At 44.0% G+C, this 288358-nt stretch overlaps 5 protein-coding genes and 2 non-coding genes across 9 annotated transcripts; 4 read left to right on the top strand and 3 right to left on the bottom strand.

Moving 5' to 3' along the window:
* Window positions 1–10695: 10695 nt before the first annotated feature.
* POP1 (POP1 homolog, ribonuclease P/MRP subunit) lies at window positions 10696–58844 on the bottom strand. The gene is made up of 16 exons (XM_036264020.1): window positions 58781–58844; window positions 55667–55810; window positions 53547–53714; window positions 52088–52263; window positions 51212–51460; window positions 49007–49094; window positions 48366–48553; window positions 47135–47391; window positions 46927–47020; window positions 43369–43480; window positions 42235–42354; window positions 24616–24731; window positions 22095–22286; window positions 20209–20363; window positions 12507–12848; window positions 10696–11350 (listed from the first exon to the last, which is right to left on the bottom strand). The coding sequence occupies exons 2-16, from the start codon at window positions 55806–55808 to the stop codon at window positions 10696–10698; spliced, it is 3054 nt and encodes a 1017-aa protein (XP_036119913.1). The 5' UTR covers window positions 55809–55810; window positions 58781–58844.
* Window positions 58845–59007: 163 nt separating this feature from the next.
* RIDA (reactive intermediate imine deaminase A homolog) lies at window positions 59008–74280 on the top strand. Its single transcript, XM_036264176.1, has 6 exons — window positions 59008–59149; window positions 70039–70144; window positions 71250–71304; window positions 71530–71598; window positions 72845–72900; window positions 73907–74280. Exons 1-6 carry the CDS (start codon window positions 59085–59087, stop codon window positions 73967–73969), a joined length of 414 nt encoding a protein of 137 aa, XP_036120069.1. The 5' UTR covers window positions 59008–59084; the 3' UTR covers window positions 73970–74280.
* Window positions 74281–84709: 10429 nt separating this feature from the next.
* Window positions 84710–103777, bottom strand: ERICH5 (glutamate rich 5). The gene is made up of 3 exons (XM_036264134.1): window positions 103692–103777; window positions 86355–87245; window positions 84710–84831 (listed from the first exon to the last, which is right to left on the bottom strand). The coding sequence occupies exons 1-3, from the start codon at window positions 103744–103746 to the stop codon at window positions 84728–84730; spliced, it is 1050 nt and encodes a 349-aa protein (XP_036120027.1). The 5' UTR covers window positions 103747–103777; the 3' UTR covers window positions 84710–84727.
* Window positions 103778–115377: 11600 nt separating this feature from the next.
* Window positions 115378–118598, top strand: RPL30 (ribosomal protein L30). The gene is made up of 5 exons (XM_036264408.1): window positions 115378–115462; window positions 115571–115623; window positions 115877–116022; window positions 117522–117652; window positions 118495–118598. Exons 2-5 carry the CDS (start codon window positions 115603–115605, stop codon window positions 118542–118544), a joined length of 348 nt encoding a protein of 115 aa, XP_036120301.1. The 5' UTR covers window positions 115378–115462; window positions 115571–115602; the 3' UTR covers window positions 118545–118598.
* On the top strand, window positions 118199–118330 carry LOC118631912. The gene has a single exon (XR_004959914.1). It is a non-coding gene; the product is annotated as a small nucleolar RNA SNORA72 (small nucleolar RNA).
* Window positions 118599–122433: 3835 nt separating the features above from the next.
* Window positions 122434–276073, bottom strand: MATN2 (matrilin 2). 3 transcript variants are annotated; one of them, XM_036264033.1, is made up of 20 exons: window positions 275884–276073; window positions 263130–263294; window positions 223283–223852; window positions 213313–213435; window positions 196028–196150; window positions 181312–181434; window positions 159830–159952; window positions 152535–152657; window positions 149377–149499; window positions 149070–149192; window positions 138460–138582; window positions 137701–137823; window positions 136059–136181; window positions 133374–133496; window positions 129351–129764; window positions 126945–127097; window positions 125354–125425; window positions 124901–125035; window positions 124440–124538; window positions 122434–122954 (listed from the first exon to the last, which is right to left on the bottom strand). In XM_036264033.1, the coding sequence occupies exons 2-20, from the start codon at window positions 263266–263268 to the stop codon at window positions 122899–122901; spliced, it is 2991 nt and encodes a 996-aa protein (XP_036119926.1). In that variant the 5' UTR covers window positions 263269–263294; window positions 275884–276073; the 3' UTR covers window positions 122434–122898. The 3 variants fall into 3 exon arrangements, with proteins under 3 accessions (XP_036119926.1, XP_036119927.1, XP_036119928.1); XM_036264034.1 differs by having other exon boundaries at window positions 124901–124978; XM_036264035.1 differs by lacking the exons at window positions 263130–263294; window positions 275884–276073 and adding an exon at window positions 225123–225227.
* Window positions 265380–265484, top strand: LOC118631967. The gene has a single exon (XR_004959951.1). It is a non-coding gene; the product is annotated as a U6 spliceosomal RNA (small nuclear RNA).
* Window positions 276074–288358: the final 12285 nt, after the last annotated feature.

Genomic DNA, 288358 nt, shown 5'->3' with positions numbered 1-288358 from the left:
ATAGAGTGGGAGGGAGAGAGAGGAAGAGAGAGAGAGAGAAACACTGACATGAAAGGGACACATCGAGTGGCTGCCACCCGCACGACCTAACCAGGACTGGGGACAAACTGCAACCGAGGTACATGCCCTTAGTGGGAACCAAACCTGGATCTCTCTGGACCGCAGGCCGATGCTCTAACCACTGAGCCAAACCGGCCAGGGCCAAATTCTAATTTTTTTATCCTCACCCAAGGATATGTGTTGGGTTTTTTAAATTTTTTACTTTTATTGATTTTAGAGAGAGAGGAAGGGAGAGAGAGAAAAACATCAATTGGTTGCCTCCTGTACATGCCCTGATGGGGGATCGAACCCCCAACCTTTTGGTGTATAGGATGACGCTCCAACCAACTGAGCCACCTGGCCAGGGTACAAATTTTACTTTTTTAAGACCACAAAAAGCTGTCCTGCTTTCTTTGCATTGAAGAGAGCAATGGTGTCCCTGCCTGTCCTCCCAACACACACACGTAAACTGTGGTCTCCTTGGGGACAGGAACAGACCTGGTCGCATATGCCCCTGGCTTCCCCAAGCCTAGGCCTGATCTGTGGCTGGAGCTCCACACACACCTGTGGGCACGCACTTCACCCGGTCCTTGGACTGCAGCACTGACCACAGAACCGAAAGCCTCTTCTGAGGTGCTTTCCTGAGCCTCCTCAAATTCCTGCATCCACACAGGTCTGGAACCCAACCGAGGCTCCTTTCCCTGAACCTCTGGGAGCGTCTGCGTCAGTCCATGGCGCCACCCCGTGGCCTTGTCGGGGACCTGCACCATCGCGGGCTGCACGGAGGCCCTTCTCCTGCCATCATGACCACCCTTTCATTCCCCCAGTTTTAAGAAAACAGGATCCTGAGCTGGTTCTCCTCAGCCCCTCCTCCTTCCCCTACAAAGTCTCTGAGAGTGGACAGGCAAGTCTTGGCTATTGCCGGTGGACCATGGCTATTCTGGTCTATTAAAGGGAGGTCACTGTGAGCCACACAGAGAAGATTTAAGGACATTGACAGATACTGGTTTGATCCCAACTAGGTGTGTGACCGCGGGTAGTACCCTCACCTCACTGAACTGTTTCCCTTTCTTTAAAACGCAGATTAGCCCTGGCTGGTTTTGCTCAGTGGTTAGAGCGTCGGCCCACAGACCAGAGGGACTCGGGTTTGGTTCCACTAAGGGCACGTACCTCGGTTGCAGTTTGTCCCCAGCCCCAGTTGGGGTTGTGTGGGTGGCGACCACTCGATGTGTCTCTCTCACATCAATGTTGCTCTCTCTCTCTCTTCCCCCCTCTCTCCCTCCCACTCTATCTGAAGATAAATGCAAAAATGTCCTCGGTGGGATTAAAAAAACACGCAGATTGTAAGACTCAGAAGTGCTGTGAGGACTAGACATAATTCACATGTATGCTGAGGTGCAGTTAGGAGCACACAGCAAATGCTCCACAAACAGAAATACAGAGCATGTTCGCTTCTGCACTGCACTGAGTCTGTTTCAAGACGGAGTGGACGTCAATATTACTTCCATTGTATGGAAAAGGATCCTGAGGGTCAGACCGTGTCAGTGACCCGCGAGGCTGTTCAGCCGGGTAATGGCAGGACCTGACGTTGAGCCTTCTGCTCCTGCCGCCACTCCAGGACGCTCCCTGACGACCCCAGGAGGGCAGAACTGCTGGAGAACAGTGAGGGACCTCAAAAGAGGGAGAAAGAGGAGATACAGAACTGACGCAGCATAGCAACCCGCCCTCTTCCTTGGTGGATTTAGCCTCTTTCTAAAAAGTGCTTTATTCAGGCTGGCCGGTGTGACTCAGTGGACTGGGCAACCTCCCATGGACTGAACGGTCCCGGTTCAATTCCTGGTCAGGGCACATGCCCGGGGTTGTGGGATCGATCCCCAGTAGGGGACGAGCAGGAGGCAGCTGATCAATGTTTCTATCTCTCCCTTCCTCTATCTCTAAAAAAAAAATCAATAAAAAAATTTTTTTTTTTAAAAAGTGCTTTATTCAGAAAGTTGGTCCTGAGAAGCACCTGGCCCTTTCAGGGGACCTGGGCTCTGGCCCCCGCTGTTAGGAAGCTGCTGGCTGACTGGCTGACTGGCTGACTGTGGACTCAGGCCTTCCCCTTTGTGGCTCAGCTTCCTCCTCAGCAAAAGGAGGGGGGCCTTTCGGCTCCCAACCCGTCACTCAACAGGCCTGCCGCGGAGGGCTCTGTGGGAGAGCTGCCCACGGCCACACTGCACAAGTGCACGGGAGGGGTTGTCACCATTTGCCCTCGGAGACCTCTGGGCAGGAGGAAGAAAGGACACAACTCTGGCCCGAGGGATGTCAGATGGAAAGAATCACTCTTGACTCAATCACATGAACAGGGGATTAACACTAATCCTCGCTGGGACTGAGCGCCTGGGCCCAGAGGCCCGCACAAGCTCCGAGTGGTGCAGAGTGGGGAGCTGGGCAGCGGATTTATGGCAAGATTAACGAAGTAAGTGAGCAAGGCTTCCAAGACCACGCTGGGCGGAGCAGGGCGAGGGCAAGTGGCTGGTGCCGGTACCCACTCCTTTCTGGTCGGAGGGGCGGCTGTGTGTCATTGTTTTGCTTTTGGCTGTTTTAAACACAAGAGGGCCAACTGGGAGACGTAACCACGGCCACTCAGAAATGCCTAACGAGGGCGAGATGAGTGGTTTTGGGTGGTGCTCGAATGAATAACAGCAGCGTATCAGGACAAAGTTGACACAAAGAGAAAGGCACATGGAGTCAGTCTGTCGGGACTCTCCGGGCCGTCTTTCCTAGGAAAACAGCGGGCTGAGAAAGACCGGAGACCTACGCCAGACCCCACGCCCAAGGCCTCGTTCTCTGCACGGGGCACCGGAGCGGCGAGCTGTTGACCTTGAACTGCGTAAGGACAAGTGCGCAGGTGCACACCCAGCCGCGTTGGTGCCTGGTGCCTCCGGGCCTGGCGCAGAGCTGCCCACCGCCTCTCAGGCCGGAGTGGGCGGAAAACGGAATAAACAGCGCAGGCTGGGACCACCGGCTCAGACCAGGCCCATACCCGAATCCGTGTCTCTCCAGCAAAGTACTGAAGGTCTCTAGACCTCACTTTGCACACCCGTAAGTGAGGACAACAGTAAGAGTGTGGCTGTCGGTGTCACAGGGAATACTGCAGTGACGCCCGGTGTGTAGTGAGTGGTCAGTGATCCCTCTTCATTACTAAGAATGCGAGCTGGAAACGGAAAACCATTCCACCGGCCAGATAGAGCCAATGTTTCCCACACCCCGGGAGATACATGCTGAGGAGCTGCTAGTGACTGTAATGAGGGGGTGTCATGCTGAGGTTCGGGGCTCTCTAGCTGTCCCTGCTCCTGGCTGGACTCCCCTTCGTCCCCTCTCCCTCCCCCTTAGACTGGGGGAAGTGTCCCCAGGTTCAGCCTGGGGGAGAGGAGGACATGCCCCCCACAGCCACCCTCACCTCTGGCCTTTGAGTAGGATGGGGAGCGGCAGACCCAGGAACAACCCACCGCCACTGGCCCTGCTGAGGGCCAGCTTCCCCTTGTGGCTTCCTTCCCCGTGTGTTCACCTGAATTGGTGACGCGCTTTGTGGGTGCAAAGCTCTGCACTTGGCGAGAAACCATCCCTACCTTCTGCTCCAAAGGGATCGCTCGAGGCCACTGGCAGGCGGAAAACAGTGGATCATAAAGGCATTTTCTCGGGTGAGATATTTAGGCTTCTCGTGAGAGCTCAAGTCCCAGGACTTCTAAAGGAATCCTTTCTGGTTTGGCACCTTCTGCCACCGTGTCACCTCTCAGGCTGGCGGAGTGCCCGAGGTCTCTGGCGCTCAGCTTTGGCCCCTCGTGAGGGTGAGTGCCGCCACAGACGCCCTGGCCAAGGCCCCAGAGCAAAGGGTTGGGGTTACTTTCTGGAAGGCACGCAGGCTTTCGTGGGTGTGATGCGGGTGGACATGACTGACCTGGGGACATCCAAGACGCCGAGACCAAATGCAGACACACACTCTGACTTCTCTCTGTAGACGCTTCAGGCTCCATCTCTCAACAGCAATACGAGGGGTCAGGACCTGGCATCTCAGACACATCCATCAGCGCCTGACGGCTGAGGGGCTGACGGAATGCCATCCCAGGTGCCACCTGAGCGTCCCCAAAGTGTGAGGCTGTGGGAGCTCGCAGGGCCTGGCCAAGTGCCCGTAAGTTACTTAAAGGAACATCTATTAGATGTTGGAAGAAAGACAAGTCCTGACTAGAATAGTCAGCAACCAGAAACTAGCTCTGTTTTTTAAAAGAAGAAAAACCTTCAGCCCCACATTCATAATCCCCAAAAGACTGGCACTCAGATCTGTAAAGTCAGTGGCAAAAATATTAGAATTTTAGAAGTAGAAAAAGAATCCCCAAAGATCATCCTGGTGATTCTCATACGTGATCCTATGAATGGCCGGGGTGGGAATCATGAAGGGAGCTTAACAAATATTACAGACTTTAGGGCTGCACCCAAGATGCTCAGAAATATGTTTTTTGCCAGTTCTCCAGATGCTTCTGATAACGAGGTTCAGAAAGCACTGCCTCAGTCCCCAGCTCCTGCAGCTCCCCTGGGATGCGAATCCCTTGCAGACCTCTTCAAACGCTTTCCTCCCGTGGATGCTGCTGGTCTAGGACCACACTGTAAGTAGCAAGACTGTTCTCCAACCTGCCCCCCTTCACTGAGGAAGCACATGGCTGCGCTGCAGGGGGCGGAGAAGATGGGGTGGCCAGGGGTGAGCAGAGGGGAAGCTGGAAGCTAGTTGGGCAGGAATGCTGGGAAACCAGCCCCAGAGCCTGCAGAACATTTCCACCGGGTCATTTTCTGACCAGACAACAGTCTTGGGACTTGTTTCCTCCTGACAGTTGCAGGCATACAATGGGCAATATTCTCAACTGCACCAGGCAGCGCCCTCAAGAGGGAGGGAGGCTCTCTGCATAGAGGCCTTGGTCTGAGCGCTTGCTGGGCGGCTGGGCCATAGCGGCTCCTCTTTGGCAAGATCGACTTTACAGTGTGCATGCCAACAGCTTGCTGGCACTTACTTCAGAGTGCTCATCAAGTACCCTGACATCTCCTACAGCCCCTCCTACACACACACACACACTGCGTGGCTCCTCGGAAGTGGCAACAGGAAACAGTCACCCTGCCTCCTGAGGGCTGTGCTAGGCGTCTTTCCTCCCATCTCACATTCCCTCAGCGCACTTCTGTTCGGCCCTAACCACGGCAACCCGGGAACAGGGGTAGGCCCACAGCACGTTGCCTTAGCGGCACCTTGTTTCCACCCTTAGGGCCTCTCGCTGGCCTTCGTGGGAGCCTCGCAGAGCGGTCAGCCGGCCCACCTGCGCACACCTGGAGGGGCAGCCCTTGCCCAGAGGAATGGGAGCTGGTAAACGCAGGTTCGCTCTTCCGGGCCTCACGTGGACAATGCGCAGGTGCATTCACTTGCCCCCATGGGGGACCAGTTGAATAATGCACGCTCGGACTGGCTTTCTCTTCTCCCCCGGTTCACTCTGCCCCATCTCCTTAGATAAACCACCTGCATGTAAGCCGGCCCAGGCTCTGCTTTTGAGAACCAAGCCCACACCTGCCTCCAGCAGTAGCAGCTGTACCCTGCAGAGTGCGGGAGGAGGAGGCTGGAGATGAGGGGCCACAGGCGCTCCCTGTCAGCAGCCCCGGCCAAGGCTCCCACAGCTGTGCAGGGTTGTTCTGAGAACAAATTATGTCTTGTCCAAAAAATAACTTAAGACCCTCTGTGAGATGTTGGAAACAAGAGAAGGAAAGCTAACGAAATGAGGCTTGTTTAGCCTGGAGAAGAGGAAAAACAAAAAGCTAATAACTGACTTTCTAAAACTAAAAGGCTGCTTCTCACTGTTTGCTGACATACGTAAGTAAGGTGGGGCTGGAGGCAATTCACCCAACAGTGTGCTGCCAAGGGGCAAATGGCAACTGGGTGAAGTAATGAGTTCCCTGTCATTGGAGGCATTCAGCTCATGATGGGTAAGCAAACTTATCGGGGATGATGTGGATGGGACTCATTAGATAGGAGCTTTAAAAGTTGTTTCTTCTCTAGTGTCCTCTTTAAAAATCAGAGCCTTTTAAAACTAGGATTTTGGTAGGATGGGTCTGCCTCAAAAGAGCGAATATTAATTGATCTGTAACCTCATAAACTCCCCCATTCCAACAACATACGCGACTGAATTGTCTTTTAGTTCTGATGTTTTTCCAGAGCACGCTGTTTTCTCATGAGGTCTTGGTACCACCTAGTGGCTAACTTGTGCATTACAACAGATGCCTGTGCTGAAACAGTTGTTAAACTCTGCTGTAACAGAGTTTAATACAAACAGCAACCAATTTGATTACTACATCAACAGAGATATATTAAACACAAGTTGTGGGTTAGGCCCTGTGCTAGACTCTGAGGAACAACAGTGACCCAGTAAGACACAGTCTCCCCTTCAGGAGGCTCACAGCCTAATGGACAATAAACAAGTACACAACAACGTAATGAGTATATATTGCGATGTCATCAGAAAATAAACCCCTTGTGATAGAAAATAATGTTGGAGGAGGAGGCCTCTCTGGGAAACAAAGTTAAGCTCGGAAGGACGGGATGAGAGGGGACAGGTGAGCAGGAGTGTAGGGAGCACAGGGAGGACATCCCATGAAGGCAGGCTCAGCTCAAGCCCCGTGGGCACCGAGAGCTGGACTCTGTCTGCAAGGACCTGAGAGACCAGCACGCTCACAGCAGGGAGTGGGGCCGAGGGGTGTGATGAGATGGCAGGGTTCCACTTCGCACACATTTCTTTAGTGAAAGCACATGGACGGTTAGGGTGGGTGCTCCCGGAACAGCCCCTGGTTAAATTTTAACTTTTAGAAAGCCAGAGAAGGGAAATGCCATTAGGTGAACATAGCTGCTCAGATCCAGCAGGACCCTATCCAGGGGCATCCATCAGTGACAGCTACGTACCCCACTCAAGACAGCCCACACCTGCTCCCGCCCTGCACGGCTCCCCATGACGTAAGTTTCTGTGTCCTTGGCTCATGAACACTGGAATCTCATATTAAATGTCTAGAACAGTGGTTCGCAACTTGGGCTGAAAGTCACCTGGAGCTCGCAAGAACCCCAATGTCCCGGCCACGTGCCTGGCCAGCGGAGTCAGCATCCCCGGAGGCGGAACTGGGCTCCAGGGCTGGGAAAGCTCCCGGGTGACCCCAACGTGCAGCCAGGGTTCACAACAGCTGATCTGGTCTGGCAGGATGCTCCCCCAGGGAAAACAGAGAAAACCTCATTTCCCACTCCCCAGTAATCAGGGTTAACAAGTAATGAGCGTGTTCAAGACCAGGCTCTTCCCAGGTGGAGGTGCTCGCCACCATGCTCTCGTGAAGCCCCACCTGGCTGCTTCACAACAGACCCTGTGAGCCTCGCCTGCTAACAGCGGAAGAGTTAACAGCTTCCCCTGGCCTTGTTACTCATTCACTTTCCCAAAGTGCAGGGGGTCCAAAGAGCCAGGCCTCTTAAAGCCACAGTCCCCTGCCCCGGTCACGCATCAGAACGGCCTGGGAGCTTCTAACACTGATGCTTGGGCCCAGCCTGGGACTGGGGGGACGTCTGGGCTATCAGGGGATTCTCATGTGCAGCCAGGAACGAAAGCCGTCGTCAAGGGAAAGACTGTACCTGTGGTCCTCGGTGTGCTGGGTGACGGCACTGCTGCTCCGTCACCCGCAGCTGCTGGTCTGTTACCTTCTGTCATCTGCTAGGCAGCACAGTCCTGGACCTGGCGTCTGTGCTCCCCAGGCCTCAGGCCACAAGGACATCCGGTAAGGCTGTATGGAGTCCATGCAGCCTCAGCTGCCCCTTCCTGTCCCACCGGCTGGGAAGAAAGAAGCCACCCTGCATGTGCAGCAGACGAGACGGGCAATGCCACATGCAGGACTAGATGCGCCTGCGAACCTCCCACTTCCATGAAAAGCAGCATGAGCGTGAGGCTTCCCACTAGTCAAGCTCCATGAGGAACTGGCGACCTGCACTTGGGCTGCACGTGTGTTCCACAGACGTTTTTTGTTTTTGTTTTTTTTAATCATCCTCACCCGAGGACATTTTTCCATTCTTTGTTCAGATAGAGTGGGAGGGAGAGAGAGGAACAGAGAGAGAGAGAAACATTGATGTGAAAGGGACACATCGAGCGGTCGCCACCCGCACAACCAACCAGGGCCGGGGACAAACTGCAACCGAGGTACATGCCCTTAGCGGGAACCGAACCCGGGTCTCTCCGGACCGCAGGCCGATGCTCTAACCGCTGAGCCAAACCGGCCAGGGCCCACAGACGTTTTTATATAAGCAGTTACTGATGCTGTTTTCCTTAAAAGGAAACAACAACACACATCTCAAAGCCTAGAAGGATGTGTACCGGAAAGGTACAGTGGTTACCCCCGGGGAGGGGAGGTGAAAATCCAGGTGATTTGTTACTGTTGCTTATCTGCATTTTCTAATTTGTCTATGATGAATATAGGTTATTAACATAAAAATATGACTTATATAATGTAAAACAAACCAGAGTGTAACCACACCGAAAGAATAAATTCTGTTTCACACACAACTCAGGGGTGGAGCTGGTCTCTGGGTGTTCAGATCACAAGTCTGCTTTTTTGGACACTCCCTGACTTTATGAACTTTGCAAGCCCTGCCCCTCGACAAGAGGGCAGGGGCCATGCTGTACTTATTTGGTAGCTCAGCAGGCATCTAGTAGGATCAAACTAAACACGTCCAGTATATTCCATGAAACTAGCGTTCTCTAGACAACAGCTAGGCAGAAAAAAGGAAAAAGAGCGCGCGAGCGGGCAAGTGGGAAGGGTGCCTGGGAAGGACATCTCCCTCCCGCAGGAAATGCAGAGCCTCGAGCAGACTAACAGCCGCTGCATCGGCGATGGAAGGATGCGGCATACGGCATCCCCCCACATTTATTTAGCTGTGAAACACGTTCTTCCAGGAATATGTTTTGGGAAATGCTAGTCTATGTTTCAGCACAGTCTGACCTACCACCGCAAAGCAAAGCACGGCCTGTCCCTGTGACGAGCACGGGCAGCAGGCCCCAGTGACGCACAGCACACTCAGACTCCTGTCATCAAGGGAGCTAGGCACAGATGAAGTGGCCTGGAGCCTAGAAAACAAACGAGGGACGCTGCAATAAATATCCACGAAAGAGCGTCAGGTGACATTCTTATTTATTGTTCACAGACACCACTGAGTTATACTGTTGTTGTTGTTTTCAGTCTCCTTTGGGTTGGACACAAATACACCTAGAGGTCTGGGGAGAGGGAAACACCAGACACTTCATCAGCTGCTGTAACACTTCTGTATCTCTCCCCAACTCATCACTCCTAAAGGTATTTACTGACAGATGCAACTGCAAAAACCCAGTGCATTTACAGGAAATAATGCCTAACTGTACAATTTAAATTATAAAAAAAATCCCACTCAAGCTCTGCTAGGAATTTACGGCAGGAAAATAAGGGACTGCGGGGATGGGTGAGACATACACGGTGACTTAACGTTTATGAGCACCTAGTTTCTCTGCAAGTGAAAAGAAGCAGTGATGACCCCACTCTTCCTATGGGACAGGACGAGGCCTCTTTTACGCTCTGCTCAAGATGTCAGATGGACAATGTGACTGCACGGATGTTGAAAAGCAGCTCGTCATTGTCACCATCACCTTGCGGAGTAAGTATCGCACAGTACGGCTACATTTCCCAAAGTACACCCCTGAGAACACAGGTCCTACACAGCGCTCCTTGCAAAAAAGATTTAGAAAACACCATAGACCACTACCTGCTTCCTGGAGATTCACAATGTACACATGAAGGTTCTAGAAGTCCTTTAACCCAGAGTTTCCACTCTGTCCTTGGAATCTCTCTTCATTGCGGGGGGGTGGGGGAGGGACACATTTCACAAAACATGTTTTTGAAATGCTCCTCTATGGCTTTGAAAAATTCTTTGCAGAAACAAAAAGCCCAGAAATATTTAAGTAACTCCGAGGATCGTGTGTTGGTCAACAACAGAGGACAGGGGCGATAAAATCAGAGACCCCATTGTAATTTCACCCTAACACTCACCACAGGCCGACCCGCCTGCAAAGGGGCAGCAATAAATTTCCCGTGACTTCCTCCTTTATGGCGTCAAGTGTCGGGCATGCTGATTACAGCACAGAACTGAACATGGCCAGGTGGGGGGGCCCACATTTCAGGTACAAAGGCCAATGTTTATAGTCTTTGCCTCTTCTGTAACAATCAAATCATTAAACCATCATTGCTTATCACTGGACTACAAGGTTTTTACACAGACCTGACAGCCCTTTGTTTCTAATAAGAAAGGGGACAAGAAAACAAAGCTTCTACTTGTTTCCAGCAAGAATGACACAGACCTAGAAATCGTAACAGAAAAGCTTTGGGCTATATATGCCAAATAATTTCACAGTATTACAGCAAGGAGAAAGAAACATGGAAATGAATGATATTATTGGAATGATGTAAACATTTCATCCATTTGCATAATACGTCTTTTTTTATTATTATTCTTGTTTCCAAGGAATTTCACGATATTTCAGAACAGAAGATGGCAAACAGTTACCATCTGTCCCCAGCAAGGACGCAGACCAGCATTCACACCTCAATGGCCATCCTGGCAAAGCGATACTGCAGAGAGGCTGGAGGCCTCAGTAACACCAGGCCCCTCTCCGCTGCTGGCTGGGAGGACAGCATATCCAGCAAGCCTGTCAAACTAACAAAGCCCAGGGCTTCTCCACAGCCCACAGCCATGGAGAAGTCGCCCTGTGTGACAAAGCCCAGGAGCACTCTGGAGCAGTGAGAAGTCACATCGGGAAGTGGGCCTGGCCACAGGCCCTGGGTCGGAGCTGGATGCCCTGCAGTGGGGCCCCTCGCTGTCAGGCTCTCAGACGCAGCACACCCGCGGCTCTGCCTCTTCTCTATTTTCTTCTTCTCTTTCTGTTTCCGGATCTTGCTCTTGAATGGGTCACTGTGCTTGGATTCCTGCGGCCCGCAGTAGAGCGGGTCTTGACTGAGCTGCAGGAGGTCCTCCTTGGCTGGGACACAGATCATAGTGTGTGGCTCAGGGCTGCCCTTCCTGAGCAGGGACAGGCTGACCCACACCAGGGCCCTGGGGAAGCGGGCCAAGATGGACAGGCAGGCCTCTGGAGTTAGCTCTTGCTGCCCCCTGCTGGAAGTTCGCCGGGCTGCCCAACTGTCCCCAGGTCCGGGCCCACACCAGGCTGACAGCTGCTTCAGTGATGGTCTCCTCCTACATGTTTGAGGATATTTTGTTCAGGGAGAAAATATGCAATTAGAAGATCAGACATTACTATAGTTCGTGTAATTTTTTATACTCTGTGTGGGAAAGGATCAAAATTCCAATTTTTAAAAAAATTAAAAATGAACAATGCATTTTTGTAATTATATTTTACTTTTTTTTTTATCCTCACCCGAGGGCATTTTTTCCATTTTTTGTTCAGATAGAGTAGGAGGGAGAGAGAGGGAAAGAGAAACATCGATGTGAAAGGGACACATCGAGTGGCTGCCACCCGCACGACCAACCAGGGCCGGGGACAAACTGCAACCGAGGTACATGCCCTTAGCGGGTACCGAACCCAGGTCTCTCTGGACTGCAGGCCGACGCTCTAACCGCTGAGCCAAACCGGCCAGGGCTGTAGTTATATTTTACTTTTTATGTGTCCACTATTCTGAGGCAGAAAGACTAAAGGTTTAAAAAGTTGAAGGCAAAGAAAAATAAGACAGTGGAATGGCATCTAAGGCTGTGCTCACAGTGAAGGGATTAAAGAGGAGCTGATATGTTCATTAAAAAAGAAACTAAGGGAGTTACATGAAAAAAAATAAGTATAAGGCAAGAGGGGTGAGCACTTTATAAAAAATCAGAGCACAAGATAAATAAATAAGAAAAACCAGAGCACAGAACAAAGGGTAACTGAGAAGCAGACGCGAATGGCCTGCAGCAGTACTGAGCAGACACATTTTATATGGCAGCCTCTATGATACGACAGCACAATGAATCGGCACCTGATTGGCCACAAATTCAGATCATTCAAAAGGAAGGAGAAAAACATCTGACTCAGTGATTTAAAGCAAAGAGTGCTCGCTAGAGTTTGCAGGTGTTCTTCATTACCTGAGATACACTCATAAAGGTGCTGCTTTGTGAGCAGACTCAAGGAAATAGGTCATTTGAAAAACTGTCTTGGTTTAGGCCTCTGGATGACAGTATTTCAAATCATTTCATCAGGTAGTATCATCCCCAAATCAGATATGCTTTAGCTGTTTCCATGGGCTCTCTCTATGAAAGTCCAAAAATTCACTTGGGCTTTGCCTCAAGGAACAATAACGTGCAGTCTGGTCAGTATTAAGAGAGACCATCCAAAATGTATCCAGAAGTCGAGTGCACTTACCTAAGAACGCAGAGGAGACTGCCAGTGGCATCCTGGCCCGATCCCCACTCAGTCCCCGCCTGGGCCAGGCCCTCTGTGTCCATCACTCCCTCGGGCTCATGGGAGTCGTGTAGGGATGAGTCCACCTCATCGGACACCTGACGGGTTTTTTCAGGCGTGGGAGCACAAGGCACCCAGTCTCCTCTCAAGTCATTCTCCCCACCACTCCGAGAGGGCGCTGCAGACGATTCCTCTTGGGCCTGGACTCTTGATTCCCAGTCTCGCGTTAACTGCTCCCAGGGATAGCAGAAAGGTGCCAGAGTGCCCAGCTTAACATAGTTGGGCCGTTTTGCAGGAGGGCATCTAGTGAAAACCAAAGAGGAGAGCCAATTTTGAATAATTTAGGATGAGGCAACTAAAATAGTTATGGTCATTGTGCTGTATCTCTATTTAAGAAAATAAACATACCAAAGAAGATTCCTAAGAAATATAATAAAGAAGAATAACCAACTCTACAGGCCAAGCTTTTCTGTTTCTTTCAGTTTTTATTTTAACGATGCATCCACAAAGTAGCCTCATGTGGCTACTGCACAACTCCAGGGAGTGCCATTCCCAAAGACTGCAAGGAAGTGGCGTCCCTGGAGTTGTGCGGTGATGTCCACACACATTCACAGGGTTCTCAGTTCAAAGGCGACAAGAGGTGTGATGAAGTTTTTCTCTCACTCTTGACCTCTAGTGACCCAGCTGCCCTCCACAGAGACAGCAAGTACCATTATCAGTTCCTCATAGAGCCTTCCAGAGATATTTCATGTACACAGAAGCAGATATGTACCTATTTCTTTCATCTTTTTTTACCCATTTTTAGACAATGGTGGCACACCAGACACAGTCCTTTTCACCCAACTTTCCTTTTTTCACTTAACAAAATAACTTAGAGATCATTTGTATCAGTACATCAAGAGATCCCGTTTTGTGAGTCCTCTATTGTGGGGCTGTTTGCTTATTGTCAGGCTTTTGCTTCCACAAGCAGGGCTACAATGAGTGACCCTGAACATGCTGCCCAAGTGCACGTGGACACAGAGGGTCAATTCCCGGGCGTGGAGGTGCTGAGGCAGAGTATTTATTATTAGCATGTGCAATTTTGACAAATATTTCCAGACTGTCCTCCACAGGGGTGACACCAACTGACCTTTCCAGCAATGTCTGCATGAGGGAGAACCTCTGAGAAGTGCCCCAAGCTGCGGAGAACCAGGGTCTGCTCTGGTACTTACTGACCCTAAGAGGGAGGACGCGGCCTGGCTGCTGGCCACTGTGGGCTGGAGGACTTTCAGGGAGTCCCAGACTGCGTCCTCAGACTGAAGGTGTCCCCTGGGACAGGCCGACATTCTTTCCCCCATTTAGTTCTCACTCTGTGGCATGCCCAGAACCCCAGATGTTCTCCCACACCCCAAGAAACTGGTGAAAAACATTCCAAGGGTGCTTGTCTCATCCAGAGACCTTTAACACACTTAAAAATACCCAACTTCACTAGTAAGCAAACAAACAAAAATTACTACAATAAGTTGTCATTTTTTCACCTACTAGTTTTGTTAATATTAAGACAGATAATAGCCTATGTTAGCGAGAGTGAGGAAAAAGAGGCCCCCTCAGAACTACAGGTAAAATCCTAAATTAGGACAAACAGCAATCTGTCAACAGAATATCAAATCCTTAACATGTGCATCTTTTTTTTTTTTATCCTCACCCGAGGACATTTTTCCATTTTTTGTTCAGATAGAGTGGGGAGGGAGAGAGAGAGAGAAAAACATGGACGTGAAAGGGACACATCGAGTGGTTGCCACCCGCACGACCAACCAGGGCTGGGGACAAACCGCAACCGAGGTACGTGCCCCTAGCGGGAACCGAACCCAGGTTTCTCTGGACTACAGGCCGACGCTCTAACCTCTGAGCCAAACCAGCCAGGGCTGCATCTTTTTTTTATCTAAATCATCAACAAAATGCAAAGGCAACTCTTGAATGACAGAAGTACAAATAACATATTCAATAAGAGGTTAATACCCAAAAATTTATAAAGAACTCATACAACTCAACATCAATAAAACAAACACTACAATTAAAAAATGGGCCCAGCCCTGGCCAGTTTGGCTCAGCGGTTAGAGCGTAGGCCTGCGGTCCAGAGACACCCGGGTTCAGTTCCTGCTAAGGGTGCGTACCTCGGTTGTAGTTTGTCCCCAGCCCTGGTTGGTGGTGCGGGTGGCAACCACTCGATGTGTCCCTTTCATGTAGATGTTTCTCTCTCTCTCTCTCTCTTCCTCTCTCTCCCTCCCACTCTATCTGAACAAAAAATGGAAAAACGTCCTCGGGTGAGGATATAAAAAAAATGGGCCCGACTGGTGTGTCTCCGTGGTTGAGCGTGGATCCATGCACCAAAAGGTCGCTGGTTCAATTCCCAGTCAGGGCATATGCCAGGTTGTGGGCCTAATCCCCAGTGGGGGGCATGCAGGAGGTGGCTAATCAATGTTCTCTCTTATCGCTGTTTCTATCTCTATTTCCCTCTCCCTTCCTCTCTCTCTAAAATCAATAAAGACAAAAAATTTTAAAAGTGGGCAGATTCGCCCTGGCCAATTTGGCTCAGTGGTTAGAGCGTAAGCCCAACCAAAGAGCCACGGGTTCGATTCCAGTCAAGGGCATGTACCTTGGTTGCGGTTTGTCCCCGGCCCTGATCAGAGTCATGCGGGAGGCAACCAATCAATGTGTCTTTCTCACATCGATGCTTCTCTCTCTCTCTCTCTCTCTCTCTCTCTCTCTCTCTCTCTCTCTCTCCCTCCCTCCCTCCCTCTCTCCCTCCCCCTCCCACTCTAACTGAGATAAATAGAAAAATATTATTGGGAGAGGATTAAAAAAAGGGGGAGGCAGAAACCTGAACAAACATTTCTCCAAAGAGGACACACAGATGGCCAACAGACACATGAAAAGATGCTCCACATAACTAATCATCAGAAAATGCAAATCTAAACCACAATGAGATACCACCTTACACCTGTCAGAATGGCTATCATCAAAAAGACAACAAATAACATGTTGACAAGGATGTGGAGAAGAGGGAACCCTTGTGCACTAGTGGTGGGATTACAAATTGGTGCAGCCACTGTGGCAAACAGTATGGCGGTTCCTCAAAAAATTAAAAATAGCCCCAGCCAGTTTGGCTCAGCGGTTAGAGCATCAGCCTGTGGTCCCAAGAGACCCGGGTTCGGTTCCCGCTAGGGGCGCGTGCCTCGGTTGCAGTTTGTCCCCGGCCCTGGTTGGTCGTGTGGGTGGCAGCCACTCGATGTGTCCCTTTGGCGTCGATGTTTCTCTCTCTCTCTCTGTTCCTCTCTCTCTCCCTCCCACTCTACCTGAACAGAAAATGGAGAAATGTCCTCAGGTGAGGATAAAAAAAAAAATTAAAAATAGAAGTACCAGGGGACCCAATAATTCCAATTCTGGATCTATTTTAAAAAAACAAAAACACTAATTCAAAAAGATATATGCACCCCTATGTTCACTGGCATTATTTACAACAGCCAAGATATGAAAACAACCTAAGTGTCCACCAATAGATGAATGACTAAAGAAGATATGGTACATACAATGGAATATTACTCGGCCATAAAAAATGACATCTCATGCCCTGGCCAGTGTTGCTCAATGGTTAGAGCATCAGCCCACACACCAAATGGTTGCAGGTATAATTCCTGTCCCCGGTCAGGGTTGTACAGGAGGCAACCAATCGATGTGTCTCTCTTACATTGATGTTTCTCTTTCTCTCTCCACCTCCTTTCCACCCTATATAAAAATCAATGAAAAAATATCTTCAGGTGAGGATTAAAATAAAATGTGTGTGTGTGTGTGTGTGTGTGTGTGTGTGTGTGTGTGCGCATATAAAAGCTCAACGAGGGCAGGCACAGACATAGCCTGCCTTCTACTGCTATAGCCCCAGTGCTTAGAAAGGTGTCTGACACATAATAGGCTCCAAATAGACATGTGCTAAATGAATGACTAAATCAGACAAACATGTAAAGATGCATATGGATGGCTGTTCACAGAAGCACAAAGCAAACAATCAGAAATTACCTAAAGAGCCACTGATAAATTATAGTATATCCATACTGGAGTCCTGAGCAGCCATTCAGTTATATTTCGAGCAAGAGATGGCCAACTATGACTCACAGGCTAAACCTGGCCCACGGTCTACTTTTTATGACCCATGAGCTGAGGATGGTTTTTACATTTTTAAATGGTTGGAAACAAACAAAAGAATAATACTTTATGGCACATGAAAATGATATAAAATTCAAATCTGAGGGTCCATAAAGTGAGACTGGAACAAAGCCGTGCTCATTCATTTATGTATCTCCTGTGGCTGCTTTTGCACCACAATGGCAGAGCTGAGCAGTTGCCATGGAAACCAAAGGACCCACAAAGCCAAAAATATTTAGCGTCTGGCCCTTATTGATATGAGAAAACTATCTATTATATAACATTAAATGAAAAAAGCAGGTTTTAAAATAGTATATGTAATATTTTTTAATTGTATTTATGAAAAAGTTGCATGCATAAGAATCTAAAGAGTAAGAAATAAGTATGTATTATTGTCAATTATTACTTAACAAACACATAGAAGACCCTCAGCTACATATTATAAGGCCCACAAGGACAAATAATGCATGATCGCTGCCCTCAGAACTCATGAGCTAGCAATCCAGCAATGTACCCTGTTAATTCACTCACTCACTCATCCATCCATCCATCCATCCATCCATCCATCCATCCATCCGTCCATCAGTCAAGCCGTTTGAAAGCCAGGTACTGCCTGTCTCTGTGGGTGCAGCAATGAACAGGAAAGCACAATTGTGGCACTCACAATCAAGAAACTACAACATTTGCCCTGGCCAGTTTGCTCAGTGGTTAGAGTGTCGGCCTACGGTCTGGAAAGATCCAGATTCAGTTCCTGCTAAGGGCGCGTAATTCGGTTGCAGTTTGTCCCCGGCCCTGGTTGGTCGTGCGGGTGGCAGCCACTCGATGTGTCCCTTTCACGTCAATGTTTCTCTCTCTCTCTTCCTCTCTCTCCCTCCCACCCTATCTGAACAAAAAATGGAAAAAAGTCCTCAGATGAGGATTAAAAAAAAAAAGAAAGAAACTACAACATTCAATTAGCCCACTGTGCACCAGGCACTAGCTAGATATCACAGATGCCACAACAAGCAAGTGAGTTTCTGTGCTTCCGAGAGCCGACAGGTGATTGGAAATACAGGTTCCTGATGTTAGCATGGACTTCACAGTATAAAGGAAAAAAAGTCCCTCATTGTTCACTCCCCCTAATCACAAAAGAAAAGAAAAAAATGTCTAGATGGACAGATCCTAAAATGTCAAGACAGTGCTTATCTCTCTGAATGAAAGAAATACACCAAACTTCAGAGAAGGGGGGCAGAGAGGAGGGATGAGATAAACCAGAGAACTTATATGCATGTATGCGTAACCAATGGACATAGGCAACAATGCTTGTGGGGGGGGGGGTATGCACAGGATAGGGAGGAGGGTGTCTGGGGGAAAAAGAAGAAACATCTGTAACAAAAATTAATTAATTAAAAAGAAAAAAAGAAATGTACCAGTTTATAAAGTATTTTATGGCCCTGGCCAGTTTGACTCAACGGTTAGAGCATCTGCCCATGGACCAAAGACTCGCAGGCTTGATTCCGGTCAAAGGCATGTACCTCAGTTGTGGTTCAGTCCCCAACCCTGGTCGGGTCATGCAGGAGGCAACCAATGGATGTGTCTCTCTCGTGTCCATGTTTCCTTCTCTCTCTCCCCCTCCCTCCCACTCTATCTGAAGATAAATGAGAAAATGTCCTCAGGTGAGAATTTTTTAAAAATAAAATATAATTTAAAATATAAAGTATTTTATGTTTTCATAGTTTCATTAATATGTCATATATATAGACCAGTGGAACAGAACAGAGAACCCAGAAATGGACCCAAGTCAATATGCTCAATTAATATTTGACAAAGGGGACAAGAGCATACAGTGGAGTAAGGACAGCCTCTTTAATAAATGGTGTTGGGAAAATTGGACAGCTACATGCAGAAAAATGAAACTAGACCATCAACTTACACCCTACACAAGAATAAACTCAAAATGGATGAAAGACTTAAATGTGACTCAAAAATCCATAAAAATCCTAGAAGAAACTGTAGGCAACAAAATTTCAGACATCATACGCAGAAAAATTTTCACTGATACATCACCTAAGGCAACAGAAACAAAGGAGAAAATGAACACATGGGACTACATCAAACTCAAAAGTTTCTGCACCGCGAAAGATACAATCATCAAAATGGAAAGGCAACCCACTGTATGGGAGAACATCATTGCCAATGATATATCAGATAAGGGGTTAATTTCCAATATATATAGAGTGCCCATACAACTCCACAAAAGGAAGACAAAGAACCCAATTAAAAAATGGGCAGAGGAGCTGAATAGACACCTCTCCAAACAGGACATACAAATGGCTAAGAGACATATTAAGAAATGCTCAACATCACTAATCATCAGAGAGATGCAAATTAAAACAACAATGAGGTATCACCTCACACCTGTCAGAATGGCTGCCATCAACAAATCATCAAACAACAAGTGTTGGCGAGGGTGTGGAGAAAAGGGGACTCTAGTACACTGCTGGTGGAAATGCAGACTGGTGCAGCCACTATGAAAAATAATACGGTGTTACCTCAAAAAATTAAAAATTGAACTGCCATTTGACCCAGTGATCCCACTTCTAGGAATATACCTTAAGAAGCCTGAAACACCAATCAGAAAGAATATATGTACCCCCATGTTCATAGCAGCACTATTTACAATAGCTAAGATCTGGAAACAGCCCAAGTGTCCATCAGTAGATGAATGGATAAAAAAGCAGTGGTACATATACACAATGGAGTACTACGCAGCTATAAGAAAGAAAGATCTCTTATCCTTTGAGACTACATGGAGGGATCTGGAAAGTATCATTCTATGTGAAACAAGCCAAACAGAGAAAGACAAGTATCATATGATCTCACTTATTTGTAGAACATAATGAACATAACAGTCTGAGGAATGGGGTAGTCCCAGAGATGTGGAAGTGGGGTACAGACTGACAATCCCCAGAAGAGGGGATGGTGGGGGAGAGATAAACCACAGAACTTATATGCATGTGTGCATGAACAATGGACATGGACAACAAAGCTGGGGACAGGTCAGGAAGGGAGAGGAAGGGGGGAATCAGTAGGGAAAAAAGGAGAAACATCTGTAACAAACATTAATTAATAAAAAAATAAATGTCATATGTATTATCTCTATAATCAGTTATAAAAAACTCAATTTCCATTTTGAGGGGGCAGGGTTGAGAGTGGAAATCTACTAATAAGCACCTAAAAGCACCTAAAATGGTGTACACCATTATCAATGTAAGCAAATGACCAAGGGAAGGGTTTGTAACCTGGATGAGCCTATAAACACCAGACATAAGACAACCTCCTGACTTAATTATGTCTCAGTAATGCTGAACTTAAGGAAAGGTCTGTGAAAACTCCACATTATAGAGTAAGAGTCACCGAAGCCAATCCAAACATTATTGGCCAATGTGAGTAAGCGCTCCTCTTCCTCTTCAGACATTATCAACTAGAGAAGCCAATTTCTTACCTTTTGTACTTCTCAAGAAGATTCCTGGCTTGTTCTTCAGCAAACAGAATCCCAGCAGAGCAGTCTGGGAAATCACCTGGGATGTAAGGTGACCTTTTATACTGAGAATGCACTATAGCTTCTTTTAATCCTCCCACTCTTGCACCTCGATAGATCTGAAAGAATGTCCAAGAGATCCTGTCAATATCCACATTAAAGGAAAACTGCTTCATTGTTTGTATGGGGTAAATGGGGAAAAAACCTAAATGACCATTGAAAAAGAATGGATAGCCCTGGCCAAGTAGCTCAGTTGGTTAGATCATCATCCCTACACCAATGTTGTAGGTTCAATCACTGGTCAGGACACATATAAAAATCAACCAATGAGCCCTGGCCAGTTTGGCTCAGCGGTTAGAGCGCCCGCCTGCGGTCCGGAGAGACCCGGGTTCGGTTCCCGCTAAGGGCATGTACCTTGGTTGCAGTTTGTCCCCGGCCCTGGTTGGTCGTGCGGGTGGCAGCCACTCGATGTGTCCCTTTCACATCGATGTTTCTCTCTCTCTCTCTCTCTCTTCCTCTCTCTCCCTCCCACTCTGTCTGTACAAAAAATGGAAAAATGTCCTCGGGTGAGGATAAAAAAAAAAAAAAAAAATCAACCAATGAATGCATAAATGGGTGGAACAGCAAACTGATGTTTCCCTCTCTCTCTTTCTCGCTCTCTCCCTCCCTTTCTCTCTGTCTAAAATCAATCAATAATATTTAAAAAAGAATGGATAAATTGTGAGGAAATCCTATAATGAACTACCTACCATACAACAGTAAAAAATAAATTAAATCAACCTTATATAAAGTGAGGTATATAAAGTGTAAGTAAAGCTTCATCAATCAATGTAGAAAAATCTCAATGCTGAGTCAATACAGCAAGCTGCTAAGCATATATACAGTGAGGTATATGAAGTTTAAAAACGTCAAATATGTCATTTTATTTTAGGATACTTTAAAGAGCTATAAAAACATGCATGGTAGTGACAAACACCAAAAACAGAACAGTGATTTAGGAGGAGGGAGGGAGAAGGAACTGGAGAGGGCTACAGAATGCTTCCAATGGATCTGTGATGTTTTATTTCTTAAGCTGGATGGCAGGTGAAGGGAACACAAGAGTTATTATTCAGTATGTATACTTTTTTGTATGCCCGACACCTTTCATAATTTAAAAATCAGAATTATTTAAAAATATTCCCACTCCCAAATAATTAGCAGAATATCCCTTGCACTAGTCATAATCAAATTATCTGCATAGATCTACCAGCTTTTGTGTGTCTTTTATACTCTCTAGTTCAAAGTAATATTTAAACTAACCCCCCCCCCCCCGCCAAAAAAACCCACATATTAGATTGTAATAAAAATGTTTAGTTAATAGCCCTGGCCGGTTTGGCTCAGGGGTTGGAGCATCGGCCTGCGGACAAGAGAGTCCCAGGTTCAATTCCCGCTAAGGGCACGTACCAAAAACAAAAAATGTTTAGTTAATAAATAGGAGTATATGGCCAGCACTTTCAACAAAAATATATTCTACTCATCTATAAAAATTAGAAAATTAGAAAAACTGCTTTAAAACTAACAAATTTCTTCAAGTAAAAAAAAAAATCAACATTTTGTTGCCACTACTATTTAAAAATCAGGCCACTCTTAAAACTTCAGAAATTCACAGTATGTCAGCACAATTCTTATTAATAAACCCTGGCCCCAAGGACGTTATGAAGTCTCTTGCATCAGGACAGTAGCTCAGAGGGCAGAAAAATAACTCCATTTCAAAGCTGTGCATCAGGTCTGGAACATTGTCAGCACTTGGTATTTATTAGGAATGTATTTTAAACGTTGCAGCTCTTAGTCAGAATCAGAACGTAACTTACAAATGGAATCCAGAAAGCCATGCCCCAGCCCTTTGGGAGAAGCACATCCCAGCCGCTTCCCCAGCCTCGTCGGTCATCACCAGTCACTTTTCCTGGCTGTTGGATCAAAAGGAGAGGTATCTTGGATTCGTGGGGACCTAAAACAAGCTGTGATCCAGGCACCAGCAATTCACTTCTCTTCCGGTTTAAATCCTAAAGTGGAAAAAAATAATTCAAGACAAACAACCCTAGTCTTCTGGGAGATTCTACCGGGTCTCCCTATTAGCAGCTTTAGAAAGTTACATGCGCTTTTAAAAAGGAAGAAAAAAGTATTCTCAATAAATAAAAGTGACACATTTTAAGTAAAAGGTATTTCCTCCTATGATGATTTTCTCTGTGTAGGTGCTTTGATAGAAAATACCAAATTAGCCCTGGCCGGTTTGGCTCAGCGGTTAGAGCACCGGCCTGCGGTACAGAGAGACCCGGGTTCGGTTCCCGCTAAGGGCACGTACCTCGGTTGCAGTTTGTCCCCGGCCCTGGTTGGTCGTGCGGGTGGCAACCACCCAATGTGTCCCTTCACATCGATGTTTCTCTCTCTCTCTCTCTCCTCCTCCCCCCCCCCCCCCCCCCCGCTCTGTCTGAACAAAAAATGCAAAAAAAAATGTCCTCGGTTGAGGATTAAAAAAAAAAAAAATAGAAAATACCAAATTATCTTAAATATGGGGAAGAATATACTAGATGATTCAAAGTTATAAAATGTATATTCATTCCACTAATTTATTTTATCAGGATTAGTCTTATTTTTTGATACTCTGTCCCTACATTTATTTTGGTTAAGATCTGTCATGAAGTAAAAAACACATAATTAACAACTTCTCCAGGAGGCCCAAGTGGAACAATACTCTGGCTCTCAAGAAAATTTCTCACCCAGTCTTAAAATAGAAGATGCTATAAAGTATTTGTTAAGTGGACTATAGGGAGTAGCTAACATTCTTTCTAATGTTTCTTGCCTGCTGTGCAGAGATGAACAGGTAGGGAGAGGCTAACCACTCTGAGAAAACTACCCAAGAGCCTGCCTCCAGGCTACAGTCTGACGGCTGCCTCACAGATGCCTTCAAGCCATGACCAAGTCCTAATTCTCCTTTTTCAAGTCTTCCTTTGTGAGTTTCCAGGGATTGAAACCAGCCTCCTGGACATCTGCTGTGGGAAGTCCCAAGGCCCTTCCAACCCAGTTTATCCAAGATTAAACTCATCTTTCCCGCTACACTCACTTTCCTCCTGTAGTCCCCACGTTAGCTAAATGGTGCCACAATGCTCACAGTTCATTCCCTCATTCACTCATCCATTCAAACACTTTCTGTTCATTCCTTTACTCATTCTTTCAAATATGTACTGAGCACCTGTTATGTGCTAAACACTGTTCTAGAACTTGGGAATACAGCTGCGATAAGGCAGACCTGGCTTTGGCTCTCTTTTAGCTGGGCTCCTAAACCCAATCTAGACCCAGGAGCTAACCCACAAGTCTCCTTTCTCACCACCCATCTTCCAGTCAACCACGGAGTCTTATCAATTTTACCCTCCAGGAATAGGGATTAAATCCCAGCCACACTACCACAACTCAGGTCCCCATCATGTCCTACATCATAGACTATTTCCAGGGTCTCTTTTAAGGCCATCCAACCACAAGTCCTCTCGCCAGCTCCTCCACCCAAATCCCCATCCGTAGTCTCATCTACCCTCCACTGTGCTGCTGGAGAGAAATGTGATCATGTCACGGCCCATTAAAACCTTCAATGGTGCCCTACATCTTCAGTCCAGATCCTTAAAATCCCATGTCTTTTATGCTCTGGCCCCTATTTATCACATCAGTTTCATCTCTTGCCCCACCCTTGACTCCAAGCTCCTGATCTACTTGAAAATTCCTGAACACACAGGCCTGTTTGGGGCCTGGGCCCTTACACATGCTCACTTTCAGCAAACCTTTCTCTACTGCCGCCCTGGCCCCAAAAAGTCAGGTTAATTCTAACTGCCCGCTAAGAGTCAGCTCAAATACCAGCTCCTCCATCCAGGAAGCTTTCCCTAATTTCTATAATCTGGACTTAGCGTCCCTTCTTTGGGCTTCCTTTGTACCCTGTACTTCTCTGATTGTATCTAATAGTCATCTACCCCATCATCTAAGACAATGCCTGGTTCTAGTAGGACCACAATCAATGTACAATTAAAGATAGGAGAGCACATAAATTAATAAAGAAAGAGAACATTTAATGAGGAAAAAATGAAAGAAAAACATGTATTTAAACCATAAGATTATCATTTCAAGAAAAAGTCTCTGTGTTAACTTTTTCTAGAGATTACTCTTTTCTAAGAACAGAAAACAAAATAAAACCCATAGTATGTATCATAAGTAAGGGACCAGTAAATTGTTTGAAAACAAAAAGTCTATGTGATTCTATAAAGTACAAAGTAACTTTTATGTTCTCTCAAGTGATGAGTTTCAACCTGTCTTCATAACTTTACCAACAATCCTTACACCGTTAGTTACCTGATCCGAGATTTTATTCTCTGTGACACTCTTACAGATAGCTTGGTTCCAAATAAAGCTATGCGTACATTCCACAGGCACACCCTCCAGAAGCAGCTGTCTAACTTTCTCATTATCTAAGAGGGAAAAGAAATAGCCTTCAAACCACATCCTTCAGATCAATAAAGTCAAAGTCTAAATGTGGTCAGTTGACCTTTGGTTACAAGAAAATATTTCACAGACACTTCTGTAGAAGAATATACTTGACTAGAAATTAAATTATTTTTACAGTTGGTTGCATAATTTGTGAAATAGCAAAGACTCCTAACTTAGTTTTTGAACATTTATTTTTAGTGAAGAAAATACAAACATCACATATAATTGCCATTAAGTGACTGCCTAATTCCAGTTAAGATCATCAAAGTCTAGGCACCATTGCAGAGGCAAACGACAACATGCAATGACAGCACAAGCCCTGTGTTACCTAACACCGTCTTCTGGGCTCTTTGTAGTATTCCTGGCTCAATGGTGGTGAGACAACAGATACCGTCTTCTTCTTCAGCCCTACTATTTCAAATCTCTGGTAACCCTTTCTTATTGAACTATTTATTCCTTTCTATAAAACATTTTTTTTCCATTCCTTTAAACTGAGCATATTCTCTGTGAAATATATTCCTTTAAAGAAGCCACACCATGCCAAATAGTACCTAGTGGGAAAGGAGAAGGAACTTTTCCAGTTATAAACATACACATTGACAGCAGAGACTTCCTACATGCAGTGTTTTCATCACGAGGGGGGTTTAAAAATCTTCCATATCTACTTCTGATTGACAAATTAAAAGAAAAAAATCAGACAATTCATGAGTTTTGACTATGGTCCTAAAATGCCAACAGAGGAAGGTCATTCAAAGGGACACACCTGTGTGGGTCCAATGGCTGGAAAGAAAGAAGTTGGAAGTGACTGGGCCATAATGTGACAGATTTCAAGGGAGAACAGTTAGAAAAAATTAAATTGATTAACAGATCTGAGAAAGAAATGCCCTTAAAAGCAGCAACTGCTTCTAGGACACTGCTCTTCCTCATGGGCACAGCCACCAACAGTGTCTCAGTTAACAGTGCTGTTTGCCGCGAGCTCACGTGGCCTCACGAGGCGCGAACCAGCTCCACTTCAAACAGCCTCTGTCCACCCAGAACGCTTCCCTGTGGGGCGCCGCACTGATCTGAGCGACAGAACTGAATTTTATCCAGACTGCTGCAGACAGAGATGGCTGACACTTAGGGTGTAAAGGCACAGGAAAGCAGGACCTCATCTTCAAATATGCTAACAAGTAATAACAAATAGATAAAACAAAGTGGATGGTACATCCAGACAACAGAACATCATTCAGAAAAAGAAATGAGCTGCCCATACTGGCATAAAGCTGCCTCCCACCACCTCCCAGAGTCTGCAGGAAGCCCCCAGCTAGGGCTCCTCGGCCTGAAAGTTCTGTCCACCTTACCCAGAACAGGGAAGGGCAAACTCCCACCTAACACAGCAGTATTTTTTTCTCTTCAGAGCAAGTAAGAAATAAATTGTCTCAGTAATTTAGGAAGGAAGGAAGGAAGGAAGGAAGGAAGGAAGGAAGGAAGGAAGGAAGGAAGGAAGGAAGGAAGGAAGGAAGGAAGGAGGGAGGGAGGGAGGGAGGGAGGGAGGGAGGGAGGGAGGGAGGGAGGGAGGGAGGAGCTATCAAGCCATGAAAAGATATGGAAGAAACTTAAATGCATATCGCTAAGTGAAAGAAGCCAATGTGAAAGGCTATATACTATAGGATTCCAACTATATGACGTTCTGGAAAAGGCAAAAAACTACAGAGACAGTGAAAGGATCCAGGGCTGAGGGGAGGGAGAGAGGGATGAATATGTGGAACACAGCAGACTTGAACAGTGAAATTCTGTATGAAACAACAATGAGGTATCAATTCACACCTGCCAGAATGGCTGCCATCAACAAATCATCAAACAAGTGCAGGCGAGGGTGTGGAGAAAAGGCTACCCTAGTACACTGCTGGTGGGAATGCAGACTGGTGCAGCCCCTACAGAAAACACTATGGTGTTTCCTCAAAAAGTTAAAAATTGATCTGTCATTTAACCCAGTGATCCCACTTCTAGGAATATATCCTAAGAAGCCTGGAACACCAATCAGGAAGAATATATGTACCCCCATGTTCATAGCAGCACTATTTACAATAGCTAAGATCTGGAAACAGCCCAAGTGTCCATCAATAGATGAGTGGATAAAAAAGCTATGGTACATATACACAATAGAGTACTATGCAGCTGTAAGAAAGAAAGAAATCTTATCCTTCGAGACTACATGGAGGAACCTGGAGAGTATTATGCTAAGTGAAACAAGCCAATCAGAGAAAGACAAATATCACATGATCTCACTTATTTGTGGAATATAATGAATAAGACAAACTGATGAACAAAATAGACCCAGAGACATAGAAGTAGGGTACAGACTGACAAACCTCAGAAGAGGGGGTCGGGGGGGGGGGGAAGGAAAAGATAAACCACAGAACTTATATGCACGTATGCATAACCATGGACGTAGACAACAATGCTGGAGATGGGGCGGGGGTGGGGGGGATCGGGATAAGGGTGTCAATGGGGTAAAAGGAGAAACATCTGTAACAAAAATAAATAAAAAATTTTAAATTAAAAATAAATTCTAGCCCTGGCCGGTTTGGCTCAGCAGTTAGAGCGTTGGCCCGCGGTCCAGAGAGACCCAGGTTCGGTTCCCGCTAAGGGCATGTACCTGGGTTGCAGTTTGTCCTGGGCCCTGGTTGGGGTTGTGTGGGTGGCAATCACTCGATGTGTCCCTTTCACGTTGTTTCTCTCTTTCTCTCTCTCCCTCTCTCTCCTTCCCACTCTATCTGAACAAAAAAAATGTCCTAAAATGTCCTCGGGTGAAGATAAAAAATAAATAAATAAATAAATAAATTCTATATGACGCTACAATGCTATCATGTCATGAAGCATGTCACTGTATAATGATAGATACATGTCAATATACAATTGTCCAAAACTATAGAATATGCAACACCAAGAATGAACCCTAATGTAAACCATGGACTTGGGTAATAATGACATGTCCGTAGCGGTTCCTGAGTGGAAACAAACACACCACTCTGACGCAGGATGTTGATAGCACGGGAGGCTGTGCATGTGTGGGGGCAGGTGGTAAATAGGAACTCGCTGTACTTTCCACACGATTCTGCTGTCAACCTATAAACTGCTCTAAAATATAAAGTCCATTTAAAATAAAGTAAAGTATGTCTGAAGGCAAAGGGTAAGGTCCTTTTAGGCCAATAGTCTTCACTAGTGAGATAAAAAAACATTACCTGCTAAGTTAGCATGCACCTCAGTGTACCCAGAACAGCATGAATTCTGAATGCACTACTAATTCTTTCCCCCAAGACTCTTATAAAGCATATTCTTTCCGACCCAGACAAAAACCTTCTCATTGACTACATAACTCCAGAATTATGACCTTAAAATTGGAGAAAATAGCTTTTCTCCTTTCTTAAATATATGAAGATCACCAAATTTTAAATTAAAACATTCTGAGTAAGTTTTACTTAGAGAAGCAAAGAAAACTAATTTTAAAAGCCTTAAGCACTTGGGAATTGAATAAACCAAAGTTACAGCCGTCAAATATACTCCATTTTTAATTGAATATGCAGAAATAGGGGAGCCCTTTAAAGGGACCCAAATAAAACTGTTAGAAGGTTTTTTCTCCCAAAAGTAGAAACTGAGAAGTCATGGCAAAATGACTGCAAATTGGCCCTGGCCGGTTTGGCTCAGAGCTTAGAGCGTTGGCAGGCAGACCAGAGAGTCCCGGGTTCGGTTCCCGCTAAGGGCACGTACCTCGGTTTCAGTTGGTCTCCAGCCCCGGATGGGGTTGTGTGGGTGGCAACCAGTCGATGTGTCTCTCTCACATCGATGTTTCTCTCTCTCTCTCCCTCCCACTCTATCTGAAGATAAATGCAAAAAAAAGGTCCTCGAGTGAGGATAAAAAAAAAATGACTGCAAACTGGGCACTTCTGAAAGTCGAGTGCAGATTGTCAGCACTCTAAAAATGCTTACAAAAACTATCAAAAGTGAAGTGACCCACTATCACACACACTGTTCCTGTGTGTTGGGTACATGCTACCAAAGAGTGTGTGGAGAGAAAGATTAAAAAAAAAAAGCCCATGAACACAATATATGTTCAATATTTTCTAAAACAGATTCATCTCTGGAAGACAAAGACTAGTTAAAATAATATATCAAATCAAATTAGCAGATGATAAGGAGAGCAAATACTAAAATAACAGAGATTATATTGTAAAGCCTCCCCCAGAAAACCAGGTACTTAGAGAAAGGCTATGGTAATGAAGTTGAAAAGATTTGCAAAAAAGCATATTAATTCAGATGCATGAACCAAATGATCAAGTAAACTTTCTCAAAGCATCTGAGAATATGCATCATCACTGAGGTTCTTCACTGAAAGAGAAAACTGTTTCCCTCTCTGTACTGTTACTACTGAAGCCAGGGAGTTAATAACCACCTCTCTCAGAAAATATCTTAAATTTTAAAAAAAAAATAGTTTTGCATGCTAGTTTGGACTAACGGCCTCAAGGAAGTCACATAGTACCTGTTAACCACTAGAGAGACTGTTTAGCCCAGGGCCTGTTAGACTGCAGAAAAAATAAATAACCAAGACAGCAGAAATAATAGCATACATTGAGTAAGAGTCACACGATGTACACCTTCTACCCCTGCACATCAAGACAACCTAATATATCATTAAAATGTTCTTCAGCCCACAAAGTGAATGAACAATTGAAACTGAGTCCTGACTTAATGTATGATTTTGAGTTAATATGTAGCCCCAACACTCTCTTCCGTCAGTCAGTTTGTTCACAGCATGCCTGGTAAGCCTTAGCTCACTAGTCATTAACCTCCTCAGGTAGCCAGAAACAATGGCCAGGCCTTGATTAAGGGCCACAAGGTATGGGTTTCTGTTAAGCTCAGCTGTGTTTTAGCTCCTGAGCCCTAAAGCAGAAGGACCCCTGGTCACATCCTCATGACACCAGACTGAAGAATACAGAAGCTGACCTCAAGACTAAAACAGTGATACCCCGAATAGCCACAGCAATCTTGAAAAAGAAGAACAAAGTAGGTGGGATCACAATACCAGATATCAGGTTATACTACAAAGCGACTGTAACCAAAACAGCCTGGTACTGGCACAAGAACAGGCATATAGACCAGTGGAACAGAACTGAAAACCCAGAAATGGAGCCAAAGCAATACGCTCAATTAATATTTGACAAAGGTGGCAAGAGCATACAGTGGAGTAAAGACAGCCTCTTTAATAAATGGTGTTGGGAAAATTGGACAGCTACATGCAAAAAAATGAAACTAGACCATCAACTTACACCATACACAAAAATAAAGTCAAAATGGATAAAAGACTTAAATGTGACCCGTGAATCCATAAAAATTCTAGAAGAAAATGTAGGCAACAAAATTTCGGACATCGTACAGAGCAGAATTTTCACTGATACATCACCTAAGGCAACAGAAACAAAGGAAAAAATGAACACATGGGACTACATCAAACTAAAAAGCTTCTGCACAGCAAAAGAAACAATCATCAAAATGGAAAGGCAACCCACTGTATGGGAGAACATCATTGCCAATGATGTATCAGATAAGGGGTTAATTTCCAATATATATAGAGTGCTCATACAACTCAACAAAAGGAAGACAAAGAACCCAATTAAAAAACGGGCAGAGGAGCTGAATAGACACCTCTCCAAACAGGACATACAAATGGCTAAGAGACATATGAAGAAATGCTCAACATCACTAATCATCAGAGAGATGCAAATTAAAACAACAATGAGGTATCACTTCACACCTGTCAGAATGGCCGCCATCAACAAATCATCAAACAACAAGTGTTGGCGAGGGTGTGGAGAAAAGGGGACTCTAATACACTGCTGGTGGGAATGCAGACTGGTGCAGCCGCTGTGGAAAACAATATGGTGTTACCTCAAAAAATTAAAAATTGAACTTCCATTTGACCCAGTGATCCCACTTCTAGGCATATACCCTAAGAAGCCTGAAACACCAATCAGGAAGAATATATGTACCCCCATGTTTATAGCAGCACTATTTACTATAGCTAAGATCTGGAAACAGCCCAAGTGTCCATCAGTGGATGAATGGATAAAAAAGCTGTGGTACATATACACACAATGGAGTACTATGCAGCGGTAAGAAAGAAAGATCTCTTATCCTTTGAGATGACATGGAGGGACCTGGAAAGTATTATCCTAAGTGAAATAAGCCAAGCAGAAAAAGACAAATACCACATGATCTCACTTATATAAGGAATATAATGAACATAACAGTCTGAGGAATACAGTAGACCCAGACACATGGAAGTAGGGCACAGACTGACATCCCTCAGAAGAGGGGGTGGGGGCGGTGGGAAGAGATAAACCACAGAACTTATATGCATGTATGCATGACCAATGGACATGGACAACGAAGCCGGGGATGGGGCGGGGGTGGGGTGGGGAGGGGGGTGCCAATGGGGTAAAAAAGGTAAAATATCTGTAACAAAAAAATAAAATAAAAAAATATATATATTAATTGAAAAAAAAATTAATAACAAAGTAAAAAAAAAAAAAAAAAGACTAAAACAGTGATAGACTGCCCTGACTTCACTCCTGACCAATCAGCAAGACCAGCGACCCCAAACCCCTTACTGGTGATTTTTGCTCTATAAAACCCCTTGTCTATAAACCACTGGGAGTCCCGGTTTCTCCTGCACAAGATGCCCCTTCTCCGTTGTGTGGTACTATACAATAACCACCACTTTTTCTCACTGCACCTGGTGTCAGCGTAACTGGCTATCCAGTGCAGGGTGGACAAACTCTGCTTGGTTACACCACTCAATTCCAAGTGTTCAGGTGTTTTTCTGACAAAAAGCAATTCTCCAACATCAGCTGAGTGTCCTACAATTTATCTCAATTCTAACACTATCTACCTAGAGAGGGCAGATCCCACAGGCTAGGGGCTCAGTTCAACAAGACTGCTCCCACTTCAGATGCCAACTGCTATACAGGGGTCTGATCCAAGACCCCCCCAATACCCACGTTCAATAATTTTCTAGAATGGCTCCAAGAACTCAAGAAAACAGTTTCCTTACTACAATACTGTAAAAGGATACAGCTCAGGAACGGCCAAATGGAAGAGATGAATAGGGCACAGCATGGGGGAAGGAGCATGAGGGTCCTGTGCCCTCCCTGGGCACTCCACCCTGCCAGCACCCCCAAGTGTTCAGCAAACCAGTAGTTCTCTAAACCCCATTGTTTAGTATTTTTAGGGAGGCTTCACCACCGAGGTACGATTCATCATTGGCCTTTGGTGATTAAACTCAATCTCTAGCCCTCTCCCCCCAGGAAGCTGGGGGCTAAAAGTTCCAACTCTCTAATCCCATGGCTGGTTCCCCTGGCAACCAGCCCACCATCTTGAGGGGCTTTCCAATCATTAACATCAACTCAAGTGCAGTTAAAAGAAGCTTGTTATAACAAAAGACACAAGACCTTCCTTTAGCCCTTTAAAGCTCTTACTACTTAGGAAATTACAAGGGTTTTAGGAGCTATATTCCAGGACAGGAACATGTGGACAAAGACCAAAATATATATGTCTTATGATATAACAATGTCACAGTCATGTAACTTCTCTTTTCAGAGCTAATTCCCAGTACACATAAGATTAAGAGTTCATTAACCAAATCAAGTGAACCCTTTTTTATGGTTTAAGTAGCATCAGAATTGGTCTGTCTTTCTAACTCAAAACAGGCAAGGAATGACTTCAGTACAGAAAGACAGACTGGCAGTACTTCGAATAATAAGGTTTTAGATCATTGTGATAGTGAGATTCTTTCATCTTTTATCGTCTTCCTAGATGATACATTACCTGTCTTAATAATATCGGTATAATACAACATCCTTAAAAAGTTTGCTTTTTTTCTTTCCTTTTCATTGAATTTATTGGGATGACACTGGTTAACAAAATTATATAGGTTTCAGGTGCACAATTCTACAACACATCATCTGTATACTGTATTGTGTGTTCACCAGCCCAAGTCTAGTCTCCCTCCATCACCGTTTTCCCCTCTATCCTCCTTCACTCCCCCGCCACCCACCCCTGCTACCCCCACAGCAAGCACCACAAAGTTGTCCGTGTCCATGAGTTTTTTTTCTTTCTTTCTTTTATGCTCAATCCTTCCACCACCATCCTTGCCCCCTCACCCCCAAAAGATGTCAGCCTACTATCTATCTATCTGTCACCATTTTGCTTGTTCACTTTGTTCATTAGGTTCCACATATGAGTGAAATCATATAGTATTTGATTTTCATGACTGGCTTTTTCCACTTAGCATAATATTCTCCAGGTCCATCCATGCTGTCACAAAGGGTAAGATTTCCTTTAGTTTTTATGGTCGAGTAGTTTTCCATTGTATAAATGTATTACAGCTTTTAATCCAGTTATCTGCTGATAGTTACTTGGGCTGCTTTCAAATCTTGGCTATTGTAAATAACGCTTCAATGAACATAGGGGTACATATATTCTTTCGAATTAGTATTTCAGGTTTCTTTGGATAATTTCCCAGAGTGAGATCACTAGGTCCAAAGGCAGTTCCATTTTTATTTATTTATTTATTTGTTTCGTGGGGTTTTTTTTCTTTGTTAATTTTCAGAGAGAGAGGAAGGGAGAGGGAGAGAGAGATGGAAACATCAATGAGCGAGAACATCGACTGGCCGCCTCCTATAAGCCCCCCCACCGGGGATCAGGCCCACAACCTGGGTATGTGCCCTGACCAAGAATCGAACCAGCAACCTCTTGGTGCATGGGTCGACGGTCAACCACTGAGCCACACTGGCCGGGTGGCAGTTCCATTTTTAATTTTTTGAGGTAATACAATACTGCTTTCCACAGAGGCTGCATCAATCTGCATTCCCAACAACAGTGCACAAGAGTTCCCTTTTCTCCATATCCTTGCCAACACTGTTGTTTGTTGATTTATTAATGATAGCCATTCTGACAGATATGAGGTGATATCTCACTGTGGTTTTGAACAGCATTTCTTTGATGATTAGTGATGTTGAGCATTGTTTCATATGTCTATTGGTCATCTATATGTCCTCTTTAGAAAAGTGTCTATTCGGGTCCTTTGTCCATTTATTAACTGGATTGTTTGGGCTGAGTTTTTGGTGTTGAGTTTTATAAATTCTTTATAAATTTTGGATATTAAGCCCTTATCAGATATACCGGTCAATACATTCTCCCATTCAGTGGACTGTCTTTTCATTTTGTTGCTGGTTTCCACCTCTGCAAAAACTTTTTAGCTTGATGTAGTTCCATTTGTTTATTTTTCTTTTGTTTCCCTTGCCCAAGAAAATATATCAGAAAAAAATACTGCTATGAGAAATGTCCGAGATTTTACTGTCTACACTTTCTTCTAGATTTTTATGGTTTCCAGTCTAACATTTAAGTCTTTAATCCATTTTGAGTTTATTTTTGTGTGTGGAGTTAGAAACTGGTCTAGTTTCTTCTTTTTTTTTTTTGGTACGTGCCCCTAGCAGGAACCGAACCCGGGATTCTCTGGTCCGCAGGTTATGCTCCAACCGCTGAGCCAAACCGGCCAGGGCTAGTTTCACTTTTTTAAATGTATCTGTCTAATAGTCCCAACATGATTTGTTGAATAGACTATCTTTACCTCATTGTATGTTTTTGACTCCTTTGTTAAATATTAATTGACAATAAAGGCATGGGTTTATTTCTGGGCTCTCTATTCTGTTCCATTGATATATATGTCTCTTTTATGCCAGTACCATGCTGTTTTGATTGCTATGGCCTTGTAGTATAGCTTGATATCAGGTAGCATGACTACTCCAACTTGTTCTTCTTTCTGAAAATCACTGTTGCTATTTGGGGGTCTTTTGTGGTTCCATATAAATTTGGAATATTTGGAACTTCCTGTCAAGATGGCGGTGTAGGTAAACGCGGTATCACATCCTCTCACAACCACATCAAAGTTACAACTAAACTACAGAACAACCATCATTCAAAACTGCCTGAAATCAAGCTGATGGAAGTCCTACAACTACAAGATTAAAGCAGCAGCCACATCCAGACTGGTAGGAGGGGCAGAGAAGGACAGGCTGGTCCCATACCCACGTGTGGCGGATGAAAATCAGGGGGACACCTCAGCTGGGAAGGTCCTCCCTGAGGACTGGGGGTCCCTGTCCCACACCAGACGCCCCGCTCAGGGTTCCAGTGCCAGGAAGAGAATCCCCATAACTTCTGGCTGGAAAAACCAGCGAGAGCTGAGGCTCAGGGAAGTTGACGTGGCTGAAGCCCCAGGCAGCTACTTAATGGGCCCGCGCATGAACTTATCGGACTCTCTCCCTCTAAGCTTGGAGGGGAGGCAGCTCAAGGGGCACCAGAGACATACAGGGAAGAACTGAGCTGTTTGGTATTGGAGCGAGGGCTGGAGAGAGGGCTTTCTCGGGGACAAACGTGCTGTCAGAGGCCATTGTTCCTTTGGTGAGCCCTTCCCGGAGGCGGCAGACAGTCTCCATATCTGGGACTCCAGCAACGTGGCTCACACTGGTAGCCCCGCCCTGCTGACTCCCTGAAGCCCCGCCCTGCCCCACCCAACTTTCAAGCCCACCCAAGCTGTTGCCACTTGCTTAACCATAGGATTGGCCTGTCTTGGATCCTGCTTCAGGTTTTTCCTAAATTCTTTCAAACGAGCAGCATCTGGTCTCAGCGAGCCCCATACCTCTCATTAAGTAATACACTGAAACAAACACAGGGAGGCAGCCAAAATGAGGAGACAAAGAAACAGGTCCCAAATGAAAGAACAGAACAAAACCCCAAGAAAAGAACTAAGCAAAATGGAGATAAGCAATCTAACAGATGCTGAGTTCAAAATACTGCTTATAAGGATGCTCAATGAACTTAGTGAGGGCCTCAAGAGCATAAAAATGGATCAGTCAGAAATGAAGGATGCACTGTCAGAAATGAAGGAGGCACTAACTGAAATAAAGAATAATGTACACAGCCCTGGCGGTTTGGCTCAGCGGTTAGAGCGTTGGTCTACGGTCCTGAGAGACCCAGGTTTGGTTCCGGCTAAGGGCATGTACCTCAGCTGCAGATTGTCCCCGGCCCTGGTTGGGTTGTGTGGGTGGCAACCACTCGACGTGTCCCTTTCATGTCGATGTTTTTCTCTCTCTCTCCCTCCCACTCTATCTGAACAAAAAATGGAAAAAGTGTCCTCGGGTGAGGGTAAAAAAAAAAAAAAAGAATAATGTACACAGATTCCATAATAGAGTAGGTAAAGCCAAGAAGCAAACCATCGATTTGGAATCTAAGGAAGCAAAAAAATACCCAATCAGAACAACAACAACAAAAAAGAATTCATAGAAATGAGGATAGTGTAAGGAGCCTATGAGACAACTTTAAGCATGCCAACATTCACATCTTGGGGGTGCCAGAAGGAGAAGAGAGAGAACAAGAAATCAAAAACCTATTTGAAACAATAATGGCAGAAAACTTCCCTAACTTGGTGAAGGAAACAGACATACACGTTCAGGAAGCACAAAGAGTCCCAAACAAGATGAACCCCAAGAGGCTCACACCAAGACACATCATCATCAAAATGCAAAAGGTTCAAGACAAAGAGAGAATCTTAAAAGCAGCAAGAGAAAAGCAGTTAGTAACCTACAAGGGAGTTCCCATAAGGCTGTCAGCTGACTTCTCAAAAGAAATTTTGCAGGCCAGAAGGGAGTGGCAAGAAATATTCAGAATGATGAAAAGCAAGAACCCACAACCAAGATTACTCTATCCTGCAAAGCTGTTATTTAGAATCGATGGCCATATAAAGAGTTTCCCAGACAAGGAAAAGTTAAAGGAGTTCATCACCACCAAACCATTATTATATGAAATGTTGAAGGGTCTTCTTGAAGAAAAAGATAAAAAATATGAACAACGAAATGGCAATGAATACATAGCTATCGACAATTGAATCTACAAACAAAATGAACAAGCAGAATAGAAACATTCTCACAGATATAGAGAACATTTTGTTGGTTGCCAGATGGGATGGGGGATGGGGGAATGGCTGAAAAAGATGAAGGGATTAAGAAGTACAAACTGGTTTTTAGACTGACAGACCTCAAAGGGAAGGGGGGTTAGGGGGTGGGAAGAAATAAACCAAAGAACTTATATGCATATATGCATAACCAATGGACACAGACAACAGTGTGGGAAAAGGCAGGAGGGGGTCGGGAGTGGGGAGGAGGGGGTCAATGGGAAAAAAAATGAGGAACATCTGTAATACATTTAACAATAAAGATATAATTTTTTTAAAAAGGCTCTATTTTGTTTACTTCTGCTCTGATCTGTATACTTTCCTTCCTTCTACTCACTTTGGGCTTTGTTATTTTTTTCAAGTTCCTTTAATGTAAAGTTAGATTGTTTATTTAAAATTTTTCTTATTTTTTGAGATAGGCATGTTTTGCAAATTTCCCTCTTAGGACTGCTTTTGCTGTGTCCCATAGATTTTGGGTTGTGTTCTCTTTTTATTTGTTTCAAGGTACACTTTGATTTCTTCCTTGATCTCACTGTTAACCCATTCACTGTTTAGTAGCATGTTATTTAGCCTCCACATCTTTGTTTTTCTTGTGATTGATGTCTATTATTATGTTTCATATCATTATGGTCAGAGAAGTTGCTTGATATCATTTCAATCTGAAATTTACTGAGACTTGTTTTGTGTCCTAATATGTGGTCTATCCTAGAAAATGTTCCATGTGCACCTGAAAAGAATGTATATTCTGCAACTTTGGGGTGAAACGCTCTGAGGTATCAATTAAACCCATCTGATCTAGCTTGTCATTTAAGGTTGCTGTTTCCTTGTTGATTTTCTGTCTAAGAGACCTATCCATTGATGTCAATGGGGTGTTAAAATCCCCTATTATAACTGTATTACTGTCAATATCTCCCTTTATGTCCTTCAAGATTTGCATTACATTTACATTACATTACATTACATTTACATTTAGGTGCTCCTATAGTGGGTGCATATATGTTTACAAGGGTTATATCCTCTTGTTAGATTGCTCCCTTTATTGTGTAGAGTCCTTCTTTGTCTCTTACTATAGCCTTTGTTTTAAAGTCTACTTTGTCAGATATAAGTATTGCTGCCTCAACTTCCTCCCTGCCTTTCTATTTGCATGGAGTATCTTTTCCCACCCCCTTAAGTCTATGTGTATCTTTCATTTTGAGTTGAGTCTCTTGTAGATAGCATTATATATGGGTCTTGTTTTTTCATCCATTCAGCTACCCTATGTCTTTTGTATGCAGCATTTAAGCCACTGACATTTAAAGTGCTTATCAGTAGATACATATATATTGCCATTTTATTATTTAAACCATGTTCCTCTGTTTTGTCTCCTTCTTCTTCTTAAAACAGGCCCTTTACTCTTGTAATACTGGTTTGGTGGTGATGTACTCCTTTAGCTTTTTCTTGTCTGGGAAGTTCTTGATTTCTCCTTCAATTTTAAATAATAGCCTTGATGAGTAGAGTAGTCTCTGTTGTAGTTCCTTGCTTTTCATCACTTTCAATATTTCATTCCAATCCCTTCTGGCCTGAAATGTTTCTGTTGAGAAATCAGTTGACAGTCTTATAGGAGCTCCCTTGTAAGTAACTAACTACACTTCTCTTGAGGCTTTTAAGATTTTGTCTTTAGCCCTGGCCGGTTTGGCTCAGCAGTTAGAGCGTCAGCCTGCAGTCCAGAGAGATCCGGGTTCGGTTCCCGCTAAGGGCACGTACCTCGGTTGCAGTTTGTCCCCGGCCCTGGTTGGTCATGCAGGTGGCAGCCACTCGATGTGTCCCTTTAGCAGCGATGTTTCTCTTTCTCACTCTCTTCCTCTCTCTCTCTCCTACTCTATCTGAACAAAAAAATGGAAAAAAAAAAAAAAAAAAAAGTCCTCTGGTGAGGATAAAAAAAAAAAAAAAAAGATTTTATCTTTAACTTTTAGCATTTTAACTATGATGTGTCTTGGTGTGGAACTCTTTGGGCCCATCATGTTTGGGACTCTGCATGACCTGCACTTGTGTGTCTTTTTCCTTTACCAGGTTAGAAAAGTTTTCTGTCATTATTTCTTTTTTTTTTTTTATCCTCACCTGAGGACACCTTCTCATTTTGTTGTTCAGATAGAGTGGAAGGGAGGGAGGGAGGGAGGGAAGAAGAGAGAGAGAGAGAGAGAGAGAGAGAGAGAGAGAGAGAGAGACATCAACGTGAAAGGAACACATAGAGTGGCTGCCATCAGCACAACCCAACCAGGGCCGGGGACAAACTGCAACCGAGGTACATGCCTTTAGTGGGAACCAAACCCGGGTCTCTCAGGACTGCCAGCCAACGTTCTAACCGCTGAGCCAAAATGGCCAGGGCTTGTCTTTATTTCTTCAAATAGGTTCTCAATCCCCTGCTGGCTCTCTTCTCCTTCTGGTACACCTATGATGTGGATGTTGCTATGCCTTATGTTATCCCAAAGGTCCCTTAAACTATCCTCACTTTTTAAATTATGTTTTTCTTTTTGCTGCTCTAATTGGGTGTTTTTTCTACCTCATCTTCCAAATCACTGATCTGAACCTCTGCTTCTCCACCCTACTGTTTATTCTTTCCAGTGTATTCTTCATTTCAGATATTGTATTCTTCATTTCTGTCTGGTTCTTTTTTATGGTTTCTATGTCCTTTCTTGTACTATTGCACATTCTTTTTGTTGGTTTGTTTTGTACATGCCCCTAGCGGGAACCGAACCCAGGACTCTCTGGTCCACAGGCCGACACTCCAACCACTGAGCCAAACCAGTCAGGGCATATGTTGCACATCCTTATAACCATTCCTTTGAACTCCATATATGATCAATCGCTTGCCTCCATTTCATGTAGGTCTTTTTCTGGAGATTTCTCCTGTTCTTTCATTTGGGGCTTCTTTGTCTCCCCATTTTGGCTACTTCTTTGTGTCTATTTCAATTAGCTAGATCTATTAGGACTCCCAGTCTTTGTGGGGTGGCCTTATGTAGTAGGTGTCCTGTGGGGTCCAGTGATACAGTCTCCTTGACCACCTGAGCTGTGTGCTCCAGGAATGCCCCTTGTGTAGGTTATGTGGGCCCTTTTGTTTTAATTGTCTTGGTTGTTATTGGCCCATTCATGCATGGGATCAACCCTCAGGCTGGCTGACTGTAAGGCCAAACTCTGACTACACGGTGCAAGCTACTGTGCAGGTGCTGATCACACAAAGCAGAATTTGAATTTGCCTCAGCAGGGTTTGGTGCCTGCCAAGATCTCCCTTTGGATATGCTGCCTGTGAAGCTTATTGGATCTTACTCTCATGTTTTCTGATACTTGCCACTGGGTGTTGGTTCTAGGCTCCGTGGGAGGGACTCTGATACAGGCTTCCATCAGACGTACCTGTGATTGGGCATCCTGTTTGGAGCTAAAAGGGATCCATAGTTTGTGGCTGCCTGTGTTGGGCCTTGGTGCATGCAAGAAGGACCGAGCTGTGCACCAAGGCCACCTATTACCAGCACTGGCACCAGGGGCAGGTTACCAAAAGTCCCAAGGCAACCCAAGATCCGCCTTTGCCTGCCTTTGCCTGCCAGCTGCCAGTTAAGCTCAGTCACTGAAAGAGCTTCTGGATATATTCCTCAGCAGGGCATAAGCTCCACAGGGTGAGGTGAGAGGGAGTCCACAGGGTAGGCTATTACTTTCCCCTATGCTGATGCCACACAGTGGGGAGTGCTCCACCAAAGGAAGATAGCATCTGTGCTGTGGGAGATGGACTCAGCACAGTTGTCCCTTTAGCTCTTTCCCCAGAGCCACAAAACCCAGTCTCTCCTTATGTACCTCTAGTCCACTCCACCCTCCCTGCCCTGGAACCCAGGGTTAATGGTTGCAAAATTTTGTGCACTGGCCCTTTAAGAAGGTGCCTGTGTCTATTTCTGGTGGACAGAAACCCCATTGCTTTTCACAGCCAGATGTTATGTGGGTGCCTCTTCCCAGCTCTGGTGCTCTGGGCTGGGGATCCTGGCAGGGGTTTTAAACCCCATGCATCTCAGGAAGAACCCTGCTGTAACTGATATATTCCTCCAGAACCTCAGCCACCGCCCAAGGGAGCAGGGCCAGCCCTTTTCGTATCTCTGCTTTTCCTGCCAGTCTCAATGTGGCTTCTTCTATAAATCCTTGGTTGGGAGACTTCTCTTCAGCTAGTCTTCAGTTGGTTATTCAGGATGATTCTTCTATATTTTAGTTATAATTCCAGTTTGGTCCTGGGAGGTGAGTGTAGCTTCTACATACTTTGTCATGATCTTGGATGTCTCAAAAGTTTACTTCTTTATGTAGCTCACATGCCAATCAATACTTCGTCAAAGAAATTACTTAAAACAGGTTTCAATGAAATTCCACAATGACTAACAGGATGATAAGTTTTTAAAACAGAAATTAAATCATGTGTTTTGAGAAAGATTTTCATTTTCCTAGAACTGATTCATATTAACATAAAAGCCTTAGAAAGGATTTAATATAAAACTGCCTTATTCCAAAGAAAGAATTTGAGGCAGCAAGAGAAACTAAGAAGAATTACATTGCAGCTTTAAGGCAGTTATGGCAGACAACACTCACTGGTGTAGCAGACGCTGCAGCTTTCATGGCTGCACCAGACCATACTGCTACTCAAAAAGAAAAGGGCAACACCTCACCAATTAAAGTTTGAGACCCCATGATTAACTAACTTACCTATATATCTTCAAAATCCTTTCATTCAATCCACCTTTCATGTGACATTCTGACAGAATCATTTACTGACCCCTTCATAAGTTATCTAACTACACAGAGGTTAAAAAAAAAATTATAGTCATTATGACACACACCTTTATTTTTTCTCCAAAAGTTAACAAGCTAATTTAAATTCTTCCAAAAAACTATACTTAAATGATAGAAAATACAATAAGACATTATCACAACTGCTGCAAATCCCCGATAAGACTAAAATTTTAGCCAATCCTACCCACCCTCCTATGTCACTCCAGCTGAACAACTCCCTCAGGTCACTCTGCTGAGTCTACCCAAAACACCTTACCCTTCAGCACCTGGGATGGCCTTGCCAGGATTCGAACCTGGATCATCTGTATGGTCAGACAGAGGCTTCCAATGAGCACAAGACCAGCTGCAGGTGCATATCCCTTCCTCATGTGAAAATTCCAAAATGCCAGGCATTTTCAGAGAACCCACTTGGTGGAAAGACAGGTTTTACTAGACACTATAAATAACATGAACATAAGGATCATGTTTCACAGCTAAAAGATACTCCCACATACACCATCTCCTGTGATCATAATCACCTTGAAAGTAGCCAGGTAATAATTGCCCTAATTTCCTAGAGGTGAAGTTACTGCACAGGTGTCACAAGTACTAGACTGCTCAAATTAATAAGGAAAACCAGGGACGTTTCAAGACTTTACCTTGGCATTTTTCTGCATTGGGAAAAACTCTGGACCTCTTTTGAGGCAAATTTATTCGAGGATCTCCAACTGTCAGTCCCAGAATAGTACCTGCTGGAATTTCTGCTGGTGATGTTATTCCTTTAACAGCAAACAAACAAAAATATCCAAGTTTAATGAGAGTCATTCACAATGTATACATATTTGCTTGTATTTTCCATTTTTTCTAATGAAATTTTTATCTTGGGCTATTTATTTAAAGACACGTATTTTGCCCTGGCCACTTTGGCTCAGCGGTTAGAGCGTCGGCCTGCAGTCCAGGGAGACCCGGGTTCGGTTTCCACTAAGGGAGCGAACCTCGGTTGCAGTTTGTCCCCAGCCCTGGTTGGGTTGTGCAGGTGGCAACCACTCGATGTGTCCCTTTCACGTTGATGTTTCTCTCTCTCTCTCCCTTCCACTCTATCTGAACAAAAAATGGAAAAATGTCCTCGGGTGAGGATAAAAAATAAAGATACGTATTTCATTTATTTCCCACTGAGACTTTGAGAGAATAAATTAACATTCACAAAGAGTAAAGTTTCTTACAGAAAAACATTAATTTAACATTACAGATTATTTTACAACAGGGATGGGGAACCTTTTTTCTGTCAAGGGCCATTTGGATATTCATAACATCATTCGAAGGCCATATAAAATTATCAACTTAAAAATTAGCCTGTTATATTTGGTGAGGCGTGTGATGTTAGCTGGTACTGATTTTGCGGGCCTTATGCGGCCTACAGGGCGGACGTTCCCCGCCCATTTTACAACATGAACTTATACATTTCTATCATTGATAGCTACAGTAGCTTTACACAAAAGCACTCATGTCTAGTTAAGAATAAATTTCAGTGGAGTACCTGGTATATGCATTTATTTATATCAGAATGCCAGTTATTTAGAATACCAACATTTCATTTGTTTATTGTTTCATAAGCAAACTCAAATAGTGTTTACACTATTCACTCTCTGACTTTCTTCCTTGCCATATGATAACAAAGAGTTACAGGTTAAACAGCACTGTAGACATAGGTAGTCGAACTACAAAACATTCTTTTCACCCACTTCCCACAGCACCCTCCTTTCTCAGTACAACCCAGCATCCCCACCACTTACCTCCCAACAATTCAAAAATGGATTTTTGTTTGTGGTGAAGAGAAACGCTATCAGGGTTCTTACAGGCTTCAATCCACCAGTGGTGAGGTGTCTTCTCTGTGTCCTCTCCCTCCTGAAAAATAACAACTCCTGTTTACCAGACAAATAATGAGTCAGACTTAATAATTTTGTTATGGTTGTGATACTGCCCCCGCCTTTTCTGTATGTGGGAATGAACGTTTTAAGGGACGAACCAAGGTAACTGTCACTATTTTTCACACAGTAATTAATACCAGACTATTCTTCTAATTAGAGGCAAAGACAGAGTACTACATTTCTCTCAAGATTTCACATACGGCTCCAGCCAGTATAGTTCAGTGGTTAGAGCACTGGCCTATGCACCAGAGAGTCACGGGTTCAATTCCCAGTCAAGGGCACATACCTGGGTTGCAGGTTCGACCTCATGCCCCAGTGGGGGCCCGTGTGGGAGGCAACCAATCAATGTGCCTTTCATATCAATGTCTCTCTTTCTCTCCCTCCCTCCCTCTTTCCCTTCCATCTTCTCTTAAAAAAAAATCTGCCCATTCAGTGTGGCTCAGTTGTTCAGCATCATTCAATGAACTGAGAGGTCCCGGTTCAATTTCCGGTCAGGGCACATGCCCGGGTTGTGAGCTCGATCCCCAGTGGGGGACATGCAGGAGGCAGCCAATCAATGTTTCTCTCTCACATTGATGTTTCTCTCTCTCCCTTCCTCTCTCTCTAAAAAAAATCAATAAAAACATAAGTTTTAAAAAAAATCAATGGGGCCCTGGCCGGTTTGGCTCAGCGGTTGGAGCGTCGGCCTGCAGTCCAGAGAGACCTGGGTTCGGTTCCTGCTAAGGGCACGTACCTCAGTTGCAGTGTCCCTGGCCCTGGTTGGGATGTGCGGGTGATGGCCACTCGATGTGTACCTTTCACGTCGATGTTTCTCTCTCTCTCCCTCCCTCCCACTCTATCTGAACAAAAAAAATGGAAAAATGTTCTCGGATGAGGATAAAAAAAATCAATGGGGCCCTGGCCGTTACGGCTTAACGGTTAGAGCATCAGCCCACGGCCAGAGAGTGCCAGGTTTGGTTCCCGCTAAGGGCAAGTACTTTGGTTGTAGTTTGTCCCTGGCCCAGTTGGGGTCGTGTGGGTGGCAACCACTTGATGTGTCTCTCTCACATCAATGTTTCTCTCTCTCTCCTGCTCTATCTGAAGAGAAAAGCAAAAATGTCCTCGGGTGAGTATAAAAAAATAATTTAAAAAAAATTAAAAATCAATGGGGAGCCCTGGCTGGTTTGGCTCAGCGGTTAGAGCGTCGGCCTGCGGAACGGAGAGACCCGGGTTCGGTTCCTGCTAAGGGCACATACCTCGGTTGCAGTTTGTCCCCGGCCCTGGTTGGGTCGTGTGGGTAGCCGCCACTCGATGTGTCCCTTTCACATCGATGTTTCTCTCTCTCTCTCTCTCTTCCTCTCTCTCCCTCCCACTCTATCTGAATAAAAAATGGAAAAAATGTCCTCGGGTGAGGATAAAAAAAAAAAAAAAAATCAATGGGGAAAAAATATATCCTCTGATGAGGATTAACAACAACAACAAAAAATGATTTCACATACTAAGAAAACACCCATGATATTCAGAGAGACTTAAGCTACTTCACACTGAGATCTCTGTGCACGGCGCCCAAGAGCACCTTGCTCCTCTCCCTCTATTGCCAACTTCATCACCACCAATTTAAGTAATAAAACCTTCCTCACCAAGGGAAAACCAAACCAATACCTTTTGAAGAAATCTTCAGCAAAAGGCTATATTATGACTATAGTACTTCTAGAAATTTCAAATAAGATACACAAGTATTTTACTTATATTTTTCCTGACAGAACCAAGAACTGAGCAAGGTTTCAAAAAGTACTTTAAGTATCATATGCATGCCAAGGAAGAGTGTCTACAGCCAAGATTCATACCGAACTGAAGTTCATTAAAATAAGAGGCACTCCTAGATTCTAAAGCAATCTGTAACATGTGCCATTTGTCTCACAAATACTCAGGCAGCATACCTTAGTGGTTTCAAGTACAGGCTCTGGAAACAAACTTCCTAGGTTCAAATCCTTGCTCTGCAACTTATTTAGATGGAGTCGAGCACCTGGTCTGTGCCAGGCAATGTGCTAAGCACTGGGGACAGAGTAAAGAACAGAACTGACCCTGTCCTTGCCATCATGAAGCTCACCATCTAATGAGACACACAACACTGTATAAATACACAAACAGATACAGACATACAAACTAAGGAAATGTGCAAGATGCCACATAATTTACAGGAGAGATAGAATTTACCATGAGTGATCATGAAAGGATTTTGTAGGAAAATGAGACAGATGTTGAAACCTGAAGTTTTAGCCAAGCACAAAGTAGTAGAGGCAGAATAATCAAGTGAGGGGAAAAAAGCAGGTGCAAAGGCTCTAAGAGAGATGACATCTCAAACTGAAAGTAGGCCAGTGTGGCCAAGTGCAGAGATGAGGCAGAAAGGCACGGATTACACAGACACGTTAGGGGCTTTGGAATTTATCTCAAACACAATTTAAAAGCTTTTAATCACAAAGTAACACCATGTGAATAAATTAACAAAAGAGTACTCTGCCTCCTGCACAGAGAATGGGATGAAAAGGGGGAACAAAGGGGAAAGTTCAGATTCTGCCTCAGCCTTCAGGCAAGAGACCAGGGAAAAGAAGAAGTGGTTGAGGCTAATGTGGAAGCAATGGAGAGAGAGAGATGCTGCCTTTGTGTTAAAATATTTTTCTTCTAAAAGCTCAAAAGCTGTTCAGATCTATCATCGTATTTGACCATGTCAAGTCTGTGAGAGGCACAGGCCCTGAAAGGCTCATTGCACTAATACAGCAAAATGAACTGAATGTGAATCCAGGCTGTCTCACTGCCAATCTAGTCTCTATCTCTAGACCTATGCTGTCAACATGGTAGCCACTTGCCACAGAGTTATTCGAATTTAATTTTTAGTTAATCAAAATTAAATGAAGGTACAAATTCAGTTCCTTAGTCCCACTAGCCACATTTCAAGTGTTCAATTGCTATATGTGGCTAGTGGCTACCATACTGAATAGCACAAAGGAACAGCGCCCTCACAGAAAGGTTTACTAGACAGTACTGCACTGGACACATTGCTAACCCTTTAGGGAATCACAGAACCTTAAAATTCACCCCAGAAAATATGCATCACACAAGTATAAACAGAAAAACTGCTATACACCTTCAGGGATTTTAAGGGCTCTATTACCTGTTTATGGAGCAGAAGGTAAGACCCTTCTACAAACTCAAGGGCTGCAAGAACAACTTGTACTTAAATAGGAACAAGTCAGTTTACTTATTACATTCATTTAGATTTGCTCATCTAAGAGAAGAAATGACAACATCCTTAATAATAAGCATAAATAGAGAAATAAACATGTATAGGCCATGGCCCAAAATGTAACCAAATTATATGTTAAGTTTCACAAGTTTAGGAAATGCATGACTAGGATAAATCATTACAGTCACATGTAATCTTACGGCGTGGACAGAAGCAGCTTTTAGTGCCTCAGTTAGGATGGAGTGGGAGAGTGGACCAATCAGGCGGAATCTGTTTATCTCCATCGTCAAATCACTGAAAGAGAGAAAAAGTCTTAAAATGGAAACGTCCATGATATATGATATCTATACCACTGGCAAAACAGAGGAAGCCTTCAAAAAAAATGTTCTGAGAAAATTCAACCTGTACCTGATTATAATGTCAGTGGTTGAAGAGATCCAAGAACATGGTTGATGTGAATCTCTAGTTCCATCTCCAATAAATTTTTTAATTGGTTTAGCATTTTCTCCATCGTCTCTCCATTTTCTTTTCTTGTCAATTTTCTCATCAGGCAGTTTAGTTTGGCTTTTTTCTTGGGATGGTGTCATAAGGGGGTCAGGGATGCAGATAGTTGATTTGACGGGTTCTATACACTGGCACATTACTTTTATTTCCTCTAAAATATCCTAAGGATATATTAAAATATTTTACTTTTAAAGTCTGAAATGTAAACGCATTACAAATTTAATGTGGTTTTAGTTTGTTATTTTTTTTCTCTCCCTTTAAAAATTTACATTTTTATTCTTTCACAAATTAAACTAAATTCATCATCATCAAAATGTTTTTTGGTTCTTCTGAGTAGTGCATGGCACTTGGAACAAAAAAGGAACTCCTCAATATCAAAGATTAATGAAAACAACAGACTACTCTGACCAAATTTTTAAAAATGAGTTTAAAGAAGACATTTACAGTCTACCATAAGAAAGCAGTAAGAATGCTAAAAAAGACAGAGAGAGAAAAGCAAAGCTAAATGCAGTGTTAAAAATCTTAAGAATTAATCAAAACTTATCATCAAATAGGCTTTAACAAGCACTCGACACCAAAGGACCAATTCAGGCATAGTGGAAGCATTCATCCAAAGGCCACATTTCAAGCTATTTATATAATAAGGTTGGTTTTCATACCTACATGTGGCCTACCAAAGAGAGAGAAGTCAAGTTTGCTTTATTTAATATTCATGCAACTTTCCTCCCTATATTCAAATACCAAGTAACCAACCAAACTTTTACACCATTTAAATCTCTATGGTATTAAGCTCTGGCCGGTTTGGCTAGCGGTTAGAGCATCGGCCAGTGGATCAGAGAGTCATGGGTTCGATTTCCAGTCAAGGGCACATAACTCACTTGCAGGTTTGATCCCTGGCCCTGGTTGGGGTAGTGCAGGAAGCAACCAATCTATGTGTCTCTCACATCGATGTCTCTCTCTCTCTCTCTCTCTCTCTCTCTTCCCCTCTCCCTCCTTCCCTCCCTCCCACTCTATCTAAAAATCAATGGAAAAATATCCTCGGACGAGGATTAAAAAAAATGTCTATGGTACTGATTTCCAACAGTCATCAAGAATGCAGTAACAAGTGATGGGGAAATAAACTCAAGGATTATACCTGTTTAAGAGCTGGGTGAAGCCAGATCCACAACTGCCTGCTCTCAGAAGTGTCACCAGGGGTCCTCTCAGGCTTCCAAATAAATGTAACAGGCCCCAGCATGTCTTGGGGATATTTATTCGCGCGGTAAAGCATGAGACTACCTTGGCGCTTTCCAGACAAGCAGTGAACTGCTGCAAAAGTCAATCCTGACGTAAACAAAAACAACATGCCATGATTTCGAGTACTGAGACTGCAGTAGTATTTCCTGACAGCCATACAGTTGTTTATTATCTCTCTCCATTAGGGATGAAGTCTAGGTTTTGGTCACTGCTTAAATCAAAGTGACACTCAGTACATTCTCAATAAATACTGAATGAATGGTTTAATGAGTTTTGAGTTTCTTCCTGCCTAAATTCACTCCACCAACATAGCATAATGGTTCTCTCACTTTACACTTGACAATGTTAGAAATGATTTAAAAGCCACTTCAAATTTTCCTTTTATTATCATACTCATTGGACACAAAAACTGTCTCCTGCATTTTTTTTCCTGCATTTTTATATATGTTTAAATTCCTAAATGCTTACAGCTGACACTTCTTCATGAAATGAATAAATAATCAAATATGAAAACAGGACTCATATTTGAAACCAGTTTACCTGTGTCTGTGCTACACATTGGAGAAAGTGCCTTTAGTATTTCTTCCTCTTTGCCCTTCAACTCCAAACAACAGTAGTAGGATAAATCCTGCACAAAGAGAGACATCATCAAACACTTAGCAATTTACATGGAGGAAATTGCAAAAGCCAAAAGTCACATCAGAAAAACTTCCAGCCCTGGCCAGTTTGGCTCAGCAGTTAGAGCGTCGACCTGCAGTCCAGAGAGACCCAGGTTCAGTTCCCGCTAAGGGCACGTACCTCGGTACCAGTTTGTCCCCGGCCCTGGTTGGGTCGTGCGGGTGGCAACCACTCGATGTGTCCCTTTCACGTCGATGTTTCTCTCTCTCTCTCTCTCCCCCTCCCACTCTATCTGCACAGAAAGTGGAAAAATATCCTCGGGTGAGGATAAAAAAAAAAGAAAGAAAAACTTCAGAGTCCAAGACACAGAACAAATTGCTAAAGCTATCATTTCATAAGTCAAAATCTGAACCTTGTCTATTTCTACTAGCAAATATTCTTATTCAAATTTGAATCCAAATAAAAATAAATTTCGATTTAAATATGTTACAGTGTCCTATTTTTTATAAAGAAAATCTGTATTTTATCCCATACTCAAAGACAAGCTCTAAATAGAATGTAAAAACTGCTGCCTCTAAGAAAAGAATTATTCTTCCCTGAAATCCACCTAAGGTAAGAAATGATGCAAATAATTTGTACATTACTTCTCCCATGCTCAGTCTTTACAATAATATTCAACTTTGACTAAGCACTGTACAAGAAAACAATGAGAGTAAGACCTTACCAATTAAATAAGATAAAGACAGATCAAATGAGCTAGTAAAATCAGTATGTTCCAGAACTCTAAGTTTCTAGTCAATGAAGAGTTACCAACTGCTAAGGGCTGGGCTAATTTCTTACATGGACTGTCATTTAATCTTCCCAACACCTGGTGAACCAGGTACTATTTGTTATCTTATTTATTTCACAGATGAGGACACTAAGACAGAGACTGTTATTAAACAAAGCCATATAACCAGAAAGTGGAGAAGCCAACATTCCAGACAGGCTCACTGACCCCCAAGCCAACCCCTCTCCATGGCACCTTTAAGTAATTTCAGTGCACTCAGTGACTAGAACTAAACGGCAAAGTATAGCTAAGGTCCTGACAAACTCACATTAATCAATGCTATCATTCACACACAGAACTCTTCCCAGGAACAGGGATCCACTCTCTGTTGTCAGTGGCCAGATGAAACTCGCTCGAATTTTTATAACTGGTGACATCAGAGAATTATGCTTAATAGCCTAGAACTCTGGAGTCAGACTACCTAAGCTCAAATCTCAACTTCACCACTCACTGGCTGTGTGGCTGTGGGTAAATTACCCTATTTCTCTGTACCTCAGTTTCCTCATCTGTAAAATGGAAATAATGATAACTACTTACCTTGTAGTGTTGTTATAAGAATTAAATGAGTAAACATATATAAAGCACTAAAATAGGGCCTGGCATAAAATAAGTATTCAAAATTATTTGTTATTATCAACTATTATTTTTATTACTTAGGACTGATTTAATGTTAAGAAAATATCTGATAACCTCAGTAAAAATCTTGCCCAGAATAATAGTAGTCAAATGTGTGTCTTAAGATTTGAGAGAGAGCAGAACACAGTATGAAAAAAAGCACAGGCCAGAGGAATTAGATGCCCAAGTGTTACCTAGGCCACCACTTGGCCCTGGACAAGTCATTTCATCTCTCTGGATCCCAGTTCCCTCAACATAAAAAGAATTTTACTATAATCTATTATTTCTGCTGTTGAGTATTCAAGTCAAAACATCTTGCCCTGGCCGGTTTGGCTCAGGGGTTAGAACATCAGCCCTCACTTGTCATGTGGAATTCACTTCAATTCTTCCCTGCTATCTGGCTTCCTTCTGCCTCCCCCACTCTCCCATTTTCTTATTCCTGTAATAAGAATGCTCATAGTATTGTATATATCCCTTACAGTTGTATATTTGGCTATTAATGTCAGTCTCCACTAATACTTTTAGGCTGCTTCATCTCCAGTATCTGGCAAAGTGTCTCAAACTCAGTAATTATTTTTTAAATAAGTAATCTCAGAGATAGGGCTTTGGCATACCATGAACTATTCTAAAAGTCTCTACCAGAAACGGTCTGAAAATAAAAGAAAACCAATTGGAAAGCATACCTGAAGGAGGCAACAGTTTGTCATAGCTCGATAGCAGGCTCTGTGGCTCTTGGCTGTTGGCCTCTCCCCAAGGCAGTAGCCCCACTTCTTGACCATGTGGAACCGTTTGGCATGCCAGATGTGAGTTTCTAACCATATGTTCTTCTTTTGTCTACGGTTAAACTCTAGCATGCGGTTTATGTGACATCTTCGAGCTTTATGGCATTTATTCTTTGAATGTTCTTTTTTCTGATGCACTGCTTTCTCTGCCTATAGTTTCAAGAAGAGAAGCAGAACCAGTTTTCAAACATTTCAAAACAAAGTTATTAGGAATTCAAACATTAACTTTAGATTAACTGGAGCACATTACAGATCCCATTTGTTTGCTTAATTTTTTAACTTGGTGATTTCTCCAATGAAAGTAGAGAGGGGACAACAGAAGGAGTAAAGATTTTAGAGGTAGGCAAACCTAAGATAGAAGCATGTCCTATCACTTATTAATTGGCAAGCTTCATGGACTATGAAGATTGGAATATTAATTTTTTTATTGTGAATCCTCACCTGAGGATATTTCTCCATTGACTTTTTTAGATAAAGTGGGAGGAAGAGAGGGAGAGAGAAACACCAATGTGAGAGACACATGGATTGGTTGCTTCCCACATGACCCCAACCAGGGCTGGGGATCAAACCTACAACCCAGGTATATGCCGCTGTCATATCCAACTATCTGCTAATTTGGTGGATGATGGGGTGGGATGGGAATAAATGATTAAAATAAAGCATGCAAAATGAGCATGCTGTTCTTGGTTTCCATTGTAACAATTTTATTAGGTTAACACTTCCCATTTTCTTTTAGGAACTACTAACCTCATCATTTATACCAAGTAAAACTTATACCTCTTTCTGAGCAATCTCCTGCAACCGCCTCGGAAGGCGTTTGACATTGTGGCTCATGGCTCGTCGTCGCATGTGCCGAGGCAGAGTCTGGAAAACCAGTGAATTCGAAGACTTCTGAGTCACTGCTTTCAACATAGCACTGATTTCAGCAGCTCGGGCCTGAGCAAAAGTAGATGCTATCGAAGGAAAGAGCACTGTCATTAAAAACTAGTCTTGCATCAACACTTTTCTGGTACATCTCAGAAGGAAAAAATATTTGAAGTACATGACCTTACAATTCACCCACTACCCTAACCCCCTATTAGATTAATAACGATAGTGGTTATTTCTGTATTATAAGATTATAAAACTTGTCCGGCCAATGTGGCTCAGTGGTTGAGTGTCGACCCATGCACCAAGAGGTTGCCAGTCTGATTCCTGGTCAGGGCACATGCGCAGGTTGTGGGCCAAATCCCCAGTGGGGGGCCTGCAGGAGATAGCCAATCAATGTTTTCTCTCATCAATGTTTCTCTCTCTCTCCCTCTTCCTCTCTCTCTCTCTCAAATCAATAAAGGAAAAAAATTGTTTTTTAAAGATTATAAAACTATTGTTCAACTTTCATTTTTTCAAGTTTTCTACAAGGATTCAGTGTCACTTTTCTAATAAAAAAAAAGTTTAAAGATAAGATTACAAAAAAAATTTTTAAAACAGAGAGCTACATGCAATAAAATAACCATTTTTAAGTACAATAATCACACAAGACAACAAAAGAAGTTCAATCCCAGCTTTCAGCACAAAACAAATAAACAAACAACAAAGAAAAAACAAAATTTTAACAATGGTTTTGACTCCAAGGGTTTTTTTTCTTAATATTTTCTTCTTTTTCCAAATATGTGACCATACAGTTAATAGTTTTCTTTACTGAAAAATACTCTTTATTTTGCAGAGTAAATAGAGTGCTAGGGAAATTTCAGCGAATTCCCCCGAGAAGGTATAAAGAGACCGGAAGCACCCACCCCGAAGGTGTGCAGAAGGAATGTGGGGTTATGCGGTAGTGGGGATAAGAGTGGTGCGGGTGATGGGAGATGAAAGTGGAAAAGACCTGGAAACAGGTACTTAAAGGGCTTGACTCCCTTTAGAGTGCAGTAAATTTGGTTTCATTTTTGGAGAATGCCATGCTGAAGAGTGTAAACGGCATTTTATATTTTTAAAAGGGGGTTGGGAGAAGATTGTATGAAGTGAACAGTTCACAAATAAGGACATGTAAGAAGAGAGGTAAGAAAAAGGAGAGCAATTGAAGAAGGGAGAGCAATCAGGCCCAAGTTCAAACGCTGCAGGTGAGAAGGGCCTAGGGCAAAAGGAGGAGAGAGACTGGGGGGGCAGGGAGGGCCAAGAAACACAGAGGGCATTAGACATCTGGCTGCATTAGAAACAAAGAGCTCAGAGTACAATCAAACCTCACCTCTTTACCAATACCTACCTGTTATATACTTAGGAATCTCCTGAGACGTGCCCTCAGAACCTGCTTTCCATCCTCCCTTTTTTTTAAACATTACTTTAGAGGAAGACTGCTCATTCACATCAGGCTCAGATGGTGAATAGTGGGTCATTTTGGTTTGCCGCTGTCGGGAAATTCCAGAAGAAGGATCTAGTATATTAAAAAAGAGAGAGAGAGAGAAATATGTCACTCTTATCAGGAATAAGGATTACAGTGGAGAACATCTGTTAAATGGCAACACTGATATTGTTTTCAATCCTATAAACACCCTGTAAGGTGGCTATTACTATCCTTTTTGTAAAGAGGAGGGATCTTGGGTAGGGAGGTGAATCAACTTGCCCAAGGTGACAGGGCTAATAAGCAGCATGCTAGCTAATCATATCAGTGTGACACATAAAAGAACCTTGGATATAACTGATATAAGAGAACTTTCCTCCATATAAATAGTGCAACATGGATTTTAAATCTAAGCTCTCTTAAGTACTACGGTCCTCAAGACTTTGTATATTCAGTCTTTTATAGTAATTCTCTGGCACGCTCAAGTTGGAAGCCTATGCTAAATTTAAAAAATAAATAAAAGCAAAATCTCTACAGATGTCTGGACATTCAAACCATTATGATTTCAAGACAACATCAAATCCTTGCCTGTGAATAGAGAGATCAGTAGAGAATTTTATGGATTCCTGCTTACTTACATTATGGTGTTGATTACTAAGCCTCTACAAACATGAAGCATGTTATAAGACAGATCACTGCAAGGTTAAAGTGAGATAATGTGTTGGTTTATCACATGTCATGGTAGGCATCAACTGCTGGATCTGAATCAAGAGCTTCCGAATATGAATCTAAAACATACTTAATCAGACACAATACACACTATTCTTTAAAGTGTTCCCAAAAAGCTCTTGGTCACCTGCTTACTGTCTTCCCACACTGGCATTTTCTGTTGCTGCCCAATGAACAATATCACCTTCATATCAGCTTATGAGGTTCTAAAATCAGCAAATTAAATGAAGATAAGATGACTGCAGTGTATTTCTTTTAGGAAATACAGAAGTATAATTTAATAATAAATGATGTCAAAGGAGACATAAAATGTCAACTCTAAAATAAGTACAGCCAATTCCATTTATTCCCAGTAGTTATGTTCTAAAAAGTCATAATACAGAACCAGTTTCTAGGGGACTACATATATCACATAGACTATACTCTTTTTTTCTTTTTCTTTTTTTTTCTTTTTGTTACAGATGGTTCTCCTTTTTCACCCCATTGACACCCTCCTCCCATTCCCCCTTCCCCGTCCCCAGCTTTGTTGTCCAGACTATACTCTTAAATCATAAAAATAACTCATCCCGGTAGATTCGATTTTCTTAATGTTACAAAAGAAACACTGAGGTTCAGAAGCGTTACGTGACCTGTCTGAGGTCACCCCACAGTTGGAAATCAAACCCCAGTTAGAGCTGGAGCTTCTTGCACTATGCTGCACTGCCCACCCACTGTCTCCATCCTTCAGCCATCTCTGCAAGAAAGCTGAAACAAGAAGGCAGCTGGGGATGTCCACATGGGGCAAGCTGAAATTTTTCCCACTCTACACACATCCATGAATGACCATCAAAGTGTCATGAGTATTAATTTTAGGGTTACAAATAAACTTTTGCAACTAGGTAAATTTGCAAATACAAAATTTGCAAATAATAAAGGTTATCTGTATCTGTTTTAAAATCAACTCATTTACTGCCCTGGCCGGTTTGGCTCAGCGGTTGGAGTGTCGGCCTGCGGTACAGAGAGACCCGGGTTCGGTTCCCGCTAAGGGCACGTACCTCGGTTGCAGTTTGTCCCCGGCCCTGGTTGGTCGTGCGGGTGGCAGCCACTCGATGTGTCCCTTTCACATCGATGTTTCTCTCTCTCTCTCTTCCTCTCTCTCCCTCCCGCTCTATCTGAACAAAAAAAAAAAAAATGGAAAAATGTCCTCAGGTGAGGATAAAAAAAAATAAAATAAAATAAAATAAACTCATTTACTATTTAGATGACAACTATCAAAAGGTGCTGATGAAAGCAATTTGCTCCAAATGGGAATGGAGAGAGCACTGTGTGTATCTTACCTAGTCTTTGCGCTCGGAAAGGTTTTCCACCTCCATTATGGTGCTTTACACCTTTATCAGCCACAAAGCCGGAGAATAAAGTCACATTGGTGGGCTGGTTTCTCATTTTCTTAGCATGTTTTCTTTCCTTTGCATTAGACATTTCTGGAAAGAAAGTAATAAATTTAGTACGGGGAAAGGGAATGCTCATTCAAAAATAAAAATAGCCCTGGCCGATTTGGCTCAGCGGTTAGAGCATTGGCCTGCGGTCCAGAGAGACCTGGATTCGGTTCCCACTAAGGGCATGTACCTCAGTTGCAGGTTGCAGTTTGTCCCCGGCCCTGGCCGGTTGGGGTTGTGTGGGTGGCAGCCAGTCGATGTATCTCTTTCACATCGACGTTTCTCTCTCTCTCTCTCCCTCTCGTTCTATCTGAAGATAAATGCAAAAAGTGTCCTTGGGTTAGGATAAAACAAACAAACAAAAATAAAAATAAATATAATAAATATTCATGTGACTCAATATATAATAAATCTTTATTATAGGTGGATTAATGATATAAAAATATTACAATAAGCCCTGGCCGGTTTGGCTCAGGGGTTAGAGCGCCAGCCCGCCAACCAGAGAGTCCCGGCTTCAGTTCCCGCTAAGGGCACGTAACTCGGTTGCAGTTTGACCCCGGCCCCAGTTGGGATTGTGCAGGTGGCAACCACTCAATGTGTCTGTCTCATATCGATGTTTCTCTCTCTTCTTCCCTCTCTCCCTCCTGCTCTATCTGAAGAAAGATGCAAAAATGTCCTCAGGTGAGGATTTAAAAGATATATATATATAACAATGATATTGATTTACAGCAGAAATTCATAACCAGGGCATGCAATCTCTAGGGGAGCCATGAATGGTATTAACACTAAAAACCTAAATCAAAAAAAAAAAATTCTATTGTTGGAAGAGACTATATTAGTACATCCCAGTTTGCACTTTCAGTAATTAAATCATAAACCAATGCTGACACTGCAAAGAGTCTGTTGAAATAATGAAAAAGGAGGTGCCCTGGCTGGTTTTGCTCAGTGGTTAGAGCGTCAGTCAGCGGTCCAGAGAGACCCAGGTTTGGTTTCCGCTAAGGACACGAACCTCAGTTGCAGTTTGACCCCGGCCCTAGTTGGTCGTGGGGATGGCAGCCACTCGATGTGTCTCTCACGTCGATGTCTCTCTCTCTCGCTCCCTCCCACTCTAACTGTACAAAAAATGGAAAAATGTCCTCGGGTGAGGATAAAAAAAAAAAAAGAAAGAAAAATGAGGTAAGAGATAATATCCCTATGCCATGAAAAAATTACTTTAGCGAAAACATGTAGTCAAAATTCTTAGGTGAGCCCTGGCCAGTGTGCCTTAGTTGGCTGGGCACTGTCCCATGCACCAATAGATTGCCAGTTAGATTCCTAGTCAGGGCACATGCCTGGGTTTCAGGCTTGATCCCTGGTGGGGGGCATGAAGGAGGAAGCTGATGAATCTTTTGCTCTCACAGCAATGTTTCTCTCTCTCTCCCTTCCTCCCTCTCTAAAAATCAATAAAAATAAATATCAATTTTAAAAATCTTTAAAATAAAAAAATTCTTAGGTAAACATGAGCCACCTGAATCAATGAAATATAAAACACACTATTCTGATATGATAATCTCTACAAAAACTGAACATAAATTATTGAAGTTTTCATTTCTACTACGGAGACTAAGGCCAGCTGCACCTTTAATTTGTAACAGCAAAAAGATTTCAACTTGAAGGAAGAAGAATAAAGGACAAAAAACCTGGTGGAGGGAGCCCTGAAGAATTTATTCAGTAATTCTCAATTCTCAAACCTGACATCCCCCTGTTTTCTCAAGTTTCGAACACCCGTTTTCTATTTTGAACTGAAATTCACTAAAAACATAACCTACCAGACACATAACTTTTACCAACACATGCCCTACCATTATGTGCCCTAACTGTAAAGAAAAAAATAATTTTAATATGTATTTCAATATTTCACACCTGTATTAGGTGACATTATGAAAAAATTCTGAAAGTTCTTGAGCCAGAAGTAGAAAAACCAAAACCTTAGCAGTATGTAGGACAAAAACGAGGGGGAATAAACAGGACTTTCTTATTTTACATTTTAGAAGCAGGGTAGGAACGGGATCTTGTCTTTTTCACTACTGCATCTCCAGCGCCTAGCAGAGTGCCTTGCACAGAGGAGGGGCTCAATATCAACGAGTTGAATGAACAGGAGCACACATAAATGAAGGAGTGGAGCGTCCTGTAATGCATTATAAACAGAATGAAAAATATGTAGCCAACCAAGCACCACCCCCTCTGACACAGCATGACTGAATATCTGCCAAGAGACCAGCCCTGAGGCCATTTGCTGGATCCAGATCACTACCTTTCTTTTTGAAATCAGATGCCAGTCACTAGGGCTCAACTCAGATCAAAGGGGAACGCCTAGAAGAGACCTCTAAGAGCTGGAGGAGCACTCCGGAGACGGAAACATGGGAGGGGCTGGAGGGTGGAAAACGCCCAGATGTCAGCGTGGTCCCAGAACGTCCCATCTTATTGCTTTTAGGGCAGCGATTTTCAAGAATTTTTAAAACATGTAGTACCTGACTATTTAGTCCGGGGCACTGACCTCTTTTCCCTTACTTAGACTGTCAAATAAAAAAATGACAACAGCCAACACAATAGCTATTCCATATGAATGAATCAAAATTATACCTTTTTTTGGTCAGATCAGCAAAAAATATATATTTTTGGTGTGCCACAGAATTTTAGTAGTTTGTGTGTGCCATGAGATGAAAATGGTTGAAAATGGCTGCTTTGGGGTGTAAGGAGAAGGGGTACAAGCCCGTTCACAGAACGGCCTCTGCCGTTTTGTGTGGCAGAACACAAAATGACAGGCTCAGGGAGCTCGAGAGCAGGGGCCCAAGGAGGTGCGGAGGGCAGGAGAGGCCCAGGCGCCCGCATCAAGGTAAGAGGAGGAAAGAGGAGGTCGGCTGGGTCTGAGGAGAGGAGATGGGGGTGCGGCGCAGTGCGCGGGTGCCAGGCGAGGCCCGCCCACCCACACTCCGTCTCCCCACTCGTGAACACCACCAGCCCCTCACGACCCACCTGCCTGACGCTCTGCGGGAGAAAGGTAGGGCTTCCCGGGTCAGAATGACAAGGCTCTGCCACAGTTCCTTCCCAAACGACGTGTGCTGCGAGCGAGCTGGAGGGCGCATGCGCCAGTGCCGCTGCTGCCTCCACGTGGCCCGGAGCCGCGCGGAGACTACAACTCCCAGAATGCCGAGCGAATCCGCCCCGCCCACGCTTTTCTGTAGTTATTGCCTTGGGGCTGGTTAGTCCGGTGAGACGCGGACGGTGCTAGTGTACGGGATTGTTCTCTCCGAGGGGCCTGAAGAGGAAAGCGTTAGCCATGGCGTCCTTAATCAGAAAGGTGATCAGCACCACGAAAGCCCCAGGAGCCATCGGTCCTTACAGGTAACTCGACAAGTGGACCGCGGAAGGACCCCAGGCGTGCGTGGTCGGGGCCACAGGGCTGACCATCCGGAATCAGAGCTGGGGTGGGCCTCGGGTTCACCCACAACCTCGTCAAACACGGGAGGGAACCTAACCCGGGAAAGGGGGCGACGCACCCGGAGACCCACAGTGACTTGAGAGCACCATAGGACGGGGAGCCTACGCTCCCGGGAACTTTGTCCAGACCTGGGGTGCCTCCAGCTAGAAAGTTCCTCGGGTTAGAAGTGGCCTGTGTTTGAAATTTTTTTCTTCCTTTTTATTTTTTGTAACAGAGTTATGGAGCTATAATTCAAATACACCCCAAATGCAGTCCTTTATACAATTAAGTGATTTTTACTAGACTCACAAAGCAGTGTAGCCATCGCCACCTTGTAATCTCAGAAAATTTTGGCCCCGGGAAGATACCCAGTACCCATAAGCAGTCCTCCCGAATCACCTCTTCCCCCAGGCCCTGGCAACCACTAACCTACGTGCATCTCTGGAGAGTTGCCTGTTCTGAACATTTCCTATAGTAAATGGAGCCCTACAATATGGGGTCCTTGGTAACTGACGTCTGTCACTTAGCACAAGGGTTTTCAACCTTTTTCACCTCATGCTACATAGAAACTAATTACTAAAATTCTGCGGCACACCAAAAATTATAATTTTTTTGCCTGTCTGACAAAAAAAAAATAGGTATGGTTTTGATTCATTAACACTGGATGGCTATTATTGTGTTAAATGTTGTCTTTTTATTTATTTATTTATTTATTTTGACAATCTAAGGGAAGAGGTCAGTGCCCCTGACTAAATAGTTCTAAAAATTATTGCACACACTGATTGAAAATCGCTGACTTAGTGTAACGTTTGGCTAACCCACTCTTAAAGTATAGATCCCTTCCATAGATGCTTAGCAGATCCCTGCACATCTACCCAAGACACTAATTTTTTCAGCACTATGAATTCATTTGCTCATGTTTATTTCCTGCTAATAAAGTCAAATACAAATCATAGTGAAGATCATTTCTAACATTGCCCCACATGCTTTAGCTAAATATACATATGCTAGACAGAAAGTCTGTCCTGTGTTTTTTATTTTCACTTGTCAGAGCACTGCTAAGTAGAAAAGTTCATTTCTTTTTAAAAAGACTTTATTTTCTTAAAATGTCTAACCTTTAAACTATTGGCTCTTATATGCATTCTTCTAGGCTTTTGTTTTCCTAATATAATTTTTGTTATTTTTAATTCTTGAAGTATATTCTATAAACAGTTTTGTTTTTTTTTAAATAGTCTGTAGTGTCTTTTCACTGTTAAAAGAACTACAGCTTGAAACTTCTACAGCTGGAACATTTGAACTATGACAGACATGTATTGAGTACCTACCATCTGCCAAGCACTCTAAGGGATACAAAAATGTATGAGAATCAAAAAACATTTTAATTTAGTGCCTGCTGTATGGCAGGCACCATGACAACCACCTTCTTCCCTAAGTCCCAGCCCCATTTTACAAAAAGAAAACTGAGGCTCAGAGTGAACTTGTACAATATCAGTCTGTAAGTGAAAGGGACAGCTTGTTTTGAACAGGTCCTAGCTCCCTCTTCTATATACCACACAGTCATGAAAAATATCACTGCCCGACCGGTGTGGCTCAGTGGTTGAGCATCAACCCATGCACCAAGAGGTTGCTGGTTCAATTCCTAGTCAGGGCACATGCCCAGGTTGTGGGCCTGATCCCCAGTAGGGGGCATGCAGGAGGCAGCCAGACCATGTTCTCTCTCCTCGATGTTTCTGACTCTCTCTCCCTCTTCCTCTCTTTCTAAAAATGAATAAAGCAAAAAAAAATTTTTTTAAATAGCACTTATGTGTAGCAGAACAGTAATTGTCATAGTGGGGTTAGAAATAAAATGCAAAGAGAATGAGGGGGTACAGAAAGTAGGGCATGGGGTGGCAAAAGAGGAAAAGAAAGAAATTGATGCTAACTTTTAGGAAGAAAAAGATTTAGGAAGGTTCCTCATGAGAGATAGTCCTTGAATTGGGTTTTGAAGATTGGGTTTGCCATTTACAATACTGTTGTCAAGTTTGATTTTTAAATTATAGTTGACCCTTGAACAACATGGGTTGAACTGCGTGGGTCCACTTATACATGGCTTTTTTTCAATACTGTAAATGTATTTTCCTAATAACGTTCTTTTCTCTAGCTTTATTGTAATAATACAGTATATAGTACATATACAAAATATGTGCCAATCATCTGTGTTATCAGTAAGGCTTCTTTTGGTCAACAGTAGGCTATTAGTTAATTTTTCAGAAAGTCAAAAGTTATGTGTGATTTTCTGCTGTTGTGGGGGTGGGTTCTCCTATCTTTCACATTGTTCAAGGGTCAAATGAACTTTGTTAAGGACTTCAGCAGGAAGTCATGGGGTGAAGGGCATTCCAGTAGAGGGAATGACTTCAGGCATAGAGGTAGAATATACAGCATAAAGATTTTCTGATCTTCTCTCTCTCTCTCTTTTTTTTTGGGGGGGTGGGGGAGGCAACCAAATTTTTGGTAGCCTAGTTTCGACAAGGCTGGAAAAGAAAAAAGATTTTCTGGAGGATATTTTAGTAATCCAAGTATCCAACTACCACTTTTACTCTTCGTTTTGTTTGGGTTTTTGTTGTTGTTGTTGCCAAATCTGTATATCACCTATATTATACTTAACACTTTACTTTAAGATGGCTTACTTTATTTAATAAATTTAAAAAGGAAACTTGACAACAGTACTCTAAATAGGAAACAACCCAGTAGAAGGTAACAGTAAAAAATAAACTCAAATAAATAAACAATTGTTATTAAATTCCAGCTAGATCCTGCAAATGGCTCAGAACCCAAGGCCTGCTCTCTGTTTGCTAAAAGTGATAGGTTTCTTTAACTTTTCTAAAAATGATATTTTTTTCTCCATGTAATCAGAGGATTGAAGTTCTAATTGCTAACACTTATTGATGCTTTCCCAGCACTGAGCACTGTTTTAATGCTTTACAGTTACTTTACAGACCCCATTTTTCGGATGGAGAAAGACTTGAAAAGGAATAATTTCCTTACTGTGATTCAGTGTTTGTGTATGACCTACAGTTTAGGAAACAGTGGTTAGGAGATGGACTTTGAATTTGAATTTTTGTTTTGCTTCTGGATAAAAATTAGCTTTTAACAAAATCTGGATTGTGATGGTTTTCAATTGTGATGGTTTTCAATGATAAACTAAAGAGTATAAACTTTATTTTGTATGCAGTGAGGAGCCCTTAAATGTTTTTGAGGAGGAAGTGACATGATCAGATCTTTCTCTCTCTCTTTTTTTACTTCTCTGAAGGTGACTGGCCTCAATGGCTAAGTTAGTCATGCTGCTAATTTACCTCCACAGGTGTGTTGAGCACATCAGAAATATATTTTCTCTTGACAGAGATCAGATCTCATTGAAGAAGAGAATTCTGATAGTAATTTAAGAAGACATTAAGAATAGTTAAGAGGGTATTACATTGAAAGTAAAAATCAGTCATCTTCTGCCCTGATCCTTCTCCCTCAATCAGCCAGAGGTTTTACTTCAAAACAAAAATGACCCTTAACAAAAACAAAGTGATTATAGAACCTGGAGCATACACCGTCCTCAAGTATGTACTTTGTTCCAAAAGAGCATGAGAGTAATATCCCTGGTTGACTCAGAGGTGGGGGTCAGCTACCTTTGTAAAGCTGCAAGCACAACAGAAGGGCATCCCTCTATGAAAATGCCAACATGGCAAGAGGAGAGCGATCAACCAGCTTCATTGTGTGGAGACTTTTCAGGACACTGTGCCTCTTGTGCTTTTGTGTATCCAAAGATAGCCCTGGCCGGTTTGGCTCAGCGGTTGGAGCGACGGCCTGCGGTCTGGAGAGACCCGGGTTAGGTTCCCACTAGGGGCACATACCTCGGTTGCAGTTTGTCCCCAGCCCTGGTTGGTCGTGTGGGTGGCAGCCACTCGATGTGTCCCTTCACGTCGATGTTTCTCTCTCTCTCTCTCTTCCTCTCTCTCCCTCCCGCTCTCTCTGAACAAAAAATGAAAAATGTCCTCGGGTGAGGATAAAAAAAAAAAAAAAGATAAACAAGGCCAGTAGAAATGGTACTAACTTTCAATATTTTATGAAGAAAAAAGCATATTCCAACTAACTAGTTAATATCCTGATGAAGTGAATTAGACATGTTTTATAACCATTCGGAAAAGAGTTTTTGTGCATGTGGTTAGTAGTTAGTGCACCTTTTGAAAATTCTGGGTGCTCTCCAGGAGGAATTCAGATGTGTTGAACTCTCAGTCCCTGGCACTGGGAAGGATGGGGTGTTGTCACTAATTAGCTAATCAACTCAGCACATTTCAGGGATAACCCAGAACAGAACCTTGACAGATTTCGACATCACATTGCTGTTGCAGTGCTTTCCATTTTGCTAGCATACCATCCCAATAGTCATAAAATTTTGAAATGATTGCCCAGATAGCATAGATTACGGTGTGAGAATTATTACTGGGATGCTTTTGAAGAGTGTTATTACCCTGTGTCCTGGACGCAGAACAATAAACTTTTAAATTTTCTGGAGCCTAATTACTTGTCTATGAATAGTAGGATTCTTATGCACAGGAAGTGTCAACTATCCATTTATTTTTGTGAACCTCTACTAATAAGATAACTGACAAAGCTCAGATAGACTCAGAAATCCAGGGCTTACTTTTAATTTTTGGAGAATAAATGAGTTCCTTTTTACGGTGAAAAAATTTTTGATCAATGATAATGCAAATGGACTTGAACTATTGTTTCAGATATGGGAAAAGTTAAAGATACTTTTCAAAGGGCCAAAGGTAGCCTAATTCTACACAGAACAGGACAGTGTTAGCTAATAGTACTGTTCAACCTGAGAAAAGCTGACACATTAACAAACTCAATAAATAGTTATCTATTTGTGGGCTAGGGTGAAACCAGATAGTGGAAAAGAATTCCTAGACTTTCTAAATCCTGTTACCAAAATTGAATTCACTGTCTTTCGTTCTCCAAAACCCATACCACAAGCCAGGAGGTCCTCCAGAAAAGATATTTATTGACAGCCAAAGTTGTTTAAGCAGCTAAGTGGTTAGAGAGCAACACATCAACAAGAACTTACTATGTGCCCACTATGTGTAAGGATTCGCCTAGGCCCTGCACAGCCTTCAGGGAGTTTACAGTCTGGCATACCCCAGGAGTTAGGGTAGGGACAGAAGTAGCTATCCTGTGAGGCAGGATCCTGTGCCTGGTGTAAAAAGGCTCCACCAGAGGACCTCTGAGGCTCAGAAGAAAGAAAGGCTTAGTTACTTACTCAAAGGAAGGGGTGTGTGTGTGTGTGATGGTTTTCAGTGTAGTTTTGTTTACAGTCACAAAATACGGGAATCAATGTGACTAGTTAAAAGACATCCATACATTGAAATGTGCCACTATCAAAAGAATGAGGAAGCCATCTCCATATATTTATGGAGAGATCATGATATACTGTGGAGTGAAGAAAGCATACCATATGTTGTGTATATGAGGAGAGAAAATTTATATTCACTTTTTTCATATTTGCATGAAGAAACTTTGGAAGAATATATAAAGAAGAGCAACGGTTATCTGTAGGGCTGGGAACTGAACAGACAGGATAAGGATAGAAGAGAGCCCTGGCTGGTTTGGTCCAGCGGTTAGAGCGTCGACCTGCGGTCCGGAGAGACCCGGGTTCGGTTCCCGCTAAGGGCACGTACCTCGGTTGCAGTTTGTCCCCAGCCCTGGTCGGTTGGTCGGTTGTGCGGGTGGCAGCCACTCAATGTGTCCCTTTCACATTGATGTTTCTCTCTCTCTCTCTGTTCCTCTCTCTCCCTCCCACTCTACCTGAACAAAAAATGGAAAAATGTCCTCAGGTGAGGATAAAAAAAAAAAAAAAAGGATAGAAGAGAGACTTTCACTGTGACTCTTTGTATATTTTCCAGAGTTTTGAACCATGTGAATGTTCTCTTGTTCAAAAAATTATTAAGAAAAATATTATAAATTTTATATTTAAAATTATAAAGGAAAAAAGTTTTAGAACATTTCTACCACCACCACCACCCCCCAAAAAATATTTCCCTTGTACCCATGGCCCCAAGCAGCCTCTAGTCTACTTTCTGCTGCTATTCTTTTGTTTTCTAGAACTTCATGTAAAATCAAATAATATGTAGTCTTTAGTTGAATTATCTGTGGGTGCTTTAAATTTTTTACTTTTTGCTGTTATAAATAATGCTGTTCTTAATATTCATGTAAAGTTTCATTTCTTTGGGATAGTTGCCTAGGAAAGAAATTGCTAAATTGTATGGTAAGTATATGTTTAAATTTTTAAGAAACTGACAAACTACTTCCCAAAGTGTCTGTACTGTTTGCATTCCCACCAACAATATATGAGGATTCCAGTTGCTCCACATTCTCACCAATACTTGTTATCAGTGATGTCCTGTTATCTGTGGTGGTATCTTACTGTGGTTTTGGTTTGCATTTCTATAATGGCTAATAATGTTGAGAATCTCTCATGTGCAGTACTCCTTAGCTCTTATATCTTCTTTTGTGATGTGTCTGTTCAAATCATTTGTCCACTTTTTTTTGTACTTAATCTGTTTATTAAAAATATCCATTACTGGACCTGGCCAGTTTTGCTCAGTGGTTAGAGTGTTGGCCTGCAGGCCAAAGAGTCATGGGTTTAGTCCCCAGTCAAGGACAGGTTCAATCCCCCGCCCTGATGGTCAGTGTTGTGCAGGAGGCAATCAATCGATGTGTCTCTCTCACATCGATGTCTCTCTCTCTCTCTCCCCCCCACCCCTCCCTCTCTCCCTCTTACATTATCTAAAAGAAAAAAAAGGAAAAATATTCTCAGGTAAGGATTAAAAAAAAAATCTATCACTTGATCACCCATGAGTTCAAACATTTTATCAAATTTTAACTTAAAAGTCATAACAAAGGAGAATATCTAATAAATGACGTGGGAACAGCATGCAAGGTCTGATCCCAGGTAATGTTGGTGCTGAGGATTCAGGAACTACACTTGGAGAACCACTACCTTAGATCATGGCAAAGAGTCTTTCTATAGAAAGATTTGTTTAAAGAAGTATTACATAATCTTTCTAGAATAGTTAGATATAATCTGGACATGCCTGAGATGGTCTTGGGCTTTGACAGACTCCTCATGGTCAACAGGAAACGAGAGCTCAGTGTGCCACTCCATATATGTTATGTGTGTATTTAAAAAGAGCACTTGAAGTCCTTGGGTAGACTAAGCAGACAAGCAATCAGTAAGAATTTAGAGCTCTGGACATATTATACACTTTAACATTTACAATAGCACTCTGGAAATCTGAGATGGAGAAAGAAAGTTCCTTGTTTCAGAACGCTTTGATTCCATTAGAAAATAACTCTTGTTTTCAAGACTCTTTCACTTCCCCCCTCTTATTAAGCATTTTTTTTTTTTTTTATTCCTCACCTGAGGATGTTTTTCTACTTATTATCAGATAGAGTAGGAGGGAGGGAGGGAGAGAAACATTGATGTGATAGAGCCACATCGGCTGGTTGCCTCCCGCACAACCCGACCAGGGCCAGGGAGTGAACCGCAACCGAGGTACGTGCCCTTGACTGGAATTGAACCTGTAACACATTGGTCTGCGGGCCAAAACCAGCCAGGGCCTGCTAAGCACATTTTAAATGGTCAGTCTGAAAAAGACAAAAAGGAAGATTCCTAGTTGCCAGAAACAGAGAAATTGAAATTGAATCAGAGCCAAAAGAATGAGCTGATATATATAAAGTCCATGAGGATTTGAGGCCTGGATAGAAGCCCTAGGAGCTGGAGTTCTACATGCCCACTTAAAAATAGATGATGTGCCCTGGCTGGTTTGGCTCAGCGGTTAGAGCGTCGGCCTGCGGTCCTGAGAGACCCAGGTTCGGTTCCCGCTAAGGGCATGTACCTCGGTTGCAGTTTGTCCCCGGCCCTGGTCAGTTGTGCGGGTGGCAGCCACTCGATGTGTTCCTTTCACATCGATGTTTCTCTCTCTCTCTCTTTCTCTGTTCCTCTCTCTCCCTCCCACTCTACCTGAACAAAAAATGGAAAAATGTCCTCTGGTGAGGATAAAAAAAAAAAATAGATGATGTCCTAGGTGTATGAGTTTGAGGCATTGGAAAGAGACCCTCCACAGAGCCTAGGTGAGAAGTTGGTGAAAAGAAGACTAGACGCTATCCACTAGCCTGGCAAAGCAGTAAGAAAGGTTGCTGTATGTCCTGGGCTTTGTGTTGTACCATATGCAGAACACATCAAGGCAAAGAGAAAACTTTACAATCAGACAGAGAAAACATGACCTAGAAAGGCCAGACGTCACTGACAGCAGACACATCAGCAATAACCAAGGCCAGAGGGGCGTTGAGAAATCTTCAAAGTGCTGAAAAAACTAACTTCTAATTCTATATCCAGCTAACTTATATTTCAAAAGTGAGGTCAAAATAGACATTTGTTGTCAACGTCAAAAATGTTGTTAGCCCTGGCCGGTTTGGCTCAGCGGTTAGAGCGTTGGCCTGCGGTCGAGAGAGACCCGGGTTCGGTTCCCACTAAGGGCACGTACTTCGGTTGCAGTTTGTCCCCGGCCCTGGTTGGGTTGTGCGGGTGGCAGCCACTCGATGTGTCCCTTTCACGTCAATGTTTCTCTCTCTCTCTCTCCCTCCCACTCTATCTGTACAAAAATTGGAAAAATGTCCTCGGGTGAGGATAAAAAAAAAAAAAAAAAATGTTGTTAAACAAGCCCCTGCTGGAAACTACACTAAAAATATACCTCAATAAGGAGTGTGTGCAAAAAAGAATCATGTAAGTAAATCTAAATAAGCATGACAGTAAAGACTCTAAAAATATACAAAGTTGGGGCTGGGGGTTGGGGAAGAGATTAAGTGAAAACAGTAGAACTAAAATAACAGGAGGGGAGAGCTGAGTTCAAGAGTTCCGAAGTCCTCATACTTTCAGAGGAAGCTGGCTAAATTTGACAATTTAAGTCACATATGTATGTAAAAATGCAAGAGTAACTACTAAATTAGAAAGAATATAAGTTATTTCCAAAACAAGTTTAGGAAGTAAGGAAAACTCAATAAATATTTCAGACGTCAGAAAAAGAAGGGGAAAATAAATCAAAGCATGAAACATGGAAAAGTTGAGAATAAGATAACAGGAATAACTCCAAGTATATGAATAAACACATTAATTTAAACAGATCAAACTCTCCTAATTTAAAAATGCTTAGATTAAAAGGAATATTAAAGTTAAAAGAAAATTAAAATTCCACAGAAATCAACATCAATTAGAAGATTGCTACTGTTTCTCTTGAATTAAGAGCTAGAACAGTAAGCAGAATGGTTTTTAACACGCCAGTGGCTTTAACAATCCCATAGACTACTGTAAGCATTCTGAACACCCTGATTCACGAAGTTATATAAGCAGCATGTGGCATCTGAATTCCACAGTGCATTAAGGCTTGTTCTTTGGAGAATCAGTGAACTTTTCTGCAATAAAAAACAACTTGATATTCTACTCCCATTTCTCAAGAGAAACTCTTAACACAACAGTGATTCAGAGGATAAAATGTGACTTTTAAGAGACATTGGACAAAAATTCTTTCATAATCTTTGGCACAGTCTTTGATGTTAATGTAAAAGCAATGATTCATAGCAGCCTATAGAGAGCTCCTTCCTTCACCAAAGCAGCAAAACCAGATGTTTACTAGGTACTCCAAGAGTTTTAAAGGCAAGCTACTTTTCACTGTTTTATCTCTCCGTGGTCTTTCCAGCTTTCAAAATGGGTTCACAAAACAAGAATTCTTGATGGCATCAGCATTCTCTTAAAGGACAAAAAAGAGAAGCTAGCTTGACTAAGAAACATCAGAATTTCATTTGGTTACATGCCGGAAAAAAAATGGCATAACGTTTACGATTCCTTTAAACCTTGTGATTTGAGAGACTGCAAGAGAAAAAAAATGCCCATAATTCTGGAAGAATAATGTCATCTGAAAGAGGCCTTCATTGTTCTGCTCCTGGTCACAAACCATCCAGAGTTCAGAGAGCTTCACCAAGGCCTCTCCTATCATATTAATTCTGCTTACAAGATCTTGTAAAATAAGGCTTTTGTGTTGAGGCAAATCCAAATTTAGGGAAGGTTCCAGCCTTTTTCAAATTAAGAAACCTTTTTATCAAAACAGTTTACAATGTCCACTATCTTTTCTGACTGGGCAGACATAGAGGCTTCTTCTGCTTTGTTGGCTTCTGGCTTCTATTAGCAAGAACCTTGCCAGACAAAAAAAAGTATGACTTTATATCCCTGCATACTCGATCTTTAGAGTAAGACAATCTTTTGTCCTACCTTCCTTGTCTTTTTTATTGTATTTTTAAAATAGTTTTCCATTTAAACTAGACTTTGCATAAATACAGATGGCATGGAAAATTTTCCTTGATTCTTATCAACAGGAAGCTGATATATCTCCATATGTAGCAACAATGAAAACTATACATAATCAAACTAAATACACTTCATTTGCCCACTTTTTATTGGGTTATTTGTCTTCATATTATTGGGTTATGAGAGTTACTTACATATTCTGGATACAAGTCCTTTGTTAGATATATGTTTTACAAATATTTTCTCCCAGTCTGTGACTTGTGTTTTCATTTTCCTAAGATGTTTTTCAACAAGAAAAAGTTTTTTATTTTAATGAAGTCAGTTATCAGGTTTTTTTATTTTACATTTTGTGCTCAATGTATCCTAGCAAAGAAATCTTTTAGCAATGCATTTTATATTTCTGTTTTCTGTTTATTGCAGTCAAGCTGTGTTAGTCGACAGGACCATTTACGTTTCAGGACAGGTGGGCTTGGACCCTTCAAGTGGACAGCTTGTGCCAGGAGGGGTGAAAGAAGAAGCTAAACAAGTACGTCACTTTCCACATTTGAAGTTTTCTTCTCTACTGCTTATAGTATTGAGGAGTATTAAAAATCCATGTGGCTGATTTGTTTTAGAGAGATTACCAGATAAATGCTTTTTAAGTTACTTACTAATTGATTTAAGACAACTGTATGTCAGTATAAAGTTGGAAAAAATATTTTAATTGATTTTAGAAAGAGGAAGGGAGAGAGAAAAAAAAAAAACATCTGTTTGTTGTACCTGTTATTCATGTATTCATTGGTTGATTCTTGTATGTGCCCTGACTGGGGATCGAACCCTCAGCCTTAGCATATAGAGATGATGCTCTAACCAACTGAGCTACCCAGTCAGGGCAAAAGTTGGACATTTAATAAATCATTTAACAACCAACCAACCAACCAAAAAAAAAAAGATTGTTCCTTCCTAAGTGACTTGAAATCTGAATTATTGGCTCTTAACTAAATTGATGATAATCATTTTACAATATATGCTTCTATAAAATTATGTATATATCTAAAACTAATATGATGTTAATATATCAATTACATCTCAGTAAAACTTGGGGGGGGGAGCACTGAACTATTGAAATCAGATAACACCTTGCCACTTCCTCGAGGATTGGGAAATTTTTTTATCAGGGTCACTGACCTGCACAAACAACCCTACCACCACAGAAGTAAAAGTCAACATTTGTTAGTAAGAGAGAAATATCAAAGATTACATGCAGTACGTTTTTCTAAATAAGACTGGGGAATACAATCTAATCCAATAAGTAGAATTAAATTACACTTTAAGCCCTGGCCAGTTTGGCTCAGCGGTAGAGCGTCAGCCTGCAGACCAATGAGTCGCAGGTTTGATTCCAGCCAAGGGCACGTACCTTGGTTGCGGTTCGTCCCTGGTCCTGGTCAGGGATGAACCATGTGGGAGGCAACCAGTCAATGTATCCCTCTCACATCAATGTTTTTCTCTGTTCTTCTCCCACTATATCTGAAGATCAATAGAAAAATCTCCTCAGGTGAGGATTAAAAAAAAAAAAAAAAGATGGTTGACTGAATTGAATTAAAATTTTAAGATAACATCCATGCCTTAGGCCTTCTTGCCTTGGTTCACAGGCTCTTACAAACATGGGTGAAATTCTGAAAGCTGCAGGCTGTGACTTCACCAATGGTGAGCAACTTGATATTACTTCAGTTTCTGTTTGATATTTCTTTGCTCTTTTTGAAGAACACATGGCATCCAGTAATATGTTATGCCATAGTTTTGTTGCTTTATAAAATAGTTTTAATTTCAGTCCCATTTTAATCAAAGTCATAGAACCATATACTCTTTTTTAAGTAATGTTTTGGATCAGACCAAATAGCTAAACCTAATAACAATGTATGTATCTTCTAGTGGTAAAAACAACTGTTTTGCTGGCTGACATAAATGACTTCAATACTGTCAATGAAATCTACAAACAGTGTAAGTAAATTGGCTTTATTACTATTTTCCATATTAAAGAGAAATGAATCTATTAACTTTAATAAGTGTGCATTGTTAATTAAGAGTGAGAAGAAATGCTAAAGAAGTAGTCCTAGAGCCCTGGCTGGTGTGGCTCAGTTGGTTGGATTGTTGCCTTGTACACCAAAGAGTTGTGGGTTTGATTTATGGTTAGAGTACATACCTAAGTTTGGGGTTTAATCCCCTATCAGGGCACATGTAGGAGGCAACCAATCGATGTTTCTCTCTCTCTCTGTTCTCTTTTGCTCAAAATCAATAAAACATACCCTCGGGTAAGGATTAAAAAAATAAATCTTGTCCTAAGAGAATGGATACTCTGATTGGACACATATAGTGTGCATCCGTGAAAAAGATCCAAAACATTTATATTGTATTCCCTACAATAATATACTACAACCCTACAAATTCATTTTCTTAAAGCTTGGTCTAGTTATACCCTTCTAAGGCTTCTTAATCCCTCCTAGTAGTTGTTTGTTTGTCTTTTCAACACAGGTTGTATTTACTATTGCTATAGTAAGGTCTAGCCACCATCTCTTTTCTGGCTCTCTCAGAATCATTAGCTAGTTAGTTACTTAATATTTCTATGCCTTGATTTCCTCATATGTAAAATTGGGATAAAACCTTGTAGGGTTGTTGGAATGCTTAAATGACTTAATACAGCTTGTAAACACATTAGAACAGATGCTAGTATGTTGTAAGCTCTCAGTAAATGTTATCTATACTTATTAAAGTGGGGGAAATGGGTGTCCCTACTAGCTGTAGAGATGAGACAAAGGTGTAACATGGAAAAAGCATCATCACTTACTCTGTGCTGCGGAGGTGGCTAGGGCGAACTGAAGTTAGCAGTGAGAGCACCTGCCAGAATTGCTGGAGATGGGCAGCTGCTCTCTATTTAGATCATTATTTAATAAGTATAACTTTAAAAACAACACCCCCTTCATAGTCAACAAGATCAAAGTATCAGAGTACATGAGTATTTTCATTTTTTTCCCAGAAAGCTAAGACATTTTTAAAAAGTATTAAATATATATATAGGAGTCATATGGCAAAATATTTTATCAAGGAAATATGAATGTGAGCTTCTTTTTCTCAATATTGCTTATATCTAAGAACTGAAATCTATGAAGCACTGTCCAAAGTCTTGATTATGCAGTGTTGAGTAACACTGTAGTATCTGAAAATTAAAATGAAATTCTTTTCAATTTAGATTTCAAGAGTAATTTTCCTGCAAGAGCTGCTTACCAGGTTGCTGCTTTGCCTAAAGTAAGTACACTTTAAAATGACTAATCTACACAATTTTAAATTTCTACATTGTTTTCTGAATAGAACAAGCTAAGCACTGTAGCAGGAAATTTCTTTTTTTAAAAATAGTCCCAGGGACTTACAGTCTAAGAGGAAACACTCAATAGTACATGCACAGGGGGGAAAATTAAGAAATGTTAAAAATTAGTCTTAAAAATTCTGAAAATTAAAAATTAAGCCCACACATAATACAGCAGAGTCAGAGTACTTAAACTGTGAGAAAGAGTAAAATAGCAGCGATAGTGTTTTAATGTTCCTTAGAGACTATATAAATTGAGCCAGATTTGTGAGTGGTTATTTTAATTACTTTAATTAGTTGTTACTTGGAATAATCGGTGTATCAAACTTATTAAGGTATTGGGTATAGCAGGAGCTCTGAACTTGGAATCATAGGATGTGGGTTTGAACCTCTACCATTTAGCTTTGCGTCCTGGGACAGGTTAAATAACCTTTCTGAGCTTCACTGCATGAATCTCTGAATTGAGGAGAGAACACCTGTCTAATACAGCTGCTGTGAGAATCACGTGAGCTAATGTACATGAATGTGATAAGCCTGGTAACGGGGCCTATCATAGGTTCTTCATGAATGTTTCCCTCTCCTTTCCTTCCCTGAAAGTTTAATGTTAAAAATGCTGCACTGCTGTATGTTTTTACTAGGTATTATGGAGCTCTCTTAATTTGTAAAAAAAAGATCTAGCCCGGCCAGTGTGGCTCACTGGTTGAGCATCGACCCATGCACCAAGAGGTCGCTGGTTCGATTCCTGGTCAGGGCACACGCCCAGGTTGTGGGCCAAATCTCCAGTGGGGGGCATGCAGGAGGTGGCCAGTCAATGTTCTCTCACATTGATGTTTCTGTCTCTCTCTCCCTCTCCCTTCCTCTCTCTCTAAAATCAATAAAGAAAAAAAAAACTTTTTTAAAAATTAAAAAAAAAAAAGATCTAAACATTGCTTCATTGTTTCCTTCTAGGGAGCCCGCATTGAGATCGAAGCGGTGGCTGTCCAAGGCCCTCTCACAACAGCATCACTCTAAGTGGGCCTGGTGTTTTTCAGTCTGGAATTTTAATGTTTTTAAATTAACATCTTAATTTTTATAATCAATGTTGGAAAGTGTAAGACTGACAAATATCTGAAGTATTATGGAAATGCCACTTAATGATGGCAAATGAACATGAATTAAAAATGAGATGATGGCCCTGGCCAGTTTGGCTCAGCGGTTGAACGTCGACCTGCGGACCAGAGAGTTCCAGGTTTGGTTCCCGCTAGGGGCACGTACCACAAAAAAAAAAAAAAAAAATTAAGTGATGAATCCAGTTACTGATATTATAAATTTCATTTATGTACACTGATTACTGGATGTGAGGGGGAAAAAAGTATACCTAATTCAATTAAATCCTTTAAATTTAATGTTGTGAAATATTGAATTCTCATGTCAAATATATGATTCTGCTTTTACTTGAATAAAATTAGAGATTTAAGTTTGAATGGTTGAGTTACAGGAGAAGAAAGTGGACCAAAATTCTATATAACTAATATTTTTCTAATAGAAATAAAATAATATGCAAATTTTTCTGTGGTGTGATTTTGTTCACTTATTTATTAATGGTTTAATTTGTACATTAGAGCACATTACCTAACTAAAGATGGGGAGCCATGAAGTTAAAATGCCAACTTTTTTTTCCCAAAAATTTATTTCTGACTTCGTACATTTTTACAATGTTGTAATCAGACTATGTGTAACCACTTTGTGTTTGTTCTTTAAAGTCTTTTAACATTTTTAGGCAACTACTAAATGAATATCTCCATGTTGTAGAATAAATTTCAACACAAAATTATACAGGTTAAAAAGTAAAAGTCTCGCCCAGCCGATGTGGTTCAGTGGTTGAATGTCGACCCATGCACCAAGAGGTCACTGGTTCGATTCCCAGTCAGGGCACATGCCCAGGTTGTGGGCCCAATCATCAGTGGGGGGCATGCAGGAGGCAGCCAATCAATATTCTCTCTCATCGATGTTTCTATCTCTCTCTCTCTCTCTCTCTCTCTCTCCCTTTCTCTCTCACTAAAATCAATAAAAGGGGGAAACTTTTTTTAATAAATAAATGAAGCTCTTAGAATGTCTGGCACATAGCAATGATGATGATTAAAGTCTATTATTTGTCAATAAAAATAAATGAGCTATCAAGTCACAAAAAGACGTGTACGTTGCTAAATGAAAGCAGCCAGTCTGAAAAGGCTACATACAGCATTATCCCGATTATATGACATTCTGGAAAAGGCAAAAAAATACATATATATTAGTGCCAAGGGTTTGGGGTATAGTAGGGGAAGGATGAGTAGGTGGAGCACAGGAGTTTTAAGGCAGTGAAAATTTTCTGTATGATACTGTAATGGTGGATACATGGAATTATGCCATTGTCAAAAACCATGGAATGCTCTCTACTTCCATCTCTCTGGGTCTATTTTGTTCATTAGTTTAATTTGTTCATTAGAGTCCACAAATAAGTGAGATCACGTGATACTTGTCTTTCTCTGACTGGCTTATTTCACTTAGCATAATATTCTCCAGGTCCCTCCATGTCATCCCAAAGGGCAAGAGAGACTAACAAACCTCAGAGGGAAGGGGGTTAGGGGGCAGAAAGAGAAACCAGAGAACTTCTATGCATATATGTATAACCAATGGACACAGACAACAGTGCTGTGAAGGCGGGGAGGGGGGCAGGAGTGGGGAGGAGGGTGTCATTGAGGGAAAAAAGACATCTGTTATACTTACAACAATAAAGATAAATTAAAACAAACAACAAAAATAACATTGAATGTACAACCCCAAGAATGAAGCCTGATGTAAACTAGACACAAGTTAAATAATAATGTGTCGATATTGGTTCATCAGCTGTAACAAATGTACCACTCTAATGAGAGATGTTAATAGAGAAACTGTGCAGTGGGGAGGGGAAGTATATTGGCACACTCTATGTAAAAATGCCCTGTAAAATTTAAATAATTTAGTAATGCAGTCTGTGGTAGAGTCTTAAGTGAAAGGTTTCCTCTTCTGTTAAAAACTGTTGGTATCTCCTAAAAGTATAAAGACAGGAAAATCAGTAAGTGACAAACACCTCCTCGCACGAAAATGTGCTTAGAAAAATATTGATAGATGATGAAATTTGTCTAGGATAACACCTGAAATTAAGTTACCCATCAAATCTGGTTTATTATTAACTATTTCATGCTTATCAAAGAACCTATATAATTTATATTCAGGGTTTAGAGGATAATGAAATTAACACCTACAAGTCCAGTTTAAGGAAGGACCACCACCAATACTTTCGAAGACCAACATAAGCCATTCTCAGTCCATGATCCTCACGTTCCCCAAAGATAACTGCAGTCCTAAATTTTGTGTTAATCGTTCTTGCTTTTCTTCATAGTTTTGACACATACAAGTTATGCATATAAATCATCTAGTGTTGCCTGATTTTGAATTTTATATTAATAAGACCATATTGAATATATTTGTCTAGTTTGCTTTTTTTCTCTCAGTATGTATTATGGTTTTAAGACATTTTTTTAACACTGAGTGAATACAAAAGGATGTGGACTACCCACATTCCTACAACACGGTTTGAAAAAAGAACATTCTTACTGCAGAGGAACATTCTTATTGTAGAAGACCTGATATGATGTTCCAATCTGTCCCCCTCCCTCGCCTCACAGGGAACCAATACCCATAATTCTGCGTATATCATTTCTTCTTTCTTCTATGAGTTCCTTGATCTATGAGTTCGGGGCACACAGTTCCTGAAACAGGGTGGGAGTTTAGGTTGGGTAAGCGAGGTGATGGCTGAATCATTAAATAAAATATTGTTTACCTTTGCAAGTTTCTGAAGTAAAAATAAAAAGGAAATATTTCTTTTTGTTTGTTTTGTTTCATGTATTTATTTTTTTATCCTCACCCAAGGACATTTTTCCATTTTTTGTTCAGACAGAATGGTAGGGAGAGAGAGGAAGAGAGAGAGAGAGAAACATTGACGTGAAAGGGACACATCGAGTGGCTGCCACCCACACGACCAAACAGGACCGGGGACAAACTGCACCCTTAGCGGGAACTGGACCCCAGTCTCTCTGGACAACAGGCCAACACTCTAACCTCTTAGCCAAACTGGCCAGGGCCATTTGTTTTGTTTTAGAAGGAATACGTTTACACATAAAACAGGAACACACTTTAAAGACATGCAAGTGAATTTTATCTTCTATATCCAGCAGGGTCACATTTCTCTGTAATCACCCTCCAAAGTAATGAGATAGGAACTTTCATAAGATGCAGCTTAATACTCTCTATATCACCATGCTCTCCACTAGCTTGTTACTGCCATACCCACTCCTCATTGTGGGAGCCTGTAATTAAAAACCAGCAGCCACATGGAGACTGATAGGAGTCACGGAGGCCTGGTCCCATACCCATGCGTGGTAGATAAAAATCAGGAGGAGCCCTGGCCGGTTTGGCTCATACCTGGGTTCAGTTCCCTCTAAGGGCATGTACCTCGGTTGCAGTTTGACCCCGGCCCTGGTTGGTCGTGCGGGTGGCGGCCACTCCATGTGTCCCTTTCACATCTATGTTTCTCTCTCTCTCCCTCCCTCCCACTCTGTCTGAACAACAACAACAAAAATCAGGAGGACACTTCAGCTGGGAAAGTCCTTGTAAGGTAGCCAGGTGCCGCCGGTGGGAGGTGGGAAGAAACCGAAGAGCCAAACAGCCGAATAAGCAGAAATCAGGCTTTATTGGGTACACTCCGGGCGGGTTCACAGACTCCAGGGGTCGAGTCCGAGAAGCCGTGCCCGATGCTGGGGTCTGTGATTTTTATATCTGTGCCTATGGCAGTGGGAACTTGTTGTTAGGGTTAGGTCCTGAGGGGCTACGCATGGGAGCCCCTGGAATGTGAGTCTATTGTCCCGGAGCAAACAGTTCCTGGACTAGGACAGGAGAATGGGACAGGAGTTGATCTATGAGTTCGGGGCACACAGTTCCTGAAACAGGGTGGGAGTTTAGGTTGGGTAAGCGAGGTGATGGCTGAACAGTTTGCCTGGCTCCAGTTCCCAGGCTATCGGACAGTCCTCCCTGAAGAGTGAGGGGTCCCTGTTCCACACCAGGCACCCAGCTCAGGGTTCCAGTGCCAGGAAGAGAATCCCCATGATTTCTGGTTGTAAAACCAGTGGGAACTGAGGCTGAGGGAGGCTGAGGCTGCTAGAGCCCCAGGCAGTTCCTCTTAAAGGGCAGACTTACTGGGACTTGCTCCCTCTAAGCTCAGAGGGGAGGCACCAGAGACTTACGGGGAAGAACTGTGTTGTTTGGCATCGGGGCAAGGACTGGAGAGGCAGCTTTCTCCAGGACGGATGTGCTGTTGTTCCTTTGGTGAGCCCTTCCCCCACAGGGCAGAGAGATTGTACCATACCTGGGACTCCAGCAACCTGGCTCACACTGTTTGCCCCACCTCAGTGATTCCCTGAGGCCCCGCCCCACCCAACTTTTAGGCCCACCCAAGCTGTTTCCAGTGGCTTTACCATAGAATTGGCTTGTTTTGGCTCCTGCTTCAGATTTTCCTAAATTCTCTCAAACAAGCATCATCTGGCCACAGCATGGGGGGAGGGGGGGGAGAGAAACATAGATGTGAGAGAGACACATGGACTGGTTGCCTCCTGCACAACCCCGACCAGGGCCAGGGACAAACTGCAACCAAGGTCCGTGCCCTTGACCAGAATAAACCTTCGACTCTGGTCTGTGGGCCAACATTCCAACCACTGAACCAACCCAGCCAGGACCAGAAGCATATATTTTGTTCATCTGTGAGACTGACTTCTTTTCTATAAAAACATTTATCACCCTGGCCGGTTTGGCTCAGTGGTTAGAGCGTCGGCCTGCGGTCCGGAGAGACCCGGGTTCGGTTCCCGCTAAGGGCACGTACTTCGGTTGCAGTTTGTCCCCGGCCCTGGTTGGTCGTGCGGGTGGCAGCCACTCGATGTGTCCCTTCACGTCGATGTTTCTCTCTCTCTCTCCCTTCCTCTCTCTCCCTCCCACTCTATCTGTACAAAAAATGGAAAAATATCCTCGGGTGAGGATAAAAAACAAACAAACAAAAAAAAAACATTTATCACTGTAGCCCAGCTGGAGTGGCTCAGATGGTTGGAGCATCATCTTGTGCACGAAAAAGTTGCCAGTTCATTCCCAATCAAGGCACATACCTGGGTTTCCAGTTTGATCCCTGATTGGGGCACGTCCTGAAGGCAACCAGGCAACCGATCAAAGTTTCTCTCTCACATCAATATTTTTTTTCTCTCTCTCTTTCTCTCTTCCTCTCTCTAAGCATGTCCTCAGGTAAGGATTAAAAACTAATAATAAAAATTTTTAAAAATGTTTATCATTGTAAATATCTATCCTTCAATGTTTGACAGAATTTACCTATAAAATTGGGCTTGGTGTTTTCTTCGGGAAAAATTTTTTAAACTATTGATTACGATTTCTTTTATGGTAAAAAAAAAACACACACTCAGATTTTCTAGTATTTTCTTCAGTCAGTTTGGTCATTTACATTGTTGTAGAATGTGTGCACATCATCTAAATTTTCACGTCTGTAGGTATCTTTTTTATCTCTTCTATCTATATTCAAGTTTCCCCTTTTCATTTCTTCCTCTTTCTCCTTCTCTTCCTCCTCATCTCTTCTTCTTCTTCTGTTAAATCAGTCTTGCTCAGCAGTTGATCAATTTTAAAGAACCATTTTTTGGTTTGGTTGATCCTATTTTATTGCTTTTATCATTAATTTCTGCTCTTATACTTATTATCTTCAGCTCACTTATGACACCTCTTTTTATTTTTATCAAGGCTTTTATTTGTAAATCATAAAGTCTACTCGAACTAGTATAAGCAGGGGAAACAAAGAAATTCATAGGCTCATGTAACAGAGAAGTCCAGAGTATAGCTGACTTTAGGCATGCGTGCCTCAGAAACCTCATGGCACCATCTGTCTCTTAGGGGAAGATGCTGCAGGCCCAGACATACAGACTACCAGGGTACTAGCTGCAGCAGAAAGACATCATTTCCTCATCTCTCTGGCTGGAGAGTCTTGAAGAAACCTCTGATTGGTCCAGCTCAGGTTAGGGGCCCATTCTTAAATCAATCACTGTAGCCAGGAAATTAGATACTCTGCCTAGGCTGGGCCTAAGGGGCATAGTTATAGATAGGTCATGACTTCAAATTCAAACCCTAGAGTTAAAGAACTAGAAATAAAATGCTGGTACCCAAGTTAGTTGACTTGTTAGTGGCTGGGTTGGGATTCTGAGTCGTCTTTCCACACTAAAGGTGAATCACTAGATTTTGTTACATGTGAAAAGGATCACTTACATTAGCCTTTCAAACATACAGAAATAGATCTCTTTGAAGTGTGTTATCATTAAATAAATGATCATGAGATGTCTAAAGAGTCCATATTTCCCTGCTATTGTCATATTCCTTACCTTTGACGATGTGTAATTTAAAGAATGCTTTTTTTTCTGAAAGACACAATGAGTCAGAACTTCAGATGTTTCTATACAAAAACTCAGATAAAAATACTATACTGAGAAAAGCTTTCAAACACTTTATTGTTTCCATTTATTCAAACAAAATTGTAAATATTGAACTAGCAGTACAAAATTTTAGTAAAAATTTGGCCATATTTTTCCCTACAGCCAGTGATATATTCAGTACTGAGAAAATTATCATGATTATATAAGAATAAAGAGTACTTGTCACCCACAAATATTTACAGAGTGCCAAACCCTTCAAGGCACTTTTCCTGCCTTCTGAAGAGCTTACAATCTTTTCTCTAGCATTTGGTCAGCAATCAGAAAGTATGAAAAATAATTCCAAATAAATATTTAGTTTCCGTGTTTCTTCCTGATATCAAAATTTATTTATCATAAATTGTGGCCAGCTAAGTGCTAATACACTTGGGCATAAGTTGCCCTCTCTATAGCACTAGTCAGTACTGACTAATGTAGCGAGTTTCATTGGTACACCCTCTTTTACCTCCTCTCTCCATAGACTCCAGTGAGGAAAATCCACAAGTGCTCTTCTCAGCAACTCAATAGACTTAAGGTTCTGTTAATAGTTGTGCTTTGGCTAACTTGTTATTGCAACACTAATAATAATAATAAGTTCTCATATGCATCAACATGGCTTGCAGATCTCTGTCCACAACCGTTGACAGTGTGGACTGTTTATTCATGTCAGTAGAACATTATTAAACTGAAAGGGTTAGATGAACAGAATATGGACTGGCCCTTTGTCCACCTTCAAAAGTTACTAAGCCTGGGTTTGACATCTGCAGACTTCTTTCAGTAGGCACAGAAATAACGATAGTATTGTTAGCTTCAATATCTCAAATACTATCCATTAAATTAGCTGAGTAGTAGTTCTGAAGTAAAGCTGCAGGCCTCCAATTTTACTCTATGTGAATTAATAATACCAGGGAGTTCCCTAACTTTTGTTGATAGTAACAAGAACTGAAAAGAGAAATTCCACACCTGTCAGCTGCTCTCTGAAATTACACTGATTCTGTTTCTGCAATTAAAACCTTGAAATTATAACCAAATGCTCATTAACTTTATAAGCTCCAGAGAGAAGAGAAGCTGACAAAGTTTTAGATGAAATGACATCCTGTAAGTAAATGCTTTCAACTTTTCCAACACAGCTATGCCTTGCTGTTTGGTGTGGGGAAAGGAGGAGATTATTATTCTCTTACCTCACAGATATGTGTGGTTACATGAATGGCTTTATGGTGGCATTTGTGGAACAGTTCAGAATTATTTGGGTCACCAAATTACCTTTATAAAACTGAGATGCTTATAATGTTATATGCTCTAAGAAACGATTGCATTTGCCAATGAGCACAGATGTAAATCCAACTAGGGTTATTTGACCATGACCATCCAACACTCTTTGACTAGTTAAATGTGGAAAAAAACAGTTTCCTTTAGAAGCCATTGTTAGTCCAAGGCCAAGTGTGGAATAAAGTGTTTGTTAAAAGTGATGTGAGCCCCGCAGGTGTAGCTCACTGGTTGAGCCCCATGCACCAGGAGATCGGGACACATGCCCAGGTTGTGGCCTGATCCCCAGAGAGGGGCATGCAGGAGACTGCCAGTTGAAGTTCTCTCTCATCAATGTTCTATCTCTCTCTCCTTTCCTCTCTCTCTAAAATCAATAAAGAAAAAATATTTTTTTAAAAGTAATGAGTGTTTTGACTGCTCAAAGGCTATTAGCTGTTCTAGGAGCTCTTACTTCAAAGTGTAAGTGAGAAAGCAGTAAGGTCAGTATCCTGTGGGTCCCCTAGGAGGCAAGATACAGAGCATTTCCAGCCAAGAGTTCTGTAGTCTGGACTGGTGAGTTCCTCCCGTGGCAACTGCACCCTCTGCTGGTAAAGGCAAACATTCTCTCCCTACTAGGGATGCTAGCTGGCAAATCATTTGTTCACCATTTCCCTCCAGTTAGGAGTAGAAAATACTAAAATTATCTTAATATAACACAACCTGGGCTACAAAGTAGCTATACAAAACCCAGGATTGGAAAATCCAGCCCTGACAGTAGTTGTCCTATTAATTCATTATGAACAACTCAAGCCTCTGTCCAACTCATACATTTTGAATCTGGGGTCAAAATTGATCATCTCTTCTCAGAGTCTGGGATTAGGATTAAAATGCATTTTGCTATGCTAAGTCTATCAGTCTTAGGCAAAAGAAAAACACTCTAACATAGGAAAGGATAGGTTAGTGATTTCACAAGCACTTCTTACAACACAAGGGCTATGTAAATTGTCACTTGTGTTTTTAAATGTAGATATGTAAATGCACACACATTTTAGCATATACATATAGCCTGGCATAGACACTACCTTCTTGTGGATGTATACACAAGAAACTTTGCCCAGCTGGTGTGGCTCAGTAGATTGAGCATCATCCCATGGACTGAGAGGTCCCAGTTTGATTCCCAGTCAGGACACATGCCCGGGTTGCGGGCTCCATCCCCAGTAGGGGATGCGCAGGAGGCAGCCAATCCATGTTTCTCTCTCATTGATGTTTCTATCTTTTTCTCTCTTCCTCTCTCTGAAATCAATACAAACATTAAAAAAAAAAAGAAAAGAAACTTTATTACTTTTTGTAGAAGGACTAAGGGATACGGGAGGGAGAAATTCACTGCTCATTTTATAACTTCCTGTGTTATTTGAGTTTTACTACAGACATTTATTACTTTAATTTTGCTTTTAAAAATTAATTAACATATTATTTAGATGGAATATTTAAATTTTGGAATATTCAAATATTATAGAACATTTTAATTTTCTTTTTTTTCCATTTTGAACATTTTAATTAGAAAGTTATAAAACATCATATTTCTTTATACAAATTTTGCATTAAAACAATTTAATAAAATGCAAAGCAATGTTTATACATCTTTAGCTGTCTTTCCATATTCATCACCTTTACATAATTCAGCAACCAATTTTCATTTAAATCTCAAAAAAATTTTTGGTCATATAAATAAGCAGCCCTAAATTTTAAAAGAAAAATCAGAGGGACCACTGTTAGAATATTTGTGTGCTTGAATACTTCAAAATAGCTTTGTTTCCAAAATACTTTTAATTTTCTATATAAGTTCTTAATTTAAAAACAATATTATCTAAAAGAATAAGAACAATTTCTAAAAAGGGGTTAGTAACTACATTTAAGGCCAAAGATAAAAGTAATAGAAAGTACCATAAATGTGCACAAATTTTCACATTTTTTAAAAAATGTTTTATTTTTTATTTTTAGAGAGAGAGGAAGGGAAAGGGAGAGAGAGAGAAATAGAAACATCGATGAGAGAGAACATGGATTGGCCGCCTCCTGCATGCCCCTCACTGGAGATTTGGCCCACAACCTGGGCATATGCCCTGACCAGGAATTGAACTGGTGACCTCTTGGTGTATGGGTCAATGCTCAACCACTGAGCCATACCAGTCGAGCTAAAAGTCAATTACTTTAAAACACCTTTAATGTCAGTCAAAAGGGTAACACCAAATGAACCACCTCTCATTACTGTAAAGTCAACACTTGATTCAAAATGGCACCACATGGGAAGTGTGTGGCCTTTCATTGTGAAAATGCCTAATCTTGCAACAGCACCAGAGTTTGAATTCCTTTGACAAGGATTTTGTTAACATATTTAGCATAACATAAATGAATACAGCTCTCCAGCAGTAGACAGACTTAAGAGGGGAAGGTAACTGGATGACATACTTTCTAAGGTTTCTACCAGCTCTAAATTCTGTGCTAGGAAAGACATCCTAGGTATTGTTTGCACCATTTTGTTGTTCATTCTTATTCCATAGTAAGTATAACTGTGTGACTTTATTGTCCTGAGCTCCCTAAAATGTACTAACTCCCTCCTCCAGCCACTCATACCGAACGATTTATACTTCCATTTTAGGGTCTCGTTTTCTTTACTGAATGGACCCATTGCCACAATGAAGAAAACACCCTCAAACTGTTTAATGATCATAAACTCTGGTTGGCTATTGTCATTTTAAATGTATATTCTAAGTAGCTAAAGAAACTGTTAACAACTTAGCAGTTTTATGGAACAATGTAATCAAGAATATGAAAATCACCCTCCTTGTATAAAACATGGAGACCTTGAAAGATAAGATCTGTAACCACAAGCCTCACCACATTTTTTCTGTCCTCTGTGATGACACTCTGTCCATCACCGTTGTATCACCACACCTATCTATGTGGCTGCTGAAAGATCTACAGCTTCTCCTGTTTCTTCTTTTGTTTCAGCTCCTTCACTTACTTTTTCCATCTCTGTTTCAACCTTTTCTCCTGTCTCACCTGGAAAAGTAACCAAAGGAGATAATAAGAGACACTTATTTAGCATTAACAATAAGGTACCCACAGCTGGTTTCCAATGGGCACAGCTCTTAATCTTTAGGTCTAAACAATACGTTTTTCTGGTGGTTTCAAGAAAGGTGTTTGCCCTAATTCTCTCAGATCCTCTGAATGCCAATGACAACACTTCACATACAAATCTGGACTCCGTATATACAAATCTGTTTCCCAAGAAGTCGGTTTGGACAACACTGGCCCTCGTGCTCCTGGGTGGAGCATGCCTCTTTTCATAGGACTGTACTCCTATCCACCGAGGCCTGCCTGGGCTCCGTGTGACATTCCATGTGCCCCTCACTTAACTCCCTGTTGTCATCCTAGGCCCTAAAGACTTGCATTTAACAAATATATGGTCTAACAAATCTCTGCTTTTTCCTGCCTCTCCCTTGTTATTCCCAGAGTACTTTTACATACCTTCACTAAAGTGCTTACCTCAACAGACTGTGATCATTTGCTTAAATTCTGCCTTCTTGTCCTGGCCAGTTTGGCTCAGCGGTTAGAGCATCAGCCTGCAGACCGGAGAGTCCCAGGTTCGGTTCCCACTAAGGGCATGTATCTGTTACAGTTTGTCCCTGGCCCCGGTTGGGGTTGTGTGGGTGGCAACCACTCGGTGTGTCTCTCTCTCTCTCTTCCTCCCTCTCTCTCTTCCACTCTATCTGAAGATAAATGCAAAAATATCCTCGGGTGAGGATTAAAAAAAAAAAAATTCTGCCTTCTTCCCACTAGACTGTGGCCCCTTGAGAAAAGGACTTATCTTCTTACTCCTGCAGGTTAGCACCTAGCATACAATTAAACACGCAGAAACTGCTGTGTGAATCGTGAAAGAATTAAGAAACAGGTGGATAAATGCTTCACTTAATTATAGTGTGAAGCTAAAATTTGCCAAAATGTAAACCATGCCCCAGAAGTGTTCTTTTTAAAAAATATATAACTCCAATAGAGTATAGTATAGATATCATTTGTTTTTTGCTGGTAAAGTACATTTAAAAAACACCATATGCCAAGACAACACATTTTCTCTAGTCTTCTCTTAAAGGTAAAAAGAGGAGAGGAGGACAAGGATAAACCTGGCAAAGATGAAAATTACACTCTAGGATCCATTATTTGTGTATTTTTGCATTAGAAGGTCAACTGTTCCATTAACCATCTATCCATCTTTACTTTGGATTCTCACACCACACATGGGACCTGGTAAAGCATGAACTTGGAAAAATTCAGAAATTTTAACATGTTGCCTTCGATATTCGTTTCTATTCAATGATGAAACTCTAGGTTAAAAATTTGGACACAGACTATGCTTTCGGAAATTTTGCTGGAAAGCCAAACGCCTGTTTTCCAGTTAGGAAAGACTTTTTGGTTTGGGTCACTGAACTTCAACCACCTGTAATGTCAGGCTCTGCCTCCCCCCGAAGATGATCTCTTACGGAGTCCATCTCAACACCCTGAATCTTTAACAGCATAACTCTTACCTTCAGTGTGTTGGTCCTCTTTGTTAGTGTGCATTTTCCTGACCATTTCCATGTTTGTCCCTGTTTCCGGGGTTCCTGCTGGATGCTCCATGCTCCCAGCTACTCCTTCAGGTTGAGTCTGCTCCATGTGTCCTGGACCTTCAGGAGTTTTGTGTATCAGATCATTCTTGACAGCTGTTTCCACAAGCTGCTCTCCTTCCCATGTTTCCAGAAATCCTTTCTCTCTGGGCACTGTTTCTTGAAACTGGAACGGTTCATCTCTTCCCAGTGTTTCTTGAAGTTCATGTTCTTCAGCTGTTTCAACAAGCTGACTTCCTTGCAATATTTCTGGAGATTCAGTCTCCTTGGGAACTGTTTCTAGGAGTTGGGGTTTTCCCACTGCTTCTTGAGGTTGTGACTGTCTACCCACTTCCAGAGGTGGACTTTTTTCAGCTGTTCTTAGAGGTTTCATCTCTTGGGCAGTTTGCAGAATCTTGGTATCTCCCAGTTTTCCAGGAGAGTCCCTCTCTCCTGCTGTCCTCAAAGGCTGGCGCTTAGCTCCTGTTCCTAAAGGTTCAGTCTCAGCATTTCCTTCTAGTGGCTGGGCCTCTGACACTGCTTCTGCATCTTTCTTTCCTCCTGCTCCTGGAGTATCATCTTTGCTGCCTGGCTGAACTGGCCCAGACTCCTTGGGTCCCAGAGGCTGAGTCTTCTCCGTGGAACCTGGTGGGTCTCCAGCATCCTTTGCCAGGGGCTGCTCATGAAGGGATGCCACACCATTAGCTGTAGACACTGCTGAAATCTTGAGCTTATCTAATGGAGAAAGGCTTCCCTTTTGTACCTTATCACAAATAGTCGAGTCTCTTCCCAGTGTACGTGGTTTGGGTTGGACAAAGCCGGACTCACTTCCTTCTGTGGTTGAAAAATACATATTTGAAGTTACTTTTTGATCATTCATTTGAAAAATAAAAAGAAAATACAGATTATGGTTTAGTTTCTATCTTGAGAAAGTATATTGTTATCAAGAAGTAGATTTAACAGTCCAAAACAGTCCCGGGTACAATCGAGTACAGAAAGACCATCCAATGACCCTAACACTCCCCAATTCAAGTCTCTTTGCCATCTTCAGCTCCAACATCTCATGTTGAACCTTAAGATCCTCCAAAATCACAACATTGTTGTTTTTCTTCCTGCTTTCCTTTTATGTACCTGCTCATGGCTCCTACCCCATTTTCCAACTTAGTACATTTGTTTTCTCCTGGTCCTGCCCCTGTTCCACCCTTCCTTCCTTGTCCTTAGATGTAGTTGAAGATTTCACCATATGTAGTCCTTGGCTGCTTGACATGTCTCACTTTCCTCCTACAGTAGAATGACCCTCAGTGAAAGGAAGAGGCCCCATGACAGAGAAGCCCTGCCAGGTGAAGACTAAGACGTCTGGGAAGGGGAGGTGGCATGTTCAATGCAGCCTGGACTTCATTTAATTTTGGGGACACGATAGGAAGAGAAGTCAAGACAGAGTTGGGAAACAAGCATTTTAATGATGGCTCTTCCTCCAACTGTGTAACTTGGGGAACTTAGTTCCCAGTGACCTCCTCTGTAGAATGGCGATGACTCTGTCTCTCCTACCTGTCTCAGAGTTGCACGAGCTGTCACCTCACATGCAACAGAGAATGAAAAGTCAATATGGCTGCACATGTTTATGTTCTTTGACCCAGTGCTCCTACTTCTAGAAATTTATCCTGAAAGCATAAATGGCAGAAAAATGCTTTGGTGAAAAGTATATCATCCCAGTATTCTTTATAACAGCAAAAGCTGGAAAACAACTTAAAAATCCAAAAATTGGGGAAATCTCTCTTCCTCCTGCTCTATCTAAAGATAAATGCAAAAATGTCCTCGGGTGAGAATTAAAATAATAATAATAACAATAATAATATAAAAATTAAAATTGGGGGAAAGATAAATATTCCTCTGGATGAAATATTACTGTACCATGAAAAAAGATGATTATGAAGACCATATGCTAAAATAAAAAAATAATTATGATATATAACTTAAAAAATCAGCACTCACAGTTGGGTTAATCAAATTAAACAATGCATATAAAGTATTAATTAGAACAAGTTCTGTGCAATTAAGAGCTCAAGCAGTCAGCTATCAAATATATTAAGAGCTCAAGCAGTCAGCTATCAAATATATATTTGGAAGGAAGGAAAGTCAAATCACAAATGGAGGAGAAATACTGAAAAAAAAATAAACCAACACATTAAAATGGGCCTCTATGTGATATATTTCTTCTTCTATTCTTCTTTCCAAAAATACTTTTTCTTTTCTTATTTTTTCCCTAAGTTACCCTCTACCCCAGCTATACATACATATGTTAAGAATTGTCTGCTTACTGAAGATAAGATATACAACTAATACTCAGGTCTCCTCTCAAATTTCCCCTTCTCTAAGAGCAAATATTTTCATTCTTTTAGCTACTTGGAATATTTTTTCCTACATCTCTAAGTGAAGAGCTACTTCATGATTTTTTGGTTTGGGTATTTCAATTAACTCCCACTATAGAAAACAAAGATCTAGCTCTTTTTACTCCTTTCTCTGTCACCCTCATTCTCTCCTATACACATTCACATTTCCTTGCATTCATAGTAATCATGTTGTAATCTGGGTTATACCTAGATTGTTATATGTACATATAACAAGAATATCTGCTTGAAAGAACTGAGCCATATAGTAAGCTATTACTTTCTGTAAACATCTTTTTGTTTTTAATAGTTGTATGGTTCTTCACTTCCCTGGTTTGTTATCTTTAATTTAACTCATTGCCAACTGTTTCTCTTACTACATTTATTCATGTCAAGGCATTTCCCACCATGCCTCCCAGACTGGAGAGGATCAGAGCCTGAGGCTAGAGAAGCAGAGTTTAGGAAGGGTTTTGTGAGATGCAGGGCAGCCCACTATGGGCCCCAGGGGTCCACACGACAGAACTGGAAGGAGGGCTACCTTTCACCTCCCCTCTGGCCTCATCATGAACAAAGACTTCAAGTTAATAACATGCAAGGTAACTTAACCAAAGTGATTTCTCAGGTCTATAAAGAAATTCCTTATGACAAGACAATTCATTTATACCTCTCACAAAGGATGTTCTAGAAATGACTGCCATAGGGAATTAACAGGGAAATGTGTTAATAAACTAATCACAAACACCTGCCAAATTATAGTTTCTGGTAAAACAGCGATTAGTACTGTCCTTTAAATCCAGCTGTTCCAGCTGTGGTACGTTCTAAGCATCATTCTTCTGGAGCAGAAAGCAGTGGGGGGGATGTGTTGACACACCCAAATCATAGCCATGTAATTTTACATCTGAAAAAACATATTATGCTATCAGTCTAAGTCAAGCTTCTCCCCCAAGGCAAAAACTTTTTGAAAATTTATTATCTACAAACGTTGTCTTTAGTGTCCAAGAGATCTGTCTATTTTTACCATAACTAGAATTTACGCCCATGATCACAGTATCAATTTTCATTCTTATGTACTTTTTCTAATCTTTTTTTTAAGTATATATTTTTTTCTTTATTGATCTTAGAGAGAGAAGAAGGGAGAGGGAGAGAGAGAAATAGAAACATCGCTGAGAGAGTAAATCGATCGGCCACCTCCTGCATGCCTCTCATTGGGGATGTGGCCCATAACCTGGGCATGTGCCCTGACCGGGAACAAATGAACTACAACATTAAAGGACCTGGATGAAGGGTCACTTAACCACTATAAAGCTGTCAGTGTTGACCTATAAAATTCTGTTGTTACAATAATAAGTTTTAAAACATGATTGTTAATAGATAATGAAATAGTATTCATAATGTCAGCCATAATTTGACCGAACTTGACTAGCAATAAATAGTTTTTATATAAATAAATATGTTTCATTGTTGGCTTTGATTTCATTTCATTCATCAGATATTTATCAAGTGCCTCCTGTATGCCAGCTCTGGGCTGAGAACAGGGGTTACAGCAGTTAACAAGGAAGATCTGGTCCCTGCCATCCCAGAGTTTACAGTCTGCAGGGAAATTCAAATAACAGCTACTTCCCTCGCTAAGCCCACTTGGTACCTATGCATTACATCTTACCCAGGATCTCCACACATGCTGTCCCATGGTTTTGTGATCCCCGACACACCTCCTTGAAGTAGAAGAAGGTACTACATCATTTCTTCTAGCCCTCTAACTTGAAAAGCAGTGAGCTCTTTTCCCCACTAAAGGAGACCTTCTATGCCTAATTTGTATTATTTCATAATAAACATTGTGGACAGACACATTGTTTCTACATCCAAAGTTGTTTAAAGATGGGTCTGTTTTCCGAACCCTAAAATTTGATGATTTTATCAAATCATACACTGCTTTGGGCCTAATCCTTTGGTGCTCATTATCTCTGGTTTCTGCTGTAAGTTGGTCCGTGCACAGATTTGTAGTGACAGCTGAACTCACAGGAGCTGGCTGCAAGCACTGTTGTGATAGGCACACAAAGAAACTAAATACTGGGCAACATTACAAAAAGGATTAGAAATAGAGCTAACATACCTGAAACTCACATTGTGGTGGAATCTTTTCAACTCAGTCCATTACCCTAATCAGAAATGAAAAGTTTCCACCCAGCAAGGAGAAAAACTTGAGGTCAGTGTTTCCTACCCTGTGGGTAACATATATCAGACATCCCAAAGACCTCGCTGGCCTGCCTGCAAGGTTTTCCAAAGAATCAGTGAGAAAGGGGGAGCTTGGTATTTTCCCTGTTGCCACCATTTCTAGATTCTCGTAGCTTTCGAGCTTTGGGAACCAGGGATGCAGCATGAATCAGCTCCAAGGGAAGAGCCCACTCATCTTCCTTCTCATGTTTTACTTTGCTCTCTCCTCAGTCCCATTCATTTATCTATCTGTTCACCAAACAGACATTTGTGGGGCTAACTGTAGTGCTACGCCACATATTTTTGCCCCTTTCCCTCATCAAAGAATGTAGACATACTGTCCTTGTGTGACATGTCACACACACTAATCCCCGGAGCTGCATTCCGTTAGCTGATGGAGGACAGCAAGGCACTCATTTTGAAGAGAGGTGAACTTAAGCAATACCCCATGTACTGGAAGCACGAAACCATCAGCCAAAATAAATCCATTAGAGGACAAATAAAAATCAGACCACTTTTCTTTTTTTAGTAGAAATACCTGAATTTACATATTTAAAATTAGTTTTGACCATCACAAAGTAAATGTCATAAAGTCCAAAGGTAAACTGAATGTTTAAATGTAATCACAGAGAAACAAGGACATGTAGTTGGAACGGTACTTCGGAGCCCTTGGAAGGCACACGGGGATGTGGGGCTCCCGCCTTCAAGAGCTACAGAGCCCATCATCTGGCCATGACGTAGTCACCTGAAGATATGATTTTTCCAATTTCATTTTCTTTGATTTCTTTTAGTCACCTATAAGATACATTCTTATATCAAAAAAGATATTGCATAAAACATCACTTTTGAAATGACCAACAGTATTTGCCACTACAAAGGACAAGTTTCATTGATTGGTGGTCATTATTAGCACATGGCAATCCAATATGTGGACAGAAATCTAGTCTACAAAACCAAGGGCATCTCACTGAATAAGAAAGAGGACAGAGAAAGTGAATATCAGGTCTCTGGTATATACAAAGTGTGACACTTGACCAACCTAAACAATCCTCGCCCACCTTGCTTCTCCGAAGATCAATGGCTAACATTTATTGAAGCACTGTGCCTAGAGCCCTGTACAGAGTATCCCATTCAGTCTTCCCAACCATTTCACAAGGTAGGTCCGTTATGGGCATACCCTACTTCATTGTACTGCACAGACACTGCATTTCTAACAATCTGATGGTGTGTGGCAGCCCTGCTTCAAGCAAGTCTATCGGTGCCATTTTTCCAACAGCATCTGCTCATTTCATGTCTCTGTGTCACATTTTAATAATTCTTACAACAGAAAGAAATCTCTTTCAGATTTTTAAATTATTTGTTATGGTGATCTGTGATCAGTAATCTTTGATGTTACTAGGACAACACCCTTCATAAGCAAAAAGATTAAAAGTTGCTGAAGACTGAAATGATGATTAGCATTTTTAGCAATGAAGTATTTTTAAATTAAGATATGCGCATGTTTTATACATAATGCATTACACCCTTAATAGACTACAGTATAGTGTAAACATAACTGTTATATGCACTGGGAAACCAAAAAGTTTGTGTGACTCACACTATTGAGATATTTGCTCGGCTGCAGTGGTCTGAAACCAAACCCACAAAATCTCCGACGTATGCCTGTATTATCCCCATTACACAGTTGAGAAAAAGATGGCACAGAAAGATTAAGAACCTTTATCCCAGGGGGTCACACAGCTAGGAGCGGCAGGGCTCTGATTTGAGCCCAAGGAAGTGTGATTTCACCTTGAAGATTATTTTTTTCTTACTAGATCACTGGTTTAGTGTAAAAGGATATCATGCAGGAACAGCCAGATGGGGGAGATGAAAAGGAGAAGGTAAATGGGAAGAGGCATGACGCTTCCATGTCCTTTCCTCGCAGGCCATTGTCCCAGCACCTCCCTGTGTTCACCAGCCTGGCTCCCTCCTCCGTGATGATTTAGGTGCTCTAGTACAATTGTGGTCCCACAATCTACTCCATCAATATTACCCGGGAGTTTTGTTGTTATTGTTGCTGCTGTTGTTTTAATGCCGACTTGAAAGCCTCACCCCAGTTCAACTAAACCAGAATGTTATCTTAACAAGATCCCCAAATGGTTAGGTTATATAAGGCAGCACTTGGGTCATCAAGAAACGACACAAAGGAGCTAGTTAGGAGAGACCAAAGTGGATGACGATCACACAGGACTGCTGGGTGTGGGTGTCCCTTGTTCTCCACAGGTATTGCTGCCCGTTGTCAAACATCTAGTGTGCTCTCTGTCCTCGTGCCAGCACGCCAAGGTCAGCACCGTGATGAGTACGTTGATTTAGCAATGAATCGAGAGCCTGAGCTGGTCTAAGAGAGCTCCACCCAGGGGAGTGAGATTTTTGTCCAGCTCCCATCATTTCACGTGGCTGGGTTTGCTAAGCCTTCGCCTCGGCTAGGTCAGGAAAAGGAGGTGTTTCCATTTCTCACCTGAAATTAAGATTAATACTTGCTGTCCTGTGCTAAGACAATGAGCATGTGGCTACACTGAGATGGCTGGTCCCTCATCTTAGCTGCTGAGCCTGTGACTGATTCAGTCAGGGTGTAGTATACAAAGACTTGTGGCCAAGAGCTGGTGTCTGTGCTTACGAAGGGAGTATTCCCGGCAGCAGTTAGCAAATCTGTGGCTGGGATGGAATACATTTCGCAACAGAGCAGTTACATTCACATCAGACATTTGGGCCTCAAGGCTGGTGGTCAGTGCACCCTGAGGGACCCCAGGACCAGAAAGAGCAGTGGTCAGACCAAGCAGGATTATGACCCCAGGTCTTTCTGTTGACCGCTGCTGCTACTCTCTTGGGTCAGGGATCCATATGAAATGCAGATGATTTGGCTTCCATGGATAGTACAGACCACAGTAAGGGGAATGGAGGACCTTCCGTCCAAGAATGAAAAGACACTCATAACAAAGCAAAAGCCTTCCTCTCACAGGCCTGTGCACCTGTGAGACCAGCAATGGGCTTTGGGCACAAACAATTAAAAACGGAATTGAATGAGCTTCTTCTCTTCATAAGGCAAAGCATAAGAAAAAGCTTCAATCTAGAAAGAAGCACGTTTGACCAAGAATCATGGAAATGAGTAAACTGAAAGATTTCATTAAGATCAGAGGACAAAACAGACTTCTACTCTCAACCTTCTTCCAGTGTCAGTCTCCAAAAGGAGGCAGTGACGAATCATGTTGATAATATGTACCCTTGATATGATGTGATAAGAGGGCTCTTTACCTCTATGTTCTTCCTACCAAAACCCATAACCCCCATCGCATCATAAGAAAAACATCAGGCCTTGGCCAGTTTTGCTCAGTGGTTAGAGCTTCAGCCTGCGGTCCAGAGAGACCCGGGTTCAGTTCCCGCTAAGGGCACGTTACTTCAGTTGCAGTTTGTCCCCGGCCCTGGTTAGGTTGTGTGGGTGGCAGCCACTCGATGTGTCTCTTTCACGTCAATGTTTCTCTCTCTCTTTCTCTTCCTCTCTCCTTCCCACTCTATTGGAACAAAAAACGGAAAAAAGAAAGAAAGAAAAACATCAGACAGCCCCACCGGTGTGGCTCAGTGGTTGAGCGTCAACCCATGTACCAAGAGGTCACCAGTTCAATTCCTGGTCAGGGCACATGCCCAGGTTATGGGCCTGATCCCCAGTGGGGGACATGCAGAAGGCGGCCAACCGATGTTCTCTCTCATCAATGTTTCTATCTCTCTCTTCCTCCCTCTCTAAAATCAATAAAGAAAAAAAAAATTAAAAAAAACATCGATGTGAGAGAATAGTGATTGGCTGTCTCCCGCACACCCCCTACTGGGGATCAAGCCCACAACCCTGGGCATGTGCCCTGACCGGGAATAGAACCAGCACCTCTCAGTCCATGGGACAATGCTCAATCCACTGAGCCATACCAGGTGGGCTGTTACCTGTATTTTTAATTGTCCCTTTCCTTTAAGAAATTTATCAAAAAGAAAAATGTCAGGAAATCAACAAATTTAGAGATATAGAACTTAATCTTGGGGGGGGGGCTAATCTTGAAAAAGTAATAAGAAAAAATGAATTCACTAAAATTGATATTAATGACAGAATTTTATTGAGGACCTACTGGACAATATTCTGAGCCAGGGGTCAGCAATTTTTTCCTGTAAAGGGACTTACAATAAATATTTTCAGCTTTGCTGAGTAGAGGGTCACCACTGCAACAACTCAGTCCTGAACCCTGCCAGTGTGGCTCAGTGGATTGAACCACTCATGGACTGTGAGGTCCCGATGCAATTCCTGGTCAGGGCACATGCCTGGGTTGCGGGCTCGATCTCCAGTAGGGGGCATGCAGGAGGCAGCTGATTGATGTTTCTCTCTCACATCGATGTTGCTATCTTTCTCCCTTCCTCTCTCTCTAAAAAAAATCAATAAAAACATATTTTTTAAATCCTCACCAGAGGATATTTTTACATTTATCTTCAGACAGAGTGGGAGGGAGGGACAGAGGGAGGGAGGGAGAGAGAGAGAAACATCGATGTGAGAGAGACACATTGATTGGTTGCCACCCAGGGACAAACCACAACCGAGGTATATGCCCTTGGCCGGAATCAAACCCAGGACTTCCTGGTCCACAGGCCGATGCTCTAACTGCTGAGCCAAACTGGCCAGGGTTAGATGCATATTCTTTTTTTTGAGGACATTTTTGCATTTATCTTCAGAGTGGGAGGGAGAAAGGGAGGAAGACAGAGAGAGAAACATTGATGTGAGAGACACATCAACTGGTTGCCACCCACACAACCCCAACCAGGGCCAGGGACAAGCTGCAACCGAGGTACATGCCCCTAGTGGGAACCGAACCTGGGACCTTCGGTCCGCAGGCTGACGCTCTCACCACTGAGCCAAACTGGCCAGGGCCAGACGCACATTCTTAATCAGCATTCTAGACCATCCCTCAGTATGTTGCAACTCTCTCTCGAGGACTCGTCTTCCCTCTCTCCCTCTCTCTCTCATACACACACACACACACACACACACACACACATCTGAGGTGTAGTCACAGCCTCTCAAAGCCAAAGGAAATTTGCCATAAGAGACCAGCCAGTGTGGCTCAGTGGATAGAGCATCATCTCATGGACTGAGAGGTCCTGGTTTGATTCCCCATTTTGGACTCGATCCCCAGTAGGGGGCATGCAGGAGGCAGCCGATCAATGTTTCTCTCTCTCTCCCCCTTCCTCTCTCTCTAAAAAAAAAAAATCAATTAAAACATATTTTTAAAAAAGAAATTTGCCGTAAGAAACTATGTGGTTCCTATCAGACTTAGGAAAATGGAAAAGAAGAGGCCAAAAAAACACAATCAACTAAAGATTATTATCATCAATGAGAGTAAGGGAAAGAAAAGAAAGAAGCAGGAGGATGGTTTGAGAAGAACATTTCTTTTTTTTTTTTTTTTTATCCTCACCCGAGGACATTTTTCCACTTTCTGTGCAGATAGAGTGGGAGAGGGAGAGAGAGAGAGAGAGAGAAACATCAATGTGAAAGGGACACATCGAGTGGCTGCCACCCGCACGACCAACCAGGGCCGGGGACAAACTGCAACCGAGGTACGCGCCCTTAGCGGGAACCAAACCGGGGTCTCTCAGGACCCAGGCCGACGCTCTAACTGCTGAGCCAAACTGGCCAGGGCGAGAAGGACATTTCAATGGAGGTCCTTGCTGAAAGCAGATGTTATGTCCAGAAAGAGAAACTACTAGTGGAAACAATGCAGCATTTGGAGTGAATACCCCAGAGGGGCATGACACACAGGACATGGCATTTGTGCAGCACACTGTGGGGTGGAAGAAGGCACCTAGAGGGCAGACCCTGCCCAGCTGCCCTAGAGATGGAGAAACGCGGGCACACTGTGAGCCATTCCCACGGGCTGGGAAGCTGATACATGCAACAAAGGAACAAATGTATTTCTGTTGCCACAAATAGTCTAGCACAGCATTAGCTGGGCAAGGCTGAGGAGATAATGAGATGAATCAGGGTAGTCTGCAAAGTGCCCAGTATTCTCATTCTGCAGAGACCCTTTAGGAATTTTTTTTTCTTTTTATTGATTTTGAGAGAGAGAAAGGGAGAGGGAGAGAAAGATAGAAATATCGATGATAGGGAACATTGATTGGCTGCCTCCTGCATGCCCCCCACTGGGGATTGGGCCCAAAACCTGGGCATGTGTCCTGACGGGGAATTGAACTGGAGACCTCTTGGTGCATGGGTCGATGCTCAACCACCGGGCCACACCAGCCTGGCAATCCTTCAGGAGTTTAAAGGCAAGCTACTGAAGAGAGCAGAAAGGGCCTCTTCATTGGGAGAGTCAACTGTATTACAGGCTTGACAAAGTATTGTCCTCAAATGATTATCCTGGTGAAGGGAGCAGACAATTCATTGATAGAACAAACGCAAAAACAAAAACTTGGTTTGATGGCACATCCTTATGACTGTAGGAGAAGGAAGGACCTTTCTTTAGTGAAGAGGTGGCAGGTTGATTACTGGCGGGGAGGAGCCTGTGGTGGTGGTGGGGGGAGGTGTGTGTGCTAGGACAAGTTCTGGGAAGGCCTCTGGAAGGGCTGCAAAGAAGCCAGGAAAGGCTGGGGGCTCAAGTGACACAGAAGGTTTGCTGAGCAGCCTCTTGGCAGGAATCATTTCACCCTTTGGCCTATTAGGTCTAATTCTTTTTGTAATTATCTATCTTAGATGAGGTTAATTGGTGCTATTTTGATGTCCTCTCTGAATTATATGGTCATGGCCACAACTATTGTATGTAAATGAAACATGACTGTTGGTGACCTGGAAAGTAGACAGACAGACAGAGATGTCATTTTGTTGTCTACTGATGCTTGCTCCCTGACCTTGCATCTTGACTTTCCAACTTAACATGCATTTGGGCACTTCATTTATCTAACTGGTCTAATGTGACGCGCTCATCCTAACGCAAGTTAAGTTGTACCACTTTAAATGTCAAGAGGTGTCGGTATGGATAAAGAGCATGTTATCAATCCTGATGGTCTTATGTGTTATTAGAGAAGCCAGACTGGTGGAGAGACCAAAGGGACTGTTAAGAAATAAAGGTCATCCATCCCTCCTAGGTGTGGGGCTACAGCCACCCAGTCCCAACCCAGCCCAGTTATCCTGTGGTCCCCACAGCCCCCTGGGGAAGAAAGTGGTGTCAGCTGAACTTTCCCCTATGATACAGGTTGCCCTTTCTTTTCTCTTCCTATTTCCAATGATCACCCTTGTTTCTGAGCATACTAGCTTTGCCTACCTTATATCACTACCTTCCCATGGAATTTCAACTGCTATAAACCATGTGGCTTTTTTTTTCAATTTTCATCTTTAAAGGGAAAAGCTCTGACACCCTTGAATATAAACAAAAGAATGAGCTCTGGAGCCTGACAGCAGTTCCCAAGGAGGGGTTCAAGAAAGAACAATAGAACAGCCCTGGGACAGTCAAGAAGCTTCAAGGTTATTATGGGGTTTTCTAGACATTAACACTCACTTGAAGCGCTTTAGTCTGGTGTTCTGACTTTAAGAAACCAATCCTTACCCAGTACTATCTACACTTGTACACGCCAGGGTTTGAAGCCCAGCCAAGTTTGATGCTTTTTATCAGTTTTGGTGAGGCTTTCAGTAACCCCCAGCAAGTATTAAGTTTTTATTTTAAACTTGATGTTGTAAAACATTAACGTAAGTGAAACTGGACACAGGAGCCGGGACATGTGGCAACCTTACAGAAGCATGATTTAACAGAACACAATAAAACTTTGTTTCGCTGTGTTGACCTTTTCCTGTGTGACTAGGAGACCCTCGTAACAACTCGACACTTTCTTTTCAAGCCCATCTTGACCAGAGTTACCTTCCAATTTCTGTTATTCTGTGGAATTCCTATTCTCTCTCTGCTTTTCTAAGTACTACTCTCACCCCGAGTCCCATCTCTGTTGACCCATTCATTCAGCCATCATCCACCCACTCTACAGAACAGATTGCATTTCTCCTATGTATAAGGTGACATGACAAGCTCCGGCAGAACCAGACCTAGACCCCAGATGGAACTGGAGTTTGTGAGAAGAGGGGGGGCTTCAGAGTCACAGATATGAGGCTTAATCCCCACCCAGCTCCATCACTTGCTAGCTCTGAGACCTCGGGCGAGTTACTTATCCTCACTAAGCTGCAGTTTTCTAGCTGTGTTTGGTTATACTGTTTGCTTTGTGTATGGCTCTTGTGGAAATGAAATGAGATCATAGACTAAAGTATCTAGAACCAAGTGGGTGCTCCCATTTTGTTTCCTGACTCCTGCTCCATGCCCATGTTTTCATGCAGCTGCACTGAAACCTTCCATTTTAGAAAAAGATTTATTGTACTGTTGATGAGAGTGCAAATTGGTATAACCCTACGGAAGGCATTTAGGCAGTTATCTATCAAAATTATAAATGCGCATACACTTTGACTTCATAATGCCATTTCTGGGAAACTCGTACAGTTACGCTTGCACATATTCAAAATGATGTGTATATGAAGGAATTCCATAGCAGCCATTTGCAACAGGAAGAGACTGAAAACAAATCAAATGCCCCTCAATAGGGGATTGGTTAAATAAATCATACAATGTATTAGTAAACAAGTGTAAAAAAGGAGAAAGAAGTTCTCTATATATCCATATAGAAAGATCTCCATATTGATAGGTGAAAAATATAAGGTGAAGCCTAATGGTTATAATGCACTAATTATATGAATAAAGATGGGAGAGAAATAATATTTGCAATGTATAAAGAAACTTTGAAAGAATATACAAAAAAACAAAAATAATTTTACTCTTGGGTGAGATCAGAACTAAGCAGATGGTAGGGCTGAGGTAGGAGGTATGATTTTCATTGCATGCATTTTTCAAATGTTTTCAATTTTTGAGCTAGGTGTGCAGTTCTTATATTCCTTATTTATTTATTTATTTATTTATTTATTTATTTCTGGTTAGTCCTCACCCAAGGATACTTTCCACTGATTTTTAGAGAGAGTGGAAGGGAGGAAGAGAGAGGGAGAAACATGGATGTGAGAGAGACACATCGATTGGTTGCCTCCTGCACGACCCCAACCGGGGCTGGGGAGTGAACCTGCAACCCAGGTACGACATGCCCTCAACCAGGAATCGAACCCACCACCTTTCAGTCCGCAGGCCAAGGTTCTAACCAATGAGCCAAACCAGCCAGGGCCTTATATTCCATTTTAATTAGCTGTACATAATAACCAAACCTACCACAAACACTTACCAAGCATTCTCTGAGGGCTAGGCTCAAGAGGTGACACGAAGACATATAAGACTCAGTCTAGAGACTTCTGGCGTTTAAAAGAAAGAAATCCCATTTACATAATATCAAGAAAAAACTATAAAAATTCATGTTAGTGCCTTGGCTGGTTTGCCTTAGTGGTTAGAGCATCAGCCTGGGACCAGTGAATTGTGGGTTCGATTCCAGTCAGGGGTACATACCTCAGGTGCAATTTGTCCCCAGCCCTGGTTGGAGTTGTGCTGGAGGCAGCCACTCGATGTGTCTCTTTCACAACGATGTTTCTCTCTCTCTCCCTCCCACCCTCCCTCCTACTCTACCTGAACAAAGATGGGAAAATGTCCTAGGGTGAGGATAAAAAAAAAAAATCATGTTAGCCTTAGTGTTTGTTTGTTCTTCAATTACACACACACACAAAAATGTCTATTTAGGACTAAAATTCACTGTGTGAAAATACTGGTTGAAGACTGAAGGTATCTCCACAACACAAAGAACAATTGACATAACTGTGTGAAATTCAAGCCTCACACTATTGCCTAGGCAGCAGAGATTCCAAGCAGCTAGTGAGGGTTCAGGCTAGAACAAACAAACGACCAGCTGGCGAAAATGTACACATTAACCTAGCAATGAATTTGTCAATAATTACCATCTATTTACTTTGTCTACTTTGGTGCTTAAGCTGTAAAACCTCAGGAAGAAGCCTGCCATAGACGGATGGCATCTATTTTAGGAAAGAGTTAACCATGCACAGGGGGCTGGAAGCACTGGGAGGAGGGTTCCGGTGCCAAAGCGCTGGAGACATTCAAGTCCATCACAGTCTGTGAAGTCAACAAAACCTTTGTGTTCAGATTCCATCAGCTACTAGAGGCACTGAAAAGAACAGAAATTGCCCTAAAATTTACAACTTGCTTCCACAAACAAGAAATTCCAAACTCAATCTAATTGTCCTTTTGGAAAGAAGAAAAAAAAAAAAAAAGCCTCTTTTCTCACACATTTCAGGGCATTCAGTAAAAATCTGTGTGATTACCAAGTACCAGCTCTGATTCCTAAGAAGCCCCATAACCTTGGGCAAATTATTTACTCTTATTTGTAAAATGGGGAAGTAATATTGCTTAGTCATAGCACTGTTGTAAGGATTAAATAAAGTAATTCATTCACCAATTATGTACCAAGCATTGTTAGGCGCTGGGGGTAGGGGGTACAGTAGGTAAATGTATGTACAGGACATTGAATAAACTTGAACTGTTTCTATCTTAAAGCACATACATACTTGAGATTTTATATAAAGAAGTTCTGAGCTGCAGAAACAGGAATGAATTATTTATTAGTCTCCAATATCATGGAGGTGAAATGGTGATGAACATACAATAGTATCCAATTACATGAGAGTATTGTCTGAATGAGGCTCAGAAGCAAAATACCTGTTGATTGATTCAATGTGTGCTGAGTGCATTATGCAGCACATTAATTAATTTTCTATGCACTAAAACTGATTATCAGGTATTTTAACATTTCTTTCAAAACAACATCTGTGTAAACTTAGAACAGTAATGAAAATATGAATAAACACTGAAAGGGTATGTGTGACTCATGTATGGTTATTAATATTAGTGATAAAAAATTTTTTAAAGGTCATTCACTATTTTATGAGAGAATTAAACACCCCATTCCATCTATTGGATACTTTTGCTCCTCCCCAAGGGCAACATTCCCTTCGATACATGTGTTTATCAACATAAAAATCTATAATGATGACTTAATGCTCTGCTGTTTAAACCAGGATGCTACTCCTAGGATACTTGGGACATGGCAGGGGATAGGAAGCCAAAATAATATGGTGTATCTTCCTAAAACTTTTCCCATTTTTCCCGATTTTCATATTGAAATCAATAAGGATTTAACATGAAACAGAATGCACTATCGACCTGATTTCACAAAATAAAACATGAAACATAAAAGAAATTGTTCCTTGCATTGGCCTTTTGAGAGCAAATTTGGGGTACAGAGGCTCTTTGGGAGAAAGATCAGCAAGATTAGCAAGCAATGTACATCAGGAATGGGTTTTTCATCTTTTCACATTGTATTCTGTCACAAGGGGTTTGGAATCACTTTCATATATGGCTTTAGTTGTTTGCCTATTTTCAAATTTTTTACTGCTTTCTGTTATCTATTGAAGCCAGAAATAAATTCTCATAGACCATGAAAATGATGAGTGGGACTCAGTGCCTGAACTTTGAACTAGAATTCATGGAAAGCATGTGCCCTCACTCTACTGCAAAATCAGAGAGGACGATATTTCTTACCGGAATAACACAAGGTGCTAAAAGAAGACCTGTGAAAAGGAATTAATCAGAGTATAAAATTTCCCCTAAAGTTAGTCTTGAAGAAGGCTGTAAACTAGCTTGAAGGAATCTGCTTAACCTTCAGAGCTTTGTCCAAAAAGTTAGCCATTCAAAATCTAAGAAGTGAGTCAGCTGTAAAACAGTCATTCTCTACTTCATTAATCTGCCTTTCTTTTCACAGCACTTATCACTGACAGAAACAATCTCAATCATTTGTTTAAGTTGTTTATTGCCTGTCTCTTCCACCTCCAAGCTCTAAAAGTAGAATCTCTAGCTTCTAGCCAAGCACCTGGCTATTATACAGTATACTTGATGTTCAAAATATACTTGTTGAATTTCTTTATAAGATTCCGTGATGGCCACTTTTTATCACGTGTGGATTGTCAAGAAATACTTAAGCCAAGGATTGGGGAAAGTGCATCTGACCTCTTCAAAAGCGCAGGGACCTATTTGAAGCAGTGACTGCCCATCTGTTATTTCTGCACCTTTGCCATCGCCAATGCTGACACGCAGACAGAAGGGCAAGGCGGAGAAGGTCTTGACTGAAAACAGGTACAGTATACACCTCTCCTTACGACTACAAACAAATGGTTCTCAGTGAATCTGCACCTTTATATTAAACCTGAAGTTTCGTACTTTGGGGAAATTAAATAGCACCTATCGTTAAGGACAGGAAGTTACTCATCTGTTGAAGAGAATGTGGCACCTCGCCGCGTTAGGGATCTAACGCCCGGAGCACACGGGCGGCCAGGGTATCCCCAGCCCCGGGCCCCAGGCCCCGCGCGCGGCGCGCACTCAGACCGCCGCCCTGGGTCCAGAAGCGCCGCTCCAGACTCCGAGAGGGAAGCGCACTGCGCTCAGGGTGCCACTCCCGTCCTCAGGCAGGAGCCCGCCCCCTGCCGGGCGGAGTGGGCACGAGCCGCACCTTTCGGACCCCCCGGGGAGCGAGCCGTCCCGAAACCCTTGGCCCCGGAGGGGTTGGGGCCGGTTCCCCTGCTCACCGCTGCGGAGCCTGCCGCTGTCGCCAGCCTTGAGGGCGCCGCTGGAGCAGCCCATCGTGGCGCCGCCGTGGCGGGCAGGAGTGCGGCCCGGGGGGCGAGTGCAGCCCCTGTACCAGCCCCACGAGGTATGCGCCCGAAGGCTGGACCCCGGACCCCGCGCGACGGCCTCTGCAGCACAGAAGTTCCTCTAACTCTGGCGGTTCGGCGCCCGCGGCCAGAGCGCAAGCGCACAGAGGAGCACAGGCTGCGGGTGCGCACCTGGAGAGGCAAGGAGCCGCGCCGAGGGCTGGGAGCCAGCGAGCGCAGAGCCGGCGAGAGAAAGAGGACGGGGACAGGGCCTGCAGAGGGGAAGGTGGACGGTGTCCTAAAGGCCGAGAGGAAAGCAGGAATAGAAATGATGTTGGGGAGAGGGTGGAGGGATCATCTGAATCATCACTGAATAGCTGGGGAGAGGAGGGGACGATTGCGGCCAATGGCTATTGATGGGTAGACTGCATTTGCGATGCCAGTCTTAATCTTACATAACTTCAGTACAGTTACCGCAAGGAAGTTTAACGTTGATACAATACTATATAAATAAAGAATCCTACTTCGCGGAAATTTATCGCGGTGGAGTCAGGAACTGATTAACGGCGAGAAACGAGAGCCACATGTACTATTTAATCCACCCTCATGGTCAACTTTGGTCAATTGTCCAACCCAGGACTACATATTGCATTTAGTTGTTTTATGTCTCTTTAGTTTGCTTTAATCTAAAGTCGTTACCTCAGATCGGGGGTGGGAGGGTGGGAAGAGATAAACCAAAGAATTTATATGTATATATGCGCAACCAGTGGACACAGACATTAGGTTGGGGAAAGCGGTAGTGGGGTGGGAGCAGGAAGGAGGGGATCAATAAGGGGAAAAGGGGGACATCTGTAATACTTTAAACAATTTTAAAAAAAGGAAACCAAAAATAAATAAATAGTCGTTCCCTCAGTCTTTGTCTTTCATGACCTTAACATTTTGTAAGAGAACAGGCCATTTATTTCGCAGAACGCTTCTCAATTTGGGCTTGTCTGATGTTTCCTCATAATTACATTCAGGTGACGCAGTTGGAGCCAGAACACACAGACATTATGTTGTCTGTGTATTCATGTGAAGAGGCACATAGTTGAGGCAGTGTCTGCCAAGATTCTTCACTGAAAAGTTACTTTCACTCTGTAGTTCATGAGGAGACTTTAATATCTTATTTCTCATCAAATTTTTATCTGCCACTTTCAGCATATATATTCTTGCTTATGATGGTTATGAAATGGTGATTTTTCTAATTATATTATTTCTTCTGAATTCTACTTTAATGGAGCACTTTTCCCTTTCCTCCTTTTATTATTCACTTATATCAGTGAATACTTATGAATTTTTAGTTTGTTAGTTTGTTAGGGCTGCCATAACAAGGTACCACAGATTGGATAATTTAACAGAAATTTATTTTCTCACCATTCTGAGGATAGAAGTCCAAAATTAAGGTGTCAGTAGGGTTAGTTTCATTCAGAGGGCTCTCTTCTTGGCTGGTACATAGCAGGCTTTTCCATGTATCTTCACATGATCTTCCTGCCATAGGTGTCTGTGTCCTAATGTCTTCTCATAATGACACCAGTCATATTGGATTGGGGCTCACCCGTATGACCTCATTTCACCTTAATTACCTCCAAAGGCCCTTACCTCCAAATACAGCTACATTATGAGGTACAGGTGCTAGGACTTCAACATGAATTTTGGGGTGACAAAATTCAGCCCATAAGACCATCATTATTTTTATGCTCAAACTAAAATGTCTTATTCCCCTGTAAGAGTCATGGGATACAATGCTATGGTTTTTTACCATGTTTACAGGTCTCTCCTCTTCCTCCCTCCTTTCCTTCCTTCCCTTTCTCTCCCCATTCTGATCCACTCTTTCCTTTTTCTTTCTCCCTTTCCCTCTTGCTCTGAAGGCCTGACAAAGCCTTGGCCACTCAGTACACTGTTCAGAGATCCCTTCAAATACACAGGAGATTGGAGACTTTTAAGGAAGGATCCTTCATAACATTACACATAAGTTATCAATTATTTTTTATGGGTTGCTTGGGGAATTGTACTTTTCGTCAGATATAATTTGCCAAATCGTCATGGGTGTCCTGTGGATGTTAGGAAGTCTTTCTCATGGACTACTTCAGTTTTTGCTCTGTGGGCTCAGGAATAAAGTGACTATACAAATGGGGACAGCAGTCAGGGATGAGCTCAACATCATGTTCCTCCACTTACCAAACTGGGATGAGTGTTTTGCCAGCAACAGCAAGAGTGACCAACTGTAAACTTCTGAAATGGTACCCATTCCACCTCATGCAAGATTGATTGGACCTCTTTAGGGACATTAGATAATCTTTACTGTAATAGACACTAGATTAGATTTACTTTTCCTGCCCATTATGCATTCACCAGCACTATCCATTAGTGAATGGTATGTCATTAAGAAATCACAAAGCTAGCCCTGGCCAGTTTGTCTCAGTGGTTAGAACGTTGGCCTGTGGACCAAAGAGTCATGGGTTCAGTTCTGGTCAACACTACACACCTCGGTTGCAGTTTGATCTGGCTCTAGTTGGGGTCACGCAGAAGGCAACCAATCAATGTCTTTCTCACATCGATGTTTCTCTCTCCCTCCCTCCCACTCTATCTGAAGATAAATGGAAAAATACCCTCAGGTGAAGATTTAAAAAAAAGACATCATGGCCGGCCGATGTGGTTCAGTGGTTGAGCTTCAACCCATGCACCAGGAAGTTGCCGGTTCAATTTCTGGTCAGGGCACATGCCCAGGTTGTGGGCCCAAATCCCAGTGGGGGGCATGCAGGAGGCAGCCAGTTGATGTTCTCTCTCATCAATGTTTCTCTCTCTCTCTCTCCCTCTCTTCCTCTCTAAAATCAATAAAGAAAAAATATTAAAAGACAGCACACAGATATCAAGACATTACATTCAGCATTGTACCTTATCAAGTAACTTTACTTTGAGACAAGCATGGAAATCAGTTCATTTCTATGTGATTTACCGATATTCCCATATACCTTACTATCTAGCAGAAGCTAAGCCTATAGAATGCTGGAATGGCACATTAAACAGTGTATGGCACCAGCCAAGAGTAAACACCTTTGAAGGTTGGGGTGCTGTCCTGTGGTTTGCAGAGTGTTCTCTGAACCAGGGACTAATAAATGTGTCTGCTTCCCCCGTGACCAGTATATGCATGTCTGAGGTCTTGCTCTCCAGGCTTGTTCATTTGGTGAAATATAAAATAAATTCCTTTTCTGCTTAATTGAGCTAGTTTGTTTCTGTTGCTTACAAAAGTATCTAGACTAATATTCAATGCAGGTGTCCCCTACCTCCCTCTTCCAGACCACTCTCATTCTTAGCAATTATCTGTCCTGTCTTATTCCTATAGTCTCAATAATAACTAATCAGAACTGATTATGTGATTTTAAAGGCCAATAAACCTTGATGTGTTTTACCTGGAAGGCAGTAATTTATAAATCTTTTCTCCTCCAAGGACTCCTTTTATCATTTTTCTTTGACATACCCATGTGTTGATGTTGCCACAAATTTGAACTTTTATTATCTATTTCTCCACTAAGAAATCAGTGACATTTTCTGATCAGTATCACATGGAGTGTTGCAGTATTAAATTGATTAACTCTGGTTAAAAGCAAAACACATGTCTTAGTCTGTGCAATTACAGCTTTATTAAGAATAAAAGTACATGGCAGGCTTTTCAAGTTATTGAAAATAATATGTAAAATTTCATACTTTTGTGGACACCAGGATCCCCATTTATACTAACACTCACAAAACTGGCTCTAAGAAATATAAAATAACCAAAAGACCAAACTTTATAGACACCACTCTACTTTCTAAAAGTGGGAAGTGGGAATTACTCCTCCACAGTAAAATTGCGAATAAAGTACTCTGAAGTTCTTTGTATGCAAGCATATAAAAAAATTTCCTTTGATGGAAAAGTGGTTAAAAATATGGGAGAAAGTGTTTCTCTGGTTTATTTTTAATCCAGTACAGTCTGGAGCATTCCCAGGCCAACCAAAAAGAGTATAGAAGTACTTCAGATTCTTTATTATTGTGGAGGCAGAAAGGGTGGAGATAAATAAGTAGCCTTCATTCCCTCTTGCCCTCTAAAGGTTGAGAATTCTTGTGCAGGTGTATGTGTGTAGCTAGCTGAAAGGCCATTAACCTTCACTGGGTTTATAGGGTCTTTTCAGTGGGATTCACTGTCCCTCCCTCACTCCACCGTTCGTGGGCATGCTTAATGTCTGGAGTGACTTAAGAATGTGAAGGCTGAGTTAGATAAACAGGGCTCCAAATTATTAATGGGCTACTTTGCAATCTGGACACTGAATAAGTAATAGTTGATGACAATGAATATGATTGTTTTAATTGCTTAACAATAAGGGGATGGGTTAATGAGTATCAGATGAACTTGTTAGTATATTCTCTAACAGGGACTGCAGCATGTCACTTTTACTGCAGGTAAAAACCAGAAGCACAATAAAAAGCAGGTGCCCGGTGTTTTCAGAAACTTGGAGCAATGATTTTGGTGAAGGAAAACTGGAGAGGCTTACATTAATTCTGTCCTACTACCTTTGCCTGTTTGTATTCTTTCAAGATCACTTGGAAATGCTACAGACTAGCATCCAGAAAAAAATAATGTTGGCATTGCAGAGTCCTTTCTCAAAGTATATACATCTCCCAACTTTCTAGTATTAAGATTTTAAAACTTACATAAAGTTGGAACAATACAACGAACACCTATATACCCTCCACTTAAAATTAACAACTGTTAACCCTTTGCTGCATTTACTCTACCTGTTATCTACATTTTAAGAATTTTAAAATAAGTTGTAGATATCATGACACTTCGTCTGTAAAATCAACATACATCTCTTTAGACTAAGAACATTCTCTGTATGACTTAAAGTAGCTATTTCTAATAATAATAGTAACCTTCCAACACAGGGGTCAGCAAACTATGGCCTGCAGACCAAGTCCAGACAGCTGTCTGCTTTTGTAAATAATGTTTTATTGGAACACAGCCACATTCATTTACATATTGTCTAGGGCTGCTTTTGTGCTACAATACCACAACTGAGTGGTTGCCACAGAGACCATATGGCTCAAAAGGCATAAAATACTGTTTGGCCCTCTTACAAAAGTTTGCTAACTCCTGCTTTAATAAATACAAGTATGAATTATATTTTAAAAAACTTTCATGAGCCAAAGGATTTGACTGTCATTTTTGCATGGCAAGTGTTTTTTCCTCTAGCATGTAGGTTTTGTGATGCTGTGTATGACTTCAGTTGTGGGTGGGTGGCTGTGATGGGGAGGTTTGGGAGGCAGCAGTGGGATTGGGGAAGGAAAGTGACATCCACTACACACTTGTTCTGTATAAGGTCCTGTGCTAGGTGCTCTACACACTATGTTTATTGTGATCCTCACAACAATACTATCAAGTGGACAGTATTATTGTAGAGGTATTGATGAAGAAACTGAGGCCTGCCCAAAGACATACAGGTATAAAACAGAAAAACAAAGAACCGAAGTCTGTCCCAGAGACAGCAGAATCAGTTAAGATTCCCTAGGAAGAATTCTCAAGCATTTTGTGGTCATGATTCTTACAGAAAATGAGTGTGATGTGCCTCTCCGGCTTTTAGTACAAAACACATAAAGATTGCTGGGAGAAAGCATCTAAGCTTTTCTTAAAAAAATTTTTTTTTTCTTTATTGATTTGAGAGAGAGAGGAAGTGAAAGGGAGATAGAAACATCAATGTGAGAAAACATCGACTGGCCACCTCCTGCATGCCCCCCACTGGGGTTTGGGCCCACAACCTGGGCATGTGTCCTGACCGGGAATCAAACCGGCAACCTCTTAGTGCATGGGTCAACGCTCAACCACTGAGCCACACCAGCTGGACAATCCTTTCTTTATAGTAAGGACATATACTAAGGACCAGAAACTTGGTATCATGTAATGAAAAGCATCTCAGGAAAGTAACCTCTAGTGCTTTAATCATTCACTCTCTAAAATGGGGGTAATATCCTGATTACCTTGGGGGAAGTGAATATCAAAAAGCTTTGAAAATATAGAGCTCAATATCAAAGTTGTAAGGCATCATTTTTTGGTTTATATCTCTAAGAAGGCATGCCTCAAAACTAATTTGGCTCGCCCAGGCCGGTTTGGCTCAGCGGTTAGAGCATCAGCCCGCGGACCAGAGAGGCCCAGGTTCGGTTCCTGCTAAGGGCACGTACCTTGGTTGCGGTTTGTCCCCAGCCCCGGTTGGGGTTGTGTGTGGGTGGCGACCAATGTGTCTCTCTCATGTTGATGTTTCTCTCTCTCTGTCTCCCCCACTCTATCTCAAGCAAAAATGTCCTAGGGTGAGGATAAGAAAAAAAAAAATCCTATAAAATTAATTTGGCTCATTCTTATTTTTCTAATTCTCAAATTTTAGTCTTGATAAGAATCATCAAGACTACTTATTAAGATTCCAAGGCCCCACAACCAGAGATTTATTCTACAGACCTGGGTGGGGCCCAGAAGTCAGAATTCAAGGTGATACTGAATCAGGTGATCTGGGAGCCATGTTGAGAAATACCGCTTTAAGATATCATTGATGTTTCACAAGATTTATTTAAAATAACCACTTTGTTAGCAAAACAGCTAATGCATGCTGTAAAATAATTTAATGTAAAACAATTCAATCAGTACTAAAATATATAAAGTAAATATCTTCTCCTTACCTTCTACTCTTCTCATCTTTCTTCCAGAGAAAAGTTTGATAATTAGCTTTCTAGACTTGAATTTTCCATGCATATACAAACATATATATTGGTTAAGAATGATGAGTTATTGCCCTGGTTGGTGTGGCTCAGTAGGGTGGGCATCATCCTGCACACCAGGAAGTTGCCAGTTTGATTCCTGGTCAAGAGTGGTTGGAAGAATGTTTCTTTCTTTCCCTTCCCCCCTCTAAAAATCAGTAAACTATTGTTTAAAAAAATAAAAAAGGCCCTGGCCGGTTTTTTTTTTAATTTATTATTTTTATTTATTTATTTTTTTTATCCTCATCCGAGGACATTTTTCCATTTTTTTGTACAGAGTGGGAGGGAGAGAGAGGAAGACAGAGAGAGAGGGAAACATCGATGTGAAAGGGACACATCGAGTGGCTGCCACCCGCACGACCGACCAGGGCCGGGGACAAACTGCAACCGAGGTACGCGCCCTTAGCGGGATCCGAACCTGGGTCCTGGCCGGTTTGGCTCAGCGGTTAGAGCATCGGCCTGCGGTCCTGAGAGACCCGGGTTCGGATCCCGCTAAGGGCGCGTACCTCGGTTGCAGTTTGTCCCCGGCCCTGGTCGGTCGTGCGGGTGGCAGCCACTCGATGTGTTCCTTTCGCATCGATGTTCCTCTCTCTCCCTCCCACTCTACCTGAACAAAAAAAATGGAAAAATGTCCTCGGGTGAGGATAAAAAATAAAAATAAATAAATAAAAAAAATAAAAATAAAAAAGAATGAAAAGCTACTGATGTTGTTTCTAATTTTTTTTGTTTAGCTTTTAAAAATAATGTTGAAATATCCTTGTTCACAGGTTTTTGAGCAACTGAGACTATTTCTGTAGTATAGATTCCTAAAAGTTGAATTGCTGGGCCAAGAGTCAAATAGCACAGATGGAATAAAATAAGGTGTATCCCCACCTCCTTCCATCTTTCAATCTCACTCCTGAGAGGAAACTGCTGTGATCCTGTGTGTCCCTATGCAAAATCCTTATGGGGGGAAGGTTCTTGTTTTGCCACATTGTCAATCTGTCCCCAACCTGTTTTATATCTAATGTTAATCTCTTTGGTGATAATTTTAGTGCCTTCATTGTTTTCAAGCCCCATTAACAATGAAATCATTGATCAGCATGCTGCTTCTATTAATGCTGAAAACTTCGGGATCTTCTCCCAAGGGCTCTTCAATCATAGATGAAGTCTTCAGGGATTTAAATATATTTCTGGGTAGACAAGCCTCTGAAAAAAAAAATCTGAGCACAAAGTGGTTTCTTAAAATTCTACTCTATTTTTTTTTTTTTTATCCTCACCCGAGGACATTTTTCGATATTTTGTTCAGATAGAGTGGGAGGGGGAGAGAGAGAGAGAGAAACATCGACGTGAAAGCGACACATCGAGTGGTTGCCACCCACATGACCCAACCAGGGCCGGGGACAAACTGCAACCAAGGTACGTGCCCTTAGCGGAAACCGAACCCGGGTCTCTCCGGACCGCAGGTCGACGCTCTAACCGCTGAGCCAAACCGGCCAGGGCATACTCTAAAGTAAATTTAGATAATGATAACATTTGAACATATGTTCCATTTTTTTCTCACCATTCCCCTCCATGAATGCCATATTCCAGCCAAACTGTGATATCCACTCTCTGATCATACTCCTTCAGCTCTGCTTCTGCTCTTCTCCAACTAAAATGCACCCCCTCCGACCTCAATTAATCCTGCAGAGGACTCGACTTCAAATCTCAGCCCTGATCTGTCTTAACATCTACTAAATTATTGAACTACTTTTCTCTCTAGTTTCATCCTCTGTAAAATAAGGATAATGCCTGTGAGGTTATTGTAACCATTAGTTAAGATCTGTGAAAATTACATTAAAGTCTATATAAAAGTTAATGGTTTTTATTTTATTAATTTTTGTTACAGATGTTTCTCCTTTTTTCCCCATTGACACCCTCCTCCCGATCCTGCCCCCCCCACCACCACAGCCTTGTTGTCTATGTCCATTGGTTATGCATATACACATATAAGTTCTTTGGTTTATCTCTCCCCTTAATTATTGTTTTTTTAATGTTTGTATTTTTATTTTTTAGGAGAGAAACATCGATGTGAGATTCCGATAAGCTGCCTCCTGCAGCCCTCTACAAAGGATCGAGCCCAAACCTGGGCATGTGCTCTAACCAGGAATAGAACTGGCAACCTTTTGGTGTACGGGACAATGCTCCAACCGAGCCACACTGGCCAGGGTGAAGTTAATTATTCTTAATATTACCTTCCTGTAAGGCCCAGCTAGATGGTAGGTGCTTTAGGAACAAGCACCAAATTTTATCTCTGTATATTTATAGTGCCTAGAGTGATGTTGAATTTGTCAAATATATTTGTTAAATTGAATAAACTCATTATGTTATTTATGTCTTCCTCCAGGCATAATCTGCAAGGTTTGTGAGGGCATATTACATGACTAGGGCCTAAGGGCCTAATATAGGACCTGACAAATGGTGAACAATGAAAAGTCTGTAACCATTTCATACTTCTACATGGCAGTTAGATTTATTCATATTAAGTGTCTTTTTATAGGTCTTGTCTTCTCAACATGACTGTTAGCCCCTTGAGGGTAGGATGTATTATATAGTTCTTTCTTTCTTTTTCTTTTTTTTATCCTCACCCGAGGATATTTTTCCATTTTTTGTACAGATAGAGTGGGAGAGAGAGAGAGGAAGGGAGAGAGAAAGAGAAACATCGACGTGAAGGGACACATCAAGTGGCTGCCACCCGCACAACCAACCAGGGCCGGGGACAAACCGCAACCGAAGTACGTGCCCTTAGCGGGAACCGAACCCAGGTCTCTCCGGACCGCAGGCCGACGCTCTAACCGCTGAGCCAAACTGGCCAGGGCTATAGTTCTTTCAATATCAAGAGTCTAACAAGAGTGTTTGATGATAATGAGGGGAAAATGTATACCTGAATGTCTAATGTGAGTGGTAAACTCTAAACATTTCCAAATTGTTCCTGCAATGAATTGTAAAGTGCTTCAATTGTTTATGACAGGATGACAGCCACAAATGAAACACTGACATGGATCAGAAAAGAACACAAAATTAAAAGAGGAGGTGGGTGTTCTAGCTTGCACTCTAGGTAGCAGAGTCACAGACGCTCTAGGTCTATTTCTTCAACTTTAAATCAGTAAAATTAGTAAAAAAAAAACAAAAAACAAAAAAAACAGCTTAATGTTTTAGAACTAAATTAATAGAGAAATGCAAATATCTGAATTTGCACAATGTTAAGTAATTTATGCTTAAATGTTAAAGGAAGTCGTATGATAACCTAACTCTACTTGGTTGGTTAATTTCAAGTCAAAGTGGGGCACATCTTTGAGTAAACTTCAATTGTGAGGTGACCTTCGGTATAAACCTGGGTACCGCATCGGCCCTAGCTCCAACAATACACTAGATATGGAATCTTGAAAATAAAAACGTTACTTATCTCATAAAAATTTTTGTCACTGTTAAATAATAATGTAAATGGTTGTCAACATAAGAACATCCAGACACGTAGAGGATTTTTATAAGTTGATTTGAGCCCTGGCCTGTGTGGGTCAGTTGGTCAGAGCATCATCCCGTACACTGGAAGGTGACAGGTTTGATTCCTGGTCAGGGCACATGCCCAGGTTGCGGGTTTGATCTTCAGTTAATTGATGTTTCTCTCTCACATCAGGTGTCTCTCCCATCCTCTCTCTATAAAAAAAAAGGGGGGGGTGGTATTTGAGCCAAACTGACATATTCAGGGAGCAAGATCTCAAATGCTCCCAAGAATAAGTTTTGCAGCTTCTTTCATGCATTTGAAATTAAGGATTGGAGGTAAGGGAAGATTGGAGAAAGCAAGGCAGTGATTGGATTACAAGACAGTTAAGATCTTGAGGGTTAACACCCCCTTGGAAGGGTATTACTTCTGATATTTCAGAGATGTGTTAACCTAGATGTAAAAGAACAATGGACAGGACTGGCTTAAAACCTTTCACTAAAGAATTTATAGACCTGGGCAGACTACCCACCATGATCTGCCCAGCTAGGAATTTATAATCAGATCACCCTGTGAGGTTACCTTCCACAGGACTCTTTTTCATTCACACCAGGCAGTACAGTTCCTGGCACAGTTCAGTTAGCCTTTTGGTTCCTCCTCCTCCTGACCTTCTCCAGAGCACGATGACACGCGGCATAGCTTACCTACAGGGTTGCTTTTACTCACAATCCATAACTGGGCATTTCTATTAAGGTCCAGTGTTCTCAACAAAAACAATTTTTTACATTAAATCTGTCTATACCTCTCTGTGTGCAAATTCGCTTACAAGATGACACTAACAGCCCCCCCCCCCCAAAAAAGGGGGAGCGTGAGTTTGGGGAAGCCTGCGCCAGGCGCCACCGTTCTCCGAGGAACCAGCAACTTGGGCGAGGGCACCCGCGGCTTCAGCCCCAGCGGAACTGACGGCACTGACGGCGGGGGTAGACCCGGCGCCAAGGCGCACGGTTATCCTCCCAAGTCTCCCAGAGCCCTGGGTGCGGGCAGCGATGAGCCCAGCACCGCTAAGACCGTGGTCCAGCCGCGGCTGCCTCTTCTCACCGCTCCTCCCGCCTCACCTTCACTCGGCTTCTCCAATTCCCAACCAGCTCGACCGCCCCCAGTGCCTCAGTCCGCAGCTGGAAGCAAGAGTAACGTAGGACGGCGAGGCCTAAGGCTCGCAGCTTGGTTAAGCTTACAGCACCACCGCCACACAACGCAGCGGTACCTATAGCCACCGCCGGCGGTCCTTGTCTTCTTGCCCCGCCTCTTCCGCTTGCGGTTTGCTTCCGCTTCCGGTCCCGGACCCCGGCGGGGCAGTGAAGAGCTTTGCATTGTGGGAACTCCTTCTTTTCTTGCTGCCCGGCCATCTTAGCAGCTGCTCTTGGTGAGTGCACCTCAGCGGGTGCAGCTTTGGGCCACGCGGGGATCCCAGCGGGTCGCCGTTGGGGCCTCCGTGTCCTAAACTTCCTGTCCTGTCCTCTGTATGTTCTAGGTTGGGGACCGTCCCGCTGCTAAGGCAGGAAAATGGTGGCCGCGAAGAAGACGGTGAGTGAAGAGGGCCGGGCAGGAAGCCGATTCACGTGGAGAGCTCAGGGCGGGCAGATCTGAGCACCCTGGGGAGACAGCTTGCCCGGTGGCACTTCGAGGGTCCCAAAGAAACCCGAGAAGGCCCTTCGCTGCCTTAGGACCCTCGCCTTGGGAGATGTTATTAGTGGTTTCTCCTTTTAGAAAGCTGGGTCCAGTTTTGAGGCGGTTACAAACAAGGCCTTCAGATACATGTTAAATGTTTGCTTTGTAGAAAAAGTCGCTGGAGTCGATCAACTCTAGGCTCCAACTGGTCATGAAAAGTGGGAAGTACGTGCTGGGGTACAAGCAGACTCTGAAGATGATCAGACAAGGCAAAGGGAAGCTGGTCATCCTCGCCAACAACTGTCCAGCCTTGAGGTACCGGGAAGAGCCCGAAGTGCGGTCGCCCACGGCACAGTCGTCCTGGCGGATGTGCAGTGTAAACTTGCAATATGAGTAGCATAGACTCGATTTTATGTGAAATCTGTTCTACAAGTGAACACTTGACAGGATGACTTACGGTTGCTAATGTGATGTTCGCTTTTGACCACCCCCCCCCCTCCCCTCCCCAAGCATGTTTTCTCGTTGTCTAAGCTTATCTTTTGGGAGAAACGTAGCAGAAGTGGTAAAAACCACAATGTCAAAAGTTTGAGGGGGAGCACATACACGTAATTTTCTTTTTACATGTTTTGTCCTAGCCTTTGGTCATTCTTTTAGCTTTGAGATGCTTTAAAAGTGCTTCACTGTAGGAACTAGTTTTAGTGTAGAAAAGCTAGATAAGAAAAGTTCACGCCCTGAGTTTGGCTCAGCGGTTGGGGTGTCAGCCTGCGGACCAGAGGGTCCCGGGTTCTGCCGGCGCTAGAGGCACATACCAAAAAAAAAAAAAAGAAAAGTTCAGGCTGACAAATGGAGTTGTAGGCTATCATAAAATCACCTAATTCATCTTACTATGTCATTTCTTAGCCAAAGTTTTTACACGACTGTTTTAAAATTGAACTTAGTGGGTACTGTAAATAAGAAACTAAGCCATGATTAATCCCCTATCCACACTGATTTTTGATGATGATGCATAACCTTAGAGCATTGTAGAGGTTGTCTGTGCTTCCCAAGTGCTCTTTCGTCCATCCCATAGCTTGGTTTCAAACATTGCTTTCAAGCCTGCCGTCTAGCAGTGCTTCTCAAATGTGAATGTGCACATAGTCACATGAGTGAATGCAGATTCTGATTTGGGGTCTGGAATGGGGCCTGATATGAAAAATTTCTAACAGTCACCTTATGACACTAGTGCTGGTCTGTGGTTCCACACTTTGAGTAGGAGCAAAGTTCTGTTAGAATGCCCCTCAAATTTGTATAACCATTAATACCTACTTAATTGCTACAAATGTTAATTCTGGGTAAGAACTGTCCCTCCTGATCTAGGACTCAGCATCAAAGAGTGATGGAAATGGACTGACCGTCTTTTAAAGGCAACACGGGTTTAAATTCTGAATCCTCGTACTATTCTGTACCTCAGTTTCTTCATTAGTTTAAAATAAATGGAGTACAAAAAAATTAAAGGTTGTGGGAATTGTGTAAAGTGTCTGGCATGCAGTAAATGCTAAGTAAATAATGCTTTGATTTTGCACTCTACCCTCTTCTCCTTGAGCATAGGTACCATCTTAAACGTAGGTATTCATTAGATTTTTACTGCTGGGATCCAAGGAAAGGATGGTTTATATTGGCCGATAGATATCATAATAGTTGAAGAGTAATAACAAAAAAATGATGATTGGCTTTATTGTTGGAAGGCCTTACCAACATTAAAACTAATGAGAGGTAGTAAATACTTTGTCAGTTACTTGGTATGGCATTTATTTGCCCTTTTTTGGTTCCCAAAGGAAATCTGAAATAGAGTACTATGCCATGTTGGCAAAGACTGGTGTCCATCACTACAGTGGCAATAATATTGAATTGGGCACAGCGTGTGGAAAATACTACAGAGTATGCACACTGGCTATCATTGACCCAGGTATGCTTTTTAAATCATATTTTTTCCCCTTTATAATGTAATACAAGTGCTTGCTATACAAATATCTTTGGTTCCAGAGTTGAGATGGTGAGAATTTGGATATATTAAGGGATACCAATTTCACAGAGAATTGATAATGAATGTCAGTACTTTGGTTTTGTTATAAGTTATTTTTATTTTGAGATTGTGTATTTCATTTGCTCTCTCAAATAATGATTTAGGACCTTGGTAAAAGATGAAACTAGGAAAGGGAGAATAATCAGATGAATAGAGGAATGTAATCTTTACTGGCTGCTTAAACAGAGAGGTAAAATTGGTTGAAAGAAGTTAACTCTTGAACAACACAGGTTTGAACTCCATAGGTCACATATACAGATTTCTTTCAGTGGGTTTCGCATCCATGACAACTACAGAACAAAGACAGTATTTTCAATCCATAAAGCTGACTTAAGTTATACACGGGTCAGCACCCTTAATCCATGAGTTGTTCAAGGGTCAACTGTACACATGTTGTTTTGAACTTAGGAATTTATAATTCATAAAATACTGCGAATATTCTCGCTGTTCTGATTTTGTAGTGATCAGGGCAGGCTAAACATTCGCTATATTAAGACCATGCATGTGTCCCCAAACCTAGTTCTTGCCCTAGGTCTGGTTTTATAAATGCTGGTGATAAATCAAATCTTGATTTATATGATGCATCTTAAGTCACTCTAGGTGACTTTGATCAACCTCAGGAAATGACAGCACAGCTACAATAACTTAACGATAACTACAGCTAATTTCATGATTATCAGTTGCCATTAAATGAATTGTAAAATTATTACTGTTTTATTTTCCAGGTGATTCTGATATCATTAGAAGCATGCCAGAACAGACTGGTGAAAAGTAAATCATGCAAAATTTTCTTTAATAAAACTGGCCAGAACTTGGTTTAAAAACTGCATTCATTTTTGGTTATTTTTATCTCTCTCTGTTTCAGTACACTCTCTAAAGATAGGATTAGAGAGGATGAGGTAGCTAGATGTGGTGACAAGACTTTCAGGTTAAGAGCCGTAAATTCCAGTTTCCACACTGAGTTCCGTTCCTGTACTGGATTTTTAAGAGACTCAATTTTCATAATTCCAATCTCAGGACATTAGTGGCATTTTATATTTGAATGTGTTTGAGAGGCAGCAAGGTTCAAAACCCAAAATTTAACCAGAATTGCAATTCATAGTTCAGCTTAAATCTACCAAATCTGAATGGCAAAGAAAATTAAATGAAATATGTTCCCTCCACCCCAACTTTTGTTACTGCGTATTATATTTCCCAAGTATGTCCCATGCAACCCTTTTCCCACATCTGTTAATATCCCTTGGACAAACATTCAGAGGAATTAATTGGGGATGGGTACTGATTTATATACATCTTGATTTGCAGAGCTGAATGGTGCTGGTAAGGTACGCCCTCCAGTCTGCATGGGCTCTAAGGGAGGTTGCAGAAGTGTCAGAAATGAGCATGAGTTTAGAACCAAGCAGTTCTGTCAGAAAGGTTTTGATGGTAGATGAGTGAAGACGAGATGAGGGTGCCTTTAATTATCTAGAAAGTCAAGTATTTACTGAACTGGAGTCAAAAGACTCCCTCTGATAATAGTTGTATGACAGCTGTGGGTGGTTCAAATTCCCAGTTTCACAAGTGAGGGAATTGGCCTTTTTCAGTCTAACATTCAATGATTTTTGTGTCTGAAGTTAATCTGAGTTTGGATATAGTTTGAAGATAAGCTGTTAGGAACTAGTTTTCTTACTGGTTGTTAAGTTAACTCAGTATTTCTCAATTTGGGAGCACTACTGACATTTCAAGGGGATGATTCTTTATTGTGGAGGGCTGTGGATACTGCAGGACATTTCTTATTCCTGGTTTTCTATGTCATTAACAAGTGTCATCCCACAATTTCAAAGTAGCATCTCTTGTGTAAGAGCCACAAGAGTTACATAAAAATTTGTAAATGTCCTAATGTGCTCATATTTGCATATCTAAACTGGCGTGCCCAAGGTGGTGTAAAATGTTTGAAATCTTGATCCTTGATAAGAATTGCTTGGCATACTGCTGGTTTAATGTTATTAGTCTGTTCTTTTAGTTAAGGAAGTTTATGTACTTTTCTACCTACTTCGTCAATTTCTCCTCTTAGCTTGAACTTGCAGCTAGTTAGGTTATTTGTTCCTCTGGGTTGACTAGTTCCAAATTAATTTCTTAAGGGGTGGTGACCTGAAGAATACAGTATTGTAGGTGCCAGGGTACCATTTCTTTGCAGTGGTTCTGTTGCATGACCCGAGCTGGAGGCATTTTTAAATTAAGGATTTTAGAAAATACTTTGATTCCTAGGGTATTCTCCTAGGTGGTGATAATATGCTATAAGATCATCTGGCTTTTACCTTTTTATATGTGCTTGTGTACTCACCATTGTTTTTAGCAAGAAAGGATTTTAAAGTTCAAGAAAAAGTTTAAAGCAGTAGACAGAAAACACCTAATTTTGGTCTGAGGCAGCTGTGATGAAATGCCATTCAAGTGTTGCCAGAATTTAAAAATGCCAAGATCTGGGAAGGTCAAAGGTAATATGTTTAAATGTTCACTTCTTATTATAATAAGGGTAATGTTTGGCTGGAACGCTCTAGTATGTATGGGAAGGAAGTTCCAGCCTATTAAATTTAATCCATACCTATGCTGAGAGACTAAAAGAAGATATCCCAAAGAAAAGGTTGAATTTTGAGTGTTACTTGTAATCCTTATGGTATGGTAGCAGGAGCAAAAGGTAAAGAAGAAACCAAACTTGAGGCTGATCGTCATTGTAGTTAGTTGGACATTCTGGAAGATGGTCATCTGGTTCATGGAAAACAATCTCTTGTGCAGTTCTTCATTTCCAATTTAGATTTACTGTTCTCTGTGGTTGCAGAAACATCTGGTTTCCTTCCCCTCTTTCAGGTTACCTCAGCATCCTCTTCCAGTCTAGATTGGGTGCCTCTGAGTTACCATAGCATAGAACCTCATTTATGGCATTAATCACATTTGTCTCTCATTAAACTGAGGTCTCAGAGCACGGGGACTTAACATTTTCAACTTTTTACCATTTATTATGTGACTGGTACATAATAAAAATTCAAAAAACCAGAATGAATGATGACTTTCAGGGCTTAAACAGTTACTTAATTCTCATTGATATGCTTGTGGCTTTTTAGTCCAAAATTTTATCTTCATCTTGTTGGTAGCAGATCTTGAACGTCTTGTACATTAACCATTATTTAATGTACTATCTTCTACCTGTTTGCTTCAGAAGATAATTTAGGGGTGGGAATCTGCCCAAGTGCTTGACTCAGATAAGGTAATCAAAGAATTAATTCACTCAACATACACTTACGTGGCACCATCTTTGTGTCAGATACTCTTTACTGCTGAATAAAAATAAGAGCTAATGAGCATTTAAAATGTGTTGTAATCTTAACCCATTTGATCCTCTTGACAATCCAATAAGAAAATACAATTAGGGCTTGCAAAGGTCACAATAAATAATGAAACTGGAGTGCAGAATTGAACATGATACATACAGATAAGGGAAATGGAGAAAATTTTCCAGTTTTAGATAATCTTCAAGTTAAATATCTTGGATTAATCTGTAAATTTGATGAATTGGTTGGAGTCCTTTGTTTCTTGTGAGGCACTTTCCTCACCACATAGGAAAAAGTTGAAAATCCTCTTAATGAAATGTGTTTAATAGCTTAAAAAAATGGGAGCCAGGGCAGTCTAGAGCCACTAGTGGGAGCCAGAACTCAACAGAACATGAAGTAGAATAGAGCCAGTTACGTCTTGAAAGGTAATGCCAACCCAAGTCGATCCTTCCTAATGATATTTTGTTTTCTGGACCAAGTGGATGACTATAAATATAAACTAAGGGTTTTAGACTTTGAATCATACCTTTTATACTTGGAAAGAATATTTTCAGATATGATGTGAGGCCTAGATGTTCTTCCTACTGTAACATTGCCCTTTGGGAGGACATTCTGATGGAAATGCTTGTCTTGAAATATTTAAACATAAGTTTATTCAAAGTATTTTGTTTGTAAGTCATCATCTGTCCTCCAAAATCCATGGGAGGATGACATCTGGGTGTCTTCATTTCATAGTGAAGTTGCCATCTGAGGTTTGCTGCTCTAGATGCCTTGACCTGACACACCTGAAGTCTCCTTTGTCCTTGTCCCTATTCCCACTTCCTCATTTCCCAGGGACAACTGCTATTGTGCATATCCTTCCAGAACATTTCTTATATAGTAATGTTTGTGAGTTTTCTTTAAATTTACAGAAATGATACTCTAAACACACTTTATTGTTTAAATTCAACTTTGTTTTTTAGTTTAACCATGTATACATGTAGATGTAATGTCTTCTCTTCCTTTTAAATGCTGTATATTATTTCTGAGTTATGGATTGTGCCACACTTTATCGGTTACCCTTCTGATGATTAGGTTATTTCTAATTTGTTACTTTGAGAAACTCGCAACATTTGCATTTTCACTAGCAGTGTGCAAGAGCCCCAGATTGCCACATTCCTACCAACACATGTTACAGACAGACATACTCATTTTTGACAAGCTGCTGTTTGAACCTGCGTTTTCCTGATTACCAGTAAGATTCAACATTTTTTTCATATGCATATTGGCCATATCTCAAGTTTACATACCTTGCATTTAAAGTTAAATTAAGAATTTTACACAGAATACCATTCTCTGAAATGAATTTTAATACTGTATTTTAAAAAACCCAACTTGTTACACAAGTATGTGTCCTATGATTTTATGCATACATCCATATACATATATCAAGGTAAAGTCCACTACAAAAAAAATAGCTTCTCCTATGGCCAGTGTTCTACAGAAGTAAGACCGTGCAAACTTTACTCTGTAGTCAAATGTGATTGCAACACTCTAAGGCAGGACATGGCAAAAGCAAATCATGTCCACAGTATGTTACAGATTATCTTGCGTAGCTTCTTTGTTCTCACATGGAAAATTCATTTTAGGATTCTTTATCTCCTTAAGTTTATACAAGATAGTGTCTACTTTTTTGCCTTTGTGCCAAAGCAAACCAGCTTTCTCAGTGCCAATTATGTTTACTTGATGACCTTACAGAATTAGCATAGCCTGAGCTCGGGCTGTGAACTGCTTTCATTGTAACCCTTGATCCAATGGCACACAAATACGGAGTACTTCCAGTCTTCATCTGTATCTCAGGCGGTTTTCCAGGGCTTCCATCCTCTGTATCATTTCTTCTAGTATATCAAATTAAGGAAGAGGAATCCCAATTGCCTATTTTTGTTTACATTTAAATATAACTTGATTTGCCTACATAAAAATTTGTCCTAAAAAATATAAGGCTTTCCCCCCCCATTTCTGTTAAGTATTTTAAAACCCTGACTTGTAAGTTTATAGTAACTATTTAACACGTTCTACCAAGCCTATAAATCTTTTTTGGAGTTAAACATCAAAGCGGGATAACTCAGTTCAAATTCTTTTTACTTTCTAATTTCAGATCACACCTCTGTTGCTTATAAATTAGTTTGCCTCAGCACACCTCTTTGAGCCAGAATTGATAATGTTGCTAATGTGGTAAAGAGAAAAAAACAAGGGTTAGGTCTTGGAAAGTAAGATATGAAATCAGGAGAGAGATGGGGAGTTTTCACTTATGATGCCAGATAAGGCCAAAGGGTAGCAATCTTGAAGACTGCTGACATGCTCTTTTATATGTAACTCCCTTAGTCTCTTGTGAAACAGACCCTCAGAGTGGGAAAAGGAAGAGGGAGAGGTGCGTTGGAATAAGCATTTGTCTTCCTCCCTATAAACTGTAATACCCTCCACCCACCCCGTTGGTGGCAGAAGAGAGCCCAGATTCATCACCTGTGTTACCTTCCAGATTATTTTTTTAGGGGGCCATAGTTCCAGTTTTCAGGAAAGGAACTGCTATATGCTGTTCCTGGTTATATAAACCCATTGGCACATAGATAGTTCTGAATTAAACTATGTATTTCCTAGTTGATTGATCCGTGTTGAGATAGATACAAGCCAGCTTTAGTAAACTGACTAATAAGTTCAGAGCAGTTGGCAGGCTGTTCAGTGTGTAAAAGTGCTAAATCTTCCTTTCTCCATTATCCCAAAGCATTGCTTTTATGTATAATATTGTTTTAATGAATCATTGGATCCCGCTGTTCCCTTGGTGGAATGTTTCATCATAGAGTGCTGATATAAAAGATCTTTGCTGCCAAACCCAAAACAAAAAACCAACCCCAGTCCTCTAGAAACTAAACACTGACCAAATGTGGCTACAATGTGGGTTGGGGCCAAAGGAAACGTTTGGCATTTAGATGGAGTTTGAAGCCTCTTCATTCTACATCCTTTGCTCCTAATACTGTACCTTTGGTATACTTCAGATCAGTACATATCTTCCATTTTCCCCTAGCAGACAGGGAGTTAATTAAATATGTCTGTTCCTTTCCTTTGCACACTTGACTGGCTGGCCGGCCTTATTGTTAAACCCTCTAGAACAGCAGTCAGCAACTAAGTGTTTGACCCTTGCCACTAAGCACAGCTTGCCTTGGCTCTCAAACACCTATCGGGCTGCTTACAAAAAAAGCCTCTCCTGGAGTTCACTATTCTTGACCTTATGAACGTGACTTCATTTGGTACATACCCACATAAAGTACTTGTGACGTTTCGATTAGTCTTTGCATTTCATAAAGAAGCGCAATACTAGAAAAGGATATAGCGTTGTGTTAATTTTCTTACTTCTTCATTTGCAAGGTTCTGGAACATTATAAGGTTTTCACATTTGCATTGATCGGGGTTTTCTTCCAAGGGACTTCCTGAGAAAGCAGATGGAAAGTGTTCACCTCTATAAACCCACCAGATTTCCCAGATGCATAATAATAGGACCTAATCAGCATATGGAGGAAACCACAATGAAAGAAATAAATGTTCAACTTTTCCATGCAGCCAGAGCCAGTAAATCCCAGGAAGGGCTTCCAACACGGAAGTGGCCTTTATTGTGGATTGGGGGAAGACTACTTCAGTTTTTTGTTTTTAGTTCTCACTTTATTTAAGTTCTTCTCTTTTCCCCATCCTATTTCCTACTTCCTCCTTTCCTTTCCGTTTTTTAAACTGAGTTTGTTGGAGAGCCAGAGGATGGTATCAAATTAACCTACAGTAATATTTCACTGGGAATTACCTGAAGATTTGGTGGAATGGAACAGTTTTTGTGTAGACCGTGAAAGACTGTCTTCTTCAAACAGATATCTGTGTTGCACTGCAAAATTAGAACAGGAAAGTAGGTCTTGGATATTTATGGTGACTGGCTCAGATTCTGTAAAGAGAGAGAAAACCGAAGTCAAACCTGCTTAACTCGGCTGTGGTATAAAAAGCCACTAGCTGTCAGAGCAGGGTACTTGTTGTTCCTAGCATGCGGTACACTACTTCGGGCAAAACTGTGGCAATAAGTATTAGAGAGGCTATTACCAGATAGGGCTTAAGGTGTACAGTCAATGTTTCCTATCTGATTGAGGGAAAAAAGCCACAGTTAATATAATTCAAATCTTTCATTTCTTTACAACTTTTGTCTTGGGGGGGACCATGGTGGAAGCATCCACTAAAGGTTCTGAGAACACGGCTTTTTAAAATTTACCTGTCGGCTGGTGAACCCTCTTTGGCAATTCCCTGGCTGGGGAGTCCTGACTTCCACCAGAGTCTTCCAGAGCTGAGAGGAGAAAGATGACCAAAAGGAGTGACAGTTGTGTGCATGCACACACGTGTTCTTTAGGAACGTGGTCCCAGACCAATCCTTACCTACCTGCCATAACCCAGGGTATTTTGGTTTTACTGGTAACACCACAGATTCAAAAAGCAGTTGATTACCAGAATAATCCAAGACCACTCTAGGGCAGTTCTCTACTGAGGGAAGAAGCCTGGACCCCTTAAGTGCATCATATTTAAAAATGCCCCCCAAATATGTCTAGAAGGTGGGAGATAAAGTTATTAAAGTTGTCCAAGCATTAATTAGCAGAGGCCTTTAAACTTGAATGAAACAGTCTAGAGGCAAAACATCATCTATTAATATTAGAACTCTGAAAGGCCTTCCCTCCCGGTCTCCCTTCCTCTCGCTGTGTTTTTCTTAGAGGAGTAAGATATATCACTTAGACTGGGATTGTATTGGTGATTGAAACTGGGACATGAGTAAAAGGGAAATGGGCAGAGCTGCTGTATGTCAGCATGCCTCACAGAAGCACAGTCAGCTGGAGAAATGATAGGGGGCCCTTGTGCATAACGAAGTCTAAATTCTAAAGCGCAGTCGAATGTCCTGTAAGCAGAGGTAGCCCATGTAGGGAGACATTCTTTAGTTTTAAACAGTGGGCTTGATAGGACTACCATCCCTTTCCACTCCAATAAAGGCATATCCTGAAATGCCGTACCAGCTCTCCTGATTTATATAAAAGTTGTTTCTTTTTTTTATTCCTCACCCGAGGATATTTTTCTATTTATCATTAGATAGAGTGGGAGGGAGGGAGGGAGAGAGAGAGAAACAGAAAGAAACATCAATGTGAGCGAGACACATCAATTGGCTGCCTCCTGCAACCCGACCAGAGCCAGGGATGAACCGCAAGTGAGTTATGTGCCCTTGACTGGAATCAAACCCTAGACTCATTGGTCCACAGGCCGACCAATGCTCTAACCACTGAGCCAAACTGGCTAGGGCATAAAGGTTGTTTCTTTTTGTTTGTTTGTTTTTCTTTATTGATTTTAGAGAGAGGAAGGGGTAGGAAAACAAACATCAACGAGAGAGAACATTAATTGGCCACCTCCAGCATACCCCCCACTGGGGATCAGGCCCACAACCTGGACATGTGCCCTGACCAGGAATCGAACCAGGGACCTCTTGGTGCATGGGTCGACACTCAATCACTGAGCCACACCGGGCAGGCAAAGGTTGTTTCTTAAATAACCATCTCTATAGGTTTTTCTATAAGGATTAAATACTCCGGTGTGTCAAAACACTATTACCCTGCTCCGCACAGCAAGCACCAAGCAGTGTTGGCTGTCACTTTTGTCTTCTCTCTCCCCTCCTCCACCTGCTGGGCTTAGTGTTTACAGGTGTCACTGGCCCTGCACTCCAGGGAAGCACTGTTTTGAGTATTTTGAAGGGATGGGTTGATAATTTCTCACTCAGGGTTCATGCTGCCCCGTTTGCTAAGATCTCTCCTAGACATAAGCTACAGTACCTTCACATATGCCTTTCTTTAATTTTTCACTTATCTCGCCCATTGTGCTGAAGTCTTCGGCATAGAAGAGATGCTTGTCTGTGGGCTTAGAGGCAATCTCTTGCAGTTCTTCCTCAATGGCTTTCCCTACCCCGACAGCATACATGGTTATACCTAAGGTGCAGAGCAAAGAACAAGGTAGTTAGAGTTGTGTTCCCACGAAGTTGTATGTCTTGAAGTTGTGTGTACTGCACCCAAAGCCAGCTAGAAGGTAAGAGGTGTGATTTCCATGTCAACCTCACTTTATTTTTTCACCATGTTTATTTTGGCTCTGTAAGCAAAAGACAGGGACCGAAGAGAGGAAGGTGAGGCATCTAGGAGAGTGGGGGAGTTAGACCATCCATCCACCTGTTGTTCAGCTCTGGGCAAGGTCATTTAACAAATCTGAACTTTTCCTTGACTTAGCCTTGTGGATAAAACAGAAAAGAGCACTATCTTGAGGCACTGAATGGGGATCTTTTCTGGGAGAAGTCTAAGAAATAGGCATTTCATGACCTTATAACCTAGTTTCTATTTCTCAAAGGTATAGGACTGCAACCTTAAGTGGCCTGGGGTGAGGTGAAGCTGCAATCTGCCCGCCCCTCTTGGGAAGACATAGCCCTGTAAGGAGGTGCTCAGCTAAAAAGGAGAACCCACAGACCACTGGATCCCCAAAGACACAAAATAACAAACAAACCCAAGAATCCACGTTAGATATCAAAAGCAATAGATTGCTCCAAAAGCTTTTCTAAACAATATAAATCATTAGGCTCGCCTTCCCCATATAATCTTTATTTGAAAGTAAAGCATCAAAACTTAAGTTCTACTTGATTGTCAACATTTTTCAGCACTGATATTCTGGCTAATTCGTTAGACTAAATTTTTAAAAATACACATAAGAATGGCTCTTTAAGCCAAGGGGCAAGAGTTATGCCTTGTTCTAAGTCTGTGTAAGGTCAATAGCCAAGTTCAGCATATTTGTCTAGGAGCCCAGAGAGTTTATGTACAACTTCCTAAAAAGGATAACTATTATTTTAAGATTGTGTTAGCTATCTATAGGAATAATTAAATTCATTAGAAGATATCACTTCAGATACATTTGTTGGTTCAAGAACCAAATAAACATGTGTTTCTCCCACCACCTGCCTTTGGGTGATGTGGAAATGTGAGCTGGGGAAAAGTAAGGTAGGCGGATATCAGTGTGACAAATAAAAGGGGTAACCACTGTCTTTGGAGACACGATGTTTTCCCCAGCATTTAAGAGTACAGGCTGTAGGGGCCTATGGGTTTGACAGGAGCTTTACCAGCTCGTCTAGAAGCAGAGGAACTGGACTGAGCAGCCACCCAGGTGATGGAGGCAGGAAACTTTTTTGTGGCCACCACTCTTGGGCTCAGAAAAAGGTTGTGAATAGTGAGAGAAGCAGTATCAACAATGGCCCCTTCACAAAGAGTGTTGGATGCTGATGCGAACCAGCCTTTCTGTGGAGGGAACGGAGTTCATGAATGGGATCGCTAGCACCTTCCCTCCTTTGCTCATTCACTCAGTGCAGTCACGCAAGAACTACGTGCCCGGCACTGGGTTCAGACAGTCCTGGATGAAGCCCTGGCCGGTGCGTATCCTTTCCTGACTTGTAGGACCCGCTAAAGCAATGTGCTCTCTACAAGTTCCTAAAGAAAGTGGCTTTTAAGCAAGCTGCTTCACAACCTCAAGTGTTCTCCTCTCCCCAAGGAATCCAGACACTCTGCCTTAAGCTCTTTCTATCAACCATCCTAGCTTTTGGGTTTTCTCTCCCAAGGGCCATAGTCCTCTGCCACCCTTAACATCTACCTACTAACGTACCCTAGTCTCTCCTGCACTATATACAAGGCGACCTCAGGGAAGAGGTGAATTCTATTGAACAACGAGAGCTTAGAGTCACAATCTCCTCCAACAGTTTGCTTTTCTCAGCAGCCAACTTCTGCCTCTTGCAAACACAAGAATACTTGCTCTCCTAAGGCTGTTGTGCTTTCAGTGTTCACTTGCAGTATTGGTTTTTTAAAAGGTATCAGTAAAAGTTCATCCCACCAGGGGTCTATTTTTACCAGTGTTCGGGGACTGTTGTGTGTTTATCTGTGGTAAATAGCACTTGCAGGATTGACGCTCTCCACTGGAGACCACACACTGGCTGATGAGGTGCAGAGATGACTCAGGTGTGGTCTGTGTCTGCAGTCAATCGCCTGGTCTGCAACACTTGCATCCTTCCTGTCCCGTAACTCCCTGCAAAGCCGCTAGATGGCAGTTCAGTAAAGGTGTCTAACAGCGGTTAGGGGCCTTTCTGTGCTCAAAGAAACTCACTCTGAGCAACCTGAACCATGAGTGGTGAAAGGCCCACCTCCATCCCATATTACCATTGGCCTTGGCTTTACTGGCCCACTCGGAGACGTCGTCCTGAGCCCGTCCGTCTGTGAACACGATGGCCACGCGGGGCACCCGTGCCGAGAGAGGCCTGGCCCCTTCTGCTTGGGTAAAACTTCTCTCAAACATGTGTTTCAGGGCCAGCCCAGTCATAGAGCCCTTGCCCATGTATTTCATGTGGGCCACGGCCTTCTTCATGTCCTTGGCCGAGCTGAAGTTTCTCAGGGTGAACTCTGTGCGGACCTGCGTGGAATACTGGAGCAGCCCCACTCGAGCAGCTTTGGGGGAAATCAGCAAGGAATTTATAATTCCAGTGACGAACTGCTTCACAATCTCAAAATTATCTTCTCCGAGGCTCTTTGATCCATCGATCACAAAGACCAGATCAATTGGGCCTTCGGAGCATCCTATAAAAATGAAAGGAAAATTGAGATAGATAAATGCTTTAAAAAATTTATTTATGCACAAGAATAAGAAAATTATGCTTCAATTGGAGGCATCACCACTTTGGAGAAGCACCTTTGTTCTTTCGATAACATACAGACAGGAGGTGTTGGGAGAGACGCACAGTAGAGGCATAAATTGTCTAGGGAACCAAGTGCACGCTACCTGGGCCACTGACAGCCAGTCTGGGAAGGACTGTGTGTAAAGTGCGCTGAAGAGTCTGACAGCACCCACAAGATCCCTGTAACTTTACTCCAGGAGGGTGACATCACCCCAGTGCTGGCATTCTGACAGACAACAAAGAAGGAAATTCTTTTTTTTTTTTTAATCCTCACTCAATATTTTTTCCATTTATTTTAGATAGAGTGGAGGGGAGGAAGGGAGAGAGAGAAACATTGATGTGAGAGGGACACATCGACTGGTCGCCTGCCCGCACAACTCTGACCAGGAGCAGGGACAAACCACAGCCAAGGTACTTGCAGGCCCTTGGATGGAAACAAACCCGCGACTCTTTGGTCCGTGGGCAGATGCTCTAAGCTCTGAGCCAAACCAGCCAGGGCAAAGAAGGAAATTCTTAAAATTCAGCTCAGCCATCACCTTTTCCAGGGGACTTCACAGTAACCCAGCTTGTATTAGTTACTCTCTGTGTACCCCTCGCACTCCAAATTTATTTTTAAAAATCTGCTTATTGAGCATGTGCTCCATGCAGGGCAGTAGGCGCAGCAAGACTGCAACAGTGACCAGGATGAAATCCTGACACCAAGTCACTTATCATCCAGTGCACTGTGCAGTAGCTGATCATGTCTCCTCACCTGGCCTGCCAGCTCCTCCACATCAGGCCAAATCTCATTCATTTCCGTACCCCCAAACCTGGCACACCTCAGGTATTCAATAAATGCCTGTTGACAGAATAAAGGAGGTGCTGTCCATTAGGTAGCACACCCTACTGACCTATTAAAACTTAAGAATGAATTATCACTGTGAATTCTGTATCTACCCAAAAGCTTTCCAGGCAACTCAGATGGTTGACAGTAAAAGCTTTATGCAAATACTTAAGCAATCTGGGTGTGGAGAGATTTTTTTTTGTTACTTAGGGCTGCCTAAGACATTTACAGATCCCAAATGGATGATCTCATAACACTCTCTTTTATATATCAAGCAGCTGTCTAATCTTTGAATGTGAAGTACAACAATACAAGCGAGTAAAGGCACACTCGTGCAAAAATAGTTCTATGCCTGGCCTGAATAACATACTGAGTAATTGTGTGTGTGTGTGCAGGCACACATGTGCGTTGGGGGGTTGGTTCCTCTCTTTCTCCATTAAGTGCTTGTCCTCATTACTCAACTTATTGATTCGTTATTAGTGAAAGAGGAAAAGGCCAATTCAGAGCTTCATTTACATTCACAGCCTGTTCCTGAATCAACCAAAAAAACCAACCAACCAACCAAACAACCACTCAGGTAGAGTGCGTGTGGACCTCTGGCAGATGTCAGAAATCCTGGAATGACTTTCTAGCCATGAGTCTGTTTTCTCCTCTTCTTGCAGAACAAAACCAGCAGGCTCCCCGTACAGAGGGGCACAGAAGGCTTCTCCAGGAGAACGCTAGGTGGAGTGAAGGGCATCAGGATGAGAGGTGCCAGGCTTCTGCTGTCAGATCCAGGAAGGATGCAGTCCTGCTTGTTGGCTACCTCTTTGCAGGAGGGTCATTCCAACTTTCCTTGGGCATTTTCTTTGGGGTAGTTAAGTCCATTGATTTGCTTTCAGGACTTACTTTTCACCTAGTTCTAGAATTTCAGGGTTGAATAAGACCTTTAAAGGTCATCTAGTGCAGCTCCCCGGTTGTGTACATCTTTACAACAATCCTACCCAGCAGCTGGGCCTCTACACCTCTCCCCTGATACCCCACCATGGATGACGGTAGCTGTCATTGGTCAAGCACTCAGAATGTGCCAGCACTGGACTAAGCACCTTTAAATATATGATCTTATTGATTCCTCATAGATGAAAAAACTGAGATGCAGAGAAGTTAATCTGTCCAAATTCACACACACGTATGAATGGGGATTGAAATCCAGATCTGTCTGACCCCAAACTCTAGATCTTTACTAAGTAATCACACAGCGACCCTGAGAGAAATGCTGAGTGGCAGCTTCTCCTGTGTCCTTTCCTTCCTGGGGCAGGCAGAGGTCACAGAAATCTTAAACGAGGTGACGGTCACTGTGGTGTTGGAATGGTATAGTACCTCAAGTCTTTTTTGCTACAAAAACCCCAGTTTCTTCCTTTATTTTTCACTTGTCACCATACTGAACTTTCTCACCACAATGCTTTCTAAATTTTGTTTCTATCCTTTATCTCACATTTTTTTCTATAAAATAATACATGCACATGGAACAAAACTCAAGCATTACAAAAGAGTACATATGTGTGTGTGTATCTCTCTCTTACACACACACACACACACAAAATATATCAATGGTAATATACTATAAAAACCATTCAGCTCCATGCTTTTTTCACCTAAAATGTCTTGGGTATACATCTAGAGCTGCTTCATTCTATTTACTTATTTGTTTATTTATTATTTTTGGTTAACCCTCACCTGAGGATATTTTTCCATTAATTTTTAGATAGAGTGGAATGGAGTGGGGGTTGGGGGGAGAGAAACTTCAACGTGAGAAAGACACCATTGATTGGTTGCCTCCTGCATGACCCCAACCTGGCCTCAGGGATTGAACCTGCAACCCAGGTACATGCCCTTGACCTGGAATTGAACCAAGACCCTTCAGTCCTCAGGCCAATGCTCTAACCAGACTGGCCAGGGCTGCTTCACTCCTTTTAACAGCAATATAGTATTGGGTATAGCTGTACCATAATTTACCCAATCGATTTCTTATGGATGGACATTTACTTTCTATCCAATTTTTTGCTGATACAAATAATACTACACAAAACATTCTGATACATATAGCTTTGGGAATACATGCACATATTGGTAGGATAAATTCCTACAAGTTGAATTGCCTTTAATAATTGCCAAATTGCCCTTCCAAATGTTGTACCGATTCAGAGACTCAGTGATAAACTTTGTAATCACCTATTATAATATACCTTTGCCAACATAAAGAATCACCAACTTTTTGATCTCTGATAATAGGTTTAAAAAAAGGCATTGTAGCTTTAATCTCTTACTATTTCCCCTTCTTTGCTTTTATGGCTTTTATGTTTTATGTCATATTTAGAAAGGTTTTCCCTATCCTGAGATTATAAAATAATTCTCTTAAATTTTTTTTCTGCTGCTTTAGTGGTTTTACTTTTTTACGTTGAAACTTTTGATGCACCTCTCTCCTCCTAACGTGCTCAGAACTGAATGTCATTCTCCAGCACAGGGCACAACACAGGTCTCAAGAGATTTCCCACACATGCTGCAGAGAAACTCCTCCCGGTTCTCTACTTATCACATGCATTTGCCTCACAGGGGAAGCAGAGGTGAGGATTTGTTCCCTGAAAATACTCCAAAAGACAGTTACTCCTGAACCAAATTAAAGCAGAAAGCCAAGTTCAGATCACTTACTCTTGCACCGTCTCCCATCCTCTGCCAGAACAAATCCCTCTGAGCATTTGCAGATGTAGGAACTGCCATGATTAATACAAATGTGTTCACAGCCATGGTGGGTCGACTTGCAGACATCCTTCCCTGAGGGAAATGTAGGGGTGAGCAATCCCATCAATGTAGAAATGAGCTGGTTTGCATAGTCAGGTCAGGAGAGAGGGCGAAGGAATCCATTTTCCATCTCTGTTCACACCTCCTCTAAAACATCCCTTTTCATGCTACTATTAGGACAGGGCATGGTCCCGGGCACGCTCCCTCAGAAAGCTCTCACACCCTCAAGCCTGAATAGTAAGGTGGGTGATTGGTGTCCTGAATTTATTATTCGTTTTTCAAATTGTTCAACCTGCATTCAGTTTTGATTTCCCCCAAATACTGATTTTTTCCATAGACATCCCAAACACTCCTGTTTTTTAAAAAATTATTTTGCGAGAGTGAGGAAGGAGAGAGAGAGAAACATCAATGTGAGAGATTAAAACTTTGATTAGCTGCCTCCTGATGCCCCCTTCTGGGGATGGAGCCTGAAACCCGGGCTTGTGCCCTGATCAGGAATTGAACTGGCAACCTTTGGGTGCACAGGAGGATGCCCAACCAACTGAGCCACTCAGGCCAGGGTGAAACACTTGTTTTAACAGTCTAATGAACATTTCTCATAAAACTCTTCAAAGTAGTTACAGCCCTTCAATCTTTACAACACCCTGTGACCAGAGGAAGGCAGGAATAATTGCACCCAACTTACAAATGAAAAAACTCAGGAAGTTTCAGAGTTGCAGCAAATCGATGACACAGAAGAGGCACGGTGTCTGGAGGTACTCCTCCGTGGTGGGAAAGCCTACGGTTCTTTTCTGTCATTAGCTCCCTAAGAGGGGAAGCTCCCCACAAAGTTGCAATCAGTGTACTACAGAGCCCTCTAGAAAGTGGGAATGGAGGGATTTGATTTAGCAATTCAATTCCAGAGGTAGAAGTTGTACCTACTAAGCAACACATGGGTTGAATGAATAAATGGTGCATGTGTATATGCTTACATTGATAGAAATAGAAATAAAAGCATGGACAAACGGCTTGGGAGACATGGTCTCCACAGAAGGGACGCTGCAAAGTGAAGGTGAAGCAGGATGTTCAGGGAGCCCCGCAGAGTTAGGCCAGGGTCCCACGGGCCTCTCAGTAGTCAGTTCTCGCTAAAGGTAGGAGCCCTTCTTCCCGGGGAAAGATGAGAACAGTGAGTTCCATCGAACCCAGCTTTGTTGACACGTTGAGTGACCTCGTTTATCTCAAAGAAGTATGTGAGGAAATTCCCCCAAACCAACCTCAAAAGCAAATCAGTTTATTTTGCCTTAACTAAAAAAGGGCCATTCTGCTCACCGGAACAGAGTGTTACAAAAGCAGGTGGACAGTGTTGACCCCTCCCTACCCCACCCAAAGTAGGGATGAACAGCTCAGAATCCCACAGTGGAGAAATATCCTTGCCTGTGCTCTTTGTTTTTTCTCACCTGAGGATATGTTTATTGATTTTAGAGAGACAGGAAGGGAGAGACAAAGAAACAACAGTGTGAGAGAGAAACATCGATTGGTTGCCTCCCATATGTATCCTGATCAGGGACTGAAGTTGCAACCTAGGTATGTGCCCCGACTGGGAATCAAACCTACAGCCTTTTGGTGTACAGCAGTCTAGATGTTGCAATTAAGGTATTTTTCAGGTGAGATTAATATTTCAATCAGTAGACTTTGAGTAAAGTAGAATATTTTTCATAATGTGAATGGACCTCACTTAATTAGTAGGTTTTAGGAAAAAAAGACTGAGGTCCCCCCAAAGAAGAGGGAATTCTGCCAGCAGACTGCCTTTGGATTGAGCCACAACATCAGCCCCACCTAGTACTCCAGCCTGCTGGCCTACCCTGCAGACATCAGACCTACCAAACCCCATATTCCTTCCTCCTTTCCTCTCTCCCTCCCTTCTTCCCTCCCTCCCTCCCATCTCTATCTCTCTATTTCTCTCTCTCTCTCTTTCTATCTTTCTATTTATCTATCCATCCACACACACATACATCTATAAATGTATGCATGTATATATACACACATGTGTGTATAGATGTGTGTGTGTGTATATGTGTGCGGGTATACATATGTGTGTACACACACACACACGTACATCTTACAGTTCTATTTCTCTGGAGAACCCTAATACACCTAAGTAAACTCTCAGAGTCTGTTCTGAGTGATACATAGAAGCAAATGGATCAATTAAACCCACAGAAGACCCCTTCAGCCCCTCTACCCTGACTTCTAAGGGCTTCAGAGAAGAAAAAGCACTGTAATTAACCTCTGATCACTGTGACTGCTCACAGAGATTCTAACTCAGTCCCATGACAAGCTAGGCACTGCCAAGGCTCTGAGCATCCACAGAACTCCTGTGAAGAGGGACAACAGCTGGGAGAAAATGAAAAGAAGCAAAGAACCTGACAACTCAGGACCTCGGAGGGGAAATTCCTAACAAAGAGTCTACTGATCATTAGAAAACACTTGGGAGTGCCCATGGCAGGGGCTTGTAATTGTGACCTGGATTGCAAAGAAATATTTTAAAGATAAAATGAAGCTACATAACCAAGTCCCACAGATAGACAAGTTCATCTCTTCGTGGCGGTCACTCACTTCTGCAGCGTTTCCCGTCCTCGGCAAGCCGGAACCCCTCCAAGCACTTGCAGATGTATGACTCGCCACTGGTCACACAAACGTGCTCACAACCATGGTCTACTGCTTGGCAGACGTCTTTCCCTGAGGACAACAGAGCAAGTTAAGACCATTTCATCAACGTAACGTTTCCCTGGGCTTCACCTCGGAGGATCCATTCATCTCGGCCCCCGGAATCCAGAGCCCTTTGAGCTCAGTGATCCATGGGGAAGAGGGTGAACTTGAGGATGAGGTTCAGGGACTCTGATTTGAGCTAACTCTTCAAACCTCCTCACTATCATCACCATCCTCATTCACCAGAATCTAACTCAGTGTCTCATAAAAATGCAGTCCATCACCAGCTTTCTGTAGATGTAGCTTCTGATACCAGATGGGAAACACTTTTGGTATGGTTACTTAGGAAATCAAACCTCCCTTTAGATTAGCAGCACTGAAATCTAATTTTGGCTTTGTCCCTCCCATACTAAGTGATGCAGGAGAAGCACTTAGCCCCTTGGAGCCTTACCTTTCCTGTCTGAAAAATGAGAGGAATAATTCCAGCCACCCTCACTGCAATCACGAATTGCCCTTTGAAAAGTGCTTTGAGAAGCTGGAGAACAAGGTGATTGATAGGGATGGAAATCACTTGCTCAGGGTCACACACTCCACTTTGATCACACAGAGATGTGTCTTGGCCCCACCTAAGAGGCTTTGCATTTTGAGACGTAAGAATGGCCTCATCATAAAGTGGTCTCTGAGGGATTTGTGCTCTCAGAAACAACAATATTACTAGAAATAAAGAAACAAAAGCTCATAGAGTTTCAGCAACTTGCCCAGCTAATAAGTGGCAGAGAGAGAAGTTGACAGAATCTTGGGTTTCAGACGGAACATCTTTTCACTAAACCATTCTACTAACCCACTGCTTCTTGCCACGGGGTATAACGTGCAACTTCAGAGGTAGCTCTGGCTGTGACTTTTTCATTTGTGCATTTGTTTGTTTTCTTTTTTTTTTTATCCTCACCCGAGGACATTTTTCCATTTTTTGTTCAGGTAGAGTGGGAGGGAGAGAGAGGAACAGAAAGAGAGAGAGAGAAACATCGATGTGAAAGGGACACATCGAGTGGCTGCCACCCGCACAACCGACCAGAGCCGGGGACAAACTGCAACCGAGGTACGTGCCCTTAGCGGGAACCGAACCCGGGTCTCTCAGGACCACAGGCCGACGCTCTAACCGCTGAGGGCTGTTTGTTTTCTTTTTAATGGGCTTTACTGTTTAGGACAGTTTTGGATTCACAGAAAAATGGAAAAGATAGTACAGAGAGTTCACATAAACCTCCTTAGCCAGTTTCCCCTATAACACTTTCCATTAGTATAAACATATTATAATTAATGGAAAATATTGATACATCAACAAGTATCAATTAAAGTCCATAGTTTGTTTGCCCTTCCTTAATTTTTACCTACTGTCATCTTTCTGGTCCAAGATCCCACCCAGGATCCCACATTACATTTGGTGGTCATATGGCATTGAACTTGAGAGTCACTGACTCACACAGAGATCGGGATGGTGGATCTCATACAGGCTCAGACACACTGATGTGAGCCAACTCCAATAAAAACTTACTTCTGCAGGTTTTTCCATCTTCACGGAGTGTATACCCTTCAAAGCACTGGCACACAAAAGAGTCTTCATTGCTTACACATGAATGTTCACAACCATGGTCCCCCAGAGCACAAGAGTCCAATTCTGAGAACCGAGGTGGAATTAGAGAAACAGAAGAAGGAAATGATTCAGACACTAGTGACTTATTCGATCTTCAAAGACACATCAGACACCTTAAATTAAAACATAGTGCACATTTCAAACTAGAAAGCATGTCTATGAGCAAAAACTTGCAAATGGTAAAGAGCACATAAATTAAACAACAGTGTCATCTTCGTAGGAAAAAATGAAGAAAATACATGAAAAGACAGTTTACAAAAGGAGAGAAACAAATGGCCTATAAATATTAGAAAAATAAGTTCCACTTAATTGGTTATCATATAATATAAATAACGTATCTACACATCTACTTAAATATGCATGTATGTATCACACTTAGGTAACCCATTCGTTCATCTGTGCATTTAGTTAACAATATTTCACAAGTCAGGCATTTTCCTAGGCTGGAGATACATCAGTGAAGAAAACAAAGTTTCTGCCTTTGTGAAGCTTACATTTGGCAGCTAGGGTGGTTCCCAGGGAAGTAGGGGAAGACAATCAATAGACAAACAAATATATGTCACACAGGGGAAAGTGCTGCGGAGGAAAAGCAGGCCAAGGGAGGCAGAGCACGCCTGCTGGGTTGGAGCACAAGTTCCTCTCGGACTGGAGGTCACTCACTTCTGCAGCGTCTCCCGTCCTCTGCGAGCCGGAACCCCTCCAAGCACTTGCAGATGTATGACTCGCCACTGGTCACACAAACGTGCTCACAACCATGGTCTCCTGCTTGGCAGACGTCTTTCCCTGAGGACAACAGAGCAAGTTAAGACCATTTCATCAACGTAACGTTTCCCTGGGCTTCACCTCGGAGGATCCATTCATCTCGGCCCCCGGAATCCAGAGCCCTTTGAGCTCAGTGATCCATGGGGAAGAGGGTGAACTTGAGGATGAATCTGTCATTTCACATGCTGCAGTCAGATAAGGTGACACTGAGCCGAGCCCTGAAGAAAGAGATGAGTGAGTGTGTGGCATCTGGGAAAGAACAGCACCCCCAAGAAAAAATTTGCAAACTCAGAGGTAGAAGCATGCTTGGCACGTCTCAGGAAAGGCAAAGCGACCAGTGTGACCCAAGCAGCGCGGGCCTGGCCAGGGAGGGATCAGGGACACATCACCCGGGATTCACAGGCAGCGGTTGGATCTAAGTGAGAAAGGGTCATGGGGAGTTTGAGCAGTGGAGTGACATAATGCGATCTGACTTCTTTTCAAAGGGAAGGCTGTGCACAGAACGGGGCATAGGTAGGGACGCCGCATGGAGGGCGAGGGAAAACCAACAGCAATGATCGCAGTGTTCAGACCAGGCTGGGGGGAAGTGGTCAGATGGTGGCCCTAATTTTTTTTTTTTTTTTGGTTTATCTTCACCTGAGCATATTTTTTCCATTGATTTCCAGAGAAAGTGGAAGGGAGGCAGGGAGAGAGAGAGAGAAACATCGATGTGAGGGAGACACATAAATTGGTTGCCTCCCACACGAGCCCTGACCAGGGCTGGGGATCGAACCGGCAATCCAGGTATGTGCCCTTAACTAGGAATTAAACCTGAGACCCTTCAGTCCACAGACCAGCACTAACCACTGAGCCAAACTGGCTGGGGCAGATTGTGGCCCTGTTTTAAAGGTAGAGCCTACAAGATTCGCTGATGGTTTGATATGAAGAGTCCATCTTCATATGGACATGATGCATTTCTGAGCATCACCTCAGCCATTTCAGATGGAGCGAGAGTTCAACAATGGATATGCACTGAGTTATGAAGCAAAAGCTCTAAAGATCATAATCGCTTTTAGAATCAGGCACAGACCATACATTTTTCTCTGAGGCATTTTTGCAGTATTCTGTTTTGGAGGGGAGCCCTGAGAACCACCCCCTGGGTCAGTTAAGGTAACCCCTTGTATTCTCATTCACCAGTGAGGGAAATGAAGGTTAATGCTTGCCAAGACCAGTTGCTAGTAAGTGATAGCATCGGACTAAAAGTGTAATCTTCTGACAACGAACCCTCTGTTCTCCCCAACTTCGCTGCATTGCTGCATTCTCAGGTAAGCTTGCGAACAGGAAGGGGATTCTGCCTGTCTTCCTTTGAGCAGAAGCACAGCCAAACTTCTTGAACCATGGGAAGCACGAAGTGAATGGAAATGATAACTACAAAAGAGAGTCGAACGGAGTCGGCCCCTCCTGTTTGCTCTGAAACAGCACTTGCTGCGCTAGGCACTCTCGAGTCATTATTAATTCAGAACATTTTCTCACGTAGTCTTGAGTGGAAATACAATTGAGGGATCCGCAATACAGACAGCTGGCTGGCTGTGGAGGTAAGCATTTTTTCCCCACCATGAATTTATATTAAGAATACTCTATTTTCCAAGGTAGTAAAATAGCTGTAACTCTTTTGGGCCAGCCTTGTCAAGCCATAGTCCAGACAGAGCTCCCTGAGCACATCCCTTCTTTCTAGTTCCCCCATGCTCCGGGCTGTCCTCTTAGCTGCAGCTCACACTTTCACCTTAAAGAGTGGGTGAGTCTTCCCACAGAGACCCTGAGGGGCCACTTACACCCAGGCGTTCCGAGCCATGGTCTGAAGCTGACCTGGCTGCAAAGCACTGTTTCCTTCAGAAGCCTGCGGAGCCCCAGCCGCTGACCACAGGGTCATGTCTTCACCCTTGGCTACCGGTAACCCGGGAGCTCCCAGCCTACTTGCTGAGTTCTCCTGGGCTTTCACATTAGCAGCTGTTTGGAAATTTTGTTGTGTGCATGCTGTAAAAACATGTGGAGGGTTTGGGTTTTTAACCTTTCCCCTCCTGGTCCCCTTCAGAGCACCTGATCAAGAGAGAGTAGCACAGTTTAGTTCTCAGCCTCAGACCAGCATTCAGAATCCCCTGCAGAGACATTTTATAAGGCAAAACAGGCCTGATTCGAAATTCAAACACAGTAGAGGGCAAATTTCCCCTATGGAGGGGTTTCTGGCAAGATTTACCCAAGTTACAGACCATGCCTGTGACCCAGCACCCCACTCCTGGAATTCCCTCCTACAGACGGCGCTCCCACATCTGGACTCGTGCACCGTACGAAGGGCCAGCAACAGGGGACGAGCTAGACAACTGTCCGCGGTGACATTACACAGCTGTGAGGGCGAGGGCATGCTCTCCGAACGACGGGAAGAAACCTCCAGTAAACACGATTGCGTCAAATAAAAAAAGGCATAACCAATGGACACAGACAATATTTGGGGGAAAGCAGGAGTGAGGTGAGACAGGGAGGAGGGGGTCAATGGGGGAAAAAGAGGGGACATCTGTAATACTTTCAACAATAAGGATAAATAAATAATGTGATTTGGAAACTAAAAGAAAAAATGGTACACCATTTTTGTCTGTGTATGTAAAAGGAGGAAATAAGACTATATATTTGCATTTGCTTTTTTTCACCTAATGAAACATGAAAGATAAGTAATAAACTAACAAAAATGGTATGTTAGCTATCTGTTGCTATGTAAGAAGTGACCCCAAAATGTAGCGATTTAAAACGACAAACATAACCCCACAGTTTCCAAGGGTCTGGGACCCAGGAGCGGCTTAGCTGGGTGGCTGCGGCTCAGTTTCTCATGAGGCTGCAGCCAAGCCCTCAGTGGTGCTGCAGTGAGCTCAGGCTCCGCTGCCCTGGAGGAACTGCTCCCGAGCCCACCATGAATTTACTGGCAGCCTCTGCTCCCCACTGGCTGTCGCCTGGAGACTTTAGTCCCTCTCCAGGTGGGCCTTTCCAGCATGGCTTCCCCTGTAGGGAGTCATCCAAAAAGTGAGAGCAACCAAGTGATACACCAGCATTATTTCCATATGCTATTGGTCACACTGACCAACAGCGGAGGGGACTAAATAGGTAAGTGAATACCAGGAGATGGGGATCACTTGGGCCATCTGGGGGGCTGGCTGCCACCAGTTACTGATAGGAGGTGGAAGGAGGGAACAGAACAGGAGGGCGAGAGTGGAAGCAAAATTTCTTAATTCATCTTTTGGTTTTAATTTTTAACCATGTAAACCTCTTACCTATTCTAAAATTAAAATAAAAATTCTTAATGGGAAACAAAAGATTCAGTTAAAAGTACATCTCTCTCTCACCTTTGATACCCTCCATCATTTTAAAAAAATATATATATTTTTACTGATTTTTAGAAAGGGAGGGAGAGGCAGAGAGATAGAAACATCAATCAATAAGAGAGAGAAACAGCCATCGGCTGCCTCTTGCACGCACCCTATCAGGGATCAAGTCCACAACTCAGGCATGTGTCCCGACCAGGAATCGAACCAGTGACCTCTTGGTGCGTGGGATGACACTTAACCACTGAGCCACACCAGCTGTGCCTCCATCATTATATTTAAAGGCTGCACCACCATTCATATAGCCAGTCTCTTACTGGATGGGCATTTAGGTGGCTCCTAGTCATTTGCTGTTACAGACACTATTGCAGTGGGTATTCTTGTTTTGCAAACAATGTGAGGTCATATCTGAAACATAAACACCCTAAAGCAGTAATGCCTAGTTAAAGGGTTTGACCATTTAAAAGCTGATAAATATTTTCAAATTGTCCTCCAAGGAGGTTATAGCAATTAATGTAAGATAATTTCTGTATCAGGGGATCCAGGGTGCTGCCAAGGCTTTGGATGATTTCAAAGCCTCATGGATGATTCCAGTAAACTACGAGGGGTGAGAAGCTGGCAGTGGACCTGGACCTGATGTTCAGAGACCTTCCCAAGTGTCCAGATTATTCTGTGCCTCCACCATCATGAACTAAACGCCATCATCTTTGCCTTGGGCTGTTGATCACTTACTGATGGGTTTCTTTTTCTTTTTTTAAACCTCTTTTTTTTTTCACCCAAAGATATTTTTCCGTTTATCTTCAGATAGAGTGTGAGGGGGCGGGTTGGGGGGGTGGAGAGAAACATTGGTTGGTTGCCTCCTGCATGACGTGGACCGGGGACCAAACTGCAACCGAGCTGCGTGTCCTTGACCTGAATTGAACCCGCGCCTCTGGTCCACAGGCTGACGCTCTAACTGCCGAGCCAAACCGGCCAGGGCAGTTACTGATGGGTTTCTGCACACCACTTTCATCCCCTCCAATCCACTGTCCCCCACTCCGACTCAGTCTGAGTCCTCCTTCCATCCTGGAATGCTTCCTGAGAGTCTTGGATGAGAGAGAATGCTTGCAAGATTCGCAGGAACCCTGCACCTCATCTGGCCGCTCTCCCCCAGTTCCGAGTACTTTCAGACGTCAGCACTTCAGTACTGAGCCAGAATTCCTCCCATCACAGGGCTCTGCACGGCCACTCCTCTGCCTGGGACACTCCTTCCTCCATTACCACTCCCAGATGTCTCCACAACCTCCTGGCACAGGACCTCAGAGCACCAGGCATCTGCCCCTCGGTCGTGTCACAGCTGTCACTCAACAGTTCATATGTGGTTGGTTTGGTTTGTGCCCGCCTCCTCCCGGAGCGTGCTTACATGGGCTCTGATCTCCAGAGACCCTGGCCTGCGTGTGCCCTTCTCTCCTGCACCTCCCAGCGCCAACTTAATGCCTGGCACTCAACAGGCCCCCAGTAAGTACCCACTGAGCACAGTGAAACATTCCTGTTTTCCACTCTGCAAAGTGAGGGTAACAGACCCACCTCCTGGGGTTTTTGTGCAGATGTTTTACGTGAGAACCAGCGGGGTGCGGATGTTGGCAGTCCGCTGGGCTCCGCACTCTCTCCCACACACCTGCCTTACAGAGTGCACACTTCACATTTGTTCAGCCAAGTGTGGGGTTTCTGCATGTCGGGGATGTTCTGGATCACTCAGAAATTAAAGAGCCACACGTGGTGGAGTAGAGAATGCCCAAGTTATACTGTCGCTAACTTCCTGCCCACAGGCTCTGGCTGCTTTCACTCACCGAGTCTGGAGCCAACTCGGAGCCAGCTTCTCCCACAGCCTCCCTGCTAGGAAAGTACTTCAGTGGGTCCCCACCAGGCAAAGGGAGCCACCACCCCGACTCACTGTGATGGGGAGCCTTAGCCCGGGCAGAACCGTGGGCACCCCAGCGAGGAGTTCGTCCATTCAGTGTTGACGGAGCACTTCCTCTGTCCCAGGCACTGCCTTCACTTTCAGGCTGAAAGGGACCTCGGAGAGGAACTGGGCCAACCCGTTCGTTTCGGGGTTGAGAAAACTGATGGCCAGAGCGGGGAAGTGACTTTCCCAGGTCCCTTAATCTGCAGAGGCGAACGGTCCGCTGAGCAGTGCCAGAGGTGTGGTGGGATCACAAGTCTCTCCCCGCCATGTCCCCTGGTCCGGCTGCACCTCCAGTGGTCATTCTGGGTTAGTAGAGTCTGCTCAGACGCACTGTAGATTCTCAGAAGACAAATTACAATCGTTTTCTCAAGGGAGGCCAGGCCTCCAAATAGTTTACTGTAACTCTAACCACTGTAGGTGATCTGTCCCGCCTGCTTCTCCAGCCTCCTCTCTCACCAGCCTCCCTCTCTAACTCCAAACTCAGTGCTCAGTGCACTCGCCAGAACCTGGGCTTCCACGTGCTGTTTCTGGTGCCTGGGAAGAGCCCTCCCCTCCCCTCCTCGTCCGTGGGCGGCTTGTAACAGTAAAACGTGCCGATCGCAGTTGTGAAGGCTGGAGGTCCAAGATCAGGGTGCCCAGGTGGCTGGTGAGGGCCTCCTTCCAGGTCGCAGACGTCTAGTTGCAGCCTCACACGGCAGAAAGGACAGGGAACTCTGTGGGGTCTCTTTCATACAAGCACCAATCCCATTCATAAGGGCTCCATGCTCATGACCTGATGGCCTCCCAAAGTCCCCACCTCCTAATGTATGACCTGTGGGCAGTTAGGTTCCAACATATGAATTGGGGGAGGACACAGACATTTGGTCCATAACACCCTCCATCTCTGGCTCGCTCACTCCATCAATCTCTAGGCGTCAGATGAAACAGCTCTTTCTCGGGAGACTTTCTCTAGACTAGGTGATGGTCCCCCTGTCACGTGCTCTTGTGACACCTCTTCCCACATCACAACTCTCATCACATGGAATGGATGATATGTCTTTACTCTCTTTCTTCCCTGAGAAACTAAACTGTGTTAGGACAGAAACTGAGCCTGCATATACCCCAGGCATGCCCGCTGCAGAACGAGGAAACCAGACCCAGCTTAAGGAAATACCTAGACTCAAATCCAGAGACCAGAGGGAGGGCACACTGGACTGCGAGCCACCACTGAAGTGAAATGAATGAGAGGACTTCTGAGGAGTCTCAGGATGCAGGACGAAGACAGTTCCTTCTAAATGGGGGTCCTCTTGCCCTGGCCACTTTGGCTCAGCGGTTAGAGCGTCGGCCTGTGGACCAGAGAGACCCGGGTTTGGTTCCCGTTAAGGGCATGTACCTCGGTTGCAGTTTGTCCTGGGCCCGGGCTGGGGTCGTGTGGGTGGCAGCCAGTCGATGTGTCTCTCTCACATCGATGTTTTCTCTCTCTCTCTTCCTCCCTCTCACCCTCCCGCTCTATCTGAAGATAAATGCAAAAATGTCCTCAGGTGAGAATAAAAAATAAAAGTTAAAATTAATAAATCCTTTTTAAAAAGGTGGGGGTCCTCTTCCTCTACACACTGAGGAGGCGGGTCCACATATTTAATGAAGCCCTCATCATGGGTGGGGTCTGCCATCTGGGATCAGGATGATCAGAAGTTTCAGGACACAGTGCAGGTTTTTAGGGCCCCTTCTGGCAGCCCTGCATGCTGATACAGACTGTGCTCCCCACATCTGGATTCCACATCTGGTGAGACACATACGTTGGTGGTGTGGCATTAATGGGGTAACGTGTCCTGTGGCCTCGCACCTCTGCGGCGATGACTGACAGCATTTCTGTGTCTGGGGCTCCACGTAGGAGGTTGTTAAAACCCACCCCCTCCACAGGGAGAAGGCCACAGTGGCCACCTGGCTAGAGGGTAACCAATGCCAAGAAACAAAATGACACTGTTTTCTGGCTTTCCTTGTAATAAAACTAGGAGCAGCCAATCATTTGCTAACTCCCTGGACTCTGGGGCCTAGAGGCTTTGACTCAGACAAATCAAGAAGCAGCTGAACTCACTCGGGGCAAAAGATCCCACTGACCCCTGGGGCCAGCCTGGGGGTGCCAGTTTCCTACCTGTGCTGTTTCCCACAAAAGGAAAGGGAGTTCTCCAAGCTTCCTTCTGTTTCATCAAACCTACAATGTGGACTGATCCATACGTTGAAGTCCTACCCTCAATGTGATGGTCATTTGGAGGGAGAGCCCAGCTGGTTTTCCAAAATGTACAGTCACATCATCAGGACCTTTGTCGTCTGCATGGAGCAGGGAAATGAAAATCCCAGCCCGCAGTTAATCATGGCCACACGGAAAACACAGCCCGTTACTGCAGGCAGGGCTGAAGCATCCTGGGGCAGACAGAAAGTCTCAACTGGGAGAACAGCTTAAAACATAGGTATCTGCTGGTGGGGAAAATGCATCTCTTAGGATAATTCTTAGGACCATTCCCTGAGGATAATTCTAACCCATCTGATGATCTCATAAGTTTTCATATAGTCACAACCATATATAACACACACGTATCAAAATTCACGTCTAATTATACTGTTGAACATTTACTCACATGGATGACGTCATGACACCATTAGTTACAAACACACTTTAAATGAGAAAATGGGCAAGGTTTAAAAGTGTCAGTGGCATAACCCAGATGTGGACCTGGGGAGGGAAGGAGAGGAGGTTTGTGATTTTAAGGAAAAGGGGCAACATTTGTTTGCAAGGGCCATGAGAATTTCTCAGAATTTCCCGCAAGCATTTTAGAGTCAGCTGTTGGTAATCACAGTAAGAGGGAGGACAAAGGAAGGGCATAAATAATCTAAGATGATGGGAATTAAAATACACCAATAGAAAACCATGCATCTGGCTTTGGCACGTTGTCAGATGTCGACGCAATTTGACACACCCATGTTCTTTCTGCATCCCCAGTGCCCATACCCCAGGCTGGAGCAGCAGTCCGGGAGGCAGCTGGGCAGGCAGCCACAAGCAAACTGTAAAATGAATAATCCACTTGCCAACACTCAAGAATCTGTCTCAAACTAGGGAAACATTTCTCACAGGCTGCACACTTAGGGCACACCCAGCTCACCTTCCCACACAAATGCACCACATAAAAAAGGTGGATAAGTTAGGTTGTGGCCACAATTATTTTCTTTTTTGTTGTTGTTGCTTTTCTTTTTTGTTTTTTAGAGAGAGAGGAAAGGTAGAAAGCAGAAAGATAGAAACATTGACGTGGGAGAGATATATCCATTGGCTGCCTCCTGCATGCCCCCTACCGGGGATCGAACCCACAACCCAGGGATGTGCCCTGACCAGGATCCAACTGGGACCTCTCAGTCCATGGATGGTGCTCAATCCACTGAACCACACCAGCCAGGCCGGTTGTGGCCACAATTGTATCAGTGGTTTGATCCTATAACCAGAAAGACCAGCAGGATGGGGAAGGTAAATGATAGTCATTTTCCTCCATTTCTGATCTCTTCTCTCAAAATGACTTTTTAAAGTTTTTATCTTAAAAATAGGGTTGCAGGACAGAAAACAGCATATTTTTGAGAGAAAGATCAGCTAATGGATACTTAAGTTTTTTTTAATTAATGGGATAAGCTGCAAGGAAGAATGTACCCAGGACACAACATTGCCAACCTCACCATCTGAAACCAGATTATCATGGTGTGGGAGGGGAGGTTTCTCAGGTCTCCTCTGTAGGGTTGGGGGTTTTTGTTTATTTTTTCTTTCATTTTTTGTTCAGATAGAGTGGGAGGGGGAGAGAGAGCGAGAGAGAAAAACATCGACGTGAAAGGGACACATCTAGTGGCTGCCACTCACACAACCCAACCAGGGCCAGGGACAAACTGCAACCGAGGTACGCACCCTTAGGGGGAACCAAACCCGGGTCTCTCTGGACCACAGGCTGACACTAAATGCTGAGCCAAACTGGCCAGGGCAGAAGATGGACAGTTTTTAACCTTGAGATAAGCACTCTCAACCTTGTGTTAATGCATTCTTGGAATCCTGGCCCAGGGGAAGAAACCTGGCCTGCCCAGGTGTCTTGGGTACTTCATTTGCATGTGAATAAGGGTTTGTTATCTTTTAGCTTTAAGGTCTCTTCCCATAAGAAGCAAGAGACAAAGCTAAGGTGTATGTTTGCAGTAATGCCATCTTAAGGAAATAATTTACTTAAATCCACTTATGACCTGGGGGTACCAATCTGCAAATAAATAGATGGGACTGCATCCAGAAAACTGGAGCATTTGCTACCTTGCAAAGCTCCCCCTCACTCCAAGCAGCGTGTGCTTGTAGTTTCATTACATTGTACCGATCCCCGCAGGCTAAGAGACAGCACTCCCTTTCTCCCAGAAGTGACTCTGGAGTCACATAGAACCGAGTTGGAACCTACTACCATAACAGCTGGTAACCTTAGGCTCTTGAGTAAATCTGAGCTGCAGATTCCTCAGGCAGGATGGGGTTCCACGGGGCTGCGGGAACAGCAGAATGCCTGCCTATGTTTAACAGAGTGCCAGAATAAAGTCAGCAGTCAGTAAGGGGGCCATGGTATTATTATTCTTATGCAACCCCCGCTGGCTACCACTTTCAGGCTGATTTCGGGTTAGAGAAGTGAGAGTTAAGAAACAGGGCTCGCCCTGGCTGGTTTGGCTCAGCGGTTAGAGCATCGGCCTGCGGTCTGGAGAGACCCAGGTTCGGTTCCCACTAAGGGCACGTACCTCGGTTGCAGTTTGTCCCCGGCCCTGGTTGGTCGTGCGGGTGGCAGCCACTCGATGTGTCCCTTTCACATCGATGTTTCTCTCTCTCTCTCTCTTCCTCTCTCCCCCTTCCACTCTATTTGTGCAAAAAATGGAAAAATGTCCTCGGGTTAGGATTAAAAAAAAAAGAAAGAAAGAAACAGGGCTCTGGGCAACCTCAGAGTGATGGCAAGGCGCACTGTGGCTAGGAAAAGCCGTCTCACGGTGCCGGAAAGGAAGGTCGGGGCGCGGGGAGCAGCACCAGGGCTCACATACCTGAGTGAGGCCTTCTGGCACATTGACCCTGCCCAGGGAACCCGGGGCCGTGCACAGCCACTCCCTGTCCGACAGCGCACTGCATAGGGATGCCCATCGCCCGGGGATCGCCCATGCCAAGGCCCACTTGGCGCCAGACGCGCAACACTCACTGGCACAGGTCTTCCCATCGCTGCGGAGCACCTGTCCCTCCGGACACTGACAGGCAAAGGATCTGTCCGTGTTGACGCAGGCGTACTCGCAGCCGTGGTCGCTCAGCAGGCAGTAATCAGCACCTGCAAACCCAAGAGCCAGGTGAGGTGGTCAGCGAGGCGCTGGGCTTTCCTACCCCACCTCGCCCCAGGCCTGCCGTCCCCCGAGGACACCCCTGATCTCCCTGGAGCAAGGGCAGAGGAAAGGGGCATGGCCGCCGCCCTCACGGCACGCCCCTCCCTGGCGGAGAAGTGGGAGGGCACTCACGGGAGCAGGTCTTGAGGTCCTCGTTGATGAGGAAGCCTTCCGAGCACTGGCAGACGAAGGACTCCCCTGTGTTCAGGCACAGCTGCTCGCAGCCATGGTCCTGCTGCGCACAGTGATCCACCGCTGCGGTGGTCACCCGAAAACAGAAAGGAACGGTAGGGGGCGCCCTGCCAGCCGCCGGGCATTAAACACAAAACCTCCCGGCAGGAAGCCCCCAGAAGCCATTTCCCCTTATTTTACCCCAGTGACTGGCCTCTCTGGAATATGTCTGGTGTTGTCTCTTCCCATTTCTTTGAAGAGTAAAAGCAAGTGTTAAAGACGCAGCCCTTGTCCTGACCAGTTTGACTCAGCGGTCAGAGCGACCGCCCCGGACCAAAGAGTGGCGGGTTCAATTCCAGTCAAGGGCATGTACCTCCGAGGCCTTGGGTCCTCGGCCCTGGCCGGGGTCATGTGGGAATCTCTCTTACCTGGATGTGAGAGTCTCTCTGTCTCTCTCTGTCTCTCTGTCTCTCTCTCTGTCTCTCTCTGTCTCTCTCTCCCCCTTATACTCTATTGAAGATAAATGGGAAAGTATCCTTAAAAGTACCCTTGGGTAAAGTATCCTCAGGTGAGGATATAAAAAATAAAAAAAAAAGACGCAGTGGGGGCCTGGCACCATCACCTGAAATCCTCAGGGCCATGCTGAGAACAGGTGCGGCCGTCCCACTGGGAGGAAAGCAGGCTCAGGACACCTGCGGCCCAGCGCCACACAGCTGACAGAGTGATGCTGCAGAAGGAGGGCCCTGGCATCAACTCCTCGGGATCAAATCCCACTCCACCTCTTCCTCGCCACGGATGCTGGGCAGTCTCCTGGCCTCTCTGCCTTCGTTTCCTGCCATCCTTTCCCGACTTGAGAAATGGGGACGAGGCCGGTGCTTCCTTAGAGGAATGTGGTGAGAAGCACAGGAGCTGATATATGTGGACTCCTCAGAACAGCAACTGGCACACTCTCCACTTAATGAACACTGATTATTATTAAGTAGTACTACAGTGCATTGTATACCTTCATTTCTATCTGAAAATGGAAAAGAAAACGCCCCCCACCTCGTAACCAGGACACCGAGATTCAGAAGACACACCAAGGCCCCCTGGCACCCGGCTGTGTGGCTGGCCGCGCTGGGAGTGAGCCGCGTGGTGAACGGCTCCCACACACCCTGCAGGCTGCCTCCCAGATTTCCTTGATGAGACAGCGCAAACCCAGAGACTGGAGAGACACTGGAGTCCTTGTGCAGGGCCAGGGACTGATGCCTTCTGGAACATTCCACTGGTGGATGTGCCTACTGCGAACATCTGCAGGATCTCGGAGCCAGAGGTCTGTATTCACATCCTTGTGCTACCATTTACCAGTCACGTGACCCCAAGAAAGTTACTTAAGCTTTTTGTGCCTCAGGTTCCCAGTCTTTAGACAGGGATAAGAATGCAGAGGCCTTATAAGGCTGATGTGAGGATAAAGTGAGTGAACCCCTGGGAAATGCTCACAGCAGTGCCTGCCCGGAGCGAGCGCCCACGGGCTCCTTGTCATTGTGCCCTGGGGCTCCCTGAGCCCTCAAGGGGAATAGGATACCACAGCTTTCTCGGGGACCCCTCGGAAGAATTGGGTTGGTTTATACTTTCCTAAAGCTGAGTAGGTGGTCCTTCTTAATAGATGCCAGAGAAAAAAAATGGCCCAGTCTCTTCTGGCCTCTCCTCTGAGCTCTTCTAGGTCTCCCAAGGAATGCTGGGAGGGAGAGGCAGGCCATGGCCCTTGGGGCTCCAGGTGGGCTCAGCCAGGTGGTGCCCAGCCTGCCCGAGACACCTGCCAGGGCTTGTCAGCTGGCAGAATGCACACTCCTGGAAGAAGGCAGAATGGACTCAAACTGTCTTCCCCAGGGCATCTCTTGTCGAGTGGAAGACTTCCTGCTCCCCATTCGCATCTCACGAGGACTCAGACACCCAGGGGCAAATGCATGGCAGTGCCAACCTCTGGTTCAAAAGTTCTTTGACCTCTGAGACCAGTCCTCAGAAGGCCTCATCGAGGCACTGTGTTCCCTCCGAAGACTGAAGGGGCACATTTTCCTGAGGACTGCTCTATACCTAATACTTCATCTGTGAAGCCTCGGCCCCCCGCAGTTTAAGGTCCAAATGCTGAACAGCTGCACTGTTCTCATTCACAGTCTATCTCTGTCCCCAGAGCTGGAGCAGATGTGGGGCTTGCTGGGTGAAAAGCCACACAAAAGGCCCCTTCTTGCCGGCCTTGTCACCAAGCCCCTCTCCCAGCACACCAGGGTCACAGGCATCTGCTGCGATGCTCGGGCGCCCCCTCCCCTGCTGGCCTGGACCAGTGCAGACTGTGCTTCATAAAAACGACAGAACCGTCCAGCTGGCAAAACTGGCAAGTTTCTGTGCGTTTACATCACCAAATGGAGCTTTGTTGTGCCTCTTACACAAGAAAATTAGGAAAAGGCTTCACAAAAAGGCCCATGTTTCGCAGCTCTGCCCTCAGATTAGCTCTGTGGTGGCCCAAGTGCTTTCCGAGCTGTCCCTTCTGCCTCTTGTCCCGAGCTGAGGCCAGCACTCGTCACTCTCCCGGGCTCCGTGATAATAATGAACTATTATCTGTAACTGTTTTCCCTGTGCCGGGCACAGTGCTCAGAGGCGGAAATGGTTCTGATTATTTTCCCTAACAACTCTAGGAGATAAGTCCGTTGTTATTTTCACTTTTTCAAACAGATGGAGAAATCAGAGCTTGGCGAAGTTAAAAGTAAGTGCTCTGATCACATGTCCAGTGTGTGGCAGAGCTTGGACTTGGCTTTGGGACGGTCTGACCTAATCAGTGCTTTCAACAGCAAGTAATAAGATTAGCTAATATTTATGAGTGCTTATTACATGTTTAGCAGCACTTTTCGAAGTGTTTTATATGTACTGATTATTTTAATCCTCAGAACGCAATCTAGGAGGTAGGTAGCATTAATAGTCCCATTTTACGGATGATAAAACCGAGGCAAAGAAGGTTAAGTCTTTCAGACCATCAGGCCCACAGGAAACCCAGGAACTTTAGAAGTAGTTGGCTGCTTGTGATTCTGGGGGCCTGGTGTGGCCTGTTCCCTCCAGTCAGCATCCCTGCCCCTGGGCACACTTACGGCTGCAGGTCTTGCCGTTGGGGTCCAGGGTGTAGCCCCGGCGGCAGCGACAGTAGTAGCCCTCCTCCGTGTTGACACATTCGTGCTCACAGCCTGGCTTCTTCAGCGCACAGTAGTTGATCCCTGAGGGGAATAGGAGAATATCCTGCTTCAGGCTCCGGGTTCTCCCAGGGCTGTGAGGTCAGCCCTGCACAGGAAATATTCAGTAAAGGTGCTCTGCAGGGCACAGGAAAACAGCGCTTGCTCTCCAGAGCCTACGTGAAGGAGAACCTGGTACTTGAAGTGCACCCCTGGTCTCTCTAGCATGATCTCTCTCCTTCGATGGCCAAAGAGCTAAAAAATGGGTTGAGGGCCACAGCCCCCAGCTCAGCCTCTTCCAAGAAAAATGGAAAAACTGAGAAAATCCAGTAGTCTCTTCTTCCAATTAACCTGATCACTAGGACTCCCGAGCATGGGGACGTCGGGCAGCACAAGGCAGAATAACAAAAGCTGATCATGTAAGATAGCCAGCTACTTAGAAGAGGAAGGAAATGGCAGTTACATTAAGAAGGGCCCAAATGCGTAACCTCACTGAGTGAGACCATGATGGCCTCCACCTCAGGAACCAATGCTGTCCTGGTTGTTGCAGTTTGGTTCTATGGAAACAGTCACCCCATCCAAGCTATTTAGCAGTTTAGATATCTAGCAGCCAATTAGCAGTTTCATTTCCGGGTAGCAAATGTTAAAACCACAAGGGCCCACACAGAGCAGGTCATGGGAGAGACGGAGAATGGTGTAAGGGAATCCAGTGAGCTTGTGGAGGGCTTTCATGAGATTGGTGCTGGGGGAAAGGTCACCACCAACCTCAGTGGCTGGGCTGGATCACTTTAACGGCATTGTTCTTTTTTCTGAAGATGTGACAAACTCTGTTGGTTGCCTTGCCAACAACCACTACTCTGCCTTCTTGAGACTAGAACCCTGATCCTCATGAATCAGGGCTGGTCAACCGTGTTCTCCTTTGTCAGTGATTGGTCTAGGGGTGGGACTATGCCCCAGTTCTAGCCAATGAGGCATGAGGAGACGTTGATTGGGGACCCTAGGAAATTTTTTTCTTCCTGAAAAGGCAAAGATGTATAAAGAGAAATGCCTTTCTCTACCCTCTTTCCTTTCTGTCTTTGGATCTACTTGTGTGAGGTCAAGACGACTGGAGCTGCAGCAGCTGTCTTATGGCCACAAGGTGACATGCGTGAGGATGAAAAATCAACATGCTTTAGCAGAGTAAAGGGACAGAAAGAGTCTGAGTTCTTGACAACATCACTGAGTCACTGAGCTGGCTCAGGATCAACCACCTCCAGATCTGTTAGATAAAAAGTAAATGTCCTTAACTGGCTTCAGACACCATTAGTTGGATTTCCTATTTTGCATGACCGAAAGCACCCTAACTGATCAGGGGACATGATCTGAAACCATGAAGTAGTGAACTAAGAAAACACACATTTTATTTTTATTTATAGTATCTCTGCCCAAAAAGGATTTGAAGAGGCTTACATACACAAATAACCTGAAAACAGAACACTCATCAATCACCTCCTTGCTTCACTGTCCCCTCACTGTCCTCATTAACCTCTATCTTCCTTCACAGTCAGAAAAACATTGTTTCTTCAATGACACCTTTGGCGAAACCTGCCTGATGAAGTCAGATCTTTCTATGGGACCTCTCTCTTCTATAGAATTCATCACAGTGACCACATAGCATTTGTGTATGCGCGTGTGTGTGTGTGTGTGTGTGTGTTCTCAATATCTGCTTTTTTCACAGACTGTGAGTTCCACAAGCAGGGACCATGTCATTTTTGTCTTTATTATGATGCATCATTATCAGAAGTAGTACAATAATAAAGTGACTGATGATAATCATAGTTGCTACCATTTCATAAGCACCTGCTAAGTGCTTAAGAATTTCATTTGACGTTTCATATGTGCTATTGTTATCCATATTTTAAAGATGAAGAAACGGGTTTAGAGAGGTTAACTTACTCAAGATCCTACAGCTAGTTAAAACGAAGCTGTGGATGGAACCAGGGATCCCAGGCCCATCCTGTAAAGGGGTCCATGATGTGCCCTCACAGGTGACTGGTGGAAGGAACTTCACATCACGGAGTCTGAGAAGAGGCTGCACACTGAGCACATGGAGAGACTCCCACGACATGCGGAGGCTGGCCTGGGAGACGAGATGCCACTCCAAGGGTCCCAACCCCATGGCACCCGTCCGTGTCGCACAAGGTGAGGCAGCACATTGGTAGCTGCACGCAGCTCAGTGCGTCAGCCTTGCGCATCAGCAGCCTTACCCGTGCAGGACAGCCAGAACGCAAGGCAGAGCTCCAGTAGCTAAACACAGGCTCGGCAAGAAAACACTGTCCATGCACACAAGCAGCCAACCAACCAAGCAAACAGACACAGAGCACAAAGGGCCCACAGTCTGGGGCCACTAGCTGGGTCCGCAGGAATCACTTCATGACACCATCAGAGAAAAGTGAAATTATCTTCAGCAAGATAATTTTTTTTAAGAAGCTAGCATTCAGCCACTATGGAAAACAGTACTGAGGTTCCTCAAAAATTAAACATAGAATTACCATACAATCCAGCAATCCCACTTCTGAGTATATACCCCCAAGAACTGAAAGCAGGGTCTGAAACTGATAATTGTATATCCATGTTCACAGCAGCATTACTCACAGTAGCCAAAAGGTGGAAGCAACCCAAGTGTCCACTGACAGATGATGGATAAACAAAATGGAATTTCATACAATGGAATATTATTCAGCCTTCAAAAGGAAGGAAATTCTGACACAGGCTATGACACGTATGAACCTTGAAGACATTATGCTAAGTGAAATAAGCCAGGTCACAAAAGGACAAATATTCCACTTATATGAGGTACCTAGAATAAGAAAACTCATAGAGACAGAAGATAGAATGATGGTTGCCAGGGACAAGGGGGAGAGAGGTATGGGTGTTACTGTTTAATGGGTACAGAGTTTCAGTCTGGAGAGATGAGGGAGTTCTGGAAATGGGTGGTGGTCATAGTTGCATAATAAGGTGAATGTACTTAATGCCACTGAACTAGACACTTTAAAATGGTTACAATAGCCCAGCCAGTGGCTCAGTGATTAAGCATCGACCCATGCACCAACAGGTCGCTGGTTCAATTCCCGATTAGGGCACATGCCCAGGTTGTGGGCCCGATCTACAGTGGGGGTACGTGCAGGAGGCTGCCAACTGATGTTCTCTCTCATCGATGTTTCTATCTCTCTTTCCCTCTCCCTTCTTCTCTCTCTAAAATCAATAAAGACAAAAAATTTTAAAAAAATAAAATGGTTACAATAGTAAATACAATGATAAATTTTGTTATGTGTATTTCACCACAATTTTTATTTTTTATTTTTTATTTTTTTTTAATCCTCACCCGAGGACATTTTTCCATTTTTTGTTCAGGTAGAGTGGGAGGGAGAGAGAGGAACAGAGAGAGAGAAACATCGATGTGAAGGGACACATCGAGTGGTTGCCACCCGCACAACCGACCAGGGCCGGGGACAAACCGCAACCGAGGTACATGCCCTTAGCGGGAACTGAACCCGGGTCTCTCAGGACCGCAGGCCGACGCTCTAACCGCTGAGCCAAACCGGCCAGGGCTCACCACAATTTTTAAAAAGCTGGAATTGTCTTTAAGAAAGAGACACACAAAATAAACAAACCAAAAAAGAAAAAAAGCCATCTAGATTTTTAGAGAGGTTATCTCAGTTATTTGGCAAAAAGCAATTTAAAAGTGACTCTTCTCCAAATGGTTCCTTATAGCAGAGGTTTAACTGCAGATCTCTGCCTTATTCACATGCTTGAGTCACATTCCTTCACCTGTGTTACTTAGTTATTCATTTGCTTATTTATTCATCCAGGTTTTTGTTTTTGTTTTTTTATCCTCACTCGAGGACATTCCCCCCCCCCCCATTTTTTGTTCAGATAGAGTGGGAGGGAGAGAGAGAGAAACATCGACGTGAAAGGGACATCGAGTGGCCGCCACCCACATTACCCCAACTGGGGCCAGGGACAAACTGCAACCGAGGTACGTGCCCTTAGTGGGAACTGAACCCGGGTCTCTCTGGTCCGCAGACTGGTACTCCAACCGCTGAGCCAAACTGGCCAGGGCATCATCCAATCAGTTTTATTGAGTAGTTACTTGCCAGGTCTCATCCCTAACTGTGAAGTGCTACACATAGGCCAGGCTAGGGTGTAGCTTAATCTAGTAAAACCCATTGTGTCCAGTAAGTCCCTATGAAGTCAGATGGCAGAATTGTCAGATAACAAATCAGACAGCGCTTATGAGTTGGAGACCTTGCTGAGAAGGCAAGACATAAAAACACGAAAGACCCGTGATCCTACAGAATGAATTATAATGCCACCTGAGTGGTACAGATAGTTTTGAAAGAATTGGACAGTCTACAGACTATTAAAGCAGGAAGTCATGTTCCTTTGGTTTAGAAAATCCAGGTACTGAAAAGTAAAGCAGTCAGTCCAAGATCACACGGCCAGTATGAATGACACTGCCATCACATCCCTCAGCTCAGTCCAACCTGTGGACACCAGCCCGCCTCTTCAGAGTGTGATGTCTCCGGCTATAGGGATACCAGCTGTGGCACCAGCACAAGCAACCCTGGAGCCCAGCACCTGGGTCACACTCCCATCTGACTCCAACCTGGGGCCCAGCTAGACAGCCAGGCCAGTCCTGATTTCTGTGCTTCATGCAGCCGCCTTAATAATTTATGCCTTAAATCGATAACAGCACTTTTCAGAAAAAAGAAATTGTGCCCAGATGAGGAGGAAGGATGAATCCTGGCCAAGCGTCCTTTCTTCAGCAGGATTATGCTTGAACTTTTTTTTTCTCCCAGTTTAATTGGATGACATCAAATTCCTTTGAAAAACAGATTTCTTATTAGTCTTGAAAATAACCCACATCCATTAATCGCCTATTAAATGTAAATGGCTGGCCCCTTAGCTCAAGATTTGTAATGCTCTTGAGATCCTCAGACTCCTAATAACAAAGTCCAGATTTTAAAGCCAATTTCTTTGCTTCCTTCTTCCACGTAATGCTCCGGAGAGACCGTGAGCACTGCTTCCGCTAACAGCTGCCCGCAGCGGACCGAGCGCCACATGAATCAGGGCGGCTCTCTGAGCCGGCTCAGGAGCCAAGGGCTGGGTCTGCAGCGAAGACACTGGAAAATGTAACAATGAGGCAAGATGTTGGGAGGAGGGCTGATGAGGACATTGGGTTTTAGGAACAAATTCCATTTTTCTTGGATGAAAAAGTAGAGCACCTGGCTAAGAGGAAATGGAACTATAATCGCTGAATATACTGTATTAATGAGCATTCGGGACTCTGGACCGGGCTACAGCCTGCAAACAGGCCCATCCGTGGGCCGATTTGTGGTAGTCAAACTACTCCTGGATGGTCACTTCCTCTCCACTCGCCTCCGGTTCTCGGCCTCCCTCCTCCCTTGAGAATGATGTGTGCGCTGCCTTGGACCCTTCTTTGATTCTACGTGCCTCTCCAGGCAGGATGTGGAGGGAGTGGCACGGGTGGAGGGAACCTCAGATGACTGGTATGAGGTACAGAGCTTCAGGCAGATCCCTGCCCCGACAGCCACAGGCCTGACTTGTGTGCTCGTCCCTCACAGTAATGTGATGAAGCTTGCGGTAACACAATGAGTGTCTGAGTTGAACCAGATCTGATTGTCCCCCACATAAAAACTTTTGTTCCACAAATATGAGTCCACCTGTGAGTGATTTTCCCCGAGTGTAGTCAGTGCTTGACACATTTACCCTCCACCCCCGCGAAAAAAAAGGTGTGAATAGCAGAGAAGAGCAGCCAGGCCAGAAAAGTTGGCCTTCTGACATATTGTGTGCATGTGTGGTCTAATGGAAAACATTTCATCTAATTGTTTTTACATTCTGTACACTCTCAGTTGAAATTCTCATTTCATGCTAGAATGTTTCCAGGTTTACATGCAGGCAAGGCAATGGGATGTATCTTCCATAAGAGAGCCTCAGTTTCGAGATATGGGCTCTGCGACCATCGGCCAGAGTACAAGGTTTAACGCTCATTACAGTGAGTATGTAAGTCAGTATATGCTGTAAGCAGAATGTGGCTTGTCTGGATTTAGTTATATAGCCTACAGTTCTTTTCAAAGAGATATGGTCAAAGCTTTGAAAACTCAGTCCTGGCCCTGGCCGGTTTGGCTCAACAGTTAGAGCCTCAGCCCGTGGACCAAAGAGTTAAGGGTTTGATTCCAATCAAGGGCATGTACCTCGGTTGTGGTTTGGTCACCGGCCCTGCTCAGGGTCATGCGAGAAGCAGCCAATGGATGTGTCTCTCTCATGTCAATGTTTCTCTCTCTCTCCCTCCCACTGTATCTGAAGATAAATGGAAAAATATCCTCGGGTAGGGATTAAAAAAAAATTATCATCTTTCCAACAAGACTGAGTAATTCAAATAATAGTTGCAATTTCTCGATTGACAAATTTCAGAGATTCATTTACTCATTCATTCATTTAATAAATACTGTGTCACACTTACATGTGCCAAAACTTGAAGTTGTTGAGGATTCAAGAACGGGAAAAAGATAAGAATCTCTGTCCCTGTGGACTTTCCAGTCCAGTGGTCTATCAGGAACAAGTCTCGTTTGAAAAGATCCCATTTGGGGTCCCTGCCGAGATCCCCAGAGAGGCCCTTTGAAGTGCCAGATGGCAGGCAGTTGAGTCACTCAGCACATTAATATCATCCTGTTGACACCGTGTACCCCTTGAATGGCATGGGGCTGCCCAGAGTCTTATTTCCTTCATATCAAAGAGGACAGAGTTGCAATTTCCCCCTTTCAGCAGCTACCAAGTGTCTTACCTTGTGGGACTGGAAGAAACCAGCTCCTTTTACCTCCTGTCTCTGGGTCCAGCCTTTTCTTTCTCAAAGTCCCAAATACATGTTGTGAGAGTAAGAAGGAGGGAGAGTGCACCCCCACTTCAGATAGGGGAGGGCTTCGGTTTGGGCCTCAACATGGCTAAATGAATCCAAGGGGCAGATCCAGTCTACTCAATCTCTAAGCGTCATCCCCATCACAGGATCACGAGACAAAGATGGAGTAAAGGGCAGAATAATATTAGAAACATGAATGCTACCTACAAGTATATCTGGCTTGAGATTTGCAAGGAAAAGGAAAACTAGTGGTGCATTTAGCAGAACAAGCCCTTTTCCAACACTGAGGGCTACTTACTTCGGCAGGTTTTCTTATCTGGATTCAGGGTAAAGCCTTTTAGGCAGCGGCAGGAATAGGAATCATGTGTGTTCACACACTCGTGCTGACATCCGTGACCAGGTAAGGCACAGTAATCTATCTCTGGAAGACAGAAAAAATCATATTAATAATGAACAAAGCAATACATCTAGCAGAGGGAAACCAAGGGATTTTCAGTCTTAACTTTTCCTAAAGAGATAAAACCCTTGACTTCCAGTCAAGATGGCGGGTAGGTAAAGGCAGTATCACGTCCTCCCACAACCACATCAAAGTTACAACTAAACTACAGAAAAACCATCATTCAAAACCGCCTGAAATCAAGCTGAATGGAAGTCCTACAACTATGAAATTAAAGCAGCAGCCACATCCAGACTGGTAGGAGGGACCGCGGCAGCAGTGGCCCGACGGGCTGGTCCCACACCCACATGTGGCGGATAAAAATCAGGAGGCTCCTGCGGCTGGGAAGGTCCTTCCTGAGGGCTGAGGGGTCCCCGTCCCACACCAGGTGCCCCGCTCAGGGTTCCAGTGCCAGGAAGAGAATCCCCATAACTCCTGGCTGGAAAAACCAGCGGGAACTGAGGCTCAGGGAGGCTGAGGCGGCTGGAGCCCCAGGCAGCTCCCTAAAGGGCCCGCGCACGGACTTATCGGACTCTCTCCCTCTAAGCTTGGAGGGGAGGCAGCTCGAGGGGCACCAGAGACATACAGGGAAGAACTGCGCTGTTTGGCACTGGAGCGAGGGCTGGAGAGGGGGCTTCCTCGGGGACAAACGTGCTGTAAGAGGCCTTTGTTCCTTTGGTGAACTCTTCCCTGGGGCGGCAGACAGTCGCCATATCTGGGACTCCAGCAACCTGGCTCACACTGGTAGCCCCGCCCTGCTGACTCCCTGAGGCCCCGCCCCGCCCCACACAACTTTCAAGCCCACCCAAGCTGTTGCCACTTGCTTAACCATAGGATTGGCCTGTCTTGGATCCTGCTTCAGGTTTTTCCTAAATTCTTTCAAACGAGCAGCATCTGGTCTCAGCAAGCCCCATATCTCTCATTAAGTAATACACTGAAACAAACACAGGGAGGCAGCCAAAATGAGGAGACAAAGAAACAGGTCCCAAATGAAGGAACAGAACAAAACCCCAAGAAAAGAACTAAGCGAAATGGAGATAAGCAACCTAACAGATACTGAGTTCAAAATACTGCTTATAAGGATGCTCAATGAACTTAGTGAGAACCTCAGTGAACTTAGGGAGGGCCTCAAGAGCATGAAAAAGGACCAGTTAGAAATCATGGATACACAGTTAGAATTGAAGGAGGCATTAACTGAAATAAAGAATAATTTACACAGCTTCAATAATAGAGTATGTAAATCCAAGGGGCAAACCATCAATTTGGAATATAAGGAAGCAAAAAATGCCCAATCAGAACAGCAAAAAGAAAAAACAATCCAAAAAAATGAGGATAGTGTAAGGAGCCTCTGGGACAACTTCAAGCGTGCCAACATTCGCATCTTGGGGGTGCCAGAAGGAGAAGAGAGAGAACAAGAAATCGAAAACCTGTTTGAAACAATAATGGCAGAAAACTTTCCTAACTTGGTGAAGGAAACAGACATACAAGTCCAGGAAGCACAGAGAGTCCCAAACAAGATGAACCCCAAGAGCCCCACACCAAGACACATCATCATCAAAATGAAAAAGGTTCAAGACAAAGAGAGAATCTTAAAAGCAGCAAGAGAAAAGCAGCTAGTTACCTACAAGGGAGTTCCCATTAGGCTGTCAGCTGATTTCTCAAAATAAACTTTGCAGGCCAGAAGGGAGTGGCAAGAAATATTCAGAATGATGAAAACTAAGAACTTATAACCAAAATTACTCTATCCTGCAAAGCTGTCATTTAGAATCGATGGACATATAAAAACTTTCCCAGACAAGAAAAAGTTAAAGGAGTTCATCACTACCAAACCGTTATTATATGAAATGATGAAGGGTCTTTTTGAAGAAAAAGATAAAATGTATGAACAAACAAAATGGCAATGAATACATATCTATCAACAATGGAATCTACAAACAAAATGAACATGTAGAACAGAAACATTCTCATAGATACAGAGAACATTTTGTTGGTTGCCAGTTGGGAGGGGGTTTGGGGGAATGGGTGAAAAAGGTGAAGGGATTAAGAAGCACAAATTCATTACTAGACTGACAGACCTCAAAGGGAAAGGGGTTGGGGGGGGGTGGGAAGAAATAAACCAAAGAACTTATATGCATAACCAATGGACACAGACAATAGTGTGGGAAAAGGTGGGAGGGGGGCGGGAGTGGGGAGGAGGGGGTCAATGGGGGAAAAATGTGGAACATCTGTAATACATTTTACATCCAACAATAAAGATTTGAAGAAAAAAAAAAAAAGAGGGGCCCTGGCCGGTTTGGCTCAGCGGTTAGAGCATTGACCTGCGGTCGGAGAGACCCGGGTTCGGTTCCCGCTAAGGGCATGTACCTCGATTGCAGTTTGTCCCAACCCTGGTTGGTCGTGCGGGTGGCAGCCACTCGATATGTCCCTTTCATGTCAATGTTTCTCTCTCTCTCTTCCTCTCTCTCCCTCCCACTCTATCTGTGCAAAAAATGGAAAAAAATGTCCTCGGGTGAGGATAAAAAATAAATTAATTAAAAAAAAGAGGGAAAGGAAAATAATTAATTAATTAATTAATTAATTTTAAAAAATAGATAAAACCCTTGTGACCTCAAACACACATTAAAGAGATCTCTCAGTGAAGCTACGTCCATGTTTAGGGATATGGTTCCCAGGAAGAGAATCTTCTTGACATATTACAACAAATAAATTTATAATATGCTTTCCTTGTTTTGATTCATGTATGAGCTCCTAAAATGAAAGAGTGTGATGGGGTGTTGTTTTGCTGGGTAAACGGAGTTTCGTAAGTGCTTTATAAAATTTATGCAATTAAAACAATGACATCTTCCCAAAGTAAAACTCCAAACCACTTAAATTCCTCAAACACAGAGCCAACCAGTAGGCTACAAAATCATGTCCTGGGAAAAAGAAGACTCCACCCACATTCTAGGTATGAAAGGCCTAGATATTCTGAATGCAAAACACCTCTCTTGTTACAGCTGGACATAAACAGAATCATTCTCTAGGTGTACATTAATTTAAAACCAAATGTTTAGAAAAAAGTTTACATGAAATTTTTTATAATGGGAGTCTACTTAGGTAAGTGTTTTTAGATATGGGAAGAGACTTCTATTACATTTAAGTTTTATGATCAAAGTATTTTGCTATAGTGGTTTCATCTATACTCTCATCTATCACATTAAGTTTCTATAGTACTTTGAAGCAATCCCAGATATAATATAATTTTATCCATAAACATTTCATAATGTCCATAAAGGACTTATACTCTATTTTTTTAAATTATTTTTTCTTTATTTGTTTTAGAAAGAGAGGAAGGGAGAAGAAGAGAGAGAACATTGATTGGCCGCCTCCTGTATGCCCTCCACTGTGGATTTGGTCCATAACCTGGGCATATGCCCGGACCAGGAATCAAACCGGTGACCTCTTGGTGCATGGGTTGACATTTGACATTTAACCACTGAGCCACACTGGGCAAGACTGGTACTCTTAAAAATATAACTATAATACCATAATCAGATATAAAGATATTAGCACCATTTGTTGAAGACATCATTATCTTTGCCCTCTTGAATTACCTTAGCACCTTTGTTGCAATTCACTTCACCATATATGTGTGGGTCTATGTCTGGGCTCTATTCTGCTCCGTTGATCTGTGTCCATCTTCACACCAATGCTACATTGTCTTGATTACGTTGCTTTATCATTAGTCTTAAAAATTAGGCAGTTTAAGTCTTCCACCTTTGTTTATGTTTTTCAAAATTTGACTTTTTAGTCCTTTGCACTTCTACATACATTTTGAAATCAACTTGTCAATTTATACAAAGTAGCATGTGAGGGTTAAGTGAGATACTGTTTTGATCTTTAGATTAATTTCAGTGTGCAAGTCTTTTGCACATCTTTTGTCAAATTTATCACTGGGAATTACATATTTTTGGTGCTATTATAATTGGCTTTTTAATTTTAATTTTTTATTTTCCATTGAAGTTTGTAAAAATACTTGATTTTTTAATATTAATCTTGTATCCTGAAACTTTGCTAAATTTGCTTAATAGTTCTAGCACTGGTTTTTCTCTACCCCAAAGGTCTCTCTTCCTCACCTCCTTCAAGTCTTGGATCAAATGTCACTTTCTCGTTGAGACCTGCATCCCACTCTTATCTTGCTCCAACAGAATGTAAGCTCTGTAAGGACAGAGGTCGTTTGGTCTGTTTTATTTACTGCTTTATGTCATTCCCACAAAAGTATCTGGCATATGTTATTAGTCTGTTTCTACAGTTTAAAATGTTTCAATTTTTTAGTTAAGAATGCTCAACAAATATTTGTTGAATGAATATATGGTTATTGGGATTACTCTTTTTTTTTTTATTCTCACCCAAGGACATTTTGCCATTTTTTGTTCAGATAGAGTAGGAGGGAGGGAGGGAGAGAGAAACATTGACGTGAAAGGTACACATCGAGTGGTTGCCACCCACACGACCCAACCAGGGCCGGGGACAAACTGCAACTGAGGCACATGCCCTTAGCAGGAACCGAACCCGGGCCTCTCTGGTCTGCAGGCCAATGCTCTAACCGCTGAGCCAAACTGGCCAGGGTGGGATTACTCTTAATAGAGTGTTTTGTGAGGGTTTAGATGAGCAAACATTGCCCACCAAGTACCAGTGAGGATTCCTTGAGACTTCCTTCCACCAGGCTATTTAAAAAATCTCCCTCTCCATAAGGACCTCAGTTCAGCAGTCAGCATCCTCTGGGTTCAGACATTCAGCCAGTTACAAACTCAACCAATTAGTCTTTCATCCAGCACACATTTCTCTATCTGGTCCATGGAGCATAGGCTTCTCATTAGCTAACTGGCCAAATGCTTATTACAGTCTAGATAGTTGCTATCATATTTTCCAGGCCTGGCTAGTCTACTAAATGAAATAAAGTTATTCTGATATGACTCATTCTTAGTGACCAAGAAAATCGGAAAAGTTTAATTTGTTCTGTTGTGTCTCAAAGTACAAGGAAGTAAATATCAGCTCAGGTTAAGGAATCACTTTCAAAGAGTTAGAGCTGTACAAGGTGCAATGCACTGCATGGAATATAGTGAGTGTCTGTCTAGTCAGTGGGGTATTCAAGTGCAGGCTGGAGGTGACATGGTGGGAATATTGTAGGATGGGTTGTTGAGCTAGAACTAGGTTGAACTTTAAGTCCCTTTCCAACTGACAGTCCCCTCCCCCCTTTATTAATTTTAGAGAAAGAGAAAGAGAGAGGGAGAGAGAGAAACATCGATGAGAGAGAACATCGACTGACTGCCTTCTGCATGCCCCCCCACTAGGGATTGGGCCCACAACCTGGGCATGTGTCCTAACTGGAAAATGAACTGGTGACCTCTTGGTGCATGGGTCAATGTTCAACCACCGAGCCACTCCAGCTGGACTGACAGTCTTTTTTTTTTTTTTTAATCCTCACCCGAGGACATTTTTTGATATTTTGTTCAGATAGAGTGGGAGGGAGAGAGAGAGAAACATCGATGTGAAAGAGACACATCGAGTAGTTGCCACCTGCATAACCCAACCAGGGCTGGGGACAAACTGCAACTGAGGTACGCGACCTTAGTGGGAACCGAACCTGGGTCTCTCCAGACCGCAGGCTGACGCTCTAACCGCTGAGCCAAACCGGCCAGGGCTGGACTGACAGTCTTTGATTCATGTACACAAACCTCACATGTGACTTATTATAGGCTATAGGAAGATAGTGGGACTCAGCATGTTAATGGTTAGCTGGCCAGGAAACCCAAAGACCAATACATTCAAGTTCTTCTGTTGCTGATTCAGTATTAAATAATTTCCTTTTTCTGTGTTTAATTTTTTTTTCTAATCCTCACCTGAGGATATGTTTTTTATGTTGTTGTTGGTTTTTTTAAATATCTTTTTTCTTTATTGATTTTTAGCAGGAACCGAACCCGGGTCTCTCTGGACCACGGGCCGACGCTCTAACCACTGAGCCAAACTGGCCAGGGCTCTTTATTGATTTTTAGAGAGAGAAGAAGGGAGAGGGAGAGAGAGGAAAACATCAATGAGAGAGAACATTGATTGGCCTCCTCCTATATGCCCCCCAGTGGGGATTGGGTCCACAACCTGGGCATGTGCCCTGACCAGGAATTGAACCTGCAACCTCTTGGTACATGGCTCGAAGCTCAACTACTGAGACACACTGGCCAGGCATTTTTGTTTTTGCTTTAGAGAGAGACAGAAAAACATTAATGTGAGAGAGACACATCATTCAGTTGTCTCCTGTACATGCCCCAATTGGGATTGAACCCGAAACCTAGGTATGTGCTCTGATCAGAAATCCAACCTACAGACTTTTGGTGTATGGGACAAAGCTCCAAACAACTGAACCACCCAGACAGGACCCTGTGTTTAATGAAAATGCAAATATTCACTTAATACTCTAATGCAAAGCATTCCTTTTTGAAAAACAAGGATGGAAATGTCTACCAAGTTATTAATGGAGTCTGAAAAATAATGGGTATGATGATATGTAAGTCAGTAAATAATAAATAACAACATGAAAAATATGTCTACCAATTGTCTTTATTCATCAATTAATGATTAAACATTAGACAAGAAACTCACAGTCTCCTTGAAACCAAAGACATGAATCCCTGTCCAGTGGACTGAAGTCCTCTATCTTTCCTGTGTAAATACCCTGAACATCTGTCTGAGAAAGTTTTCATGCCTGGTTCTGGAGTACAGTTTCAACTTAGATCTCATAAAGTCTTGCCACCACATGATCCAGCAATTCCACTTCTGGATATGTACCAAAAGAACTGAAAGCAGGAACTTGAACTTGTATATTCATGTTCATACAGCATTATTCACAATAGTCAAAAGGTGGAAGCAACCCAAGTGTCCATTGACAGATGAATGGATAAACAAAATGTGGTATACACAGCCTTTTTTTTTTTTCTTTATTGATGTTAGAGAGAGAAGGAGGGACAGGGAGAGAGAGATAGAAACATCAACAAGAGAGAATACTGATGGGCTGCCTCTGGTATTCCCCTTACTGGGGATCAGGCCCACAACCTGGGCTTGTGCCCTGACTGTGAATCAAACCAGTGACCTCTTGGTGCATGGGTCAATGCTCAACCACTGAGCCACATCGGCTGGGCTTAGTCAGCCTATTAAGGAAGGAAATTCTGACATACACTACAATATGGATGAACCTTGAAGATTTTATGCTAAGTGAAATAAGTCAGTCACAAAATGACACATTGTACAATTCCACTTATATGAGGTGCCAAGATTAGTCAAATTCATAGAGACAAAAAATAGAATGGTGGTTGCCAGGGGCCATGGGGAGGAGAAAGAAATGGAGCGTTATTATTTAATGGGCACAGAGTCTCAGTTTGGAGAGATAAAAACGTTCTGGAGAGATTCCAAAATGGCATCAGAGTGAATGGAAGCTACACAGACCATCTCCCAGGACCAAACTGGAATTACAACTAAAATAAAGACAAATTGCCAGGAAAAAGCAATAGAAAAGCAGCTGGAGAGGACCCATATAACCAGGGACAGGAAAAAAGGACACTGAATTGAGCCTGGTAGGATCTGCGGAGGCACAAGAGGGCTGGCTGGGAACCCACAGACAGCAGCTGTTTTAGCTGTGAGCTAACCTCCCTCAGGGTTAAAATCCCAAGCCAGCTCCTCAGTGCAGAAGGCCAAGATGGAGCACTAAATTAGTTACAGCCACTCACCTTGGGCTCTGGGAGAGGAAGGGTGGACTGGACTGAAACTGTGTGGAGACTTGAGAGGGCATCGGAGAGCTGGGAGGGCATTGAGAGTTTTGTGCTGAATCACTCCCTCACAGGACAGTAGATATCATACTCAAAGAGCCCCTGCCCAGCCCTGGCCGGTTTGGCTCAGCGGTTAGAGCATCGGCCTGCAGTCCTGAGAGACCCGGGTTCAGTTCCCGCTAAGGGCGTGTACCTTGGTTGCAGTTTGTCCCCGGCCCTGGTTGGTTGTGCGGGTGGCAGCCACTCGATGTGTTCCTTTCACATCGATGTTTCTCTCTCTCTCTCTGTTCCTCTCTCTCCCTCCCACTCTACCTGAACAAAAAATGGAAAAATGTCCTCGGGTGAGGATAAAAAAAAAAAAAAAAGAGCCCCTGCCCAGAGCCCCAATGAGAAACAACAGCCCCTCCCTCAGAAATTTAACACCACTCATCTGGGCTAGAGTAATGCAAATTAAGGTTCATTAAGAGCGAGCATCTGCCCCACCCTCTGGACATCCTCTTACCCTGAACACCTGAGGGAGTTTTTCATTCAGTTAAGGGCTACAACCCAAGGTTTATCAAGTAATTGAGACTAATAGCCTCCAGACAAAAAGCTAGAGGATAACTGAACCTTTCCTGGGCTTGCAAATCTACCCAGGGAAGTAACACTTGACAGTGATGTTTAACATGGGTCCTCCCACACTTATCCAAACCCAGTAGGAGCCACAAACAGCAGAACACCAACACCAACAGGGAAAATATGGCAGGCTCCCAAACCCACTGAGACAGCCAAAATGGTGAAACAAAAAAACAAATCCCAAGTGAAAGAACAAGAGAACTCTGAATACTGAAGACGAGATCAATAAAATGCAGTTAAGCAAGTTATGAGAGGTAGAATTCAGAGCGATGATAATGAGAAAGCTCAACGTCATGTGTAAAGAGATCAGCACCATGAGTAAAGACATAGAAATACTGAAAACCAACCAAGTGGAAATGAAGAATGACATAGAAGAAATAAAGAACACATTGGAAGAAATAACTAGCAGAGTAGAGGAAGTTGAGGATCGGGTCAGTGAATTAGAAGACAGGGTAAAAAAAATCACCCAATCAGAAAACCAAAAAGAAAAAACAATTATAAATACAGGAAAACAGCTTAAGAGAACTGTGGGACAAATGGAAATGTAACAACATTCGCATCATAGGAGTTCCAGAAGAAGAAGAAAATGAGCAAGGATTAGAGAATATATTTGAAGAAACAGTGACAGAAAACTTCCCTAACTTGGTGAAGGAAAAGGCATTCAAGTTTAAGAAGCACAGAGAGCCCAAGTAAGAAGAACCCAAACAGGCCCACACCAAGACACATAGTAATTAAAATGCCAAAAATTAAAGACGAAGAGAGAATCCTAAAGGTAGCAAGAGATAAGCAACAGGTTACCTACAAAGGAACCCCCAAAAGGTTCTCAGCTGACTTCTCAACAGAAACACTACAGGCCAGAAGGGAATGGCATGAAGTAATCAAGGTCATGAAAAACAAGGATCTGAATCCAATACTACTCTAACCAGCAAGGCTGTCATTCAAAACAGAAGGTCAAATAAGGAGCTTCCCAGACCAAAAAAAAAAAGGCTAAGGGAATACATTAGCACCAAAGCAGCACTGTGAGAAATGTTAAAAGGACTACTGTAATTAGTAGAAGAAATAGGAAGAAAAATAAAACCGCAATAAACAAAAATGGCAATAAATAAGTACATATCAATAATCACCTTAAACGTAAATGGATGGAACATTCCAATCAAAAGACACAGAGTAGCTGATTGAATAAGAAAGCACGGCTCATATATGTATTGTTTACAAGAGACCCACCTCACAACAAAAGACTCACATAGGTTGGAAGTGAAGGGATGGAAAAAAATCTTCCAAGCAAATGAAAAGAAAAAAAAAAGCTGGAGTAGCAATACTCATATATGATAAAATAGATTTCGAAATGAAGGCCATAACTAGAGACAAAGAAGGCCACTACATAATAGTGAAAGGATCTATCCAACAGGAAGATATAATCTTGATAAACATATATGCACTCAATATAGGAGCACCAAAATATATTAAAAACCTTCTGAAGAACTTCAAAGGAGAAATCAGCAGCAATACAATCATAGCAGGGACTTCAACACCCCGGTGACATCACTGGATAGATCCGCTAGACAAAAAATCAACAAGGAAATGGAGACTCTAAATTATGTACTAGATCAAATGGATTTAATAGATATCTACAGAGAATTACACCCCAAAACTGCAGAATTCACATTCTTCTCAAGTAAACATGGAACATTCTCAAAGATAGACCACATGTTAGGGCACAAACTAAGTCTCTGCAAGTTCAAGAAGATTGAAATCATATCAAGCATCTTCTCAGATCACAAAGGCATGAAACTAGAAATTAATTACAATAAAAGCATGCAAAGACATTTGAACACATGGAGGCTAAATAGCATGTTATTAAACAATGAATGGGTTACCAAGGAGATCAAGGAAGAAATTTAAAACTTCCTGGAAACTAATGAAAATGAACACACAACAACACAAAATCTATGAGATGCAACAAAAGCAGTCCTCAGGGTGAAGTTCATAGCACTACAGGCTACCTCAAGAAACAAGAAAAATTTCTAATAGACTATCTAACCTCACAACTTAAAGAACTAGAAAGCAAACAAAAAGAAAACCCCAAAGCAAGTAGAAGGAAAGAAATAGTAAAGATCGGAGCAGAAATAAACAACATTTCTAGGAACCATAGTCTCCCAAAACTGAACAGGGAAGAGATAGAAAACTTGAACAGACCAATAACAACTAAGGAAACTGAAGAGGTAATCAAGACTCTCCCAGCAAACGAAAACCCAGTCCTGGACAGTTTCACAGGGGAGTTTTACCGAATATTCAAAGAACTAACACTCATTCTCCTCAAAATATTCCAAAAAATTCAAGAAGAAGGAAAACTTCCAAACTCGTTTTATGAGGCCAGCATAATTCTAATTCCAAAACCATACAAAGACACTACAAAGAAAGAAAACTACAGGCCAATATCCCTGATGAACATAGATGCCAAAATCCTTAACAAAATATTAGTAAATCAGATCCAGCAAAACATTAAAAAAATTATCCACCATGACCAAGTGGGATTCATCCCAGGGATGCAAGGCTGGTACAATATTCGCAAATCAATAAATGTGATACACCACATAAACAAGATGAAAGATAAAAACCATGTGATCATAGCAATAGACGCTGAAAAAGCATTCGACAAAATCCAGCACCCATTTCTGATAAAAACGCTCAGCAATGGGATCATACCTCAACATAAAAAAGGCCATATATGAAAAACCTACAGCCAACATCATACTCAATGGGCAAAAACTAAAAGCATTTCCCTTAAGAACAGGAACTAGACAGGGATGCCCATTTTTGCCACTCTTATTTAACATAGTACTGCTTACATATTTTAAATGACACTATGTGTCCAGGAACATAAAGCTCTATTATGTACACTTTGGCTTAATCATAAATTAATCATGCTCAGTATATTACATCTACTGGTCTACCTTATTTTATTTTATTTTATTTTTTATTTTTTTTATCCTCACCCGAGGACATTTTTCCATTTTTTGTACAGATAGAGTGGGAGGGAGAGAGAGGGGGAGAGAGAGAGAGAGAGAGAGAGAGAGAGAGAAACATCGACGTGAAAGGGACACATTGAGTGGCTGCCACCCGCACGACCAACCAGAGCCGGGGACAAACTGCAACCGAAGTACATGCCCTTAGCGGGAACCGAACCTGGGTCTCTCCGGACCGCAGGCCGACGCTCTAACCGCTGAGCCAAACCGGCCAGGGCTGGTCTACCTTATTTTAAACAACAATGGGTGACATTAATTAGATTAGCTTTCAAGTATACTTTTGGGTAAAAAGAGAGACTGAAATTTAAGGAACTAAGTATCTTTTATTCTTTTTTCAGGTTTATAAGAAGTGGGGAAAAAAATTTTTTATTTTATTTATCTTTCATCATCACAGCAGCAGCCAGGCTGACTTGGCTGGAAACTGTTGTGATGCCCCATTAATCACTGACAGGATTCTGAGCTTCTGCCTCCATCCCATCCTTTAACTGGTCTCTATTTACCAGTTCTTGTTCTTGTTCCTGCCAGGATCTGGAGCACTATCCAGTGGCCCGGTTCTTGCAGCTGGACTTTGCCTATTGCTTACTCTCACAGCATTCCAACTACGCTAGTGTCCCTTTTGTCTGCATCACAGTGCCCTCCCGAGGTCTGGCTCCCTACCCTGCCCCCAAACATGGTTGAAGGGGGCCCTTCTTCATGGGGACACATCTCCCTGCCCAGACCTCCCCGAGTGCCCAGCCTTCTCTGCTCACCTGTTGGGACGGCCCACTGCTGGGTCTTGACTCTGGGCCCAAGACTGCTGAACTGCTAGGCTCCATGCCCCGTTGGTGAGAGCTCACAGTTGGAGCAGTCCCTCCCCTGACTCCTCTCCAGCCCCCTGCACTGCAGTATCTACTTCCAGGGTCTCCTGGGCTGCACCAGCTTGGGGCTTGTAATTCTCCATGTCCCAGGAGATTCTGGGATAGGAGACAGGCAGAGCCACAGTGTGGGAGTGATGGTGAGGCTCTGGGAACTGGGCTAGGGGAAGAAATCAGGTGACTCCCGCCAGAAAAGGAATTCTGTCCAGGCAGGAAGGGGACTGGATAGGATATGTGTTCTCCTCCCAGGGAGGCTGCAGCATCTCCACTTGTTCTAGTGCAGCTGGTCTCCTTCCCTGAACTCCTGTGGTGGATTTTGTCTGCATCACACTGTGATCCCTCAGTCACATAACACTTTGTGTGGTGACTGAGCTGTTCTGTGTGCTTGTGTCTCCAACCAGCTTCCGGGAGAAGCCTGGGGCCAAGTCTTGAATTTTTTATGCATTGTTAAACTTAGCTCAGGCTCATGGTATATGCTCAATAAATACCAATTTAAAGTCTTAGGAGCCAATATCTCCCTTAAAAGAATTTGCTCAGCACCAGGCAATTTGCTAAATCATTTATATGGATTAGCTCATTTAGTCTTCAAGACAACACTATAAAGACAAGGCAATATTATCATCCCCTATTACAGCTGAGGAAACTGAGGCATAAATTACTTGCCCAAGATCACCCAGTGAGAAAGCAGAGAAGCTGGAATTTGAACTGAGGCCGAGGCTGCCCCTTTGATGGAGAGAACTGACTCATCAGACCAGCAACCACAATTCCCAAGCCATTACCACAGTGCAGGCTGCTGGTTTGTAGTTCAGAATATTCAGAAGGGAAGGAAGACCAGGAACAAAGAGGTCCATTCATTCATTCCCTTATTCTCTCAATAAACAACTGTATGCCAGTTATGTGCTGGTTGTGGATATGAGCCTGACTGACTCATATCTTTGCACATCTTTCCTCCTACTCACTACCCCCAGCTCACCTTTTTTACCTGGTGATTGACAGCTCTGCCTTCAAGACTCAGCCAAGGTCTCAATCCCTCTAGGAAGAACCTGGCCTTCTTCATTGCTATTGGCACATGGTTAGGGCTCCAGAAAGGTATGTTTTGACTTAATGTGTTCCTTACAGTTCCAAACTCCACCCCTGCCTCCAGTTCTTGTGTTTGTAAGCTGTCGCTATAGGGACTGGCAAGCAAGTTTATGTTTTAAGAGTTTGGGGATATGCTTTATAAAACAAACTGTGCAGGTATGTGCTGCTTTACATAACAGATATAGTTTAGAAAGATTATGGGTACATGAACTTTTTATAAAATGAAATCCTATTTTATCACTGATAAAATTTTAGAGATGACTTATTTTAAATTGCTATTAAATTTCACTTTTAGCCCTTGCCAGTTTGGCTCAGCTATTAGAGCATTGGCCCACAGACCAGAGAGGCCCGGGTTTGGTTCCCACTAAGGGCACGTACCTCCGTTGCAGTTTGTCCCCGGACCCCGTGTGGGTGACAACCACTCTATGTGTCTCTCTCATATCGATGTTTCTCTCTCTCTCTCTCCCTCCCTCTCTCCCTCCTGCTCTATCTGAAGATAAATGCAAAAATGTCCTCAGGTGAGGATACCAAAAAAAAATTTTTTTACTTTAAAAAGATTCTGGGACCCAATACTTTAGGAATAAGCTTCTCTCAAGCAAACCTCTCCGTAGAAATTTTATAATTGATACACAATCCCTAAAATGTTGTGACATAACTTTACATTTAAAAGAACACTTTTGCATTTCTCCTAAGAACAGGAACAAGGCAAGGATATCTGCTTTCACCACTCTTATTCATGATAGTATTAGAAGTCCTAGCTACAGCAATCAGACAAGAAGAAAAAATAAAAGGCATCCATACTGGAAAGGAGAAAGTGAAATTGTCATTATTCACAGATGATATTATATTGTACATGGAAAACCCTAAAGAATCCACCAAAAAATTATTAGATCTAATAAATAAACTTGGCAATGTAGTAGGATACAACATTAACATTAACACTCTTGAAATTGATGGCATTTTTTATACACCAATAATAAACTCTCAGAAAGAGAAACTAAAAAAAACAACTCCATTTTCCAATGTAACAACAAAAAATTTAGATACTTAGTAATAAACTTAACCAAGGAGGTAAAAGACGTACACTTGGAAAACTAAAGGACATTGAAAAAAAAAGATAGATAAAGATATAAACAAGTGGAATTATGTACTGTGTTCATGGATTGGTAGCATTAACATCATTAAAATGTCCATACTACCGAAAGCAATCTATAGATTCAATGGCATATTAAATACCAATGGCATATTTCACGGATCTAGAACAAATACTCCAAAAATTTATATGGAACAAAAAAGACTTCAAATAACCACAGCAACAAGAGAAAAAAGAACAAAGTTTGAGGAATCAAAATACTTGATATCAAGTTATATTACAAAGCCCTATAATCAAAACAGCCTGGTATTGTCAGAAGGACAAGCATACAGACCAATGGAACAGAACAGAGAACCCAGAAACCAACCCTAGCCATTATGCTCAATTAATATTTGACAAAGGAGGCAAGAGCATACAATGGAGTAAAGACAGTCTCTTCAATAAATGGTGGGAAAATTGGAAAGGTACAAGCAAAAAAATGAAACTAGACCACCAACTTACACCATATACAAGAATAAACTCGACATTCCAAAATGGTGGAAGAGTGAATGGAAGCTACACAAACCATCTCCCAGGACCAAACTGGAATTACAACTAAAACACAGACAAATCAACAGGCAAAAGCAACAGCAAAGCAGCTTGCGAGGATCATATAACCAGGGACACTGACTCGATCCTGGTAGGATTGCAGAGGAGTGAGAGCGGGGCTGGGAGCCCACAAATAGCAGTGGCCTTAGCTGTGAGCAGTGCCCTCAGGTTAAACTTCCAAGCAGCTCTACAGCACAGAGCTGGGACAGATGCTAAAATAGTCACAGCCACTCACCTTGGGCTCTGCCAGAGGGAGGGCGGACTGGACTGGAACTGTGTGGGACACTCGGGATTTGGAGGCAGTTCAGAGCTTTTGCTGAGTTCCAGCCACACAGGACATTGCCATCTTGCTCCTTCCCAGGGCTCTGGGGAGAGGCAGCGGCCCCTCCCTCGGAGATTCAACCCCACCCAGGTGGGCCATTAAAATGCAAATTGAGACTCACTAACAACCACATCTGCCCCACCTTCAGGAAATCCCCTTATGCTGAGCACCTGAGGGATTTTTTCAATCAACTGACAACCCAAAACTCTTCAAGTAATCTGATAGCCTCCAGGCAAAAAGCTAGAGGATAACTGTACCATTCCTGGACTAGTAACTCTAACCAAAAAAGTAAGACTTGACAGTGGTGTTTAACGTGGGTCCTCCCTCACTCATCCAAACCCAGAAGAGGGAGCCACAAACAGCAGAACACCAACACCCACAGGGAAAACATGGCAGGCTCCAAAGCCCACTGTGATAGCCAAAATGGTGAAACACAGAAACAAAAGCCAAATGAAAGAACAAGAGATCTCTACCAAAGATGAGATAAATATGGAGCAGTTAGGCAAGTTAACAGAACTAGAATTCAGAGCCATGATCTTGAGGAAGCTCAACATCATGAATAAGGACATAGAGATGCTGAAAATTAACCAATTGGAAATTAAAAACCACCAAGAAGAAATTAAGAATGACATATCAGAAATAAAGAACACATTGGAAAGTCTAAACAGCAGAGTAGAGGAAGCGGAGGACTGGATCAGTGAATTAGAAGACAGGGTGGAAAAAATCAACCAATCAGAAAACCAAAAGGGAAAAACGAATAAAAAACAGGAAGACAGCTTAAGAGAACTGTGGGACAACTGGAAACGTAATAATATTCGCATCATAGGAGTCCCGGAAGAAGAAGAAAATGAGCAAGGGTTAGAGAATATATTCAAAAAAATAGTGACAGAAAACTGCCCTAATTTGGTGAAGGAAGAAGGCATTCAAGTTCAAGAAGCACAGACAGCACCAAGTACGAAGAACCCAAACAGGCCCACACCAAGACACATAGTAATTAAAATGCCAAAAATTAAAGACAAAGAGAGAATCCTAAAAGCAGCAAGAGATAAGCAACAGGTTACCTACAAAGGAACCCCCATAAAGCTCTCAGCTGACTTATCAACAGAAACACTATAGGCCAGAAGGGAATGGCATGAAGTAATCAAGGTCATGAAAAACAAGGATCTGAATCCAATATTACTCTAACCAGCAAGGCTGTCATTCAAAACAGAAGGTCAAATAAAGAGCTTCCCAGACAAAAAAAAAAGCCTAAGGATATATGTTAGCACCAAAGCAGCACTGCAAGAAATGTTAAAAGGACTGCTATAATTAAGAAAATAAAATAGAAAAACAAATATAACCAAACTAAACAAAAATGGCCATAAATAAGTACATATCAATAATCACCTTAAAAGTAAATGGACTGAATGCTCCAATCAAAAGACACAAAGTAGCTGATTGGATAAGAAAGCATGACTCATCTATATGTTGTTTACAAGAGACCCACCTCACAACAAAAGACTCACATAGGTTGGAAGTGAAGGGATGGAAAAAAATCTTCCAAGCAAACGGAAAGAAAAAAAAAGCTGGAGTAGCAATACTCATATATGATAAAATAGATTTCAAAATGAAAGCCATAACTAGAGACAAAGAAAACCACTACATAATAGTGAAAGGATCTATCCAACAGGAAGATATAACCTTGATAAACATATATGCACCCAATATAGGAGCACCAAAATATATTGAAAATCTTCTGGAGGACTTCAAAGGAGAAATCAGCAGCAATACAATCATAGCAGGGGACTTCAACACCCCGCTGACATCACTGGATAGATCCTCCAGACAAAAAATTAGCAAGGAAACAGACACTCTAAATGAAGCAAATAGATCAAATGGATTTAATAGATATCTACAGAGAATTACACCCCAAAACTGCAGAATTCACATTCTTCTCAAGTGCACATGGGACAGTCTCAAAAATAGACCACATGATAGGACACAAATTAAATCTCTATAAGTTCAAGAAGATTGAAATCATATCAAGCATCTTCTCAGATCACAATGGCATGAAACTAGAAATTAATTGCAAGAAAAATATGCAAAGACATTTGAACACATGGAGGCTAAATAGCATGTTATTGAACAATGACTGGGTTACCATGCAGATCAAGGAAGAAATTAAAAAATTCCTGGAAATCAATGAAAATGGACACACAACAACACAAAATCTATGGGATGCAGCGAAAGCAGTTCTGAGAGGGAAGTTCATAGCACTACAGGACTACCTCAAGAAACAAGAAAAATTTCTAATTGATTGTCTAACCTCACGACCTAAATAATTAGAAAGCAAACAAAAAGAAAACCGCAGAGAAAGTAGAAGGAAGGAAATAGTAAAGATCAGAGCAGAAATAAATAACATAGAGACCAAAAAAACAATTCAAAGGATCAATGAAACAAAGAGCTGGTTTTTCGAAAAGATAAACAAGATGGATGGACCCTTAGCTAGACTCACCAAGAAACAAAGAGAGAGAACCCAAATACACAAAATCAGAAATGAAAGAGAAGTAACAACCGACACTACAGAAATACAAAAGATCGTTAACAGCTACTATGAACAATTATATGGCAACAAATTCGACAATCTAAGTAAAATGAACAAATTTCTAGAAACACACAGTCTCTCTTCTCTGGACCGGGAAGAGATAGAAAACTTGAACAGACCAATAACAACTAAGGAAATTGAAGAGGTAATCAAGACTCTTCCAGCAAACAAAAGCCCAGGCCCAGATGGCTTCACGGGGGAGTTTTACCGAACATTCAAAAAACACCCATTCTCCTCAAATTATTGGACTATATCAAACTAAAAAGCTTCTGCACATCAAAAGAAACAACCATCAAAGTGGAAAGCAACCCACTGTATGGGAGAACATCATTGCCAATGATACATCAGATAAGGGGTTAATTTCCAAAATATATAGAGTACTCATACAACTCAACAAAAGGAAGACAAAGAAACCAATTAAAAAATGGGCAGAGGAGCTGAATAGACACCTCTCCAAACAGGACGTACAAATGGCTAAGAGACATATGAAGAAATGCTCAACATCACTAATCATCAGAGAGATGCAAATTAAAACAACAATAAGGTATCACCTCACACCTGTCAGAATGGCTGCCATCAACAAATCATCAAACAACAAGTGTTGGCGAGGGTGTGGAGAAAAGGGGACTCTAGCACACTGCTGGTGGGAATGCAGACTGGTGCAGCCACTATGGAAAACAATATGGTGTTACCTCAAAAAATTAAAAATTGAACTGCCATTTGACCCAGTGATCCCACTTCTAGGAATATACCCTAAGAAGCCTGAAACACCAATCCGAAAGAATATATGTACCCCCATGTTCATAGCAGCACTATTTACAATAGCTAAAATCTGGAAACAGCCAAGTGTCCACCAGTAGACGAATGGATAAAAAAGCAGTGGTACATAAACACAATGGAGTACTATGCAGCTGTAAGAAAGAAAGATCTCTTATCCTTTGAGACGACATGGAGGGACCTGGAAAGTATTATCCTAAGTGAAACAAGCCAAGCAGAGAAAGACAAATACCACATGATCTCACTTATTGATATAATGAACATAGTCTGAGGAATAGGGTAGACCCAGAAACATGGAAGTAGGGTACAGACTGACAATTCCCAGAAGAAGGGGGGAAGGGGAAAAGGGAAGAGATAAACCACAGAACTTATATGCATAACCAATGGACATGGACAACAAAGCTGGGGACGGGGAGGAGGGAAGGGAAGGAGGATGTCAATGGGGTAAAAAAGGAGAAACATCTGTAACAAAAATAAAATTTAAAAAAAAAAGAAAAAAATACCAATAATAATAATAAACAAGATTGTGTAGGGGAAAAAAAAAAAAGAATAAACTCAAAATGGATAAAAGACTTAAATGTAAGAAGTGAAATCATAAAAATCCTAGAAGAAAATATAAGCAGCAAAATATCAGACATCTCACATAGCAGAATTTTCACCGATAATACCTCCTAGGGCAAGAGAAACAAAGGGAAAAATAAACAAATGAGACTACATCAAACTAAAAAGCTCTGCACAGCAAAAGAACCAGCATCAAAATGAAAAGGGAACCTACTGTATGGGAGAATATATTTGCTAATGATACCTCTAATAAGGGGTTAATTCCCAAATATATAAAGTACTTATACAACTTAACAAAAGGTAGACAAACAATCCCATTAAAAATGGGCAGAGACCCTGGCTAGTGTTGCTCAGTGGTTAGAGTGCCAGTCCATGTACCAAAGGGTCATGGGTTCAATTCCAAGTCAAGACCACATACCTGGGTTGCAGGTTTCATACCCGGCCCTAGTCAGGGAACATGCGGGAAGCAACCAGTTGATGTGTCTCTCTCACATTGATGTTTCTCTCTCTCCCCCTCCCTCCCTTCCACTGTCTCTAAAAATCAATGGAAAATATATCTTTGGGTAAATATTAACCAAAAAAAAAATGGGCAGAGGACCTGAATAGACACTACTCCAAAGAGGACATACAAATGGCCAAAAGACATGAAAAAGTGCTCAAAGTCACTAATCATCAGAGAGATGCAAATTAAAATGACAATGAGGTATCACCTCACACCTGCCAGAATGGCTACCATCAATAAATCTACAAACAACAAGTGCTGGCGAGGATGTAGAGAAAAGAGAAAAAGGAACCCTAGTACACTGCTGGTGGGAATGCAGACGGGGACAGCCGCTGTGGAAAACAGCAGTGGAACTTCTGGAATATATTCTAAGAATGCAGAAATACCAATCAGAAAGAATATATGCACTCCTATATTCATAGCAGCGCTATTTACAATAGTTAAGTTCTGGAAACAATCCAAGTGTCCATCAGTAGATGAGTGGATAAAAAAGCTGTGGTACATTTACACAATGGAATACTATGCAGCTGTAAGAAAGAAAGATCCCTTACCCTTTGAGACAGCATGGAGGGACCTGGAGAGTATTATGCTAGGGGAAATAAGCCAGTCAGAGACAGACAAGTATCACATGATCTCATTTATCTGTGGAATCTAATGAACAAAATAAGCTGACGAATAAAATTGATCCAGAGACATGGAAGTAGGGAACTGACTGACAAACCTCAGAAGGAAGAGGTGGGGGGAGGGGGCAGGAACAGATAAACCAAAGAACTTATATGCACATACGCACTGCCCATGGACAGAGACAATAGAGTGGTGAAGGCCTGAGGTTGGGTGGGTACTGAGTGGGGTGGGTACTGGGTAGTGGGGGTCAAGGGGAAATAAAAACGGGGGAGATTTGTAATACACTCAACAATAAAATAAATAAATAAAAGAACGCTTTTGGAATTCTTCTGTGATCACCTTTAGTTTATAGATTTTTATGGTTAGATCTTGGAGGCTCAAATTAATTCTAATGTGTGTGTGTATAGTTCCAATCAAATAGAACTACAAAGCTAAAACAAAGAATGAGCGATTCTCTGCAAGCCACCCTCCCCCACCCCAGAACAACCACATTCAACCCCTTTGGCTCAGCAATTTTCCTGCACTCCTGTGGATTCAGAGTTGAAGCCCGCAAGCCACAAAGCTTCAATGAAAGTCTTTCCTAAGCCCCATTAACGCTGATGGGCACAGCCAGGCTGAGTCAGCACGAAGTGAGAGTCTGATTGTCAGCACGCTCAGCAGATGCTGGACGCACACTCCCACACGTGGTCTCTGATAAAAGACACCTTCATTAAATGCCTTGAAGGGTGGCACTGAGACAGAGTGGGCTACATACTGTCTCCAGACAAGTTAAGAGGCTTGCAAAGGAGGAATAGAGACAGAAGGTATTAGACACCTCAGCACATAACCCTATGCTTCTCTACGCTTGGAAGATGTCCATGGCCACAGTGCCCAGAGCAATACCATCCAAAAACATTTTTTTTGGTTGTTGTTTGTAACTTACTTGTGCATGTTTTTTTATCTGGGTTAAGGGAAAATCCTTTAGGGCACCGGCAGGAGTAGGAGCCATCCGCATTGACACACTCATGTTCACACCCGTGGTTCTCTGAAGCACAGTAGTCCACAGCTGTAAAGGGTAAAGTACGGAGTTTAAGTAGAAGCACAAACGGAGGTAAAGGGATGGTGGGATGGAAGCACATTTACAGTAAATACAAATAGGGATTCATATTGTTGCCAAACAAACAGTATGAATACATAAATATGAAACCACGGCCTCCCTCCCTCAAACATAAAAAACCAGGAGACTAGATCAGGCCATTTACATCAGAAGATACACTAAAGAACATATAAAACATTGTATTTAGCCCTGGCCGGTTTGGCTCAGCGGTTAGAGCCTCAGCCTGCGGTCCAGAAAGACCCGGGTTTGGTTTCCACTAAGGGCATATACCTCGGTTGCAGTTTGTCCCCGGCCCTGGTTGGTCGAGTGGGTGGCAGCCACTTGATGTGTCCCTTTCACGTTGATGTTTCTCTCTCTCTCTCTTCCTCTCTCTCCCTCCCACTCTATCTGAACAAAAAAATGGAAAAATGTCCTCGGGTGAGGATAAAAAAAACAAACAAACAACAACATTGTATTTAAAAGGTAAATGCAAACCAAAACTATCACACTTACATCTATTAAGCTGCAAAAATAAAAGCAAGATAAAATCAATGGTGGTGCCCTGGCTGGCGAGGCTTGGTTGGTTGAGCATCACTTGTTCTTGCATCATGTTTCTCTCTCCCTCTCCCTTCCTCTCTCTCTCAAATCAATACAAACATATTTTTTTTAAAAAAAAATCAATGGTGGCAAGACAGCATGAAAACAAGAGTCAGAGTTATTAATGGTAGGCAGCATTATAAATTGTTAAAAACATTTGGAAAGGCATTTGACAGTGTTCCCTCTGGAAATATGACCCAAAAAATGGAAAAAGGGGGAAATTAACTAGGTGGAATAAGCTATTTTTAGCAGCATTATTTACATTGACAACAACATTCTGGAAAATAAGGTGAAATTTAATGAGGGCATATGGGTTAATAATTCATAAGGAAATACACTGGCCTATTTCTCATTAATTCTTCAACTATTTACTGAGCACCGACTCCGGGCCTGGCCCTATTTTAGGTGCTAAGGATAGAGCAAATAACAAATCCGACAAAAAGTTCAGTGCTCACAGAGTTCACATTTGGATGGTGGTGGTGGAGAAAAAAAATTTTAAAAATAAAAAAAATAAGTAAATAGCATTGTGTCTTAGAAGGTGGAGAGAGTTTGGGAGAAAAATAAAATGGCGACAAGGAACAGAGTCCGTGGGGATGTGGGCACGAGGGCGTGATGTCATGAAAGTGTCAGGAAATGCCTCGGAGAAGGTGGCAGTTGGGCAGCTGATGAGGCACGAGCCGTGAGGATACCTGGCAGAGGGATCCTGAGCAAAGGAAGAGCAAGTCGAGGCCGGGAGGGGGAACCTGCCTTGTCCTGTTTGGCACAGAGACCAGGGTGCCTCCAGCAAAGAAAGACAGGAAGGAAGAGGAGAATGAGTGCCCGTCAGGAGGGACCTTGGACCAAAGCAAGGGCTTTGGCTTTAACTCTGAGTGAGTAGGATGTCACTGGGGAGTTCCGAGCAAAGGAATCGACACAGGTCATAGAGGGCACATGTGACCGTAGAGAGCCAGTCAGGAGAATTCAATAATGCCAGTGAGGAATGGTGGAGGCTTTAGACCAGGGGGCAGTGGTGTTCTAGGTGTTGCGGTTGAATTGTGTTCCCCTGCACAGATACGTTGAAGTCCTAACCCCCAGTACCTGTGAATGTGATCTGATTTGGAAACAGGGTCTTTGCAGACATAATCAAGTTAAGATGAGGTCATTAGGCTGGGCTCTGTTTCCATATGTCTGGTGGCCTTGTAAGAAGAGGGAGATACCAGGTGGGGGCAGAGATGGAGAGATGCAGCTAAAAGCCGAGGAATGCCAACAATCCACAGCTCCCACCCTAAGCAGGGAAGGATCCTCCCCTCTGAGTTTCAGAGGGTTGTGGCCCTGCGGGTGCCTTGATTTCAGACTTCGCCCCCGAACGGTGAGGCAGTGATTTCTGTTGTGCTAAGCCACCCAGTCTGTGGACTTTGCTGTGGCCATCCTAGAAAACGAACGTACTGGGTCACGTTGAAGGTGGGTTAGAGGTGCGGTGGGATGAAGATAGGAGCTGCGGCTGACTCAGGGATCTGGGTGTGAGCAGCTGAGCGGCTGTTCACTGAGAGGGGCAGGCGCCTCTGCGGGCTCTGGGGGAAAGGGCAGGCGTCCCCTTACGTTATAATTCTAATACAATGGTAAACAGGAGACAAGTAAAATTTGGTGAAAAAAGTGAATATTAGAATTGTATATTTAGCCCTGGCCGGTTTGGCTCAGCTGTTAGAGCGTCGGCCTGCGGTCCTGAGAGACCCGGGTTCGGTTCCCGCTAAGGGCGCGTACCTCGGTTGCAGTTTGTCCCCGGCCCTGGTTGGTCGTGCGGGTGGCAGCCACTCGATGTGTCCCTTTCACATCGATGTTTCTCTCTCTCTCTCTGTTCCTCTCTCTCCCTCCCACTCTACCTGAACAAAAAATGGAAAAATGTCCTCAGGTGAGGATAAAAAAAAAAAAAAAAAAAGAATTGTATATTTACAGTGATTCTATCCAGAATAAAAAATACTTGTGTGGGCCTGGCTGGGTGACTCGGCTGGTTGGAGCATCATTCCATACACCAAAAGGCTGTGGGTTGGATTCCCAGTCAGGGCACACGCCTGGGTTGTGGCAATTGACTGATGTTTCTCTCTCTCTCTCCCTTCTATAACATTTTAGACTATTTTAATATAAAAAAACTTATAAATAATAAGAAAATGAAAGATACACATGTACAATTTTTTAAAAAGAAAAAACACACACGGAGCAGATAGTCACACACTTAACATGTAACGGAAAGAGAAAAGCTGAAGCTGTTTCAAGGGTCATAACCTGTGCTGTCGTTATGCTTTTGCTCTAGGCTTCATTGAGTTTCCGTTTCAAGTACCACTTTTGTAGCTTCACCTCCCCAAATAGTTCCAACGGCACCTAGCATTTGTGGGTCTAATACACAGGGCATTACGGTGGGAACAGGGCATTCACAGTTTCAGGGTCTGAATGTCATGGGGCATGAACCAGTCACTGGAGTTGACTCATAACATAAATATTGAGCTAGCACCAAATCTTTCTACAAGTTAATATTTCATCTTTCAAGAACCAGTGGGTCATTACACAACTAATTGGGGACACCGAGGACACTGAGATCAAGCATACCAAGCCCTGGCAAATGGCCCGGTCATGTCAGCATGGTGGGCTGCAGCAGCAGGCCCTCCCCCCTCCAGCCTCCTCATGCTGCGCCTGACCCTCCGTCTTGAAAATCTCCCAGCCCCTGAGGTGGGTGTCTGCTGTGTCAGCCAGTCCAACCTCTGGCCACCCACTTCTTAGCATCCCCTCAAAAGAGAAGGGTTGATAATCTGACTTTCAAGTTTAGGACATTGATGGCACCACAATGATGAGTGGACGGGTCATTGTACATAAAAGTCAAAAACTCGAACTCAACTTCTCTTGAACTTCCTCTTGCACTTCCTCTTCCCCCAGAGATACAATTGAGTATGCTGGCCCCATGTCAGGATGAGAAGAGGTTGGAGGCTTTGGTTAGGCCTAAAATCTAAGCCACATACTCCAAACTAGGCTTTTCCCAGAATGCTCTGGAAAACAGTTTCCAGTGTTGGATTAGGCATTAATAAAGTTGTACAGAAAAAGCACTTTTGATTGACCTTCACTTAACCAACTCCCGGTCAATCCATGCTTTTTATTATCTCTTAAAATGAGACCCAGCCCTGGCCAGTTGGGCGCAGCAGTTAGAGCGTCAGCCTGCGGTCCAGAGAGACCCGGGTTCAGTTCCCACTAAGGGTGTATACCTCGGTTGCTGTTTGTCCCCTGATCTGGTTGGTCATGCGGTGGCAACCTTTTATGTAGATGTTTCTCTCTCTCTCTCTCTCCCTTCCACTCTATCTGAACAAAAAATGGAAAAATGTCCTCGGGTGAGGATAAAAAAATAAAAATAAATAAAATAAAATGAGACCCAGATGCCCAAAGCATGTTAAAATGTCAAGGCTGTTGGAACACCTGCACACTTCTCCCAATGAATGACTGTATGCTTATAAAGCAGCCTTGGTGGAACACCTGTGCTCTAGAACACCTGCACACTTCTCCCATTGGCTGATTGTTATAAAGCAGCCTTAGTGGAACACCTGTGCTCTAGAACACCTGCACACTTCTCCCATTGGCTGGTTGTATGCTTATAATGCATTGGTTCTTAAAGTGTGGTCTGTGAGCCAGCTGCATCAACCATCATTTGAGAACTTGTAAAACAAATATACAAAAGTAATACAAATTCTCAGGCCCCACTCCAGACCTACTGAGTCAGAAACTCTGGGAATGGAGCCCAGGAATATGTGTTTTCACAAGCCCACCAGGTGATTCTGATGCATGCTAAAATTTGAGAACCACCATTATAGAGTCAACGCTGTTTTTGTTTCTAAATCTACATATGCCATTTGTACATGCTACTGTAATTCAGTACTATGAAAACCAATAAAATATAAGCATTAAATATAATTTTTTTTAAATAAAAACTAAATTGAAAGCTTTGTATAGACTTAAGGCAATGTGATAATTAAAATAGCTATAGAAACAGGCACAAGTGAAAAAAGGGCAAAAGATTAAGGAAAATTTCATAAAAATTTACAAGTATTCTGCCCTTAGATTGCTTTACATTAGTCTTCAAATTCTTGCTGCAATTTAAAGAAACCAAAATGAAAAACAGCAGACTCATAGACACACAAGAAAACCGACTGACAGCTGTTGGAGGGGAGGGGTGTTTGGGGCCGGGTGAAAAAGGTGACGGGATTAAGCAAAAAACCAAACAAGCTCATAGACACAGACAACATTATAAAAATAAATAAATTAATTAAGTAAATAAAGCAAACTGAAAATCATAGATAACACATTATGGGTATGGTTTATGCAATAAAAATATTTTTTAATCATTTTTTTTCCAAATGAACTTAAAATCGGGCATTTTTGAAAGTGTAATTAAAACTAATTTTTTAAAACTTTTATTGCATTTGTTGGGATGACATTGGTTAATAAAATTATATAGGTTTCAGGTGTACAATTCTATATTACATCATCTGTATATTGTATTGTGTGTTCACCACCCAAAGTTAAGTCTCCTTCCATCACCATTTATGCTCCCCCCAATACTCTCTTCTACCTCCTGCACCCCCCTTTCCCTCTGATAATCACCATACTGTTTGTGTCTATGAGTTGGGTTTTGTTTGTTTTTGTTTTTACTTAGTCTCTTCACATTTTTTCACCCGGTCCCCAACCCCTCACCTCTCTAACAAATATCTGTCAGTCTGTTTTCTATCTATGAGTCTGTTTCTATTCTGTTTGTTACCTTATTTTTTTCATTAGATTCCACATATAAGTGAAATCATATGGTATTTGTCTTTCTCTGGCTGGCTTATTTCACTTAGCATAATATTCTCCAGGTCCTTTCATACTGTAGCAAAAGGTAAAATTTCCTTCTTTTTAAAAGCCAAGTAGATTCCCTCGTGTAAATGTACCACAGCTTTTTTATCCACTCAACTACTGATGGGCACTTGGGCTGCTTCCAAATCTTGGCTATTGCAAATAGTGAACATAAGGGTGCATATATTCTTTCAAATCAATGTTTTGGGTTTCTTCAGATATATTCCCAGAAATAGAATTGCTAGGTCAAAAATAATTTTTATTAAGAGTACATTTATATTTTTAAATGAAAATAAAGTGGTTAAGTTAGGTTTATATGTTGTTGTTTTGTTTATCCTCACCCGAGGACATTTTTCCATTTTTTGTTCAGATAGAGTGGGAGAGAGAAAGAAGAGAGAGAAACATCGATGTGAAAGGGACACATCGAGTGGCTGCCACCCACATAACTCAACCAGGGCCGCGGACAAACTGCAACGGAGGTACGTGCCCTTAGTGGAAACCGAACCCGGGTCTCTCTGTACCGCAGGCCTACGCTCTAACCGCTGAGCCAAACTGGCCAGGGCTATATGTTTTTTTGATTCTGCTCTTTGAATGACATTCTCCATCAATCAGCCAACCACAGGCCCAGTCTCATGGGATACGAAGGCTTCTCTGGGACTCTGGCTCTGGTGCTGGTTTTGTTTTTTGTGTGCACAGCTCGCTGGGAACCTAAGGGGGGAGAAGAGAAATTGGCAAGACAGGATTCAGGCATTCCTGGGTCCTGAGACCCTGGCCTGGAAAACCCCAAGGTGGCAAATCCCACCTGACCTGAAGGCCTCTCACTGGGGACAGCAGATAAGACCATCTGTACTGCGTTAAACGTGGAGTAGCCAACTTTCAGGCATGTGAACCTAAAAGCTTTTTAAGGCCATGAGAGTTCCAGTCCGTTCAACTCTGACATCCTTGGATGCATGTTTGGGTTCTTTGCATAACTTCCTTGGTTGCAAAATTGTAATTGTGAAAAGAGAGGCCCAGTTTAGGGGGCAGATGAATGAAGGTGATTTATGTGTATAACCCAGAGATGCCTCTGTTATTCCAAGTCCTCATCAACATGAACAATATCCTTCCTTGGTCATTTGTCTGAAATTTCTACACTCTCCTTTACAAATAGAACGAGTACAGTGGTCCCCCTTATCCACAGGGAATACATTCCAAGACTCCCAGTGGATGCTTGAAACCGCAGATAGGACCGAAGCCCGAACATACCATGTTTTCCCCTATACATACACACCTACGATAAAATTTAATTTATAAATTAGGCACAGTAAGAGATTAACAACAATAAAAAATAATGAAATAAAATAATTATAATAATTTACTATAATAAGTGTTATGTGAATGTGGTCTCCCAAAATAACGTATTGCACTGTACTCCTGAGATGTGGTCATATGATACAATACCTACACATGAGGCGAAGCGAGGGGAAGGACGTAGGCACTGCAACACAGCGTTAGGATACCACTGACTTGACAAGACGGCTACTAGGTGACGAGCGGGTGGGGTGCATCATCAGCACGGATATGCTCCCCAAAGGGATGATTCACGTCCCAGGCAGAAAAGAACGTGACGCCTCAAGGTTTTATCACGCTACTCAGAATGGGATGCAATTTAAAACTTATGAATTGTTTATTTCTGAAATTTCCAGTTAGTATTTTCAGACCATGGGTCACTGACACCGTGGAAAGTGAAACCACGGACACGGAGTAACTACTGTAATTCCCTGACTCTAGCTCTTCAACCCTCCAGATCACAAACTGCTAAGATCTCGGGGTCAAAGCCGGTCTCAACATGGTCAGGCTCTGCCTAATACGTGAAAAATCACCCAGCTGTCTTCAAGGATAATACTTCAGTTCAAGGTAATTGCCTGAGATTGACCGTTGCTGACTAACAATCTGGTCACGTTCCCACGTTTTCTCAGCAGGGATCAGTCTGCAAGGGGGTGGCGTCAGCAGAAGCAGTGTATTTTAGAGAGGAACATTTGAGTTTTAAAGTTTGTTCACAGAGTGAGAAAAACCAAACTTGTCATTTAGAGAAACGATAGAACCAATTTATTTGCTAAGTATGTATTAGACACACATATAGAGTAAGATTCACAAAAACCTCTCCTCCTCAAGGCATAACTGGATTTCTTTAAGCAGAATTTTAAAACTCAGAGAAAGTTTCTCATTGACTTTGATAACAATAGGTATTAAGGGCTGAACTGTATCTCCCCATCCCCAAATTCATATGTTGAAGTCCTAATCACTAGTCGGTCAGAATGTGACTGTATTTATTAAGTTAATATGAGGCCACTAGTGTAGGTCCTAATCCAATCTGACTGCAGTCTTTATACGATGAGAAAATTTGGGCACACAAAGAGACATCAGGCCTTGGCCAGTGTGGCTCAGTTGGTTGAGCATTGTCACCTGTACCGAAAGGTCACCAGTTTGATTCCCAGTCAGAGTACACATCCAGTTGGGGTGCACATGGGAGTCAAACAATTGATATTTCTCTCTTGCATCAATGTTTCTCTCTCTCTCCCTCTTCCTTCCTCCCTCTCTCTAAAATCAATAACAATAAAAAAAACACATTTTTTTAAAAAGAGAGACATCAGAGATGCTTGTACACAGAGGAAAGACCATGTGAAGAGGTAGCAAGAGGGTGGCCACCTGCAAGTCAAGGAGAGAGACCCTCAGTAGAAACCAAACCTGCTGACACCTTGATCTCAGACTTGTAGTCTCCAGGCGGGCCAGTGTGGCTCAGTGGTTGAGCATCGACCCATGCAACAAGAGGTCGCCGGTTTGATTCCCAGTCAGGGCACATGCCCACGTTGTGGGCAAACCCCCAGTGGGGGGCATGCAGGAGGCAGCCAGTCAATGTTCTCTCTCATCGATGTTTCTATCTTTCTCTCCCACTTTCCTCCTTTCTCTATAAAAAAATAAAGAAAGAGCCCTGGCCAGTTTGGCTCAGTGGTTAAAGTGTCGACCTGCGGTCCAGAGAGACCCGGGTTCAGTTCCCGCTAAGGGCACGAACTTCAGTTGCAGTTTGTCCCCAGCCCTGGTTGGTCGTGTGGGTGGCAGCCACTTGATGTGTCCCTTCACATCGATGTTTCTCTCTCTCTCTCCCTTCCTCTCTCTCCCTCCCACTCTATCTGTATCTGTACAAAAAATGGAAAAATATCCTCGGATGAGGATGAAAAAATTAAAAAAATTTTAAAAAAGAAAGAAAAAAAGTTAAAAAAAAACAACTTCTAGTCGCCAGAACTGTAAGCAAATAAATTTCTGTTGTTTAAGTCATTCAGTCTGTGGTATGTTGTATGACAGCCCTAGCAAACTAATACAGAAAGGCATCTAATACTTAACATCTTGGGGGTGAGGGAGATCATGCTCCAAATGGGAGAAGTTAGCTGATGAATTAAAAATCTGACCTTTCAATATAAAAATCTATCTTCCCATCCCTTGTCCCCAACTTAAATATCAACCACCTCCTACTCATTGAGGGTACCTGATATAGAAGAATATAGGAGAAAAGCTTTGAAGATAGTAGCAATGCTATGTTAAATTTCCATGCCATTTATCATTCTGCATATAGACCTCAATATGATTTTTAAATGTACCAGATATCTGACATATTATTAAGTGCAAGCATTGTAAGACAAAAAGTCATAAAGGATACAGAAATTCAGATTCAACTAATGTTTATCAGTTGTCCATGTATCAAACATTGTAATGATAGTAATAATATTAACAAACACACAGCACTGTTGTGGGTGCTTGACATGTATTAACTCATTTAATCCTCACAGCAACCCTTTGAGGTAGCTATTATTGTTATTCTCAATTTAAAGTTGAAGTCACTGAAACATGGAGAGGTTAAGAGACTTATAAAATATGAATAACAATAGTACCTATCTCAGGGCTATTGTAATTATTATATAAAATATTCAAACAGATCCTAGGATTTAGTAATATTCAAAATGTAGTTTTTATTTATTATCTAACTGCCTCCCTAATCAGATAAGTTTGAATTTGGGGGTACACAGCTACCTTGATGCTATTCATTTGTTCCACAACCATGTATTGGGCAATTACCATGTGTCAGGCATGTGCTAAACCTGGGATGCTTATGACAAGCAAATACTATTTGTAAGACACCTTAGAAGAAAGGCAGGAAGGAGAAATCAAGCTCTTAGCAGTTATCACCTAGGAAGTGAAATTGGGGAGGAATAACTTTCAGGTTTTGACTTCATACATGTCTGTACTCTGACTTTTTTGTAGTAATAAAATCCCATCAAAGGAAAAAAAAAATTTTTTAATGCTTGAGATTGTAATCAATCACAACCCAGTCAATGATTGGGAAAAAAAAGGATGGTAAATCCACTTTTTTTTTTTTTTTATCCTCACCCGAGGACATTTTTCCACTTTTTGTTCAGGTAGAGTGGGAGGGAGAGAGAGGAACGGAGAGAGAGAGAGAGAGAGAAATATCGACGTGAAGGGACACATCGAGTGGCTGCCACCCGCACAACCGACCAGGGCCGGGGACAAACTGCAACCGAGGTACATGCCCTCAGCGGGAACCGAACCCGGGTCTCTCCGGACCGCAGGCCGACACTCTAACCGCTGAGCCAAACCGGCCAGGGCGTAAATCCACTTTTTGAAAGATGAAAAGTGCAGTGGCCTCTGTCTTCAAGGGTTTACTATCTACTTGGGCAGATAAGATATAAAACAGGACCAAAGTTACCCTGAAAGATAAGGCTGTCAGTAAACACCAGGTGAGCAGGTACTGCAGAAACTTCACCCTCAAAGGTATAAATAAATGGTCTTTGAAAATGTACAGTTTGACAGTAACAGATGATTCCTGGACCTACTAGGGTGATCACTTCATAAGGTACATACATGTGGAATCACTATGCTGTACACTTGAAACTAACATAATATCGGATGTCAACTATAATTAAAAATAAATTTGAAAGCATTTTTACATGTACACTTTGAGATGGAAATTAACATAGCTATAGTGGCAGCTGATGGATGACAAATACAGGAACTCAACTAAAGCAAAAGGAGGGCCTGAGTCAATAATCCACACTTGATCATCTGAATGCGGAAATAAATTCAGTACTTGCCACAGGAAAATGAGAAGTTATGGGGATGAGACATTGGCACTCAAATTTAACCTTCTACTAACTCAAAAGTATGGAAATTCTATAAGTCTTGAGTTTGGCTAAGAACTGAATTTCCATGCAGGTCACAGTCATAATTATGGGATGGATCAAAGTGCCAGAACCACGACCATGGAAGTGTTGGACCTGAAAACCCACTGCGTCCATCCACCCGCAGCTAAACAGGGGGAATCTCTACCGACCTCCTTCCAATGAACTGTTGAGATTTGCTGTCCCCGCCTTCTTCATCACCCATTTCCTGCTCCCGACATCTGCCCCTCTGGATCGCAGTGGTCTCCTGGTCATCTTTATGCCCCTGATGCCCAGCAGAGTGTCTGGCAGAGAGTTCTGAAATGTTTGCTGAGATGAATCCATTACTCAACTTGATGGCTTTCTAAGTTTTGTTCCCTCTGGCCTCGCTGGAGCATGACATTAATACAGACCTGGCCCGGAAATACTTTTTTCCCCTCCCTTTATTGATCTTAGAGAGAGAGGAAGGGAGAGGGAGAGAGAGATAGAAACTCCCCTCCCCACCTTAGACTGTTCCTTCATGGATACTTTTCCTGCCCCCACTTTTCCCTCCTGCTTCCTACACGTGGCTACAACCCAAGGCTCAGACCTTCACTGTTTCCTCACTCCACACTTCAGATATGCAGGAAATTATGATAATAATTTGTATAGTAGTAGTGGTAGTAGTAACAACAACAACAACAACAACAACAATAAACTGCCTGGTGTGTGTTAGAAACTTTACTCATTATCTTATCTAATTCCACAAAACCTCCTTACTCCATATTATGGATGAGAAAACTGTAGAAGTTAAATGATTTATGCAAAGACCCATGACTAGCAATAGCAGAACTGGATGTAAGCCCAGGTCTTACTGTATTGAAGGCCCAGATGCCTTCAAAACAAACAAAAATGCATAAACATTAAAATGAAGAACAGATGGAAAAGAAAATTTAGAAAGAAATGGACTGTGCTGCTTCTTGACTGCATTTCGGTTCTAACCTTGTCCCGTCGTGTGAGTGCTGTGTCCTGCTCCCTCTTGACATGTCCCGTTGGTGACCCACCTCAACTTCAGATTCACTGTGTCTAAAACTACTCATTGTCTTTTCTAAGACTCCGTCCCCACCACTCCTCCATCACTGTTGCCATCACTCTAAGAGTCATGGAAGCTCAAACTCAGCAGTCACTAGTGACTTTCCTTCCCACCTTCACTTATAGCACCTTTCCCCACCTGTTCCTCCTCCCCTCTGCATTCCTCCAGTCACTACTCAGACTCTGGCTCTTGTCCCCTCTCCTCTGATGATGATACCATAGTCTCTCACTGGCCTTTCCATCCCTCGCCATCTTCTTCCTAGAACCCATCCTGTGGTTGACTACAAGGTTAAGTGTCCCAAGAGGAGGCTTTGCATTTGTCCCTCCCGAATATAAGTCCTTCAATAGCTCTCCTCTCAACTTCTCAATTTCCTGCTCTGAGTCAAATAGCTGGGGGTCCCCTCCTTTGACAAGCCTCTTCAGACTGGTATTCTCGGGTGAGGCTGCCTGCTTTGCTCTCAATTTGGTGTTCTCCCTGTGAGTCTCCTCCTGATCCACAGTTCCCAGGAGCAAGACGTGCCCCTCCTAGCCCAGCCTCAGGCTCTGAACTTTGAGAGCACCACCACCTCCACACCATTATTGTCCTTCATGTCTCCTCTTGCCCTGGACATCTGTTCAATTGCCACCCTTCCTTCCTTGCCCAGATCTTCCCCACGTGGCCTAGCCATCAGGATGTCCCTTCTGTAGCCTCTATTATGTCTGTCCTTTGCTTTGCACTAAGCACAGCCCGACTGAGCAGCAACCAATCTTTTGAGAATTAGTTCAGTCTCTCTAACCAAGATCACTGGCAACAAAGGTCCACTATCACTTAATCATCACACTCTCAGCCTCCAACAGGTCTGGCTCTTGGTTGAGGAGGAACACCTGATGGATAAGACCTGGGTCACGCATAGTCCCTCCAATTTTCCCATTCTTCTGCTTGGACTGCCCCTCTGAGGAAAGGCAGACATTCTTAGATGCTGATAACAGCAGCAAGAGAAATACCATCTCTAATAAACACAGCCCACAACAGCTCCCTGGCAACCACCGCATCTACTTTCATGCTTGCTGCTCTTCAATAAATGTCAAATTCCAGAAGTTACAGCAAAGCCCTTGGAGACACAAAGGTTCTCTACTACATAGGGACAATAAGGCAATTATTTGGCAACACTCAGAGAACTGGGGTCCTCACTGCCATCCAGTTTCCCAAGGCCTCCTGCTCCAGCCATGGCCCTCATCACCCTGTCCTGTCTCCCCACTGTCTCCCTCATAGGCTCGGGGCTCTGCCTACCCCTCTCCTCAACCTCAGCTACCAGACACCCGCACCCTGTTTCCTAAAGCTCAGCCACTGGTCTTATTCCCAATGGCCTCGTTTCCTTCTGACCCTGTAGCACCTGAAGTTTCTACTCATTTAACAACTGGTAAGGGGAAAAAAGATAGCACGACCTCATTTTGTTAAACATTAACACAATGTTTTGAGTATATATTTACATGGGGAGAAGTCTGGCAGAAAATACAACAAACTTAGTAATTTTCTTATCTGTTTAAGTTCCTCAACAGCAGTATATTACTTACATAATAAAAATCAATGAAGCAAAAACCATAAGAGTTGGTGTTTACTACATTATTTCCTCTTTTGCCCATGTTAGTGGGGGTGGTACCATGTTAGTGGGGGTGGTACCTGCCACCTACTGTGGTCACCACGAGCAGATTAAGAAAAACCACTCTAACACTTAGGAGACCAATTCCATCTGTGAGCCTCTGTTGAGGGAGGTTTTCATCCCCATCAGTATGTAACAACAACCAACCAAACAAACAAACAAACAAACCAACCCGTGACACTCTCATCCCTCACCTGCAAAGAGCCGACCATGGCCTCCACTTTATGTTTTGTTGCTTTTCTCCTTCCGTATCCTAACCTAAAATCAAGGTAGCTGGAAAATGTAATTTCTATGTGCAAAAAATTTCACTATTTAGTGGGGAGCAAGACATAACACTGGGATATGGAAGAGAAAATGCAGGACTTAGAGTCCAGTTCTGATACCAGTGGAGTCCTTTTCCTTCCAGATTTGCTGCTTCATAAGTTGTCAGTTCGGTTTCTTTAACACCCACTATTTGCTGGGCACTGTTTGTTCGTGGAAGAATGAGACTGCAAGTTTCCAGGGCTTTGCAGACAGGCTGGGAGGTGCCGTTAGGGATCTGCGAGCTGGAGAGACCCACTCTTCATCGCTGAGAAATCAGATGTCTCGCCTCCCTCTCACCAGGTGTGGAGCAGCCCAGGTGAGACACTGCTCAACCGATGGCAGTTCCCTGCACTGCCCCTGACACTCCTTAGCTGGGGCGTGCGTTTGAGGCTACTTTTTGTTTTCCCCGACCCTGGTGCCTTATTGCATATGGCTGGGCTCCTACACCGGGCAGTTGCTTGGCCTGCCCCTGAACTGCAGGTCCAATACCTACTTAGGAGGAAGGCTGCCGGCCCACGTCTGAGAGGGGCCACTCAGCAACGCAGCACGCCAGCAGGTGACATTTATGCGTATGACACATGAGCTATGTTTAAGGCAGGCTGTCCCAAACATACCCTCCCATTTTCACTTGATGGAAATCTGCCCAGTCCTTTTCAAGGAGTAACAGACAACTACATTTACACAGATGATCATCAATGTGCCTTTTGCTGAGGACCCAGATGAGAAAATGTTAACCTCAGCCATAAATGAAGTCTTTCAAGTTCCACAACTAGACCAGAGGACTGAGCACTTTGTTAAAACTCGCAGGAGAGCAATTGGGTGTGGGGGCCTCCCCCTCCCTCTTTCCTACGCATAGCTTGTCCTTCCTCCTTAAGCAAGGCTGGAGGGAATACTCACCCACACACCTCTTCCCGTCCTCGGCCAGGGTGTAGCCACTGTAGCACTGGCAGACGAAGGAGCCCAGCACATTCACGCAGAGCTGCTCACAGCCATGGTCCTCGGCCGCGCACAGATCCTGGACTGAGGCAAAGTGGCACCGTTAGAACACAGCTCTGAAGGAGGCGGCCCTCAGCACAGCGCACGGACAAGCAACCTCACAGCGCTTGCTAAAACAGCTTTTGGAAACACTGCAAGCTTTGACGAAGGATCATGGCGGAAATTTCGGAAAACAAAAATCCATGAAAGAAAATCCACCTGTAAGCCCCCATACACGCGATCCCACCACCCAGAGGCACTGCTGTGAACATTTTGGTGAGTATCTTTATATATATTTTTCAAAGTTGAAATTATTTAATTATTCTATTAAATGCATTAAGTAATTCAAAATTCACATCGGTTTTTATTTATTTATTTTATTTATTTATTTTTTATCCTCACCCGAGGACATTTTTTGATATTTTGTTGATAGAGTGGGAGGGAGAGAGAGAGAGAGAGAGAAACATCAACATGAAAGGGACACATCGAGTGGCTGCCACCTGCATGACCCAATCAGGGCCGGGGACAAACTGCAACCGAGGTACATGCCCTTAGCGGGAACCGAACCCGGGTCTCTCCAGACCGCAGGCCAATGCTCCAACCAGCCAGGGTGTATTTTTTATTTATTTTTAATCCTCACCAGAGGATATTTTTCCATTTATCTTCAGATAGAGAGAGGGAGGGAGAGAGTGAAACATCGATGTGGGAGTTGCCTCTGGCACAACCTCAACCTGGGCCAGCCCAAGCTGCAACTGAGGTACGTGCCCCTGCCCTGAATCGAACCCACAACTCTTTGGTCCTCGGGCCGGCACTAACTGCTGAGCCAAACCAGCCGGGGCTCACATGGGTTTTTATTTCCCAAGTCACAGAAAGTGCTCTGAGGACATTTTCAGCGAACTGTGAGTTACCACAGGCGGGCATGTGCACTTGTCGGCATCCAGTCCGATCACTACCCTTGGAGAACAAAGGGCTCTGTGGTCAGTCTCAGCAGTGGACACAGAAGACATCTGGCACTGTCTCTGACATGTTGCAGATGGCGAAGCTGAGAGAGGGTACAGAGGAAAGGCCCGCTACTCCACCACAATCATGGCAGGTCTAAGAATAGCCCCTAATCCCCAAGTCCGCATCAGGCCCTACTTCTCATCCCATGTGTCTACCAGAAGGATCTTTGCACTTTATGTATGCATCCCAGTAACAAATGAGGAAAAGGGGGAGCCAGAGGAGGTTAAGGAGGTAACAAAAGTTACTAAGGAGAAACTGATGTATGGTTATTAGCGATGGGTCTTATTTTGATAAAATATCATATGTCCACAAAGCACTAAGCATTGGCTATTTATTCAAATGCAACGGAAGAATGCACTGTAGGAATGTATTTACTGCAGCGCAACTAGAACACATCAGAGGATGAAAAAGTTAAAGGCATTTTCAATCTATCACTGATTTGGTCTCTCCTTCGCAGAAACAGATGAACATAATGACATTGTTTCACAGCAAGGAGAATGGCTTAGTTTCGTAACTAACTCTTCCAGTAACTCTACCAGTAAAGTTGGAGAAAAATCAGTGATAATTAAAGGGATTGACTATATTAAAAATAATTTTCTCAGGTTAATATGACAGCTATGGTTAAAAACTCAGTTAACTAGAAAGCTTGATGAATCTCCGAATCCAATAGCTATACTTTAATATAATTTCCTAGGTCTTTGAGTTTTATAGTTTATTACACTTATGCTTTAGATAAATATAAAATATCAAATTGATAAAAAGATAAAAGCTGATTAATTCATTACTTATTAAATGTATTATATAATTTTTAAAAATAAAATTTGCATCATAACATTAAAATGCCTTAAGTCTAAGATCCCTCAAATAAGGATTCCAGTTTTAAAATGCTAAAAGACACCTGTCAGAATGGCCTCCATCAACAAATCATCAAACAACAAGTGTTGGCGAGGGTGTGGAGAAAAGGGGACTCTAGTACACTGCTGGTGGGAATGCAGACTGGTGCAGCCACTATGGAAAACAATATGGTGTTAACTCAAAAAATTAAAAATTGAACTTCCATTTGACCCAGGGATCCCATTTCTAGAAATATACCCTAAGAAGCCTGAAACACCAATCAGAAAGAATATATGTACCCCCATGATTGTAGCAGCACTATTTACAATAGCTAAGATCTGGAAACAGCCCAAGTGTCCATCAGTAGACGAATGAATAAAAAAGCAGTGGTACATATACACAATGCAGTACTACGCAGCTGTAAGAAAGAAAGATCTCTTATCCTTTGAGACTACATGGAGGGACCTGGAAAGTATCATCCTAAGTGAAACAAGCCAAACAGAGAAAGACAAGTATCATATGATCTCACTTATTTGTGGAATATAATGAACATAACAGTCTGAGGAATGGGGTAGTCCCAGAGACGTGGAAGTGGGGTACAGACTGACAATCCCCAGAAGAGGGGGTGGTGGGGGAGAGATAAACCACAGAACTTATATGCATGTATGCATGAACAATGGACATGGACAACAAAGCTGGGGACAGGGCAGGGAGGGAGGGAGAGGGGGGGAATCAGTGGGGGGAAAAGGAGAAACATCTGTAACAAAAAATGAATTAATAAAAAAATACATATTCTATAAAAAATAAAAATAAAAAAATAAAATAAATAAAAAATAAAATGCTAAAAGAAATATTTCATTCCCAAATCAATAGAGTATATGAAAAAATTATAGATGCAACTTCTTTATCTTGTACCAGAATATTTGTATCTTAGATTTCCAATTGGGAACTCCAATTGAGATTTCCAATACATTTAGATATAAGGAAAACACCAGTAACCAAAAAAACCTTCAGCTTATGCAAAAATCATAGTGAATAATTAAAGAACAACAAAATCTACAGTTAGTTACAAGCCTAGGCCAGAGACCTAAGAACAATCAGAACTACAGGATACTCTTCATTCATTCCAGTAAGGAAGCACTTACTTGTCCCAGGCACTGGGGAAATAGTGGTGAACCAAACAGACAAAGTGGTTCCTGCAGTCACGCAGCTGTGTTCCTGGCATCAGTACAGCACATGCAAAGGTCCTGTAGAACAAACTAGCCCCATCTGAGGCCTGGAAAGGCCAGAATGGCTAGCAGATGCACCCTGAATAACTAACACACAAGCTGGAACATGCTAGACAGCCGTAAGAGAGCTGCTGACAACACAGTAGGAGTTCAGAAAGGGGATGAATTGTCACCAGTCAAGAGTGGATCTGAACTGGCTGGCAGGTAAGCCTGAGAGCACGCAGAGGGGAGTGGCCCTCCGGGCTGAGGGACCAGCCTGAGGAACTGCAGAAATGGAGGGACGAGGACAGCATGGCAGCTGGATGGCACTCCAGGCCGTCCAAGGGCAGTAGCAGGAGAGAGGATCAGAAGGACAGTTGACACCAGACGGCAGAGGCGTGACCACAGACTGAGGCCTCTGAACTCCCTTCAGCAGGCAGTGGGGACAACTCCAGGTCAACTCCTTAGAAAGGGAGATTTCACCTGAGTTGTACTTTCTAAGGATAAATCTCAAAGTATCACAGTTTCTCTTGCTCGGGGAAACAAAGGACTTCTTGCACAGTTCAGTGAAGATTGTTGCTTTGTTGGGGAACAGCTATAGTTTTTAAAATTTCAGGCTGAAGAGCTTTGGTTTGCTTGCACGCTGATGGAAAAATTAACCTCTTGAACCGAGGACCTTCAACTGTTCTTCAGAGCTTTTGGCCTCAGCCACCAGCTGTCAGCACACCCCAAGCTTTTCCCTCTTGGCGTATCTCAGTTAATCACATAGGCCTTTCTGTAGTGACTGTGTCTCCCTTGCTAGGCTCCAAGCTCCCTCGATGGGAGGGGAGCCTCCCTGTACGAAGGCTTGGTGGCTGGAAAATGGTACCCCAGCACACTGGAACAACCTACCCCCCAAACCCTAAGCTGTCTTTGGAGGCGGAGGCGGGGACAGGAGCTTCTCCGCCTGGGTCCTCCCTCCCTTCTCGCTCCGGCTGCTGCCACCTGAGTCCAGCAGGAAGCTCTCTGGGAGGAGTGGCGGGGGCACAGGTGACTTGCAGTCTCTTATTCATAGCTATGTGTTTTCAAGTTCTCTAACAAGAGTTTATAACAAGAACTTTCATAACAAAGAAAAAAATAATGTGACAAAAGAACCCCTTTGAAATGAGCATTTCAAAAACAATGAACCAGAATCTTGAAACAATGATCTTTGTTTCCAAAAGACACCCCACCCCATTTCCCCCCCACCCACCCCCCAGGGTAGTTACAGAGAGGCAAAGAAATGTGTATTCCTTTCAGGACAGGGCTGGACACCCTCCTGCGAATAACTGCAAGGTCCCGCTGCAGAAACAGAAGTGCCCATTAGAACCATCTGGGGACCTTTTGAAAATATCAGTGCCCAACCTCCACCGACCCCCCTACATCAGACTAGTGGGGGTAGGATGCCGGCAGCTCCCAGATAACTCCAGTGGGCAGCCAGGATGAAAGTCATTGAATCTACTGGACAAAAAGTCCTCACAGTCTTCTCAAGGGAAGGTGACAAGAACCCAGAAGTCAGTCCCCCAGTTATTAACCAAGACCAGCAGGCTCAGTTCCCTCCTTCAAACAAACCTCAGAATTACTGCTGTGCGTGATCCCTTCGGACACTACGTGAGGGGGCTACGTGTGGTAGGAACAGAAGGATTAGGGCTCAGACTCCAGGAGAACAGTCCGGCAAACAGCAAGCTTGCCAGCTGGCTTCATGTCTGTTGTCCTTTCTAGATCGCTGGGGATTTTTGGCCACTAGTGACCTGTACTGTCCCAGGGGAAACCATTGAAGGATACATAAATTAAACAAAGACCAAGGAAGAAATACAGACTAGGTTCTGACAAAACAACTGTTGTTTTTTGGCAGCGGTCAGTTCCATTTGAAACAAATACAGATGTTTTTGGATGATTCCTTATGCTTTTGAAAAAAAGCACTTTTTCTCACAGCCTGGGAGGATTTCATTAAGGGTGATAAAACCGTGGGAGGCGGCAAACACACTGGATTCAGAGTTCCCATTACCCTCTCAGGTCTTTACCTGGTGACCCCATTCATGGCTCACAACTTCGATCCAGTGTCACCTCCTCCAGGAAGCCTTCTCTAGGTTGGCTGGGCTCCTTCCTCGGACTCCCGAGCGCCATACGCACGGCTCCACTCTAGCACTTCCTCGTTTCCCACGGTACTGCAAGGACCTGATCAGTCTGTCTGCTGCACTGGCACGTGAGCTTGGCCTGCCCCCGTTCGGACTCCCCAGAGCCTAGCGCTGTGTCCTAGTGCATGTAGTTGGTGCTCCATACGTGTTCATCTGCTGAGTGAACAGCGGCAAAGGCCCAGCCCCCTGCCTCCCAACTCTAGGATGTCCCTAGAGTCCTAAAAATACTCTTCTCCATCAGAAATGGGGTCATGGGAAGATGAGTGAGATGGAAACAAGACTCTCCCCTCGCCTCATCCCCAGCAGGAGGTATTCCTCATACCAGAAGAGAGCTCAGAGCACAAGGACATCTGGGGACCAGCCCCCAGTTGCAGACTCCAAGAATTCTCACGACAGCTAAGGACCCGCTGCGTTGCTGGCTGTGGCACCCCCAGTGCCTAGCACAGTGCCTGGCACATTGCAGGTGTTCACTAGGCACTTGTGAATGGACAATGAACTGATGTCCATGTTACATAAACATAGGGTTGACCGGTGTTCCTCCCTCACCAATCTTACCTAGGCTATAAGCTCTGAGATGAACAAGATGTCTTATTTTACCTCAAGATGCTGTATAATACCGTGCATTTCATACAGTAGGTGCTTAGTGGACATTTGTTGATTTGACTTGATAGCCACCAGCCTATTAGAGGTCCAGGTCCCCCCACTGTTTCTCTTACCACAATTATAATTTAACACCTAATTTGCAATTGATTAACTTAATGTCTCTTTCCCTTATCACGTGAGGGCAATGCTTGTTTTGTTCAGCCTTTTTGGATCAAATATCTAGCATGGTGTCTGGCATATGGTCAATTTTAAAAAATATATTTGAACGACTGACTGAATTAATTTGTCAAATTGTTCAAAGTGCTAGAAAGACAACAGTGAATAAAATAGATTTTTTAAAATATCAAATGATCAATCCCTGTCCCCATGGAGCCAGCTCCTACCGACTCATCCAACAGGCTGTGCACACCTCTTCCCAACTCCACAGTCATCAAGGCCAAGTGAGTTTCTTGAAATGAGCTGTGGTGGCAGTATTTACACTACAAAAATTGGTGAACACTACTAATCAGAGCTTTCCCCCTGGAGATCTAGTTGTTAAGCACTGCCAGCACACCACTGACCGGGGCCATACACAAACAAAACAGACAGGTGAAACCCTGTGTCATGTTAGATGTTATAAGTGCTGCGGAACAAAATTAAGCAGGAAAAGGAGCTTCTGTTCTAAATAGTGTGGTCAGAAGGTGATCTCACTGAAAAGATTTTACACATGGACCTGAAGGAGGTAGTATGAAAAAGTAGGTATCAAGGGACTTGAACCATGCAGGAGATAAAGGGAAGCTATGTCTCTTTAGACAGAGTGGGAGTGAGGTAGTCAGATTGAATGAGAGAATATCGCCTCCGGAGACAAACCTGCTGCAGCTGGGCGGTTTCATTGTCATAGAGGTTAAATAATTAAGTGGCGAGAACAACTTACTGCAGTGCTAAATGACAGATGGTAGGCACTCAGCAGACATTAGCCTCCTTTGTTATACTGGGGCAAAGAAAGGTCTTGGTGGTGTGGGCCTACTTAAGCATGGAGGAGAGGTGAACTCCACCCAAATTTTGCCTACAGTGTCACTTCTAATCAGTGTCACTTCATTGGGTGCCTCTGGGAACTCTACACACGGACCTTAGATTCTGACTTCTGTAAATAATGTCAGATCTTTGACTAAGTGCTGGTTTGTGAATTCTATTCTGAATTGATCTGATAGCAAAGTAGGACATTTTGAATTTTATAATAAAAGATCTCACTGCCCGGCCCATGTGGCTCAGTGGTTGAGCGTTGACCCATGCACCAAGAGGTCGCCGGTTTGAGTCCGGGTCAGGACACATGCCTAGGTTGCGGGCCAAATCCCCAGTGGGGGAATACGCAGGAGGTGGCCAATCAATGTTCTCTGTCATCGATGTTTCTATCTCTCTCTCCCTCTCCCTTCTTCTCTCTCTAAAATCTATAAAGAAAATAAAAATTTTAAAAATAATAAAATAAAATAAAAGATCTCACCAGACTCAAGTAATGCCTCACCAGAGCGCCATCCCTCGCATGTAGTTGAGAATCAGCAAAACCTGCTTATTTCTCTTAGTTCCTGGGGAATTGTAGGAGGGAATGTTAACTGTGTCTGCACAGTCTTCCCAGGTGACATAAATCAGCGAGGATTTGATAACGAAGAGCCCAAAGTTGTGCTCAAATCCATCCTCAGAGTTTCCCCCAGGCTCTCCCATGCACCGTAGATTTGAGTGTCTTCCTTCATTTGTGATCTGGAAACCCTGGCGTGGTGCCTAGGCCCAGAGAACTTGGAAAACTTTCATCTGGTTACACTGGACAAGGAGCACGGGACAAAGACTGTAGCTGCTGTGGCTGATGTCATCCTGGGTGGAATCTAAGGGCTTTAACTGACTTTTCAGAACTGTAGACGAGCCACACTGCATACTGTCAATAACAACAACAGTTTCATCTCTCCTTTGGAGTGAAAGCAAAATGAACACCTTTAAAGACACACTCCACTTTTTTATAGCTCCTGCTGTTACTCACCCTGGGATGTAAAAATAAAAGATTATCGATCACAGCCAGAGAGGAGAGAAATGTATCATTAGGGCTGTTCTTTCACTCCAGTGGGAAACACAGCCTGCTCACTGCCAACAGCTTGCTCAGAGTTACTGCCCCACAAACGCAGGCAAAACCCACGTCTGTGTTGTGGGGCCCGGTTCCCTTCTTTTATCATGTCTGAAAGCACTAATCTTATTTTGACAGCTGCAGTGGGATTTAAAGACTTTCAACAGTGAATGTGAGTCATCAGCCTTGCGCTTTCTTGCTGGAAGAAACAAAACAAGCCCACTGTCCGGAGAAAAACAAACCTGTCCTCCAGGCAAACTCCAGCTGTGCTCCCAACCTTCTACCCCAAAGGTTTAATTCTTTTGCAATCCGTTCTCCTGTTCACTAACAGGATTTTAGTTTTCTTTTGAGAATGGAAAAGGAAGCGGGGACCCCAAAAGAAAGCCTTAAGTCATAAGTAAATCTGACCAAATTAGGTTGATCAAAAGAATAAACGTGAATGAGTAAGGCACTCTTGTAGAGAGCTTTGCAATTTCCAAAGGGCTGCCCCATTATCACATCTAAACCTACCGAGTGGGCTCTCCCAGGGAGAGATCTATTTTTAAACATTTAGGTTAGAGGTTTTCAAACTTGAGCTTACATCAGAATCCCCTAGAGGGCTTGTTAAAACACACATTCCTAAACCCCACCCAGAGTCTAGGGTGGGGCTTAGGAATTTGAATTTTCAACCAGTTTCCCTACAAAGTTGAAGCTGCTGTCAGGGAACCCCACTTTGAGAACCACTCGTCAAAGTGCTTGTGAAAATAAGAAAGCGGAGCAACTCTACAAGATTCAAACTCACTGCTCCCTGCCGCGTAATAATTCTTTCACAGCTGGGATTTTTCCACTCACTTTAGTCAGCTCAGTTCTCCCGCGGGGCCCCACTTATCCAGATTACCCTCCTCCCCCTTTTAAGCCTTGCACCCAGGCACAGCCAGAGAGTGAGCACACTGCAGCAATGATATCCAAGTTCCCGGCCCAGCAGCCAGGGCGAAGAGGGAGCCTGTGACCTAATCTCCTCCGCTCAGCAGGTCTCTGCTTCTGCTTGGGGCCAGTCTCGGATGTTTACTCTGAGGCTGTGTGCTCCACGCTCTGACTGGGCTGCCCCAAAGCTCAGACCCTGACCTTCCCTTTCCACATTCCCTTGTGTCAATGTTAGAAACATTCAAACCTGTGAAGAATTTGTGTGAGTTTATTTGAGCCAGAACCATCGACGACTGCCAGGCAGCAAAACCTCAACAGATTGAAATAATACTCCAGAGGATGGCAGTTTTCATCTTATTTTATACATTACAGTCTAAAGAGGACATGTAAGTGGGTTACATGAAATCCACTGGTGATAGATTAGGGAGGGGGGGAGAAAGCAAAGGGGGGGGACCTCTGGGATTGGATAAACAGTAAAATGATAGACACATACATCTTTTACAAAGGTGGGTACAGGATAGTTAACTGTCAACAATTAACATGATAATAATAACAAAGAGGGTATTTGTGGTCTCTGTACTAGTGAATTGGTTGCACCCTGACGGGTCTGGAAAAAGGGAAGTTACCCTGACATTCCAAAGGTATGTTATCATAGATGTAAAAAGGCAATAGGCTCAATTAGGGTGAAAACTGAACTTTGTCTGGGAAGATACTGGCCTAGGACATGACTACTGCCCTAAACTGCTTTTAGTCAAAAAGTTGTCATTTCAGGCCATCCTTTGTGGTTATTTTAGGTCTTTGAGTTTGTAAGGCCTGGGAATAGAGATCACTGGCCAGAATGGGAGTGACCACTGCAAACCACTGAAAATTGGGGAATACGTAACCCCCTAAACAAAGGAATTCTCCCTCTTGGCTTTGCTCATGGGCTCTCTTGGTCCTGCTTCCTTGTATTCCTCTGTTTCCTGCCCGGCCGCGCGGCCCTGCGGACCCCACGTGCAGCGGACCGATGGACTGCAGCCGGGAACACAAACCAAGCTGGACTGTGCCAACGTGGCATGGAAACCCTGAGCACTGACTCTGCGTCTAGCCCTACTGAAGGCACAGCTACACGTCTTTCACGGTGGGACTGAGGGAGAAGGGACCTTAGAAACTCAGGGATATAATTCTGTGCAAATAAAAATCATTCATTTTCCCGCATGAGTCTCAGAACATTCTTTTTCTAGGCATATCGCAAGAATTCCACTCTCGTGAGCAACAGGTGGGGACCAGGACCTCTCCCCATCAGTAACAGATGGATGGATGGATGGAGGGATGGAGGAACGGATGGCATTTCTGTCCCCACACTTTAATTTATTCTAATCCCACATACACAGAGGCAGGCAAAATAGGTTTACAGTTGTAAGCATGCAAAACAGAGTTCATCTTGTATTAATATATATTTTTTTTTATCCTCACCCGGGGGCATTTTTCCATTTTTTGTTCAGATAGTGTGGGAGGGAGGGAGAGAGAGGAAGGGAGAGAGAGAGAGAAACATCGACGTGAAAGGGACACATCGAGTGGCTGCCACCTGCACGACCAACCAGGGCTGGAGACAAACTGCAGCTGAGGTAGGTGCCCCTAGCAGGAACCGAACCCAGGTCCCTCTGGACCACAGGCCGACGCTCTGACCGCTGAGCCAAACTGGCCAGGGCATTATTTATTAATTATTGTATTACAATTGTAAACCTACTTTTGCCTACCCCTGTATTTACTGCCAGACTCAATTTACTAAAGTATGGTTTTACCTTGTTTGATTTGTATGCTTTGATACCTTGTTGGAACTCAGTGTAGAATCAGATTACTCCCTAATTTGTTTGGGCTTACATTCCTTCCCTCACCCCTTACTAATGCCCCAAACAAACTATACCAGGCAGGCAGTGTAGTCTAGCTGGCATCTTCCAAAGACAAGCCCTGCATTTTTCTTCTTTGACTTGCTAGAGAACCCCCTCCACACCGCCTTCCCTGATTGCTCTATCGCTCTTTCTCTGACCCCTTACAGCCTCTTGTCTCAGCACCACTTACCTTCCCTAAACACCATGTTCTCGAGATATATACATAATATATTAGCATATATTAGCTCTATTGAGTTATAAACGACATACAATAAACTGCACATATTTAAAGTATACAATTTAATAAATTTGACATATCAACATAACCAAGATAATGAACACATCCATCACCCCTAAACCCTCCACATTTTCTCCTGCCACTTGGTAATCCCTCCTCCTGCCCCTCCTCTCCTCTTGCCCCTCCCCTCCTCCTGCCCCCAGGCAACTGCTAATCTGCTCTCTGTCACATAGATTGGCTGCCATTTTTAAAGTTTTATACAATGGGAGAGCATAATTGCAAATGATACATCAGATAAGGGGTTAATTTCCAAAATATAGAGTACTCATACAACTCAACAAAAGGAAGACAAAGAACCCAATTAAAAAATGGGCAGAGGAGCTAAATAGACACCTCTACAAACAGGACATACAAATGGCCAAGAGACTATGAAGAAATGCTCAAATCATCAGAGAGATGCAAATTAAAACAACAATGAGGTATCACCTCACACCTGTCAGAATGGCCGCCATCAACAAATCATCAAACAACAAGTGTTGGCGAGGGTGTGGAGAAAAGGGGACCCTAGTACACTGCTGGTGGGAATGCAGACTGGTACAGCCGCTATGGAAAACAATATGGTGTTACCTCAAAAAATTAAAACTTGAACTCCCATTTGACCCAGTGATCTCACTTCTAGGAATATACCCTAAGAAGCCTGAAACACCAATCAGGAAGAATATATGTACCCCCATGTTCATAGCAGCACTATTTACAATAGCTAAGATCTGGAAACAGCCCAAATGTCCATCAGTAGACGAGTGGATAAAAAAGCTGTGGTACATATACACAGTGGAGTACTATGCAGCTGTAAGGAAGAAAGATCTCTTATCCTTTGAGATGACATGGAGGGACCTGGAGAGTATCATCCTAAGCGAAATAAGCCAAACAGAGAAACAGAAGTATCACATGATCTCACTTATTTGTGGGATATAATGAGCATAACCGTCTGAGGAATGGGGTAGACCCAGAGACATGGAAGTAGAATACAGACTGACAACCCTCAGAAGAGAGGGTGGTGGGGGGAGGGAAGAGATAAACCACAGAATTTATATGTATGTATGCATAACCGATGGACAACAAAGCTGGTTATGGGGTGGGGGGAAATGGGAGGACGGTGTCAATGGTGAAAAAGAAAGGAGAAACATCTGTAACAAAAATTAATTAATTAAAAAATTTTAAAAAATAAAGTGTTATACAAATGGAATCTTTGTATTTCATTGTTATTTCAGTTAGAACCTCCAGTACAATATTGAATAGAAGTAACGAGAGTGGACACATTGTCTTGTTCTTTACCTTAGAAGGAGAGCATTTAGTCTTTCACTCTTGAGTATGATATTAACTGTAGGTTTTCTCATAGATGTCTTTTATTGGGTGGAGCAATTTCCCCTTTATTTCTAGTTTGCTGAGAGTTTTTATAATGAATGAATGTTGGGTATTATCCAATGCTTTTTCTACATATATTGAAATGACCATATGTTTTTTCATTTTTTAGTCTATCAATATGATAAATTATATTGATTGAGTTTTTTGGAATTGATTATATATAGATTCTATTTGCTTAATTTCTAAGAATTTCTACATCTAAATTCATGAGGAATGTTGGTTATAGTTTCTCACTTTAATAATGTGACTGTTTTTCTGGCTCATGCCCCTTGATTAATCTCTAATATAAAAGCTATTAAATAACTTATGTAACTTGGGAAAAATAACATCAGGGGCATATCTGAAGAATGAAAGCAATAAAATATATTTAGTAGGGTTCTTGAGAGAGAAAAAATATGACAAAGTTGGACAAGAAAGTTTACATTTTTTTTGCCAAGTTTTCTAAATGTTGCATTGTCCTTATTCCTGCAGATAGATTAAATATTCCAGAAGGAAGAAAAAGAAAGTTTCTTATTGAAAAAAAATAAAGAAAAGGAAACAAGATAAAATTCTTTTTTGTTAGTGGGAATTTAAGAGGAAGGGATGGGGAAACAGAGGTGTGAAGTCAGGCACACTTCATGAGGGTCCCTCCCCACCGCCACCCCATTTTTTATGGGGAAGGGGAAGGACATAAACTTCTACCAAGCCCTATGGGCTAGGCCCTGTGCTAATGCTTTTGCATATGTCTCATATAATGGTATCGGATGGGGAAGATATTTTTGGAAGAACAGAAGAACCCAGTGTTGATTTCCAGCATATTCCAAATTGCTCATATGGACAGAATTTTGAAGGTAAGATTATTTTATGTGCTTAACCTAAGGGTACATTTTGAGCCACTGACAAACTGGTGTCCAGAAAAGTGTTATCTGAGCAGTGAAGAGACCCAACACTAGGTCACCAAAAGATGTATTTACAATTACCCTGAAGAAGAGAAAATTAATGGGGATGGAGGTGGGGGTAGATAATAGTCTTCAAAAATAAAAGAGCTTTCTCTTTTTATTTGGAAAAAGAAACACACTTTTTAGTATGTGGTTTCAGATGGCAGAGATATGATCAATGGAGGGAATTATGGAGAGTGGGATTTCAGCTCAACCACTGATCCAGGCTGTCTGGAGTGGGGTGCATGTGTTTCTCAAGGACCTGGTGTCCCAGAATAGCAAGGGTGGTGGAGACGTACCATTGCCCATCTGGGATACCAGCAGGGAATACAATTCCTGGGTTATGTGGGAGAGGGAGCTAAAAGTCTGACAGTCACAGTCCATTTCCTCTTGAAGAACCTATGAATTAGCTGTGTCTGCCTCCTCTTTCCACACAGGCAGAGTATGAATAGAGAATGGAGGACATGGGTGTGTGTGTGTGTGTGTGTGTGTGTGTGTGTGTGTGTGTGAATGCAATCACCTAGGAGGCACTCTCACAATCATTATGTATGATGCATCACAACAGCTGGTAGTGGACTTGGCAGGGGGTGACAATCATTTGAATGTTAGTCTTGATGAACTAGTTCTGAATTTCCTCTGGGATCAGTGAGCCTTTGAACCTGCCTGTCTCCTGGGTTTGGGGGAGTTTCTCTGGTTGTGGGGTTATCCTGTTGCCATGTGGGGGCCCTCAAAGATATGAAACAGTATCAATGGTGGTTAAGAGCTAGGACTATGGAGCCACACATAACAAGGGTTGTATTCTGGTTTGGTCACATTACTAGCCATATGACCTTGAGTAAATTGTCTAACCTTTTTTTTTTTTTTTTTTTTGGTACTGTGTTTTCCTTATCTGTAAAATGAGACTGACAAAACACTTTAAGAGCTGTTGCGGGAATTAAATGAGATAACAGATAAAAAGCATTTGGGAGAGCTCCTGGTACTTGGTAAACACTTAGAAAGAGGTTATCGTTCAGCCTGACTCTGTGTGCAGCACACTGAGCTGGGCAAGGGCTGCAATCACTTTTAGTGGCAATTACCTTGATCATTTATTTGATTTACTCTCGTGCAAGAATGTGAGCTCTAAGAGAGCAGGAGCATTGCTGGTTTATTCACTGTTTTATTTCCAGTAGTTTGCATGCTGCCCAGCACATCTTAGAGGCTCACAAATGGAAATAGCTGCATCTCGTTCCCCTCCAGGCCCAAGGAGTCTCTCTCGGCGTTGGCAGGGACAGGTTCCTGCAAACAGCTCATAAGCAGAGATCAGGGTATGGCCCAGCCTCCTCTTTACACAACTTTGAATGTCTATCAGACCAAAATCAAGGGCTAACATGGACTTACCAATGAGATAGGTCTTAATTTGTCACTACCCTTCCCATTTTATGGGTGAGAAATTGAGTCAAGGAGATGAAGTAACAGCTCAGGGTGAGACAGCCACAGCCCATGAATGATAATGTCATAAATCCAGGTCTGTGGACTATAAAGACCCTCTTCTTTCCGCAAGGCCACTGGTATACTAATTTCAGGCAGGCAAGCAATAGTTATTATCTTTTTCTGAGAGAGAGAGAATTGCTCTTTATGATTGTACACATTAAGCTAAATCTGGTGCTAATAGTAAAAATAGCTGAACTGCTTCAGAGCGACTGGAGGGCTGGGTCAGATGGGATGGTACAGCTCCGGCTCCAGCTCCATCCCTTCTCCCTTCACTGGAAGTCCGTCCCTCCCTTCCCTCTGGTCCCTCCCTGCATGGCAGCAATCTGCGTCAGAAGTCCACTGGAAATACAGAGTCCCGGGCCCTGTTCCGGATCTGCTGACTGTATCTCTGGGATGAGGCCAAGGGCCGTCTTCCGGGGAATATTAGTTACTGAAGCTTGAACCACCACCCTGGGTTCACATCCCCCCTCCCTCTGGGCCTCTCTGACCCTCCATCAGTCTGAAACCCAGGCAGCTTCTGCTTCGTGCTCTTTGCTGCCACAGTTCTGCACAGGAGGCAGCCAAGGCCAGACCAGCCCTTTGGAAGAGCCTGGGGCCTTACAGCTGGAGGCTGGAAAGCCCCGAAGTGTGGGGAAGGCCTTGCTCAAGACATCAGGGGAGAGCTTTTTATTTTAATTTCTTTTATTATTATTACTTTTTAAAAATCCTCATCCGAGGACATGCTTGCTTTTATCCTCAGATGGGGGAGAGAAAAACATCGATGTGAGAGAGACACATGGAGTGGCTGCCACCCACACGACCCCGATTGGATCCAGGGACAAACTGCAACCAAGACAGGTGCCCTTAGCAGGAACCGAACCCGGGACTCTCTGGTCCACGGGCCGACACTCTAACCGCTGAGCCAAACCAGCCAGGGCGAACTTTTAATTTTTTATTTGGTGGTCTCAAGTTCCTCTGGCTTAACTAAGCCAGCCCACAGAAGATGGACATCCACAGAGACCCAGATCCCAGTAGATCACTGGGGCAGGAGACAAAGGAATTTCTTGTGCTCCTGCGATGGGAAGGGCAGGAAGGGAGTTAGCAAGGTGGTGGGAGGCTGAGCACTCGTGAAGTCCCCTGGGGAGGAAGAGTTCCTGAAGCTGGGACAAGAAGTGGGGGAGGGAGAGCACCTGAAGAGGACAGAGGCGGGTCTAAAAAGATGGTCAGGGGTTTGCTGAGCAGTGTGTGAGGTGACCTTTCCTGGGCTCCCCCAGTTGTCCAGTAAATTCTATTAACCCCCCCGAGTCTCTGGTGTGAGTGGTTTTGTTGTGGAAACTGAAGAAGGGTGGGAGGGTCCAGCAGGTCGGGGCGAGGCAGGCTGCACTCAGCAACCTGGGATCCAGGGTCTGGAGGAGCAAAGAGCACCGAGCCGGAAATGGCTCCCCAGGGAACACGTTCCAGCCAGAGTTCCAGGCTCTGGGCTGCTGCAGCCGCTGAGCTGGGGAGTCAGGCAGATGTTCCCTAACCTGGGGGTGGGCCGGCAGGCCGCCAGCCAACCACTCTCCACCCGAAACTGGAAAGTGAGAAGACAAAAGGAAAACGCGGTTTGGCTTTATAAATACGACACTAATTACAGCTGGATACTAATTGCAGCTGGCCGTACGGACTGCCTCCACCAAAGCGGCCTGCTCACGGGGCGGTGTCATGACAGTCACAATCGCAAGCTCTGCCCTCCGGCTGGCTTATCTGCCTCCATGAGGCCTGCTTCCTCGTGTCTTTCTTGCTTTGAGAGCCTGGTTGTCTATGGCTAATACAGGGGCTCTAGTTACAACTTGGAAAAAGGAAAGTATGGGCACAGCACTCAGCGTTTGAGTAATTCTCTCCTCTGAGAGGTGGCTTACCGCGTGCTGGCTCAAATGTCAGTATTGTCTCGTTTGGGGGCTCAGCCAAAAAGAATGTGGGTTCTATTAACACACATCTATTTGCCCTTTCTCTGTAAGAGTCCTATGAAGTGTCCTTCACCAAAGCAAGTAGATCCCGGTGCACCTCTAAAACAGATCTTGAATAATCTTCCCCAGCCCATGTTACCACTCACCCGAAGTCCACACTTCAGAGAAGAGGCTAAAATACGGAAATGGCTCCCCAGGGAACACGTACCAGAGACGGGGATGGAAAGGCACTTCAGCCGTTCTCCCTAAAGATCAGCTTGGAAGTGAAAGACACCAGCTCATGAATTCAGGGAGGCTGCTTCTGAGAAGGTGCCTCCAACCATCTTCCATGCTCTTCTTCAAGGCCTATTATGTGCTCGGCTCTGGCCTAGGTGCCCTGATGGCAGAGTGGGGGGTGGAGAGCAACACAAAATACATGACTCACAAAACCTTGTTTCCATCCTTATGGAGGTGATGGCCTGGCTGGGTGAGGGGTCACAGATTCATTAATGGGCCCACATCAAAGGAGAGGGAGCAGGAGAGAAGAGGAGAACCATGTGGATACATTAGCAAAGCAATCTTACTTCTGCAAGTTTTCTGGTCCGAGTTGAGGATGTATCCTTGTTTGCATCTGCAGGTGTACGAGCCAGGGGTATTGATGCAGAAGTGGGCACAGTTATGCTCCAGGAGACTGCACATGTGGGCCACTGAAAAGAAACACAGACCAGTTAAGACAATGATAATGCCTTCTCTAGCTTCCTGCACCCTGCAAACATTGCCTCAGAGCCTACCCTGGGATGGAGAGAGCAGAACCCAAGAGAAACAGGCTGCAGTCCCCACCCTCAAGGGGGTCTACAGCCTCTGGTCAAATGAGACAATTCTAGATAAATCCTATCAGCCATATCTAAATAAAGGACCATGGAGGGTAAAAGGGAAATTATGTTAAGCTAAGCCATATAAAAGGCCAATATCCAACTACAAACAGGTCGAAATTACCTACAAAAAGAGGAATTCTATGGTGCAGTTAATAATACCCAACGGGTCCGTCCAGTGTGGCTCAGTGGTTGAGCATCAAGCCATGCATCAAGAGGTCGCCGGCTTGATTCCTGGTCAGGACACATGCCCAGATTGTGGGCCCATCCCCAGTGGGGGGCATGCAGGAGGCAGCCAATCGATGTTCTCTCTCATCAATGTTTCTATCTTTCTCTCCCTTTCACTTCCTCTCTCTAAAATCAATAAAGGAAAAAATATATATAAAATAAATAACATCAATTTAAAAATAATAATAAGCCCTGGCCACTTTGGCTCAGCAGTTAGAGTGTCGGCCTGCGGTCCAGAGAGACCCGGGTTCGGTTCCCGCTAAGGGCACGTACCTCGGTTGCAGTTTGTCCCCGCCCTGGTTGGTCGTGCGGGTGGCAGCCACTCGATGTGTCCCTTTCATGTCAATGTTTCTCTCTCTCTTCTTCTCTCTCCCTCCCACTCTATCTGTACAAAAAATGGAAAAGTGTCCTCGGGTGAGGATAAAAAAATAAATAAATAAATAAATAATAATAATAATAATACCCGACGGGTGGGTAGGAAGATCAGAAAGCTTGTTGATACCAGTGGGGACTTTGGCTAAAATGTGGGTTTTCAGGAGGCTGCAGAGCAGTTAGAGGAAAAGCTCTTAGTTAAATGACGATGTGGTTAAGAATCAGCAGTTTCTCAGGACCATAAATCCCAAGAGTAGGGTGATTTTTAATACGTGGAAGTGTTATGCTAAATTTTTGGAGTAAAATAATGCATTCATATGTTCCATGTTTCCATAAGCTGTATGTCTCATTTAAAAATATTTCTGCATTTAGTTTCTGAAGTACCTCGGCCTTCAGATCCACCAGTTCTTGCATAAGTCTGTCTGGAGCTCATAAAAATTCTTACTTTTTCAATATTTTAATTTATGACTTTACTCAAAATAATGCAACGTGAACATATTTAAAACTTACCGACATCAGTATAAACAAGGACAAGTTAGGTAAGCATTTTCAAACACAAGAAAGATGACCATATGTAGGAATATATTTATAGAAGCTAAAACAAAAGAGGCTTTCAAAAGCTAAGAACAAAAGCCCTGGTCGGTTTGGCTCAGCGGTTGGAGCGTCAGCCCACAGACCAGAGTCATGGGTTCAATTCCGGTCAAGGGCACACACCTCCGTTGCAGTCTGTTCCCTGGCCCCTGGTCAGGGTTGTGCTGGAGGCAACAAATCAATGTGTCTCTCTCATATTGATGCTTCTCTCTCTCTCTTCTCCCTCGCACTCCATTTAAAGATAAATAGAATAAATAGCCTCAGGTCAGGATGAAAAAAAAAAGCTAAGAACAATCCCAGTAATCTATTGCTTAGAAAAACTCAGCTACCAATGAAATTGATGGTATGACAGGTATGTGTCTCCTTACTTCTTTTTTTTTTTTTTCATTTTATTGATTTTAGAGAGAGAGGAAGTGAGAGGGAGAAAGAGATAGAAACATCAGTGAGAGAGAACATCAATTGCCCACCTCCTGCATGCCCTTCACTGGGGATTAGGCCCACAACCTGAGCATGTGTCCTGACTCGGAATCGAACCAGTGACATTTTGGTGCATGGGTCGATGCTCAACCACTGAGCCACACCACGAGACTGTCTCCTTACTTCTAAGTAAGAAACATGGTGAGCACTATATGAACTAGGGGAGCAAAACTTCTTTATTTCATAACAATACAGTTTAAATGATCATTCTGAGTTTATGACTGTCTATGCTTAAGCTCCTAAAATACAAATAAAACACAGGTAACATTAGGAAAATTCATAAATTAAATACAATCAATAATTTTTACTCTGGTGTGAAATAAATATCTGTTTTTGTGACCATGGACAACTTTATTAACCTCTTTATATGAAATGGAGATAAAAATAGCACCTACCTCATAAGGGCCTTGTAAGAGTTAAAATAATCAGGACGGTAAAGTGCTTAGAATGGTGCCCAGTGCCCGGGGAATGAGTGCTCATGGTTGTTAACTATTACGTAGCAAAGGACAAGCACGGTGGCCTTTTGTTCTGTTTTACATACATGGGTTCATCCTACATATATTGATCCTCAACTTGGTTTTCCACTGAACATTATTCACAGATTCTATCTATACTGATATATACCATCCTTCATAGAACCTAAGATGCACCCCCATTTCAGAGATTTCTAAATGTTGGAGGGCGGGAAGAGATTAACCAAAGAATTTATATGCGTAAATGCATAACCCATGGACACAGACAATAGTGTGGTGAAGGCTAGGGGGAGGGGCGGGAGTAGGGAGGAGGGGGTTAATGGGGGGGACATCTGTAATACTTCCAACAATAAAGATAAATTTAAAAAATAATAATAAATAAATAAAAATGTGAAGACATATAGAGTTGATACTCATTTGCAAATCCTGTATTTGCGAATTCGCCTACTTGCTGAACTTTATTTGTCACCCTGAAGCCGATACTCCAGCGCGGCCACAGCCACTGGGGACAAGCTCAGAGTGACGAGGCCACACGAGACGATGCTCTGCCTTCCTGTTTCAGCGCTCAGACTGTGAGCACGTGTCCTTTCAAGGTCTACTCAGTGCTACGGCTTTCACATTTTTGTGCTTTTTGTTGGTGTTTTGCTGTTTAAAATGGCCCCACGCACAGTGCCGGAGCCTGCTGAAGTGAACTGCTAGTGGAGTGCGTCTCGTGTTCCCCAGTGCAAGGGGCCGCCATGCGTCTTACTGTCAGTTTCCTTCAGGCGTAAGTAATAGTGCTGTGGGCTCTGAGCTCAAAGTTAATAAATCAACAATAAATATTACATGACATGTCTTTAAACAGAAACACACATGAAACGAGATTATGTACTGATCAGTCGACAAACATGTGACCCCGAGTCTCGCAGAACCTGTTTTCCTCAGGAGCAACGGTTCAGTATTCGCTAATTCAGTGTTCACTGTAACTGCATAGAACGTAATTGCTGAGAATAATGAGCATCAGCTGTATATCTTAGCTGTGATCAAATACATTAGCGCTAGTTAATTGCTTTCAATTGCTTTATCCACTGGTCACATGACTCATTTTACTTGGTCACCTCTGCATCAGTTGACATTTGAGCAGGTCTCAAACTGGCTTTCACAGCACCGTGATGAACACTGTCAAACACACCTCCTTGAACGCAGGCGCCACTGATCCCCTGGGACTGGGCCCTGGTTTAACAGAGAGAGCCGAATGGCTTGGCAAGGTGGCTCACACCAGCCGTGCCTGAGAACGATTCCAACCCCTCAAACCTCAGCCCTCCGCATTGTCAGCTTTACGTTTCTGACAGCCTCGTGAGGGGAAAATCATTATTCTGTTTTTAATTTGCATTTGCTTTGCACCCCGGAAGGCTGTTCTTTTACTACTGCTGGAGTCACAGGGCACTCCGATGAACCTCCGAGTGTCACTACTTTCCCCCATGATGAGAGAAGTCTAAAGTCTAGGAAACCAGCACTTAGGAACTGGTGCAAGGCCCAAGTGATGGACCCCGTGTCCTCTTCCCACTGGACCCTGGCAGATGAAATAGGAAGATGAGACGTGAGCGGAGAAAATACCCGCTGGGCCGCAGACAGCACAGTGGTGAAGAGGATAGCCTCTGGAAATAGACTGACGCTCAGCTTTGCCGCTTCCTATGTGTGACCTTGTCTGAATTCCTTAATTTCTTTAAACCCCACCTTCTTCCCCTGTCCAATGGGGGCATTAGCAGAGCTACTGCATAGAGTTCTAGAGTGACAGCTTGTTTCTGAGGCTTGTTTGGTCTAAGAAACTGGAACCAGGAGGTCGTAACTTGCTGTAACAGAAGCAGCGCTGGATTAGAAGCCAGACTTGTGTTCCAGCTCCCCTCTACCTCACACAAGTGAAGTTCAGGTAAGTTGGGTAGCTCTCTTTGGCTTATTTCTTTGCCTGCAGAATAAAGGCATGAACAGGTCTAGGGACCCTCCGTACGCAGACTTATTGTTTTGTCTGTGCAGCACCCCCTTTCTCTAGAAACTGCCCTTCTCACTCCAACGCAAGGTAAAGGGCAGCTTATGTGTTGGTATGAGGGCTCCATGCCTGGCCGCCAATGGGTGGGCCACAGTTTGATAATCAGAGTATTTTCTTGGCACGTAGGAACTAGAACCGAGAAAAGGGGGGCTTACACCAAGGGCAAGTATGTCTGGGGGGGCTGACATGCTCTCTGCCCATGGACCACGGCGTCTATGGGGAAGCAGAGGGAAGAAGTGGGTAGAAGAGAGAACTACCAATACTCTTCTCCGCTATCCCATGAGTAATATAACGCAATCCCTTCTTTCTCAAGCTAGTTCAAGTAGAATTTCTACCACTTTCAACCAAAAGAATCCCAAACATTTTTACTAAGGTAGCATGCAAGTTTTCCATCTATAAAACTCTATGGATGAGTGTTCAGTGAGTCTCCGAGCATCGGGGCCCTGCTGCCTTGCTCTCCCGTGGGCCAGGCCTGGTGATGTGACTGACGGGAGAGGATAGCTCTGCCTCCTCTGCTGACCAGCGAGTGACCTCATTTCTCAGAAGGCCCTCTGGGTGGAAACTGGGTCAAGGCTCTGTGCTCAGAGGAAGGAACCAGTAATCAGCAGATTGCCATTGGCAGGACTGGATTTTTTAAACTAGGAAATCTGAATGTTCATAAATGTTTATTAATGAATGTAAGAATGATTAAAAGAATAATCAAAGGAGTGGTGGGGTTGACTGGGGCCCCTGAAAGGAACAATTACCGGATAGTCAAGTCAACATCTGTTGAAGTCAATCTGCTCTTCCACTTAACCCAACAGGGCCTCAAAGGGGTGCAATAAGCGGAGACTTTGCCCAGGTTGGTAGATGAAAGGTGTGTCTCAGGAACACTTTTAGGACCTTACATTGTGACTGGCCTGGGTGGGGTGAGGTGGGGCTATTAGGGTAGGAACAGCCAGCCTAGACTGATAGAGCAAGTACCAAGAGGTTAATTAAAAGCAGTCCTGCCCTGGCCGGTTTGGCTCAGCGGTTGGAGCGTCGGCCTGCGGTACAGAGAGACCCGGGTTCGGTTTCCGCTAAGGGCACGTAGTTCGGTTGCAGTTTGTCCCCGGCCCTGGTTGGTTTGTGCAGGTGGCAGCCACTCGATGTGTCCCTTCACATCGATGTTTCTCTCTCTCTCTCTTCCTCTCTCTCCCTCCCACTCTATCTAAATAAAAAATGGAAAAATGTCCTCAGGTGAGGGAAAAAAAAAAAAAAGCTGTCCTGCCCAGGTTATAATGAGTCTTCAGAAGGCTCATGATAGACAGGCATTTTTTCAGTCTCTAATTCTGTGTCCTCTCTCACTGGGTGGCAAAAGTGGTGGACCCCAGGATGTGTAGGTTTTTGGTCATCTTGTAGACAGGGCCTCAATTCACAGGACACCTGGTCTCCAAGTTTCTCTTATGGTCTCAGGGGTGGCCTGAGAATGCAATCTGAGAAGTCCCACTCCCAACCCCTGCTGTGGCTGGTATGGGAATTCACTGCCCATGGGTATAAAGCCACCACTGTGTCCAAGTTCATGTCCACAGAGCAGCGAGCGCCAGAGCCAGGACTCATGCTCTAGGGCAGTCTGGCTCCAGAGCGGAGACTCATACTCCGGCAGCGCGTTTCTGCTGTGTCTGAAGCACGTGGCTTCAGACCTTCTTCCCTGTGAAACCCTGTCCCCAGGTGCACCAAGGCCTCCACCTTCCTGCCTACCCTTCGTCAGCACTTTTCAAACTGTGGCTCATGTCTCCTATGCAAAGCACAATGCTTCAGAGAATCTGGACTCGTGTTGTTGTTGTTAAATGACATAGAAAGAAACAATGGAAAATATCATTCCTTTCCTGGTTTACTGCAGTCATCCTCACTACATGGCCAGTAAACTCCTCCTCTGTCAAATCTGTGTAATGCATAGTGGTTACGATGTAGGTTCTGAGCCAGAATGCCTGGGTTCACATAGCAACTCTGCCACTTAGAGCTGTGTGACTTTGGACAAGTTACTGAACCTCTCTGGATCTCAATGTTCTTTTCTATAAAGTGGGAATGATAAGAGCACCTATTTCACAGGTTTGTTGTGTGAATAAAATTAGTTAATATATGCTAATAGCGCAATAGTACATGCACATAGTAAAATCAATAAATCTAATGATTATTATTATTTTCTTCTATTTAAGGCTCTCCTGGAGCCCCTAGGTGAACCCAGGCTTTTTCTGAGAGAGAAACACTGATGTGAGAAAGACACATCGATCAGTTTCCTCTCACACATGCCCTGCCCCAAGGCCTGGATCGAACCTGCAACCCAGGTATGTGCTCTTGACCAGGAATCAAACCCACTACCCTTTGTTCCAAAGGCCAACTCTCTAACCACTGGGCAACACCGGCCAGGGCAGACCCAGGCATTTTTTTTATCAAAGGTCCCCAGAGCTAGGTGACTTTCCAAGGCCACCAAAGTGCAGACTTCATAGAACCAATATCCCATTTCTCTGCTATGAGAGCATCTTCTCACCAGCCCGGAGCCCTTGGGCCTGGCACTTGGAGGGTAAGAGCTCTGGAGCTGGAGAGTCTGCAATATGAATCTCCAACTCTGATACTTGAAGTTGCTTATTCTTTCTAAGCTTCAGTTCCCATTTCTGTAAAATGTGGATAATAATAGTACCTGCCTCATAGGCTCTTACAAGTATTAAATAAAATAATGTATGGAAAGTACCTAGCCCAGGACAAACTCCACTGTTATCATCAGAGTGTAGCTCAATACATGTTTAAGGAACAAATGAGACTTCCAAAACCTCAGAGATGCAACTCAAAAAAGACACTCAGCACTGTTGCCTGGAAACGGGAGCACAGGTCTTCCATGGATCTGACTGTACTCACACACAACTCGGCGCGCACTGAAGCCGGGTCCGCAGTTCACAGCACCTGCTCACACGTCTATCTCTGCAGGTACAACCCTGTGTTACAGCTTCGCTCAGTACAGACAGCTGGCAGGTGGGATCTCTTGGAGTGGAGTCTGCTTCCCCCCACCCTTCAAAGGCTTTCCACCAAGCCCTGAGGTGAACCTCACCCTCAAAGCTGGTTTACCCAGCATGGCTGGACGGTGGAGGCTGCCATCAGAAAACGCTTTCCCTTAGAAAAGGAATTTATAACCCGTGATGTGCAGAGGAGTGAAATGAGGAAGAGCTTTGGAAGCAGAACCCATCATCTGCTGGCTGTTTGTTCATGGGGAATTCACTTAACAAGTTTACTAACCTGTAGATAGGGAGCGACAGTACCGCGTTGCCTCTCCAAGTTCGCGTGAGGATCAAATGCAAAAACAGAAGGGAAAGTGCTTGATAAATATCAGTTATTGGCCCAGCTGGTGTGGCTCAGTGGGCTGAGCGTTGTCCCATGGACTGAGAGGTCCCAGTTCGATTCCCCGTCAGGGCACATGCCTGGGTTGGGGCTCCATCCCCAGTAGGGGGCGTGCAGGAGGCGGCCAATCGATGTTTCTTTCTCACATGGATGCTTCTATCTCTCTCTCCCTTTCTCTCTAAAAAATCAATAATAAAAGAAGTATATGAAAAAAGAATATCAGTTACTGGATGTTTACTGCAGAGTTGATAGAAGCCCTGGGGCCTCCTCAACCTCTGAAGACAGATGACAGGTCTGCTCAGCAGAGCCCAGCCACTCGGTGAGAGGGGAGCTGGTCTCCTGCGGGGTGGGGGTGGGGATTCACAGGCTCCAGGAACCAATGGAAAAATGAAGGGCATAATATGAATGTTTTCTTAGAGCTTCCAGATGATAACAATGCGGGGGGGGGGGGGAGCGGGGGTAGAGATTCAAATCGCCTTTCCATTTTGCTGTCATAAAGAACACAGAGAGGTTCTTCTATGGACAAGCCCACATCCTCAGACTCATCATACTACCTTTTCATTTGCAGATGAGTCCAGAGCCCTCCCGAAAGAACTCTTCCATTAACATTTCCCAAGACAAATGAATATATCCATCAAAACTGCTTTGGAACCAATTTCTTTTTCACTATTTCCAGGAAGAGGGGAACATAAATTCTGCAGAAGTCATTTAAAGTCATAAACCTTAAAAAATGTTTGCAGTGCCTTCTGCCGGGTGAAGTATTCCAGGTGACTTAGGCTCTAGCACAGTCACACTGCCCTTCTGCGGGGCCAGGGAAAATGGCATTTCTGAACATCTTCCAAGTGACATGGCTGAAAGTTCTTTTTCCTTCATGGTACTGATTTTGTACATAAATCGTTTGATTTTTTAGGTCAGTTCTCATGGAATTTTTTTTTTAAAGGCGCATCAAGAACACACCGATTTTACTCTCTGAGGCATCGGGGGGGGGGGGGGGGGGCTTGGGGGCGGGGTCTAGGCCATGTCACATTCTGAGCACTGGTCCTCGGAGGCCCAGAGGAGCAGGTTCTCGCTCCCGGAGAGTTGGAAATAAGTCTGGTCCTTCAGCTCATTCTCCACTCATGCTCAAGGGAAACAGTAGTCATTTCAAAATAGATATTTCCTTTTGTTTTCCCATCAAAGAAGCATGGCAGCTGGAGGGGACAGGGACCAATGGGGGTGGCAAAGGCAGGACTGGACACTGTTTACCAGCTGAGGAGGCAGTTTCCAGGGACTAGAGCGGAGCCTGGGTTGGCCCCACGGCCCTGCCCTCCCGGAGGAGGGACAAGACGACAGCTGCAGAAGCAGGACCTGGAGAGAGCAAGCTGACCCACTGGAGAAGCCGAGGCGGGCGGGCGGGCTGGAGGTGACTCGGAGGCGCCCAGCAAGGAAGGGAGAGAGCGACCTTGCAGAGAGTAGGGTTAGAAAGCAACAGAGGGAAGAAGATCCTTAACGTGGGAAAAAGCAGCTCAGGGTCTTGGGGAGGCCTTCCTCACAGAGAAGTGAGCTGGGAGCGGGGCACCTCCTGCCATCTTACCAGGTGGGAAGGACCATGTCTTGATCCTCCTCAGACTCTAGGCCTCTTTGTCAGTCGAGACATCCAGTGCTAGCCCCACTGTGAGGCAAATATGCTTGTATTCCACAGTATCCGAGGAGAAATTAGGCCATTATTTTCGCCCTCCTATTTCCATCCCTACTCCAACTCATGAATTCCAACTTGGGGAATGCCAAGACAGTTCAATGTGCTGGAGAAAAACTTCACCTGTCTACTCTGACTCATTCTGCAGTTTGGGTTTAAATGTCCCCGCCCCAGGGAAGTCTCCCTGCGCACCTGGACTAGGCCAGGTCCTGCCTTGAATCCTTCCTCCATTACACTGTTATAATTGCAGTTATTTACTTATTTGTGCAATTTTGTGCTTAACATCTGTCTCCTGCACCAGAATATCAATGTCCCCAAATGCCACGTGTATCTTGGCCTGTGCTGAACACCCCTTGCAGGCACAGTGTCTGGGACGAGGCAGCACAAAATGAACCCTGGAAGATGAATAAATAAATCTGAATAGAACCCTGGAAGATGAATAAATAGATTTGAATGAAGCCCTGGAAGAACCACAGGGGCAGGACTTACTGCACAACTTGTTCTGGAACACCGAGGTCAGCGACTCCATCTGGCTGAAGTTGGCCACCAGGAAGACATGGTCCTCGTGAGGTTCGCTCCCGATGGCCTTCAGCGTGTTGAGGTCCACCTGGCCCACGCCAATGGCAAAGATCAGGATGCCTGTGTCCCGTGCCTTTGCAGCCACCTCAGCCACAGAGTCCTGTGGTCTCCCATCCGTCACAATCATTATGACCCGCGGCACATTCTCCCTCAGGGGCCGGGCCCCCTCTGCTTCTGAGAAAGCGATGTTTAGAGCATACTGGATGGCCAGCCCCGTCATGGTGCCCGTGGACAGGTGCCTCATCCTCTTGACAGCACGCTCCACCTCGGACTTCCTCTTGAAGGTCTTCAGGGAGAACTCATTCTTCACGGTGCTGCCATACTGGAGCAGGCCCACCCTGGTGATGTCAGGGCCAATGTCCAAGAACTGTAAGATGTCCATGATGAACTCCTTGACCTTGGCATAGTCGTGGGTGTTGACACTGCGGGAGCTGTCAATGATGAAGACCAGGTCTGCCCGCTTGTTTTCACAGGAGCTCTCTGGAGAAAGAGGAGAGGTCAAATGCATTAGAAGACTGTGAGGATGCAGTGCAAGTTGGCTATTGTTGGAAATCACAGGGCTCAGGATCACCTTTCTTTTTTTTTTTTTTATCATCCTCACCCAAGGACATTTTCCATTCTTTATTCAGGTAGAGTGGGAGGGAGAGAGAGGAACAGAGAGAGAGAGAAACATCGACGTGAAAGGGACACACATCGAGTGGTCGCCACCCGCACAACCGACCAGGGCCGGGGACAAACTGCAATCGAGGTACGTGCCCTTAGCGGGAACTGAACCCGGGTCTCTCTGGACCGCAGGCCGACGCTCTAACAGCTGAGCCAAACCGGCAAGGGCAGGATCACCTTTCAAATCTCCAACCTTCATCGATTTTTCTTCACACTTGGTAAAGTTGTAAGGATGTACGTGGAAGTAGCACATGCACGTGCATGACTGGGTGATCATGAGTATTGACTACAAACAAATACTAGTGCTTTTCCTAAGATGAATGAACACTTTAGTTTCTAGAAAGTCAACAGTACAGTTTTCAGGTGGTCAAACACCTGATCAGGGTCAAAATGATTTCATTATTTACTGCATACTATAGAAGTTTGCCAAGATACTGCAGGGCATGTGGAAGAAGCCACTTCTAGGAGCTACTGAACTAATAGAACAAGTGAAAGAATAGCTAGGATGACACCATGGTCCGGACACCGGATGTGCAGAGAACAGGGATGTTAGTGCTGGGGTCAAGGAGCTAGGACGTGAGCTGGCTTACGGATGCGGTGTTTGAACTGAGAGAAGGCACACGTGGAGAGAGTGGGTAACAGAATAAATGCTGAAGGAACTGCTAGGAGTCACAGGTAGGAATTAAGTTGAAGAAGTAGCCTAAAGCCAGTTATAAAAGGCCTTAAAATTCAGACTGAGAATTTGCACATGATGCCACAAGTGGTGGACATAATACAATTAGCATCATATGATGTAACCTATCTCTTCTGTAGAGGTTATATAATAAAAAGTCCATTGAGTGTGGTGGTGGTTTGCAAGGTGGGTGATCCAGACCATTGTTGTACTAATCTGGCTAAGAGGAGGACTCGGTCTCAATCAGGGCAACAGTGGAAATGGATAAGGGACCCAGCCCAGAAGCATTTCAACAAAGGACATGGTTAAATTGGGAAAAGGCAAATGTTAAGTCTCTCTCTTATCGCCACAACCACCATACATTTATTCCTCAAGCACTCAAGTACTTGGCCTGAGTCCACAGATGGAACTCACTGTGCTCTGGGAAAAGGATGAAGCCGCAGATGCCAGAAGCTGGGCATTCCTGCTGGAATTTCTCAGATGTTCTGAGCTACTGCCTCCGGCCAGGGGGAGTCCCTCCTCCCTTCCCCAGACTTTGCAGCTAAATCCACATTTGATAGGGATTAGAAAAGGAATCCCAAATGCCACAGCTGCAAGAGAGAGAGAGAAAGCCAACACTGAAACAGTGAACCCAGTCATTAAGATGAGAAACAAGAAAGGGCCATGCGGTCATCCCATCCAGGCCTGCTTGCCAAACCATGAGTCACCTGAGCGCTTGCACACACACCTCGTCCACTGCAGCCTCACAAGTTAACAAGTTTAGGGGAGGAAGCACCCCCAAACACCAATATCCTGGCAGGAAATCCACTCTCTGCCACCCCCACGTGGGGCACTGGTGGCTGCGTGAATTTAAGGTGAGATTCTCAGACCGCAGGCCCCAGAAACTGCTTTGAGGACCCTGGGATAAGATCAACAGAAAACCTGGCATTTGCAGGAAGTTTTAAAATCTTTTTTCCAGAGGGCTTTTACCACCACGATCTCATTTGATTTGCAAAGCTAGTTCCTGAGAAAAGAGCTATGAGTATAACACCCATTCGACAGATGAGAAAGTGAAGGCGCTGAGAGTTTGAAAACCTCTTAGAATTTACAAAAAGAAAAACTATATGGAAACAACACTAATGCCCACCTCATTGGGTGGTTGTGAGAATTTAAGAAAACAATCCAACCCAGCCCTGAGCCCTGGGGGCTGGACCCACCCTGAGAGGGACCTAGAAGCGTGCCTTTTTCTAATTCTCAGCAAGGTGCCTATGGTCTAGCACGTGGCCCCGGGTTGGAGCACTAATGACAGACCACAGGTCCCAATGGAGAAGACAAGGTCCAGGAGCAAGTGACCCCTTTCGAGGAGCTTCACCTGCCCCACCCTTGATGTCTCCCACCTTTGATGTGTGAACTTACTTCGGGGAGAGCGTAGCCCAGTGATCTCCACCTGCTGAGAACCGGAACCAGGCTCAGACTGTGCCACGGAGCAGGATATTCATGGAAGGCTCTTGGGAAGGGAGGGAGGCCGACAGTGGGCTGTTCCCCTGCGAACTCTATTCCTCTTTGGAAATAGGGAGTGAATCCTCCTGGGGCTGGATTCTTACTGTGGGTTTTAGTTGTGGTATTAACACCCCACCAAGCACACAATCAATTCACAGGGAAGCCTGGAAAATCCATGGGGAATTGTGTGCTAAATGGATTAGCTCCTGTTAAAACAAATGAGCGGTTTTCACAATGCCTGGACTTTTACAAAAATACCACAAAGGTTCAGAATGTTGTTGGAGGTTACAAGGGAGCTGTGACGGTGAGTCCTGGCAGCCCAAGCGACCAAGTTTTCTTCAAGACATCTCCGCAGGTCCCTTGAGGGCTCGCCACCACAGTCTCACAGCTCGTCTTTCAAAGGGCCAATTCAGGGGTTCTCAAACTTGCCGGGCCTCTCAATTCCCTGGAGGACTCCTTAAAAACTAAGACCAGTGGGCCACACCCCCAGGGTTTCTGACTGCGTAGGTTTAGGGTGGTACCTGAAATTTGCGTTTCTAGGTTGCTCCAGGGACCACACTCAGAAACAGCAGCTTAGGGACTAAAGGGCTCTTAAGGGGGAAGGGGGGTCTGGCAAGTCGTGACCCCACTGTCTCATTGCGAATTCCCCAAAGTGGGAAAGAGTCTCATCTACCTGTGGAGCCACGCAGTGGGGAGTACATTAAGTTGTCAGTCAATGTTGGTGGAATTAAACGAGGTTCAGGGACTCATAGACTAATACAGTCTTTAGAGACAGAGGGATCAAATTGAGTCTAAGTCACCCACTTTCCAGAAGGGGAAACAGGTTCAGAGAGGTGACTATGTCCACGAGGCCTTATGGTTCAGTAGGGTCAAACCTGGGACTATACTGGTGTTTATGGCAGGTACCTTGGAAAATTCTCAGTACAACGTGGCCTTTCAGCACAAGCTTTGTGAACACTTGGGGGTGTTCTGAAGTATTTGCTGGGACGAGCACAATAGCCTCTTCACATGGGGACTGCTGAGAGATGTTGCTAGAAAATGACTAGATAAATGAACACTTCAGAGTCTAGAAAGTAGTCAATAGTTTTCAGGTGGCCAAACACCTGATCAGGGTCAGGTGTGTGTCCCGTTCACACACTGGTTCCGACAAGCAGCAGCCCTGTGTCCTTAGCCTGGGAGCGCACACAACGGTCTCCCTTCTGGACTCTCCCAACAGACTTTCAACAGCCGTTGGAAGAGGTTTGTGAGCACATCGTGAAATGTCATCCTTCAGACCCTAGGTGACAGTCTGGACCTTGTCAGCAGCACGACCAATACCATCAGCTTGACTCCAAAGCCCACGTGCTGGCCAAACTAGTGTCTCTTGTCCTTGCAGTGAAGGTGAACCTGCGCCAGGACAATTTCCAGCAAAATCCCCACCACAGCGGGACTACAGTGTGCAACGTTGGAACGATTTCCTCCTCTTGGGGTTGCTGATTTGTCGCTAATCAGCTTCCCTTGCTCCAGCTAAATTCAATCATGACCAGCCCGGCCGGTGTGGCTCAGCGGTTAAGTGTCAACCCATGCATCAAGAGGTCGCCGGTTCGATCCTGGTCAGGGCACATGCCCAGGTTGTGGGCCCCATCCCCAGTGGGGGGCATGCAGGAGGCAGCCAATCGATGTTCTCTCTCATTGATGTTTCTATCTCTCTCTCCCTCTCCCTTCCTCTCTCTCTATAAAAGAAAAAAAATTCAATCATGACCATGTAATTGTACAGCAAATATTTGGTGCTATCTGCCTGGGAAGATCCAGGTCTGGAGAAGGAAGTGATATGAATCTCTAAGCTAAGGGTAAAATAACGTCATCCAGAGGCGGAGAGGGAGCTCTGACACGCTCAGTGAAGCGCAGTTGAGTCCTACGATCTCAGTGCAAGTCTAGCCTCTGCCACTTTCTGTCCATGTGGTCTGGAACCTCTCCTTAGCCTCCCTGCCCGCAGTCTCCTCTTCTGGGAAATGGGGGTAATAATATCTCACAGGGCTGTTGTAAGACTCAAAAGAGAATATAATAATAATTTATAGCTACTGTGTGTTGAGAACTTAATAAGTACTGTAAACTAACTAATTTGTCAATTTTTAAACATACACCTTCAGAAAACCTATCTTATTATATAACGGACTTTTGGCTTTAATGGACACCCTCATTAGTCCATTATATTGAGGTTTTACTGCATAATGATTTCCTGTGGGAGTAAACTGGGGGAGCAGGGGGGTGGGTAAAGGACAGAGAAAAAATAGCAGGATCAGTGGACTGAAAGTCCAGATAAGGTCACAGGATTACTGAAGTTGGAAAACTAGAAGGTATCAGAAGGGTGAGCTGGGAGAGGGGAGTTTTAACTCAGGTTTGACAGGCTGCAGTTATATCGGAGGAAAGTCAAAGCTATTGAGGGATCGTTCAGATGGGCATTGAAATCACCAAGAATGATGACAAGAATAATGTTGGAGAAAGTGGCAGTGAGCCCAGAGCTAACACGGTTCTAGGAATAATCACAGAGTGTTTTAAATTTCCCAACAATGACCAGAAACACAATGAAGCAGATGAAAATGTCATAAAGGGACAGAGAAAAATTATTTCATCGGAAGTTTCAAAGGGACACTAGGGAGTAAAAGGAAGGCTGTTTTATGATGAGAAAGAGAGAGAGAGAGAGAACCATTATTACTATGAGCCAGGAGTTTAAGGAGGGAAAAAAACATACCTAATGTTATGTTTTTATTCTTAGATGGAAATGGATCGGGCAAATCAGGAATTCTACAGTTTGGATCAAGCAAGGCAAACGACTGACTCCAGGGCAGAAGAAATGCAGGTTCCACAGTTACCGGTTAGGTGAAGCCAGTCCACAGGTATTTGTGAGTGCGCCAGGCTCTGGGAATGCAATGAAGGAAAGACTCCCAATTGTGAAAGGCAGGCAAACAGACAAATAGTAACAGGATACAATGAAATGGGTGGACTAAAACGAGAGCGGTCAGAGCGGGGGTGGGGAGGATGGCCGCCGGCACGATGACCCAGGCTCTAAGGCAGGCTTAGCGATGCCCTTTCTCTTTCTTTTCTCTGTTAGACATTACCCTCCCATTAGCCTCAGGAGCCTTTGAATGTTGCACCCCGGTACCTACCATCTGTCAGAGTTGGCACAGGAAACTGAATAATTTTACCGACCTGGTTTTAGTGTTTGGTGCCCTACAACAAAGACTGAAGTATTCAATTTTATCTACTTCTAAGTAGCTGGAAAAAAGTAAATAGCTAATTATACATTTGGCCCTTGAACAACACAGGTTTGAACCGCACAGATCCACTTCTATGCGAATTTTCTTCAAAAATACCGTAAACGTATTTTTCTCTTCTTTATGACTTTCTTAATAACATTTTCTTTTCTCTAGCTTACTTTATTTTCAGTATTTATACAGTAGATAATACACATAACAAAGTATTTTTAATATGTTTTTATTGATTTTTTTTTAGAGAGAGAGATAGAAACATCGATCGACTGCCTCCTACACGCCCCTTACTGGGGATTGAGCCCATAACCTGGGCATGTGCTCTGACCGAGAGTCGAACCTGGACCTCTCAGTCCGTGGGCCGATGCTCAATCCACTGAGCCACACCAGTCAGGCTACATACAAAGTATTTTTTAGCTGCTGTTTATTTTATTGGTAAGGCTCCCAGTCAACACTAGGCTGTTAGTTAAGTTTTGGGGGAGTGGAAAGTTATATGTGAATTTGCAACTGCAGGGCATTGGCAACCCTACCCTGTGCATTGTTCGCGGGTCAACTGTACTTAGGAGACACTAATTATTAGTGCTAACATTATTTTTCAAAGAGAAATAAGAAGAACGGGAAGACAAGACTGGCCACATCAAGAGTCTGCACAGAAACTTCCAGATAAGGCCACATTCACGGCGGAGGGCTGTTGGGTGGGCAGGGGTCAGAGCAATGGAAAGAGAAAGAGCATGAGAATTAGTCTCCTCCAACTGAAAAGTGGTACGTATCCACCTTTGTAAGAATATCAGATAGCTCAGGGAAATTGCATCCCGTGAGCATTTGGTTTATGTGAATTGAACTCTATGGGCTGGTCAGAGAAACACAGAGACACACAGACGGAGAGGACAGATCACCACACAGCACTGCAATCCCATCCGCCTTCGTGCTGGGTGAGCACACGGCCACCGATGCCTGAGATGTGGCCCCTGAGGCTGCCTCGTGTAGTTCTGCCCCCTGTGTCTCCGCCTGCGACTTGCTCTCAGGGACTACAGGTGCTTTCGTGGATATTTCAGAGGCAATTTGGACTTTCTTTGATTCCCGTCCCCAGTGTGACTTGACCTGCTAGTCCCCCACGTATAAGGCTCTTGACTGAGGCACCAGGGTCCTTGGCCGGAGCTGGAGAGATCACAGAGGATTCTTCCCTCTCCAGAGTCCTCATTAGTCAGTCGCCAGCCGCTGCGTTACCTCGAGCCAGACATTTTACAACGCGCTTGATGAGCTTTCTTTGAATCAGTCGGGCCCTACTCACTTCTCCCCAAAGAACCGCTGGGGAGTACCCTGACAGCGTGACGGCATTACATTAGGGAGACGCCCTGGGCTTCTTAATGGGATCTAAGACATAGCCTGGACTCATTAGAAAATCATTCCCCACTTGGTAACATTTTCCAGATGTTTGTCCAAATTAGGGGGGAGCATTTGTGGTTCTCTCTATACCACTACATACAATGCTGGGAGGAGTTGCTAGTAAGCTGAATAAAAGAGTTAGGAGCAAAAAGGATTTCTGAGGACTGCAATAATAAGTTGAAACTAACAAGATGAAATCTAATGGGTATAAATGTCAAGCCCAGCATGTAAGGCTCAAAACACCAACTGTATAACCCACAGGAAAGGACACATCTGGATTGCCAGCCAGTCACTTGATAAAATCTCAAACCCCAACAGCAAATCCCAAGCCTTGCCTGCTGCCCCCAGCCCCGGGACCTCAAAATCAAAGTTTAGCCACAGGATTCCTATCAACACAGCACCCCAAGTTCCCACCACCTAGAGCCTGGAGGAGGCGCGGGGAATGAAACCTATTTGCCCACAGACCCTTCCCAATCCCTCCCATCTGATCCCTCCCGATCTCAATACCCCAACCATCTCCTCGACGGCTCTCCTGGCCCAGGAGAGAGTAGAGAGACTCTCCCAACCAATGGACCTCGCCCTTCCTGTCTTCACAGCAGAACTTGGCTGTGAGTGAGTACTTTGGTGAGTTTCATCAATCAGAGTCACAATAGTTGCATTTGCCAGATGTGAATTCTTCGTGTAAATGAGCCTCAGGATGCTGTTTCATCAGAGCATTTCTTCAAAAGCCACTCTCCCAAGGGTCACCGACAGCAAGGTCCCTGACATTCAGGGGGGAATGAACGGATGAACTCTTTGGCCTTCTTGACCACCCACCACCCCCTGCTCTATACTCTGTACCCCAGTGATATCAAAAGGTTCGTCGTTCCCCACACACCAGCCCTTCTTGGCTGCCTCCTTGGTTTAAGACTCAGTTCTGTAGTCTCCTATTTTTGAAAACCTTTCCCTGATGGGCCCTCTCCACTGGCCTAAATGGCCTTCCTGTGAGCCCCCGGTACCTCCCACTTACCTCTGTCTGAGCAGGTTCCCACCATCACCTCACCTATGGAGCTACCCAGCCTCGTGTAGTGTCTTCTATGAATTCCTAGTACCCAGCATAGTGCCAGGCATGTAGATGCTCCATCAGGGTCTTTGCTTCTTCCTTTCGATGTGCATGTGGGGTGGGGGTGGGGGGGCAGAAAAGGCAGACGTTGCAGATACCTGTCCATGAGCTGAAATGGGCTGGGAGAGTTGGCTAGTGGAAGTACATAAGAAAACAGCCCCAACAGGGATCCATAAAGTCTCGATGACATCAGAAATGCCTGGGGTACTTATTTAAAATGCTGAATCCTGCCTTGGCCGGTTTGGCTCAGCGGTTGGAGCGTCGGCCCTTGGACCGAGAGTCCCGGGTTCAGTTCCTGCCAAGGGCACGTACCTCAGTTGCAGTTCGTCCCCGGCCCCTTTTGGGGTCGTTTGGGTGGCAGCCACTTGATGTGTCTCTCTCACATCAATGGTTCTCTCTCTCTCTTCCTTCCTCTCTCCCTCCCGCTCTATCTGAAGATAAATGCAAAAACAAAACACAACAAAATAAAATGCTGAATTCTAAGCAGCACCCTAGACCCAGTGAATAAGAACGTATGGTCAGGGCTCAGGAATCTGCACGTGTAATTGCTCCAGGTGATTTTTGGGCACAACAGATCTGAGAACTCTCTCCAAAGGGGCATGCCAGCCTGAGAGACCATCTGTCACAGAGCCAAGAGTCCGGAAGAGAAGATGGTGTCAGGGCACCCCTTCCTGTGTCCCAGGACCCACCCAGGACCAGGAGCGACCTTGTAAATGCGGCAACCACACATCCTGGATTCTCTCTCTTGTTCTCATCCACGTTCTGTTTCAGTGTGTATGTCAGATATATTCTGGCCTTGAGTTAGGTTCAAAAAATAAACAAGGTGGGCACCATTACTACCCTCAGTTACAGATGGGGACACTGGGGCTCAGAAAAGTGAGATAACGAGTTCACTGGCACAGAGTGAATGAGAGGCGGAACAGCGACTTCACACCCACCCTGCGTTTTCAGCTGCTTCCAGTAGATGACCTAGAGTGAGGAGTCTCCTCTCAACAGGAAAGTGTCCCAGAGAAGAACCTCACCCGTTACCCTCCAGTTACGAGTTAACAAATTCATGCCAGATAAATGCAGGCTGAACCAGCAACAGAATGGAGTAAGACCCAGGAGTTAAAGCTCAACTCAAGACACAGTCCCCAAGTCCAAATGGCCTCTTCACCCTGTGCCCTGGGCCAGTGCCCCGGGGCTTCACTGCGCCTTGGGCTCCAGAGATTCGCCTGCTGCACCAACCCCAGTCCAGAAGTGCCTTCTGCTGCCAGGTAGTGATGACAGTCAGCACAACTAGTAACTTCATATAGAGCCAGGTCATCCCCAAAACACCATATTCACTGGCCTACAAACCCCCTCGAACCGTAATGCAAACCTCTGAGGTCATGGGTGGGCCTCACTCACCTCCATGTCCCCTGGCGCAGGACTGGCACACAGAAGGCAGAATAGGCGTGGGAGCTACGGGGATGTGGACATGGAGAAGATGCAGTCCCTGCCTCGGGAGCTAACAGTCCAGGGGTCAGCAAGACAAGCACACGCATGGCTGCAGAAGGAGGCAGGGGGAGATGAACTGCTATTTGACAAGCCTAGTCATGACATACACATAGCTTGCACAGCCTCGATCACAAAGGACAGTCACTGGAGGCTGGAATTCTGAATGAGGAGGCATGAACCCAGCCACAATACGGAGCAAACACAGTAGTCTCCCCTCGTCTGCAGTGTCGCTTTCCACAGTGTCAGTCACCTGCGGTCGACCATTCAGATATTCAATGGAAACTTTCAGAAATAAACAATTCATTACTTTAAAATTCTATGCTGTTCTGAGTAACACGATGAAATCTTGCAACGTCTCACCTGGGAAGTGAATCATCCCCTTGTCCAGCGTATCCACACTGTACATGCTCCCTGCCCAGCAGCCTGTAGTAACTAAGCCTCAGTTTTCCCAAAGAGAAAGACAGAGAGACACCACATCCACATAACTTTTATTACAGTATATTGTTATAAATCTTGTATTTTATTATTCAATCTCTTACTGTGCCTAATTTGTAAATTAAACTTTATCATATGTATGTATGTATAGAAAAAAAACTATGATGGATTTTATACTATCCATGGTTTCAGGCATCCACTGGGGGTCTTGAATATACCCCCACAGATAAAAGATGCCTACTGTCATCTCTCTACCTCTTGGCCAACTACTCAGAAGAAGTTTATTTATTTATTTATTTATTCATTCATTCATTCATTCATTCATCCTCCCCCAAGGACATTTTTCCATTTTTTGTTCAGATAGAGTGGGAGGGAGGGAGAGAGAGAGAGAAACATCGACGTGAAGGGGACACATCAAGTGGCTGCCACCTGCACGACCCAACCAGGGCCGGGGACAAACTGCGACCAAGGTACATGCCCTTAGTGGGAACCGAACCCGGGTCTCTCTGGACCGCAGGCCAACGCTCTAACCGCTGAGCCAAACCGGCCAGGGCTCAGAAGAAAAGTATAAATGGACAAGCAGATGGAGGGGGTTTCTGGGTCTTCCCCACATACACCCTGCTCTGAATGCCTGGTTGGAGAAGAGAGAAAGTAGGATGTCTGGGGGAAGGGACATCATGGCCAGCCAGCTCCCTGTACTGCCAGAACACTCTGGTTTTCTTCTCTGGGCTCTGTGTATATTTACCTAGTTAGTTGTTTTTATCAGAGACCCACTTGTCCCAGAGAGCTGTGGGAAAAGCCACTGATACCATTCAAGGCACCACGTACTTTGTGCTTCTCTGAGGAACACATGAGAGATAGTCTCAACATCAACCTTTATTCTATTAAGTTCTTTCCAACACCTACAAGCAGAACAAAAGTTCACAGGCAAATGTTGACATCTCAGTATTGTGAGGTTTGCTCTCTGTCCACTTTACCAAGAAGGGCATTTGCAGAGCAGAGAGGGGTGGGTGTCCGGGGAGAGATGGATTCTAATCGGCTGTGGAGATACACACTGAGAAGTTTTTAAGCAAAATGTACTTGCCAATGTCACGACGAGGTTTTCCTGTATGTTTCTTTCTTGCTTTCTTTTTTTTTTTTTAAAGAAGGTTCTGGTGAACGCGCCCGCATCTCTGGGTAGCAGTGGTGCTCCATAAATTGGAGACATGGGCCAGCGGGGCCCCGAGGAATTCTGGGTTGACACTTGCTCAAATTTCAGTTGTCCCTGCTGACTGTCATAAATTCCTTAAGGAACACAGCTCTCTGAGGCCCTCAGGGAGAGTGTACCAACGAGCCAGCAAAATGGAAAAGAAAAAAAAGAATGAAAGAAAGAGAGAAAAAATATGCCACATCACACCAGTCTCCTCTAGGAACTGTTACACGAGCTCCAAGAAAAGAGACATCGTCTGAGGTTCAGCAGCTGTGGTTTCCAGAACCCTGGACAATTTTCTCTGTGAAGGAGCCAAGGAGAGAACTGCCCCAGGTTAACCCTGGAGAAAGCAGTTCCAGTAAATTGAATGTCCTTGCAAGGTAAAAGCATTTTTTGCTAAAGTTTCACTTAAAAATAGGTCTTCTCTCAGAGTATGTCTTACAATGGGCTTTCTCTTAATTGATAAAGAGAAGAATAAAGAAGCCCTGAGCCCTGGCCGGTTTGGCTCAGCGGTTAGAGCATCGGCCTGCGGTCCAGAGAGACCCGGGTTCGGTTCCCGCTGAGGGCACGTACCTCCGTTGCAGTTTGTCCCCGGCCCTGGTTGGTCGTGCGGGTGGCAGCCACTCGATGTGTCCCTTTCGCATCGATGTTTCTCTCTCTCTCTCTTCCTCTCTCTCCCTCCCACTCTATCTGTACAAAAAATGGAAAAATGTCCTCAGGTGAGGATTAAAAAAAAAAAAAAAAATAGGAAGAAGCCCTGAAATAGTTGATGGCTGTAAACCTCACTGGCTTACAGGGTATGTTTGGTATTCCCTATCAAAACCTTCTCATCGTCTTTCTTCCTTTCTCAAATTGAGAAATGACTCCTATCTCAGAACTGCGCGCGCGCGCGCGCACACACACACACACACACACACACACACACACACACACACACTGCCGAGATAGTACCGAAAGGACTGGGAAACAGGTGATTTCTTCTCTCTGCAAAGTGAAAAACAGTGTAAGTGGCTCTTAAAAAGCAAACTGGCATTTGACCCATAGGAGCACTTTAACTTAATAAGCTGAGAGTTCAGCAACTGGAAGCTGGCAGCAGAGCCCAGGCCGAGCGCAGCAGCGCAGAGTGGGGTGGAGAGCGATGCGCCGCGAGGGGGAGGCCCGGCACACTGCACCTGCTCCCCACAGTCCCGCAGCCTCTCCCGGGAAGGGGAGCCATGGAGCACACGGAGACAAAGGGCAGGAGGCTCCACCGCCCTCTACCAGCGAAGGCAGAGTTGGTCTTTGAGACACTTCTCTCATCATTTTGGTTTGACGGAGTTCCACAAACATTGAAACCCCTCTTTGTGCTATGTGCTGGGGATACAGTACTAGAACCGAGCTTGGACTGGAAGGAGCTTATAACCTTGTAGAGAAGATAGATTCATAAGATTGATAAAAACATGAGCAACTAGAGCACCAATTCCAAGACGGTGTGTGGGGAGACACCTGGAGAAGCTGATGGGTACAATATAATATTATCTTATAGGATTCTGTTACTCTAGGACGAGCAGGTATTGGCCAGGCGATGTTGGGGTGGGCATTTTAGACAATGGGTCAGCACGAGCAAAGGCCCTTAGGCCCGAGCACAGTGGGGTGCACATGGGCAGGGGCGTGGTGTGGCTGTCTGAAAGGACAGGGTGGTGGTGATGGGCATGCAGGGAGTGCAGCCTGTGCCTTCTAGTAAGTTTGGACTTCATTAAGGAGTCAATGGGGAACCACAGAAGTGTTTTAAATGTGCCCGTCCTCCTTTAGGGAACATTCTGAGGGCTTCTGACTCAGCCCAAAACGTCACTCTCTCCATCCCTGGCCCCACCCAAAGCCAGTTGCGAGGCCTGCCCCACCTTGTTTTCCCTTCCATTCAAGTCCTCAGCCTGGTCTCAGGTATAAATTAATGTCTGATGTGCATACACTAATAAAGAAGGTACCAGGAAGAATTTTAAGCCAACTCCTTTGTCTTGAGAAGTCATATGTCTGCCCCTTTGTTATTTGACCCTGGGGTGAGTCTACCTGAAGGACTTCCAGCCAGTAGAGCAGATGATATGGGTTAGAGATTGGGCTTTTACAATTCGTCCCTCTTAGGTATCCAACTCTCTACCTCTATTAGTCTCCTGAGTAAACTCCAATTTCAAATGAAATAACTATTGATTGAATGTCAGTTGGCACTCAGTGTGAACTCCTACCTCTTTCTATGAGTTTTCCAGTACTGCAGAAGCTAAAGAGACAAAAGCCACATTCCCCAGACTCCCTTGCAGCTAGGGTTCTGGGTAAGAATTAGGTAATACCAATTAAATATACTCACAAAGTAGGAAGGGAGATGAAGGCTGTTTCTGCAGGCAAGCAAGGTTGTAGAAAGACAGACTTGGTGTTCTAGCATCTGCTTACCAGCTTCATAGATGTAGTTATATGGCAGCAGTATCCTGATCCCAGCGATATGTTCTTGTGTGATGGCCCTGGAATCCTCCAACCTTTTCAACAATTATGCAAGCACCTAATTTCCTGTATGAAATCTCTTTCTGCTTCAAATACCTAGAGTGCTTTGTTTCCTGCACTGGCCCTTGTGTTCCCTTCACCTCCTTAATATATCTGTCTTCTTGATGTCTCACTCATCCACAGTGGGTTCCTGTTGAGCACTCCAAATACTTTGGAAAAACAACAAAAAATACAACTTGGCATTCTCAGTCTGCTTCACAAAGCTCACCTAAAGGCCTCCTCCATCCAAGCTTTGTGAAAATGGGGCCAACTCTCCTTCCTCCCCCAAAACCTCTGCTGCCTACCTCCATCCTTCTTTCTACAGTGACTCCCCAGGCACCTAAATTGCTCCCTCTCCAATTCATTTGGAAACTTGTTCTCTCTCTCCACTTTGATATGATGCTTCATTTCCTCCATTCTTACTGAACTTGGCTTAGGTTTTCATTCCCTAAAAGACACCGAGATGGTATATTACACAAAAGGAAAATTATTGAGCCAGCAATTTGCTCCTCATCACTCACAGTGCTTGAGCTCAGCTCCAGCTGCTTTAGTTGACTCCATTGAGCTTAATGCCAAACGTTAGAGTTGCTATGGAAGTCAAAAACAACATTTTAGGAATCCCTCACACCCTTAGTGACCGTGGCTTCTAGGCTGTTCTGCAAATAGTCTTTCTTGCCGCTAATCATGAAGGCGAAGATCAGTTAATAAGACTTCAAGTTTAATGAACTGAAGTCGTGTTTACTTACAGACCTGACAATTGCGAAGCACTTAGGATTCACGTTTTAAAGTTGAAAAGGGACCTTAGAGACTGCATTCAATTTCCCTGTTCTATGAACAGAGAACAAGGATCATGTGGTGTGATGGTGGGGCAGCCTTCTGTCCCCCGGGACACTCATGTTCCCCCACACCACACACATTCTCCACCCCGGGAAGGTCACTTGCTCTCCCTAACATTCAGTTTTCTCTTCCGCAATATGGAGACAATGATTGTACCTGCTTCATGGGGTTGTCATGAGGATTAAAAAAGTGAATATATGCAATAGAATGGTGCCTGGCACAGAGTCAAAGAATCATTTATATTGGTTATTATTATTATTCCCACCTGGTATTGTGATGATAACTATATGGTAGCAACACGCCATTGCAAAGACAGCATTGGACTGGGAGTCCAGAAACCCATGTTCTGGTCCCTCCTCTGCTACCAGCGAGATGATTCTGGCCACAGAACCTTTTTCTTTTTTGACTATGGCATTTGGATCTTTAGGGCTGCCCTGAACAATGCCTCTCAATTCCTTTCCAGCTCTCGTGGGCTGTGGTTCTACATACGTTAAAGAGAAATGTTCCTTGACCTTAACAAATGGTTAAATCCATATCTATAATGATAACTAATACTTATGGAACTATGGGTACATATCAGTATAATATGAAATGTTGTACATGCACTAACTTACTGCTTCTCACAACAACCATTTTTGAGGTGGCAAAACTGAGGCTCAGAGAGTTTAATTTGCCCAGGTTCACACAGCCACTAAGTGACAGAGCCAGGATCTGAATCCAGGAGTCTGAGTGTAAAACTCTTACTCTTCAAGATTAATCTACAGGAAACAACAGATGTGCACACAACAATACAGGGTACAACCTGTATAACTATATTACGTTAATGTTCTCTAGTTGTAACTGTAGGGTGCTCTGTGGGCTGTTTCCATAAATTCCCAGCAACTGATACTGTTCAAGAAGGCTTCGGGAAACTTGCCACAAAATAAAGTCACTGTTAGCTCTTCATTACACGCCAGAGATGCTCACTTCCACGAACATCCCTCATCTGGATGCTAGCACCAGCCTCCTAACCGGTGTTTGTTTTTGCCACTCAGTCCAGCAGCCAGAGTGATTCTTTAAACACAGGTGAAGCCATGTCACTCCTTTGCTTAAAGCCCTCCAATGTGCCCATCTTTCTCAGAAAAAAAAATCCAAATTCCTAACGGCGGTTTCCATGTTCCTTCTCCGTGTTCCTTCTCCAAGCCACACGACACTGAGGTGCTTCCACCTGCTGTCCCCTCTGCCTGGAACATTCTTCCCCTGGATTCGGTGACCTCACTGCCTCAGGTGTGTGCAGAAAACTCACCTTCTCAGGGAGACCTTTGACCTACAATTCCCCACTCCCAGCACTCCTGTCCTTCCTTCCGCCTGGCCTTTCTCCACAGCACCTACGTTTTATGGTTTGATCTCATATTATATGACCCATGAGAGAGGAATTTTGCCCATTTCGTTCTCGGCAGTGTTCTCGGCACTCCAGGAGCAGGTGCCTGGACAGGTATTTGTTAGATAAATTAAAGAAAGGATGACTACATAGCCACTCGCTGGGGTCCTGTGACGCCAAGGTACATGCCCTTGACTGGAATTGAATCCATGACTCTTTGGTCTGCAGGCCAACGCTCTAACCGCTGAGCCAACCAGTCAGGGCGGAAGACTGCTGTTTTATATTTAAATCAGTAGATATTCAAACAGATAAATAAAAATTAATACTAGTGCCCAGCCAGTGTGGCTCAGTGGATTGAGCATCATCCTGTGGACTGAGAGGTCCCAGTTCAATTCCCGGTCAGGGCACATGCCCAGGCTGCAGGCTCCACCCCAGTGCAGGGTGTGCAGTAGGCAGCCGATTGACGTTTCTCTCTCACATCGATGTTTCTATCTCTCTCTCCCTTCCTTTCTCTCTAAAAAAATCCATAAAATATATTTTTTAAAAAGTCAATACTAGCAATATTAATGAATGCCATATTTCATTTATCCAGTACACATTACTGGGAGCTACTATGCCAGATGCATTAGACCACAGATGAAAAGACCCAATTCTTAGCTTTAAAGAGTAGAGTAGGATCTGTTAACAGCACTTTGTAATATATAAAGTATTTTTTAATAATAAAAAATTTGTAATCCTCACCCAAGGATATTTTTCCATTGTTTTTTTTAGGTAAAGTGGAAGAGAGGGCAGGAGAAAGAGAACTTTCGATGTGAAGAGACACATCAATTGGCTGCCTCCCATACGACCCAGCTAGGGCCGGGGATTGAACCTGTAACTGAGACACGTGCCCTTGACCAGGAATCAAACCCGTGACTCTTTGGCCCACAGGCCACTGAGCCAAACCAGCCAGGGCTAATAATACATTTTAAAATCAATAATAAGAGCAACAATCATTTGTTGAATGCTTACTCTGTGCCAAGTCCTTCACCTGTACGATCTCATCCATTCTCATCCCCATTCTGAGGGATGTACCATTATTACCCCGATTTTACAAGTGAGACAGCTGGGCTTACGGTGGTTGTGTTACTTATTCAAGCTCACCCAGTGGAAAGCCAGAGTTCACACTACTAAAGTCAGCTACTGTTGTTTGTAAAACCAAGCTGACAAGTGTGGTAAGGCCCAGGAGCCACAGTTGACTGGAAGCTGTGTAAGAAAATGGGACGATGAACTGTCAGGAAAAAAGAAGTCATCTTAGCCAGAGGCTCCTGATTGAGAAACGGCAGTCCAGGGCACCACTCTGTATTTAAAGGCAACATACATGGGTTGTTTCTCCCTTCTGCCAGTTGAGCATTTCAAAGGGATGTCCCTTTGGACGTCTCCCAGACACTCCAAGTGAACACGGAGTTGGATCTCACACCCGGCACTCAGTGTATGTTTGTTGAGCGAATACAGTTTTAGCTGCTGTGGTTGTGTGGCAGTTTTCTGTTGCAGAGGTTTGCAGACAGGAATGATGCCCGTCTTGTCTGCGTCTGGGGCTGGCCTCAGCTCAGTGGCTGGTTGGTTGGTGGTTTTGTTCCAGCCCTGACTCAATCTGACCACTGGCTGAGGCAAGGGTCTACGTGACAACCACCATGTGGTAAGAGGGCACAGAGGCTCCACTCAGCACCAGGAGCCTTGGTTCTGAGTCCTGGGCTGCTGCTGTCGATCACTTCACCTCAGACAAGTGACAATATCACTGAGCTCTGGTTCCCTCATCCCAGCTTCCTAACGCCCATGGCATTCTGGAGAAGCCCATGATCCCTTCACAGAATAAAAGTTTCAAATGCCTAAAATAAAATGCAACACCCTCTAGGATGGCTGTTATAAAAGAACTGGAGAATAACACGTGTTGGTAAAGATATGGAGAAATTCGAACCCGAATGCATTGCTGGTGGGAACATAAAACGGTGCAGCTGCTGTGAGACAGTCTGGCAGTTCCCCAAAAGCTCAGATTAGAATGGCCACATCTCCCAGCAATCCCATTCTGGTTGTTTATCCAAAAAAAAAGGAAAGCGGATTCAAGCAGGATTTACATGCCAACGCTCATGACAGCATTATTCACAATAGCCAAAAAGGTGAAAACAATCCAGTAACGGATAAATGGATAAACAAAATGTGATATAAATATATACATATATGTATATATATGATGATATATATGATATATATATATGTCAGCCATAAGAAATGAAAAAAAGTGAAGTTCTAATACATCCTACAACATAGATGAAACTTGAGAATATTAAGTGAAAAAAGCCAAACATAAAAAAAAAATATTATATCATTCCACTTACATAAGGTATCTAGAATTGGCAAATTTGTAGAGACAGAAAGTAGAAAAGAGGTTACTGGTGGACAGAGGAAGGGAATGGGGAGCTATTTCTTAATGGGAGAGTTTCTGCTTGGGAGGATGAAAGAGCTTGCAATAGCGGTGGAGGTGGCACAACAATGTGAATGTTCTAAATGCCACTGAACTGTACACTTTAAAAAGTTACAATGGTTCATTTTATGTTATGTATATGCTATCACAATAAACAAACAAATAAATGAACCAACGCAAAGGATTAGAAAGGAAGCCAATTATTTGAATTGTAGTCATCAAGATATTAAAAAGAGCCCGGCCGGCATGGCTCAGTGGTTGAGCATCAATACATGCACCAAGAGGTCACTGGTTCAATTCCCTGTCAGGGCGCATGCCCAGGTTGTGGGCCCGACCCCCAATGCAGGGCACACAGGAGGCGGCCAATCGATGTTCTCTCTCATCGATGTTTCTCTCTCTCTCTCCCTCTTCCTTCCTCTCTCTCTCTAAAATCAACAACAACAACAAAATTTTTTAAAGATATTAAAAAGGAAAAAACTGGGGAATATAGCAACATACACTTTTTAAAATAACATTAAATAACAAGACTGAAAGGTGCGTCTACTAACTAGTGCAATTTTGAAGCAGTGGTGAGTGTGAACACTACTTTGAGTTATTTCTGACAACTACAACATGCCAAGAAAATTTCTATGATCTCTGTTGGTATTGCTACCACTCCTGTGGTTTGTGGTTTATAATCATAACAGGAGGAAATGCTAAACTGCAGTTTAAGATTAGTCAAATGGATGTAATTTTTTTCTCATCCAAACTATGAACCCATTGGGGTCTATCCAAGGGCTCTTTGGGGGCCTGTGGACCCCAGGTGGGAAACTGCTCAACAAGACAGTTCTAAACTCTCTGAATTAAAACAGTGTGACCTGGAGTGATGCCTGGCTTCATTTAGATATCATAAATAAATTAGCTTCTCTGATCAGATTTGTCTTATCTGTAATTGGCAATTATTATAAAATCTACCATTCAAGGGCTTTGTGCAGGAAAGGGAGACCAGGCTAGCAATAGGTGTTTGGTAAAACTGTAAAATTACAGTATTTTACAAGTGTTAGGTATTAACAGAGAAACCTAGGAGCCAATAGAGACATCTTCTCGGCAACCCCCAGCACCTACCCCTAGGTCTCTCTGTCCCTTCAGAATGTTTGCTTTGTCAACTATAGGAACAAACACTGGGCACTTTTTGTTAAAGAACACCATGCCCCCAGGGGTGGGCGGAGTGGGCGAAGGTGGTCAAAGGTACAAACCTCCAGTTATATGACAAGTAAGTCCTGGGGATGTAGTGTCCATCATGGTGACTGTAGTTAATAATACTGTCTTGTATCTTTGAAAATTGCTGAGAGTAAATCTTAAAAGTTCTCGATAAAAAAAAAATTGTAACTATATGTGATGATGGATGTTACCTAAAATGACAGTGCTGAACATTTCGCAACATAATCAAATCATGCAGCTAAAATGAAGACAATGTTATATGTCCTTTACATCAATTTTGTAAAAAGAATACCAAGCCCCTGTTAAAACTTAATGCTATGAGGTATAACATATGCCAACAGATTGGAAAACAATCTAATTTTTAAGGAAGATGTCAGTTATCAAAATAGATTCAAGAAGATATCGAGGACTTCCGGTGAAGATGGCGGCGTAGGTAAATGCAGTAACACGTCCTCCCACAACCACATCAAAGTTACAACTAAACTACAGAACAACCATCATTCAAAACCACCTGAAATCAAGCTGGATGGAAGTCCTACAACTACGGAATTAAAGCAGCAGCCACATCCAGACTGGTAGGAGGGGCGGAGGGGGAGGGGCTGGTCCCACACCCACGTGTGGCGGATAAAAATCAGGAGGACACCTCAGCTGGGAAGGTCCTTCCTGAGGACTGAGGGGTCCCCGTCCCACACCAGACGCCCCACTCAGGGTTTCAGTGCCAGGAAGAGAATCCCCATAACTTCTGGCTGGAAAAACCAGCGGGAACTGAGGCTCAGGGAGGCTGAAGCGGCTGGAGCCCCAGGCAGCTCTTTAAAGGGCCCGCGCATGAACTTATCGGACTCTCTCCCTCTAAGCTTAGAGGGGAGGCAGCTCGAGGGGCGCCAGAGACACACAGGGAAGAACTGAGCTGTTTGGCACTGGAGCGAGGGCTGAAGAGGGGGCTTTCTCTGGGACAAACGTGCTGTCAGAGACCTTTGTTCCTTTGGTGAGCCCTTCACTGGGGCAGCAGACAGCTGCTATGTCTGGGACTCCAGCAACCTGGCTCACACTGGTAGCCCCGCCCTGGTGACTCCCGGAGGCCCCACCCCACCCCACCCAACTTTCAGGCCCACCCAAGCTGTTGCCACTTGCTTAACCATAGGATTGGCCTGTCTTGGGTCCTGCTTCAGGTTTTTCCTAAATTCTTTCAAACGAGCAGCATCTGGTCTCAGCTAGCCCCATACCTCTCGTTAAGTAATACACAGAAACAAACACAGGGAGGCAGCCAAAATGAGGAGACAAAGAAACAGGTCCCAAATGAAAGAACAGAACAAAACCCCAAGAAAAGAACTAAGCGAAATGGAGATAAGCAACATAACAGATGCTGAGTGCAAAATACTGCTTATAAGGATGCTCAATGAACTTAGTGAGGGCCTCAAGAGCATAAAAAAGGGCCAGTCAGAAATGAAGGATGCACAGTCAGAAATGAAGGATGCAGTAACTAAAATAAAGAATAATTTACACAGATTCAATAGTAGAGTACGTAAAGCCAAGAACCAAACCATCGATTTGGAATACAAGGATGCAAAAAATACCCAATCAGAACAGCAAAAAGAAAAAGAATCCAAGCCCTGGCCGGTTTGGCTCAGCGGTTAGAGTGTCGACCTGCGGTCCGGAGAGACCCGGGTTCGGTTCCCGCTAAGGGCACGTACCTTGGTTGCAGTTTGTCCCCGGCCCTGGTTGGTCGTGCGGGTGGCAGCCACTCGATGTGTCCCTTCACATCGATGTTTCTCTCTCTCTCTCCCTCCCACTCTATCTGTACAAAAAAAAAAGGAAAAAATATCCTCGGGTGAGGATAAAAAAAAAAAAAAAAAAAAAAAAAAAAAAAAAAAAAAAAGAAAAAGAATCCAAAAAAATGAGGAGAGTGTAAGGAGCCTCTGGGACAACTTCAAGCGTGCCAACATTCACATCTTGGGGGTGCCAGAAGGAGACGAGAGAGAACAAGAAATCGAAAACCTATTTGAAACAATAATGGCAGAAAACTTCCCTAACTTGGTGAAGGAAACAGACATACAAGTCCAGGAAGCACAGAGAGTCCCAAACAAGATGAACCCCAAGAGCCCCACACCAAGACACATCATCATCAAAATGCAAAAGGTTCAAGACAAAGAGATAATCTTAAAAGCAGCAAGAGAAAAGCAGTTAGTTACCTACAAGGGAGTTCCCATTAGGCTGTCAGCTGATTTCTCAAAAGAAACTTTGCAGGCCAGAAGGGAGTGGCAAGAAATATTCAGAGTGATGAAAACCAAGAACCTACAACCAAGATTACTCTATCCTGCAAAGCTGTCATTTATTTATTTATTTATTTATTTATTTATTTATTTAGAATAAATAAAACATTATTTCAAATGAATAAAGATATGATCAGATAGTTGTGTTTGCCTCTTCATAAATTCATCCTAAAACACATATAGAGAAGATTTCAAACATATCTTGTGAACTGCTGCTCACAGTATTTCTTTGTTTTTAATGCAGTAGAGGTTGAAAATTTAGTTCACCCAAATGGTTTACTGTGAATAGTAACATTTTCTATTTATTTATTTATTTTTTAAATCTTTATTGTTCAATGTAAAATGTATAACAGATGTTCCACATTTTTCCCCCATTGACCCCCTCCTCCCCACTCCCGCCCCCCTCCCACCTTTTCCCACACTATTGTCTGTGTCCATTGGTTATGCATATAAGTTCTTTGATTTATTTCTTCCCACCCCCCAACCCCTTTCCCTTTGAGGTTTGTCAGTCTAGCAATGAATTTGTACTTCTTAATCCCTTCACCTTTTTCACCATTCCCCCAACCCCCTCCCATCTGGCAACCAACAAAATGTTCTCTGTATCTATGAGAATGTTTCTGTTCTGTTTGTTCATTTTGTTTGTAGATTCCATTGTCGATACAAGAAAAAGTTAAAGGAGTTCATCCCCACCAAACCATTATTATATGAAACGATGAAGGGTCTTTTTGAAGAAAAAGATAAAATATATGAATAAACAAAATGGCAATGAATACATATCTATCAACAATGGAATCTACAAACAAAATGAACAGGTAGAACAGAAACATTCTCATAGATACAGAGAACATTTTGTTGGTTGCCAGATGGGAGGGGGGTTGGGGAAATGGGTGAAAAAGGTGAAGGGATTAAGAAGAACAAATTGGTTGCTAGACTGACAAACGTCAAAGGGAAAGGGGTGGGGTGGGAAGAAATAAACCAAAGAACTTATGTGCATATATGCATAACTAATGAACACAGACAACAGTGTGGTAAAAGGCGGGAGTGGGGTAGGAGTGGGGAGGAGGGGGTCAATGGGGGAAAAATGAGGAACATCTGTAATACATTCAACAATAAAGATAAAACAAAACAAAACAAAAAAAGAAACAAAAACTGAATTTGTTGTCAAATAGATCCTCTTTAGAGAGGCACCAAGCCCAGGAAGTTTTATGAGTGTTTTACTAGATCTGAGGACTTTTCTCACTGACGCTTGTAGATTTTCCCCAGAAAGGCCCATGCTACTGGAAGCCGTGCAATTTGTACCAAACCCTAAGTCATGAGTTAGTGCCCAGAGCCAGATGTGACCCTGGCGTGACACTGCAGTGTCACTGGCACCCAGAACCATGCCTTGCACACTATAGCTATTCATATCAGACAATATTTATTGAATGAGTGAATGCCAAAACTAAGGCAAACAATGAAACCAAAAAATAGTGTATTAGAACTAAACAATTTTGGTGTAGAAAAACAGCTACGCATGCCCTGGCTGCTTTGGCTCAGCGGTTAGAGCGTCGGCCTGCGGTCCAGAGAGACCCGGGTTCGGTTCCCGCTAAGGGCTCGTACCTCGGTTGCAGTTTGTCCCCGGCCCTGGTCGGTCGTGCGGATGGCAGCCACTCAATGTGTCCCTTTCACGTCGATGTTTCTCTCTCTCTCTCTCTCTCCCTCCCACTCTACCTGAACAAAAAATGGAAAAATGTCCTCGAGTGAGGATAAAAAAAAAAAAAAAGAAGAACAGCTACGCAGAATTTATGGTTTTCCTATTCCTCTTCATTTTGGAGAAAATTCAAGTTTGATTGGAAGAGGGGAGTGGAGAAGCCAGCTTCCTTCGGTGGAGGAGACAATCACTCAGGACGGCCACAGGGACACTAGTGTCAGGCGCATCAGGGTGAATGGGACCTCTGGGAGGAGAGAATGCATTCCTGGGTGCACACCGATAAGCCCTAAGACTTAAGAATTGTCTGTCTTTCACGGGGCTGCCATGGCATTTGAACATAGGGATTCTCAGTGCACATTTAGTCAATGAATGCTGGAGTAGACTGGAACAAGCCGGGGTATCAGGGTTGGGAATTAAGAGCCGACAATGATCACTTAGTAAATTAGATGATGTCTCATCATGGGGGTGTACACCTGAAACTAATATAACATTGTATGTCTACTGTAACTGAAAAATGGAAAATGACTTAAAAACAATGAAAATGTGGAAAACAATATGGTGTTTCCTCAAAAACCTAAAAATGGAACTGCCATTTGACCCAGTGATCCCACTTCTAGGAATATATCCTAAGAAGCCTGAAACACCAATCAGAAAGAATATATGTACACCTATGTTCATAGCAGCACTATTTACAATAGCTAAGATCTGGAAACAGCCCAAGTGTCCATCAGTAAATGAGTGGATAAAAAAGCTGTGGTACATATACACAATGGAGTACTATGCAGCTGTAAGAAAGAAAGATCTCTTATCCTTTCAGACGATGTGGAGGAACCTGGAGAACATTATGCTAAGTGAAACAAGTCAATCAGAGAAAGACAAATACCACATAATCTCACTTGTAATGAACAAAATAAGCTGATAAACAAAACAGACCCAGAGTCATAGAAAGGGGTACGGTTCTGATTGATCTCAGAGGAGGGGATAGGGGGAGATAAACCAAAGAACTTATATGGATGCATTCATAACCAATGGACACAGACAACAATGCTGGGGTGGGGGAATAGGATGGGGCGGAGGGTGTCTGGGGGAAAAAGGAGAAACATCTGTAACAAAAATAAATTAATAAAAACTGGGGAGAAAAAAAAAACACACAAAAAATTAAAGCAACAAATAAATAAATAAAAATTAAGAAATGGAAATGCTGGCGATGAAAAGCAGCCTCTCGCAGCCTTTGCCAGGTCTGAGCCCTTTCGATGGGATTCCTCTGCAGTTGACTTCATGGTCCTCCCAGGGTTTCTCGTGGCCGAGTGCCCGTGCTGCGCTACTCCCTCGTGCCTTCTCTCCAAAGGCCCGCCGGGCTCTGAGCCTGAGTCCTCACATGCTTACGTTCATCTTGCCTCCCCCCTTCCCTGCATCATCTCTTTGTACATCTGGCCATCCAGCTTCCTCTTTGATGTGCTTATTCATTGGCTGGCTGTAGGCTAATTACAACCCCTCCCTCCTCCTCCCTTCCCAGCCCCACTGTTCTCTGAGCAGCCAAAATACACACATTAGCCTCCTTTCATAAATCAGCCTCCTCTCGATACACTGCAAGGTTTTTCTGAGCTAGTGGTTCTAATTCTTCGCTTTTGAAAAATCTTCCTTGGACTTGGTTTCACATCCTGGCTAAATCACACTGGTTTCTCTCTCAGGCCTCGGGTGTTGGCAGTCCGACCCACTGTGTGTGTTCAACCTGCTTTAAGGACTTGGAAATACGTGCTGGTAAGTTAACAGGTACCACACTGCTGAAGACTGTGGACGTGCTTCACCAGCATATGTCAGAAACAGTTACATCACCTGAAATCGGAATGGAAAGTGGATCAGAAAGCAAAAAGAGGCTATTTAGGAACATGTCAGAGAAGACACATTGTCCTCCGCAATCTGGGAAGGTGAAAAGCAAAGCAACTTGTTAGGTGCTGAATTGTGTCCCCTGAAATTTGTATGTTTTAGTCCTAACTCCCAGCGCCTCAGAATGTGACTATGCAGAGATGGAGGTTTTAAAGAGGTAATAAGATAACATGAAGTCATATGGGTGAGTGAGCCCTAACCCAACATGACTGGTGTCCTTCTAAGAAGGGGCAATATGGATGCAGACAGGTAAGGAGAAACCACGTGAGTTCACAGGGAGATGGCAGCCATCTGCAAGCCAGGGGGAGAAGAAACCAACCCTGCCAGCTCCCCGATCCCGGACTTCAGCCTCCAGAACTATGAGAAAATAAACTCCTGCTGTTTAAGCCACCAGCCTGTGATTGTGTTATGGCAGCCTGAGCAAACGAATATATAACTCAAGTCTATATTTTCTCCCAAGAATACATGAAATGTTTATAGGTTGATTATTCAGGCAACTCTGGGAACTAGCTTCCCTTGTATTTTCAGTATCTAATAGTTTTAAATATTTACACAAGAATTTTAAAAAGATGATTGTTCTTTATAATCATTTCCAAAGAATATAAATAAAATGCCCTTTTAATATTTTCAGTGGGGACTTGGAGAAAGATTATAGAAAGCATTTTATCAAATCTACAAATGATTCTAACTTGCTACGTTAAGGAGAAAAAATATATTAATCAAGAACGATTAATCTAAATGAAGATGATAAAATGTAATACAAAAAATGTAAAGTATTCCACTTAAGTGTTAAAAAATTTGCTATATGATGGCTTATGAAGGATTAGTGATTTTCCTTGACTGCAAGCTCTACATGAATTAGCCAAAAAGCGAATGTAATTTACCTGTAATCATCCTTTCATTAACACTACCAGAAGTGAAACCCAGGGACTCAAGGGATTATATGTTACCAGTCACTAAGATGTTCTCAGTTTCTCCCTTATTTAGAAAAATGTTATTTAAAAGGCTCCTAAGGAAGAATATTTTTGGAAAACAAATATTCATCTTTTTTTATTTTTTAATCCTCACCCGAGGACATTTTTCGATATTTTGTTCAGATAGAGTGGGAGGGAGAGAGAGAGAAACATCGACGTGAAAGGGACACATCAAGTGGCCGCCACCCGCACGACCCAACCAGGGCCAAGGACAAACTGCAACTGAGGTACGTGCCCTTGGTGGGAACCGAACCCGGGTCTCTCTGGACCACAGTCTGACGCTCTAACCACTGAGCAAACTGGCCAAGGCTTATCTTTTTTGTAACAGGAGAGAAAGACCTCATCATCTAGTTCATTTCCTAATTCTGCGAGCACCTCCACAGAATCCTGGAATGTAAGTTTCCGGATCAGAGGTTTATTTAACCCTCTGCAGCCAAGGCTTTCAATATCCCTGATGCCTGAGAAACCAATTCTTCACCACCACCACCACCTCTAGGGAGCCAATCTGGTCGCTACAAAGTTTCATATAGAAGAAAAATCTGTTTCCTTGAAAGCACAGGTGTTTGGTAGTACACCACTTTATTTTAGAGAGAGGAAGGGAGACAGAGAAAAAAAAAAGAGAAGTGAGAAGCATTGATAGGTTGCATCCAGCAAGCGCCCTGGGGATCAAACCCGCCACTTATTGGTGTACTGGGCAATGCTCCAACCGGGAACACCAGCCAGGGCTGCAGCATCTCTTTAAGGTCCTAATAATAAATCTAAACTCCTCTATAACAGCCTTCAGAGGGCCCTGCATCTTCTGTTTTGTTCTGTTTTTGTTGTTGTTTTTCAAGCTAAATAGCCTTGGGCCTTTCACCTGTCCTGGCTTTGGAACCCTCCACCAGCCAGTGGCTCCTCGCTGCAGACTTTCCCTCTCCTCATTGTGAGCTCCTTTACTCCCTCTCTGGGTGTTTACTGATTGCCTGTTGCGTACTGGCGCGTTACTAAGCACACAGTACGAGGACAATTAAGCAGAAAATCCCCGTGCAGGCTGATTAGTGCTGGGCTGGGACACTGCACCTGCTGTGGGAAGGCACTGCTGGGGAACTAAACCCCAGCCTACAAGATCAGAAATGCTTCCATCCCTGGAGAGCTGAAGACAGTCCAGTTCTGTTGGATGAAACAGAGGAGGTAGGGTTGTAGTAGAGCTGGTTGAGCCTTCTGGAATGCCACCTGTGCTTCACAGTAGTTGAATGACCTTGAGCAAGACATTTCACCTCCCTGAGCCTCAGTTTCTTCCAGTGTAAAACAGGGATAATACCATGCAGAGTTAAGGGTGAACTGCCTAGCACAGTGCCTGACACAATTGGCTCCAGAAGGGTAAGGGTGTATGCTCTGCCCCCTCCCCGAGCACCAGCCATCAAAGAAGGGAAAAGAACAGTGGCCGTGTCACCCACTGGGAGATGCCCCCCCCCCAGTATCCCCCCACACACACTGCAGGTGCCAAACAGGCAAGCTGAGGATACAGTATCCTGGAACTAAAGAAGAAAATGAGGGAGGGAGAGATCTGAGAGTGTGAAAAGATAGACTGAGGCATATTAAAAATTCTAAAGTTTATTTGAGCAAAAATCATTCAAATTGGGCAGCATCCCATCTAACAGATAGGAAGGAGCTCTGAGGAGCTGTACAAAAACGAGACTTTTATAGGCAGAAGGCAGCAGCAACAAGGCAGTTACATCAGACAAAAAAGATGGTTGGCCCCAATCGGTGTGGTTCAGTGGCTGAGCATTGACCCACGCACTAAGAGGTCGCCGGTTCGATTCCCAGTCAGGGCACATGCCCAGGTTGTGGGCCTGATCCCCAGTGGGGGGCATGCAGGAGGCAGCCATTCAGTGTTCTCTCTCATCAAAGTTTCTATCTCTCTCTCCCTCTCTCTTCCTCTCTCTCTATAATCTATAAAGAAAAAAGAAACAGAAACGCTGGTTGGTTATGGCCAGGCTGTTTTTCTTTAGGGGACGGCAGGGGTCTATAAAGCAGATTATCTAACTAGTGCTGGTCAGGCAATTCCTGATTCCCTGGTTTGACTCCATTGCTTGGAGAGCTGAAGCTGTAGTTAAGTCTCAGTTTGGTGACGTGGGCTTCGCATAAGCAGTTCCATTTTGGGTCCGTTGTCTTGTTTTTAACAAAAAGAAGAGTAAAAGAAGAGTTATAGAAAAGAAAGGGTATAAGCAGTTTAAGAGAAAAGAAACGGAGAGAGAAAGGGAGAAAGAATTACTAGGAAGGGGGAAGTCAAATCATTTATTCTTTGGCCAGGAAAGCTTTTAACCTTGTGGCTTATTGGAAGTCAGATACTATGTTTTTTTGGGTTCTCCCCAGTATTAATCACAAGATGGAAATGAAGAATTCACTTCGTACAGTTTATTAACAAACGAATGATAACAGAGACGCTGGCTTACACATAAAACAGCTTATGCACGAAGAGATGCATTTATGGAACAGCAGGCCTGGGCCGAGCAGCAGTCCTGACCCTCATCAGGCCCGATGGTAAATCACACACCAGACACTCAGTTCTTTGGCTGTGCGCTGTCACACCCTGTGCTGTGAGAGGCTGGCTCCACCTCTGCCGAATCCTCCTGGGTAGAAAAATGCTAGCGGCTTCTTTGCAAAGCTTCAGAAGGGGCGGACCCAGGCTACAGTGAGTTTATCCTCTCCAGCTGCAATTTACCCTGCAGATGTTACTCATCCTGCATTGTCTTTCTGGCTCTTCTTGAAATCTTTTCTTGAAATCTTTTCCTCCTGCCCATCCATACCCCATCTACTAATTTCTCTTCTGCAATGGTTCTCAAGCGGAGGTCTCTGGAAATTTAACTTCTCATGCCCCAACCTAGACCCATCAAATCAGATACTCTGGGCAGTAGGTAGTCTGGGTTCTGATCATCTGTACTGGAAAAAAGCTTCTGATGCACAGTGAAATTTGAGAACCATTGCTCTACTGCCTGACCTACAACCCAACCCTTGCTTGATCAGACTGACCCACACCCAAACCCTGCCTAATCCTACAGCCCCACCCACCCCTGAATCCTAATACCCACCCTTGAATCCTAATACCCACCCCTGAATCCTAATACCTCCACTCCCCGGCCGGATTTTATTGTCCCACCCCGACTCCCCTGCTTGATTCTACTATCCCACCCTCTTCTGTCTCAAAACATCTCCCTACTTGGCTCCAGAGTATGGTTCTACCTTGGCCCTCCTACTTGGAGAGAGTGAATGCCAACCAATCACAGGAGGTGAGGGGCATCTGGAAGGCAGAGGAATTGGTGATTGTCACCACACCCTACATAACACCTGAGATCACTGACTCCAACCCGCTCCCTTAATAGATGAATAAATGAAGAAGAAAAGAGACTTGCTCACAGTCACTTGCTAATTAAGAGTCAAATTAAGACGGCAACCATCCACCCTGGCTGGTTTGGCTCAGTGGTTAGAGTGTCTGCCTGCGGTCCAGAGAGTCCCGGGTTCGGTTCCCATAAGGGCACGTGCCTTGGTTGCGGTTTGTCCCCGGCCCTGGTTGGGCTCATCTGAGTGGCAGCCACTCGGTGTGTCTCTCTCACATCAATGTTTCTCTCTCTCTCTTCCTCCTGTTCTATCTGAAGATAAATGCAAAAAATGTCCTTGGGTGAGGATAAAAAAAAAAAAGACTGCAACCATCCAAATGAATCTTCCAAATGAGTCGTTCACCACACACTGAGGTTTTGCTGTGGGCAGGACTGAAGTCAGGCCTAGAGGCCTGGTGAGCCCAGGTATAACCAGCAGCAAGGGCAACACCTCTAAATACTGATGGGATTTCATTCTGCTCACAACTCCCAGCCCAGGAGCAGGCAGGGTCTGAAATCAGTAGGTTCAAGGCACCGGCCAGGTAGCTCAGTCGGTTACAGCATCATCCTGATACCTGACTATGTATGAATGCATACATAAGTGGAACAACAAATCTCTCTCTCTCCCTTCCTCAAATCAATAAAGAAAATAAAAATATAAAAGAAAGAAAGGAAGTAATCAGTAGGCTCAAGTGTGAGGTGCCTTTTTCTTTGCTCAAAGGCACATCTGCCCCTAACCCTTGCATGCTTTGCCCTTTCCCAAACTGGGGAGGCATAGAGGGGAAGGATGTGGGGGAGGTAGAACCTCTTCTTTCTAGGTTTTGTGGACCCTGACAAAGGAGATACCTACTAAGAAGGGCTCCTGGTAGCTAACTGGGCTCAAATTTAAAAAAAACAGAGCCAAGCAGTCATGTTTACACAGAGGCCTTTCATGCAACCTACAGTTCAGGGAGAAGCCTGCACGAAGCTGTCTGCCTCCTGCACTGAGCCAGCCCATATAAAGGAATTCCTGGAATCCTATTTTAAATAGGACTGAGTCTCCTTGTCCAGACCTGTACAACTATATCCACCCCCATCAGTATCTTTTCCGACCAGTCACAGCAGCTCTATTCTGACCAATTAGGACAGTGTCATTTTGACCAATCAACTTTGAGGAATTGGAGTCCTGTGGCTCAGAGAAAGGACCCTTCTTTTCCACCAAATACTGAAGCCTGCAGCCCCCCCGGAGCTGAAGCACTAAGATGAAACATGAAAGACTGGCACAAGAGCGGTACAGACTGCTGCAGGGCAGGAGGTGGCCCAGAGCAGGTGGAGCAGACCAGAGCAAAGCAGAGCTGCCTGGCCGAAGAGGGGCCTGGCCCTGGCGCCACCTGGTCCCAGGGCCACCGCGCAGCCGTGCTGTTCCACAGCTGTGCTGCTTCCTATTGAGCTGTAACACGACGAACTGTTCCACAGCTGTGTCACCACTGAGCTGTTTGCACTGAATAATGTTTCCTTCTTCACTGTACCCCAGACGGGGGATTCCTGTTGTTGTTGAATTGGCATCATTGATCACTGGTTGACAGCATGCACAAGCCTTGACAACTTTGCCAAATTGCTTAACCTCCCTGAGCCTCTGCTTTCTAATCAGTAAATGAGAGAACCTTCCACGGGTGCACTGAGAAATGTTAAAACACTTGGTCTCTGTCTTCAAGGGTTTATGGTCTAGTGGTATAAACGAGGTGAGTACAAAAACGACCAAAATAGGAATCCCCCTTGAGTACGTGCCACTATTATGCCTTGGAATGTAAGGCCGACAGGGTTGACACTTTATCAGAGGACCCACAGTGTGTGGGGCCGGTCCTGGGAGGGTCCTACCTGGCTGGAAGGGAACATGTCACCAAGCTATCATCCAAAAGACTCTAATGTTTCTCGATACCTAAACTACGTCACGGACTATGCTCGCTCACAGGAACTGAAGAGGATTTCCAACTGCAAAACGAAGAGGGCTGGGCGCAAAGACCAAGTAGTCGAGCGCGAAAACTAAGAGGCAGCATGTGCAAAAAGGGCCGAGAACAATAGAGGAATAACCCCTTGTGCCTAAAAGAACATGATCACTCCACCCTACATGTGTAAGTACAGAGGCTCCTTCCCAGTCAGGGAGCAGGTGCCCGTAGAGCATGAGCTTACCCTTCTCCATGCCTTGATCAAAGAATAAAGTTTCTGCTCTGCTTCACTGACCTCAGTCGTATCCTATTAGCGTGAATGACCGTCGGGTCCCTGACTTGAAAGGGTTGGTAATAGAAGGAGGTAGCATTTGACCTGGCCTTGGCTGATAACAGGCCTTGGCCAAGGAAAAACACTCCAGGTGGAAGGAAGACGGTGCTGGGAAAGCCAGGGACAGAGGCCAAAGTCCTAACCATGCAAAGTCGCTTCAGGGCAGAGAAGACTATTGGCCTCAATGGGTCATCTCTCCAGGAGCCAGAAGTTCTGATGGTTTCTAGCATCCGCTTTTCCTTCCTCACTTAGGGTGCCAACAAATGTCAATTAGGGGATTGTTTTAGAAAGTAAACGCTCATTTTCTAGTAGCCTTAGCCTGAAAGTGTTAATAATTATCAACCCCGGCAAAAACTTCCACTGGCAACACAGAGCGGGACATTCTTACACTTAATTCCCGAGGCCAGCCAACTCCTTCAGCCAGTGGCTAACTTAGGAGGTTTCGCCTTTGTATGTGAAACACATTGCGTGTTTACTCACTTTTTTTTTTTCTTTATTGATTTGAGAGAGAGAGGAAGGTAGAGGGAGAGAGAGATAGAAATATCGATGAGAGAGAACATCGATTGGCTGCCTCCTGCATGCCCGCAACTGGGGATCGGGCCCACAACCCGAGCATGTGCCCGGACTGAGAATCGAACGGGGACCTCTTGGTGCGTGGGGTCAACCACTGAGCCACACGGGCTGGACTTTACTCACATTCTCATGCCAGGTTTAAGGAGAGGTGTGTGCAAAATAAATGGAAGTAAGTGTTTTATCATGTCCTGGGATAAGGAACAGACCTTGTGGTTATAGACAGTGGGTTCTCAGATTGTCTTCATTAGCTTTCTTTTTAAGTAGTAAATTAACTGTTATAAAGAAATTTCACTAAACTCTGTGGCCTCTGGATTAGCGGCCACCACCAACACCTCTGGATTCTTCCCAGCAGTGAGTGTGTGGGGGGAGTGGTTTTGGAGGGGGTTCAGCTTCCATCATTCCCCTCACCCCCACCACACTACGGGCCAGCCTCCTTTTAACTCCCCACCTCCCACCTGCATCTACTGCCACGTGGCCACAGGGTGCCTCTCACAGCACAGGCAGGAATTCTGCGTGGGCTCCGCTGATCCAAGGGGACTCGATTACAGGGACAGGAAAAGGTTTTGAAGTTAGTAAAATCTAACAAGCTAGGTTGGTAAATTTAGAAAAGAACACGCACGTCAACAAGACCTCGTAAAAGACAGACACAACAGGGAGAGCCAGCGGTGGAAGTGTGAGAGACGGCTTGTGTACATTCCAGGGCCGACGGGAGTCAAGGATACAGTGGGAGTCTGGGCGAGGAGGGTTAAGGTTTCAAAGAAGCTGATCTGCCCTGGCCCAGGGGCTCAGTTGGTGGGAGTGTCGTCCCACACAACAAAAGGTGGGTTCAATTCCCAGTCAGGGCACATGCCTAGGTTGTGGGTTTGGTCCCAGTTGGGGTGTTTACCGGAGGTAACTGATCAATGTTTCTCTCTCTCTCCCCCCCCCCCCTTGCTCTCTCTCTCTCAAAACAGTAAAAGAAACATATCTTCCAGTAAGATTTTTTTAAAAAGCTGATATGCCCTCACTGAGTGCCCTGGCAACAGGTCTATCCCCCTTAAGCCTCTCTTGATATAATAAAGGGGAAAATGTACACAAGCAAAATGGGCAGTAAGTAGGGGGTGAGGGAGCAGCATGACTTCCAGTTAGTGCCACCTGGAGGGGGGCTGAGTGAGGAATTTGGAAGGTACATGTGCCACTGATAAAACATGGGGGATGGGTGCAGAGGGTAAGAATCTGAAGGCTTCCATGAGCTTATGCTCCGGGCACAGCACACCCTGCTGCTCCAACTCTCGCTGCCAGCATGGCTACCGAGAAAGAAGCTGGGCTGCAGAATGTGCTCCTTCCTTCTGGGAGCCTGGGAATGTAGGCTCTCCCTGGCCTCTGCCAGAGCCCAGGAAGGCTGGGCTACCCAGAAGGCACAGTGGGTGGAAGGGGAGTACACAGTGATCAACACTGTTGCTGCTCAGTCTGCCAGGGGCCTCCACCCCTGCAGAGTAAAGCCTGAACTCTCGGTGGGAACCCTGAGGTCCTATGTGATCTGGTTCCTGCCTCCTCCAGGTTGTCTCCAGCTCAGACCACCCACCTTGCAGACTCAGCATCCTGATGGCATGACCAGGTCCCGCCTCCCCACTCCATCCTCTTTCCTCTCCTGCCCCCTTGCCCCTCAGGGCTCCACACTGTGGGACCTTCACCATGAATGCTTCCCTAAAGCAGCCGTTTCAAAGCGTGCATTGGAGACCCCTAGGGGTCCCTGCGACCCTTTCAGAGTGTCCACGAGGTAAGGACTATTTTCTAATGGCATTAATGGTTTGCCTTTTATACTTTCCTTCTCTAATGAGTGTAGAAGTACCAAAAGTTTAATGATATTTTAGATTCCACATTTCAACTAATTTTTAAGAAATTTTCATTTGCCCAAGTTTAATATCTATCAAACAAGAATACCCACAATTATACGGAAAAAAAATTAAAATGTTCCTCCTTCTTCTGACTACATATCTGTGTAGGGCCATATTTTCTGCATGTAGTCCAACCAAAACACTATTTCATAACAAATTGAATGGATGAGAAATGAGAATCCAGCTGTCTTTGATTAAGCCAGGCATTCAACAGATTTGTAAAAGTGTAGAACAGTACTTGCTATTCTTCTCACGAAGCTTTTAAATTTAGAAAATATTGTGTTTTTGTTTTGTTTTTTTATCCTCACCCGAGGACATTTTTCCATTTTTTGTTCAGGTAGAGTATGGGGGGGGGGGGGAGAAAGAGAGAGATAGAGAAACATCGTTGTAAAAGGGACAACCAGGGCCGGGGATAAACTGCAACTGAGGTATGTACCCTTAGCGGGAACCGAACCCGGGTCTCTCTGGACCACAGGCCGATGCTCTAACCACTGAGCAAAACCGGCCAGGGCAGAAAATACTGTGTTTTATACAGATATCTTATTCCTGTTATAGGTTATGTTATGGGTTTATTCTTGTTATTTTAAATTAATTAACTAATTAATATATATATTTTTATCCTCACCCAAGGACATTTTTTCCATTTTTTGTTCAGATAGAGTGGGAGAGAGAGAGAAAAAAAAACATCGATGTGAAAGGGACACATCTAGTGGCTGCCACCCGCATAACCAACCAGGGCCAAGGACAACCTGCAATCAAGATACATGCCCTTAGCAGGAACGGAACCCAGGTCTCTCTGGACCGCAGGCCAATGCTCTAACCGCTGAGCCAAACCGGCCAGGGCACTAATTAATATTTTTAAAGTTCTCTGTATGTCTTCTTTCTGATCCAGTAAAATTTTTTTTCTTTATTGATTTTTAGAGAGAGAGGAATGGAGAGAGAAACAGCGATGAGAGAGAACATCAATTGGTCGCCTCCTGCATGCCCCCCATCTGGGCATTTGGCCCACAACCTGGGCATGTGCCCTGACCGGGAATCGAACCTGCAACCTCTTGGTGCATGGGTTGACGCTCAGCCACTGAGCCACACCAGCCAGGCTGATCCAGTTAATCTTGATAAATCTAACTCTCACCCACATAAACCAAAGCTCTTTGGATCCTCAATACATTTCTAGTGTAACACAGTCGTGGGAGGAAAAGGTTTGAGAACCGCTGCCCTCGCTGAGCCTCCCACAGCAGCGGGGCCTGTACCTGAGCTTGGCTCGACCTCTGTACACAGATTCCACCAAATCAGAGGTTTTTTACATGTCTGTCTCCCCCACTTCATGTGTGCTTCCTGATGGTGGTGGTTCTTCCTGCACCCGGGTGTCTGGCACAGAGCAGGAGTCCAGACGACAGGATGCAGTGAGAGGGAAGGCCCTGTGGACTGCATCCCGGGCTGCCGCCCGCCGCCTAAGCAACCTGTGGTCATTCACAGGAGGGCAGATAGTGCACTACATGTTCTTAGTTAGCTCGGATTGTTACTGGATCTCTGACCTAAGTGGAGACATAAAATATACATTAAAAAAAAAAATCCCAGCCCAACTGGTGTGGCTCAGTGGTTGAGCATCGACCCATGCACCAAGAGGTCGCCTGTTCGATTCCCAGTCAGGGCACATGCCCAGGTTGTGGGCCTGCTCCCCAGTCGGGGGCATGCAGGAGGCAGCCAATCGATGTTCTCTCTCATCGATGTGTCTCTCTCTCTCTCCCTCTCCCTTCCTCTCTCTCTAAAATCAATAAAGAAAAAAATATATATATATATTTTTTAAATCCGAAAATTCAGACAGAAATTAACCTTGGAAACAATTCTGTTTCCACTCTATGAGGCGTGCAGAGACAGCCTTGCCCTGAAGGAACCAGGAAATGCCCTGTGCCGCTGGGCATCACAAACACAGCCCCCAGCACGGCGCAGCCTGAGCCGTGTTCTGAGCATAGAAACCAAAAGGCCGAGAAAAGCAAACACCCGTAAAACACAAGATGCCATATTCTAAGAATGAAGAGAAGGTGGTTCAAACTCAGGGCCAGGACTACAATGAGCATGGCTTTTCCATCTTCTTTCCCTGTCAAAGACCCGAAGCAGACCGCCCTTGGGAATCCAGGCCACGGTTGTGGTGTCTGCCTTCCGACTGCATGATGCTCACTCACCGAACCGTGTTCGAGTCGAGCGGCTCTCCAGACATCTGCCACTCCCCGGGGCAGGGACATGTGCCATGTCCACCCCACACTGTCCCTGAAACATCCTCTGGCAAAACAAGAAGCAGGAGACAATACTGGATGTGGGGTTCATGCCTTTGGCAAAACAGCTTCTACCTCTGACCTCAGAAGACGGGCTTCCCCTTTAGGGCCTGAGCTTAGGGCCAAGGAGGGCAGTGAATGCTACCAACCAGGGAATGCCCTAGGGCATGTGCGTGACAGAGAGATAGTGAGATTGATTGATTGATTGATTGATTGATTGATTGATTATGAGCCAAGAGCAGAAATATGCTTTTCTGACTAAGTGTGTGGTGGCTTGTTCTAAAAGCAGCCCCATCAGAAACCCAACTGTGTTTCACGGCTGGTGATCCAGGAATCAGGTGTTTCCAGTTCTCTTTCTGTGGAGGGCGGCTGAGCCAAGGTCTCTTTGTTGCTCCTGCAATGCTGGCAAGGGAGCATTCTGAGCCACCGCAAGAATATATCTACAGTCTCCACCTTGATACATTCAGAGACCGTGGAAACATCTGGTGTCTGAAGATAGTGAAGCTTTTGAACTTCTCCCCTTCACTATTGCTACATAATAAACATGCTGAGCGAGCTCAGGGCACTGTTCCTCCATCAGAGAGCAGTGTCCCACCTGGCCCAGCTTTTCTCTGTGTAACGTCTCTGTGTCTTTCTTAACCTCCTGTTGCCCTCCTCAGGTCTGGTTTGCCTGGCTGCGCAGGTCAGCATCTCTCTAGATTGATACATGTTTATCATCTTGAAATTTGGTTTTAAAAACCCTTTCATCATCCCTGGCTGGTTTGGCTCAGCAGTCAGAGCATCGGCCTTCAGTCCAGAGAGACCCAGGTTTGGTTCCCACTAAGGGTGTGTACCTCAGTTGCAATTTGTCCCTGGCCCTGGTTGGGTTGTGCAGGAGGCAGTCACTTGATGCGTCCCTTTCACGTTGATATCTCTCTCTCTCTCTCTCTCTCTCTCTCTCTCTCTCTCTCTCTCTCTCTCTCTCTCCCTTTGTCTCCCTCCTACTCTATCTGAACAAAAAATGGAAATATGTCCTCCAGTGAGGATAAAAACAAACAAAAAAAACCTTTAATCAGTATACTGAACATTCCCCAGTCCTTTTCCCCGCTGCAGAAGTCTTATGTTTATTTACATCAGTATGGCTGTATGGATCAGGGATTCTCAGGAGCCTCCCGACATGAAGTCCCAGTATCATGGGGTCATTGTTTAGGTTGACATCAGTAGTTAGTCTGACCTCTTAAAACAGGGCTCTCTGGGTCCCCTTGTCAGCTCAGGCCACCGAGCGGTTCTCTCAGAGGCCTTCACAGATTCGAGCGGCTGGCCAACAACATGCAAATGTAAACAGTTTCAGAAACGACTTCATGGAATGGTACTCGTGGCAAACCTCTCACTCACTGCGTACGTACAATTCACATACACAGGGTGAGCAAAAGCAGGTATACAGTTGTGAGTACCCGAAACAGAGTTTATTCTTTGTATTATCATTTATTAATTATTGTATTATTTATCGGCATTAAAACCGTAAACCTACTTTTGCCAACCCCTATATTACCTCATTTCACCTCACAAAAATATTCCAAGGACAGCATTCCCATTCCCATTTTATGGATGAGAAAAATGAACTTCAAAGAGATCACTCTACCGCCCGGACAGTGTGGCTCAGTGGTTGAGAGTCAACCCATGCACCAAGAGGCCACTGGTTTGATTCCCGGTCAGGGCACAGGCCCAGGTTGTGGGCCAGATCCCCAGTGGGGGGCATGCAGGAGGCGGTCAATCGATGTTCTCTCTCATCACTGTTTCTCTCTCTCCCCCTTCTCTGTTCCTCTCTCTCTAAAAATCAAAAAAAAAAAAAAAAAAAGAGAGAGATGACACTACCTAAGTGGACACATCTGGTAAGTCCCAGAGTCAGGACTTGAACCCAGATCCATGCTAAAACCCACTCTCTTCCACAGGCCAACCTTCCTAGTACCCTCACATCCTAGGCTTCCCAGAGCCCGTATTTGCAACTGGGATGATTTACCTATATTCTGTGTGTTTTTACAACCTTTCCTTTCTCTCAGAGAAAGAAAAAATTCACCTGAAGCAAACATGTCCACTGGGTTAGAATCAAAGCCCCCTGACCTTTTCCTATTCCTAATATCTGACTCAGCTCATGACACCCCTTTCTCTGTGCCTGCTCCCGCCTTCCCAAGCCCCCTGCTCACCTCCCACGCTGCGAGCGGGGGCGGGGGGGCATTATTAACACAGATTAGCTGGACAAATACCAAAAAAAATTCTCATAACACCCTTGTCCAGATAGGTCCAGCAAGGACTTTTCAGGTGGAGAATCCTGCCCGTGCACATTAGAGAGAAACCATGAGCCTCCGATTAAATGGGAGACTGAAATAGAAGAGATTTCACATCATTTTGAAAACCCGTGTACAAACACATCTTCGACTCCGGATGCCTCACTGCCAGTGGGATCCCCTCTTCCCCAGCACACCCAACAGGTATCCAGGGACAGGGAGGCTTCCGCAACTGCTTTCCGTCCCCTGGCCTGGAAATGTGCCCGTAACCACCCATTCTGGCCCGCTGCTGCTGTATGTGTACCCCCTTCACTCACCCAGGAGGGCTGTCTGCGGGTGGGTCCGGGCGTGTCTTCCTCTGGAGGTGGACCTCCAAGGTGGCCGCTCCCTGGCCTCCGCAGGGAGGAGGATCTGCCCGAAGATCAACAGAAAGCAGCCCACCAGCATCTTTTCCATCTTCAAGGAGAGGAGGATGGGCAAGGCTGTAACAGACACAACAGGAGAAGGGGGCAGGGTGAGATGTCCGGGTCTCCCTGAACTCGAGGTACTGCAGACGGCCGCCCCGTCTTCTCACGTTTCCCGCCACTTGTACTTAAAATACCATCTGTGAGTGTGATCCTTAAGAACTCAGGTAACCAACCCCCATTGGCAGGTTCTTGGTTACTCTGAGCAGGGCATGCATAGTTGGAATTTTTCATCACTTTGATCAGTATAATACTGAATGGAAAACTTTAGGGGAAAAAAATCTATCCTGAAGTTTCTTCTCGATTAAGTTTACTATCAATTATTCATAGTCACATTCTAGATCTTGCATTTGAAAAAGGAAAAACCACATCTGAGGGTTCCGAGTAACAATACTCCTTCAGTCTAACAATAGTGAATGGCACAAATTAATACATATCAATTTCCCAAGGAATTCCTGTATAGGTGACATAAGGTAGCATCATGTAGCCGGCCTCTCAGCCTCCCACACACACCTGTCAAGAGGAAGCACATGGTAAAGGGCTTAGCCTCTGGCACCAGACTACCTGACCTTCACTCTTGGCTCTGACCCTTCCTGTGGGTGATCTTGGGTGAGCTACTTACCCTTCCCGAGCCTTATGGGAATATGGGATAATATTAGTTAACCGATTATAATATTAACGTGAGTTAATATATGTAACTGCAGCATTCAGAATAGTGGCTGGCACACCTAGGAAGGTAGGGACAACCCAACAGGAAAAGAAGCTAGGGGACAAGGGAAGGATAGGATCAAACCAGATGTTGAGTAAGAAGCTCTCGTGTACATAACGAATTCTAACCCTGAGTTGAATTTCAGGTCCACAGGGGTGACGGGGGTTTCAACCAGAGTAGCACTGTCTTTATCAAAATAAAGCTGCCTTAAACTGTTTACTAATTGTACTGGTCCTGGAGAGTAGCTGGTATAAAGGTTTAGGAAGAAGGATTCTAAGCAGAGAAGTGACATGGTCAGATCCAGGTTTTCCCATGATGGCCAATCTCATTGCTCTACATGGCTGAGAAAGGTACTTGGCCACATGGTGAATGATGTCAAGATTATTTTGCCCTGGCCAGTTTGACTTAGTGATTAGAGCATCGGCCCGAGGACCAAAGGGTTGTGGGTTCGATTCCCAGACAAGGGCACATACCTGGGTTGCAGGTTTGATCCCCGGCCCTGTCAGGGTCATATGGGAGGCAACCAATTGATGTGTCTTTCTCACACTGATGTCTGTCTCTCTCTCTCTCTCTCTCTCTCTCTCTCTCTCTCTCTCTCTCTCTCCCCCCCCTTCCTCCATTCCTCTCTATCTAAAATATCAATGGAAAAATATCCTTAGATGAGGATTAACAACAACAACAACAAAAAGACTATTTTTCCTGGGAGGCTAAACCTCATGGAGAAGGCAATATTCCGGAACTGGGTTTAAATTTATTATTCCATTACCTATAACTATAATGGGTGTCATAGCACTTTATTAATTGATATAAATTAGGTGGGAGGAGGGAATATTTAAGGAGGAACAACTTTCAAGTAATATCATTTGCATGTAAAATCTTTACTAAGTCCTCATCTTACTCTTAGCAATTTCACCGAACAAACTTCATTTAAGCCTTACACCTATCTTGCAGAAACCAGAATTATTATTTCTGCCTTTTTAGAGATGAGGAAACTGAGGCTCAGAGAAATTTCATAACTTGACTAAGGTCACAAAGCTGAAGTGACAAAGTAGGGATTGCAGCCCTGGGGTACGCAGGCCACTTTGCCATTCATTGATTAACAGAAAACTCAATTATTTGCAGGTCAAATCACCAGAAGTCAATTCATGAAAAGCCACAGCTGAGTCACTTTCAGAGGTGGGAACAGAGCAAGGCTGGGGCAGGGACCATTTCCCAAGCTTAAACAAGAACATTCAATGATTCAGTGGACTGTTCAGCAAATTGCTTTCAGGAATTGACCTGGAGATGGCCTCAGGCCTGTCAACCTTCAAAGTCCACAGTTTTCACACTTGCTGTATTGAGTTAGCTCACTTTTCACTGTGCATTAAAATTACATTAAAAACAGTAAATATTTAGTGCTCACTTCGGCAGCACATCTACTAACATGGGAACGATGCAGAGAAGACTGGCATGCCCTGTGCAATGATGACACGCACATTCGTGAAGTGTTCCATATTTAAAAAAAAAAAAAAGCTTGTTCAGGGAGTACTATGTGCCAGGCACTGAGCCAAGTGCTTTAAATATATTAAGTCATTTCATTCTTACAGTAATTCGGTGAAGTGAAATACTTGAACAAGGTTATGTAGCCGATAAGGGGTGAAACTCCAGAACTTATTACAGGAAACTATTGCCCCCCTTTTAAAAGAATTAAACTGTTTACTAATTGGACTGGTCCTTTTTTTTTTTTTTATCCTCACCCGAGGACATTTTTCCATTTTTTGTTCAGATAGAGCAGGAGGGAGAGAGAGAAAGAGAGAGAGAGAGAAACATCAATGTGAAGGGACACATCAAGTGGCTGCCACCCGCACGACCAACCAGGGCCGGGGACAAACTGCAACCGAGGTACGTGCCCTTAGCGGGAACCGAACCCGGGTCTCTCTGTACCGTAGGCCGACGCTCCAACCGCTGAGCCAAACCGGCCAGGGCCCTTTTTACAGCTTTAACTGTGAGATTCCTTCTGAGAAAAGGAAGAACACTTGGATTTTTGCCTCTTTCTCTGGCCTTTTATTATTATTATTTTAATTTTTCAATTCCAGTTTATGCCTTTCAGTCTTTCTTTAACGAAAAAACTTTCTCTTATCTTAAGCCTACATTCAAGCTTCCTTAATTCTTATCACATTTTATATGACATTCTAAGTGTGTTACGTCATTTATATGTTATTACTTTAATGCTGTTCTCCTTTCTCCAAACTGAGCAAATACAGTAGTCCGCCAGGATGAGCAGTTTTGCTTTCTGAGGTTTCAGTTACCTGCAATCAACCTCAGTCCAAAAATATTAAATGGAAAATTGCAGAAATAAACAATTCATAAATTTTAAATTTCACATGATGTCCCAGGCCTTCCCCTCCATCTCAGCCTGGCCATGAACTGTCTCTGTCCAGCATCTCCACACTGCACCTGCTCCGCCCTTCACACTTAGTAGCCCTTTTGGTTATCAGATCAACCGGCAACGTATCACACACTGCTTGTGTTCAAGTAACACTTATTTTACTTACTAACAAAGTACCAAAGTAGTGATGCTGGCAATTTGTATATATCAAAGAGAAACAATAAAGTGCTTCCTTTACATAAAAAGGTGTATATGTAAAAAAAAAAAAAAAACATAGTACCTACAGGATTCAGTACTACCCACAGTTTCAGCCATCCACTGGGGTCTTGAAACATATGTCCCACAACCGTGGGGGGACTACTGTACAAAGTCCATGTTTATTTGTTTCAAAATATATACAACATGCTCTCAAGGCCCACTTCCATCCTCACACATTTGGACTTAAGTCCAAACATTTAGAACACGATGTGGTAGGTAATTATTTTCAGAAAAACCAAATACCATTTCATGTGGTTTGGGCTTACTGTGGATTTCAAGAAGTGTTTGCATTTTCAAGTTACCATCGCTAACCAAAAGGCATGTGGGGATAGGTGAAGGGTGCGGAGTTCAAAGTAAATACAACTATGTACACCTGAAACTAATACAATATGGTATGTGAAAAAGAAATTTTAAAAATCATCTTAAAAACAGAACTAAAGACTTCTAGTTGTTGAACCCTAAGCAGGTTACCGAGCCTCCGTTTCCTCATTTTAAACAGGGGATAATAAATAAACCTGGTGGTTGTGGATGAAATCAGTCCATATAAATAAAGCATAGAATCACTGCCTGGCATGTAGTAAGTGCTTAATAAGCATTAGCTATCTGTTGTTCTTGTTATTATTATTATCGTTATTATGCAATCAAACCAATTAATACAAAGCACACATTAATTTTGTCAGACTAAGCCATTTAATGCACATGAATTTTTATGTTTACTTAAGACTATTATAATAAGCCCTGGCCGGTTTGGCTCAGCGGTTGGAGCATCGGCCTGTGGTACAGAGAGACCCGGGTTCGGTTCCCGCTAAGGGCACGTACCTCGGTTGCAGTTTGTCCCCGGCCCTGGTTGGTTGTGCGGGTGGCAGCCACTCGATGTGTCCCTTCACATCAATGTTTCTCTCTCTCTCTCTCTTCCTCTCTTTCCCTCCCGCTCTAGCTGAACAAAAAATGGAAAAATGTCCTTGGGTGAGGATAAAAAAAAAAAAGACTATTATAATAAAAATATCAATGACATATAAATCCCTAACTTAAACATATGTTTTAGTATCTCCTGTTTCATAATGCGGTGGCATGGCAGGTCACAGGCTCGTAGAAAATATTTGCAAAACATATCAGATATATTTATATTCAGACTATATAGACTCTTATAATTCAATAAGAAAAGACAAATAACTCTCTTAAAAATGTGAGAAAGATTTGAACAGACACATCACCAGGGAAGATATTCAGCTGACAAATAAACATATGAAAAGATGTTCAACATTCTTGGTCATTAAAAAAGTGCAAATTGCCTTGGCCGGTTTGGCTTCGCAGTTAGAGTGTTGGCCCAAGGACCAGAGAGTCCCGGGTTCGGTTCCCACTAAGGGCACGTACCTTGGTTGTCCCCAGCCCTGGTTGGGGTCGTGTGGGTGGCGACCAGTCGATGTGTCTCTCTCTCTTCCTCCCTCTCTCCCTCCTGCTCTATCTGAAGATAAATGCAAAAATGTCCTCGGCTGAGGATAAAAAAAAAAAGTGCAAATTAGAATTGCAGTGAGCTTCCATTAGAATATCTACAATTAGAAAGGTTGATATAAGCCAGTACTGGGAAAGAATTGTGGAAAAACTGGAATCCTAGTACATTGCTGGTAAGAATGCAAAATGGTGCAGCCACTTTGGCGAACAATTGGGCAGTTTTTATAAAGTTAAATGTACACTTACTAAATGACACAGCACAGGGTGACCAACTGTCCTGGTTTTACCAATTAAAGTTAACAAAACTGCCTGTGTTCTAACAGTTAAAGGCCTGCATCCCAGGTAATTCCTCAGTATGGGGAAACTGCTAGAAATCCTGATCCTAGGAATTTGCCCAAAAGATATGAAAACACATCCACACAAAGACTTACACTCAGATGCTCCTAGAAGCTTTCATTGTAAAAGCTAAAAACTGGAAACAACCCAAATGTCCATATATTGAAGAATGGATAAATAAATTGTGGTATAGCCATACAATGGAATACTATTCAGTAATTAAAGGAATGATGTGCTGGATCAATCTCATAACAATTATGCTGAGCGAAAGCAGCCAGACACAAGAAGATTACATGCTGACTGATTCTATTATATGATATTCAATAAAGGGCAACACTATATGACAGAAAACAGATAGTGGTTCCAGGGTCTGGGGGTAGGAAAAGAGAATGAGCTACAAGAGGCAAGAGGGTAATTTAGGGGATGTGGTACAAATGTTTACATCATGATTACATGGCTCTATACACATTTCTAAATTCATCACCTGTGATGAATTTTATTATATGCAAGTTAGACTTCAAAAAAGGTGTTTAAAAGAAACTAAATGGATGGGGACAAAGATACTGTATACATGCCAATGTAAAACCAGTATGGCAATATTACTATCAGACAAAATAGATTTTTTAAAAATGCAATGACAGCCCTGGCCAGTGTGGCTCGGTTGGCTGGGCATCGTCCCATGCATCAAAAGGTTGCCGGTTTGATTCCCAGTCATGCCTGGGTTGCAGGCTCGATCCCTGGTACAGGATATGCACAATGCAGTCAACCAATGTTTAGATCCATGTTTTGGTCTCATAAGACTGAAGTTCCTCTCTCTTCCTCCCTCCACTTTCCTCTCTAAAAAAAAAAGTAAAGCCCTGGCCAGTTTGGCTCAGCGGTTAGAGGATCGGCCTGCGGTCCGGAGAGACCCGGATTTGGTTCCCACTAAGGGCACGTACTTCGGTTGCAGTTTGTCCCTGGCCCTGGTTGGTTGTGCGGGTGGCAGCCACTCGATGTGTTCCTTCACGTCAATGTTTCTCTCTCTCTCTCCCTTCCTCTCTCTCCCTCCCACTCTGTCTGTACAAAAAATGGAAAAATATCCTCGGGTGAGGATTAAAAAAAAAAAAAGTAAAAAAAAAATATTTTTAAAAAAATATAATGGCAGTGAAACAAGAAAAATAAGTCAGTGCATGTAACTGATATTAGTAATTGTTTCTCAGTTTGGCATTTAAAGCTGGTAGCATTTGTAGAACAGTAGCCAATTTCTAACTGGAAAACGGAATGATGTTCGAAAAACAGTTATTTTCATCTATGAGCATATGAGAAGAATTATCATGCTGAGAAATAGAGGTTAATTCAATCTGAACAGATTCCATACAAAGCAGTTGGGAGCATGAAAAGAATACTTTTTAAAAAATACAACAGCTTTGACTTTTGTTTTAGCCATTTTTCTCTTCTCCCTGTGACAACGAGTCTTTTTATTTAGCTTTGCCAAGGGGTTAGGGGACGAGAGAGAAGGAGATTGTTCTGACCCTCTTAGGCACGGGTTCTTCTAAGCATCATTGTTCCAAGTAAATTGACAGGCAAGTAGATTCCCACCGGAACCAACACTCTATGTTGCGGGCCTCGAGAGGGACGGTCTGGCTCTGCTTCAATACACTGTGTGACTTCAGTTAAGTGACTTCACTCTCTGGGCTTTACTTAGTCAACCATAAATGAGAGGGACGGCCTGGAAGCAGTGTTTCTCAGCCCAAACCGAACCACAGGCCAGCAGGACCCAGCTATCCTGGGGAAAGTTGAGCACGATGTCCTCCAAGGTGGTAAACGCTGCCGCTGAACAAAAAGAGGAAGCGCGGAAAACACTCATATTTCTTAGGTGCCTACTGTGGGCCGAGCAATGATCTAGGTGTTCTGTATAATTTCATCTCATTTGGTCCCTACAATCATTCTGTGAGGTGGACAAGATCCCAAATCCATGGATGTAACACTAAGATTCACAGACAGAAAGATAGTCTCTGAGCCTCAGAGCTAGTTAAGTGACAAAGGCAAGGTTTGATCCCTGCCATCTCTCAGACAGTCAACCTACTTGGCAAAAAAAAAAAAATTTTTTTTAAAGATTTTGAATCACCTTCCCCCAATTTTGAAAGCTCTCAGACCTGAGAGGCAATCGCTTTGTCCCTTCGAGGCCACTCCATCAGCAGACCGAGCAGGCACACTAACCACCTGTGTGCTCGGTCACGAGGCTGGAGCTGCAGCCACCTCAGACGCTGTCCCTTGCTGGCTGCCACCTGATGCCAGAATCCCCATCCCCTGTACGGCCAGCAGATGGGAGCCCGGCCATGCTGGGACCCAAGCCATGGTTTTCAGGTGGTCCAGCCTTTCCCGACACAAAGCCATCTTCTTCCACTCAAGTCCTTTCACCGTTACAGTCACCTCATTGCTCGGCCACCCAGCCTGGAAACTGGGAGGCCTATCTTCCTCACGTCACCACCACATTCGTGCGTGGACAAGCCTGGCTTTCCCGCATGGGCGTGGTGCCCGTCCAGCCCTCTAACTGCTCCCACCACGGCGGCAATGCTCCATCTCTCCATTTCTCTCCCCGACTCTTCCCGGAGCTGCAGAACTGCTCCTCCTGACTTGGGCGCGTCCCCACTGGTCCTGTCTCTCCTCTGTTCAGAACCCGCCTGTGGCCTTACTGCACATTAACGTCCGAGGCCGTGCATGACTGACCACTGCCCACCTCTCCAACCACGGCACTCCCACCTCTACCCCTGACCCCCACCAGTGCCTGAAGGGCTCGGATGGTTGTCATAGCTGGGCGCCCTCACCCATGCTGGCCTTTTGGTCTGGAAGGTCTGCATTCTACATTCATAACAATTGTCTTCACTCCGTAAGGCTCAGCTCATGTTGCCCACGCTCTAAAATGTTTCCCAAAGAGGCCTGACTTCCTACACACCCCTGACAAGGGGTCTCTCATCTGCTCTGGCACTTGGCTTCTGTTCCTTGCTGCCACAGCTGTCTCCCTGCCCAGCCGGCAGCTCTCCCTTGGGGCTGCACCCGCTCACGTCTGTACGCCTCACATGCTGGGTGCTGACTTTTAGAAATGAATCTTTAGAAATCAGATAAAGGTTGAATTAACACATTTATTGATCAACAAAAGAGCAATAAATGTTGAGTCCAACTGGTCCTAATTCTGCCCCAGACAACTGCCAAGGCCAAGCCCAGGTCTTCCTCTACAGACTGCATTTGCCTGAATGCTGGCGACTGGAATGGCTGTCTCCCGGGACGGGAGCAGCCTTGCTTCTTCCTTCCTGCTGGCTGGGCTGAGGACATCCTGGCTGGAGACCCAGCAGTCATTCTGAACCACGAGGTACCACGACGTGGAAGCCACGCTGCATGGTAAAAGCAAGGAGGCAGGTGTGGGTCGCTGGCCCACGCTCGCGTTGGACTTGCTGCCTGCAGACTTCTAGAACACACAACAGAAATAAACTTCCTTCTTGAAGCCACTGTCACTCACATTTTTCTGGAACTTGAAATTGAACACAGTCCTAATTAATAGACTATTTCTAAGTCGCTCCTATTGAATCCATCTGGCACTAGCTCTGAATTCAATCTTCCCAACACAATTACCATGCTTCTCACACTCCTACTCAAAAACTGTCAGTGACTTCCACATTCCATTAGGATAAAAACTAGATTCCTTAGCTAATCACTCAAAGCCCCAGAAGCTGGCCCTGTGTTACAAAGCTAACCTCAACAACTCTCCCCCCACCCACCCCACCAACACACCACACACACACTCACTGCCTGCCCCTCGACTCCAGCCCAGTAGCTCCATGCAATGTCCCTCACTCTTTGCTGGCTGAATTGAGTAATGACGACTGAGATAATGCGTAGGTGAATATGTTACCCTTATGTGGCAAAAGGGACTTTGCAAATATTATTAAATTAAGGACCTTGACATGGAGAAATTAGCCTGGATTATCCAAGTGGGCCCAATATAATCACAAGGGTCTTTATAAGAGGGAGAAGAAGGGGCAAGGAAGAGGAAAGGGGGGAGAAAGACAAGGAGAGGGAGGGGAAGAAGAGGGGAAAGGGAGAGGACAATGAGGAGACTAGAAGTTATCTTTTTATCTTTTCAAGATGGAAGAACAGATGAGGAACCAGAAGCACAGGTAGTTTTTAGAAGCCAAAAAGAGCAAGGGAACAGATTTTTCCCTAGAGCCTCCAGAAGGAACATAACCTTGCCAACTCCTTGATTTTAGCCCAGGGAGACCTATTTCAGACTTCTGATCTCCAGAACTGCAAGAGGATACATTTGTGTTGTTCCTAAGCACGAGGTTGTGGTAAGTTGTTACAGCAACCTTAGGAAACTAGCGCAATAACCTAAAGTAGCAATGGGGGATTCCAACAGAGTGAGCCTCACTCTCCAATGGTAGACAAAGGCTCCTCTGACAATGCTCTGGGAGGAACTTTCCATAAATGCTAACTGGTCGCCTGCTCAGCCTCTGACTTTACATGCAGATATTCTGGTAAAAATTTCAGTTTCAACCAATTCACTCTGAGCATTACTACATCCTACACACTGGTGGATTAATTCATATTATCTCATTTAACCCTTACAACAATCCTATGACATAGATAGTATCATGTCCATTTGTAGGATGATACGACCAAGGTTCAGATAATAAAATGTATAGCTAATAAATATTGAGCACTTACTCTGAGCCAGGCACTAAATACTTCATGTGTGTTAACTAATTTAATTCTTCCAACAATCCTATTCCCTGTTTACAGATAAGAAAACAAAGGCATGGAGAGTTGAAGTAACTTTTCAAAATCCTTACAGGGGATGACTGGCAGGGCTGAGGATGGAAACCAGGTATCTTCAGGAGCCAAGATCAGTGTGTTCTGGGTTGTACGCCCACTACTCTCATCACTGTCATCCTCATTACCACTCATTATCAACAACAGCCAAGGCCTCTGGCGTGGGGTCAGCCCTGCCTCTGTCTCTGAGTCCCCTTCAGGGTCCTGCTGGGGCAGGCATGGTGGCTGTCTGCTGATCCACATGGCAAGGCTCAAAAGCGCTCTCATGGCTGTAGCTCCAAGGGGCAACTGGTCCTTGGAAGGGCTTCCCTCGTGCTGTTTTTTTGTTTGTTTTTTTTCCTCACCCGAGGACATCTTTCCATTTTTTTTTGTACAGACAGAGTGGGAGGGAGAGAGAGGAAGAGAGAGAAAGGGAAACATCGATGTGAAAGGGACACATCGAGTGGCCGCCACCCGCATGACCAACCAGGGCCGGGGACAAACTGCAACCGAGGTACATGCCCTTAGCGGGAACCGAACCCGGGTCTCTCCGGACCGCAGGCGGACGCTCTAACTGCTGAGCCAAACTGGCCAGGGCTCCCTCGTGCTGTTTACTAGCAACAGTGATGACATGGTCCACTCCCCACCTGGCACCTCGGTCCTCCTCTTCCCCTGAGCTTCCTAAGTTACTCCTATATGCACCTTAAACAGTGGAGCCCTCCTGAGCTTCCCTGAGAATGGGGAGTCCCGGGGAAGGGCTCTCTCAATGGGCCATGTGCTACAGACCCAGTTCTGGGGACCGCACTAGGGCTCTCACCCGCCTGACTGGTCTTAAACTCATTTGTCCACCCCGAGGCCTCTCATTCCTCTCTCACTGCCCACCCAGCTTCCCACCCAACCGCGTGCAAAGGCCAGCGTTTACACCCATCCCACCCTCCTCGGCCTGCTCGGCCTGAGACCTGAGCCTATGTCTGCCCCTTTCTCCATCCCCACCCCCGCCTCGCCCCCTGCCTTCTCTCGGGTACCAGTCAGAGCTGTTCCTGAGCAAATAGTAGGATTTCTTCCTAGAACTTTCAACAAATTTCTTATTCCTTCTCTATCTTTCAAGGAGCAATAATCTATTTCCTTTTCTTTAAATCTGGGGCCTCATTTCAACTACCTCTTGCTGACAAAGATATAGGTTGTTTGCTGGTGAGAGCGTCAGGCACGATAGCCATTGAGGGACCTCAGAGGTGGACTACACGACGGCTCCTCCAGCCGGTGCGCTCAGGCCGCAGTGGCTCCAGTTCGCCCGGGTGTGCACCCGAGAAGCAAAGAATCTTGCAGCTTGATTTGTAGAAAAGAGAAGCCTGGCAAATTGGGGGCCTGAGACTGAATTCTACTTGCACCAATCGACGTATCAACAGATAGGGAAACGGAAGGTGCAGAGTCACAGGTCTCTGCTTTCTCCACAGTGGATCGATTCTAAGGGACCAAGCTTCAGGGGCTGGGAGGAAACTTTCCAAACCGTAAGCCCATCTCGGTGTCTTGACAGGGTTTTATGATTCTGCCACTTTGAAAGCAGGCAGGAACCACTGTGCGAGAGTGGACTCCTACATGGAACACTCCAGTTAAATACATGCGGATTCTCTGCGCCTTGGGAAGGAGGTGACTGCTCAAAGGAACTCCTGCTTTTTCTGGAAAGACAGGTGATGGAACTCACCACCTAACCTTAGGATGCACCTGGAACTGTTCTGAGGACTTGAATAATTCTCACAGCCCTGTGGGTATTATCCCATGAAACAGATGAGGAAACTGAAGGACAGACTAGTGGGGTAACTTCAAAGTTACTAACCTAGGCAACCTAGACAGGCCAACCTCAGAGTCCCTGCTCTTGACCACAGCCCTCTGTAGCTTCTTGGCTGTCTCTTGATTGCCCCACACCTGGAAGGCGATTAAATGCACCTGGTGCAGACGCAGCCTGGCTCGCGGATGTGTGACAATTGGGAACTGGGTCAACTGGGTTTGTTCAGGTGGGAACACGTGTTCGAGGAGCTACCTTTCCGTGCCGCCAGTCCTGGAGACCTTAACAGGAGAGAGTCCATGTTTCTGTCCTCTATCCCAAACTATCCTCGGGGTTTCTAGCAACTACCATAAAATGCCCTCCCTTTGCTCTCCTTTCTCCACAGTACAGGGAAGCTGGAGCTTAAGTTGCCACAGAGAACCAAAGAACAAAATCCAGACTACACGGGCATTCAAATACCAGCCGACCAAAGGTGGGGATCGGCATCAATCGGCTGGCCCGCTGGTCAAGCCTCCCTTTCCTCGGCCCATGGAGACCAGGTCTGGGTGCCCCGCAGCGGGACACAGCGCCCCCACGGGGCACTGCGAGGTGGCTGCTGTGCTGTGCGCCACGCGCAGGGAACGCGCCCAGCTCGCGGGCCGGGGTGGCTTCGCCTCTCGGCGAGGGGTCCGGGCTCCGCCGCCCGCCGCGCCGCGCTCCGCCCCGAGGGGTCTCAGCGATGGGCCCAGAGGAGGGAGAGACGCCTGGCGCTCGGGGCCGCGCGGAGCCGCAGGGTGTGGGGTGAGCGGGGGCGCAGCGCCCGCGGGCGTCGGTCAGCCCAAGCTCCTGCCTGTCGGCCAGAAGTCGGTCGGTCCGTCTGTCTGCGCCCCGGGCAGCCGGACGGTGCGGAACCCCGCGGAGAGCGCGCCCTGCTCACCTGCAGCCGCCGGCGCCTGGGAAGCGAGACGGGGACGCGGCACCTGGGTCTTCCTCGTGGGCCTCCTGGCCGCGTCGAGAGCCGCGGCTGTCTTCGGGGACCGCTCGTGGGAGCAAGAAGCCCGCGCCGCTGTCGCTGTCTTCTTCTTGGCCGCCTCCTCCAACTCCCATCCCCAAGCGCTCCCCTTGCTCGCTGGCTGCCTGGAAGGCTTCGGGCCAGTGCGGGCGGGCGGGCGGGGGAGGCGGCGCCGCGGCGGGCGGAAGGGGGGGGTGTCCTCTTTGGGGATGGGGAAGGCGCGGAGAGGGAGCGGCCGCGAGTAAGGCCCCACCCTGCAGACTTCCCCGGGAGCTGGGCACCCTGGCCGTGCGCCCTGCCTGCTGCCACCTGGCTCCGCTCGGGCCCGTCTGCAAGCCCAGGCGGGAATCGGACTCCAGGGGTCTGTAGCCGCAGGCTCAGTGCTGCAGAGAGCTTTGATGGGTTGGTGAAGGGTGTAGCAAGGAGAGCATCTCCAGGGAGAAGGGAGGCACGGCAGGGGTCCTATATCCTCAACTTGAGGTCACGATTGGCAGAAGGTATCCATCGATCACACACAGACACACACACACACACACACACACACACACACACAAAAGTGATGAGAATTGGGATAATTGGTGACAAGTGCCAGGAGTTGTCTTAACAGTGCCTAGAACACGCCACCGGTGCGAAGTCGTATCAACAGAGTGTCCATTGGCCAGGGACCAGGCCCAGAAATGAGGGGAGTAAGATGCCAGGATGGAAAGGAAACAAAGCCCCTACCCTAAAGGAGCAGAAAAAGTCTAATTCAGACAAGACTTTTGAAATTATGAACGAAGATATTTGCAATTTGTAAAGTGGGAGAACATGACCTTAGAGGTCTCCACAGAATTTGGGAGGGTTGCAGAAGATAGGATTGGTGTGTGGCCGGGAAATGGGATGTCACTATACCAGCTCTCCTTGCTTCTGGCCAGCTGGGGTGACTGGGCTCTGCACAGCAGGCCAGGACATCTAATAATGGCTCCAGAATTCTGTCCCCAAAGTAATAACCCCAAGCACCCATGTTCAGGTTTGGTTTTGTTTTTTTGGTACATGCCCCTAGCAGGAACCGAACCCAAGACTCTGGTCTGCAGGCCGACACTCCAACCGCTGAGCCAAACCGGCCAGGGCTATGTTCAGGTTTTAACAAGCTACGGGGGAGAGGCAGCAGAATTGAGTTAATGAATTTTAAAACCTCTGAATGTGCCAGAGTCTGATAATGTAAGTGTTCTTGGCTGCTGTTACTCCTAACCATCACTCCTATTTGATGAGAGTTGGTTTCTGGAATATGAAAAAACACCATGTACAAAATCAGTTCTTCAGAAAAGCTCCAAAAGTGGGTAATTAAAATTGCAGCCAGAGCCATGGCCGGTTTGGCTCAGCGGTTAGAGCGTCGGCCTGTGGTCCAGAGAGACACTGTTCGGTTCTCGCTAAGGGCACGTGCCTAGGTTGCAGTATGTCCCCAACCCCCGTTGGGGTCATGCAGGTGGCAACCGCTCGATGTGTCTCTTTCACATCAATGTTTCTCTCTCTCTCTTCCTCCCACTCTATCTGAACAAAAAACAAAAAATGGAAAAATGTCCTCGGATGAGGATAAAAAAAAAAAATTGCAGCCATATTCCGGCCAGTGTGGCTCAGTGGTTGAGCATGGACCCATGCAGCAAGAGGTCGCCAGTTCGATTCCCAGTCAGGACACATGCCCAGGTAGTGAGCCCAGTCCCCAGTGGGGGGGAGCATGCAGGAAGCCGCCAACTGGTGAGCTCCCTCATCGATGTTTCTGTCTCTCTCTCCCTCTCTAATCAATAAAGAGGAAAAAAAATTTTTTTTTAAGAGTAGCTGTAAAGCAAGGGGTTAACATACTCAAACCATCAGGTACCACAATGTCAAGAATTTTGGAGTCCTGTTCCCTTACCCTGCACCTTAGGCCCACTGGGCACTTGGCTGCCTGCACTGGTCAGAAATAGTTGCTTTGTATTTCTTTGGGAGGAGGTAGATAGAGGTCAGAAAGCAGAGGACAGTCTTTAGGAAATTGTTGGTCTCTGTAGTCTTGGATCTCACTGATGAAAATTATTCCTGAGTCTGGGCCAATGAAAATCCCTTAGGAACTGAGGAAGTTGAGTTACAGTTTATGGAAACTTATATTTTAAATGTGTTGCCTTATTCCAAAATGCCAGTATGATCCAGTAATTTATCGGGAAAACAATAGCAATTCTAAAATCCTTCCAAATTTTAAGGAATTGTAATTTAGTAACTGATTCCAGGGACTCTGGTGTATGCCAATTAAAATGGGTGTTTTCCCCCCAGGGAGTTCTACTGGAATTCTCCAGAATAGGAAATCTCTGTGTGAAGCACTCCTGGAGCCAAGTCAAATAGGTCAATGAGTTGTTCTACCTTGTAAAATGATCTTCAGGTTTGCCAGAAAGAAAATGAAGCAAAAGTGAGCTCAATGTCTTGAACTATCAAGTCAGAAAAAAAACCATTCCTTAATTTCCCGATTACCTTCAGAGTGAATGCAAGTTAATAATAATAAAGGTTGCTGGGGAAGGCCCAACGTTGCCTTTTCTGCCAGAGGCCCTGATACCAACTTAGTGTACTGAGAATCTTATTCAGAAGAAGTGTGGGGTTAAGATTTTTAGTTCTCATGTGGGCACTCAAGCAAGCAGACAAGAATTAGGGTGTGAGGTATCTGAGAGTTCAAGAGCTAGTTGGAATTTATAACTGTTTAAACTAATTACACCTTGATAGCTCTACTGGGTTCCACTCTCAGTTCCCTATCTCCATAGAGGGTCTATTTTGGAGTAAGGGTTTGGTGTGGGGGAGAGGGGTGTTGTTTGACCCAGGCCTCAGACTCATGAATAGCCTCAAATATAGACTTTTGACATAAGCATTCCTTTGTTCCTTGTAAACAATAGAACTTTTTGTTGTGTTTTGCTTCCTAGATGGCAGATTGAAATGAGACTATCAAACAGAAAGTGGACCAGAGTATAAGGAAACCAAAGAGCAGACACATTGGCTCACAGACCCATAGCCTGAAATAAATCCTGTAATGAATGAGTGAGGAGAAATGTAAAATTGTAATGTCACCTCACTTGCACTGTTTCTCTAGGTGACTGATGATGTTTGAGTCCCATGTCAACTATTGGAGCTCCTCCCCCTTTCACTCAAGTAGAAGGGCACCTGGAGGAGGAGACATCGTCCCTTTGGGCCAGCTGCCAACTGGTTAGCTCTGGAGATATGGGGTTGAGAGGAGAGTATTGCAAGACAGTGGCTTGATGTCCACTCCAGCCCAGGGTATGGTACTCTCCTAGCTGGGGCACTGCTCCTACTGGATGCCCCATCAACATGGACAGCTGGTTCCATGTCCAGAGGGTCCCCTTGGGGACAGGCTGGCTGATAGCACCATTGTCTTAGGTGAAATGATTTCTAAACAAACATCATCCCACCTTGGAAAGACAGGATGAAAGTGGATTAGTGAAAAGCTAGGCAAGTCAAAACTGTGTTCAGGTAAACAATAACATTTCAAAGAAGATGCAAATGTTTATACGTGATCTTGAACTTGGACCATTTGCTCCTCAGGGCAGGCAGCAGGCCTTCTGCTTGTTTCCAGATATTGCCTTATGCTGTGCTGTGGAAGGGATTGGGCTGATGTGACTTTAACCTGGGGTTTAGAGCCTTGTAGTGTTTGTGGAATCAGGTTGATGACATTACCTATTAAGAAAGAGATAATGAGGTTATCTGTTATGAGATAAGCCCAGCCTATGTGGCTCAGTGGACTGAGCATTGCCCCATGTACAAAGAGGTTGCTGGTTCAATTCCTGGTCAGGGCACATGCTTGAGTTGTGGACCTGGGTCATGGGTTCGATCCCTGGTGGATGTGCAGGAGGCAGCCAATTGATGTTCTCTCTCATCAGTGTTTCTATTTCTCTCTCCTACTCCTGTCCTCTCTCTCTAAAAATCAATAAAAATATTTTAAAATTAAAAAAAACAATGGAGTGGGGAGACTTAAGACATAGGCACAAATGATTGGGTATCTGACTTATTTTCTTGCATATTGACAAGGCTGAAACACCACCAGTCTTCCTGAAGACTAGTTCCCACTTTTGAAATGGAGGATGGACCTGCTATGTAGGTTAAAGACAAAGAGAGAATCGTAAAAGCAGCAAGAGAAAAGCAGTTAGTTACCTACAAGGGAGCTCCCATAAAACTGTCAGCCAGTTTCTCAAAAGAAACTTTGCAGGCCAGAAGGGAGTAGCAAGAAATATTTAAAGTGATGAAAACAAGGATCTACAACCAAGATTACTCTATCCTGCAAAGCTATAATTTAGAATCAATGAACATATAAAGAGTTTCCCAAACAAGAAAAAGTTAAAGAAGTTCATCACCACCAAACCAGTATTATATGAAATGTTGAAGGATCTTCTTGAAGAAGAAGATAAAAATATATGAACAATAAAATGTCAATAAATACATATCTTTCAACAGTTGAATCTACAAACAAAATGAACAAGCAGAACAGAAACAGACTCATAGGTACACATAACTTTTTGCTGATCGCCAGGTGGGAGGGGAGTATGAGGGATGGGTGAAAAAGGAGAAGAGATTAAGTACAGATTGCCAGTTATAAACATAATCATGGTGCCCAGCTGGTGCGGCTCAATGGTTGAGTGTCGACCCATGCATTAAGAGGTTTCCAGCTCAATTCCCAGTCAGGGCACATGCCCAGGTTGTGGGCCCGATCCCCAGTGGGAAGCATGCAGGAGACAGCCAATCAATGTTTTCTCTCATCAATGTTTTCTTTTCTTTTTTTTTTTTTATCCTCACCCGAGGATACTTTTCCATTTTTTTTTTTTTTTTTTTGTACAGATAGAGTGGGAGGGAGAGAGAGGAAGAGACAGAGAGAGAGAAATATCGACGTGAAGGGACACATCGAGTGGCTGCCATCGCACGACCAACCAGGACCGGGGACAAACTGCAACCGAAGTACGTGCCCTTAGCGGGAACCGAACCCGGGTCTCTCCGGACCGCAGGCCGATGCTCTAACCGCTGAGCCAAACCGGCCAGGGCTCATCAATGTTTTCTATCTTTCTCTCCCCCTCCCTTCCTCTCTCTCTAAAATCAATAAAGAAAAAATTTTTTAAAAATAATAATCATGGTGATGTAAAGTATAGCATAGAGGATACAGTCAATAATCTTGTAATAACTATGTATGGTATAGGATGGGTACTAGACTTATCAGGATGTTCACTTTGTAAGTTATATAAATATCTAATAAATATGTTGTACACCTGAAGCTGATATAAAATTGCATGTGCCCGGCTGGTGTGGCTCAGTGGTTGAGCATCGACCCATGTACCAACAGGTCACCGGTTCGATTCCCAGTCGGGGCACATGCCCAGGTGGTGGGCCCGATCCCCAGTGGGGAGCATGCAGGAGGCGGCCAATGTTCTCTCTCATGGATGTTTCTATCTCTCTTCCTCTCCCTCTAAAATCAATAAAGAAAAAAAAAATTTTTTTTAATTGCATGTTAACTATAATTAAAATATTAAAAAATAATTTTTAAAAGTTAAATATGTATTTATCATATGACTCAGCAATTGCATTCCTTGGTATATACACAAGAGAAATGAAAGCATATGTCTACACAAAAACTGGTATAGAAATGTTCATAACAGCATTATTTATAATAGTCAAAAGGTGGAAACAAACCATATATCCACCAACTAATGAATGGATAAATAAAATGGAATCATATTTGGCAATAAAAAAGAATGAAATACTGATACATGCTACAAAATGGACAAACCTTGAAAACAAACTAAGTGAAAGAGCCCATCACCAAAGACCACACATTGTATGATTCCGTGTCCAGCACAGAAAGTAAATCAGCAGTTGCCTCGAGCTGGGAAGGTTGGGAGGGAATGGGGACTGACTATCGATGGGTGTGGAGTTTCTTTTGGGAGTAATGAAAATGACCTAAAATTGATTGTGATGGTGATTGCACAAATCTGTGAATAATATTAAAAACCATTAAATCATGTACTTCGTATAGTGTGTGAATTATATCTTAACAAACTTTGGGTTTATGGGAAGAGGGCAGGTTTTAACTGAGTCCTCATGCAAACATTTTCGTCTCTTTTTGAACCAGCTGCCCCTCTTCCTGGTTTGCACACCCTCCTTTGAACTCTGTCCTTCCTGGAACCGGGTCTGTCGCAGGAGGGCAGGAATGGCTGTTGTCCCCTCCTCAGCATCCCTTCCTGTGCTTTCACATACCTTTTCTGGAGTTTGCACTCCTTTGATTACGGCTTTACACCGCAGGACTGGCCTGTTGGCGGGGACTCCTGTACTAGTACCCATGGTCCTCGCCACAGGGAAATTCACGTGACTTTATTATTAGGATCTTGTGGTGTTCAAACATGCTTCACCACACATACTTTTCAGGGAGTTATTTACAACTGTGGTGCCCAGGAAGTGGTAAACATGTTGCTGTACTTCAGTGTGTGTTAGCTGTTGAGCATTTCCCCCCATACACCCAAGGCCTCAGGATTCCCTAGGATCTCAGGTCTGGTCATCGAGTGCTCTACTGAGAAAGGGGAAGTAGAAAATTCCAAGGGAGATGTGCTTTTGGTGATTTAATTCTTCATTCAGAGCCCTACTGAATGAAGCTCACATAAAAGGAACGTGATCACAAGAACCATAAGAGCTAAGAATGCTGATTCCTTTTTTTCTTAATTTTCTTTTTCTTTTCTTGTATTGATTTTTTAGAGAAAGAGGAAGAGAGAGATAGAAACATCGGTGAGCAAAACATCTATTGGTCGCCTCCTGCATGCCCCCAACTGGGGATCGGGCCCACAACCTGGGCCTGCGTTCTGGCCAGGAATCAAACCGGCAACCTCTGAATGCATGGGTCAATGCTCAACCACTGAGCCACACCGGCCGGACTGATTCCTTTTGATTCAAATTGAAGCAGAGCATTAGTGAGCCTCTCATCTGAGCTGTCCTTTAATCTTTCTTCAGCGATCAATCCTTTTATTACCAAGTTGCCAGTTTTTGCCTGTCACCTTTACAACTTTCTTCTAGAAGTCAAGATGTCCCCTTCTGCAACCCCTCCCCCCAAGGAATAAACACTCCTGCTGCGGCTGTGGTCGGGCTTGCTGGAGGAGTGACCCTCCCTTCGTTCCCCCCAGTTTATAGAAATGACTTTTTTCCAGTGGGCTCTCCTGTGAGAAGTGGTCTCTGTAGAGCTTGAGTCCTGCTGAGTGGTTCCTAAAGAATTTGTCACAATTGTCACGGAAGCATTATAGGTAGTTTTAATTTCTCTCACATGCTTATTTATTCTTGTTCTAAATGTAACCATCTTTGAGTTCCTTCTGTTTGCCAGATAAGTGCCAGGCACCGAGGACAGAACACTGCGGAACACAGACTGTAAGAGTCTAACCTCCTGGGGTATTACAGACAAGAAAGGCAACAGGGACCATGAGTGTACGGGGTGCCCTGATCGGGACACTGGATATGCTATGGTAGAACAAAAACAAATACCCACCCAGACCAGGGTCAGAGAAGGCCTCCAGAAGGAAGTGACTTTCAAGTTGAGACCCCAAGGAGGAGTTATTGGCTTTGCTTTCTATTTTCCTTTTGCAACACATGACTTACGTAATTTTTAAAAAGCCCACAGGTTTACGATTTTCCTGATGCCCCAATTACACCTGGATTCTCTATTAAAATGTTTAAGTTAGTTCTCAGGGACACATAGAGCATTAATGCCACAGGACAGACACCTACAGCCCCGAGGGAAAGGACTGCTCTGTTCTGCTTGGTAGGTGTGAAAACAGACACCGTGATACAGGACAGAGGCGGGAGGCGGCGGCAGGGAAGGAAGTTGAGACTTGAGGCCCCCGACTTCTCAGCTAAGATGGTGCAAACAAATTATGTCATTGTTCTACCTACATACTAGCCTGAGTTATGATGTTTGCATATTTAATATGTATATTCTTCTCAAAAAAAGATAAATCAGTGCAGTTTGAAATGGCATCTAATTTCCTTAGAAGGAACTTGTTCACTTAAAACAATTAACACTCTAAACGGCCCATCTCAGTTGACCTTTCTTCCTGCCTGAATAAATTCTTTGTAAGAATTAAACACTGTTGCTTGCAGGGGGAAATTGATAGCTTTCCTTGTGTAACGTAAACCCTGAGTTCACCAAGTTCACATGGCTTTGTGTGACTTCCTTTCCTTCTCAGGATACAGTAATTCCAATTAGAGATCAACCCGTTAGAAAGAAGTGGGAGGTTATGTACAGGATTCTGAAACTCCAGATGTCTCAAAAATATGCAATACCTACTTAGATGGACTCGATTAGGATTTCAATCCTGGCTCTGCCAATAATTGGTGTGACTTGGGACCAACTAGTTATCTTCCTTTAAAAGTCTCAGTATCATTGGTAAAAGGGACCGTTGATATGTGTGAAGTACTTAGTAGCTTGGCTGGCACGCAGAAAAGGCTCAGTAAATGGTAAATGTCACAGGGCCTGGGACTGATCTGATGTGGGGAAGAGACAAGGCAGAGGGCCTATGACTTCAAGCTGGGATGCCTGGAATGATGGGGAGGCACCAACAGCTCCCCAAATCAACAGCAGCAGATTTGGGGGAAATCGAGGCCAATTTTCCATGTTGGCCACAGTGAATACGAAATGTCAATAGATCAATACAGGGGAGACTGGGATCACTGACAAAAGCAGGGTCACAGCTGCCCCTACTGCTTACCGAAAGGGAACTGTCCGTAGAAAAGATAAACGTAATGAAAAGGCCTAAAGATAAAAAGAAAGCCTATGAAAGTCAAAGAGTGACAATGAATAATTAAAATGACATTCCTCTAGGGAACATGAATTCTGAGTGAAAAGTGACATCACACAAATGCCACTGGGTCAGAGGAGTGTCCCCGCCACGCAGGACACTGGGTCCTCTGTACTGTTGCTGGTCGCACAGAGAGCAGCCCATTGTTCCTTTGCCTTCCCAGAGCCAAGACGGGGTTCCCCGGGCAGGCACACCACAGGTGGGAGCCCTGTTGGCTTAAATTGGACGCACTGAATCTAGGATTCCAGGATGGCAGGACGTCACTTTTCAAGTGACTTTCCACGTTTTGGGTAAGCATAGCGGGAGGTGAGACACCATAGCTCCAAACCTGACTAGCAAGTAGCAGACACGATGATGACGCATTGAATCCTGGCCTTCCAGGAGAGAAATGTGGCTCAAACCCACATGTTGGCTAGTTATGCCTGATCTATTTGGGGGTCACACATTTCCCTTCCAAACTCTGCTCTACTGCAACATCATACCCTGGGTACCTGACATACACCAAGGATTATATACATGTTATCATTTCATTTGCTGAGGTACAGAGGTTCCCATCTTAGTAAGTTTGCTTAAGTAAAAACTGTTTGTATGTTAATGACTTTTTAAAAAAAAATATTTTCAGATAGAGTGGGAGGGAGAGAGAAACATCCATGTGAAAGGGGGACACATCAAGTGGTTGCCACCCACACGACCCAACCAGGGCTGGGGACAAACTGCAACCGAGGTACATGCCCTTAGCGGGAACCGAACCTAGGTCTCTCTGGACCGCAGGCCGACGCTCCAACTGCTGAGCCAAACTGGCCAGGGCTAATGACTTTTTTTAAATGTGCATTTTAGATGGGATAAAACAAAGAGAACTTGAGCCCATCGTGCTGTTTTAAGCCAAACTCTTCATTTTGAAGCGGCAGTGTTCTTGCTCATTAGGAGCACGTCGATGGGTATCCAGTGCTAAGACTTTCGCTTTGATGTCAGCGGGAGTACGTGGGCTTCTGGACAGGTCAGATATGGCTGGCTTCCCTACACATCATTTGGCTGAAAACTTGGCCGGTGTACAGAAACACTTCAAGTGAATTCCATGGGCGTGGAGACATCCTTGCAATGCCTTTTCCTTCCCTTTTAGAACATGGACCTGAGCAGCCAAAAACCCATTTTATACTGCCACAGGCACTATTTTTGGTGCTTGTTGGGTCTGAAGGTGGGGAACCGTGAAATGGTTCAGCCCGCACTCTATGTTGGCAGTCCTTACAAATTCCTTGGCAAAGACACCTGTCTTCTCAACCCTCCAGAACATCAGAGACTACCTACATGACCCACAGAAACATTATTTCATGATGTTTAAGTCCGTTTCCAGAGCAGCTGCAAAAACGAATACATCTGTTTTTTAAAAGTGAAATAATGTTTTTAGTCTCATTATTTTTCCTCTATCACAAAAGCTCAGTTTCCACAGCAGGATTTGTTTTTGAAGGATGGGTATTTCAAATGCAGTACATCCCTCTCCGGAGAAAACAACTTAATGGTTACAAGTCTATACAGATGGTCTACAGAAATCAGTACTACAGCGTATTGATTACCCACCTGAGGGTGGAAAGACAAATGAAATGAGGTGTGGCTTGGCTGAGCAGTCCAACTAAACAAATGTTTAGGGCCAGAACAGAGTAAAAAGGAGTGGGGGAGAAAGGAGGGCAAAGTCTTAGATTTTCAGGGACAATAGGCTAGGGTGGGGACAGGGACAAGGACATCAGACTTGGGGGGATGCTGCACATGTGTGTATAGGAAGGTGCAGGAAGGGGAGGGCAAGCAGTCTGCTGGCCTTCAAACTTCTCCATGTGACTCAGCGCTCTGGAAATCTGACTGGCTTTTCAACAGAAGCTCGGTTTCTGGGGAGGACAGACCACAATCCAAGCCAAAAGGTGCCCTTTCCTCTTCCCCCTGCCCCAGCAAACAGACTTCAGACTTTCTCTGGCGAGGGCGTATTACTGGGGGGTCCATTTGCACACCTCATGGTGCTGAGCTGAATGCCCATTAATTAAGAGACTGGGGGGGTCAAGATGAATAAAACTGAGCCCTCATGTCAAATGACCAAGAGGTATACAGACATGAGAACAATTGAGGTAATAACTATTCTTGTTTTTCTGTAGTCAGGAAAATAGGAGAAAGTTAGATATTAAAGTGAGATTTAAAGGTATACAGATCTCCCCTCCCAATTCTCCCCCCCCACCACCATTAATTCTCACCCGAGGATACTGTTTCCATTGTTTTGTTTTTTGATTTTTTGAAAATATTTTTTCTTGCCCTGGCTGGTTTGGCTCAGTGGTTAAGAGCGTCGGCCTGCGGTCCTCAGAGACCTGGGTTCGGTTCCCGCTAAGGGCATGTACCTCGGTTGCAGTTTGTCCCTGGCCCTGGTTGGGTTGTGCAGGTGGCAGCCACTCGATGTGTCCCTTTCACATGGATGTTTCTCTCTCTCTCCCTCCCACTCTATCTGAACAAAAAAATGGAAAAATATCCTTGGGTGAGGATAAAAATATATATATATATATATATATATATATATTTATTTTTTTCTGTATTTTGAGAGAGGAAGAGGGAGAGATAGAAACATCGAGTGGCCACCTCCTACATGTCCCCCACTGGGGATTGGGCCCTCAACCTGGGCACATGCCCTGACCTAGAGTCGAACTGGTGACTCTTGGGGCATGGGTTGATGCTCAACCATTGAGCTATACCATCTGAGCCCATTTGGCTTTTTAAATAGAGTGGAAGGGAAGGGAAGGATGGGGAGAGGGAGAGGGTAAGAGAGAAACATCAATTGGTTGCCTCCTGCACATACCCCCTACTGGGGCTGGGGACTGAACCTGTAACCTAGGTACATTCCCTTGACCTGGAATTGAACCCAAGACCCTTTGGTGTGCAGGCCAACACTTTAACCACTGAAGCATAATAGCCACGGCATCCTCCCACCTTTTTGTTTTTTAAAAAATGTTTTTATTGATTTTCTAGAGAGATATATAGAATCGGCAGGCTGCCTCCTGCACACCCCCCACTGGAGAATAAACCCACAACCCAGGCATGTGCCCTGATCAGGAATCGAACCAGGACCTCTCAGTCCATGGGAGGATGCTCAATCTACTGAGCCACACTCGCTGGGCCTAGCCCCTTTTGAATGTAGTAAAATCTGAATTGCTTACTAAAAGTGCACTTCAGACAAAACACTGAGACGCAAAACAGCTGAGCACATAGCCTGGTGGAGGCCGAAGTCAGGAACTGGAAGCTCAGATCTGTTTATCTCCATTTCTCTTGGCCTAAGATGTTGATTTCATCAGCACTGAAACATTAAAAACCATGTGTGAAACAAGCCATAAAGCCTCTCCTTAGGCCCCACTGTGTGTCCACACGTGGGCGGGAAGAGCCCAGAGGCACAGTCACCACTGAATCAAGAGTATTTTTTTGGGTGTGGGCAAATCTCACTTTAACTGTAAAAGCCTTCATTTACAGCACTTTGAATAATGAAAACAGGAGAGCCGTGACTCTTGAATATTCAGGTAGTCAGGACGCGGGGATTCCACAAGGACAGC

This window comes from Molossus molossus, unplaced genomic scaffold (genome assembly GCF_014108415.1).
Source record: "Molossus molossus isolate mMolMol1 unplaced genomic scaffold, mMolMol1.p scaffold_m16_p_16, whole genome shotgun sequence".
Taxonomy (NCBI): Eukaryota; Metazoa; Chordata; class Mammalia; order Chiroptera; family Molossidae; genus Molossus; species Molossus molossus.
This window is presented reverse-complemented; position numbering and strand designations above follow the sequence as displayed.

What these genes read in the sequence shown, in the direction of transcription:
- POP1 (XM_036264020.1), bottom strand. Translation starts at nt 55,808, where the DNA reads ATGTCTAATGCAAAGGAAAGAAAACATGCTAAGAAAATGAGAAACCAG. An exon ending in TTTCCGAGCGCAAAGACTAG is followed by an intron (nt 53,715 to 55,666) that starts GTAAGATACACA and finishes TTAATATACTAG; the next exon opens with ATCCTTCTTCTGGAATTTCC. An exon ending in AGTCTCCTCTGCGTTCTTAG is followed by an intron (nt 11,351 to 12,506) that starts GTAAGTGCACTC and finishes TCAAACATGTAG; the next exon opens with GAGGAGACCATCACTGAAGC.
- RIDA (XM_036264176.1), top strand. Translation starts at nt 59,085, where the DNA reads ATGGCGTCCTTAATCAGAAAGGTGATCAGCACCACGAAAGCCCCAGGA. An exon ending in GGAGCCATCGGTCCTTACAG is followed by an intron (nt 59,150 to 70,038) that starts GTAACTCGACAA and finishes TGTTTATTGCAG; the next exon opens with TCAAGCTGTGTTAGTCGACA. An exon ending in AGGCTGTGACTTCACCAATG is followed by an intron (nt 71,305 to 71,529) that starts GTGAGCAACTTG and finishes TGTATCTTCTAG; the next exon opens with TGGTAAAAACAACTGTTTTG.
- ERICH5 (XM_036264134.1), bottom strand. Translation starts at nt 103,746, where the DNA reads ATGGGCTGCTCCAGCGGCGCCCTCAAGGCTGGCGACAGCGGCAGGCTC. An exon ending in CAGCGGCAGGCTCCGCAGCG is followed by an intron (nt 87,246 to 103,691) that starts GTGAGCAGGGGA and finishes TTTCAACCACAG; the next exon opens with AAGGAAGTGAGTCCGGCTTT. An exon ending in AGAGGACCAACACACTGAAG is followed by an intron (nt 84,832 to 86,354) that starts GTAAGAGTTATG and finishes TTACTTTTCCAG; the next exon opens with GTGAGACAGGAGAAAAGGTT.
- RPL30 (XM_036264408.1), top strand. Translation starts at nt 115,603, where the DNA reads ATGGTGGCCGCGAAGAAGACG. An exon ending in TGGTGGCCGCGAAGAAGACG is followed by an intron (nt 115,624 to 115,876) that starts GTGAGTGAAGAG and finishes TTTGCTTTGTAG; the next exon opens with AAAAAGTCGCTGGAGTCGAT. An exon ending in AACAACTGTCCAGCCTTGAG is followed by an intron (nt 116,023 to 117,521) that starts GTACCGGGAAGA and finishes TGGTTCCCAAAG; the next exon opens with GAAATCTGAAATAGAGTACT.
- MATN2 (XM_036264033.1), bottom strand. Translation starts at nt 263,268, where the DNA reads ATGGAAAAGATGCTGGTGGGCTGCTTTCTGTTGATCTTCGGGCAGATC. An exon ending in GGACGGGAGACGCTGCAGAA is followed by an intron (nt 137,824 to 138,459) that starts GTGAGTGACCTC and finishes CTCGGTTCTCAG; the next exon opens with AATTGGACTCTTGTGCTCTG. An exon ending in CCATTCCACCAAATCTTCAG is followed by an intron (nt 124,539 to 124,900) that starts GTAATTCCCAGT and finishes CTGCTTTCTCAG; the next exon opens with GAAGTCCCTTGGAAGAAAAC.